This window comes from Rhinolophus sinicus, linkage group LG17, assembly GCF_036562045.2.
Source record: "Rhinolophus sinicus isolate RSC01 linkage group LG17, ASM3656204v1, whole genome shotgun sequence".
In the NCBI taxonomy this organism is placed as follows: domain Eukaryota; kingdom Metazoa; phylum Chordata; class Mammalia; order Chiroptera; family Rhinolophidae; genus Rhinolophus; species Rhinolophus sinicus.
In genome coordinates, this window is record NC_133766.1 from 20,728,691 (window position 1) to 20,933,486 (window position 204,796).

The following is a 204,796-nucleotide window of genomic DNA, read 5'->3' on the forward strand; positions in this document are numbered from 1 at the left end:
GCTCCTCCTGGCCCTGCTCTCCTACAGTTTTTACCTCCCCAGTCCAACCTGTGACTAGGCCACCTGCCTACTTCAGTTTTTGCAGTTCAGTTTACCAATATCTTGAACAACTAGTCAGGAATAGGGAGATCCAGGATTGGCCAGGTAGTAGAGGGGGAGGCAAGGGAAGCCCTTTTCCTGACTGCAGAGCAGGATGAAGCCCCTAGAGTCTGGGACCCAGGGCTGCCTAGAAAGCGGTGCTAAGGAGTCCTTTGTCTATGATGATGGTGACAGTTAGGCTCGCACCATCTGGAAAAACCCTCCAAATGAACACAAATAGATCTTGCAGGAAAAAATGAAAAGAAAAAGCAACAAGCAGGGTTTGGATGGGTGAAATGCACAATTACAGTCATTTATGTGCCCTCCTCACTCATGCTTCATTAACATGCAGCGCAGTCTCTGGCACGGCTATCATTAAATGCATCAGCCAGGACACGTGGTAAGTTTTACCTGATTAGTAAAATACTCACACTGGTAAACTCAGGTTCTCACAGTAGATTCCTTCTGCAAGATTGTTTTTGGCTTAAAAGTTAAAAATAAAAAAACAAACAAAAAGGAATGGAAAGCCTCCCCACGCCCCAAACAAATCAGAGGAAACCTGCCCGTGCCCTTGCCACCAGCAGGCTGACACAAAGGGGTTAAAAGTTAAGTGGCAGTCGAGCCTGAAGAAATAAGACGGGGCCTCTACATAAGCTGAACAAGGCATCTGGGGCCCGCACAAACCTCCACCTTTTTTGGCCTCGAAGGCGGCAACCCCAGCCTCCCTCCTTACGTCCTCAGCCTTTGGGACTAAGCAGGGAAGCTCACGTTGGTGGCAGCCAAGGAGAGGGGCCGGCCTTGCCAGGACTAAAGAGGGAGGGGAGGGGAAAAGCAAGAATCTCCCACCCCGCTTCCAGGCGGAGGGGCGGGAGCATCGGGTCCCGGCCCAGAAAGCAGTGTCTTGGGCTCTGTGCATCTCTCCGGAGCGGCGCGGGAAGGATGCTGGGCCGCAGGGGCGCGCGCGCGGAGCGCGGCATGCCGCGGGGCTGGACCGCGCTCTGCCTGCTGAGTCTGTTGCGTGAGTACCGGCTGCGCGCGCGGCCCGCTGGGCTGGGCGGCCAGGAGGGTCGCCGCTCCCCTAGAGGGCGAGCGCGCAGTCAGCTACACAGAGGGAAGGGACCCCTGCCTCAACCTACGCCCCCACGCCTATAGCTGCTCCAGGCTTTGGTGGGACGAGGGCTGTGTGCACTGATTCCAGCCGGGCCCAGCGCCTCACCTGCGAAATCGGTGGGGTGGGACAGGAAGGGAAGGCGACCACGCCGCGAGTGAACTAGCTCAGGTGTTAACCTGCGGTGAGCCCCTGGCTTCCTAGAGTCGGACGGTGCGACTCCCCAGAGTTGTCTCTAATATAAAGAGCTTGAGCTTTGAAGTTGCCAGTGTCTCCGAGTTACCCAAGGTGCGGAGCGCAAAGTTGGAGCCAGAACCCGGAGAGGGGGAGGAGAAAAGCAGGGAAGTTTTACCGCTGGTAGTTGATTCAGAAAGCCAGGGTCTGAGCTGGCTGCGGGGAAGGGGGGCAGGCGCCCATCGACCACCGGGACAGGCGGAGCCAGAATTGGACATTTGGAAAGGGCGCGAAGCCAACTTGGGACCAGGCCACACGGGTGCAGCACCCAGGAGGCCCAGAAAGCAGACCTGAGTTAGGCTGCCAGTGAAGTTGGGAATGAAGAACAGTCCCTGCAAAAAAATCTTTGCATTTAAGATCGCAAAGCTGTTACAACTCCCTCTTCCGACACCCACACTCGTTCCACTGGAGAGAAGCTGGTGATGGATGGAGTTTGTTCTGCTCCCTGCCTCCCTCTCCCCACCACAACTCTCCCTGGCACCGACGCAAGATTGTCACGTTTGGGGGTTTTCTTAACCCTGCCCCGCTCCAAGTTCCAAAACTAGTGGACGGGTCAGCAGACTAGTGGACGCTCTTCCTCCCCTCATCCACACACGCTCTTAACTTCTTAAGCTCTTGCTCTCACTTTGGTTAAAAAAAAAAAAACAATAAATGTTTATTCTTAATTGCTTTCATTTGGGAATAACATGCTCCGTCTCATCTCGTTGCACTTAGAAGATTTTAAACATTGTCAGTTTTTCTCCCTTTTGCTCAAGATTCTGTTTCCAGCCCTGTAGGGCTCCCAATTCCCGGCTCTTACTAAAGGCCACCCACCACGGCCCCACAGAGTGGCCTGGGCCAGCCAGCTAGGGCTCTTTGCTCTCACTCTCCTCTGCTGTCCCTCTTTGGGTCCACCCAGTTGGAGAGAGACTCCAGGGATGGAGGAAGCTCTAAGTTAAGCTCTGGGCTGACCTGTTGGCAGCCCCAGACATGCCCCATGAGGTAGAGAAAAAGCTGTCTCAGAGGTGTCCAAGCCCTAGAATGGGGACCTCCCCTGGGTGCTGGACTGCGTCCTCATAACAGGGATGAGTTGCTCATTGGCTCCAATTCCCATCAGATGCTCCACTTTGCTTTGACTACACAGCTTGTGATGGTGACGTGGTCCTGGGCTGAGTGAGGCCCACCCTTCCCTTATTTCCTCAGCTGGCCATTCTCAGTCTCGACTTGGCCTGCAGCAATAGGGATGTGGGGGAAGCAACTTAACCTCTTCAAAACCTCAGGTTGATATGCTGAGAATTTCAGTATCTCTGCTTGGGGGTGAGGGGTAGGGCCTGGGTCCCCGTTCTCAATCTTGCCAGACTGCTTGGGCCAGTTTGTAGCTCAATGCCTTCTCTGGGAACTTTCTAGGCTGTGTGTTTTTTGAATACTAGGAGTTTTTCCATCCTGGGATATATCGAGGAATGAGTGAAATGAGTAACTATACCTTGAAATGTTAACAAAGGGGCGTTGCAGAAATTCTGTGCTATTATTACTGTGAAATTTAGGGCGGAAGGGGATTGATTATTAGTTTTCTCATCACTTACCGTGACCCAGAGCTTTGTTCTGGGAAGGTCTTTCTCTTGTCTCTGTGAGAAGTTGGCGTGAGCACAGCAGCCAATGCAAAGGAGACTTTCTTTGTTGGAAATAAGTTGGCTCTGGGCGGTAACCAGTGTCAGGGTGGGGACTGACAGGCCACCAGGTAGCATTGCCCCACAACCAGCTGGGAAGAGAACCCCATTTGTCAGTCTCAGGGTATTTGTTTCCTCTAAGCCCTCCATGGCCTGTCCTTTCTCTCTCCCTAAGGACACCCCCTAAGTCCCACCCCTTCACATTCCTCTTCTTCTTTTGGGTCCGTCGTGCTTGCTGACCCCACACCCATATCCTGTCTGGGGCTATGTGTAAGAGGGGAAAAAAGAAAAAGGAAAATAATTTTATCAGATATTTTCCAGAAGAGAGGGGACTCCACCCTTTGAATCTCTGCCACATGGAGACCGAGGAGGAGCAACCTTGGGGATCCCTGACTAATTCAGGGGTCCCCAGGGCTCCCCTTTGTAGGGCCAACCCTGCTGGCACAACCTTTGTAAATGCAAGTCTTCAGCGGCATTCCTGTTTGACTGATAAAACATGCCACCCGGGCCGTCTTTTTCTCATCCCTTTGGCTCCACCTCCTGGGGGCTTCATTCACTTGTCTTCCTCGCCTTCATTCTCTGAGTCTTTGTCTTCAAAAGCTCAGGGCAAAGAGTGCCAAGCTGCAGCAGATAAACTCCTGCACAGTCTTACAAAAACAAATAAAAGGAAGGAACAAATTCCACTTCTTATGGCCTCACTGCCTGATTTCCTTTAGACCCTGGGCAGGCAGGCCTGGGCTGACTTTCAGGGCTGGATGGTTACCCAGCTCCACCCTCGGGGTGCCTCGGCCTCCCTCTCTCATTGCCTTTGCTTGACCTAACTAAATGGCCCTGAGTGTAGAGAAGTGAAAATGTGAAGGTATGGAGTCAGAACAAAAACACTACCCTCCAGAAGAAAATGCTCAGAGTTGCCAGGGCAGAATTTCCATATTTTTCTGGGCTTTGACTCTAATGAGGACATTTTCTTCCCTCCTTGGCAAAGAAGTAAAAACACATTATCAATGACCTTTAGTCCCAAGGGTCCCCGACTTTGCTAAGGAGAAAGATGCATACATCTTGGGAGGATGAGATACAAAAAATGGGGATGCATCCCAAGGTGCACTTCCTAGGACCTACGCTCCAGAGCCCACCTGGGAATGAATCACTTTCCTTCAGATGTAAAGGCAAAGGTCTTTTGACTTAATTGGAAAGGCTGTTCTTTGCCGATTTGGGGGAAAAGAAACGGCATCTCTAGGTAGCCAGTTCCATCGTTTAAGAGAATTCCTTAAATAGTCTTCAGGTGAGAAAACCTTGACCCCAGGACGCAATTCAACAGGAAGCTGAACTGATGAAAGAAAGTGGAATTTTGTGTTTGTTGGGCCCAAGAGAGAAAAAGCTAAAGGACTGCAGGGTCCAAAAAGATATGTAGAGAGGAGGAGAGGTGCCTGGAGTAGAAGAGGAACAGTGGTGAGAGGAGGGCAGAAAAGACCTGGCAAGGAGACATTCCTTACGGTCAGCGTGGATGCTTAGCACAGTAGTGTTTGGAATTTCAAAGTTATGTGATCGTCTCTTCCGGGCTGGGCTGTAATCTTGCTCTATGTTCTCACATCCTCTGTCAACACACACTAGCCCTGTGTTAGTGGTGCTCTCGGGGAATAAAGGAATGGGTGCTTGGCTAGTCTACAGTGAAGTAATGCCGACAGAGGACTCCTGCAGCCTGAGGAAGGGGAAGCACGGAGCTTCCATCCAGGAGTCAGTGGCAATCAGGAAAATGGAGGCACAGATGACGGGAAATGCAGGTCCCCAGAGAAAGGTCAGGATATTGGGGTTCAAGTAAGTGGATGGGGTCCAAGGCATATCATTTGAGAGTAAAGGGAAGTCTCAGTGCACTGGACACACTCAGGCTAGAGATACTGGGTTTATACTCACACCTCAGTGTACCACTGACATGTAGGAAGGCATGAGCCCAGTGCTTTGTTCTAGTCTGACATGGCCCATACTCACCCAGGCCCAGAACAAGGTTGCTTCCTGAATATTCCCAGGAAATATGGGTGGCTCACTATCTCCCAGAGTAGTTCATTCCGTTTAAAAAGTTAATAATAACCCCATTATTTTAAGTATGTCTTTCCATTGCAGTGAAATTAGCCTTCCTGTAATTTCTAGTCATTAATTCTAATTCCATTCTTTGAACTACCACAGAATTAACCGGATCTTTCTTCGTGACAATTGTTAAAGACATTTCTAGTCAGATCCACTAGAAGATAAGATTCTTGAGGACAAGGATTGTTTTTTTTCTAATGACATTCACACCTAACAGTGTGAAGGAATCGTCTCTTATTTTGTGCTTCCCAAGCACTGAGCACCACGTGGTCCTTTGCACATCAGTGGTGCTTATGAAAAATAAGAATGAATAAATCAGTGAAATGAACTTTGAAGAAGGTTGTTTATTTTCCCTTCCCAAATTCTTCTTTTCTAGATCAGAGATCAGCAAACTTTTACAGTAAAGGGCCAGATAGTAAATATTTTAGGCTCTCAAGGTCGCCTGGGGTCTCTGATGCATGTGCCACTTTGTTTGATTCTACAACACTTTAAATATATAAAAGCCATTCTTAGCTCACTGGCCATGCAATAAACAGCCCTTGGGTGGGATTTGGGCCTCCATCTGTGGTTGCCAACCGCTGATCTAGATGAAATAACACTAGGCCCTCAACTGTATGACTTGGTTTCTAAAACTCTTAATTTTCTTTATCCTCCCATGGACACTTCCCAGTTTAATAAATTTCCCCTTAAAATATAGCAGCAAATGAAACTACTCTACCTAGAGGTGTTGGGTGTGAACACGCCTGATGCAATCACCCTTCAATTCCAGTGCTTATTCTGAACGCTGAGGACTATGCTAAGTGCTCTGAGTAAAACAAAGGCATAGAATAGATGGTCCTGGCACTCAAGAATTTTATAATGGAACTGAGGTGACAAGACCTATACTCAGGAAACAGCATACATGATTTGTTAGATAAGTGATGGAGTTATAGGTCATAAGGTCTTGGAGAAGCAGAAGGCAAGGGGGCTATATCAAAGACAACTACTGTTTCTTGGGCATTTACCAGACAGGCTAATTGCTTTACACCCCCTATCTCCTTTATTCCTCAAAACAACTAGAAAGTAGAAACTATTTTTATCCCCATTTTACAGGTGAGATTTAAAGAGTGGAAGAAGCTTCCCAAGGCCACACAGCTATAGATCATGGTAGACAAGCCTTCCTTCCATCATGGCCTGATTGCAGACCCCAAGCTTTTTGTTTCCAGGCTCTGCTGTCTTCTCAAAACAGGCCGTGGGCTCCCAGCACAGGCCAGTGTTTCTTCTTTCTACTACTCTATCTCCATGGGCTAAGTCACCCAGGAACTCCTCCAAGAAACTCCTCTTGGGCGGGGTGCTACAACTTGAAAGGATGGGTAGAACTTGGCTAGGACATCAGAAAACAGCACCACCAAAATAATAAAACTAAGGGTCTGTGAAAAACAAGATCAAGTACAGGAAAACCCATTCTCTTGAAACACAGGCATTTAGTTATGTAGGTAGCAGAGCTTTCTGAATCTCTGAGGATTTGTGACCCCCTTTTAAAGGCAAACGGAATCTTCAATGTACTAATTGTCGGTAGAAATCTTATGAAAATTCATTTAATGTTCCTCTGCTTCCTTAAGTGCACCAATGAGAGAGGACTTGGGCCTTCTTGACTCCGATGTACCATAAGCATAGTTTGCTCCCGGTGCAACTCAGTGACATCGTTAAGTAAGGTGTATATATTTATTTACTCCTACCACGAACAGCTCCAGACTAATGTGGGTTTTGATACTCATGTCTGTTTGTCATTTATTTCTGTTCCTTCGCTTTCAGCTGCTGCTTCTCCTTATTGTTTGTTTCTAAGAGTCTCTTTCTAATTTTTAGTTTTAACGAGTATGTTAGATATCCAAGCTCGTTAGAATTGTGTGTAAAATAAGAATAATTGCCCCTGAATAAGTACCTGTCAGTTAAATGAATGACTTTTACTACATGAATTTTGTGGTATCTATTTGGCGTCTTAGAATCCTCATTTTGTTAACTTCCTGAGACCTTGTCTCCTCCCCTTGCTCCAAGTTCAAGCGTTGAGGTCAAATATGGTACCTAGGGTCAAATGGGGTCCCTAGAGAGACACAGTTAATAAAGATGGAATGAGAACTAAGCAGAGAAGATGGCATTTCACTAGACTTTACATCATTCTCACGCTCTGTGGGGTGATAATAAAGGCTGTGCCTCCAGTCTAGAATGGAATATAGTGGCGGTTTCGTCGACTACCTTTTAGAATCTGACTGGTAGGCTGCTATGACTCCCCTGCAGAGTAGGGGATCAGAAATTCAGGTAAAATAAAGGTCAAGATTTGATGGTTTAACGCCATGGATATGTGTGGGAAGATAGGATAAAAAGAGGTCTGTGGTCAGTCTCAATTCTTATAAATGTCATTCCTTCAAGACCCCAGTCTCTTCATGGGCACTCTATAAATGAGGCCCTGGAGATTGTGAAACCAAGAGACTCCCTCACTGAGAGTCCCTAGGCCAGTATTGACTCCCAAGGCCCTGCCAAGGTGCCCCCTTGTCCTACACCAGCTTACACATACCCCACACTCAGCCTTGCTTTTCTCCCTCACCGCTTTGTCCAGTTTCTCCAGAGTCTCAGAAGCTTCCCTGCTTACCCTAGGCTCAGGGACATGAAGCTGAGTCTGGGGTCCTGTTCTCATTTGCAGACGGATCCTGCTACATGAGCCTCAGTGCTTGGCCCAGTGGGAGGTGGGAGGAGGAGGCTCCTGTAGCTGGGAGCCCGACCCTAGTGCATTGGTAGCTGGCCTGGGCCCATGGTTGCTTCATTCATCTGGCACAGGCACTTCTGTCCTCAGAACTAGTGGCAGGTCTCTCTTCACATCTGGAAAAGTTCAAAACTGTTTGTCTGGGTGAAGGACGCCCTGGGGGAGGGGATTCAAAAGCATGACATCACCTCAGCCAGGCCCAGCTTCCTTTGGGGAGAGAAAAGGGCTGGACCAGGCTGGGCCAGATGGGATTCCCAGGAATTGATGTATTGTGGGGGAAGAGGAAAGGATGGGCAGGAAGGCTGATATCAAGGGGGGGTTCCAGCGGTGCCTTGGAATGGTTCCTTGAGAGGATGACCCTTCAATTCAGTGTCCAAATGTTCCCACCCTCTGCCCCCTACAGTGAATTCACACCTTACGATCAGATTGCTGAGAGGCTTCTATTTGAGGACAGAAGAAGACTGGATCTGCTTCCCCATCTATCTTATTTTGATAAACGCACCCCCTAACTAAGCCATACAGGAGCCCCTCCTTTGCTCTCCAGAACTACAGCCCCTCTGACCCTCTGCTCTAGAGTCAGCTAAGCCTCAGTGGCCCTATTCGTTTTCGCCCGCATGAACTATGGCCTTCCTTCTCTGCCAAAACCTTGGTGATTCAGATTCTCATCTTGAAAATGGAGATAGCAATAGTATTTTTTTCCTTTCGCTCACCTGCCACATAATATTGATATGATAGTTGTACTCACTGTTACTATCAATCTCCTTGCAGCAGGTCGGGGCTGGAGGTAGATGTGGGAGAGTACGACTTGTCACCACCTTAAGGAGAAACATTCTGGGCCCCAGGTTCATTGCCTTGAAACTGAAACCTAACTTCCCTCTTGTTGCTGAGGGAGAGAAGAGGAGGCCTTCTGCACTGCTATTTACCTGGAAACCTCTGAAAAACACAGACCTAGTTCTCAACCAGGAAAATTGGTTAGGGATGGACCCTCAGGAGCCTTTCCTCAAGGATGGCCCTGCTGAGTGTGAGCTCTGGATGCCAAGTCCACCCCTACGTTCATTAGGCCCAAGCCAAGTGTACAATGAGGCCCTCATATTACACTTCTAAATACTTCCAAGTTATAAAGGCCAACCAACTGATAAATAAAGTATCTTCTTTCCTCTTAACTTAGAAAACATATCTTCGTGGTCACCGGGGAGGCCAGATTTGAATTCGGGACTCTCAGAGCCCTAGAATTCAGTGCCACAGTGTGGTTAAGCAGGGGGAGATGGCCCTTGGCTCCAGTGCACCCTTCTTCTGTTCTTCTTACCCATGACTCTGGCCCACACTATAGGGGATCTTGATGCATGTAAGGGGTCCCCCGCCCACACATTTACACTCTAGCCCTGTCCCTGCAAAGAGCCCCCTTTGCTGTCCTGGGCCTTGGAGATGCACACTTGGTGCTGCAGTCCCTCCTAGAAGGATGCGCTGTGACAAAAGGCCTGTGCAGCTCCTCAAGTGGACGGGGCGTTGTAAGATTTCTGGTCCCCAGTGTATGATCTGGAAGAACGGGTACTTGTCTTTGGCCCCTGGACTCCTCATGGTTTGGGGGAGGGCAGGGCAGGAGGAGGAACCGAGTATGAACTCTAAAATGCAGGGCCCAGGCAGGAATCTTCTCCTCCCTGGTCCAAGGATGGGATTGCTGGGTACCCCAGGAAACGTGGAAAGGCAAGGACCCTTGTGAAGACCTTCAGAGAACAACTTGATGCGGGAACATGATCCTATAGCAATTTAACATGTTTTCTCATTGATTCTCCCAAGAATCTTTGTAAGGAAAAACCCTCACTGTAGAGATTGGTACACACTCACACACACACACACACACACACACACACACACACACACACACACACACACATTAAATTACATAGTTATTGGCAGAACTAAGTTCTCTAGCTCCCCACTACATCTAATGAGAGACCAGGCCTTATGTTTCCTAGTCTATCATTTGGACTTCTAGGGCAGAGCTTCCTGAAAGAAATCTTGGGGTTGCTTACTGAAGGTCTTCAACCCAAAGAAAGGAGACTACGTTTAAAGGCCATGTGGAAAAGAATGAGGGGGATTTGGGAATAGGGAATTCTAGGAAGGATAGAAGATTTTTAAGGGGATTATATAGAGAATGGTGGAATCTAGTGATTATTCCAAGAATCAGTTTGGTGGATGGAGAGTGACAAAAAGAGAGATGGATACATTAAAAAGGAAACGGGTACATCTGCCCCACATTTTAGATCTTTGTAATATTTATTCAGCTATAATTTGATCTTTTAATATTTTACTTAATATGTTATAAACATTGCCTCATATTCTCATGTTGCTATAGTTTTTTCATAAGTTTTTTTATTTGTAATGATTATAGTATGTTAGGTACATATTGCCATTTGTCCTGTTGTAATTCACTTAGTTGCAACTTTTCCCTCCTATAAATAATACTATACATACTATACTAGGCACTTGATACATACAAGCTTTTCCTTCCCTCTTTCCTTAGGGAAATCTACTAGTGGGAAATTAGTTGCCTGTCCAGAAGGATGCTTTTGTTGCTGCTGTCTTGGCAGGGATGGCAGGGGATGTTCTAGACGGATTCTACCTGAAACCCAGAAATTGAATCAGGTGACCTCATGAGGCTCCAGGACAGTTTAGGTTCTGACTATTCTTCCTCGTTTCCCTACAGCCTCTGCATTCACAAATGTGACTGAGTCGGATAATGTTACCTCAGAGTCATCTACCACAGGAACATTTTCAGCTGTTCCTACAACTGTATCCAACCAGGAAACGGTAACACCAAGGACTCCTGAAAGTACCACGTTCACACATGACTCTCAGGACAGCAATGCGACCATAGCAACCAACTCAGGTAAAGAGTGTTTGTCTCAGGCCCCAGAGGGATGCTGCTGGTGCTTGGGTAAAGCATTAGATGTCTGCAGACCACCCCCCGCCCCCACTTTTGCCCACAGATGAGAACGTACAAGTGCCTAGTAATGATGGCTTGGGATCATGTTAAGGATGCCTTGAAATAAGTTTCAGATCATTCTTTCTACAGTGTCAGCTTTCTCAGGCCAACACCTGGCAGCTGATACTGATCAGTAACGCTCCTTGTACTTCTGCCCTCACGCTGTGTTGAACTTAGTGATAAAATAAAGATTAAATGAGAAATCTTTAGACATCTCTGATCCCTTCTAAGTGAAGGAAAGCGTGTACAGGTTCAAACTGGGAGTTTTTGACTTCTTTAGGGTGGACCAGCATCCAGTTAAGTTTTGAATCTTGAGGGCACCTCTAGTACATTCTAGATTATAGCTGTGGCTGCAACCGCTGGCTTGAAATCAGCTTGGTAAAGGTTAGGACATCAGATAACTCTTAACTCTCCCAATTCCCTTTTCTGGGTTAAGTTATTGCCTATGTCATTATCTATAAGGTCTTCATTCAAGACAGTGAACTGAGATGTGTGTGTGTGTTTCTGCAAATGTGCACACATGGGCACTTGTGTTTTTGGTCTATTTCAGAGACTGCAACCAACATCACATCTACCTCTGAAATCTCCTCAGTTCCTGGAACCATGGGCTCTTCTACGCAGACACAGACCTCTTTAACCGTCACAGTGTCTTCCACCCCAATCAACTTTTCAGCTGCAGATACGACCTTGACGCCTAGCATGTCACCTGGGAATGTTTCAGGTCCCCCAGACAATGGCACCAGCCTTGTGACGTCTCCCCCATTATTATCTTCTACCCCAACTACTATCAAGGTGGGTGAATTAGGCCAAAAATGGCAGGTTGCCCCTCACTTCATATGTATACAAGCTCTCTTCCCCTCAACCTCTTCTCATCCCAATCAATGAGACTTGGGTTTGGGTGATTAGGAATTAGCATGGAAAATAGGAAGCTTCAATATTGCTGAAAATTCAGGATAAGGGGAGGGGAAAGGTGGAGTCAGGTGGCAAGGCTTATCTGTGCCATGAGTATTGCATTTCCAAGGGAAAGCAATAAAGGGAATTTGAGGTGCATCCATTCCTCTGTGTCTTTTTCCAGCACTTTTTGGTCTGAGCTTTGACCAGGGCACCTTTTCCCCTTTGGCCATACTTGCAAACCATCCTCCTTGATGGAGCTGCTTTTCCCAAAATATTTAGGACAAATACCATTTCCTCTATGTGAGGAGGTTTGCTGGCTGTGCCCGGCATAGAGAGGCAGTGTGGAACTTGGCAGACCAGAGCTGGTGAGCTCAACCTGCCCTTGTCAGCCGTGGGGCTGGTGGCTGTCAACAGCATTCAGCAGAAAGGGGAGAAGACATGAGGATGTGGAGCCTGAGAGCTGGCAAGCAGCGGGGCAGGGGGCTTCCTGGCTACGGTTTGTAAAGGAGATAGAATAGGAATCTGGAGAGTCCTAGGGGCCAGGAAGAAAAAGAGTGTCACGGGGATCTACCCAGCCCCCGTTATCTATTTATCTGTATGGCCTGACTGCAAGTGAAAATTCACTGGAGGGAAAACAGACTGAATGGGAAAAGATCCTCTCCTCTTCCATTTTTACACCATCCAAGTCAATGTTTACCAAGAATACATACTTGCCTGCAAGCCCAGGCCGGTCACAAAAGTTGTAATTATCTGCTGGGGTTAGGGGTTGAGGTGGAGGAAGAGTGTGACTATTATAAATCTCTAGTCCTCTAACACATTTTTAAATTTCTTTTTCTCTAAAATCTCTGGAGAGAGTACTTTACATAAATCAAACTGGAAAAGAGGTGGTGAAGAAATGAGGGACAAAGATACTGGCTTATTTACTTTGTTTTTGTTTTAATACAGGGAGAAATCATATGTTCCAGAGGCGAAGAAGTGAACATGACACAAGGTATCTGCCTGGAGCTAAATAAGAACTCCTCTTGTGTAAGTCAAACTTCCCCCCACCCATCTCTATTCCTTGTTCCTCCCTCTCCTCCCCACCAAGCCTTCTGAACCCCTGAAGTCATCTTGGACGGAGTGTACTTTGGTGGGTGGAGGACTGAAGCTGGTCAGGCGGCTCCAATACTGAGCTTTGGGTTTAGGGAGTGAGAAGCCCCATCTGGTGGACAAAGAGGAAAAAGTCTATTTTATTTACATTTACTAAATGGTGTTTTTTTTTTCCCCTCCTCTGTAGTGCATTTAAAATATACAGTCAAATTTAAGTTTCCTTTTATGTTAAGAAAGTCCTTTGTGAAATATAAACTAGTCACCTAAAATATTAATTTATTTGTTGTTCTTATTTACATGTAATTCTTTAATCCATATAGAATTTCTTTTGCTATAATGCTGTACTTTCCATATAACCATTTTTCCTAACATTATTTCTTGAGTGGTCCTTTGTTGATTGGAATGCTTCTTTTAGCTTACGTTAAGTTTTTGTATGTCCCTGGGAATATTCTTTAGAGCTTTTTTATTTGTTCAGTTTGTCTTATTTTTTTGGCCAGTTTTAAATTTTAAAGACTATATTATACTTTTACATTATAATACTTTTAATATCTAGCCAGGAAGGTCTTTGCTCATTATATTATACAAAATGTAAAGTATTTTCATCTATTCTTTTAGAAAAACTTCAGGAACATCTTGTCCAGACAGAAAAAAAAATTTTTTTTAATTGAACTACTCTAAAATTCCTCCATTTTTTCTGATATTCTCTTGTATTGTTGAGCATCCTGTTTTTTTTAGTTTTAACATTTTTCCTATAGGTTTTATAGATTGCTTAAAGTTATTTATGATATAGATTTCCCATTATATATTCCAATTGATTGTTGCTAGCATGTTAGAAAGTTAATTAGGTTTTAAATTTTTATCTGAGGTTTAGCCATTTTCTTTAACTTGCTTATTAATTCCAGAAGCTTTTTAGTTGATTCTTTTCTGTTTTTAAGGTAAGCTGTCATGTTATCTACTACAACATGTTGTTTTTCCCCTCCTTTTTAGTAGTTATGCCTCTTGTTTCAGTTTTATGTCTTATTGCATTGCTAATAATGTACAGCAAGTGTTAATTTTTAGTGATGATAGCAGACCTGCTTGCTTTGTTTCAATAAATCCCAGTTTCCCGACAGTAGTAAGGCTCTAGGTGAAGGATGGGACAAGAAGAAGAGCAGTATTTACTTGTAGAAAAAGAAAGAAAAAAAACATTTTCTTACAAGTTGAGAATACATTTAAGGGAATGATATGTGTGATGTGTGACATACATAGATTGGAAAGGGCCTGGGCAAGACTAATCTGTAGAGGGCATTAAATTACTTATTTTGTCCATTCTAACTATTAATATCTTACCTGCAATTATCAGTTGGGTGACTCTGACTCAAAGATCTTTTAAAACTATACCTAAGAGAAGAATTTAACCTAAGACTTTAAAAAACAACAGAAATTGTGAAGACATAGCTCACACAATGGAATAACTAAATACAATTTGCCAAACAGGTAACTTAAACATGAATATACAATGTGCAAGTAATACTGCGTGTTTCTCATGCTGATTTTCAACTCTGTTCATTAAAAAATATTGCCAAACCCTTTGCCAATTGTAGCCAAGGAAACTGACCATCTATTTTTTCTTCTTCTATTTCTGCCATCTTGGTTGAGCATGTATTTTCTCGTGTATCACACAGGTCTGAGCCAGAATGCTAATTCTCTGTGCCAACAATTTAGAGCTAATTGCAGTGTCTGCCTGCCTATTGCTCTTCAAAGCTCACGTTTAACTAGGGTCATCATATAAAACAAGTGCCAGAAATTTACTGTTACTCCAGAAATAGTTTCTCTTATGTTGCTGTGGGCTCTTTCATGCTGTCGTCTTTACTGTCTAATCTATGTGTATTTTGTGCCACAGATGAAAAGGTCTTCACTCTCCTCTGAAATTTGGGGAGGATCTGTGAGTAGTGATAGGGAAAGAGGGCAGTTTCCCCAGTGCCCTAAATAAGGCTCTGCATGGCCACAACGAAGCAACTCTGGCAGCACTAGGGTAGTGCTATTGCTTCATTGTCCTTCCACGACTATCAATCCCCTTTTCTTCCTGAGGGTTCCTCTTCCTCAGACCCAAGCAGCAGTGCCTTGTAGGACTCCTCAAGGTCCAAGGTCATTTTTCCTCAGTGAGCCATCCTTGTTCCAGAGTTTTTAGCCACAGCTCCCGATTGTGTCCCAGATGCCTTTTCCTTGAGTCCTACTGCGTGATTGTCTGATAACCAATCTGTTCCAAAGACTGTAAGTAGAGTAGTGTTAATTTTCCGTAGGTCGCATTTGTGCTTTTGGTGTCAGAAGGCTTTAAAGTACTGGTTCTTACCGTGGGAAACTCAGGCCCTACTCACAATGTCATGAGAAATCCAATCTCATGAGAGTTTGGATTTCCCCAACATCACGTCCTTGAGTACTTATGTAATGTTAGCATGCTCCTACGTCTATATTCCCATAATAGAAATACGCATGCATTGTTCTCAGCTACCCGGATACTCGTTCTGCGTTGGTACCTACTGAGCATCCAACATGTTAGCTCCCATTCTGTAGATTCTCTAGACCTTTTTTCTGTACCTGCGTTCTGCAGACATTTGTATTCCAACCACTCCTTTTGCTTTCCATCCTTCATCTCTAGGCAGAAGTCACCTATTTCATCCAGGGAGAGGAAAGGGAAGGCAATCCCAGACTCTTCTCAAGCCCCTGGTACCTCATCTCAAAACCCTCACTAGCCGAACGTGTCACTCTAAGTCTGACTTTCATTTTCTCTGCCGCAATGTCAAGTTAATTAAGTTTTTGTGCTTGTGGTTTCTCAACTAGTTTCTAAAATGTGCGAGTACCTTATTCTCTTATGCTATGCCCATTAGTCCAGGGGAATCCACACACACACAAAAAGTTCAATGGCAGTAAAATACACATAACGTAAAATTTACCACCTTAACTATTTTTTTAAGTGTACCGTTCAGTAGTGTTATGTACATTCACATTGTTGGGAAGCCAATCTTCAGAACTCTTTTCATCTTCCAGAACTGAAACTCTACCCCCATTAAACAATTCCCCACCCCCATCCTCCTAGCTCCTTGACAACCACTGTTCTATTTTCTGTCACTATGAATTTAATGACTCTGGTACCTCACATGAGTGGGATCATACAGTGTTTCCCTTGTTGTGACTGGCTTATATCACTTAGTATAATGCCTTCCAGTTTCATCCATGTTGTAGCATGTGTCAGAATTTCCTTCCTTTTTAAGGCTCAATAATCTTCCATTGCATGCATATACCCCATTTTGTTTATCCATTCATCCACTGATGCACACTTGGGCTGCTTCCACATTTTAGCTATTATGAATAATGCTGTTATGAACATAGGTGTATAAATATCTTTTCAACACCCTGATTTCGATTCTTTTGGTTATATACCCAGAAGTGGAACTGCTGGATCATATGGTAATTCTTATTTTTAAGTTTTTGAGGAACTGCAATACTGTTTTCCATAGCAGGTGCACCATTTTACATTCCCATCGACAGCGCAAAAGGGTTCGAATTTCTCCACATCCTTGCCAACACTTGCTACTATTATTATTTTTTAATATAGTATACTGGGCATGAAGTAGTATCTCGTTGTGGTTTTGGTTGACTTTTCTTAATGATAAATGCTGTTGAACATCTTTTCATGTGTTTATTGGCCATTTGTATGTCTTGGAGAAATCTCTATTCAAGTTCTTTACCCACCAATTTGGTTTTTAGAACTACCTTTCTTTAGAGCCACATCAGTTTATACGCAGAGGCTTTGTTTACTCTGCTAGTTTATATGCAGAGGCTTTATTTACTCAGCTAGTTTATTTACTCAGCTAGCTCACATCACATTTATCTGTCACACTGACTTCATCTGAGGTGGACTGCCTCCAGCCTCCAGATTATATCCGCCAGGCCCACGCCTTCCTTGCCCTATGCCCAACACTAAAGGTCAGTTTCCATGCAGAAAAAATAACTTACAGATGGAGGACTAATGAAGATAGTGTGTCTCCTGGAAAGAGCCTGAAATCTGGAGACAGTATAACCTCACCCTTGGTCAGCTGCCCACTTTTTGTGTAGCAGGTCCTTTAATTATTCCAGACCCTATATGAACATAGAGGTTGTGCCTGCACTTTCAAATTCACACTAAAGTAAACCAAATTATTGAAAGAGGGAGAGGGAGAGGGAAAGGGAGAAGGAGAGGGAGAGAGAGAGAGAGAGAGAGAGAGAGAGAGAGAGAATGGGGCAAGAAATAGTCAGCATTGGGAAATATCTTAAAGGTCATTTAGAAAAAAATACCTTTCTTTCTCTCCCCACTCCAATGCTTAACCTTCTTCTTTTACACGTTAAGAGTCTTTGCACAGTTTGAGGATGCTAGAAAGTTTGCATAGTTTTATTATTGTGGTTATTCTTTTTGCAAAGTAATATGTGCTAGCAGACGTCGTTAGGGGCTCGCAAATCTGATTCTCATGAGCAAAATGGCGAGGCTGCGAGTTCCTCCTGCCCACCCTCCATGATGTCTGCCCACAGCCTCTCTTGGGGGAGGATGTTTATTTCAAGCATCCGGAGAAGCATTGTGCTTTGTTCAGGATCCACCTGCTCGTCTCCAGGCCCAAACACAATTCACTGATGCCGTTGGATTCCAGAGTGGGAGGCTGGCTGCTGTTATTCCCTTGAATTTAGTCCAAGAAGCGAAGCAAAGGGTGGAGGGACTTTGTGTGAAGGCCAAACCAGTTGGGATGTTAGCTTGAACAACAATTCACTGAGTTCTTGTGTTTATTTGGTGCTATGCTTCATGCAGTCTGGGTTCCAAATTATATCATCTACATCCACTCCCCACACTAAGGAGTCTTACAGTCTAGTCAGAGAGAAATGACAACAACAGTAATATGATTAAGCATCAACATGTGGATTCTAGATGATACAGTATATAACGTATTGCTATTATTCATAGTAATAACTGCCATTTATCCAGTGCACATTAGGTTCCAAACACCTTGTTGGGTCTCTTCATACAACACCTCCTTACTCACCACAGCAACTCAGTCTTCAGCTGAAGAATCTGACACTCAGACAAGTTGCATGACATGCAAAGAATCTAGTAAACAGCAGAGCTAAGGTTGATGTCCAATCTGATGGGCAGTAGGACCAGCCTCATGAGGAGGTGAGATTTGAGTGGAGTCTTGAAGGACGGGAATCCAAGGGAGAAGGCAGTGTTCTTCATTCTCCTGTCGCAGGCTCCCCCACCCTGGGCTTCCTCACTGTGGTGCCCGCAGTCAAAGGCCTCTCCTGCCACCCCTGGCTTCTCCTGCACACATTCTGCCTGTTCTTCAAGGCCTATATTGAGATGTTTCTGATAACCCCAAACCAGATGTATGCTCACCCTCCTTTGAATGTCCATAGCACTTTAGTTGTACCTTTCTTTGGTACTTGCCATGTAACTAGCTCTGCGACCTCTTAGACTCTTTGTGCCTCAGTTTCTTCATCTATGAAATGGGCAGGATGATAGTACCTGTCTCATAGGGTTGTGTAAGGCCTAAAGGAGTCAATATGTGTAAACACTTAGAGCAGCGCATGAGACAGTAAACACCATTTATTTTCATTGCCGTGCACACAAACTGAGAGCTTGGACCATGTGGAATTTATAGCTAACACACACACACACACACACACACACACACACACACACACACACACACCACACCACACTCATGACACACACGCAGAGGTTTTCACACAGTGTCTTATATTCAGGGCTTGATACATGTCAGAACAGCTGAATCTGGTTGAGGTGCAGCTTTTTAAGACTCAGCAGACTGATGGAGGTGCCACTTCGTTTGGCTTGTTTACGTTGTGCAGGGTCCCTGTCCCTCTGTCCCTCTCAGGAAAGGGACATATTTCAACCAGAGACTGTCAGAAATCAAGAGTCATCCAGGCAGGCCTTCCGTCCTCATTCAGACAGCGTGGTGTTAAGGCAGGTGTAGTGCTCCAGGAGAAGCCATGTAAGGCTCTGAAGAGAAATGGGCCTAGAGAGGAAGGTGACTATTGATCTTAGCCAATGTGGTGTGCGCACTACCTACAGAAAATGCAGGTTTAAAGAGGCAGATTTCTCCAGAAGCAGAGCCTTTATCCAAGGGAGACCTGAAGAATGAATCCTTTTCCTGAGGGGTGAAGCAGCAGTGGCCTGAGAATTCATTTCTCTGAGACCTTGGCTCTTGGGGACCTTCTGAGGCTACCATTGGCCTCATCTTTCTGTGACTTGGAGGTTATGTAGGCCTGCTCCCCTAGCCTCATCCAAGCCCAGTGAGTTTCACTCAGCTCCCTGGCATTCCAGCTGATGGAAGAAAGCTGGCATCTGAGGCCGATGTTGACCTTGCCTTGTGCAGAAGCAAAGAAGCCTGGGTTTTCCTGCTTTGGGTCACAGCAGTAGGAAAGTACCCAGGCTGCTTTCCAAACTGGGAGGGCCCTCTGGCCTTGCCCATGAAGCAGTCCTGCCCACAAACAGGAAGCTTTCTCCTCCATGGAGCCTCAGTTCTTATGACCCTCACATACCTCAGGAGTTTTCCCCTAACAGGAAAGTTGTCAGAGCTGTTCAGGCATTTCCTCCTCCACCATCTGCCATCTGGACAGAGGAGAGAGTCTTAGTTTCCATTCCTTTCCTGTGCAGGGGTGGCCACTCTGGTTGGAGGCTGCTGGAATAAATCCTGAGAGGTGTGAGAACAACGTGTTGGAAGGGCACAGCTAGTGTTTGTAGTTCATCCATTTCCTAGGGCTCACTGTTGAGGAATGATCAGAGTTTATCCTCTGAGTTGAGTTCCTGAGTCCTATTGTCCAGTCAGCAACCTGGAGGAAGATCTATGAACCTTAAACACATGGGTTCCATGCTTTTAACGGAAAAGGGGAATGGAGGACTAAACAAAAACACCATTTCCATTTGAGACATAATCTTTGTGAGATCCCCTTGGAAAGTAAGAGGGAAGGGACCGAGGATCCCAGTGAGTCTGTAGTCATGGATTTGATCTCCACTCATCACTTTTCTTGGCTCTCCTCCAATATTTGGAAATACCGTAATGTTGAAACAAAGAATTTTCTCCTCATTCGTATTATACTATTAAGATTTCCTGTTGTTTGCAATTTGTTCTGAATCAATTTGAATAGTATATGTGTACATGGAAATCCCTAAATAAGAAATTTCCTAAATTTGTTCTCTGGCATCTTACAGATGCCATCTTACACATGAGACACTAATACACATGTTTTGGTACAGAGACATTTTTGAGGTGTTTTGTTTTTTTTTCTTATTATGTTCTTTCACATATATAATTCGTGATTTTTTTTTCCCCCAGTTTGAATTTTATAAAAAGGATCCTTCTTGTTGAGGGGATAACAGTGTGAACTTAACCAGAATCATTGTCAAGACTGAGTGCAGTTTAGGGCATCCTAGTAACTTCACCTCTTACTTGCCATTTTTCTCTGTCTTCCCAGGAGGACTTTAAGAAGGACCATGGAGAGGAACTGATCCGAGTCCTGTGTGGGAAGGATCAGGCTGAGGCTGAAACCAGGAGGTGCTCCTTGCCCTTTACCCTGTCTGAGGTGAGGCCTCGCTGCCTGCTACTGGTCTTGACCAACAGAGCAGGTAAGGTACATATTTGTCTTGGGGGCTAGGAAGGGAGTGGGGCTGAGGTTAGAGGACGCTGAGTAGAAATCAGGCGTCTTAGCTCAGAGAGTGCAGGTGCCAGGGAGAAAGGCGGGGCTGACTTTGGTAGAGGCTCCCCTGAGATGAACCACCCTGGCCATCAGAGCATCTTCTAGAACAACATAGGAGGATAGAGTAGGATGAGCTGGTCCAACTTCGAGATTCAGTACCTCCTGTTTCTAATTCTAGAACTTTCCAACAAGCTCCAACTTCTGAAACAGCACCAGTCTGACCTGAGAAAGGTACGTTGTTCTAAGATGATGTGTCGGGCATTCACTGAGGTAAGGGAGAAAAATCATTATCTTCTCCAGACCTGCCCTTCCTACCTCTGTATCTTTCTCCAGCCGTCTTCACCTTTCTATGATTGAAACAATATTTTACAGTGTCCCTTAGTTAAGATGTGTCAGCCTTGAATCCTATTTAGAAAATCCTGGAGGTCAATGTCTTCTTGTGTTCGTTCACTGTTGAGTCATACCCAGGGGTCTAGTGTAGGATGAATTCTTTTCTAAAACTCACATTGCACAGGTAACTAGGCTCTCTTTTCTGTCTTCTCTTCAAGCTGGGGATCCAAGACTTCACTGAACAAGATGTTAGGAGCCTCCAGACTGATTCCCCCCGCAAGATTTTGATTGCACTGGTCACCTCGGGGGTCATGCTGGCTATCTTGTGCACCATTTGCTATTTCCTGATGAACCGCCGCAGTTGGAGCCCCACAGGAGAAAGGCTGGTCAGTCTTGGGGTCCAGGCCAAGGGAGTACGGAAAATAGTGGTGTTCTGGGGAGGTCCATGGACAAGTCAAAAAAATATATAGCAGATTGGAAAGGGGGCACTAACTGGGGCCAACCCACATCACTGTGGTAACAGATGGTTCATATCAACTATTTGTTATTTTCCCTGGGATAGTTCAACTGGGTACAATCAGAACAGGCTGCTAAATCAGCCACTTATTTGCAAGCACATTAAATGGCCACAAGTACCACTTGGCTCACAAGAAGGGGACATGTGGAGGAAAAAATCTACTCTCGCAGTGTTCTGGATGAGGAAGGACAAGGCTGGGACTTGACTCTTGGTTCTGGGCTGGGGAGGTTATTATACCCTGGGGACTGCCTGGTTTCTGGCGGGAGCTGGCTATTGAGCTGCAGTGGCATGGTGTGGTGCCTCTCCTCTGTCCTTTCTCCTCTAGGAGCTGGAACCCTGACTGCTCTTCAGGAAGAAAGGAGTCTACACATGCAGCTTCAACGCCCCTTCTCCCTCCTACTTCCTTTCTTTCCCACCAGTGTCTCACTCCCCTGCTTACTAGATAATGCTCCTTTATTTATATACCGTTTAGGGTGAAGACCCTTATTACACGGAGAACGGTGGAGGCCAGGGCTATAGCTCAGGCCCTGGGGCCTCCCCTGAAGCTCAGGGAAAGGCCAGTGTGAACCGAGGGGCTCAGGAGAACGGGACCGGCCAGGCCACATCCAGAAACGGCCATTCAGCGAGACAACAAGTTGTGGCTGACACCGAATTGTGACTCAGCTGGGTGGGGCAAGGCTGGGCAATGTCTGGGGAAGGGACCCTCCCAGCATCTGACCACTGCTTCCCTGCTGGAGGTGCCATCCCTTACTTTCTCCCTTTTCCACTGCACACACCCTCTGAGGCTTTTACTAGGGCCCTGTACTGCATCACCTTGGGGTTCTCTCCACCTTGGGGAGAAGCAAGTAACCCTGCCCTTTACACATTCAGCAATCTGACCCCAGATTTGGGTCTTCTTTGAGTAAAGGCATGATGGGGAAAAGCCAAGGTTCAGAGAAGCTTCCAGTGGGGGTTGATGACCTTGCAGCATTTACACATGACCCCTTCCCTCTCCCTCCCCTCTGCCTCATTACAGGAACTCCCAGGGGAAAGCATAGGTTTTTTCTGGTCTACAATGTCCTCCCAGGAGTCTCTGTCATTTCTGTTACTTCCTTATATTTTTTTCTCTACTTTAGGGAAATCAAACCCACCCATTGCACTTGCTCCTTTGCAATGCTATAACCAGAAAAACTTGTCTTATGCCATGTCCCTTATGTCCCCTCCAAGTCACCGTGGATTCAGCCACCAGCTTCCCTCTGGCTCTCCAAGTTCCCCCCGAGCTCCACAGGTTCCCCTCACATCTGTGTATAGAGAGCTGCCCAGGTTTCTGGCTGAGCCTGGAACTGGGCTCCGAGGTTTAGAACAATGTCCTGGGTCTCTGTGTTTGGGAGACAAGGTGGAGCTGCAGGGACACACACGTTGCCACTCGTGGGGGCAAATGGGAGAGTATACGGCTCAGTCTTGGTCTGTCTGGAGCCTTGCAGGGCTTCTGTTTGGTCTCCTCTTTCTCCCTATGATTAGACTGGACAGGAACATGAGACCAGATCTTTGCACCAAGCCTCCTGAGCTGTGTGTATCTGAGGAAGCCTCTTGCTCTTAAGCTAGGTCCTGGCCTTGTCCTCTGATCTCGATGGCTTCCTCCTTCTTCCCCGATTCCTGGGGTGAGCTGTGTCCTCAGTTCCCCAGTAGATTCTTCTGTCTCTGCCTTCCCCACCCTGACCCCCTTCACTGCTCTGCACCCCTTGTGTTCAGGGCCTCGGGATATCTCCAGAGGACCCTCACCACAAGCCGCCTCCTCTGTGGGTGAGCAGGTTCTCTTTTGTTTTTGTTTTGTTTTTCCCAGAGGGGTGAGCAGGGATCCTGGTTTCAATGACGGTTGGAAATAGAACTTTCCAGAGATAGGAAGATTGGGTGGATTTTTTTTTTCTGAATAAAAAATGGTGTGTAAATACTGTAATTAAAGTGATAGTGAAACACATTTGTTCTGTGGCTCTGACCCAGCTGGATATGTCTAAATGCCACAGCAGTGTGTCTCTCCAACAGATCTGGCTGCACTGTGCAGTGATGGTAGGGAAGGGCTAGCCAGGGAAGGGATGGGACTATCTCAGGGGACACAGGTACCAACCAGGATGCTGCCCCTTGGGCTAAGTCTGCGAACTACTCCCCTCTCTGCGGGAGACAGAAGAGGCTGCCATAGTAGCTGGACGACCCTAATCATAGAAAAAAAGGCAGACCACAATGCAGCAGGGGCCTTCAGGATGGGGGGATGGTATGCTGAGAACTTAGGAGCCATACCCTTGCGAAGACCTTTCAGAGAAGAGTCACGTTCTGGTAACTGTATGCAAAAAAAATGCAAAACAAAGGGAAGGCACCATGCCCTATGGACCCTGCCCCTAGCTGGGAGCAAAACAGTAAAGGACAATGTGGGGTACTTCTGCTTTAGAGATCTGGCTGCCAGCTCCAGGAGGGGGTGGTCTCCTCCCTCAGCCTTTAGACAGCTGGCCTAACTGCAACACCTTCTGTACCCACACCACCTCCAGGGCCTAGACTCCCCCACCCCCACCCCAGACCATAGGAAGTGGGGGAGGGCATGCTGACGGACACAACTGAGTAGCTTCAGGAAACACTCCCAAGTGTGTCAACAGTGGCAGAGGCCGTTGGGGCCAAACAAAGGACCCTTCCATTCTTATCTCACCAAAGCCAGACCTTTCCCTTTAGCACTGCCCCACCCCCACATCCCCCTAGTTTTCTCCAAAGCTCTAACCAGAGGTTCCTCCCCAGGAGGTGAAGAGAGATCTAAAGGCTTCCCTGGAAGGTGATGGCTGATTGTGGGAGGGTGGAAAAAGAAAAGATGGTAATCCGGAAAAAGAAGTCAGGTTGGCCTCCATCCATCTAGTCACACATCCTGCCAGGAGAGTGACAAGATGAGGGTCTGGCCAGTTAGGGGTGGCAGGGAAAAGGGGTGAGTACAGGGTACAGACTCCCAGGAAACATGGGAAGAGGAGAAAGAGCAACTGAGTCTTTGAACCGCCTCCAGCCTGAGGCCCAATAACCTCGGGGTATTTTACCCCGAGTATGTCAGAGTGTACAGACTTTGGGAGAAGGGGTGCATGTGTGTATATTTAAGGGGTGGTAGGGTGGTGACTAGTTCTCTCTGATGGCTGGACTAGTTTTCTAGAAAATCAAATTTCCCCTTTGGCCTAAACATCCTGGTGTGGCAATAGCTCCACCTGCTGGCCTTCCTGGGATCCTACCTCTCAGCTTCAGTTCATTTGCCTCCACGTTGGGTTTCTCCTCCCTTGAACAGCCTAGTCCAATCTATCTGATACACGAAGCTCATGTAACAACAGAAATGCACCGCTGGAGAGGACTTCAAAGGTACATTCAGCTCAACTCCTTATGGTATAGTTAAAGACAAACTAAGCCCCAGAGAGGGCATGTGGCTTGCCCAGATCACCTGGAGTTCAGGTATCCTGAATCCAAAGTGCTCCCTTCCTCGCATCACCCCCTCTCTTCTGCTGGGGCCTCACGGTGCCTCCAGTTGGATGTCAGGAAGCTGTTGAGGACAGTGTCAAGATACTTTAGGGGCTTAACCTCTGGAGCATTTCATCAATGTGTGCTCTTCCAGGCCTGGCCAGCCAAGCAGGACCTGAAGCTTTGGGACAAAGGAGAGGCTGAAGATGCTGCAGGCTGGGGGCTCAGCCCCCTCTGCTGTGCCTGCAGCCCTCTCCAGAGAATTGATTCTGGAACGCATAACTGGAAGTGTCTTCTGCCAGGTTTTCATCTATGTGGATAAATCAGAAAATTCTGTAAGTCTGGGAAATAGGCATTCTCCATCCCATCCTCTCTAGGTAGATCAATCCCACACCTCCTCTTCACACAAGCTCAGTAGCAGATAAGCAGTTGTGTGCAACTTCAGGATGCTGCTTCTGTTCCTAAAGTCCCCATTTGAGGAGTTTACAGCCAGCATTTAGTCATTCAGCCAGTCTTAGGGAACACCTACTGTTCTAGAGGCTGGGGACAGAGCAGTGAACAAGTCCTCGTAGAGCTTACAATTCTAGTGGAGGAGAAAGACAATAAACAATCATTTATCTAAGTAAATATGCTTGTGTGTTTTCAGATTGTGTTAAGAGCTATGAAAAATAGAAAATAGATTAAGAGTAATGGTTGGTATTTCATACATACCAAGGAGGTAAGAACTGACAGCACAGCTCCCTTGAATGAAGTGAGGAAGGGACTATGCTACACATGGGAAATAGCAAGTTCAAAGCCCTGTGATGCAAAGCCTCACAAGTGCAAGAAGTATAGCTGATGAAGGTGGACAGAAGGTCATTGAGGCTGCATCAGAATGAGTGAGGGTGAGGACGACACAGGTCAGATCACATTAGGCCTTCCAGGCCTCGGTAAGGAGTTTGGGTTTTATTAGGAGATCAGGAAACCATTCAAGGGTTTTGAGCAGGGAAGTAATGTAATATGAGCTTCTTTATGTTTTAAAAATATCTTGCTGGTTTCTGAGTGGAGAATAGAGCTAGAGAGGCAAGAGATTGGAAGGAAGGTGAGCAGGTAGACGGCAAAAATAATATCAAGAGTAATATTCATGGCCGGGGCACGGTGATGATAGTGGAAGCAATGAGATGAAGCAGAATTTAAAGATATTTGGAAGGTAGAGCTAAAGGGATTTGCTCCATTCATTTATTCCTTCCAATAATAATAATAACCACAATAATAGCTAACATTTACTGAGTACTTAACGTATCAAAAAGAAATGCTATACCAAAATTTAAATAGTGGTTTTTTTATTTAATATTCACAGAAACCTTATGAAGTAGGTATCATTATCTCAGAACAAGAAACTGAAACTTGAAGTGGCCGCCTAGATAAGTTGGTTAGAGCGTGGTGCTGGTAGCACCAAGCTTGCTGGTTCGATCCCAGTAGGGGCCACTGTGAGCTGCGCCCTCCTTAAAAAAAGAAACTGAAACTCAGAGTAACAAAGGGCTGTGCTAGCAGCTCAGTGGCAGAGGCAAAGATCAGTAAGACATGAGTTTATTGGAACCCAGAACACTCCAAGGGCATGAATACAAACAAAACAACAAAAACAAGTGCAAGGCAGAAAGTGAGAAATAACACGACACAAACGTGTATCCAGAGGTTGGCAGGACTCCTTCTAGCTGGGGAGATCTAGGGCTGGGTCATGGAGAAGTGATATCTGAGTGGGGCTGTAAAAATGGATAAAATTTGGATGTCAAAAATGGGTGAGGACATTTGAGGCTGATAGAAGAGCATACATGACATGTAGAGAGGGGAAGTATAAGCTACTTTCAAACAACAAAGTGTTTTCCAATATGGCAGAGAAGCAGGATGCGTGGAGAGAAGCTGAGTCCACAAAGGTGCGTGTCAGTTTGTGTAGGGCATTTAATGCGCCACAGAGTTTAAGTTTATTAAATAGAAAAGAGAAAGTCACTGAAGAGTTTCCATTTATTCATTGATTTATTCATTTACTCAACAAATATTTTTGAGTGCTTTTTATAAGCCAGGCACCTGGGATAACACACAGTCCCTCTGTCAAGTCTTTACACTAGTGGTGGGAGGGACAGATGACAGAACAATTAGCATTGAGTGTAAGTACAATGGTGTAGGAAGCTTTGAGTGGGAGGGACATGGAAGCCACGTAAGGATTCCTAGAAGAGGGGACATCTCAGCTGACCCTAAGGAACATGCAGATTTAAAAAGGAGAAGAGGACAGAGATGGGTGTTCCAGGAAGAGGAAGGAACCTTGGCCCAGGTGCAAAGTGAGGGTGGTCGTTCCCGAAATGTGAGTGGTTGTTTTAAGGCTCAAGCAAAGAACATGATTCTTCTCTATATTTTCTATTTCTGTGCTGAGAGTTTCTATTTGTTCTTTTATTTCAAGCGTGTTATAATTGCTCATTGAAGCATTTTTATGACAGCTGTTTTAAAATCCTTGTCAGGTAATTTCAAAATCTCTGTCATCTCAATGTTGGCGTCTGTTAATTATCTGTGCTCATTCAAGTTGAGATTTTCCTGGTTCTTGTTATTATGAGTGATTTTAAATTGTATCTTGGACATTTAACATGTTATGAGATGCTGGAGCTTATTTAAATTTTCTGTTTTAGCAGTCCATTTTTGATACTGCATTGGTGGGATACCTCCTGGTTACCACTAGGTTGGTGTAGAAGTCCAGGCTCCCCATTCAGCTGTTGACACCTCTTGGGGGAGGGGTACCTCATAATTTTGGGGCCAGAGTGGAAGTTCAGGCTCCCCACTAGGTCTCTGCTAATACCACCCTAGTGAGGTGTTATTCCTTGAGTTATGAACTCCACAGCCGCCTTCTCTTTACTGTTCAGCATCTTCTTATATTTGTTTTATATATAATGTCCAGGGCTTTTAGAGGTACTTAGCCAGAGAAATAGGAAGAAGTATGTCTGCTTTATCTTGTCTGGAACTGGAAGTTCTTGCAAAAGAATATGAGGGGGAGAGGAATCACTAGCCATGAGGCTGGAGAGGTAGGCAGGCCCTAGACCAGCTGTTCTCAAAGCCCTCTTGCAGCATTAAAAGTTATTGAAGACTTCCGAGAGCTTTTGATTTTGAGAGTCATGTCTATCAATAATTATTGTATCAGAAATTAAAACTAAGGAAAATTTAAATTATTCATCAAAATGAATATTCATTTAAAAATAATATTATCTCATTTTATCTCATTATGTGAGTATATAAGTAGCACATATTTTAATGAAAAATAATGGTATTTTCCAAAACAAAATCAATGAGGGAGAAGAATGGCATTGTTTTACATCGTGGCGAATCTCTTCAATATCTGGCTTAATGGAAAACTGCTGATGCTCATATGTTTCTGTGTTTAATCTGTTGTCATATTCCATGTCATGTACCTCTGGAACACTACGCTATAAATTTGTGAGAGAACGAAAGTAAAGAAAGCAAATAACATTTTACTGTTGTATGAAGATAGTTTTGACCTTACAGACCCTTTGGAAATGTTTTGGGGAACCCCAGGGAGACCCTGGATCACATTGGAAGAACTGGTGCTCTAGCGGTGCGCTCTTTCCATAGCCACCAGCCACAAGTGACTACTGAGCACTTGAAATGTAGCTGGTGTGACTGAGGGACAGGACTTTCAATTTTAGTTAATTTTAGTTAATTCCAAATTTAAAACTGGATTAGTATAATTTTAAAAAAAAATATCACCTTGTTTGGTAAGAATAAGTTTCACTTTAACCCTTGAAAATGTAGCCTCTTTATTGGTATGTGCTATACATGTTAAATATAGAGCAGACTTTGAGGACTTAGAAAAAAGAACGTAAGACATCTCATTTAACATTTTTCATATTGGGTTTATATTGCTATGATAATATTTTAAATATATTGGATTAAATATAATGTACTTTTAAAATTATTTTCATATATATGTATATATTTTTACTTCTTAAACTGTGGCTACCCTAAATTTAAAGTTACATGTATAGCTCGTATTCTAGTTCTCCTGGGCCTTGCTGCTCTAGATGAACTAGATGCTGAAAGCTTTATAAACCCTGCGGAGTATGTTTTTTATTTCGAAGGTTATAAATGGTAATGTGGAGCCATTGAGAAGCCTGAAGTAGGGAAGTGACATAATCAGATAGAAAGTTCCCTTTGGCAGAAGTGTGGGCGAGGATTACAGGACGAGCCAGCTGGGAGCTGACTGAGCTATGGCAGAAAAGGGAAACGTGTGGCCTGAAGAAAGTGGCTAAATTGGAGACAAAGTGGGAAGATGCAATCAATTGCTTTTAGTTCTTAGGTGTAATAATGGCTTTGTGGTCATATAGGGGCATGTCCTTACTCAGGAGATTCATGCGGAAATCTTCATGGATGTCATATCATAATATCTACAACTTACTTTATCTATCTATCTATTTTTTTTTAAATTCCACTGAGAACATTTTACTGGCCTTCTGGATAGAAACGGGAATTTATTTACCTGGAAGGATGAACCCATCATCCTTCTGCTGGAACCAGCTCACAGCCACCTCTTTGCTAATTCTGTGTTTGGTCCCAATGTAGCCTGTTCTGTGTTTCTTGATGCGACGCCGAAACCTACCACAACTGAGTTTTAAATACAGCACATTCACATAGAAACTGCATATGTTGTACATCCATGAGAAAATGAGAGTGAAAAGGCAAATAATATCTTCATATTATTTTGAAAAAAATATTTGTATATGGAGAGAGGAGGAAGGAACAGAAAGCAAATGTGACATAATATTAGCAATTGTGAATCTAGATGAAGTAATAAATAAAAGATCATTTTAGTCTTCTTTTAACCTTTCTGTAGGTTTGAAATTTTTCAAAATAAAAAGATGGGGAAAATAATGAAAAAACGAAGAACCTGAGTACACTGATTGACTATGAGAGAAAGGGGAAAGGGTAGAGAAAAATGATTTTCTGGTTTCTCACTTGCCAACACACACAGTGTTTTCATTCTTGAGATGGAAACACAGGAGGTGAAACAGGATGGTGCGGATGATGGTAGGTTCAGTGGTATGGAACGTGTGTGCTTTGAGGAGCCTTTGGGATACAACAGGCATTGTACAAGCTGAAGTTTCCAAGAGAGGCAGACTGGGTGTCTTTAGAACTAGACCGAAATTGGAGGTACTGGAGAGCACTATGGTGTCAAGTGTGTGTGGAGAATACGAAGAACGGAGGTGTGAGGACGGAACCCAAGGGAACACTGACTCCGAAGGGTCAGCTAGACAGCCTCCAGGAGGACCCCCAGTACTGCCCTTCTGTATCCACACCCTTGGGTAGTCCCCCTGTCCCTCATTACACCCGCCTTGGTCTGTGTGACAAGGGCAGAAGTGATATTATGTCACTCCTGAGATTAGGTTATAAAAGACACTGTGGCTTTCATTTTGGCCACGTATGCTTTTGGGCGGGGGGTGGGGAGGGTAGGTGGGGAAATCACTCGCTCTGTGGGAAGCCATCTGTCATGCCCTGAGCAGCCCTGTGGAGAGGTCCCTGTGGTGAAGAACTGAAACTTCCTGCCAATAGGCATGTGAAGGAGCTTGGCAGAGCTTGGATCAGGTTCATCATAAGTGAATGAATGAGACAAACTACAATATCATGAGCGATCCAGAGCCAGAACAACCCAGTGGAGCTGCTCTGCCCAGCTGAAGCGTTCCCAAATACCTGACCCTAAGAAATTATATGCGATAATACTGTTTTAAGCTGCTAAATATGGGGGTAGTTTGTCATGCAGCAATAGATAACTAATATGGATGCCTCAATGGAGACTTAGAAGGGTGGTCAAGGAGACATGAAAACATTGAGACTGGTCCTGAGAAATCAGGGAAGAGGATATTTTATGCAGGAAGGCCTGGTATACAGTGCCAAATGCTACTAAGCAGTGGAGGAATGGAATTGTCAACAAAAGGATGGTTGGTAACCTTGGTGAAAGCAATCAGTAGAATGTGAGAGGGCAGAAACCAGGTTATAGTAGAATGAAGAATGAGTAATAATAAAAGCTATAATTTTTCCATTATCACACTCAATTGGGGGAAAAAACATGTGCTTGTGCTAAGTACCATAATCCCCATTTTAGGCATGAAAGAAAACAAAGTCACACTGCTACTCTGTGGTAAAAGCTACACACCCCACCCCCTCCATTTCGGTAACCTCATTCCATTTCCAGTGATGTTTTTCCATCCCTTATAATTTTGGTGCCTCAGCCAGCGACCCAGCTGGGATGGATGGTCCTTCATCTGCTTCTACCTAACTCACCCCTCTAGCCTTAGGTAAGGTCTCGGGAAGAGAACTAACAAATTAAAGTGAGTGATGGGCCATTCTTTCATTCAGTTCAGAGTTATTTACCGAGGTCTTTATAAGAGCCGCAGCTCCCTGGCCAGCCTTCTTAATTAAATATAGATGGGCTACCAATGTGATGTTTTACAAATAAAGTCAGCACTCCACAAGCAAAAGAAAATCAGCTTTGTCTTCTAGAGAAGGGGCCCCTACCCAAGGTTGAATGAAGCACAGCAAAAGTCAGCAACTGCAGCATCGAGTGAGGCAATCAGAGTCATCATTCCATGGTGATTAATAGCAACAACTCCTCTTGGGTCTCATACATGAAGCTATAGATATGTAGCTGTTTCTAGCTCTAACTCTGTTTTTTAATGTTTTTGGCTTTCAGTCAATCAACTCACCTTCCTATGACCCACACTGCCTCCCCCACAGAAAGGTTTCCTGAGAAAGGTTTGCCCTGTAAGTAGAAACTACCTCAGACCTGCTTGAGCTGCATTAAGTCACCACATGGTGTCACAGTCAATCTTTCTGGCTTTGCAATCAGGCAGGCCTGCATTGGGAGTCCAGCTCTGACATGAGCTATGTCACTTTGAGTGGGTTATTTTTTTTAAACCTTTTTCAATGCTCAGGATCCTTGTCTGGGAAAAAATAAAACAGGGATAACAATATCTATCTCATAGCATTACCACAAGTATAACAGGACAAAAAATTTTGTGTACAAATATGACTGACATATCTCTTCATTCTAGGATGAGGCAGGACTCATGTCAGAAGTCCCTGGCTCATTTGACGAGGAAAACACTTTGGTAAACTTTTGTGGCTAAGAAAAGCAGCTGACATGCATCTATCTCCTTAGATTCTTCTCTGACTCCAGACTGAGAATAGCCCAGAATGGAGACATTTGTTCAAAAGAGATACATTTCTTTGTGTAATAAAGTAATAGCAATTTGATGTTTTCAGGGAGAGGTGAGAAAGAGTGGAGAGTTGGAGGGAAAAGTGGCTGCAGTCAGGGCTCTGGGTAGCAGCAGAGCCAGGAGAAAGAAAGCACTGGGAGAGGGAGGTGGAGAGCTTCAGGGTGGTGATTTCCAGTTATCACTTGCTCTGAGTGGTGCTATAACTGTCCTACATCGCCTCAGACCATCAGCAAAAGTCTTCCATGCGAAATGGTCCTATGTTCTGGGGGCGTTAGGGATAGAAGGAAGAAAGGAAGGGGCTCAGCTTTTTATGAGTGAGAATGAGGGGACAAGAGGGTGGCACCGTCAGGTGAAAGAACTTGAATTTAGCTGGAGCAGGAATTCATAAGGAAAATCGATTGTGAAATGTCAGCACATCCCCCAGTAGTCCTTGGAAATCTTGGGGAGAAGACAGACATCCCACAAAATTTGGTATGGGGACTGGAACTTGTTAGGAAAACATGTTCCAAGAAGGCTGGTAAAAATCAGGTTCCATAGGATTAAATGAGAAAACAATTAGCTCACAGCCCAGCCTGGGGTTAAGCACGCAACTAAAGGTGGCTTCTTATGATTTAGGGAGCAATTTTCTCTTTTCTTCATCTATTTGAACTTCAAGGGCTCACCACCTACTTGAAAGTTATGATATAGCCATTCTTTTATTTTACTAACATTTATCAAGTTCCTTCTATGTATTACATAAGAGAAATAATTTCAGGCAGTAATGATTATCATAGCTAATGTTACTGAGGGTTTAGCATGTGCTAGGTACTGTGCTGAGTGCTTTACCTGGCTTGTTTCATTTCATCTTCACAACAGTCCTAGGAAGGAACAATTATACTCCCATATTACCAACGACGAAACTGAGGCACAGTGAAGTTAGGTGACTTGCCCAGACCACATAGCTAGCCAGTTGGAAAGCCAAGGTTTGAACGCAGGCAGTCAATTTCAGTGCATGCTTTTAAATTCCACACTACACCATCTGAGTGCAACTGACACATGTGTGAGTTATGGCGTACCAAGAGGGAGCAGTCATGGAGGAGGGTGGGGAGGACCATGGGGAGGTAAGCCTACATTATGGGTAGGATTCTCTTGCTTTCTTTTTCCTGCTACCTCCGATTCCCTTTCCAGCTGTGAGTTCTCAAGATGGGGTGCCACTGGGATCCCAACACTTAGTATCTGTGCAGAGCTGCTCATCAGCTGGTTTGAGTTCTCTCATTCTGCCTGCAAAGATCACTAGCAAGTGGAAGGAAGAGAAAGAAGAGAAGGAAATGGCCCATTTGAAACAACGAATAGATCATTAGAAGCTGACTATTGTACCATAATGCAGCACAACAGCAATAAATAAATCAATCATTTTGGGGGGTGGCAAATGACTTTCCTATAATCGACTGTTAAAGGCTTGCACCACTAATTAGTCTATTAACTAGAACTATTCTTGTCCTTCCACAAGTTATCAGCCTTCCAAGGCAGAGAAAACTCAGCCCCCAGGGCAAGAGACAAGAAAAGTAACGAGTAGCAGATTCAAACAGCTGGGCACCTGTATGTTTTAAAAGCACAGTTCTCGGTGCCCGGGGCAAATCCACCTGCTAGTAGGAAAGGAACGTTTATCAAAAACCAAAGGGCTGTTGTCTTTGTTGAGCAGAAAGGGAAAAATATGATTTAATCTTTAAAGAGAAAAACCACCATAACCACAGACAGGGATCTGTGAAGGGCAGTTCCACTGGGTGTTCCCTGGGGCACTGGACACAGAAACAAACATGCTTTGTGTGAATGCAGTGTTACCAGAAGACCCAGGCGCATGGGGACTCCACGCCCGATGTTGAAGACTGCACATCTTAAGGAACTAAGACATATTGAGTTCCTACTATGTGCCAGACCGCACCTTTGTTCTCTATGTTGATGACTTCATCGACACTCTTAGAGTGCCCTAAGTTATTTCTGGGAGTCCCCCAAAAGGAGCCTCATATGAGCCTTCACAGCTGTGGTCCTCAAAAGATGGCTGCTCTGCTCGTCTCCTCCTTCCTGGCTCCCGGTGGTCCAAGTCCCCTCCCTACCAAGAGCTTGGAAGAGCTTCTCATCACTGGGGCAGACCATTGCATACAAACTCAAAGGGTCCAGAAACTCGTAAGTCTCTCTTGAACAGTTCAAACAGGCTCTGAGCCCCACAGCTCTCTCACATCCTCGGGAGGGGCATGATGGGGGGGGCCTGTGGCCTTTGTACTCTGTTCCTCTCTTTTCCAGCCCGTCAGCTCCTCTCCACCCTCCCGTGGTTACCAAGCAGACATTCCCATGCACTCGAATGAAAACTAGCAGATACAAGTTGGGGTGTTGGAGGCAGGTGTCTCCACTAGCAATGGCCGACCGACAGCTGTTAGGTTACCTTGTTTAATCCTCACAACAGCCATGTGATGGCCGATTATCAATCCCATTTTGCAGAATGGGGAAACTGCAGCTCAGAGAGGTTAAATCATTTGGCCAGGCTTCCACAGGCAGGGACAAAGCACTTAACAAGAGCTCAGGAAATATTTGCTGACAGACAGAATTGGAAATATCAGGCAACAGAAGATCTCCAGTTTCTGAGAAACGCAGAGCCCCAAGGAGTCCAATTATGTGGTGAAAGGGGGCTGTCCATCAAGGTAACACCTCTAGGGTGGGAGAAGGAGCTGGGATAGGGAGTATAGTGTGAACCCCAAGGTCAATTTCTCCCAACCCCACTCCTTCCTGCCCTGATACCTGTTACATAGTTCACTCCTACCCTACCCTACACCCTTCCCAAAGAAAACCCTTCAAAAATGGTAAGCAGTGACATTTATGAGCTACATGATCCATAGGATGTCAACATGTATGTATCCCAACATTGCTTCCTACTTTAGAGATGGAAGGGAGGGGCAGTGGTGATGTGTGGAGAGAACCTGGGCTTGGAACCCAACGACAAACCTCTGTTCCCTGGCAACCAGCTAGGTGACCTAATGCAAATAGCTTTACATTGTCCACCTTCAGTTTCCTCATATGCAAAATGGAAAATAACAGCTGCCTACCTCAAAATGTTGTGAGGATCAAGTGAAGTAATATAACACTACTATTATGTACATAAAAAGAGAGAACTTCAAAATTACAAGTCCTTCCACATGTATCTCTGGCAACCTTCAGAGCAACCCTGAGGATTAGAATCCCTATTTTACAGTTGAGGAAATAGAAAACTCGGAAAGATTGAAATTCAGTTGGAAAGAGTGGGTGGTGCTATTATTCTGCAGGGCTGACTTTCGGATCCTACAGCACCACTGCTTTTGCCCCAGAGTCTCTCATCTGAGTCCACGTCATGTTCAAAGCTTTCACTCATTCAATTAATATTTGTTGCATTCCTACCTGGCACCAGGTGTTGTGCTAGGCATTGAGGATACTATTGCAGATCTCTTAGTGTGCCGGGGAAGCAGACATTACTTAAGTGAGGCACAATACTGTGCAATGAATGTTATAGCAAAGGAAGGACAGGGTGATGTAGGAGGAGACAGTGGGGAAGCCTGAATAATGAGTAGGACAGAGCCTCATAAAAAGTCGGGGAAGGGTTCTCACCTCCAGGTGGGAAAGAACATGGTGTTTAGGATGAGGGAAGCATGAAGGGTAAGAGGGAAGTGGCAAAAGAAGAGGCTGGAAGGTTCGCCGAGGACCAGAGTTGAGAGGTCTCGTGAGCTGGGTGAAGGAGTTTGGACCTCATCCTTAGTAAATATGGAGCTACCAAAGGGTTTTAAGCAGGGAAGTGATTGATGTTTTTGGAAGGTCCTTGTGGCTGGGATGTGGAGACTGGATCTGAGCTGTAAAGCCTGGAGGCAGGTAGGCCAGTTAAGAGACAAATGCAGAAATTCAGGCAAGAAATAATGATGGTCTGAACTTGAGATGGGGCCATGGGATAGAAAAGAGCAATCTTTGAAGTAGATTTAACAACTGAAATCAGGATGCAGTGATTGATGGGGATGTACCTGGAGGGAGGGAAGTGAGGGAGGAATGAAGGAGGACATCCAGCTTGTTTCCAGCATGGCGGTGGTGTCCCTTAATTGACAAGGAGACACTGGGAGTAGAATATCTGCTATCTGGCAGGTGTATCCTGCGTGAACTTGTATCTCAACTTCATCCAGGAGCCTCTAAATTATGACTGTCTTGCCCAGACGAGGCGGAATGGATGAAAAGATTTTGCCAACTTGAGAATTCTGTTTGCCAGGTGCCAAGATGTGCCTGTGGATATGTTGGATGGTGGAGCATTGAGGCAGAGTGGTGATGGGTTCCTCTGGAGCAAAGGCATTCATCTCCCTGGGCCTCCTGTGGGCCTCCTGTTCTCTCAACCCAACTTCCTTTGATTATTAAAGAGCTATCTGTCAAGGGCATACCATCTGAGGCAGCTTAATAGTTGCAGAGGGGGAAACGGACCTTAAAAGAGTTTATAATCTAGAAGAAGCAATAGGACAACCAACCACAAAAATAATTACAGGTCCACAAGTATAGCATTAATAGACATAAATGGCATAAAGAACATGCTCCCAGAAAAAACAGGTCTCAGAGGGCACTTCTGAATGGAAAAATCAGGGAGGAAGAGGCTTAGAGCTGATTTTAAAGAAGAGGTGGGGTTTCTGTAGGCAGAAATGCAAGATTGGGATATGGAGGAGATGTTCTCGAAGGAGGAAACAGTATGAGCAAAGAGAGCAGGGGTTCAGGTAATCACCAGCTCAATCTCCTGCTGTCTTAGGCTGTCTGCAGAGAGGGCGTTATTAAGCTGGGGGGCCATGGAGATTTGAGATGTCTGAGAATTCCGACTATGCAAAATTGTGTTTATGTATGCACGTGCACTTTCCTGCAGAGAGCCCACAGCCCTTTTCCAATTCTCAAAAGAGTCTAGATCTGAGAAAAGGTTACAAAACTGTACTTCAAATCTCTCTCCCCAATTAGAATTTATGGGTGGGCTGGGGCATCCCTTTTTTTTTTTTAAACAAGCTCGCTTGGGAAGTGACCTGTGCACACCTCGTATCTCTCTAGACAGGCCCAAGGAGGCCTTGGAATGCTATCCTCCTCGTGAGCTTCTTGCCCTTTGCCAGACCTCTGGTCCCCTACCCCCATTTTACAAGGGTAGTCACGACCTTCACCACAGTCTCCATTGCCTTGACATAAATGTGGAAGCAAGGTCGGAAGTGGGGGGTGGGAATCAGGGCATCATGCAAGACGGAATTTCCCTCAGAGATAGAGCTGTTCTGCCCTAAGGCTGGAGATGGCCAGAACGGCCTGCCAGCCCTCCACCCCGCAGTAAACCTACGATCAGATTCTGGGAATTTCCAAACTGTTCGGCATGGCTGCGTCAGATTTTCCCGGACGCTAGCGTGCCGTGCCCACCGCGGCCGCTGGGTGGCGCGGCGCGGGCGCCGAGCGTGGGAAGCGCGGGCGCGCCGGCGGGCTGAGCTCACACGCCCGGGAAGCGGCGGCGGTGGGGCGGGCGTCCGCAGCGGCTGCGCATCTCGCACCTTCCGCGGGGCGCTCGTGGGACTGCCGGGCGGGTGGCGCAGTCTCCCGGGAGGGAAGCCGCAGCGGGAGGTAAGACCAGAGCCTGGGCCAGGTGGGAGGGGGCACCGCGGGCCGGGCCTGCAGGCGGTCTCCGAAAGCCCCGGGGCAGGGGGGGGCCCCTGGGGGCGATGCCCCTGGCCGGCCGCGCTCCGGGCGAGCTCCACCCCCGCTGCGGCGCGGCCTCCGGGCGCAACTGCTCTCGCCGCGTGGGTAGGAGCGGATCGGAGCCCGGAGAAGCCCCGGGTGGTACCCGAGCTCGGGGGCCGGGGCCAGCTGGGCAGGGAAGGTGGAGGAGCAGCCCCCTGGGCCCGGCCCGGGAGCCCTACACACTCCCCACCTTGCATTTCTGCGCTCCGCAGTGGGCGTGGTGCCCCTTTGCTGCAGAGGGACGCCCGGAGTTGAGGCCGGCTGTGGGGGATGGAGAGCGCAGAGACAGGTGGTTGAGGGGGCGAGGGATGGTGCGCGAAGGCTGGTGATTTTAATGCGTATTTCTTTCTTCCCCCTTCTTCAGGGGGCGCGGAGGTGCGTGTGGAGGAGGAGACGGAAAGGCCAGAGGCGTAGCTCGTGAGAGGGCAGGAGCTGCTGGAGGTGATGCCCCTGGGCTCTGTCTCTGTTCAGTGTCCCTACCCCACCCCCAAAAAATTAATAAAGTGGGTGTGGTGGTGAGGGTGGAGGAGTTTGATGAAGACCCGTCCCAGAACAGCCCCAAACCGCCCATGCCGGCCGCCTGGCTCCCTCACGCGTATCCGGGAGCCCCGTACCCCGGAGTGCTCCGCAGAGGCTTGGGGTGGAGGGTGGGAATGCCCGAGCTTGACGCTCCTGCCACAGAGGCAGCTCCAGAGATAAGGGCTGGGGCTGAGGGCAATAGGTGGGTGAGGAGGAGCCTCCAGGCCTACAGCCCAAGTTCACAGGTTGGTGGGTTTGCCAGGACATAGTGGGAGGTGGGAGCGCTAGGGAAATTGGGTATGGTCTTTAGGACGCCCTCCTTTTAGCTTTATTTGCAGCCATAGACCATTGGGATCCATCATTTGCCAAATGTGCTTAATTTATTTTTTCTTTCCCTTTCGGTTTGTTTTGTTTTTTAGAGGAACAGCAAATGATAGAACAGAGGGACAGCTTGCCCAGCCAATCCTGGAGCTGCTGCAGCACTTGTTCCCCAAACAAACCCATTCTGGTGCAAGGACAGAGAGGAGGGGGCTGGTCCCCCCACACACACACCCCATCGCCCCCTTGCTGCTCCCCTGTGGGAAGGGCAGCCTGGCCACCTTAGGCTGAATGGACAGAGGCTGCCGTGGGCCAGAGTGGTGATGGTGCTGCGGCCCCTCCCTGTTGCCCAGCGTGGGAAGAAGAATGCAGAGCCAGGCAAGTCTCTCTCTGTGTCCTCTGGGGTGGAAGGAGCGGGTATAGACAGGGCTGGGGCAGTCAGGGCCTGCTGTTGCTTTGGCATTGGTGGTGAGAGGGCCGTTACCTACAGTCCCTTGGGTTTGGTTCCACCCCTGGCCTGTCCCTGGCACTATGTGCTTATTGGTGCCACCATGTTATATAACGCTTATGTAACCTCCCAGGGCAAGCACTGTGTCTCCACTCTCGGGTCACACAGACACTGTAACCGTGGAGGAGGCAGGATTTGTGGAAGCTTGTGGGTGGACCTGCTCCCCCCATCCTCAGCCTGGCTCCTTCTCCTGATCCTGGGCACAGGAGGGGGAATGGGAGAACAGGGGCCCACTCCACACCAGTTGTCTGGGGCTGAGAAAGAGGGATTGCCTGGGCAGCCTTCCTCACCTTGTTGCTCAAAGGATTGTCTGGTGGAATGGATGCCATTCTTGTGTTTTGAGGCCAGCTTTTTGTTCTTGGGGCCCCCTGGTGTGGCAGAGGGGTGTGGTGAGATGACCCCCGGAATGTTGTGGTGGGAGAATACATGGTACATAGGGTTGGATAAAGAGAGGGAGAAATTAGCTCTGCCTTTGAGCTTTTGAGCAAGAGTGACTAGAAGGATGGTGGTGGCATTATAAGAAGTTTGGTGTAGGCCTAGGGGCTAGAGGGTGGTCAGGGAAGGGTGTACAGGGAAGTGGATCAGACAGCAAAGATAAACATGGTGTTCTTTTACTGTACTCTCCACTGGGCTGTCCCTGGTTACCAGGGCAACAGAAGCAGTGATGAAAATCATGCCTTTCGTTCAGTGGAAAAATCTGGCTCCTCCTCCCGTCTCTTCCTTCTCTAATCGCCTGTGACCCATTGGGAGGGTGATGGCTCCAGGGATCAGAGACCTCAGCATATCCTTGTCATGCCCCCCTTCCTGAATTGTTTTAAATCGTCTCCCCACTTCCTGTGTCCCCTATCTCCCCCAGAGCTCAGCAGTTGCGTAGGAGTTGGAGTGGATCGAGGGGGAAGGGCATGGACGTCATTGCAGAGCAGAGCGTGGGCAGCGATGTGGATGCAGGAATGAATGGCACATGAGGAGGGTCACGTATCGATCAGCTAGATAGAGCTTTTTTCTGAGATGGTAGGAGCTGCGGGTGGGAAGGGTGGGTGAGATGGTGGAGGCCTGCAGAGCCTGGCAGTCTGGGTTCGCGGTAATAGGAATAGGAAGGTCCCGAGATTTCTTGTGTCCGTGGCTTGTGATGAAAGCTAGGATTCATTCATTCAGCGTTTATTGGGAACCTACCATGTTAGATCAGCTTCTGGGAACTGGGAAGACAGAGGGACATAGGAATGGGCCTTGACCTTGAAGACATTGTGGTGGATGGGAGAAGGATGGAGATATGGGGAAAGATCAGCCTGGCCTTGTTACAAACTTAGAATCTGGGCCCCAGGCAGAAGACTGGCAGTATTCCAGACTGGAGGTGATGGGCGAGGGTGGTGCCTGTGGGAATGCAGAGGAAGAAGTAGTTCAGAGAGCCACTTTGGCTTGGGGACAGGACATGGGGAAGAGAAATTTTCAACCTTAGTGACTGACAGAAATAGAAAAATCAGGGTTCACATTTATTTGGGGGAGTCATATTTGATTTGCTTTTAGACATATGCCTTCAAGATGATGGCGGGGTGTCAGGATAGAAACGTTTATGGTCAGGCAAATAAAGTTTACAAGGGAAGTCAATTCTGGAAAGAGATTTGGAGGGAAGTGTTGTGAACCCTTGAAGGTACTAGGTTGCTGAGAGGGTGCGTAGAGAGAGAGATCCCAGGGCCTGGGGTATCAGCCTAGACCTGGGTGAGGCTGTATGTCTTGTACTTGTTCGTATGCCAGTGCCCGCCCAGAGGGCCGGACCAGTTTCTGCTAACGAACACCCACGTCTTCTACCAAACCACACCCATTTTTGAACTTCAGATTTCTGTTTAAGTTTTCTTTTCCCTAGTAACTATGACCAGGAGGATATGTCCTGGAAAGGGAGTGTGTGTGTGTGTGTGTGTGTGTGTGTGTGTGTGTGTGTATTTTACGGCTCCAAGCTTTCTCCTTGACTTTTGTGCTACCATTCACTTAGAAGTTACTGAGAGTCCCCAGGATGTGGTATAGAGATGTGCCATAGATCTTTAGCCTTTGCCAGCAAAGCTGTTGGTTCTGGTTCCTTTCCAGTCAGTGCTCCAGGGAGGAGTAAGAGCACCTAGAGTCAGAAGGCCTTTGCCAACTGCCTGATCTTGGGCAAGTCACTCCCTTTGCAAACCTTAGTGCTTGGTCTCAGAGGTCTAGCTCCTTCCAGCTCTAAAGCCTTCCGATTTGATGTCCAAACACCTTTGCCCAGGTTTCTGATGCAGATCAGGCTTTTCGAACAGAGCAAGCAGCCCCGATTTCTTTGGTGCCTTGTGGGAGATAGTAGCAGGAATGGAGATCTTGGCCCCTGTCTCCAGAGGGGGTGGGAGCCCTCCAGGTGGAGGGTGGCCTCTATTCCTTTTGGGATTGTGGAGATGCTGGAAGGGAAGGAACATCAGGAGTTGGCAAACTACAGCCCATGGGCCAGATGCCTGCTTTTGTAAATAAAGTTTTATTGGAACACGGACATGCCCATTATTTATATGTTGTCTATGGCTGTTTTCATGCTACATCGGTGTAGTTGAGTACAGCAGGTTAATGTTGTTTTAAGATCGATGAGAAAAAGAAAATCGATTCCTGGCTGGGGCCACTGTCTGTTTGGAGGTTGCACATTCTCCCCATGTCTGCATGGGTTTTCTCCAGTACTCCCGTTTCGTCCCACGTCCCAAAGATATGACCATTAGATGAACTGGTGTATCTGAATTGTCCCAGTCTGAGTGAATGTGGGTGTGGGTGTGAGTCGCCTGTGATGGAAGGACGTCCTGTCCCAGGTGGGGTCCCACCTTGTGCCCTGAGTTGTCAAGAGAGGCTCCAATCACCCACGACCGTGAACTGGAATAAGTGGGTTAGAAAATAATGATCATACTTGTTTTTATTAATCTTTCCTGAATGTATGTATAGTTCACATTTATTTCAATGTTTAATATTAGAAGTGTTTTGGGCTTTTATTTGGAAGGTTAGTGATGCTTTTGTGACCAGAAATATGCTGTTGGAATTTTTAACTTGTTTATATCAAGTAGCCTATGGTCCATTCGGTTTTGTTGTATGCTTAAAGTCGCAGCTTCCAAGAATCTACCCATGACATTAAGTGAGGAATTATTGTAATTGCAACAGAGATGATATGACCCGCAAGCCTAAAGTATTTACTATCTTGCCTTTAACAAAAAGTTTTCCAACCTCGCCCTCCACCACCAGAAAAGTGCTTGGATCTCCACTGGGGATGCTTACTATGGCTGTTTCAGATTTCTAGGGTTCTTGAAGAGTCTGCCTTGGGCCTTCACTTCTGATCCCATGAGAGGATGATGTGGCAGTTGAGAGTAGATTGTTGGAGTCCACCCAAAGATGGTATCCTGTATCTAGGAAACCCCTTTCATTTTCAGCACTATCTCTGGAACCTGGAGAGTGCCCTCCCCCTCCCCCACACACTTCTTTGAGCCTGGAGGCCTGAATTCCTCAGCAAGAGTGGGGTGTGGCCTTGGTGTGACAAGCTACCCTCCCTGTTATTTCCCAAGCCCCTACAGACAATGGACCAACCCAACCCAGTCTTTGGTCAGGAGGAGGAGAGGCTCATTGGTTCTGCCAAGTCCTGCAGCACATTTCCTTTGATATCTTTGCTTTGACATTTCTGGCCCCACTGCCCCCTTTGGTGGCAAGGCCCTAGAGATGCAGCTGCAGAGAGAGCCTGCAACACAGCCTGGTCTGTCAGCCTGAATCTAGCGCTTGTCCGTTCTGTGGGAACAAGGCCCTGCGGCTTGGAGTTGGGGTGTTGCTGTGTGGTCTTGGGACCTGAATGACTACTCACTAAGCTTGCAGCTAACCTTCACGGAGTCCCCTTGTGTCCTGGTTTCCACCTTTTTTTACTTGGTCCTCAAATTGGAGTCTTGGTAAAACTTTTGGCAGAAACAGGACTAATTTAAAGTTCTTGCTTTTGCCACACAGCAGCACAACAATCTGGTCACTTCTGCTCAGGGCTGAGCTAGGGAGTGAGACACTTGGGTGGCAAGAGGAAACTGTGTGCTGGGAGCAGCAGGGGTGGGGTGGGGGGCTGACTGACTGACTGATGTTTCTTCCCATTGCAGCTGGAAGGGAGGAGGCTGGCAGTGGGAGGAGGGAGCAGATGACCCAGAATAGCAAAGAGGACAGCAGCACACCCAGAGCTGCTTTTAGCTGGTAATGGTCAGCCTGGCTCTGGGAGGCTTACTTCACACCTCCCCTACACATACTTTCCCCAGAGGCCGTCAAAAAAAAAAGGTCCTCATCAAAACTCTAAATACCTTTCCTTGGTAGAGTTTAGAGTAACCTCATACTACTGGGCTTATGCTAATGTGGGGACTAGGGCACTGACTTGGAGAATCCTTCATTTACCAGATGTTGGTTAAGGAGCAATAGAAATGAAGGCTTCGTAGTTTGGTCTGGAAAGTATAGGGACAGTTGAACCAATTTGAATACGATCTGCACTAGAGCATAAGCTTCAAGAGTGCATGTCCGTGTGTGTGTGTCTTGTTCGTTGCTGTCACCCGGTGGGTACTGTGCTTGGTACATGGCAGGCACGCAGATGTTCAAGGACGACCCATCCTTGTTTGATCTGTCCTGGAGATGTGCAGGAGGGATCTGAGGACGTGAGTGGAGGAAGGGAGCAGCTCATGGCAGCGTGCGTGACAGGAATTTGGGGGAGGATGGCTGTACCTGGCCGTACTAATGCCAGTGCCATTAAGGAGAAAAGGCTATCGAAAGATTGACGCCAGGTGGGAATGAGAGAATACTTTGGCATTAGGACCATGGGAAAGGAGGAGAATGACCCAGTACAAAGAGGTGCGTTGGCGGCTGCCCAAGTCATTGGACAAAGCAGAGGGCTGGGGAAGTAAGAAGAACCAGCTAGTGGCAGGGAAGGGAAGGTTGGGACGGGAGAGGAAAAACCAGTGTGAGAGGAAGCAGATGCTGTGCGTTAGTTTCTTCATAAACATCTTGCCGTAAGCATGTTTGCTGGTAACTAATTGGCCCTAAGGCAATTTCATTATAAAAGATAAAAGAATGAAAAACAAAAGAGGGACATGTAGAAGGACATACTGAAACATGAAAAAGTCAATCACAAAATTAAAAGACTGTGTGAAAAATGAAAACACGTTGTCTTTGAAGTCTTTCATTCATAGTATCATACGTTTTCTTTTTGCTTGATTCATCTCATTCAGAATGGCACTTTTTTCGCAAAAATTTCTTCTTCCGTCATTAAAAGAGGGACCATTTCCAGCTACAGAATTGATCATTAACGCTCTCGAAGACTGTTGTGAATTAGCAGCTGCCTCGTTGATATTTGCATAGCTTGGTAAACTTTTGGTTTTGACAGGTGGGAGGGCTGACTGCACACCGAAGGATTTGCAAACTGATTTTGTGATCGTTTTCTAGCAGAGAATGCAATCTGGGGTTACACGGAGCTTTGCCATCTGCTTTATACATAGTTGTTACCGTCCACTGTTAAGGCCACCACGTCTACTCCTACAGACCATTATGAGGGCTGAGATTTCTGTAATATAAAAATGGCAGTAACGGCAAGAATTTCATCCATGGAGAAATGAAACCAAACTGATAGCTCCCTTAAATGCATGAAGTCTGCCAAATGTAAACCAAACTGTCAGCTGGTTATTTTATCTTTTATGGTGAAATCGCCTTAGTTATGCAGTGAAAAGGTTTGCAGCAAAGATATTTATGGCAAAACAACCTAGAACCCATAGAGGCATCTTCAGGCCCAGAGTGAGCACAGCTGAAGCAGGTCAAGGTGATGGAAGTGACAAAGACAAGACCAGAGGACTCCCAGCTCTGTCCTGCCAGTCTCCTGGGAAATGACCATGTCCAGGTATGATTCAAGTACCCTGCGGTGGGGCAGGTGCAAGGAAACTATAGTTTGAGATCACAGTTACTCTCCTTTATAATATTCTTCCTATGTACATTTTCACATATATATGAAGGTAGAGTGAGTTAGTATAAGAAACTTCAGTGTTCCCATCACCCAGTTTCAACATATAATCAACACATGGCCCCTCTTGCTTCATTTACACTCCCACCCACTTTATTCCTTACTCCATTCTTAGATTATGTTACATCAAATCCCAGACGTATTTCACCATACATATTCCATGTGTATCTCTAAAAGAATACCTTTTGATAACATAACTCCATTAGTACCTTGTTTCCTTGAAAATGAGACCTAGCCAGATCATCAGCTCTAATGTGTCTTTTGGAGCAAAAATTAGTATAAGACCCGGTGTTCTAGTAAAATAATACCAGGTCTTACATTAATTTTGCTCCAAAAGACGCATTAGAGCTGATGGTCCGTCTAGGTCGTATTTTCGGGGAAACATGGTAGTTTCATCCCTTGAAAAAGCACTGTGTTTCCTCATATTACCAGTTATCCCATCAGTATTTAAATTTCCCTGCTTGTCCCAACTTTTTTTTTTAGTAGTTGGTTTTGTTTGACTCAAACTCAAAAAAGATTCACACATTTCCTTTCATTGATGATTAATCTCAAAGTTTCTGTTAACGAAGATTATAGACATTCTTAAAAGAATTTGTTTTGCAATTCTGCCTTTTAGATTTACTTAGCTGACCCCTCTGTCTCCAATCAGCTGTCATTATGAGTTTTCCTGAGTTTTGTTAAACCATTTTGTGATTTTTGAGCATTCTTCATTATTCCTCATCTTTTGTGGTTTAATGTAACGAGTCATTTCTTTCTTCCTTCAGTAAATATTTCTTGAGAGCCTGCTCTGTGCTGGGCTCTGTACTAGGCACTGGGCACATGGCTGTGAAAATACATGCAGTCTGACACGTGAGCGCTGTTGTGGGTCAGCTTGCTGTCTCTTTCCCTATGTGTTCACCCCAGCTAGGTTGGGTGACCCTGGATGTCACTTCTATGCTGAAAGGTCTGCTGTGTTCTAGGACTTAGTATTCATGTTCTCATTCTGTCATGTTCTTATGCGATTGCTAAGGTTCTAGGTGGCTTTTGTGGCAGGCCTCTTTTTCATAGCTCTTTGACTGGATTCTAGCAGTGTCACCCACCGACTGATTTTTGTGCATTTGCATTTACTCAAGCCACTCTTGGATTGAGTCTGTCCAGCTAAGCAAGTTAAAATGGATGTTTCTGTGTCTTTGTGGACTTCAGGTTGGTTTGGGGCTTTGCCTGTTCTGATTAGGCGCCCTGCCTAATGAGGCCCACTTTCTTGATTTGCTGTTCTTTGCTGAGCACTATGGTGTCGGGGGGCCTTGCTGCCTCAGTAGCAGAATCGGATGGTACAACTCAGGCCCACCTTGCTAATATGACTATTAACTGATGTGCATTGCTCTGTGTAAATAAATAATCAGACTTATGTTTGTTCCCAGTGACACTGATTTTGAGAATAGTCTGTGATTCTTGTATTTCTTTCTGTTTGCAGTTCTGTTGCATTTCTGGGTTACAGTGTCTGAGACTTTAAAAAAAAATCTTGGTTAATAAAAAAAAAAAATATATATATATATATATATATATTATCAGATACAAAGAGTAGTATTCTTTTACCTTGATCTTTTTATTGTATACTTAAGATAATAATACAGGATGTATTAAATACGAGGTCTGACAACTAAGTTCGCGAACTTGTTGCAACGCTCTTGCTGTCCTTTTCTGATATCAGAGGGATTATTCGTTATGAATTTGTACCAACTGGACAAACAGTTAACCAAGTTTACTATTTGGAAGTGCTGAAAAGGCTGCATGGAAAAGTTAGACGACCTGAACTTTTCACCAACAATTCATGGCTCTTGCATCACGACAATGCACCAGCTCACACAGCACTGTCTGTGAGGGACTTTTTAGCCAGTAAACAAATAACTGTATTGGAACACCCTCCCGACTCACCTGATCTGGCCCCCAGTGACTTCTTTCTTTACCCAAAGATAAAGGAAATATTGGCAGGAAGACATTTTGATGACATTCAGGACATCAAGGGTAATATGCCGACAGCTCTGATGGCCATTCCAGAAAAAGAGTTCCAAAATTGCTTTCAAGGGTAGAGTAGGCGCTGGCATCAGTGCATAGCTTCCCAAGGGGAGTACTTCAAAGATGGCCATAGTGATATTCAGCAATGAGCTATATAGCACTTTTTCTAGGATGAGTTCGTGAACTTAATTGTCAGACCTCATATACCATGATATACATGTTGGTCACTGAAGGCTGCTTCCTATATTTTCTTCCAATTAAGAGGTCTTTAATTATTTTGATTATGTACTCGTGTTGGTTAAAACTTGAGCAAACCCCCTTATGGTATGTGTGTGTTTATAAACAGCATTGCTGTACTAATATATTATCTTTCATAACGTATCTGTACTCATGCATTATGAAACACCAAGTAAAATAAAAAGTTGTGATATGGTGTGTCCTCCACTTTCTCCCAGCATAAACCATCGAGGGCCTGTCTGAGGGCAGCCACTGTTCTTTGCACTACATTTCAACCTCTCTTCCATATTCAGGAATTGTTCCAGGACTTCCCTCTCCTCCTTGCATCACCTGTTTTCTCTTCTGTACTGGATCATTTCCATATGCTTTTCTCACGTGAAACAAGTCTCCTTTGACCGCACCACCGCTCCCAGCTACTGCCCGTTTCTCTGTTCCTTAAAGAGTTTTCAGTTCTTGCTCTCTTTACTTCCTCTCTTGAATCCCTCCAGTCAAGCTTGCCCCCACCACTCTGGGTGAAAGTGGTCTTGGCAAGGCTAGTGGTGACCGCCACGTTACTAAATCTAGTGGTCACCTCTTAGTCTTCATTGTAGTAGCTTCAGCAGTATTTGGCACAGCTGGTCATACCCTTTTCTTTGAAGCTCTTTTTCACATGGCTTTCAAGACACATATTTCTGGTTTTCCACCTGTTTCATTGGCTGTCCCTTTTCAGGGTCTCATGTCCCTGACCTGTAAACATTAGAAAGCCCCAGGGCACCTCCTCTTCATCTGCTCTCTTTCTCTTTGTGATCCTGTCCTGACTCATGGCTTTACATACCATCTATGTTAGTGATGTCTAGAATTTGCTTCAAAGTATTCCTGGGAGATAAACAAGATTGACCATGAGTTGATAATAGTTGAAGGTAGGGGATGGGTACCTGGGGGTTTATTATACTGTTGTCTCTGTTTTTATTTATATTTAAAATTTTCTAGAATGAAACGTTAAAAAAGAAATCTACATGTTGAAGACCGCCAATTATTTGTCTCAAGCCCAGCCTCTCCCTGAACTACAGACCTGACCTATGTTTCCATCTGCTCATTTAACATTTCAACTTGGATGTTAATAGACATTTCACATTTAATATGCCCCAAACTGAACTTGTGATTTTCCCACGCAAATATACTTTTTTTCTGCAATCTCCCATCTTGGTTATGGGAATGCCATCCTTTAAAATACATATGAGCATGACTTCTCTCTCTTGTCTCTTACTGATAGATTGTCCATTCAATCTATCAGTAAATCTTGGTGACTACCTGCAAAATATATCTAGAATATGGCCAGTCAGAACTACTTCCACTGCCATCACCTTGGTCTAAGCCACCAACATCTCTCACCTGCTTCTCCTTTGCCTCTTAAAGGCTGTGGTTCTCACAGTAGCCAGAAGGATGCCATGTGACATGTCACATCATGCCCTGCCATGCTCAACACCTTGCAGTGGCATCTTTCCTCATTTAGCGAAAGCTGTGGTCCTTAGAGTGGTCCACAAGACCCTGTAGTTATAAACACTGTCCGATAGAAATGTAATGTGAGTTACACATGAGAGCCACATATGTAATTTAACATTTTCTGGTAGCTAAATTAAAAAAGGAAAAAGAAACAGATGAAATTAATTTTAATAATTTCTTTAACCTAGTATATAAAAAATGCTTTCATTTCTGATGTCTATAACATGGTTTCTGTCGTACTAAGTCTCACTCATCGCACATCTCAGTGTGGGCTAGGTGCATTTGAAGCGCTCAGTGGCCTCCTGTGGCGAGCGGCTACCATATTGGAAATGCAGGCCTATACCGTCTGGCCTTGCTTTGCTTCTGTGTCTTTACCTCCTGCTGCTCTTGCCTTCTTTCGCTTTGCTCCAGCCAGACTGGCCCCCTCGCTGTTCCTCAAATAAACGAGGTTTTTCCGGTTGTAGGTCTTTTACACCTCCTGTTCCGTCCATCCATTTGGAACACTTTTCCCCAGATAGCCCAGTAGCTGACTCTTACTTCTTTTGGGTCTGTGCTCCTCGCATGTTACCTTTTCGGTGCCCCACTTCACCCCCCACACCTTTGCTAGCATTTCCTGCATCCCTTCCCTACAGTGTTCTTTCTCCATAGTGCCATCACCATTTAACATACTGTATATATTTCTCCTACTTTGTGTATTTTCTCTCTCCCCCTACTGGAATGTGAGCTCCATGAAAGCAGGGATTTTTGTCACTTTTGTTTCCTGCTGTATTTCCAGAACATGAAACAGTGCCTGGCACATGTAAGAGGTAGGTAGATGTTGCTGAAGAATTAAATGGAGTGAATTATTGAGAATGATTCTTTTTTAATACGAACCATGCGATTTAATGCTCTTTATTGTTTTACGATACCTTGGTGTCTTATTTTTCAGTATAGCAGTTTGAAGGTCTGGTTCAAGTCAGGGTATTTTGAAAGAGATTTTTAGGGGTTTATCTTTATAAAGAGGTTATTATGGGTTCAATTTATAGTATAAATGAACTCAAGACCCTTGAAACACGGCATTTCAATATTTTCACTGAGAGATTTAAAACAAGTTTGGATACTCTGTTTTAATTGTATGCACAGGTAAAGGATTTTAGAGCTGACTTCCCTGCGTCATCACATAATGGTGGAAATGATTTCCAAGTGCCTGTTTCTAAAATGCTCTTTCTGGGACATGTCTCTTTCAAAAAGTAAAGGCGTTCTTACCCATTTTTTAAAATGTCACCTTTGCTTTAAAGGGACAGATTAAATATTTATTTATTTGTTGAAAACTATTCAGTAGCATTCAACTGACAGGCACTTACTATAGAGGAGGTCAGCAATTTTTGGAACCTTGTTTTCCGGTTAAAAGAATCTTTGAGCAACTGTTTTAGGTGACTTTCCCACGGGATAACCAGACTGGGTGGTCAAATGATTTGCTGATCTTACCCTCTCATTACAATGGATTGTCATTTATTTTATTGAAGTTGATATCTTTAAATTTGCTTAACTGGGCACATGTAAACTGTACTAAAGTACACAGACAACTGGGAGTACCACTGCTCGTCCTTTGTGTTTTGGACCCCCTACTCAGACACAAGATGCCTCCTATACCTTAAATGCTGGAGACCACCGGACACAGACTGAAGCAATGCACCAGTGTCAGTTCATATGTTAAATAATAGTAAATTTTAATTCTTTATTTTTAAGTAAAAAATAAATATAAATAGACGTTCTAATACTTTCTTCTTCATTCTTATGGATCTTATACGTGCCATGTCAAGCGTGGTTGCTCTGATTGGTTCTTCTTTGTTAATCTTGCCTCCGTAACCAACCTTGAACCCTCCACTTGAGGGTTAGGTCTTCTCTATTCTGTTGCGTTAGGCCCTAACAGTGCTGGGTTTCACCAGTGTTTGTGGACTGAATAGTGTTGGTCCATTCTCTGACCTCAGTACGGTAAGATTATATTTGTTGGACAACAAAGTCTGCTATCCAGATTTCCTTGCTGGCTTCTAGAGGCATTTCTTTAGCAGCGTGGGAAGCATTGGTGACATTGGGGAAAGCAGCGTTGAGGTCTTGATGCCTCATTCTGGATCTGACAGGTGGGAAAGATGGCAGCTACTTGAGGCACCGCCGTGTCATGATTTAGGAGGTAGAGGGTTTTGCTCAGACACTGCTCTGGACATGAGTGGGCAGAGGTTGCTGGAGGAGATGGCCGAGGTAATTAGAGTAGCCAGCTCTGTTCTTAAGAGAAGAGGTGCTATGTCTTTGAAGAGAGTGTGTCTACCACCAGCTCACCTATAGCTGAAAAGGCTTGTGCTTTTCATCTACTTTGACAGTCCAGGAAGTATATCAGCTGGATATGTACACTTGGAGTTATTTTCCAACGGCCATGACCAGAAGCACAATTTAAAAGATGAGTGGCTGAAACAAGAACTGCAGGCTATGGCCAGGCACAGAACCCCGTGTACTTCCTGCTGCTTAGATACCGTCTCCCATGTGCCCTGGACCCTGCTCGATGAGCAAGGCTTGTCCCCAGTGGGCCAGTCTTTGCTACTTAGACCACTAGCTAACCTATCAGCATTCACTCGTGGATGCACGTTTGTCCAGGGCCTCCTGTCTTTACAGCTGGAGTGGGGTGGGGATGGGAAAGGAAGGACTATGCCAACATGAATGAGACGTGGTCTCTGTCCTCAGGGAGCTGTGGTTAGTGAGGGAGACAGACACCCACACTAAAATATAAGACAAAGCATAAAAAAGATGCGAATGGAGTGTAAGAAAGTGTTACATTAACTGGCTGGGGCAGTTGGGAATTGGAGGGTGTCTCTTGGAACATGAGGAAGAGCTCATCCATCTTGTTCACGGCTGAATCCTTAGAGGCTAGCACAGTGCTCGGTCCCTGTCAGGTGCTGAATAAATAAGTACTTAATAGTTGGGTGTCGGTGGAGTGGGACTTCACCCAAAAGTGGTCGGTGTTCTCTGAGGGGGTATGTGTGGCAGAAGGGGGGCTGTGTATTGCAAAGTCGAGGGGAGTCTTGGGAAGGCCTTGACCAACTTTCTAAGAATTTGATTTTGGTGTTTTTTAACCTCTTTTTTTTTTTTTTTTTTTTTTTTGTGCCTGTTCTCATTAGGAATTGCAAGGAAACTATAATCTCTTTCTCTAGGGGGAAAAAAAAACCACTATAGCACATGATTTGGCATCTATCGTCAGAGGACTCGCAGATCCCAAGTTATAAAACCCTGCTTATCGAGCTCTTAAAATGGGATAAGACACTTTGTTTTTCCCTGGCGTCTTTGGAAATTGACTCAGATAAGTGTGTACTGTGCAGGCATTCTGGGTTGTAAGGGCACCGATAAGTGGCAGGCACAACAGTGGCCCCAATGAGCTTTGGGAACCAGTGGACAGTGAGGGGTCTCTGCACTGTCATGAATGGAGGGATCCAGTATTCACTTCATTTAGCAGGGGATAAAAAATCTTTACCTTAGAGAAAACTGAACCTTTGAAACTTAACTATTAGGTTGGTGCAAAAGAAATTGCAGTTTTTGCAATTTAGCCTTTTAAACTGCAGTTACTTTTGCACCAACCTAATAATTCAGAATATGGAATGCTTATGCGAACTTGTTTTCTGTGATATGGTGTCCAACTCAGATACCCAGCCAAGCAGTAATTACAGATATAGAGAAGCAGTGTGTTGCATTTCTGGGAACAGTGACTGTGGAAAAGAGTCGTTAGAGTTTCTTGCATTACCAGTGTATCGGGTTCGGAGAACTCCTTAGCTGTCCTGATCCATGAGGGAGGGCTGCCTGGAGGAGGAGGTGGCAAGATTTCACGGGCTGCTTGGAAAAGTAAAATGACTGGGCTGAGGATCATGTAAAATTGAATTGTTTTTGTTCCTGTTGTCATGAAAATTCCCATGAAGAGTATGTGTGTACCTTCAGTTAAAAAATGCATTGTTGCGGACGGGTGGCTCAGTTGGTTGGAGCGCAAGCTCTGGGCAGTGGGGCTGCCGGTTCGATTCCCACATGGGCCAGCGAACTGCACCCTCTGCAACTAGAATGAAGTCAATGAGCTGCCGCTTGGCTCCCAGGTGGCCAGATGGCTCGGTTGGTTGGAGCGTGGGCTCTCAACCACAAGGTTGCCGGTTCAACTCCTCGACACCCGCAAGGGATGGTGGGCTGCACCCCCTGCAACTGAGTTTGAACAGGGCACCTTGAATTGAGCTGCTGCTGAGCTCCCAGATGGCTCAGTTGGTTGGAGTACGTCCTCTCAACCAGGAGGTTGCCGGTTCGACTCCCGCAAGGGATGGTGGGCTGCGCCCCCTGCAACTAACAGCGGCAACTGGACCTGGAGCTGAGCTGTGCCCTCCACAACTAAGACTGAAAGGACAACAACTTGACTTGGAAAAGTCCCGGAAGTGCATGCTGTTCCCCAATAAAGTCCTATTCTCCTTCCCCAATAAAATCTTAAAAAAAAAAAGTTTCAAGAACCAAACCTCCTGTCCTCTAGGAGTTTGTAGTGTATCTGTTTGGAGATTTAAAAAACCCAGTGTTGGTAGAACAGCATTGCCATTTCTGCCTTTGTGTGTCATAGGTACATTCAGTCAGTGGAGGGGTGGGGTTGAGGGACGGTGAGGCAATGTTTTATCCCAGGGAACAGTGTTTGAAAAATCTGCCCAGTGGTGCTGGATGCTGGCCAACACCAGAAGACACCTATGGAGGTTCAAAGGGAGAGCTCTTGAGCTCCTGCATCCTGAGCACAGCAGAGGGCTGACCTGGGGACCCCTGGGAGCGGCCATTGCTTGATGCAGTGACACAGGCTCTTCCTCCTCTTGCTGTGGCTCCCCACTCGGGTGCTTAGTGGGGCCTTGCTTCGTGTGGAGGTTAGTCTCTGAGGGAGTTTTAAAAGTTCTTTCAAGAGCTCTCCTATTTAGCTCCAGAGTGGGGTTCAGACTGCAAGTCCAGACATCTTAATGGGTGGTAAAATCAATTTAATGGGTTGAGACCAGCATTTAAAAAAACAACAACAACATAATAGAAAACATTAGATTGCATAGTATGTAGTAAAGGTGAGCATGATTTCATGAAACTTTCAGTTATATGTACACATCTACAGATACACAAGTGCTCGTGTATGTGTGTACCGGGTCACCTTGTAAACTTTATTTCTAACTGTGGGTTAGGGTCCAAAAAATTTGAGAAACTCTCCTGGAAGGATTTCTTTGCTCTTGGCATAGACAGCAGGTTCCAGCCGCTTCCCCAGGGGCCATCTCTGTGGAGACAGATGTGGTGAGAGAGCTGTTTTTAACGAGCAGCAGAGTCAGGCTCTCACAGCGTGATCCAGGATGGTCTGCGGCTGCTCACCCCCTCCTGCGCCTTCCCTCTGCCAGGTGTTTGCTGCTGCAGAGCGCTGTGGGGAGAAGCCTGGAGAACCTCATCAGGGCATGGGAGCAGAGGTCGGCTTCCCTTCCGTGTCACCAGGTGTGACTCCTGGAGTGCAGCGGGTCCAGCCCCTTGCCTTGTCTCTCTCTCGTTTCCTATTAGCTGTTTCTATATGCAAGTCAGGGCAGGTAGAGGAAGGCCATCCCGACTTACTATTTTGCCCTGTTATGTTTCTCAGGTTCACTGGGCGGGAGGTTAGTATTCCCACGATTGGGGAGAGATTCGTGATACAGATTGGAATGAGCTAGCTCCCCCTCCAGGGAGCCCACTTAGAGACCCACTGAGTCTCTGGCTCATCTTGCCCCCGAAGGAGAGAGGAGTCTTGCTCGCTTTTAGCCGCCTCTCCTTCCACCAGCTGTGCTGACCGGCCTGCAGAGCGCTGACCCACTTGTCGTGCCTCAAATAGAGGTTTAAATTAGGACCTTTAATCTGTAAGAGGCTTACAGCCTGTTGGTGGCCAGCTGCTCTGGACATCCATGTGGGGAGAGCTGGGCTTTGCCTGGCTGCTACTAGTGGCTTTAGGGACTCGGGGGGGTTGGTGGCTTCATGGCAGAAGTGGCCAGACACGTGGCCTCACTCATCGAGGCCTGGGAATAGTAGGAACCCCAGGAGCAGGGTTGTTCACCCAACGTTCCTTTTGCTGTTGGCACTTAACACACAGGCGCTGAGAGTCGGTGGGAGGGGTCTCTCGGGATGGAAGGGTGGTGGTCTGTCCTTGTAATGATGGAGTGGAGAATCCAGAATTCCTTGGCCTTGGGTATTGGTCTTGCTTCCCCTGGGCACTGAGTCCGGCTCCTTGCAGGTGCGCATTTAACTCTGCTGGCTCAACATGTGTTTTCATTTCATAAATATTTATTAGACAAGAGTTGTGTGTCCAGTACAGTTCTCGGTACTATAGGGGACACAGAGAAGCGTGAGAATGGGGGCTGCCCCCAAATTGCTCATTGTCTCTTTGAGGGGACCAGACTAGTACATAACAAAGCATTCATTCATCCCACAGGCAGATGCTTATTTGCCTGGTACCTGTTCAGGATAGGAAACTATAAAGTTGCAAAGTTACAGTCATGGGGAAAGTACTGTTGAAGACCTGAGAAGGGAGAGGGCTCTGTGCTGGCCGGAGATGGGCCCTGAATGCTGGGATTTAGAAGGATGGCGAGGAGAGGACGTTGAAGGTGGAACAGTGTGAACAGAGGCAGGTAGAGTCGGTGGCCCCCCTAAGGGCAGGTGGCTGTGGCACCTCTGCCCCATCCCACTTCTTGGAATAGCCCCCGTTTCAGTCATAGAGTAATAGTCCCAGTTTCAACTCTTACTCCTCCGAGATCACAGAGACAGCTCTTGGGTGTCCTCTCATTTCTCCTCTTTATCTTATGACAACAGTGATAATGAATCCAAACTTCCTTGAGCACTAACTACTTACCACAGTTCTGTGTGCTTTACTGTCGGTGCTCTGAGGCCGGTGTCGCATATTATCATGTGCGTTTTACAGTTGCCGCAGCTGAGGCGTAGAAGGTTAAATAACTTGCCCAAGGTCGCATAGCAAGGAAGTCATTGGGTCAGGAGTGCCCCTGAAGGCAGAAGCCCATGCTCTTAACCCATTGCTTCCCGACCTTGTCTGAACATTGGAATCACCAGGGAAGCTTTTAATTGCCAAAGCCTGGGCCAATTGCATTACACCTCACACCTACCACATCACAGACTGGGGGGGGGGGACTCGGGCACGGGTCTTTGTTTTGAAGCTCCGAAGGTGGTCGCAGTGTGCAGGCGAGTTTAGAAACCACTATCTTAACCTCTGAGTTTTAGTGCCTATGACTCTTTGATTGAATACATTTTTATCTCCAAGGAAGAAGGGCCTTCCCCGTCTGTCCTGAGGCTGTGTCTCTGTATCATCCACCATTCCACAGGGTGTAACTCCAGCTTCTCATCTGAGGGACAGGACCACCTCACGATACCTGTGACCCCCAGACTGAAACCTGGGTGGGGTGGAGTTGAGTGGGCGGAGGGAGGGGTGTTCTGGAGTCTGTGCCTCCTTTTCCCTCTGAGTACCGCCTTGGGGCAGAGCCTGCTTTCAGAGCCCTGGAGACCTCAGACTGTGGTGTCTCACGTCTTCTGCTCCCCTGGGCCCCTGACTTCAGTGGGGAAAGGAGAGGTCACAGGAGGGCAGATCTCTTCCCAACAAGTCTCGCTCCTCTCTGCCTGTCCTCGGGTGAACCTGAAATGGACACGAAGAGAAGCGTTGTTTGGGTGACTGGGAACAGCACTAAATTTAGCAAAACTGTAGCTGGTGGGGGGCCGACCTGTAGTGAGCCAAACCCAGCCCCAAGTGGATGAGATTTATAGTCAGTAACGCAGCCAGCGCCCTCTCTGCTTGGGCAAGTCTGGTTACATGGGATCTTTTCGTTTCTTAAGCTCAGAAGCCTGTGTGCCTGTCCCTGGGGAGTCTGCCTGGCACCGCCCCTTCCTGACTTGACTCCGCCTCACTCACTTTGGGGGGTTTGGTCTTCAGTCTGCCCATGTGTCTGGAATTTTCACTTCAATACCTTGGCCTTGGCCTACAGATTCTTCCATGACTCTTGGCCAGTGTGCCAGCTTTGATTCCCAAGGCCCTGCAGAGCAAGACCTGAGCTTTGGTAGGTTTTTCTTAGGGCATTTGGTATCTTAGCAGACCTTTTGATCAAGGATGTTGAGTGAAGTAAATGGAAGAGCTGGAATGGTTAGTTGAACAGGTTTTGAGGGACTGAGATGTCTGTTCCTTCCTCCAAGAAATTTAGCCAACCAAATACATGGCATTTGCATACCCAACACTCATCCTGAATTGGGATTTGGAGTGACGGTAGGTGGGCCGTGAGACTGACTTTTGATAGCTGGGGGTTTCTCTGGTTGGCTTAGTCTTCTGCCTGATGTGGACTGTGTCTGGGAGGATGTGGGTTATGTGGGATTGGAGAATGAAAGTCTGCTGGTGACAACATCTTACCCTCCTGTACCTCCTGCCCTGCTCAGCTCTGATGGTGGCGTCTTGCTTGGGGGGCTCTGTTGCCTTAATGCCGAAAGAGATAATGACCAGGCTACATTTTCTCAGCCCTTTCCAAAGTGGGTGACTCCTCTTTGGCCAGGGCTGGGGTCTTGTCTTTGTGAGACATGATTTGTTAGTATATGGCAGTGGTTGTCAACCAGGGGCAGTTTTGCCCCCAGGAGACATTTGGCAATGTCCAGAGACATTTTTGGTTGTCACACGGAGAAACAGGAGACGCATTATTAGTATCTAGGGGCTAGAGGTCCGGGATACTACTAAATATTGTACAGTGCGCATGGCAGCTCTCCCCACAACAAAGCATTATCCCATTCAAAATGTCAGGAGTGCCAAGGTTGAGGAAGCTGGGTGCACAGGGACAGTCTTGTAGAAATGGCCCTGAGAGTTCATTTTATCCAAATCCTGCTTCTGTTGGAAATGACTTGAGAGCTGTCTGGCTGCTGCCTTGTTCCTCCGTCCCCCTGCTTCCCCTCGCCTCCGCGCTTACAGTGTATTATAAAGTTGAGGTCAGGAGGGTTTGTCCAGAGACTTGCTGAATCTCATATGGTACAGTTTCCCCTAGAGTACCACTGTCTAAGCACACGTGTATTCCACAGCGGTCATGTACACGGCTGGATGCAGCCCTGTCCCTGCTACACCGAAAGAAGCTGTGATGTTGGCCCATTTGGATGCGGATGCCTTTGAGATGAAGTTTAAGGGCAACGTGTGGGGATAATAGGAGTCTAGCCTAGAGCTGTTTCCCTTCATTCTCCCAGTTGCTGAGGTGTTTGCTCCGCCTTGCAGAAAACTGAGTTCTGCTGGCTGACTGCTCTGAAATGCAGGAACTCCTTGCCCTGGAGAACATGATGTTGCTTCCCAGATAAGACATCCAACCTGTTGCCAGATACCTCAGCAGCTTAGCACATCTCATCTGCCAACACCATTCTCCTGCAGTTGGCAAGGCTGCTTTAAGGCCAGAACAGGGAAACGAGACGTCTTCCAAAGTGAGGCCCTAAGCCTGCTCTCAGTGGTGGAGGGACAGGAGCTGTGTGTGGATTCTAGAATATACTGGCTTTTTACATTTCAGGACAAGGATCTTCCTGTGTGACCTCACCACCTGGACTCTTTAGTTGGGATGTCAGAGAGTGAAGGCGTAAGCGGAACTTTGGGGAAAGGAGAGCTGGCAGGCGTGGTGGCTGAGAAGGTTGGCAGGGCAGAAACCAAGGTAAGGCCAGGCAACCTGAGAGACGCGTCGATCCTGTCCTGGGGGCATTTGATAGCCTCTCCCCCAGGTCACTTCGCAGTGTTGTTCCCCTGCCCCTGAAACAATCAATTTCCATGTGTTCAAGTGAGACCAATATATTTTTGGATTAGAATAAATACAAGTGATGTTGGGTTTACTTTTTTTTTTTTTAATTTTGAGTTTTCAGTCTCCCTTTGTGGAAATCACTAGGGGATGGATTATATGGCAAATCCTGATGTTCTTCAAGTTGGGGTTCAGTGTTTCCCTTATTCTCGTGTCAAGGACTAAGATGATGATTATGGACTGAGGAAGCAGGTGCTAGATTACTGCTATCTTAGCTGGCAACTGCGGCAGTCGAAACCAAAGCCTCCAAAGTCCTGTTGAGTGATGGTAAACACTTGAATCGATTGCACAGATGAATGTGTGTATATTTAGAAAGTCATACCCAAGACAGAAAGAACCTCCAGGTAAGTCTGGCCGGCTTATCCCAGCTGCAGGTCTGCGCACACCCAGATCACGTCCTTTTAGTCCTTGATAGGCTGAAGTCACTTCCTTATGTACCCAAGGCTGCCCACACCCAGCCACTGTTTCCTGCAGCGCATCCGGAAGTGTAGGTCACGCCTCTTCTAACCTCTCGGTAACTTATAGTCATCTACCAGCATTCTGGGTTCTTTTGCCTCGATCTCTGAGCCTCCTTACAGCTTAGCTGCATCCTCCTTCCAGGTCCTGAGCGTGTCTTTGAATCCCTGGCTTCTGCGTGGACTTCCCAGAGTCATTTCAGTGCTCTGGCAGCTGCTGCACATGTCAGCCTTGGGTTGCTGGTTTGGAGCTGTGTTGTCCCCTCAGTCTTCTCGGGTTTCACTCCCTTCCCTACTGCTCCCCCCACCGTTTCTTTCTCATTGAAAAATCTTGTTTCTCAAAATTACTCCATATTTCAACATGCATCTATAAAACCCAAATGTGGTTTCAAACCGTCTCATAGAACATGAAGCTTGATGAGTTAATTTGGAGTGTTGGAAATGTGTTTATTTTATATGGTTTTGAAGTTTTATATAGTCATATCTCTGCCATTTACTAAAAGGCAATAGGAAAGTGATCAGAAATGTATATGTATCTTTTAGATTTCTTGGAGACACTAAAATCTATTGGTGTTGGGGCAATAGTCCATTTTCCCTAGTTTTGTTTTTTTTTTTTAATCTTTCTCATTAGCTATGTATTTTTTTAGTATATTTTTACTTGACATATAAGACATACAGAAACATGAAGAGATCCTAAGTGTTCTAGCAAAAAGTGTGCACAGCTTGTAACCAGCACCCAGAAGTTAGGGAAAGCAATAGAATATTACTAGAACCCCCCAAAATGCCTCGTGCTTCTTTCTAGTTACTGACTCTCCTTCCAAGGGTGACCGATATTTTGACTGCTAAAATTACAGGTTAGTTTTGCCTGCTTTTCTACTTCATATAATATGGATCACACAGTGTGTTCTCTTTTGTGTCTGACTTGTTTTATTCGTCATTTGTGACATTCATCCATGTGTGTTGTTGTAGTTTCCCATTCTTGTGGCTGTGTAGTATTCCATTTCATTAATAGACCACAATTTATTTTCTATTATATGCTTGATGGATGTTTGGGCTGTGTGCAGATTTGGGCTATTACTAACAGTGCTACTATGAATGTGTTTGAGTATGTCTTTTGGTGAATGAATATATGCACATACACACACGTATGTATGCATATTTTATATACGTTATCATATACATACATATGTATATTTATGTTGGGTATATAGGTAGGAGTGGAACTGCTGGATAACAGATTGTGCCCAAGTAGTTGTATCAAGTATATTCCTACTAGCAAAGTCGGAAAGTTCTGGTTGCTCCATGTCCTTGCCAGTATTTGATATTATCTTCCCTTTTCATAGCCTCATTCTAGTGGGTATGAAGTAGTATTGTACAGTGGTCTGAATTTGCATTTCCATGACATTGGCCATTTGGTATCTCTTTTGTGAAGTGCCTGTTCAGGTCTTTTGCTCATTTTTCTATTGGGTTGCCTGTCTTTTTCTTATTGGTTTATAGAAAGCTCTTTATATATTGTTACAATACAACAATATATGTATTGCAAATAATTTCTCCCCTCAAAGCTTTTGATGTCCATACCTTTAGTGATATCCCCAAAGTTAACCTGTGTGGAAGCGTTAGGATTCTATACTGTGCTTTGCACAAGGATCTTTTATTCTTTGTTAGCAGTGTTGACGTTGGGGCTTCATTCTGTCAATATTCATTTACAAAGGCAATGTTGGGATACTGGTCATGTAGGGTGACACAGGGACTCTTGAAGTTCTTGGCATATTTAGGTGCTGGCATCTTTTGGGGATCACATAAATATAAAAGTTATTAACATCCAAGTGCTTGCTATGTGCTATATGCTGTTGTAAGCATTTTACATGGACTGTCTCATTTATTCCTCAGACAAGCTTATAATTTAGTTACTATTATTGCCCCCATTTTCAAGTAGGGAAACTGCGGATCAGAGAGGTTTTGTAATTACTGAAGGTCACATAACAGATTCTGGCTGTGGAGCTCATGCTCTGTGACCATGGCCTGCACAGAAGGTTACACTTCCTAAAACTGATGTTGTATTAGAATGCCTGGAATGGTGCCTGGCACATAGAAAGTGCTTGATAAATGCTTGTTGAGAGAAAGAGTTTGCCTTGGATGAAGTCCTCATTGAGTAGGGAAGTTTGGACAGTGGGATATATTGGTACGAGAAACACTTTGGTTCCATCCTGATGCCTCTCTTACCTGGAGCAGTACTTGTCATGGAATAGACATCACAGTGAACATTTGTGGAGTGGATGATTCAGTCACAGACAGACTGTAAACCCAGCTTAGCAGCAGGGATGAACTCAGAGGACACTGCAGGGACCAGGAAGGGCCAAGACCGGCCATCAGTGGAGGCCATGGTGATGGTCCGGGGAGAATCCAGAGTTCGGCCAGCAGCATCCTCATTGTACAGCCACCAGGCAGCCCAGTTTGTGGTACCAGAGCAAGGTCCAGTGTCAGCAGGAGAGCTTGTCCCACTTAATGGGCAGGCAGGTCAGAAGAGGTCCCAGCAGCAGTGCATGGCTGGCAGAATCCAAGGTCAGGTAATCCAAAGTCACAAGGTTGCAAGCAGTAAAAGTTCAGGCTGGCAGGAGAGAGAGCCAAGGAGCGCTCGGAAGGAGCTGTCGCCTGAGCCGTCTTCCCCTCCTGAATGAGGCCTTTCTTCTCAGGCTGCTGAGTGCCTGCAAGGAGTACACCAGACCTCTAGCCGGGCTGGGTAGGCTGAAACAGAGACTTACCCTGTGCGGGAGCCAGAAAGAACCTTCATGAATGTCTTGTCAGACTCTTCATTTAACGGTGAGGAAATTAAAGCTTAAGTGCGAGGTTGCCAGTGGTAAAGCCGGCATTGGAACCAGGCACTGCAGAGTTTCTTCCTACTTCTTCATGTTTTCTATGAAAAATTCAGAGGTGGTAGAAATCGTGATACTGGGAAGGAGGAAGGGCCGAGGTGAAAGCCTTAGAGAGAAATGATGGAGGGGACTTGGATATGGGGGGACAAGAGGAGTCAAATGTCTACAGTACAAGCCCGGAGCCTGGCCGTGCAAGTGGTGGGCCTTCGGGAAGGAACTGCTGGGATGGCCTTCGCAGTCTTAATTCTAGAATATAAGTTCCGTGAGGACAGGATCATTTTCAGTTTTACCAAAGCATTAATATACAGAAAAGTTCAGAGGACAAGGACTTTTTTGTGTTTTTACTGTGGTTAAGTACATATGACATAGAATTTACCATCTTAACCGTTTTTAAGTGTACAGGTCAGTGGTATTAAGTGCATTCACATTGTTGTGCAGCCATCAGCACCGTCCATCTCCGGAAGTCTTTCCATCTTACAGAACTTAAGCTCAGTTCCCATTAAACAACAACTCCCGTTCTCCCTCCCTCTAGCTCCTGGTAACCGCCATTCTACTTTCTGTCTTTCTGAATTTGACTACTCTAGGTCCCTCATAAAAATGGAATCACACAATATTTGCCTTTTTCTGACTGGTTAATTTCACTTGACGTAATGTCTTCAGGTTTATTCACGTTGTAGCATGTGTCAGAATTTCCTTCCTTTTTAAGGCGGAATAGTGCTCCATTATGTGGATGTACCCCACTTTAGTTATCAGTGCATCCATTGATGGACGCTCGGGGCAAGAACTTTTATATGAATTGCTGACCAATGACTTGAAAAGAGCCTGGCTTTGTAGGCGCTCAGCAAATGACTATTGAATGCATTTCAGTTCTGTTAAACAGAACATGCCCTGGGGTACCCAAGGGGGCTGTCCAACAGGTGCTTCAAGATGACTGAGGAGTAAAGGTGAGATGAGGGATTAAGCTAGTGGTGTGAAGGTACTGCAGGCACAGGGGCCGAGTGCTAGGCACAGGGGCCTGGGGTCAGCACAAGTGGAGCAGAGTCATGAAAGATGCAGGAAAGTGGTCTCAGGGTAGTGCCATGGACTTAAAAACAGGCAAGGGGGTTTAAAAAGCGGGTGCTGAGCAGCATCCAAGTCATGAAGGATGAGGTCTGAGAAAGGAGCACTGGTGTTGGCAAATGGTGGTGGAGCCAAGACTTGAACTCAGCTCTGTCTGATGGTGTTGACTTTGGAAATAAGTTCCTGTACAGAGGTACAGGCCAGGATGTGAGATCGGGGAAACATGCCTGAAATAGCCAGAGTTATTAAATGCTAGGTAGGTACCAGGGGAGCAACAGGTGAAGCAGCAGGGAAAGACTCATGAAGCACAGATCATTCTAAGGCTTCATGGAAGTCTTGACCTTGAGTGTGGCCGTGAAGTGTGGCTGGGCTTTGTGCTATAAAGCAAGAGAAGGGCACCTCAAATAGAGGAAAAAGTGAGAAAAGCTTGGTGGAAAGAGTAGGGGGTGTGCATGGGGACAATAAGAGACCAGATCAGTGCGGCGGAGGACAGGTGGGGGAAAGTGGGAAATGCAGTTGGTAGGGTTTCCAGGAGGGAATTCCCGCCCATTCTCAGGAATTTTTTTTTTCGCTTTCCCATTCCCAAATCCCGAGATACAAACTGTTTTCTGTTCTCCACGATGAATCGTTTCCACAAAGTGACGGCCGATACTACCAACCACCTAGGTTCAAGGAGCTGATTTTCCTGATTTCCCGACCAATTTTTCTCAGGATTCGGGAATGGAAAAGTGAAAAAAATTCGTGAGAACAGGCGGGAATCCCTGCCCAGAAACCCTAGCAATAAATAGGAAAAATGTCTAAGAGGTACATTGTGAGTTGTACGTTTATTTTCCATTGTGGGTACTACTAGGTTCAAGGAGCCAATTTTCCCGATTTCCCGACTGACTTTTCTCAGAATTTGGGAATGGGAAAGTGAAAAATATTCCTGAGAATGGGCAGGAATTCCCACCTGGAAACCCTGTTGGTTGGTACGTCTGTTATTTTCTATCTAGAGTTGATTAAGAAGTGGTGATTGGGAAGCTTGAGTACATCTAAATGCAGCATCTAACATAACTCAGTCATAGTCATAATTACTGGGCACCAAAGAATCCCCAGGAAAGCCAGTTGCCCTGTACGTTTAGCAGAATATTCTGTCGTGGACACTGGTAGTTGTCCATGGACACACCTGGTTGCATGGGACAGGCACACTTGGCTCAAACATGAGTGTGGCTGTTTCTGAGTTGTGTGCTAGAGACTCAGAGCCGCCATTAGTGTAATCTGCATTCACTGAGCTCCAGCTGAGAGCCCTGCCTGGCGCTAGATGAAGACAAAAAGGTTGGGGTCTGAAAAGAACTTGGACGGTTCTTAGACTTACCTGAGTCGTAAAGACTTGACTTACACAGAACCTGGGGAGATACTGGGCTGAAGACTGAGAAAGTAGATGCCACAGCTGCCCCCCATCTCACTTTCGGCAACTTCTACACCAACGCTGAGCTGCCGACGCTCTTCCCTGGGGCCAGGCAAAAGTCTACACTGTGATACATAGTCCCCTTCTGAAAGAGCAGTTGGGTAGATTCTTATGTACACCCACCAGGTTGGCCCTGGATCTCAAGGAGATATTCTGCAGTGGCTTGTCAAGATAATATCCAGCTAACTCCCCCAAACCCAGGCTGCCTGGAATATTTCTCTCAAGGAAAATGCCTGGAGCATTTTCACAGGATGGAGATGAAGGATCCAAGCATGTAGAACATGAATCCTCTGTACAGGGAACCAGTCAGATGCCACCCCTGAGTGCAGGAACCACAGCAGTGTGAGGCAGAAGAGGCCAGAGTCCTTACTTGCTTCTGAGAACCAGGGTTTTCCTGGCAAAGCCGGGAAGCAGGAAGCATCATCCTACCTGCCTCCAGCTCTCTCTGAGATGCTGAAGGGGAAGCCAAGACACTGAAGGAGGCTTTGGATCTCCATGCTTGTGATTGTACTATCTCTGGTACCACTGTTTACTCCTGCTCCACAGCAGGTTACCTGAGCATGCAGCCGGGTCTAGCCCAGCACCTCAGAGACCAGGTTTCAGGCAGTCTTATGTACAAACAGAAAAATAGTAGCTAAACTCATCAGGTGTTCACTGGTGCTGTTTTAATTGTTTTCTACATATTAACTTACTTAAGCCCCACAATAACTCTGTGGGATAATTGTTATGTTTGACAGGTAAGGAAACTGAGTCACAGAAAGGTATAGTATCTTTCCTGAGACCACCCAGCTAGGAACAGGTGGAAGCAGAAATTGAACCCATCTGCCTCTAGAGCCCGTGCTGTTCAGGGAAGACAGCCCCAGTGGGATATGCTGGAGCCACCAGAGGCCAGCAGAGAGGTCAGCTGCTGACCAGTCAGAGTCCTAGATCCGGTTTCTCCCTGTTGGAGCCGGCTGCTTCCACTGCTTCAGGGAGGGGACTGCTGCCCTGCTGTATTACTCAAGCTTGCCAGAAGGATTAGCCTCTTCCTCGTGTCAAAACAAGCCAAGCAGGAAGAAAACCAACAAACAACACATGACTTCCAGCAGAAAAAGCTCTGCAGTTTCTCCAGCAGGAGAGGCGGCCAGTGCTGCGGAGGCCCAAATGTGCCAGGTTACGTCCTAGTCGTAGGACTAGGTCGCGGAGAGGGACCCTGAGAGCCCTTGTTTTACAGGTCAGGACAGAGGCCCGGCCCCCGTGGCACTCAGTCTCGGCAGCTGCCCACCTCCTCTGCGCCCCCCATTACATCGTGTGAGATTTGATAGCGTTCTGGACAGTCCATGGGCAGCCCAGAGACCTGGGGTCTCTCCCCTGTTCTGCCACAAGCCAGCGCTGGACTGGGGCAATTCCCGTTTCCCATCTGTAGGATGATGAGATTGAACTTGAACAATGGTTTTCAAAAGAACTTTTTTTTTTACTGCAATGAAACTTTTTTTTCAAATAAAACATTAATGATGGATGCAGAATATGAAACAGTTAAAAGCAGAGGTGTAAATTTTCAAAAAATAGACAAGAAAGAAAAACCTTAGGCCAGTTGGACTTCTCTGTGACAAATTCCCAGAGCCTCTGCTTCTGTGCTTCTCTGCACATCATGCCTGCCCCTTGGGTTGCCTTAGCACCTTCCATTTTAATAGAAGGTTTTGGATTCTTCAGAACCCCCACCTCAGCTTCTGTCTCCTTCATGGAGCCTGTTTGCTTCCAGTGAAAGCTGCCCCTTCTAGGTTTCTGTTGTATTTATTAACTGTTTCAATCACTGGGCTCCCCATACTGCCTAGTGGTGGCTTAAAAGAATTTATATGTATAAGATATTTGCCTATACACGTTATATTTACATATATACAAATAACAAATATTTCCATATGCACTTACCTATATGTATGCATGCAGGTACACATATACATATATACAGAGGGTGCCAAAAAAATGTATACACATTTTAAGAAAGGAAAAAAACTATTAAAATTGTATACCGATAACAAAAGATAAATACAAGTCATGTGTATACATTTCTTTGGCACCCCCAGTATGTATTTAAAGAAAAGCCATGTCTTTGTGTCCCCCAGCACCTGGCACATAATAGACCCCAGTAAAGTTTTGAATGTGGGGCTCATCGGTGTCCTCAGCATCTTGCCCATGTCAGGTGCTCAGTAAATACTAGTGTCAGACGATTGCATGATTCGGTGTGTTTTGTACCTGGGAAGTCCTGGATATGAATCTTGGTTCTGCCATGTACCAGCTGTACAGCTTTGGGAAATGTACATATTTTCTCATCTCTAAGATGGAGATGATAATGCATGCCTTCCCCAAGTATGTATTGAGGGCCTACTATGTTCCAGGCACTATTCTAGGCCCTGGGGATTCAGCAGTTTACAAAGTAGACCGAAGTCCCTGTCCTCACGGAGCTTAAATTCCAACCAACCCTAGGAAGAGCCCCTGGGGTTGCTGGAGAAAGAGGAGGAGGGAAGAGTCCCTTCTGCTTGGTGAGAAGCAGAACCGCCACCTGGGTCGGGCTGCAGGAGGATGGAGTACAGGAGCTCCCTGGCTGGGATTTTTACTGTGAGATGAAGAGAAGAGGAGGAAAGACCACCTGGCCTAGACCGAAAGGGCAGAGTCTCCACCCCCACCACAGCCTTGAGGCCGCACGCCCTGCTCCCCACACGCACAGCCCCTGTGGGCAGCAGGAACACCAGGTGGGGAGGCCCCTGTGTGCAGCCCAGCCCCAGCATCCATGCCCACCTGTGCGCGGAGTCGCGCCAGCGTCCTGTCCAGTCCTCCAGGGTTTGGTGGAGGCTTGTCTGGTACAGGCACAGCCTGGCTGGACGGGACACATGGAGTCTCCTGGTCTTGCAGAAGCTCACAAACACACAGAACAGAAAGAAGAGGCCATTCAACACACCCCAAAGATCCTGCTCCCCAGCTTGCGACCGAGGCAGGATGCTGGAGTCGCTGAGCTCCCAGCATATCTGGGCCTTAAGTTTCTCCACTGATTGGCCTGGGGTAAAGGTAGATGCTGAGTGGATTTGCTGTGGATTTGGGTTTTCTCTCGCCTCACGCTATGACAGTTGGCCATTGCATTCCCTTCCTGCTTTCTGCTTTCTTACTAGAATGAGGGAGGGCAGCCTCCAGGGAGAGACCACACCACCCTCTCTGGCAGGGATGCCCAATGTCCATGTATGTTTGTCCCTCACTTAAGGTGATTTTGAGTAAGTTTTAACTTGACCTTTGCTGTGCCTCAATTCTTTCATCCATAAAATGGGACTGGCTGGTAATAATTCACTTCTAGGGTTATTGAAAGGATTAAATGGGCCTGTAAAGGCTTAAAATACACTCTGTTCATACTGTGTTTCCCTGAAAATAAGCCCCAGTTAAGATCATCAGCTAGACAGACGCATTTAATACGTTATGACGATGTTCCAGAAGAAGATGACATGACGGTTTTGAATAAATGTAGACTGTTGTACATGAAAAAATAAGACATCCCTTGAAATATGCCCTAATACGTTTTTTGGAGCAAAAATTAGTGAGATTTCCATGGTCTTAATTTTTGGGAAATATGGTAGTAAGTGCTCTTTGTCTGTTAATCCTAGATTACCTGCCAATTTGTGTAGTATTGACGGGCTTGTTTGATTGGCCCTAAGGCCAGGAGCTCCCTGTGGGCAGGAGATGTCATACATATTCCTGTGTCTCAGTGCCTGGTACATGGTAGACTTTTGGCAAATGTATGTTACGAGAACAGTGACCTCAGGGTTTGGACCAAGGTGAGGGGAAGACTTGCCATATGTGGAGGCATATAGGAGGGATGTGTACAGAGGTGGCAGTTAGGCAGGATCAGAGGGGGCCGTATGGGAGACAGAGGAGAGGAAGTGAGGTTGGAGGGTGGGTTGCGACCAGATGGGCGGGGGTGGGGGGTGGGGGGTGGGGGGGGCTTGAATGCTAGGAGAATGCCTCGGGAAGGCATTGGGGAGCCATGGGAGGTTTCAGAGCAGGGGAGGGACCTGGTGGTCCAGGATTTCCAGAAGATACTGGTAGAGGAATTTAGACTGGACTAGAGAAGAGAGAGCCTGGATCTAGCAGGTTGGCCAGTTAGGTGGCGTGGGGACGCGTGGCTGGGAGTCACGAGCTGTGTGGGCAGGCAGCTGTGGCAGGCAGCGTGCCATCTGCTCTCCCCTCCCGCAGCACATGCGGAGCCAGGCCCGCCTGTGTGACCTTCCCCTGTCCAGCCCCGACTCTTCAGCCCTGGTGCTTGTCTATTTGCGTCGCACTCAGTCTGACACACCTTTCGCAGGTTGCCAGGTTACCGCAGCCGGGTGCTGCATGAGTCCTTGTGCGGCAGCTCCGATGCCACTTAATTTACCCGTGACTCTCCAGCCTCTGTGTGTGTGTGTGTGTGTGTGTTTATTATTTTATTCTTAACGTGAGAAACAGTAAGGTTGCTGGAAGTAGGCCATGTGTTTGCTCTTCTCGCCAAGGACAGGCACGTTCCCCAGCCCCGGGAGCAGAGGCCTCGGGCCTGGGAGAGGGAGGTGAGAGGCAGAGGGCGTGGCGAAGGCGGCAGCCCCGTCCCCTCCCGGAGGCACACGTGCTCGGGCGGCTCGGCCTGTGCGGCGGCCATTTGGTGTGTGGCCGCGCCTGCAGCCCGGGGCCTGCGTCAGTGTCCTTAGTGCGCGGACATGTGCATCCAGGGCAGAGGCTGCTGCTTTCGAGTCGCCGTGGTTGGGAGCCTGGGCCCAGCTTCCCTGGCAGGGAGACAGGGCCTGGCCTCTGTGCAGCAGTTTGGCCCTGCCTGTGGCCCTGGGCTTGTGTCACTGCGTCCCGTGAATCCCGGGCAGGGCTGTGCGGGAGGGATGGTCGCTGCTTATAAGGAAGCTGTTTTTTGCACCTGTGTTAGGCACCTGCTGCATACAGAGTTGTGTTTCTGGTCTCACTAGTATACAGACAAGCAAAGAGTTCAGGAGACACCGTAGTTCCTGCCTGGGCAAGGCATTTAATACAAATAACTGCCATGTAATGACTGTTGATGTGTTGGTCAGTGTGCTGAGTACTTTGCATACATTATCTCATGTACTCCTCATGGTAACCACGTCGCCGTTGTTATTAGTGCTGTGTCATGGATGAAGACATAGACAAGGTGAGGTTAGTTAACTTGCCCCGCATCACACAGCCAGTAAGTGTGTCTTCCTGAGTCCCCGGCCTCCACTGTCCTCCCGGTGCTCTGCCATCTCCTGCTCGGGGGGCACCTAGGACACAGAGGAGTTCGCAGTCAGAAGGCCTGGGCTCACTTTAGTGCTCTGCTGCTTACTCGTTGGATGATCTTGGCCAACTTCCCTTCTCTCACTTGCTCATCTATAAAATGGGAGTCATTGTGTATACTTCACAAGGCTTCGATGGGGGATGAACCAGGCTAATTTGTCACAGAACTACTTTGTACACCCAAGGAGTGATACATGCTTTACATCTCATTTAAACGAGTCGATAGTAAAAATTTATCTTAAAAATACTTATTTAGAGCAAAGGCACATGTGTGATCTTTTTTTTTTGTTCGAGGAGACATGATTAGTCCCACTTTCATACCAGTGATGGTCAAGTGTGAAATGGGGACAGGAGTTGGAAGAAGTGTCCTAAGAGGAGGATGTTGCTGGCTTGCCTCGCACAGTGGTTAAGAGTCTGGGCTTGCGAGTCTACTTACTGGCTGTGTGTTGTTTCGCAAGCTGCTCAGTTCCTGCCCAGTAGAGTGGAGGTGGTGGTAGCCCAGGCTTTGCAGGGCCGTCCTGAAGGTGGGGCGAATGAGCCGTGGTGCATGCAGAGGGCCTGATGAGTGGTCACGGCTCAGTGGATGTTGAGGTCCACCTTCATAAGGAGGGATGCTGTTTGGGCAGATAAAAGGCATTCTCGTTTGGGGGCGTGGCCTTATCTGGAGGCTATGTCAGAAGAGGGATGAGGGCAACATCCATGTCTGGTGGGACAGGGCCCAGGCCACAGAGCAACCTCCGGAGGAAGCCAGACCCCTCTGTGGGCTCTGAGCCAAACGAAGGCTCTCTTTCTACAGTTCCTCATCTCCCAAAGCTGGGGGTAGGCGCAGGTCAGGGCTGTGGCAGAGGGAGGTAACCACTGTCTGAAGTCCTACAGGCCCCAGGGAGATGGCCGTGTCCTAGCGGTCAGCTGGCCAGAGTCCAGCTTGAGCCTGAGGAGGTTGCAAACGAGCAGGAGGAGGGATGCATTCCGCGGTGTAGCGTGGCTTCCTCATCTTGGCCAAGGAGCAAAGTTTACTCACCAAGAGTTCCTGCCATTTTTTAACTTGTTCTTGGTTCTGCTTGTGAGAGGGTGAAAGGAGCCGTCAGGGCCAGGAGTGGGGTGGGGTGGGAAGGAGGTTCATGTCGGGAGCGGCTTGCAGGGTCACATTGATCTCTTTCTTGCACAAAGGTAACATAATGAGTCTGGGTATAACCACATGGTAGGTAGTGGTCAGTATCTGGACATTTTATGATTCCAAAAATGAGAGGTAAACGTTGATATTTCTGATATTTTGAAATAGGCCCCGAGAAGTTGCACTGGATTAATTTGTCCATTCAGCCAGCAGATGATTCCTGGAAATGGATGTGCCATCCCTGGTGGCATAACGGGCTGTGAGACGCAGTCCAGGTCCACACGAAGCTTCCTTGCAGTTAGGCTGTTTTATAACTGTTCCCAAATCATGTTAGCTCTGGAAGCTATTTTAGGAACTCCTTTGGTTATGAACCATGTCTTATATTTAATTTTGATTCTTTTTCTCCTCCTGTCCTGGATTCAGTATCAGCATCAACAAACACTGTGTGCCTGGCATTGTCTTAGGTGTGGGAAGTATTTAGAAGAATCAGATACCGTGTTTCCCCGAAAATAACACCGGGTCTTATACGTACTTGATAAGAGCTCGTTAATTAACTAGAGCCAGTACCTAGAACAGCCTCCCAAGGACTTCAGGCCTTCCCTGTGCAGTCACCACTTCTCATGTCTGAGGATGCTGGGCTTCTGTCTGGAGCCCATCAGTATCTGTGAAGTGCCTAAAGCTAGGCACATGGTAGAGGCTTTGCCCCACTTTTCTTTGGTTGGTGCGTGTTCATAATAACAGTAAGAATCCCCCCCATCACTCCCCCCCCCCCCCAGGCACTGCAGGCAAGCAAGGCCGTGTCTTACTACCCACCTCCTGAGGCTGTGGCTGGCACTCCTTTGCTTCTTTCTCTTCTTGGTCTGCTTCTGTATCTGGTGAGGAAGGCATTCTACTCTTTCCTTAGCCACAATCTGGTTAGTAGCCATGAGGAGCTAGGAGAGTATCTGGTCTTTGATTCTCCGGATGAGAGTGGATTTGACGGTGCCTTCCCACCTATGAGATGAGGACAGTTGATTTCTGTCTCCTCCCTTCTCAGCCTCACATGGGGCCACATGAAAAAGGAGCCCGCATAACCCATCCCCAAGGTTCAGAGTTGACATTGCACTGTTTGCAGCCAGAGCAAGCAGCCCTTAGCGTCCTCCAGCCAGAGGACGAGGGGATCGCTGGTGTTTGTCAAAGGACAGGTCAGGTATCTCTTTGTTATTTGCATGGAGACCCTTTGCAGAAGCTGGAGTAAGAGGACTAAATTCATGTTTGACGAATCTAGAGCAAAGGAAGGAGAGAGTAGCAGAAACCTCAGAGGAGCAGAGGGCCAAGTGAGCCCATTTCCAGTAAATCTGTTGGGGACTTGGGGTGGTCGTGTTGACAGGGAGACCTGATCTAGCCTGATCAGCCAATCAACAAATATTGATTGCATGCTGCTGGGACCTTGGATTGGGAAGAATGAAAGAATTCTACAGCTTGCCTGGTCCCTGTCTTTGAAAAGTCCAGACTTTAGTGGGACGTACCAGATGAGCACACATGACGAGACATGACAGGATATTATTAGTCTCTAAATCAATATGGGGTTACATGTGTTGTTGGCATTTGGAGAAGGGAGAACAGTCAGTGTGGCAGATGTGTGGCCTGTAGGATTGTCATCTGTCTGGCCTGGGAAAGAATGGAGAATACAGTGGAATATATCGCTTCATCTGGTAGAGACCATCCAGCATCAAGTGTCAAAAGCCCCTTGTCTTTGCCGCAGCTTGGCCACGTGGAAAGGATGCACCGAGTGAGCACTCACGAAAGGAGCAGATGAGCTCTGGGGCCGGAGAACAGGGTTCAAGTTCCAGCTCAGGGGAATTGAGCAGATTAGTGGAGATAATGTATGTGAAAGCACCTGGCTTAGTGTTTTTCATATAGAAATAATTTAGCAAAGGTTTATTGATTCATTCCCAAGATCATGACTGAGAGAGTCCCAATGAAGACACCAGAGCAGGGTTTTAAACGGGGTGTGGGGAGTTAGGGTGAGTGTGGAGGGGCGGGTAGCCCATGAGTAGACTAAGCTGGAGCGAGGCGTAGCGTCCGCTGTGCCTTGGCCTGCTCAGGCCACTTTTGGCTGGTGGTTGGAGCTCTTGATCCCATTTAGGAGAGAAAATGTCAAACTAGAACAAATACAGAGGAGGGCTGCTGGCATGTGCAGAGTGGTTAAAAACATGGAAACATTCCCCCCAGAGGCGAGAGTTCGGGCAGGGGCAGTGGTTTGCTGGGCTCCCTCTGTGGCACTGCAGGGGCAGCCCTGGGGCCAATGGGTAACAGTGACAGGGAGGCCAGTGTTGATGCATGGAACTGGGTTATTTCCCACCACGTGAGCCGTGAAGGACATGAGGGAGGCAAGATGGGTGACCCTGGGAGCTCCTGCAGTGGGGCCACAGTGCTTACAGGCAGGCTGAGCGGCTGCCACAGGATGTTAATAATACAAACAGTAGGAATAGCTCCATTTTGCTTGTGTATCAGGCAGTGTTACCAAGTGCTTTACTTACATGGATTCATTAATCATCACAACTACTGGGAAGGGGTATGAATTGCTGATTCACCCTACTTTATAGATGAGAAAATTTCGACTGAGAGATGAAGTAACCCACCCAAGGTCCCACACCTTGGCCTCGAACCCAAGGCCAATCTTGTATTGGTGAAAGGTGTGGCCAGCTGACCTACAGTGTCCTCACTCTGAAGGTTCCCTCTCGTAGGTCACCCCATTCCGTTTGGATGGGGCTGGGCAGCTCTGTTGGGTTCGGGTCAGGAGTGGTGGTTACTGCTGTCAGGGGACTTCACTGTGCATGCTTTTGCCTGGCCGAGAGGTCAGTGGGTTGGGCTCTGCCTGCAAGGATGTTCTGTGGGCTGTTAGGAAATGGCCTCTCAGGGGAAGTGGCTGGGGACTCCCAAGCTTATCTCAGCGTCTCAGCTCCGCCTATCCGGTGTCCTCCAACCCTCTATGCCTCAGGGCTCTCCGAAGCGCCAGTGATGCTTTCTTTCATGTCAGCCTTCCCAGAAGCTCCGTTGGCTGTGCCATCAGTGCACTCAGCAGGCAGGTGTCCCCACTCCCACTCTCCCTTTCCAGAAGGGTGCAGAGTGATATCTAGGTGCTGCAGCCTGGAGGGGTAGCAGGACTCGAGCTGCTTTGTTTGGGGGGCCAGGCTGGGGTTAAGGAGCCACCTGTCGTCCTAGTGGATTCCCGGTTCACCGGCCTCTGGTGATGGGGAAAGCCCCTGCTGGCCAAACTTAGCGTTCTGAGGAGAGCGCCTAGCACTGTGCCTGCACATGTAGTCCCAAACACATGTTTTTGAGGGGGGATAAATAAATGGCCCATTCGTGTAGCACTCTCCTGCCTTCTCAGTTCTCCCCCTGACCCCTGAAGAGTTTGAGGTTTTTGCAGGGAGGGTGTTACAGAGTGGTAGGGTGCTCCTACCCCACGTTACATGGCGTTGGTGGAAACTTCTGCGTATAATCTTCTGGGTTTTTTTTAAGGCAGAGCTGTTAGTGCTGCTCTGCTTTTGGGGAAAGAACTTTGACCCCAGAGGCCTGTGCTGGATTCTAAATTGAGAATAATGGCTGCCCGCCAGTCCCAGAGGGCTTCAGAGAGCTGACCCTCCTAGACTGTTGTCCTGACACCTTCCCTCTGTAAATCAAACAATCACAGGACTGCCTGTCACCCCCGAAATTCTGGTCAACAACCCCTCCCTACTCTCCAGCTCTAGGCAGAGGATGTATTCACAGCATCAATGATTTTGTGGACCCTTCCTTTTGTTAAGGTTTCATGTTATGAAAGCATATAAAATGCATCGCAAATATTGCCCCAAAATGTGACATTAAATATGATGTTTTAGATTGCCCCCAGCCCCCGGCCCACCGGCCAGATGAGAGCCTCAGTCCTGGAGGCCTTGTCCCTGCTCCAGTCTCAACAAGGCCGGCCGTTTGCTGGAAGCCCAGACTGGCGCCCTGCTGTGCACGGTGGCCCTGGCGTTCTCCCTCTTCGGCTACGGGTATGGGCATGGCATGCCCTGAGTGGGGGAGAAGGCAGTATGGAAATTAAAGCTCAAGGCAGACTTGTTTGGGGAACCCCCTGTCCTACTTGTGCTTGAGACTCCTGCTGTCTAGATCTGACTCAGCTAAGCGAAGCAATAGTCTGTTCTGGAGCAGAAAGACACTCCGTTTTTGAGTCACATGGTATAAGCTCGTGTGGTCAGGCAGAGGTCAGTACAGCCCAGCAGTCGCCCAGGTTCTCTGTACCCTGGAGACATGTCCTGCTGCCCGGGGCTTCCCTCCGTGATCAAGACCAAGAACTCCAAGAGCAGCAGTACCACCTGAGGGTCCCAGCCTGTGCCTGGAGGGTGAATGGCAGGGCCTCTGAGTGCCCCCTCCCCGGCCACGTCTGGCCTGTGGCACAAACTGCAGATTCTACTGCTCAGGGATGGTGTAGAGCTCTCCAGTCTGACTCACGTGGCCCAGCCACACTCCATCTCTCTGGAAATTATTTCTATCTGTTGACAAGGCCAGGATTTCAAGAGCAGCCAGCCAAGAGGCGCATTGGGTTACTCCCTCAGTCCCAAGAAGACGTTGTCCCCCTGCCTGTGGGCAGCACTAGAAGCCGTAGTCCAGGGGCTTTGGCTAGTGGAGTGACCATGTTCACTCAGCACAGCCCTGCATCTGAAAAGCAGGTGCCAGTCCCATTACCAGCCTGGGTTTCGCTTGAGGCTGAGCCGTGACCCCTCTGGCACGGAAGCTTAGATTTAACGACCAGTGGCCTAGGACAAGACAGACATTTGGCCTCTTTCACTTTCCTGGGGGGTGATGGGAGCCAGCTTGGGCAGGACACTGTTTTTGGATTTTTGGCCTGAGTGGCTGGCTGACTCGGTCTGCCCAGGAGAAAGCATCTCCTTACAAACAGGGCCTATTGGTCACAATATCTGCCATCCCAGGCCTGACCTTCCCCGCAAACAAACATGCCTCATCACTGTACTGCCCTTGGGCATTTTCCATGCGAGTCTCTGTGGGTGCTGGGGCTCACTTCCATTTGTGCTGTGAATTCAGGACTCGACTTGGCCTTCGCTCGTCGCCCTTCACCCTGCAGTCATGGGAGTCCTGTGTGCACAGGGTCAGCACCTGCCAGGCCACTTCCTGTCTGCTGCCTGGCTCCAGCTCCCTGTCTGTGGCGGCATTCAGTGTCTGCGTCTGATGTCACCTCTGCTAGGACCTACCCTCCGTCCCAGGGTGTCTGCATCCCCAGCTCTTGTCTCTAAGATGTTTCACTTGGCACGTGGCGCTGTGTTATGTCCTCGGAGTGTTTGTCATCACTGCTGGGCCTTGTTTCGCTTCAGCTCAGCAACCTGGGTGGAAGTGTCGTAGTCCCTCAGGTTGGGGACTAGATGGGAACAGCTCAGTGGCACTGAGGCACGTGTTCCAGGAGACTGACGAGATGCAGTGCTTAAGGCTGAGCATATCGTGGTCGTTATTGTTGATGGACGCTGCTCTTCAGGGACCGTCTCCCCAGGACGCCATCAATGCCATCCGACTTCTAAGCTCCGAGTACCGTTTCTGACACCACCCCCGCCCCCAACTCCCACCCAGCGCATTTTCAGACTATTTCTGATTACACGTATTTGTAGATTCTATTTTTGTTTCTTTTTCCTTATCAAGTATTTAACTGTCCCAACAATTTGGCTTTTACTTGGCGTCTCTAACCTGTTTTCTCCAAGCCCCTCCTTTGTGTTGGGCTTTCCACCTGATCACACCTGATCTTGTCTGCTTAGTTTTGTCAATACCTGGTTGTACCTGGTTAGCCCTTGGATGGAAGACGAAGAATGCCAGGGACTGTAGGTTTTTCGAGGTGTCATTAGGCCTTTTCTTCCAGTGCCTGGTATGGTCCCAAGCTTGAAATCGTCATTATCCATCATCATCATCATCTTAGTGACAGCTGGCATCAGTTGAGCATTTGCTTTGTGTTGAGCAATGTGCAAAATGCTTCTATATCTTATAACATTTTTATCAAGAAAACCCCTAGGAAGTGTGAATGAAGCTGAAACTAGAAACTTAGGTCAAAAAGTTATTCAAGTCTGTATAACTAGTAAAGAGGCTATACTAGAATTTAGATTCAAACCTGTCTCGTTTTAGAGTCTGTTTGTAACCATCGTATGTTCTCTTTGTGTTGTAGTATGTACTCACTAAATGTCTGTTGAACACCAAGATTGCTCCAGTAGTTTGCTTGGTCTCCACGGTATCACTAACTGATGGGGATAGCACCCAGCATTTTTTGAATACTTGTAATGCTAAGTGATGTACATTGATTAACCCATTTAATTTACACAGCTCAATAAGAAAGAGTTTCCCCATTTTACAGATTAGGAAACCGAGGCTGAGAAAGACTGAGTTAACTTCCCCAAGGTCACACAGCTAAACAGTATATACATCAGGACTTGGATGCAGGTTAACACAGTATGAGCCTGTCCTCTTTTTTTTTTTTTTTAATTTGTTTTAATTTTTATTTTATTGGGGAAGGGGAACAGGACTTTATTAGGGAACAGTGTGTACTTCCAGCCCTTTTTTCCAAGTCAAGTTGTTTTCCTTTCAATCTTAGTTGTGGAGGGTGCCGTTCAGCTTCAAGTTGTCCTTTCAGTCTTAGTTGTGGAGGGCGCGGCTCAGCTCCAGGTCCAGTTGCCGTTTTCTAGTTGCAGGGGGCACAGCCCACCATCCCTTGCGGGAGTCGAACTGGCAACATTGTTGTTGAGTGGACGCCTCCAACCAACTGAGCCATCCGGATGGGAGGCAGCTCAGCTCAAGGTGCCGTGTTCAATCTTAGTTGCGGGGGGCGCTGCCCACCATCTCTTGTGGGACTCGAGGAGTTGAACTGGCAACCTTGTGGTTGAGAGCCCACTGGCCCATGTGGGAATCGAGCTGGCAGCCTTCGGAGTTAGGAGCACGGAGCTCTAACCGCCTGAGCCACCGGGCCGGCCCCGAGCCTGTCCTCTTAATCACTGTGTTACTATTTACAAAAAACAAGACTCATTTTTACCTCTGCCCCTTCTTGCTACCCCTTTCCTTGGCTTGAGTTGCTTTTTGTTTGTTCCTGCTCATTCTGTTCTTTCCGAGAGACCTAGGCTGGCGTTCTCTTCTCCCACTATGGCTGTCCACATGGAACTCCCTTTGCAAAATTGGCTCTTTGATTTGTATTTTCCTAAATTTTACTTGCAGATAAATCCTCATGGTAAATCACCTGATTTAAGATTAGTGCTCCATAACTCAATAATAGACCTATTTGTCTATCTTATTTCTGACCAACAGAATGGAACAAGTTGCCCAGAAACAGACCCATACATACCTGGACACCTGATTTATGACAGAGGCCACCGCTTAGCAGTAGGGAATGGACAATCATTTTAATAAACAGTGTTGGGGCAGTTGGATATCCATAGGGAAAGAAATGAATCTTGACCACTACCTCATGTCACACACAAAAATAAATGTAGAGAGATCATCAATCTAAACGTGCAAGTTAAGACAAAAGAAAACTTCACCTGCAAGGTAACAGAATAACCTCATAACCTTGGGGTAGCCATGCATTTTTTTCCAGAAAACACCAAAAGCACTGACTATAAAGGGAAAGGTTGATGAGTTGGTTGACATTAAAATGAGGAACTTCTGATGGCAAAAGACATCAATAAAAGAGAGAAAAGACTAGCAGAGTGAGGAGCACACATGCCGTCCCTGTGACTGGCAAGTGGATTTGTGTCCAGGATGTAGAACGAACCCATAAAATCATAAGGAAAAGAACCCCTTCCCCTCAGATGGTCAAAAGAATGTCTTATACTTATGAATTGTGGGCTGTACACAGTTTTCTCCTCCCAATTCCAGGTTGTAAGCAGCTTGCTCTGGATCATTGGCACAGCCTGGTGGCTGGCCTTGGGAACTGTCTGACTCCCTGGCTCTCCTTTTCCTATGCGTGTGGACCCTGGGCACTTCCTCTGGCATGTCCCACTTTGTCGGCTGTTTATTCTGCCACAACTGCTTCTTTTTTTCATGAATACATAATACGTAGGTCTCTTCCTCTTTTCCTTTGGCTTGTTAACTTTTGATCAGCTATTTTAAGAATATTTCTCCCCGGCTTTCCCCTGCCCCCCACCTCCTTTTTCATTTCCCTTTTTGTACCTCCTTATGTAGCCTAAAAACTTGTGGTTGTAAAAGTGATCCTAAAATATCTGAAAGCCTTTGGGGGAGTAGACTTGTTCTGTGGGCTCCAAAGGCAGAATGAAGAGCTGAAGGCTAGTCAGTAGGTTCTGACCGAGAGAGGGATTTCATCTCTGGTGTGTTCCAGTTGCCTGAGACCGCAAAGGTGCGATGGGAGTTATTGAGTCAAGTAGAGGCTAGAGCACACTACCCCTTGGTCATAGTGTTGTTTATGGCGGGCTCCATGCCTTGGATGGGCAGCTGAATTACGGTAATCCCTTCCGATGTAGCAACAAAGCTCTGAACAGACCCTTTGAGGATGTCCAGAGCAACAGCTCTCAACTTGGAGGCTCTTGTCCCCCTAGTAGGTCAGAATGGGCACAAACACTAGTACTTTAATGGTCATGGGTATTTAAAAATAATTCTGAGGCGCCCCTCCACCCGCAGCCCTCAACGTAGAGCTGGTTGACATCCACTGACCGAAGGCTGAGAGGTCCCTCATGTTCCTGTAAGCCGTGCTTTCCTCCGGTAGCAGCTTCTGTGAGGTAAAGCTTTTCTCTTCAGTTATAATCTTTTGTTTCTTTATTTTATTTAAATCCTCACTCTGGCAGTGCCTGCTCCCATTTTTCTATTGCAAATGTATCATATTTTGGACTCATTACCACAGATAAAACTGGAAGCTCGGCAGGTTATGTTTTGACGTTTTACATTTTTGGACAATGTTTAAGAATCGAGAATTCAATGTAATAAATCTGGATTTCTGTATTCTCCTGAAAAACTGGATGATCTGGGCTCTTGAGGTCTCCATTCCGAGCTGGGCCCCACCAGGCAGGGCTGGGGAGGGGCTGCCCTTCTCGAAGTGGGTAAAATAGACTTTTGAAGGCTACCCTGGGAACCCAACCAATATTTTTAATATATTTCAATGGGAAAATGAATTCCTGCTTTTAAAGGATAGTCTTAAAAAGTCAAAAATGCACATTTGGGAATGCTTATAGGGTCCTCAACTAGAATGTGCGTGTTGTGAGGTGATGACCTGTATAGTTCTCCTATGCTGCATGTTGGCTTAGCACCTGGTAGGTCGGTACTTACTAAATGATTTCCTCATGGGGTCACTGAGTGCCCGTTGTCTGCCCCTCCCAGGCGGTGAGCAGAAACACCATCTCACTGTGGAGCTGGGCCTGTCAGTTCCTCCTGAGACTGGTTGCTACCTCATCTATCTAGAACACCCACTCCAGCCCAGATACTTGTGTGGCGTTTGGGATCAGTCTTCTGAACAGCTCCCCTGTCTTGAGAGAAACGGTTCCTTTCCTGATTAAAGATCCTGTCCCTGGAGAGTAGGCCCTGCTGAGGAAATGAGAGGACGCGGAGGCCTGCACTAAGCCTGCTTTCCTGGCTGATGCCCGCTAAACTGGAGTTTGTGGCAGTTACACACAGTGCTTGCATTCCTAATGTTGGACAAGGGCTGGGTAAAAGTTCAGCTCATTCCCTTTAAAGAGAAAATGAATTCTTCATCTTGGGCATTGCAAAATTTTGACCCAGATCCGTCAGAGGCCATGGAGAACTCACAATATTTGGAGAGTGGGTATAGTTTCCGAGGCCTGTAGCTGCAGAGAGCCAGTGACCTGCTGGGTCTGAGTGAAAGCCCTGCCTTTGCAAGTTTGCCCTGGCCCAGCCTCCACAGGCCTCAGAGTGTGGACGGAAGGAGCCAGCACCTTCCCCTCACTCAGAAGTTATCTTTACCCCCGAAATCAAACACCACATGCAGCACCCTGTAAAACTGCTTCCTTGTAGGCTCGAGCGTGCTTGCTAAGTAAACATCCTCTCGTGTTTTTGGAACTGAATTCATTTCTGCTTCCTGGTCATCCCGTTCGGGTTTTTCTGTTCTTGGTGCCACGCAGAATCAATAGAAGGGAGACCTAGAATTGGGCAGAGGCACCTAAAATGACTGTTTCAATCCTAGTAAATTTGTAAGAAGTGATGGGGTTGTGGGAAGAAAAAGAAAAGACTTAGATGAAAAGTGAAATGAAACAAAACCTTTCCAAATATAGTGCTGTCATAATGCTTTGCAAGTCAGAGTTGGTCCCTGCCGAGCCCCTGAGATGGGAACCTTTCTTTGCATGGACTCAAGCTCAGTGACCACAGTCGTCCTCTCTCTGTAAATTCTGTGGCTGTGTGTGGCCCTCTGACCTGAACTTGCTCTTGCGCAGTCTCTCATGACTTATTTGCCTCGCTCACTGCCACCCACCCGTGACATCTCCATCGCCATGGCAGTGAGCAGCCACGTCATTCACCAGGTTCACGGGTGATGGGCCAACTCCGTGCTGAGCCCTCTTTCCCTCTAGTTCTCCGTCCTGAAGCAGGAGGCTCCCTGGCAGAGCTCAAAGCCCTTTGTTTATTTGATCCTGGGCTCTTGGATAAATCAGGAATGTCCTGACATGAACTTAGGCATGTTTTTCTTCCATGGAAAAGGAAACTACAGCAAATGGTATTTAAGTAGGCAGAGGACCATTCCGGGGGACTCGCTTTAGTGCCATCAAGGCCACATTCCTTTGGTCATCAGACCAGTAGGTGACTTCGTTATTGGCATGCTCTACCCTGGAGCCCAGAAGGTGTGAATTTGAAGCGCTTTCCCCCCTGCTGGCAGCTGGCACAGAAGCTCGGGGCTTCTCTTAAAACCGTGGCGTACCATGGTTGTCTTCCAAGTGGTCTTCTTTCTTCTGGGCGAAACCTTGGCCCAGAGAAGGCTGCTGGGGAAGCAGCGTTTGGGATAAGGTGGCTGCCTGGCCCGTCATTCTCAAGCCATCTTCTTGGAAGTTGCGAGGTTCTTGATACGATATACTTTATGAGTCAGCTACCCCAGGACCTGAATATCTCACTTCCAGTCAGGTCTAAGATCATATAGTGCGACTGGTTGTCAGAAATCTTTTCGGGTCTGCATTCTTTGAATATAGTGGTGTGGGACCCAAGATTCCCTGGGTGTAAGTATACGGGGTCCAGTGAGTTAGCATGGGAACTGTTCTGGAAATATTTCTGGGTCCGGGAACAGGAAAATGTTGGGAGCTCATGCTTTGCTCTTGGAGAGGCCTGTCAGTATCCAAAAACAGCCTCAGGCAGTCTCCAGAGCATTGGTGGGACACCCCCACCCCCACCCCCGTGAGAGTTTCCAGGTATGTGGATACCCACGCGTTACCCTCGCAGGGGCAGTGCGGGTGGGCTGGTGGATGCTCCTCTCGTTTGGCTGCCCACCCGGAGGGAAGAACCCTGTTGTTAGCCACTCCAGGCCCAGGCTTGGTTGCTGCTCCCGTTTACTGCTTTTCGTGTTGTCAGAGGATCTTCTTGGGAACAAATGACTCAGCAGCCTGAATCTCTGGGACTGAGTGGCCAGAGTGCCTTCTGAGAAGTGATTGGACGTATCCACCTAGGCCCTAAAATTCTGAGCCCAGGAAGAATGGAGATCCAGACTGGCTTTACTAAGGATTCTTCAGGCTGCAGTTCAATTTGGTTTACCCAGTTCCTACCCCTATAGAAGGATTTCACTCATGGGATAAACAGGCAATGTTTTAATTACGCTTTTTGTCTTTAGGAAATTCCAGGGAGAAAAAGGTCCTGGTTTGTGGCCAAAAGAGCAGAAACGAACAAAAATCAGCTGTGGCTGTAAACCTGGACTTGTCTGTGGCAGAAAGAGTTAACAGGATGGTGGTCTCAGGGTGAGGACCGTTTTTTTCTTATGGCTGGGAGAAGCTCACAGGGTTCAAGAAAAGATGATGCAACATTTAGTGTGGGACAGCCCTGTCTGCCTTATGGGCGCTGTCACTCAAAGAGTTAAACCAGCCTTGTGGCTGGGAAGCCCTCAGGGAAGGCCTGAGCCTGCAGGGACCAGGCCCTTTATGCCCCAGAGCAATGAGGTGTAGGGTAAAAATTGGGCGGAAAGTGTGGCCAGGGAGTGGAGTGTAGGCCCAACTTTTTTTTTGCCGTGTTTGACCAGCCTTGGCACTGCCCTCAGGCTCTCCAGGGGAAAAGCTGCAGTTCTGCTCTTGCAACACAAGGAGCAGACTGGAGAATTTAGATCTGCGTCACAGAGCTCAGAGAGAGAGAGAGAGAGGGAGGGAGAGAGAGAGAGAGGGAGAGAGAGAGAAGAGAGAGAGCGAGAGCGCTCTGTCGATAGGTCTGCTAGCAAGAGCTGTGCTGCAGCAGAGAGAGAGAAATCAAGAAACAAGTCATAGCAACACCGGGCACCAGGTTCTGCCAGCTCACTTGCCAAGCATACAGAAATCTGTCGGGGGCTGGAGGCCTCTGGGTGGCCTAGGCTCAGGAGATGACATGCAAGGTGGCACGGGCGGTTCCCGTGGGGAGGAGCTGGGGTGGTGGTGGAGTCAGTGGTGGCAGCAGGAGGTTGTGGGGCAATGGTGGAAGGTTTAACGGGACCAATTTCTGGAACCTTCGGGACTGTGGCACCTTACAGCCGGACCGAGATTTGGGTCTGCGCAGGCGACGATGGGTGGTCCGATGGACTTCAGGAGTTGATGGTGTCACCCCCTTCTTCCCCCACGTACGTATTTGCTGGGATCGGGGGCGATGTCTCTGCGTATGTGGGCGCTCTGTCTTTCTCACCTTCTTTCTCGCTTTTTGCTATTTTTTTCTCGGAGGGAGGGCTTTTTTTTCCACTTTAATTTCTTTTCCCTTAGTGTCAGCTGCTCAAGCCTGACTGGGGGAGAGGAAAGAGGAGCAAGCTGTCCCTGGCGTCCCACCTGACCTCCCAGTCTTTATCCTTATTTTCTTTTATTGGACAGACAGACAGACTGGTTTTCCAGGTTAAGTGTCAGCATCTGTCTGTCCGTATAGTTCTCAGGTGGAAGGTAGGGAGTGAGAAGGAGACGTGCTGAGAGGAAGGCCAGGCAGTTTCCCAGGGGCTACCTTACTGAAATGTTCAGCACTGGGAATCTGGGGCTGGTGGGGAGCAGGTGGGCAGGATGGGGCATGGGCTCGAAGAAGTGGGGTAAAGCCGGAAGGTTTGTCACTGCGTAGTTGGGAAAAGTGGGGAATGGTGACGCAGTCACTGTTGCATCTTGTTAGAAGCTCTAGGGGGACAGGTAGTGAGGTTCCCAGGGTCTGTAGGGCAAGCGAAGGGGGCTTAAGGATGAGCTGAGAAGGGAAGCTAGCATTTGGAGATTAAATGTCATTCTTTTGGCGTTGGAAAGTTGTTTACCTTGCGCTCTCTGTGTCTCCATGTTGGCACCCTTCCAGTTCACATGTGATGGCCTTCCTTGTACTGCTGCATCATTAACTAAGTGACTGAGCTGGCCTTCCATTGGCCAGGGGAGGGCTCTACTCCAGAAACTTCCTCTGATTGGTGGGTGGGCCAGTGGCAGGTGAAAACCTTTTTTTGATTGGCTTAGGGCAAGGTATCAAATCTGAATTTGCATTTCACTTGCTTAAAGGGGAGGTGGGGAGAAGCCCAGCAGCTTTCTAAAATCTGTTTAGGGGTGTGCGTATGCCCCTGTGTCTGTGCCTGCTTTTGATTGACCAGTCGAAGCCTCTTCCTATACCTTTTTTATTTCATGCACTCCAAGGAAGAGGAGCTCAGAGTGCCCCAAACTTTTTTTTGGAGGGGGAAGGGTTGGGGAGATGGGTGCACAGAGGGTTGATCAAACTGGAAGAAAATATTTGTCCTTTAGTTTGGTTTCAGAAAAGGAAATTTTCTGATCAGCCACACCTCAGTGTTGCAGCAAAATAATTCTTGGCTCCCCTGGAAACACAGGGGCAAGGTAGGGCAGGGCTGCTGCTGCTGATATTGCCACCACCCTGGGCTTCCTGCTGACTCTGGGCTACTCCCAGGGGACCAGAGATTTGCATTGACGTCCGGGGCTGTCCAAAGCTGAGCCCAGTATGAGAAGGACCTGCCTTCTGGAAGCTGCTGCTCCCTGGTTGGAAAGGTGAGGACGGGGACCTACCCCAGGACACTGCTCAGAAACTGCGTATTTGGTGGGATTTCGGGGAGAGCCACTGGGCCATGAGAGGTTCGGAAGTCCCAGGTTAGAAAGGATTGTCATTCTGGGGAGTGAGGAGAGTGAGAGCAAAACTAGGACAGCAGGCTGGTTGCCTCTGGTTGGAGGTGGGGGACTTGGAAAAATCAGGGTCCCGGCCTTCCATCCGGTCCTTGTAGCAGGTCTCTCATTTGTGAAGAGGGGGTTTCCAAGTTCTGCACCATGCCCAGTGGCCCCTGCCCATGACTGCGCATCTGGGAGCGCAATGCGCCCTGGGTCTCCGGCCTAGGACAGCACCGCCCTTCTAATTACATAACGGAGGGCACGCTGTGCCTTCCCGGCCCTTCCTTGCAACCCTGCCTCCTGGTTCCCCAGGGCCCACAAAGCTGGGGAGGGTCTGATGGGGGAGCAGTGAAAGATGTCATTCCCTTGGAGGGCTAGCTCTTGTCCAGTCAGTGGTAGGAGCTAGGTTTGAAGACAGAAATGGACTGCTGTCTCCCATCTTGGGGTATAGAACGCAGAACGTCCTTCTCAATGCCCTCTGTCACCTATGGCCCCCAGGACCTCTCGGGGGATGGGGTGATGCCCTTCTTTCCCTCTTATGCTTTCTGGCTTTGAGAAGAAGTTTCTGAAGGGAAATATGTGACAATTGTGAGAGTAAGGAAGGGTGAGGGGGGCAGTTGGGAAGTGGTTGACTGTTCACGCCCCTTGTCACTGGGTCCCTTTCTCTGGGTGGGTTGATGATATTGTTGGACTCCTTTTATCACAAGGCTGCCATTTTGTTGGCATTTCTGCTGGTACCTGACATGGTGGCGTTGGTTTTTCTGGTCCTGCTGTGCCGGTTCCGCAGAGTGGGCGGGGGGCGGGGGCTATGACGGAGGAGGGGGGCGGGCAAAAGCCCAGCAGAGGCGGGCACAGTGGTGGCTGCTGCAGTGAAGGTGGCCCCAGGGGCAGGACCGCCCAGTCCCACCCTCAGACACAGCCCCGGGTGGGGGTTCCACTACCTGGGGCCCTGGCTCAGCCAGAGCATGGGCACTGCTAACCAAAGGTCTGGGCCTGTCGTGCCCTCATCGGCCTGAGGCTTAAAGCAGTTTGGTGAAAAGCTGAACTTTGGAGGGGAGAGTAGAGGCAGAGACATGGCAGCTCAGCTCAGATGCGTCGGAGCTATGGTTTGTGTTCCTCAAATAGGTCTGTCTCCGGCAGTCTCCCCGTAGGGACAGAGGGTGGGGTCCATGGCAGCTTTGAGGATCTGTTCTGATGGCCATGGCTTTTTACCGTTTTCATTCTGTTTCTCCTCACGCCCCCTGCCAGTGCATTGGTTCCAGCTGTAGTGCAACAGTGAGGCTCCCTGCTGCCCGTCCCTCTCCTCTCCGGGCCCTTCTGCGTGTAGCGGCCATCTTGTCTTTCTTGCCCAGAAATTTAAAATGGTTTCTCATCGTTTCCAGAATAAAATCCCTGGCCTTTAGCATGCTGCCCAAGGCTGTCTGTAACTAGCCTTAGCTTTCCTGTAGTCTTGCCTGTCTGAGTTTCCCTGGGTGGGCCATGTGTTCCGGCAAAACCAGGTGACTGACCTTTTCTTGCTTTTCCCATCTCTGTTTTCACTAGTGATATTTTCCATGCCTCCTTTCTGTGCACCCACCTGCGGCCGTCCCACTGTCCTTCATGGACCATCCTGGTTGCTTTCGCAAGGAGGGACCCTCATAACTTCCCATGCCCTCTTTGGACAAACTCCCATACGCTTCATCCCTCCTTTTCGCTACTGTAGTTGTGTGACTGTTTTCTGTATATCAGTCTTACGTCACCTACTAGATTGTGAGCTCCAAGAGGCCAAGGGAAAGAAGGAGGAAAACACATTCCTGTTTGGTGCCTTCTGCCTGACAGGGACCATGTGAAGCTCTTTCTCAGTGGTTATTTCATTTATTCCTTAGCACAACCCTGTAAGGAGAGTCCTGTGGCTGGTAAGCATTCTGATCATGGTTCGAAAGCTGGTCTCTCAAAGCCTTTGCAATTTTCCTCTTTCAACCCTCAGTGTCTATAAAATGCCTCCTAGGAGGTAGATCCTCAAAACGTGTCTATTTAAGGAATTCTGTAAGTCCGTAATGCTATGTGGGAGTTTGCGTGGCTGGTCTTCTTGCACCCAAGGTCTGGGTCACTTAGCAGTCCCACACCACCCTCATGGCTGCCTCATTAACTTTCTCCTCTTCCTTTGTGGCCAGTTTCCCTCAGAATGGCTTTTTTTTTTGTAGCTAAAACTGATAGATTAACAAACTTCATTTATCCTGGTTGCTTTCCTCCCAGAAGAGGATGTGGAGGTGGGGTGGGGTAGGTTGTAGTATCTTCAGAGCAGAAATAAGCTCCAGAACCCGAAGTCAGTGGAGACTATAGAAGGCAAGGAGCAGGGACATTGCACTCAGACAGAGCTAGGTTTGCATCTTGACCCTGCGTTGTCTTCACTGGGTGGTTTTAGACGAGTCATTTGATCTAAGTTTTAGTGTCCTCAGTCAGTGAGATGGAGCCACTGTCACCTACACAGAAATGCCTAACGTATTGCCAAGCAAGTAGGTTCCCAACAGAAAGTGATGCAGCTCCCGTCCCTCTACCCAATTGTTCATCAAGGACTTAAGGAAGGAACGTCATAGGCGGCTTGATCTGAGAAGAAATGGGGGAGAAGGGAGCTTGTGAGCCTTCAGTGGTATCAGAAGCAGGGGCAGGGGAGGAGGTCACCAGGCAGTACGCACCTGGAGCCTGCCAGGTAGTGCCTTTCCCCCACCTAGAGTAAATACCCCTTCAGCTTCTCCATCAGGAAAACACCATGGGAACGGAGCTGGAGCCATGAGGACTTGTGGTGGCAGAGTGAGGGTTAACCAGGGCACCCTCCTGGGAGCCTTTTGATGCCAGGTTAGTTTCCCTTCTCTCCTCCCAGCAGTGGCTGCCTGATTTCTGATGCTGTTGCACCCTGTGGGAGGAAAGTTGGGCACCCTGAAGCCCCTCATCACCAATTCCAGGACTACAGAGCGGAGAGTGACGACAGCTTATGAATCGTCAGCCGACGGCAGTGGGGACCCTGGTGACGGCTGCTTTGTTGTTTTTTTCCTCTTTGGATGATGACTCAGTCTGTCGGAGCGGGGAGATGGAGCGCTCAGCTGAGTGGCCAGGACGTTCTGTCAACATGAAAGCAGCAAAAACAGCTTGTCGGGCTCAGAGCTGACCCTTAGGCTCGGGTCATTTTCAGGAAGGAATTGGCAAAGAAGCAGCCCACTGCTGGACACCAGGGTGGGGGCGACACCAGGTAACAAAACGGTTCTGTGGACACTTGAATCTTAGAATCTCAAAAGAAAATGCATCTGTTTGTGTTATTAGATGAGCTTGGCAGACAGGGCTGCTTCTTGAGCTCCTGTCACTGGTCCCAAATGAGAACCATCTTACTGGGGCCAGAAAGCCCCTTTGGATTTCTCACTGTGGCTCACTGCCTCAGATAGAAGGCAGGTTTCTTCTGGGGGTAGGGTGGGGCCTAGCAGGCATGCTCCAGGACCCCGCAGGCAAGGACCCATCATGGGGATGTAAGACTTGTATTTCCCTTGCTGGTGTTATGTGAAGATGTTGGTGGATCCACATCTCCGGGCTTAAGCTGAAGCCCTGCTCTGGGGCGGCCTCCTTCGGCCTCCTCTTTCCTTATTGTCCCAAATCAAAGCTTATCTTCTTCTCTTCATCTTGCTTACTTCCTGCTTAGGCACAATTATAGGCTTTGAGTTCCTGTCGTGTGTGTGTGTGTGTGTGTGTGTGTGTGTGTGTGAGAGAGAGAGAGAGAGAGAGAGAGAGAGAGAGAGACAGAGAGAGACAGAGAGAGAGACAGAGAGAGAGACAGAGAGAGAGAGACAGAGAGATATTATGGCGGCTCTGGGTTCTAGACTTTTCTTGAATCTGCAGCATTGCGCTATGTGCGCGTGACATCCCCCAGGCCCCACCCGCGCAGCCCCGCCCCTTCCCGCCGTGCCATCTTGGGAGAAAGAGAAAAGATGGACCTCCATTGCCGCTGAATCATTGCCACACCATTATCCCCAGCATCTGGCTTCCCTTTGTCTCCTTTCCCTCCCTTGGCCAGTGTCTGGGGGCAGAGGAGCAAACAACTTGTGGGTGGGGATTGAGGAACAGCCTGGCCCTGGAGCTCCCTGCCTCCTTTCTCCACGTGCCGCTTTTCAGCCTCGCTTTCCATAGATGATGCTGGCACTGACATTTGACGTGGAGCACCTCCTCTTCTCCCCAGAGGTCTCCCAGCGTGACTCATTGGGGATCTCTGGAAGGAGTGGCTTTGGGGCCTTGGGAGTCTGAGGGAGCAGGGAGACCTAACCGAGGTCACAGCGGACAATTGGGCAGAGCAAGGGACAGGAGCCAGCCGTCCCCACCCAGAGTGCAAAGGCAGCCCCAGCCTCTTTGCGTCATGTCTTTTTGAGCCTGAGTACAGAGCATCTTGACCTAAAAAAATTGTATATATGTGGGTGTTAGATCCTTTGAGTCTCATATTTCTTTGTCTAGAAACTGTGTGTATGGTGAGAGCCCAGGCACTGTACTTCAGAGAGCATTGTTGTCCCTCAAATTTGTTTTCTGAAAGAGATGATAGACAGGCCCGGCTTGACAAGAGCTCCATGCCCACTGGTACTGGCACTTTTCCAGGACGATGGGCCCAACATTGTCCTGCTTCTGTCATTGGATGGTGAGCAGCAGCCCCGTGCCATGGTCCTAGGGCCACATCCTAACGCCAGATGGGACCCTGATTGGAGCCTGCATCTTCATTGCTTGAGGTTGGTCCTGTGAGCTGACCCCACTGGTCTTCCTTTCGCTTCTTCCCCAGAGAGAACTCAGAGGAGTTGAGAGCTCCATGAGTGACAACCCCATGGACACTCGGCTCAGCTGAGGATGGCGCTGGTATACAGAAGACAGCCATCATACTGTGGAATAAATGTGTGCCCGTTTGCATTTATTTGCAAAAAAAAGAAGATGCCTGGCAGCGTGGCTCTGTGCAGTAAGTATTTGTCTGCATTCTTTTATTCCTTCAAATATCAGCAGTGGATAGATGTTTATCAAACCCAGCCAGCGGCTGTGCATGCCTTCTCCATTCTTTTCCTGCATGCCCGCACGCTTAGTCCTCCAGAAGAAAGGGCTGGATCAGTTTTTCTAGTGCTGCTGGAGAGGTGCAGAGAGGCTACAACTCGTCATCCAGCCCCTCACATTCAGGCACGGTTGATTTTTCCTACAACGGAGCCCAAAGCCCACGTCCCTCAGTACAGAGTGTTAATGGGCCGAATGGAAGGGCCTTGCTCACCCTCACTGCCCCCAGTAGAGAGGTGAGGCTCTCCGTTGGCTGGGGGAGGCTGGTCTTTGCTGGCATCTAGCATGGTTCTCTGCCAAGTTCTAGCTCCAAATCTCTAGGCTGGTTGGAACCTCGACTATATATAGCATTGTGCTAAGCAGTTCTTATCGGACGTGTCTGCCCTCCCCCGTGGGAGAGGAGCATTTCTATCAGAGAACCAGAACCTAGAGAGTGAGACATCTCTGAGGGACCTTTCATTCCGGGAAGAGGGTGTGTGTGTGTGTGTGTGTGTGTGTGTTTTAGGGCTGCCAAGCTTTCTGTCTCCTATTTCGATGCTGATAAGAGTCAAAGGTCGTATGGATGAGGGTACTGATACGGGGTGAGGGCTAGGAGGGGCAGACGGTTCTCGATGGGCTTTGGGTCTGGAGGAGGAGAGGCTGTGTGCACGACGTGGCTGCAGGCACACTGTGGCCCCTGCACAGACCAGCCTCCGTATGTCGTCTTGGTTTCCTGTTTGCCTTGCTTTACCCAAGGATGTCTTCTGACCTCCCTCTTCCTCCTTTTGGACCTCTTGTCTTCCTCCACCCCTTCCTCCTCCACCCTTTGATTTTCTTCAGGATATATGAGGGCAGACTTAGCTGTCGGCATCTGGGAGCTGTGTCTGCTCTCAGCCCTCACTGCTGTTTGGGGGTTTCTGGAAATCGGGCTTTAACAGGCAGAGGTGTCAGCCATCCTCAGGAGGAGCGGGGTGGTAACTGAGCGTGTCGGGCTGAGTAGCAAAGGCAAAGTGGGCTGGATATTTGTCTCCCTCTCATAGGTGCTGTCGAGCCACCAATTTGTGTGGTTCTGTGACCGCAGTGCTGATGATGTGACAGGATCCTGGTCTTGTCAGTGACTCATCACCAGGGTGCTTAATGGAAACCAAATGCAGCACGGAAAATAGGATTTAACCCCCTCCCTCCCTTCCAGGTAAGTCAGGTGTGGGCTTCCCCCTTCTCATCTTCCCCAAATCCCTTCTTTCCCCAGGAGACCGTTTTCCTCATTCAATGAGGAATCCTCAAACTTCATTCAGAATCTCCCAAACAATTGCTCTCTTCTTTCTGTTTTCGTCCTCCTGGCTTTTCTCTGAATGGGGTTAGTAACCAGCAGATGCTTGGGGGCAGGGCAGCCAGCTGAAGTGACCAGCCTGCTAGGATGTGTGGGAGATAGCTGGGAGGGGTCACTGGATGTGGCAGTTGGCAGAGCAGTTGGGGCTCCCATGTCACGGACCAGGAACTCTCCTTGGTCCCCAACACCGAGCCTGAGATTCTGGGTTTAACCCCTCAAGGTCCCAGGAGCCTGTCTGGGACTTGAGCATTTCTCCCTGTGTCATGTCAGTGGATGCCCTCTTACTCTAAACACCTCTGGCCTTGCTGGCCCTAGTCTAGGGCTGTGGTCTGGAGTTTAGACTAGGGGCTGGCTAGTGGACTTTGGGGCTCTTTCCCTCCTTTGGGTTTTTGATTTTTATTTTTCCTTTTTTTTTTTGAGTGAATCACTTTCTTCCTCTAGGCTGTCATTGCCTTCGCCTTAAAAAAAAATGCTGGCCAAGTAAGCCATTGCAAAGCATCTGTAGGCAGTTAACATAGAAATGTTTTTCTCTGCCTCACTTGATAATAGCAATGGTAATTAAAAAGGATGACCGTCTGCAGAACTGGGGAGGTCTGTTGTGTTTCAGAGACAATTCAGAAAGCAGAATGTAGGTGCTTGCCGTGTCACTGGGAAATCTCTCCCCCATCAAGTAGATTCCTGCGATGTTCTGGGCCAGTAAGGCTGGTTGCAGTTAGCCAAGAGATTTGTCTGGGGTCTAAAGATAAACAGAAGGGTGCTTGGTAATTTTATGATGCTCTTGGCTGACAGCAGGAGGCACCTGTGGGATCTCACCTCTCATGTCTCTTCTCCATCCCGCTCCCACTGCAGTCCAAGGAAGACTGGCAAATTCTACCTCACAATGTTTCACCTTGTCTCCTTCCTATCTGAGATGAGTCTGTAAGTTGGCTGTGAGCAGCCTGAGATCCTCACTGACTGAGGAATCCAGGACTGTTTGGAAGAGTCCAGTGTCTCTTCCTTCAAGGAATTTGACAAGTTTCAGCCCCTCCAGCAGTAATGTAGCAAGGGATCGCTAGGGGTGTTGGATGTGGAACATGCATAAAGTGAAGAGATCAGCTTTGGTGCAGCTGGGGAGATGGAGAGGAGGGGGCCACGTCCCTGAAGATGTGTCGATGAGAGTCTGGTCAACGCTGGCTACAGGACTGGAGCCAGATGGAGCTGCTGGCCGTGCGCTCATATATGCGGCGCATCCCTGGGCCTGGCTCTGGTGGCCACGGCTCCCATTCACAGCCCTGCCTTTGATTGGAGTGACCAGGTGGGAAGCAAAGGGGCAGTTGGTTTTGCTCCTTGTGATGCAATTGTCCCTATTACCTCTGGTATGTCCAGAATTGGGGTTGGTGCTTCCCTATTGATTTTCCTATTTGTGTCCCTCACCTAGAGCTTTTCTCCCTGCTCACCAGCCTGGCTTCTACTTATATGACATGGAGCATTATGTGTCGCAGGTCAGGTTAGCAGAACAGTTGGCATCCCCTGAGAAGGGGGGCCAGGCATATCTAGCACTTCTTTCTTGACCTTTGGATTCTTGCGATCTGGGAGCCAGGAGCCAGCGTGGGGCCTTTCCATCTGGAGTCCAGCAGAAGTTAGCAGAGCTGATGGCGCTGGAGCTGTTGTGGTGTGGCTTGGCCATTGGGCATGGGGGCGGGGCCCTGCCAGGAGACCTGATTGGTCAGCAGCTTCTGGATTCCATTGAATCCTGATCTGGTCAGGGCTGTGAATTGTTTAATGCATGTGTTGGCTCTGTCCCCTGGCACGAGTGCCCCCAAGGCTGCAGCCACAGCTTTAGAGAGGATCTGTACCTTGTGCTGGTCACTTTTTTGGGCATGTTGCCTCATTCTTCGATACGTAAGAGATACTGCCCTTTTCCACTAGCCAGTTGTCTGTGGGAGACCCTCATTTTGCTTTGCTTTTCTGGGACTTGGAGTGTCTGTGAGGAAAGCAGTGAGTGGGTTTGGTTTCTTGTTGGCTTCTTCCACAGGAGCTGCGCGTGGGCTGATAAAGCCGGGGACCACCTGCAGGAGCCCCAAGGCCTGTGCGGGGCCTGGGCAGGGGGGCAGTGAGGGGATGAGGGTGGAGGAAGCCACGTGGGAGGTGGCTGTGCATCGTGGACCGTAGGATTAAGGGCAGGCAGCGGTGGGAGGATGTGCTCAGGGTTCAGCCAGGGCTGTCTGCTGTGGCCTGGAATAGATACGTGTGTGGAGCCCAGATCAGGGTCTGTAATGAGGCGTGAAGCCGTGAGATGGGCTCAGCATGCAGTCGAGAGAAAGGGAAACGGGCCTTTGTGAAGGGTCCCCCTTTGCTTATCGGATTTCACCTTTAAAAAAAAACAAAACACTTTTATTGATTTAAGTGTGTTTTTCCAGGACCCATCAGCTCCAAGTCAAGTAGTTGTTTCAATCTAGTTGTGGAGGGCGCAGCTCACAGTGGCCCATGTGGGGATCGAACCAGAAACCTTGTTGTTAAGGGCACCACGCTCTTACACACTGAGCTAACCGGCCGCCCCTGAGTTCACCTTTGAACAACCGTATGAAGTAGGTGTTACTTCCCTTTGATGGTTAAAGAAACTGATCATTATGTGACTTAACCAAGGTCATACACTTGGTAAGTAGGGTTGCTGAGATTTACACCCCAGCACTTCCAAAGCCTGTACTTTCTCTTCACCTTCTTGAACTGAAGTCGACATTTTGGAGAGCTAAGCCCCTCAGAGGAGAGGCAGCCGGGAGAACTGATGTGAACCAGTGTGAAAGGTCAGATACCCAGGGGAACTTTGTAGTCACTGGGGACAGCTATGCCACATCCCTTTCTGGGGAGGCAGGGCAGAGGAAGAGTCCCTTGGGTATCCATGGACAGGCAGGGCCGAGCAGGCAGACACGTTCCTTCCACAAACCTGGATTCTGCCTATGCCACGTGCCAGGGGCTGGAGCCGCGATGCCTGATGCAGCCAGACCAAGTTTCTGCTGTTGTTGGGTTTACGTTCTAGTGTGGGAGAGGTCACTGATAAGAAAAACCAGAATTAACAATGTATAAAGTAGACTGTGGAAAAGGAGGATACCCAGGCATAGTGAGCATCCAGACGTTGGTCAGGGAGGGAAGTTAAGAGCCTAAAGGACCTCGGCCACCTTGGGAAGCCAGTGTGCTCAGACCTCCAGAGTTAGAATCGATATGGATGCTGATGTGCTCTTTTCCTAATGCCTAGAAAAGTCACCGAGGTCCCCAGAGCTTAACGGAACTTGCAGTGACTCGGGGATCATGGTGGCGGTGGGCATCAGACCTCTGGTTCCCAGCAGGCTGGGGTTTTGTCCGTAGCCGTGGTTGCTCTTGGACTTCCGTCTCCCACCCTCACCAGGCGCCAGCTGGCGTCGCTACCTCAGCCTGGTCCCTGTGCCCCTGTCTTGTCCACGCAGCACAGGGAAACACTTGGGTAAAGGCTTTGCCGAGTCACATATAAAATATGTGCCTGGGGAGGCAAACTCTGTGCCCAGTCTCTCCTGCCAGAACACGTGGTTCCAAGATTGTCGCGATAGGGAAGGAGCAGGCAGAGGGTGAGGGACGAGAAGTCACCTTGTGTCAGGTGCTTGGACGAGCTTTGTGTTTTGCGAGGTTGAGGCAGGTTGGTAGCTGGAGATGGGATGGATGTTTTCAGTGTGTGTGCAGCTCGGCTCCCGGGCTCAGGACTTGTTTACTTGGTAAGTGCAGAGCAGTGGCCAGGCCCACGTGGGTCAGGCCCCGTGAGGGACTCTTCCCTCCTTGCCCCATGGTCACGCCTGCCCCTCCTCCCCCTGGACCGCGGAGACTGCCATCTGCTGCCAGGGCTCTGAGCTTGCCCAGGGTGCAGTGTGGATTCTGATGGTGTGTTTGTGGGGCTCGGGAGTGGGCTAGCACTGCTTGGGGTAGAAGACTCAGCAGGTCTTGGTTCCCTTGGTAAAAACTCACTCACCTTATCTCTTTGGGACTCAGTTTCATTGCCTAGAAAATGAGGGGGTTGAACGAGAGTTTTTGGAGGTTCCTGCCAACTCTGACATGGGGTACTCCCTGCGTGGTTGTGGAGGGATTTCTTAGCCAGAAACTCGGGACGAGGAGAAGGAAACCTGGGTCGCAGGAGGGGGAAGGGATCTTGAAGACCAAGCACCTGCAATCCTGTTTTCTGACGTGACGCTGTTGCCATCAGTTAGGGCAGCGGGTGGAGACAATTTTGGAAGGACCCCTCCCCACAGAAGTCAGTGGGAAGGGGCTGATGAGTATGCTCCACGTGACAGAGGGGGGGGGCTCCAGCTCCCACCGAGACGCTTGTCTGGAGAGGGGCCAGCGGTGTGGGAGCTGCTGGGTGCGGGGCTGGCTGTGCTGCCATGTTCTAGAAAAGATGCGCCATCCTTTCTGGCTCTAAATCCTGGAGAGAATATGGGACTGCAGGTCCTGTATGTCCTGTGCCTTTCCTGAGACAGCTGTTCAGGGTCTGTGTCCTTTGCTGTCAGGAAGTTTTCCTTTATATTTAGCCTTCTTTTCTCATGTGGTTGTTCAAGCCCTTCTATTTAAGAAAAAAAAAAGAAAGAGAGACAGAGACAGAGAGAGAAAAGAAAAAAACAAAAACAAAAATATCTTGGAGCCACCAGTTCCACTTTGGCTTTTTAGTCTTCAGTCACTGTTTAAAACGTAGCAAAAATAAAACACATGTGGGAAAGCCCAGGGTCTCAGGCCCCCCCCAGGCTGCTGTGCAAGGCCATCCTGGGGCCACAAGAGGCTGGGTCCCTGGCCTAGCTTCTCTCCGACAGCCTCCATCCACAACGTCCACTACTATTCCAGGGCTTCGTGGGTCAGGTCCCCTGGGGCTGAGGGCACACATTGTGCAACCCACTAGCCGAAACGCAGACACTCTGCTTACTAGACACTCACCTGTGCATCACCGCCATGAGCACCCCCACCCCACCTCACCCCCAAAATGACGTAATGAAGCGGGACTTGGGCCAGGACTCAGGCCGGAGAGGGATTGATGGGCAGCCATCGTCTCACACGCACCACGTGATGGTTCACAGTTCTCGTCACGTTTGTCCAGCTCATGTGGTCCCCGTACCGCCCTGTGAGGGTAGGTGGCGCTATCCCTGTCATTGGTGAAACTGAGCCAGAGAGAGTCCTGCTGTGATCTGATTGCTTGTACCTGCCTAATATGGGTCACACCTCCACCAGGTCCCCTGACTCCGGTTGTCATTTTCTTAGGTTCTAGTGTGTTCTCCCCCTGGTTAGTACCAGTGGGGCGGGGGGCATTTGACTTGATCTCTGAAGGTCATAGGGCCCTTCTCAGAATATCCAGGTTCTCCTGTTCTCTGCTTCTCTGAACTCCTTGGATCTCTGGTGAAAATGGGCTGGTATTTCTCAGCCCGGAAGCCAGCCATTTAGCACGTGTTTCTTTCTGGTGAGGTTTCTCCATGCTTCACGCCGTTCTGACACATCGGTGTGGCACTTAGTCCCGTTTCTTCTGCTGAGGAGCTCTTTTAGAAAGCGGCCTCGTCATGGAACCTGTGAGGTTTTCCCAACGGATTTATGAGCTATGCCCAGAACTTTGTCCAGCATTCACGTTGTGTATGCTCCCTATTTGCTGGCTAACGTACAGCGCCTGCTGGAAGAATTGGCTAATGTGCAATGTGAGGTAAGATACTGGAAATGCTGGCTTCAGCCCTGCTTGCTTCCTGATTGACTTGAAGAGGCAGACCTTGCCCCTGGAGAGAATCCTGGGGCATCAGTGTTCCCTGAATACTGAGCATGACCCTCCCTCTTTATAGGGGTGCTGAAGCAGAACAGGGAATGGCCTGTCTTCTTGGCTGTGTGGCCCTCTGAGTGATCACCATTCGAATAGACCGAAGACTTGTATGAAGGGGAACAGCAGGATTCACCTTTGTTTCCGGCCCCTTCAGCCAGGATGGCTTAGCTTTATCTGGGCATGTTCCTTGAGGAAGGATTGGGATGAGACAGGGCAGCAAGCGTGTGTCTGTACATGTCTCGCCCTCCGTAGCCCCTGAGAGCAGCCTCAGCTGGTAGAGAAGCCCTGCGATGGGGAACCCACAGGGGAGTTGCCTTCAGTAACATCACGTGGAAGGTTTGTGCTGTTGGACCCAGTCCTTCCCCAGAGGATGGGAAAGCCGGCTGGGCCTGCAGCAGGTAGGGTGATGTAGGCTCGACTCCAAGGAGAACTGGCGTCCCCTTTGCTGAGGGCTCCCAAGGAACATGAAACCTCCTTACCTGATGGGGGACTCCATGTTCTTGCAGTCTGCGGTCTGTGAGACACTGAGACGGCCCCAGAAAGCATGAGGTTTGGGTGCCGGGACCTACAGCGTGCTGCGCGGCTGCACTGCCACTGATGCCAGCTTAAGCTGACGGGCAGGGGGCACATGAGCATTGGGCTTGGAGCTCTAACCTTGTTTCCCCTGCAGAGGGAACTTCTGGAACTGCCCCTATAGGACTGATACTATTTGCAAATAAAAAGAGGACAAAGGCAAGTGGCCGCTCGTCTCTCTCAGGAAAGAGCCCTGAGCTGCTCTAAGCCTGTCTTTGTATCATCACCACTGCCTGCCCAGGCCTAGGGACCTTTGATAGGCATTGGACCCCGGGGGGGGGGGGCACAGGAGGTAGGGCCTGACGTGGTTTGTCGGGAGGAAGGTTGGAGGTGGAAGAGGAGCATCTCAGGTCAGAGCCACAGCTCGGGGGCCACCAGCATTGCCTGCTGTGCTAAAGGTACCATGTGTGTTCAAATGGGCGTGCTATTCAGAGGTAACCCGAAATCGGAAATAAACCAGGTAATGACTAAGTGAAGATTGCATTAAATCTGGAGAACCATGTGTCCTTTTGTGTTATTAACTCCTGCAGATTCAGCACTGAAAAGCCGAACAGGTCAGGGACGTGTTCTGTAAGATCATGCTTTTTTTATATTGACTTTTTGTTTCCTTTCGTCTCTGTTTTCACTCTCATTCCTTACATATTCATGAATATTTATCCATGCATTTGTGTTTTAATTCCCTTGGGGTATGGTTCTTTCCCTGTCTCTGACATCCTTGAATGTATTGCTTTTATTTCAGATGTGAACAAACTACAAGCTCACTGCAGAGATGACCCCTCTCTGAGACGGGACAGGTGCCTATAGATTCCCCCTCCTCACCTAGAGGAGCAGGTCACCCAGACCCCTGAAGAGATGAGATTCAAGGGTGTCTTTGTTAGGACCAGTTCAGCCCATGTCATGCTTCCTGTTTGGGGTGGGATTGCTCAGGCATGAATCCCCCAGATACTTAAGCTGTTTCTTCTTTTCGGCTTGAACCCTGAGTAAGAGCCTTGAAAGTCTGAGACCACATGTCACCCTGCTAGGTGAGGAGGGGGACAGGAGGACAGGAACACAAGTTCCTGGCCACTGGCCTCTCCAAGACAGGTGAACTCTGTGTTCAAAAAGGAGCTCATTTAATCTTTTGGCCCTAATGGAAGTTATTTGTATTTTCTCTCCCTCTCTCTTTCTCGCCTCTCTGTCCCTCAACCCGCCCCCCCGTCCCCCCCACCACCAAGCCTGCAAAAGAATTTAATCTGCTGGACAACAAACAATACTGTTATAAAACTTGGAAAACAAGAGGGCGAGGCCTCCCTGACAAGGAGAAGGGCATGCCGGGTAACAGCGAGGGAGCCTGCCAGGCCCGCGATGGAGCCGGCTGACAGCCCAGTTTGGCTGGGTACCTGGGTGCCTGCCCCTGCCCAGCCCACCAGCTGTGCTATCCCCAGTCCAGAGGGTAAGGAACCGAAATGAAAGTGGGGTCCGAGAAGCGCTTGAAAAAGGGAAGTTGTATGAGCTGCCCGTTCTCTGATCTGATGGGAATGCACTAGACTGTGACACTTCCTCCTCCATCCCCCTCCCCGGCCCTGCCCTCCCTCCCCGCCCCCCCGCCCCGCCCCTCTCCTCCTGCCTCCTCCCACCACTCACTGTTCCAGGTCCTGAGACTGGCAGGCAGAGGCTCTGATAACAAATGAGGCTGGCCCTCAGTGTAGGCACAGCTACCAGTCTGGCCAGCTGCAGGGGACGCAGGAGAGAAAGGTGCTTCAAGTTGGCTCTGGACTCTGGACCTACCCTCTGTCTGCCCAGCCTGCCTTCCCCCAACTAGGGAAGTGGAGCCATGTCACAGGGTGTGCCCCAGTCCATGTGCTCAGCCAGGTGTGTGCCCAGGTACTGGCTAGAACTGCCACGCCGAGGTTAGTGGGTACACCTTGGGCTTCCTGGTATGGGCCTGGTGCCGGCCCGGGCCTTGCCCCCGGGAGGATGTCTGCTCTCCCTCCAGGAGGAGTGGGGGCTGTGCTGCCAAGGCCAGGACAAGCCTTGGGAGGGGATCCTGGGGACAGGAACGCGCTTCTCGTGCTTCTCGCAGCAGTAGGCCCAAGGTCTTGTGAGTGGGGCGTCCACGGGACAGTGTGTCTGCTACTCTGCCTGGGGAGGTGGGGAAGCTGGGCTCTGGGGCCTCTCTCCCTCAACCTCCATAGTTAGATTTCACCTGAGGCTGAGGTTTTCACTTCTGAGTCCATCTTTACTGAGTCCAGTAGATGATTTGGGAGGGAGGAGGGAGCAGCGTTGGTGGTTTTCCTTTGGATCCACGTTGGTCTGGACCTGGGAACTGTGTGGGGGGCATTGTGTTTGTGTCATAGACCGTAGGCGTGAGCTTTGCCTCTTGTGGAGAGCACCAGCTTCCTTGAAAGCAGCTAGGTCTCTGCCCATCCTCCTCGGCCTGCACTAAGCCATGCTCAGGGGACGTGGAGACATCCACGCTCTGGCCGTCACTCCATCCCTCCTCCTGCCCTGTGCTCCTCACTGCGTCCTGCTGCCCCCCTCCATGCCCCACTGCACCCCAAGGGCAGGATAGCCCTGGGTCATCCTTCCCTCCAGCCAGCCAGCTGACTGACCTAGGGCTTTCATGCCCTGTACTGCGTGGGAGATTTCCAGACCCAGGTTCTCGCTGGTGGTGTCGAGGAAGGGACAGAGAGGTCAACTTTGTGGAAAGCCACTGCCTAGGAACGTAGACCTCCAAAGCCCTACCTCAGGCAAAGCAGAATTGCTGATGCTGGGCCCACGTAAGCTGAGGAGGCTGTGACTTCTGGCTCTGGTACCTCAGCGGGCATTTGAGGAGCTGCTCAGTGGGCCTGGAGCATGTTATCCCCACTTCGGGATCTGGAGCCTGGGAAGTGTGGTAGTCCCTGGGTGCTGAGCCCTCCTTTTAGGGGCCAAAATGCCCGAAAGAGAGGGGCAACCCCATGTTCCCTTTCACCCCAGGCCCCATACCCATGCCCTTCATTTTATCACCTTTTCCTCTGATTCATTAACCACAGCTAGTTGGCAAAGGCCTCACCCCGACAGTTTTAAGACAAAATGTCCAGGACACTGGGTCTGGGCTAGAGCAGGGAGCAACAGGAAACTGGGCAGGGCCTGTCAGCTCATACATACAATGGTCTGGGCAGAATGTTCCCCTTTTCAAAAGGGCCTTCCCCACGCCCCTTTCTCCCCAAGGTGATTCTTCTCACCGCCAGGAGCCCTGAAACCAGAATTCCCAGTGGCAGGAAGATGGATGATCTGGGCTCTGCTTCCGGTACCCCTCCCCCACTCTGGCTGGAACTTGTGTCAGTCACGTAAGTAGCTGTGACTCAGCACCCAGCCCCGTTGGGAGGGAGAAGCTGCTGCCTTGCAGGAACCTTCTCAGCGTTCTGTATTGGAACACATTGCGGTTGCGCAGAACAAGCCAGCAGCATTCGGTTCCTGGGGGCGAATATCTGTTTATTCCATGGGTTTGGTTATGGATTTCATAAACAAAGATGCCTCTCCTTCCCATTTTCCTCCCATATTATTTTTTGGGCACCATGCTTGGCATGGGAATTTTTGGACTATAAAAGACAACGTGATTTATAGAATGAAATGGAAGGTTTCTTCGCAGTCTCCAGATTGTTCTTTACCCGACAGCCCGTGAATTGTATTTAACCCTCAGCTGATTTTGTTTGGCCTGCACAATTTTGTTTTGTTTACCTGCTTTTGCCTGCCTGCAGACAGAACACGGCCTGTCCAGGTCACTGTACTTGTACTGCAGGCTTCTCTGTCTTAAGTTTCCTGCTGAGCCGTCAGAGTGTGTGAATGTGCAGTGAGCAGCCTGCGCCAGCCCCCGTCTTCTCCGATGACCTCTGAGGCCCATTCCAGGGACATTCTCACAGTCCAGGCTGAGCAGGAAGTCAAGCCACTGCGTTCTGATTCACTGTGTGGTGACCTTTCCTCCACCCTCGGGTCCCTGCCCAGGCCGAGGAGTGTCCTGCGCAGGGGTGGGGGTGTGTGGACAAACCTCCAAAGAGAATGTGGGCACAGAAATGGACTAGGGTTGCAATTTGGCTCCCGAAGCCCTCTTTGTGCTTGGTGGCACCTCCCAGGGTGACAGACCCACCCGTTTGGTGGGTGGTTTTCCTTCCCGGGCAGCCCACCCAGCCTTCTTCCCCTGGCCAGTGTGCAAGGTGCCATCAGGCCCATGCGGAAGGACGCTGCCACCTGCCGTGACAGCAGAGCCCTCAGCAGGCTGGTGCTTTCCTGGGCTGCCTTACAGACAGACCTAGGTGGCCCTGCGCTGGCTGCCAGGGAGAGCAAACCCCTTCCAGCCCCCATCAAACCACCCACCTACAACCAACTAGGGAATAAAAACATGAGCTTGTTTCAGGTAAGTGAGTCATTGATCAGCAGACTTGCAGAGAGAAGCCTGGTTCTGTTGGGAAAGTTGAGATCTGAACAGACCCTTTTATTCAGTAGGATTGGAAGGGCTAAAGGTTCTGGTACTAAGGTTACTTTCTTCCCCTTCTTCTTCTTTTAGAGTCTGTACAGCGATGCATTGTTAATGATTTCTTTTTTATCTCTTCTTCCAGAGAACTAAGTATTTTAGAGCTCAAGAGTTGGGAGCCCAAACTCTAGTTCGAGTCCCGTAGTTTCTCAGTGACAGTTGCTGCTGTGCTGTGTGCAGCCCCTCCTCTGAACTCGGGGCTGATGCTGCCTGGGTAGCGGGAGAGACGTTATTTAACCACCCTGATAACCACATGACATAAGTGTGTCCTGAAGGAAATGAACTAGATGCTGGGAGAGGGCGACCTAGCCGGAAGCTGGACTGGGGTGGGGGGGGCAGCTTTCCTGAGGAAGGGAGGGCTGAGCTGAGACCTGAAGGGGAGGACTTCAGACCACCTGGGTTACCAGGGGAGGGGGTTGCGGGGGGAGAGGGGAGGGGTGTTGACAGGTGGTAGTGATGGGAGAGCGGATGGAGACAGCATATGCAGAGGCCTTCTGGTGGGAGGAAGTTGGGCTCACTGGAGGACGTGTATCTGTGTGACAACATCTTAGGAAAGGGTTTTATGGATACTGGCAATTGGACGTTGCTAAGGAAGAAGAGTGTGGCTGAAGTAAAAAGCAGAAAAGCTGAGAATTACCAAATGTAGATCTCTTCATTTTATAGGATTCAGAACCCATGGTAATGACTGCCATTAACACTCACTCCTGACCTAAAGCCCTAGCAGTGACCCCGTTAACAGGGCACACTGTTGACTGCAAGTGTCCTCATCTGAGCCCCTGCGGGCAGAGCTGACCCCAGCTCTCCCGTCTGTGGCTGAGGCCTCGCAAAGCCTCACGGGCTACAGAGCCCTGGTGCTGGTGTCAGGGTCACCTGGGCGTCCTCTCAGCACTGCTGGGCGCTTCATCTCCAGCGGCCCCACTCCCGCAGCCCTGCTATGGGACATCGCAAAGGCGCCAGAGGAGCAGAACAAAGCAGCTGCCTCAACCACCAGGCCCCTTGCAGAACCAGTCGTGCTCCAGTCTCCACTCGCGTGTAACGTGTTGTACAGTCAGTAACATGCCACTTCCACGCAGAAATATTGCCTCGGATACACATGCCGCCCTCACCCCATCTTGCTCTTAATTAAGTTCAAGTACAGGGGAGATGGTAGTGCAGCTGTGGAGCAGGTGGCAGTGGGCAGAGGGGCAGGACACAGGCTTTAGCGTTCGATCTGGGATCTGCACCATTTATTAGTCACGTGACTGGACACATTATTGAACCACATTAAGGAGCCATTTCTTCTCCTGCCAAAATGACTATTGTGAGAATTAAAGAGCACAACTTGGTGTTCAAATGTTGCTTCCTTCTCTGCCCTTAGAGCAGACATACCATTATTTCCAGGGGCCATAAAAAGATACAAGCCTGTATCTAGAGGCCTAAAGAACTGGTAGGAACTTACAGATTCTGTGTCTCTTTCTCTTGGTTATGGTATCAGTGGAAATAGAGACGTGTTTTTTAGCTTCAAACAACCAAAGAAGGTGATGTAATTAAGATGTGGAATATTTAAACACAGTTTGCAAATCTTATGTTCAGGCAAATTTTGAAAACAAAACTCAATTCTTGTGTTCGAAGATTATCTACTTAATACACTTTTAGGACACCAGTTTTTTGTGTGTCACACCAGAGGTTAAATAAGATTGTCAGTGTTGTGACACTTATGGCTGAGAAGGCGGAGCCCATGCTCTTCCTGAATAGGGCACTTGGAAAGCCTGCCCTGGCCCTGGTGACAGTCACCTTTTCGTAGTGGCCAGAGCCGCATAGGCAGAAAGGGGGCTTGTTTCCTGATGAAGTGAGATAATATCAGAAAACATTTTGCACACTGTGAAATATTGCACAAATGCAGGGCAGTACTAATGTAGCAAAGCATTTTAATGATAGCTTTGCCTATTTTATCTCATTATATATGTAATAATTGACAGGGACTGGTCGTGGAGTTAAATTAACATAGCTTGTAAGTTTGGTGTTGCTTCGTCTGTGTGAAGCGTCTGTGTCCAGCTTCCTTGGACGTCTCTATGGAAGTCTCCTCTATGCCTTTCGAATGGATCTTGATACTGTGTCATGTCACGAGTGGACTGTAAGAAGACATTTTCCTCGGGACAGAGGCTGGGTCTTCGGATTGCATCTCCCTTCTTCAGTGAGATCCTCTTCTTCTGGAAGCTGGTTTCACATGGTGGCTTAGATTTTTCCATCTTTGTATCTAGCACCATTTGAAATCAGTGTTTTAGGAGTAAGAATTGCAGCACAGCACGGCTCTGAGGACTGGCTCCTCTCCTGCCACCAGAGCTGGTTCAAGAAGGAAGCAACTTGGAAAGCAAAGTACACTCTTGAGTATGTTGGGTCTGGAGGGGTGACAGTATGGGGAGGGGCTTGTGTTTGAAGACACTAGGGTTTGAGCAGGACAGAGGTTGTGATGCTCTTTGTGTTGACATGTAGCCTCAGCCACCAGCAGTGGTGACAGGCACTGATGGTTTGGGTGCTTGATTGTAATGGGCAGGGCAGAGGGCTGTGTGCCCGGAGGCCTGTGCGTGCACACCAGCACTGTCCACCCACTCCTGTATGCCCTGGAACACACTGGCCACCTGCACTGTCAAGGTGCAGGACCCCCGGGAGCACCGCTGGACCCATCTCTTACACAGGCTGACCGATTTCTCCTGGTGTTCAGAGTCTGTTTTTGTCTAGCACCATTTGAAATCGGTTATGATGTAGGGGGAAAAGCAGCAGCCTCGAAGCCTCACACCAAGTGTGCTCAGCAACAGCCTGTGGTTTCCTGGAAGATGGATGGGCAGAGAGTGGGAAGGAAGGTCACACTTCTTTTTCATAACTTCTTTCACTGCATTTGTGATACTTTATTGCAGAGGTAGGAGATAATTTAATGGATTTTAAAAAACAAATCACTCTAATATCTGAGGTCCTCAGTTGCATTTTGCTGAAACGTGGTAGTGCTGTAAATTCTATAAATTGCTTCCTTGTTGACTTGTTTTTCTGTTAAGAACAGACTATTCATGTATCTGAACTTAATAAATGTTTTACTATCTTCAATTTATCATGCCTTTGTTTTTCATCTATTATTTTCCATTCACAGTTCTGTGATGGTGAGAAAACTGAGGTCCTGAAAAGTTAATTTGCTATGCAGATCTCACCCACCTCATAAAGTATTTTGAGTGGGTTACAGCAGACAGTGAAAACAAAGCCCATTAAGACAAAAATGAAATTCTATGAGCCAAGAAATAAAATGGGAAAAAGATGACAGAAGAGAGAACTGTTGACGACCTGGGCTAGGGAGGTCATTACTGGTGGGCAAACTGCCCTGGGTCCAGTGGGCCGCAGCCTTGACCCCAAGGTTCCTTTGAGAAACTTTTGCTTAACTGAATGTATTGTTACATGGCCCCTAAAGGGGAGCAGCCTGGTGATTTCACTTGCATTGTAAGAGGTGCAGGAGTTCTACGCTTGGTTCTTAGTTTCCATCAACCCTTGAGGACGGAACAGTTCTGTAAAGGTATTCAGAGATGAGTCAGACGGTACAGGGGATGAAACCTGGGGGATCTTCAGGGAGCAGAGCCTTGGCTCTTGACTGAGCTCTTTGCACAGGACATACGTGGCCACTTGTGAAGGACCTGCAATTGTTTGATTTCATGGCAGTTCTCAGTAAGTGCTGGCAACTCAAACACCTGGGAAGCTGCCTTCCCCAGACGGCTGCCCTGCGCAGTGGGGCTATTGGTGGGGTGGGGCTGAAGCATTTGCTGGGAAGACTTGCCTGTGAGTGATTCACCCCTGCCTGCAGCTGCAGTGCTGTTTCAGGCTGTTAGAATCCATGTTCTAACCCCCAGGATGGGGTGGTGGGAATAGTTAAGACCCTAAATAGTTTTAGTCACGTCTTCACCAAGATAAACTACAATAGTACCAATGGGTGTAAAAGCTTTGGGTCATTTGTAACAAATTGAATATTTTTTTTTATTAATCTGCCTTGTCCCAAGCTCCAGTGTAGGGACTGCAAAACAAAACAAAAAACAAGAAAAACCATGGATTCTGCCGTCAGATTGCTCTGATTTCATCTTCAGATGGATAAGTACTGGAAGTTCAAGTGTAGCATCAAAGCACAAAAACAATGACTTGAGACGTCTTTTCCATAAAAGTAGTTTCTGGTGCACCCACTGAATGCTGCTTTTTAAGCAGTGCCGCGTGTCGGGCCAGGCCACGAGAAGCCGCTGGAAGCCCCTATAACTGAAGTGCCTCTCATACAGGATGATTTTGCTTTATTCATCTGGATGCTGAAAGGCTTGTACTTAAAATTGCCATTCCAAAGTGGTTTTTCTTAAATTGGTAAGCAGAATGTTTCTTCTGGATACACCTCGAATCTTCTCAAGGCCATGCTTTCCACTAGACAGAAAATACTTTGTCAGGTGTGGGTCCCGCTTAGCCCAGTTTTACCAACATACTGGGCTGAAGGCACACACAGGCCTCGTGTAAGTTGTACTGGCAGTAGTTTTCATTTGTGGAAATACATGTTGATGAGTTCTTAATAAGCACAGGACAGGTCAAATCTCTGACTAATTTAGGTGAAGCAATGTGTTATGAACCTGGTAATTCTTTTTGTGAGGTTTGACCCAGGCCTGCGTTGAGAAGCTGGTATATAGTTTCAGGGGGGTTCATTAGGCAGACCAGCGTGTCCATATTCGAGGGGAGCTTAAGAATTTTCCTTGAACGCACAAAAAAGTTATGTCTTGGGTTGATTCTAAGTTCATAGTACTCCACTCTACCTCCCAACTATATTCACCCATGGAGCCTTTAAATTTGTGATTCTTAGGTCCCACCCTTGCAGGTTCTGGCTTAACTGTTCCAGGAAAACGATCTGGACATGACTTTAAGAAAAAAAAAAATCCCAGGTTATTGTAATGTGCAGCCATGGTTGAAAGCCGCTCCTCTGTGGTCTAGCTTCTGGAAGGCTGTGCTCAGAGGCCCCATGGCATTGGTGCGTTCGTGTCTGGTGGCTGCTGTAACAAAGTACAACAACCTGGGTGTCTTAATCTCTTCGGGCTGCTCTAACAAAATGCTGCAGACGAGGCACAATACAGACAACAGACATTTATTTCCGTTTGGAGGCTGGAAGTCCAAGATCAAGGCGCTAGCAGTTTTGGTGTCTGGTGAGAGCCAGCTTCCTGGTTCATAGTGCTTTCTAACTGCACCTTCCTATGGCGGACAGGTTGAGGGAACTTTCGTGGGTCTCTTTTTAAGGGCACTAATCCCATTCATGAAGGTTCAGCCCTCATGTCCTAATAACTTCCCAGTGGCCCCCACCTAACACCATCACCTTGAGGGGTAGAATTTAACATGAATTTTGGTGAGACAGAAACATTCACACAGTGTTTTAAAACAATGTGCGTTTATTCTTATAGTTCGAGAGGTCCGATCTGACATCAGTCACTGGTCTGAAATCAAGGTACTGGCAGGGCCACGCTCCCTCCAAAAGTACTAGGAGAGAATGTTTCTTTGCTTTTTCCAGCTTCAAGGGCTGCATTCTTTGGCTTGCAGATCCCTCCTCCTTCCTCAAAGCTAGGAGCATTTTGCTTCAGTGGTCACATCGCCTTCTGTAGTCAAATCTCTCACCCTCTGCCTTCCTTTTCAAGGATATCTGTGATTACAGTTAGGGCCCCACCTGGATAATCCAGGATACTCTTCCCCACCCAAGATCTCACCTGTGAAGACCCTTTGCCATACAGGTAACATTTACAGGTCCTGGGTATTAGGACCCTGGTATTTCTGAGGCTGTTCATTGTACAGCCTACCACAAACAGCAGAATGTGGAACTCCCAGAAATGCTGACCCCTGGCCCCACTGAGACCTATTGAATTAGGATCTGCATTTAACAAGATGACTGATTCACCTACACACTGAAATTTGAGAAGCAGGGTTCTAGAGCATCGTGTCCAAGGAGTCTATTGAGTCCCAAGTCAAATGCAAATTGAAGGAGTATTTTCCTAGGAGCCTTTTCAAGTGGCAGTAGGTGATCAGTGACTGGCCATTCCCCAACCACCATACATTAAATTCATCTAAATGACAGAAGTCTTCAGAAGTCCCAACGAAGCCACAAGCCCTAAGTTCCAGGGTAGCAGAGCTGTTGCTTGTTTCTGATATTTGGCAGAAAGCTTGCCACTGCAACATACTTTTATTTTTAAAAAATTACATAAGGGATGTAGCATAACCAGAAGTGGGTTTTGTGCTTTTCTTTCTGTAAAATTAACATTTTAAGAAGGGTTAAACTCTGTCCCTTATTGCTTAAATATGGGGGGAGAATAATATTGGGGTCTGTGGTCAGTCAACTATTTTTCCTTTCCTCTTTTTTACGTACCAGCAGAAAGTGAACAAGTCGCCTGCTAGTTATTACTAGGTCCAAAAGGAAATTAAAGATAGCTTTTATGAATCAGCAATAACTGAAACCTCTGAATAAAAACAATTTGAACACGAAGGAAGGGATTGTCAAATGCCTTAACAGTCCACACGAGGGCAGCAGTGCTACGATTTACAGAGGCGAACCACTTCATTTTAGTGTATCCTTTTCTGGATGAGCCTGGAAATAATGAAAGCACTGCTGTAGAAAAAAAAATTCTATGCATACATTCGCTCAGTTTCGGATCATTACTGAAAGTCGGAAGACTCTATGTTAAATCCTGCTCTTAAGTACAAATACACAAATTTTAAAAATATGTAAAAAGTTCACTCTGGGTTACAATGTTAGCTGTCAGGCATTATTACTAAGTTTTGGAATGCCAGATTGGCCTATTTTCCTTAAACCTAGAATCTACTTTAACAATACAAAATCAAATTCCTGTTTATCCCAGATCTTTTCAGCATTCTTGCTGTAGACTTTTATTGTTAGTTACCTTAAAAGCTCTCCTTACATATTTTATACCAATTTTAAAAATTCACTCTAGTCTCAAGTAAAAGCCAAATAAAATTTAATGAAATGCTTTAGTCAACTTAATTTTCATCCAGTATCAATATTAGAAAGATTGCTTCTGTGTTTTTAAACCACAGACACTCTTGTTTGGTTAGCCAGGCAAGAAGACCTTAAGAAGTCTTAGGCATTTTCCGATTTCTTTAATAGGCTGATTTACTAAAACCTCGATTTTCTTTTGTAATTATAATGCTTTACCATCTATATATTACGTTGGTGCAAAAGTAATTGCGGTTTAACAGGTTAAAAATAATTGCAAAAGCCACTTTTGCACCAAACTAATAGTTTTCTATGCAGAAATTGACCCTGGGATTTGAGAGTCACTAACACAAAGCTTCTCAGCCTTACATGCACATTACAAGCACTTGGGAAGCTTTGAACCATTTTTTGCCCAGGCCACATCCCAGATTAATGATGTGAGAAACCTCTGAGGGATGGGACACAGGTATCTGTTAAGGTCTCCAGGTGATTGCAATGTGCAGCCATGGTTGAAACACACTGAGGCCTGATCTCAGAGGTGCACAAAGATGATTTAATTCAAATCTGCAAAGAGAACAAGAAACTTTTTGCATAAACAGAAGCAAAGCCTAATATCAGTTACACAGATCAAAATTTATAGTTTCATTGTTGGATTTGGGATTTTACTTAGCCATCCCCATGCATTAAACTGATATGGAAGATAAGTTTGTACCAGAAACGTGTATATAGATACTTAGATGTGGTTAACTCAAGGCTGGGTGATGGCAAAGGGGATGAGAGCTGGGCAGAAACCGGGAAAAGCTTCAGGGAACAAGCTCGCTACCCTGGCCTTGAAAGATGCCCAGGATCTAGCAGGGTTACAGGTGTATCGGGTACAGGTGAACTAGGAATGCAGCACAGGGCGGAGGGGGCGCTTGACTAAGAGGAAGTTATTTGAAGAAACGCAGCAGAAAGAGGTGGCTTGGGAACAGAAGTGGGGATTTAATTGTGGAAAGTCTTCAAGCATTATGCTGAGAAACCTGGACTTCATGCTGTAAGTGAGGTGGTATCACACAAACACCTGTGAGCAGGAGCAGCACATGATGGGCTGGGAGTGGAGAGACGTGAGGGGCAGGAGCGATGATCGTGGCAGTGAAATGGTTAGAGGAGACGGGCCCCAATTAGAAACACTCTGACTTGAGAGAAAACATACTACAAAAACACATCTGATTTGAGATAAAACACACTGAAAATAAACACATTATCGCAAATAAAACTTCTCCAATCCTACATTTTTTGTAGGTTTGAAGATAGTTTTCAAAAAAATGAACAAGACCTCTATATACGGGGCTTCTTATTTCACTGCAAATACATTCCTCTAGTTTTAAGAAACTTTTAATTCAAATATGCTGCTTTCCCTGTCCTTTAAACAAACTAGTTTCCCCATATATTGTTGACAAAAAAAAAAACACATCCAAACTAAACAGAAAGCTTGTTAAAGAGTTTATTTGAGCCAAATTGACAATTGCCGGGAAGCAAAATCTCAAGGGATTGAGAAAATGCTCCGCAGAAGGGCGGTTTACAGTTTATTTCATACATAGAATCAAAGGAGGAGGGTTACATGAAATCCTTTGGTGGTAGATTAAGGGGTGGGAGAAAGCAAAGCCGGGAAACCACTGGGATTGGGTAAAAGTAAATTGGAGAGACAGGTACTTCTTTTACATAGGTGGGTACAGGATGGTTAACAGTTCACATAGAGATGTTAATCAAGGGACAAGAATAATAATGAGGGATTCTGTACTTTCCTGCTCCGGTCTGGAAAAAGGGATTACTGACATTCCAAGGATGTCATTTTAGGAGCAAAAAGACAATAGAAAGGCTCACTTAAGGTGAAGATTGACTTTCTGAAGGAAGCTTCAGGCTAAAGACGTGACTTTCCACCGTGGCCCACCTTAACTGTGAATTTTTTTATATTCACCCCATCTTATGTGGTTATTTTCAGTCTCCTGACTTTGGCAGGTTTAACCTGTGGTCCCTTTTCCGTCCTCAATTTAAGTAATTGACGAATTATTTAACAAATAACAATCGATATTTACACATCAATCATATGCATATACACTAAATTGAAAAAATATGAAGCAGAAACTATTATAAAAGTTAATTTATTTTTGGTAATTGTTATAATCTTTGGTTGAAACATACTTCAGTTAAACTTAAAAAAATAAATACTACAGCCTGCTTCTATACAAGTGCTAATTCTTTAATTATTTCTTTAAATTTTTATTAATTGGGGTGACATTGGCCAAGTAAAATTACTTTTCAAGTGTACAATTATATAATACAACATTTATACAATGCACTGTGTGTTCACTGCCCAAAGTCAATTCTTCCATCACCATATATTTCTTAGAAATAAGTATGTGAAAATGGGTGCAGTAAAACATCTACTCTATATTTAATTCAGAATTACAGTTTATTTCTGCTCGAACTCATCTTCCTAAAGTCCCTCACCAGCAATTACAAAGGGAAGGAACACTTATGGTGCATTATAAACACGTCTTTATAGAGTAAAACAGTATTTACTCTGGTCCACTCTGCGTCCCCAGCCCTGTCCTTCTCAAGGCAATGCTTCTTTGGCCCATGAGCTACTAACATAAAAGTATAAAAGAAAACTTGTAAAAATGTAATTTGCATTAGAGTGGCAGTCCCTCCTCTTTGCCCGCTGGCTCATTTGAAAGTGACCCTGCCTGGCATGAGGACTCAGAAGAGGGAGGGATCTATTCCACCTGAGCACAAAGTGATACCTGAGCTAGGCCCTTTTTCATCCCTTCCTAGGACCAATGACCAGCACACACAGTTAAGTTTCCTTTGCTGGAATACATGGCTTAATGCTTACTCCCCCTTTTAGCAGTTGAGGTGCGATGCACACACACTGAGATTCTGATACAACTTGAGGTTTTCCGATGAATTTACTCCCTACAGAATTGCCTTCATTTAGATGATGTGTTTAAGTGAGACATCTTTTTACTCGAGTAATGGAGAGAGAAAACCACCCAGTCCAGAGTTCAGAGTGATTCTGTCTCTTGAAGAGTGGAATTCTCCTTAAGCAAACGACAAGGCCACAGCGCTCACCTTGTACCAAGCTGGCATCCTTCTTACGGGGGTCAGAGCCGTCTAAGTTTTACAGAAGTAAGCATGCAATGGACTCCCAGTTCTTACTGATTTCTCAGAGTGGCTTATTGGTATTGAAAAAGGTGAAGAACAAATTCCATTAATTAATTTTATGTCTTTTTCAAATCAATAAGTTACAAATAATTTTTTTAAATAGAATCCTAGCCTATATTTACTGTAAGAGTACTTCCAAGAATACTCTTAGTTAAGGAAGTCAAACTTGTCCAAATTCCCAATTTTCAGTGAGCTTATTTTTAAGGGCTGAAGTAGTATACACATATCTGTACAGGCTTTTTACAATATACGTAATGTATACACTTAAGGTATACAGCATGATTTGATAACGTGTATATTATGAAATGATTACCGTAAGTTTAGTTAACACCCATGACCTCACAATTACAAAATGTTTTTTCTTCCTTGTGATCAGAACTTTTAAGATCTCTTAGGAACTTACCAATATGCATAGAGTATTACTAATTACAGTCACCATGCTGTATATTACATCCCAATATGTGCTTAGAACTAGAAGCTTGTATCTTTTTACCACCTTCACCAAATTCCCTCACCCCGCCACCCCCACCCCCAGCAACCACAAATCTCATTTTTCATTAGGTTTGTTATAGATTCCACACATAAGTGAGACCACACACTATTTGTCTTTCTCTCTATGACTTAGTTCATATAGCAAAATGCCTTCAAGGTCCATTCACATTGTCACAGATGTCAGGACTTCTTATTTATGGCTGGAGTATTCCACTGTATATGTATTCCACATTTTCTTTATCTACTGATCCGTCGGTGGACACTTAGGTTGTTTCCATGTCTTCGTTACTGTAAATAATGCTGCAATAACCAGGGAGGTACAGATATCTCTTCCACAGAGTGATTTCATTTCCTTTGGATATATACCCAGAAGTGGGATTGCTGGATCATATGGATCTATTTTTAATTTTTTGAGGAAACTCCACACTGTTTTCATAGTAGCTATACAAATTTAATGTAAATCTTGACATTTTACCAGAACCAAAAGACAATGTTTTACACTCATTTGTGGAAACCATTTAGTGAGTCTGCTCTGGAGTGGTCGATTTATTCTGGTAAGTGCTGTATGAAGCGCTACTCTCTCCTTCCCTAAAGGCAAGATAAAAAGACAGCATCAGAGATGAACATACTTAAGTACATAATGAAAAATGGACAATTAAACTGTATTTATAGTATTAAGAGTCCCTGATCAAAGAAATAAATGATTCTTTTAAAACAATTTCAAATGTTCAACTAGCCTCACTGTAGAATCCCTTCTTCTATCCTGATATATTTTTCATTCTCTGTAGACAAGAAATGGAGCAGCCGCATGTAAAACACTTAGTAAATGTTTCTCATTTTAATTTACAGCCAATAGGAAAGACTAGAGACAAACGTGTTTTCCTAGTATCGCAATTTTAAATCTACCTCTGAGATGAAACTGTTAAAAACGTAATGATTCCGACAGTGTTCGCGTCAGTAACGCCTCATTTACTCCCACTGTCAAGGAAATCATGTGTTCTGGTAAGAGAGTCTCCTCAATAACTAAACTTTGTATCACACTATTATTCTGACAATAGACATCTTTCTAAAAAAATATGTAACGTGGGTAAATTTAAATTTTCTAGAAGCCACATTCAAAAAAGTAAAACAGGAAAATTAATTTTAATATATTGTACTTGTCCCAGTCCAGCCAAAATATTAACATTTTGCCACGTACTTTACATTGTTTTGGTACTAAGTCTGAACTCTGGTGTGTATTTTACACTTACAGCACATCTTACATCGGACCTGCCACTTCTGCAGTCCTCAGGAGCCACACATAACCACTGACTTGAATTAGAAAATGCAGTTGTAGTTCCTGCCTTAGCAAACTGACTCTAACACACTGACTAAAACTAAAACTGGACCGGTCAGTTATTTACAGGATGCTTGTCACAGCAGACACTTCAGGGATGCCTATCCAATGTAAGAGCTAATCTGTCACATTGGGACGCTTCAGTATTTCTCTTGTGGGGGAGGCTGTCACTGACGGCCACCACTGTCACAGTACCGCACTTGTGAAATGGCAATTTCCTAAGGACTGTTGTGGGGCCAGACTTAATCGTTAGGCCTGTCACCTAATTCTCCAAGATGCCTATAGTTTTCTATTTTTCAAAGTCAGTTCACCTTATTTTCTGGAGTAGTGGAATATTTTTCTTCAAATAGATTTTTAAATAGAAATGCAATATATGAGAAAGATAAATAAAAAAGCACTAATATAAATTTACAAAAACATTTAATATAAAATGAACTTATTTGAAGATAATGAAAATCTAAAACTGAGTTTATAATTATAGTTATTTTATATTAACTTCAGCATTCATTAAATTAACTTCAAGGATTTATAGATCCTTGAACCTCACAACAGAATGAAAACTCCCTTCCTGGTTGGCTGTAGCCTCAAAGGAATCCTAAGAGACCAGGAGGATAGGGAGGGCTGGGAGACTCCGACTGCCCTTCTGGTGGGATGTTTTCTCTTCCCCTGTGCCCTGAGGTCAAAGACACCACTTTGCTTTTACCAAGAAATTTCCCTTCCCATTGGCCTTTCTAGAACTCCCGCAGACTCTTGATTGGAACCTAGGACAGGCGCCTCATGTTATTAAGTGGTGGGACACATACCCCGTCTTCCCAGCTATGTAGACACAGGTTCTGGCACAAATATAGGAAACTTCCAATCATTTAATTCAAAGACAGAATATGGAGGGAATCAAAGGGTTTAGGGCAATGCAATTCATAATTTTTCAAAATCTAAGCATTTTTGGTTGGTTTGTCTTTTATATACTAAAAATATTTTCATCGAGGAAAACAGATAAATTCCTTTACAGAGTCAATATTTAGAAGTTAAAATTGAATACATTTTCAAAACTAAGTAAAGTGTATTTTGTGTTTTGGTAAAAGGGTATTTTTTTTTCCCTCCCTGCACTTAAAATGAATGGATTTTATGCTGATTTATAACTGGGCTGAAAACTTGCGTCAATTTTGGATTCACAGCTGCTAGAAGGTAGAGGAAACTAGACAGTCTGAGAGAAGGATGAGGGGGACGTTACCCTCCTGTAGCCCATCTCAGAGCAAACACCTGTCAGTAATGTTAATAATGGAATTAAGAAATTGACAATTTAGCAAAGGAAACAGGCATCTAAATGTCCTCTTTCACGTTTGCTGTCATCAGATCTTAACTCAGGTTATTAACATTACATATTCACTGAATGTTTTTCAAAAGAAATGACATCTCTGAAAAGAAACACACAAGAAGCAGATACCTTTTAATGATAAAAGCAAACCTTTCTCTCATCTCTTCTTCTCAGAGAGAAATAAATTTTACTTCTCTGTGGCTCTCATCAGTTATGTAGGTGCTGAACAGAGGAAGGGAAAAGGGCTGAATAAAATTCTGACATCGAACCAAAAGGAAGGAAAAGTGGCATCATAAGGGTATAAAATTAATGCTGAAGGAGAACGGAAGTAAAGCTGACCATGAGGTTCATCGCTTATGACTTTTCTGATTTTCATTTAGGAACTTCAAAGAGTAATTTTGTGCAAGAAGCTACTTTAACTTTGAAGACATAGATCTTTCAGCACATGAACAGATTCTAAATATTGTGCAATCTGTTCGCCTGTGAAACACTTAGCCTGAGGTGAATAACGTAAACTCTCGTTCATGGAAGAACAGATTGCAGGAGGAGAACTCGTCCTGTTCTCTAGCACCTTAGACTTTGAGGGAATACACAGAGCACATATTAAATGCATGCATTGTTGTCTTCGAAAGCCGTTTTATGACAACTCATACATTCTCAGGTGCATCTTGACTTCTGCACTGAGTACAGTTTCTTCCCGCGGCTCATTTGTTTTCAACCTGAGGGAAGATCTCCATGAAACTGATTATAAAACCTCCCAATTTCCTCGATGGATCTAAATCTCGTAGATGTGCTCTCTCAACAAGCTACAAATCTTTGGCTTTTTAAAATGGGTTTTCTGTTCACAATATTTTGAGGAGTTTGTTGAATGGTCAAGAATTTTAGAGCCAAATAGAAAAATGTTGATTTGTTCCTCCAGTTTTCTGCCCCATGTCATGTCATTATAGTCCCCACCACCTGACTGGCCTCTGTACACAATAAATCCAAAAAACCCTGTGTGACATTCATTTAAGCAGGCAGCTTAACAATTACCAAGTCACCACATCAGTCATTATTAATGTAACAAAAAAAGGTTTATAAATAATAAATACCCTTAATAGAATAAAAGAAAAACGATGTAGTCACATTTTTAAAATACACAAATTATGCAAATAACTAATGAACTTAGCAAACTCACTTATCCAGGAAGGATATAACTGAATAAAGAAAATCATGCATCTATGAAAAACTATTCACACAAATAACTGAAAGGTTAATGTAAACAAAAGGCATCTGGTTTTTGGAACCACACAGTCACGACGTGCAGAATGAGCGCAGCAGCAGCAAAGGACAACACAAGAACTGCGGACTCCAAGACTAGATAGTATGGCAGAAGAATTAGTTAAGGAAGGAAACTGGAAGGGAGAAGGAAGGAGTGACAGATGAGGCCCATTTCAGCCAATTGGGATCCTATTCTATTCCTACTGAGAGCTAAGAAACAGAAAACAGACACTTTAACCCTGTGGCCATTTTCATAATAATTTAAATGATGTTTAATGACCTTAAAAATGACTACTTAACACGATTTTGTACTTTGGTTTTTTGTTTTGTTTTACCTTATTTATTTAGCCAGTGGGTAAGGGACAGTTTTAGTTTGACAGTGGTTTCCTTATACGTAATAATTTTCAAGGACATTCTCTACGCAGACTCCCCAGTCATATTCCTTTTAGAACACACTGTAAGGGCATCTAATGTTTTCTCCGTCTTTCACATACCCCCACCACATGCTGCCTTGCATATCCTATCAGTAATTTCTCAGAGAAGTGTGAGGTGTAAGAAAATCTTACATGCATATGGACACGGGTTTTTTGCTTGTTTTGCTGTACTAGGTCTCCTTCCTTTTCCTTTTCATTAATTTTCTTCATTCCATTTCCAATTTCAACTTCAGTTTGCCTAGCACCCCAATCTTCTCCCCTTTGGCAATCATCAGCTTGTTCTCTGTATCTATGGATAAGTTTCTGGTTTGTTTTGTTTATTCATTTGTTTTGGTGTTTTTCGGGGTGGGATTCCACATATAAGTGATATCATGATATCATATGGTATTTGTCTTTCTGTTATGACTTATTTCACTTAGCTTAATACCCTCTAGGTCCACCCATGTTGTTGCAAATGGCAAGATATCATTCTTTACATTCTTTCTTACTGCTGAGTAATATTCCATTGTATGTATTTACCACATCTTCTTTAACCATTCGCCTACCAATGGACACCTCGTCGTGTCCCTATCTTGGCTATTTTAAGTAATACTGCAATGAACACAGGGGTGCATTTCACTTTTTGAATTAGTAATTTTGTTTTCTTTGGATACATAACTGTAAGTGGAATTGCTGGTCATATGGTGGCTCGATTTTTAATTTTTTGAGGAATTTCCATACTGTTTTCCATTATGGCTGCACCCATTTACAATCCCAACAGTACACAAGGGTTCCCTTTTCTCCATATCCTCAGCAGCACTTATTTTATTTTTTGATGATAGCCATTCTAACAATGAGCTGATACCTCATTGTGGTTCTAATTTACATTCCCCTGATGATTTAGTGATGTTGAGCATTTTTTATATGTCTGTTGGCTATTTCTATATCCTCTTTCAAGAAATGTCTGTTCAAGTCCCCTGCCCATTTTTTAATTGGATTGTTTTTGGGTTTTTTTTGGTGTTAAGTTGTATGAGATTCTTATTTATTTTGGATATTGTTCTTTATCGATATATCATTAGTGAATATCTTACCCCATTCAGTAACCTGTCTTTTGTTTTCTTGATGGTTTTCTTCATCGTGCAAAACTTTTTAGTTTGATGAAGTCCCATTTCTTTATTTTTGCTTTTGTTTCCCTTTCCCGAAGAAACATCCAAAAATATACGGCTGAAAGCAATGTCAAAGAGTTTACTGCCTGTTTTCTTCTAGGAGTTTTATGGTTTCAGGTCTTACAATTTAATTATTTAATCTATTTTGAGCTTATTTTTGTATGCGTTTTAAGAAACTGTTCTAATTTCACTTTTTTTGCATGTACCTTCCAGTTTTCCCAACACCACTTATTGAAGAGACCATCTTTACCCCATTATATATCCTTTGTCATAGATTAACTGACAGTAGAAGTGAAGATCTCTGGGCTCTCTATTCTATTCCATTGATTTATATGAGGTCGGACAATTAAGTTTGCGAACTTATCCTAGAAAAAATGCGACATACCTCATTGCTGAATATCACCATGGTCACCTTTGAAGTACTCCCCTTGGGAAGCTATGCACTGACACCAGCACCTAGTCTACCCTTCAAAGCAATTTTGGAACTCTTTTTCGGGAATGGCCATCAGAGCTGTCATTGTATTACCCTTGATGTCCTGAATGTCATCAAAATGTCTTCCTTTCACTATTTCCTTTATCTTAGGGTAAAGAAAGAAGTCATTGGGGGCCCGATCAGGTGAATAGGGAGGGTGTTCCAATACAGTTATTTGTTTACTGGCTAAAAATGCCCTCAAAGATAGTGCCGTGTGAGCTGGTGCACTGTCGTGATGCAAGAGCCATGAATTGTTGGTGAAAAGTTCAGGTCGTCTAACTTTTTCACTCACCTTTTCATCACTTCCAAATAGCAAACTCGGTTAACTGTTGGTCCAATTGGTACAAATTCATAATGAATAGTCCCTCTGATAGCAAAAAATGGTTAGCCACATCGTTGCAACAAGTTCACGAACTTAATTGTCAGTCCAGCATATCTGTTTTTGTACCAGCACTCTAATGTTTTGATTGTTGCTTTTGTAGTATAGCTTGAAATCAGGGCGTACGAGGTCTGACAATTAAGTTTGCAAACTTGTTGCAACGATGTTGTCGACCTTTTTTGATAACAGAAGGATTATTCATTATGAATTTGTACCAACTGGACAGTTAACCAAGTTTACTATTTGGAAGTCATGAAAAGTCTGTGTGAAAAAGTTAGATGAAAACGACCTGAACTTTTCGCCAATTCATGGCTCTTGCATCACGACAATGCACCAGCTCACACGGACTCTGTCTGTGAGGGAGTTTTTAGCCAGTAAATGAACAACTGTATTGGAACACCCTCCCTACTTACCTGATGACTTCTTTCTTTACCCGAAGATAAAGGAAATATTGAAAGGAAGACATTTTGATGACATTCAGGACATCAAGGGTAATAGGACTACAGCTCTGATGGCCATTCCAGAAAGAGTTCCAAAATTGCTTTGAAGGGTGGACTAGGCGCTGGTGTCGGTGCATAGCTTCCAAAGTGGAGTACTTCAAAGGTGACTGTAGTGATATTCAGCAACGAGGTATGTCACATTTTTTCTAGGATGAGTTCGCAAACTTAATTGTCCAGCCTTCATATGCTACTTCCCACTTTTTTCTTTCTCAAGGTTTCTTTTTCTATTCGGGGTCTTTTGTGGTTCCATATCAATTTTTTGATTAGTTGTACTAGTTCTGAGATGAATGCCATTAGTGTTTAAATAGGGATTGCACTGAATCAGTATATTTCTTTAGATAGTAAGGACATTCTAAGAAAATTAATCCTTGCAATCAATAAACTGGGTATATTCTTCTATTTAATTTGTATCTTCTTCAATTTGTTTCTTTAATGTCTTATAGTTTTCAGAGTATAGGTCTTTCACCTCCTTTGTTCAATTTATTTGTAGGTATTTTTTGCTCTTTGATGCAACTGTAAATGGGGCTGTTTTCTTAATTTCTCTTTCTGCTTGTTCATTATTAGTGTGTAGAAATGCGATGGATTTCTGAATATTGATTTTGTATCCTACTACTTTACTAAATTCTTTTAATAATTCTATTAATGTTTTGGTGGATTTTTTTGGAATTTTCTCTATATAGTATGTCATCTGCAAATAGTGGGAGTTTTACTTCTTCCTGTCCAATATGGATGTATTTCATTTCTTTTTATTGTTTGACTGCTGTGGCTAGGACTTCCAATACTATGCTGAACAGAAGTGATTGTAGGCATCCTTGTCTTGTTCCTGATATTAGAAGAAAAGCTTTCAGCTTATTATTGAATATGTTATTAGCTGTGAGTTTGTTATATATAGCCTTTATTACACTGCAGTATGTTCCTTACATACCTACTTTGTTGAAAGTTTATCATGAGGATATGAAATTTTTGTCAAATGCTTTTTCTGCATCCATTTAGATGATGGTTAAGATTTTTATCCTTCATTTTGTTAATGTGGTATATGATGTTAATTGATTTGCAAATGTTAAACCATTCTTGCATTCCTGGGATAAATCCCTGTGGTCATGGTGTATAATCCCTTTAACGTATTATCAAATCCAATTTGCTAATATTGTGTTTGGAATTTTGGCATCTATGTTAATCAAGAATATTGGTTTATAATTTTCTTTTTTGTAATGTCTTTGTCTGGCTTTGGTATCAGGGCAATGCTGGCTTTGTAGAATGAGTTTGGAAGCATTCCTTCTTCGAAATTGTTTGAAGTAATTTTAGAACAATAGGCATTAATTCTTCTGTAAATGTTTGGCAGAATTCACCTGTGACGCTGTCTGATCCTGCACTTTTGCTGGAAGTTTTTTGATTACTGCTTCAATTTTACTGCTGGTTTGTTTAGATTTTCTCTTTCTATCTGGCTCAGTCTTGGAAAGTTGTATGTAGCCTTCTAGAAATGTATCCATTTCTTCTAGATTGTGGAATTTGGGGGCATATTGTTAGCAGTATTCTGTAATGATTCTTTGTATTTCTTTGATGTCGGTTGATTTATGAATTAATTTCATTGGGTTCTCTCTTTTTCACCTGAATTTGGCTAAAGGTTTGTCAATTTTATTTATGTTCTCAAATAGCCAGCTCTTAGTTTCATTGATCTTTTCTATTATTTTTAATTTCTATTTCATTTATTTCTGATCTGATATTATTTCCTTCATTTATTTTAGGTTTTGTTTGTTCTTCTTTTTCTAGTTTCCCTTAAGTACAAAGTTAGATTGTTTATTTGGGATTTTTCTTGTTTCACAAAGTAGGCCTCTTGTTTCATGAAGTAATTCCCTCTCAGAACTACTATCCTGTACATTTTAAAGTTATGTTTTCAATTTCATTTGTCTCAAGGTAGTTTTTGATTTCCTGTTTGATTTCCATTTTAACCCACTGGCTGTTTTGTTTTGTCTTTACAGATCTGTGTTTCTTTCCAGTTTTTTCTCCATAGATGATTTCTAGTTTCATGCCATTGAGGTCAGAAGAGTTGCTACATATGATTTCAATCTCCTTGAATTCATTGAGGCTTGTTTTGTGGCCTCATATGTGATCTATCCTGGATAATATTCCATGTGCTCTTCACAAAAATATGTGTTCTGCAGATTGGGGATGAAATGTTCTACAAATGTCTATTAAGTTGATTGGTATCATGTGACATTTAAGGGCATTATTTCCTTATTACTTTTCTGTCTGGATGGTCCATCCATTGATGTGAGTGTGGTATCAAAATCCTCTTCTATTGTTGCATCACTGTGACTCTCTCCCTTTAAGTCCATTAATATTTGCTTTATATATTTAGGTGCTCCAATGCTAGCTGCATAGACATTTTGATCATTATATCCTCTTCTTGGATTGAACCTTTTATAATTACAGTAGTAGCTTGGTTTTCGAATGTCTCCATTGACAAACATTTCGATTTAGGAACGCAGTAAACCCGGAAGTGAATGCTTTGGTTTTCGAACACGCTTCGGAAGTTGAACATGTCATGCAGCTTCCGCTGAGTGCAAGATCCTGAGACCTAGCTGTCGGCTGTTTTCAAACGTTTCAGAAGTCGAGCGGTCTTCTGAAACGGATTACGTTCGAAAACCGAGGTACTACTGTATGTAATGCCCTTCTCTGTCTTTCTTTCTACATTCTTTGTTTTAAAGTATATTTTATCTGCTTTAAGTATTCCTACCCCAGCTTTCTTTTTGTTTTGTCTATTTACATGGAATATCTTTTTCCATTCCTCACATTCAGTCTGTACGTACCCTCCAATTTGAAGTGAGTCTCTTATAAGCAGCATATAGATGGGTCATATTTTTTGATCCATTCAACCACCTTTATTTTAAAGATTTTACTAGGGAAGGGGAACAGGACTTTATTGGGGAACAGTGTGTACTTCCAGGAGTTTTTTTCCAAGTCAAGTTGTTGTCCTTTCAGTCTTAATTGTGGAGGGTGCAGCTCAGTTCCAGGTCCAGTTGCCGTTGCTAGTTGCAGGGGGCGCAGCCCACCATCCCTTGAGGGAGTCGAACAGGCAACCTTGTGGTTGAGAGGACACGCTCCAACCAACTGAGCCATCCAGGAGGCAGCTCAGCTCAAGGTGCCGTGTTCAATCTTAGTTGCAGGGGGCAGAGCCCACCATCCCTTGCAGGACTCAAGGAGTTGAACTGGCAGCCTTGTGATTGAGAGCCCACTGGCCCATGTGGGAATCGAACCAGCAGCCTTCAGAGTCAGGAGCATGGAGCTCTAACCGCCTGAGCCACCGGGCCGGCACCACCCAATAACTTTTTATTGGAGATTTAATCCATTTACATTTAGAGAATTACTGATAAGTATGTCTATATTGCCATTTGGTTAACTGTTTTTTGATTGTTTTTGTAGTTCTTTTGTTCCTTTCTCCTTTTGATCTTTTGTTGTTTGCTGATTTTCTTTTGTGTTTTATTTGGACTCCCTTCTCTTTAGCCGTTGTAGGTTTTTGGTTTATATATGTGGTTTGTATAATCATTGTATATCTCTAGTAGTCTATTTTAAGCTGACAGGCATTTAAGAATGAATGTATATTCTAAAAGGACATTTTTAATACTCCTTTCAATGCTTTATGTTTTTGATGACATGTTATTAGATCTTTAAATATTTTGATGCAGTGATGTTTTAAACAAAGAAGGAAAGTGAGGAACACAAAGCTATTTTGTTTTGCTTTCTTTGGTTATTTCTACACAAAACTTTTGGAATTATAAAAATATTCCACTCATAGTATTTCCTACTCAGATTGCTGTGTATATGTAATTTAAAAAAATACTACTGAAAGAGAAATCGAATATGCATATCATGTGTCCTATAAATAAAAGATTTAAGATTCAAATGAAGTCACTGTGGGTATTTTAAAAAGATAACCAATAACAAAAAAGAGTTTAAGCTCTTCATAAGTGGAGAATTTACTTTTGTTACACAGCCCAAGCCCAATGATTAATATAAAAGGAAAATATAAAATCATGAATTCCAAAAGTCTTAAAATTATTGGTTTGATTTCAAAGCTATTTTCAAAGCAGTAGGGAAAAACAAATCACTAAAAATCAGAAATTTCAAAGCACCTTGGTCTATGCTCCAGGATTTATTCTAAATCTTTCATTACATTGTAAATTATTTCATTGGAATTTAAGTTAGATGTTTAAAAATCCTATGCTCCTTAGAAGAATTTGTGCATTTTTTCTATTTTTCTATTGTAGGTTTCCCCACCTTTTTTTCATTTTTATAAATAAAAAACAGATAATGAGGTGCCTTGTGAATCTTACCCCTCTCAGCAACTTTAAGTTTAACCCCATCAGTTTTCCTGCAACCTAGTAAATTAAGAGAACATAAGAGGGACATCAAATAGTGTTGCTTTTAATTCCCCAGTTGAACATGTATAAATAACAACTCTAAATGAAAAAAAATCAAATTGGGTTACTTGAATGAAGACATTTACATAACTTCTTACAACTACTTCTTACAAATACATAAGTTATACAGACAAATGGAAATTTTCATCAAAAAATTCCAGTGACTACAACTGTCAAAATCTCCACAGGGAACTATTTTAAATTTAATCCTGGACACCAGTCCAATTTAGGAAACCGTGTGCACCTAGGGGAGAAGGCCCCTCATGGTCCATGATTTGTTGCAGAACTTAAACCTCAAACCCCACAGAAATTGTCCTACATTCATAAGAGCTGAAGCAGCTCTGCACAGACTTCTCGTTACAATTAAAAGCAGCTCAAAATATTTTTAGTAAAGAAATGCAATTCGGATGGCACATTCACGCAGGTACATTTCTAAAAAAGACAGCATGCGATAAAGAGTACAAACAAAAGCTGCACAAAAGTATGACAAGAGTGAGAAGCACCAATATGTTCAAGAAACATGTTTAATTTACCCTTTCTTCTTTTTCATAAAAAATGCGAAGATGCAGCCCAGGAGTGCTACGCCAATCACTAAAATAAAGCAAAACACAAATGACATGTAACTGAAAACTAATTACCAGCATTCAAAATCTAACAGAAGAAATTAATGTTGGTTATATTTCTGTGTTCAGAAAATATTATTTAAGCATGTACACATTCCATCTGGACTCTTCACTGTCTAAATGCAATTCCCTAGAATCACTTAAATGGCCCACAGTAACCCAAAGAAGAGTCTTAGTTTAATTTAGAGTTATTACCCAAAGCACATTTTGGGTGCAAACTCATATGACTGATCATCTTGGAAATATATGTATTACTTAGGATTTGTTACTACATGGAAATACAGAATATAAAAGAATATACAATCACCAACACAAGGTGGTATATCATATAAAGGTTAGGTGTTTCTAGACTCATATACTTAATTTCAAGCTATAAAAACTGCAGAAACTGAAAAATCATTAAATAATGCACTTCTTCACAAATTGATATTTTGATTGAAGTGGTATCCAAGTTTGGGACACTTACATGAAGCAATAACAATCCCAGCAATGCTTCCTGCACCTGAGAAAAAAATAAAACCAGTTTGAAGATGATTGAGCACATGTAAGTCTCCAGTGAGCAGATGCATTTTCCCTTTGACCAGATCATCTATAAGCTACAGCAAAGAAAAAGTTTATCAATCCGGTTTAGTGAGCTCACTAGTGCATCCAGGTCACTTTGATCACTTTGAACCCTTCTGATTCCAAGCTTAGGGTTCAACATGGTTTTGTGCTGTAGCTTCCACACCAGGTTATTTAGTAAAGGTTATTATTAGAACAATTAGAATTCACTAGATTAGAGGAAAGTCGTTTTAAAAATGTATTTAAATGTACCATTATAGTTGGTTTAGTTCAGTATTCAGTCTATCATTTCTTACGATTTTATTACAAAATTTATTATATTTTTCACCCAAAGTGGGTCTGTGGAATAAGTCATAATGAAGTCCTATTAATCTATTATATAGATGCGATCTGCAGAATCTTCAGTAACAATACTTTATCTTATCATCGATCCTTCCTCATGCACCCCCACCCCCAAATTAAAACATAGTCTTAATTACCAAGGAGATTCTAGGGATGCAAGTGAAACACCAGGGCACATGGATAAAAATTATGCACAGAAACTTAAACATGCATTTTTTACACTTGATATTAGCCAAAAGGCCGAGAAGCGATTAAATGTGCATTTTTTTAATATCCAGAGAGCGATAAATAATAATGCAAAATCTTAATTCTTGGAAATGTTTATCTGTAGTACCTCTGCTTCTAAACTGCCATTATTGTTATTTAATTTATATAACTGAAGCATACAATGTCATGTTTACCTCTGCTCTTTTCCTTTCATAAAAAATTATCAAGTGTTTAACCTCTTAAGATGGAACTGGATTTACTGGCACAAAAACAGTTTGATGACAGCATTCAGAGGGAAAACATAACAAGCCTAAGATGATTTTTATAAAAAGATTAACCTTATTAAACTAGTTTAAGTAAATAAGAGTAATAGATATTTTCGTCATTTACTCATCAAGAAATATTTGTATTTCATTTAAATGTCACAACTATACTTCATCTTTTTCTTTAGCAAATAGTGTGAACCCTGTGAGCCTACAGAAAATATGCTACACAAATTGTCATCACAAAATACCACCATCATATGGAAAGCAAGTTCTATAAATTTTAATCTACACGTAACTGCAGCATTAGAGTTACCTAACCACACAAGGAATCCTAATTTGGGGGCATCTCTCAAAAGCTGTATTATCTAAATGTGATTACACATACTACGGCTTACATTTGTCATGGTATCTGCACTATTAAAATAAGTACAAATGTCAATTATCATCCCTTTGTGAAAGGTTGTTTTTTCTCTAACTACAGATAATTGAAATATAATATTTCCAAGTAGAACTTCAATGTTTCATAATGCAGATATTAATAACCAAAATAATACCTAAACCTCCAGATGGTGGTTCACCGGGAGAGGGAGGACCTGGAAAAATAAATAATGGAAATAACTTTTAGAAAAAAGAAAGAAAATAATAAAGCTTAAAGACTTCTAAATTCATAAGTTTAGATTTTTTGCCTTTGTACAAAAACCCTTATAACTTCACTTTCCTTTTATAAATTATATTAATGCTCCTACTTAAAAGCAGTATCATAAAATATTGTAAATTTATATTCAATGTCATCAGAATTCTTCTTCCTGTCAAGTAATTTTTCCTATGACACTTTTCTGTAGTACAGTAAGTTTACCAGTAGATTATTGTCAAAATTGGTCTAGGGATTGACCTTATTCTACTTAAAATTAAAAGATACAGGAGGCTTCATATATGATTTATAAGTTGATCTGTAATAGAAGGAAACTTCCACATAATCAACTCCATTTATGAAAAACCCATTGCTGACAGCACACTCAATGGTGAATGACTGAAAGTTTTCCCCTTAAGATCAGGAACGAGACAGGATGCCTGAGTTCCCTACTTCTATTGAACATAATATTGGAAGTTTTAGTTGGAGCAATCAGGCAAAGAAAAAGAAATTAAAAGCATGCAAATTGGGATAAAAGAACTAAAATGATCTGTTACAGATGACATGATCTTACATAGAAAACTGTAAAGATTACACACAAAAACACAAACTTGTCTGAACTAATAAATGAATTCATCAAAGTTGTAGGCTACAAAATTGACACCCCAAAATCCGTTCTATTTCTATAAACTACAAATGAACAATCCAAGAAGAAAATTAAGAAAACAATTCCATTTTCAACAGCATCAAAAATAATAAATATTTAGGAATAAAATTAATCGAGGAGGTGAAAGGCTCCTACACTGGAAACCATGAAACAATGCGGAAAGAAATTGAAGATGACATAAATAAATGGAAAGACATCCTGTGCTCATGGGCTGGAAGACTTAATTTTGTTAAAATGTTATACTACACAAAGCAATCTACAGATTAAACACAACCCCTATCACCATCTTGAATATGCATTTTTCAGAAATAGAAAAATCCAACCTATAATTCATGTGAAATCCAAGGGATTAGGAAAACCAAGACAATCTTAAAAAAAAAAAAAAAAAGCAAAGTTAAGAGGACTCACAGTTGCTGATTTCAGAGCTTACTCAAAACTACAATCATCAAAACAGTGTGGTCTTGGCATAAAGATGCACAGACCAATGGAATAGAGTACCCAGAAACAAAAACCTCACATATATGGTCAAATGAACACAAGGGTGCTAAGAACATTTCATGGGGAAAGGGGAGTCTTTGCAACAAACGGTTCTTGGAAGAGTGGATATCCATATACAAAAGAATGAAGTTAAGTTTCTTACCTTATGACATACAGAAAAATTAATTTAAAATGGATCAAAGAATTAAGCATAAGATCTAAAACTATAAAATTCTGAGAAGAAAACATAGAAGGCAAGCTTCACAATGTTGGATCTGACAATGATTTCTTGGATGTGACACCAGAAACACAGGTAACAAAAGAAAAAAATAGATAAATTGGACATCATCAAAATTAAAAACCTGTTTATCAGGAAAAGGCAATTCAAAGGGAAGAAACATCTGCACATCATATAAATGCTAAAGAAAGAACTAATATCCAAAATATATAATGAACTCCTAAAACTCAATAACAACAACAAAAAAACCCAAATCAAAAATTGGCCAAAGACTTGAATAGACATTTCTCCAAACAAGATATACAAAACACCAATAAGCACACGTTAACATGACCTCTAGTCATTAGGAAATGCAAGCAAAAACCATGATGAGATATCACCTCATATACATTAGGATGGCTAGTATCAAAAACAGAAAACAACAAGTGTAGGTAAACAGGTGGAGAAGTTGGAACCTTTGTGCATCGCCGGTGGGAATGTAAAATGGTACAGGCACTGTGGAAGACAGCATGGCTGTTCCTCAAGAAAATAAACACAGAATTACCACACAGCCCAGCAATTCTACTCCTAGGGAGATGCACTCCAAAATTTGAAAACAAGGACTCAAACAGCTACTCAAATGCCAATATTCAGAGAAGTATATTCAAACTAGCCAAAAGCTGGAAACAACCCAAGTGTCTATCAACAGAAGAATGGATAACCAAACATATACAAACAATGAAATATTATTCAGCCATAAAAATAATAAAATTCTGATTCTTGCTCCAAGGTGGATGAACGTTGAAAACATACTAAGTGAAATAAGTCAGAAGTGATTCCACTTCTATGAGATACCTAGAATAGTCAAATTTGTAGAGACAGAAAGTAGAATAGGTTCCCAGTGTATTTGTGTGGAGAGAGATTAGATAGTTATTGTTTAATGGATACAGTCATTTGAGATGAAAACTTCTGGAGATAGTAGTGATGGTTGCTTGAAAATGGGGACATACTAGATGCTACTAAAATGTACACTTAAAATGGTTAAATGTTAAAAAAAAAAAGGTGATCTAGAAATATAAACATTAATATTATATTATTATTAACATTTACAAAAAGTGTTCTGCAAGACATTAAGACATATCATAATACTACAGTGGGAAAAAAAAGCATGATTTGATGATGACACAGGAATGTAGAGTTGAAGAGAACAGAAAGATGACTAGAATTTAAGATAAAAATTGCATTTCAAAACAGTTGGAGAGAAGACATATTCAACAAATGGGGGTGGGTAGAGTGGAAAGGAACCCTACCTCACTCCATATATCTTAAGGATTTCTGACGTACCAATAATTTTAAAGCAAAGAATGCAACCGGAAGACATGGTTGAAATGTTTATGTAATTTCAGCATGGGGACAGCCTAAAGCTTTTACAAAACAGACACAATACTCATAGCCATTAGGGAAAAGATCGATACATCCAACTACCTATTAATGCAAAACTTCTGTACATATAAATATCCACTAATAGAATAGTTAAATAAAATATGGTATCTATTAAAGTCATAATAAAAAAGGATGGGAATAAATCGAAATACAACCCCAATCTAACACAGTAAGTGTAAAAAGTAAGTTTTAGAAAAATATGAATAGCATGGGAACAATTTTAAGAAAAAAGAAAACAAGCCAAAACATGTATACTTATCCATATAAGGATATTGATGTACAGAAACAGATAAAGACATCTAAACTATTAAGTGATTAACTCATGTAATGGACTAGAGAAAAAGGAGACTAATCTTTTACACTGTATACTTTTGTAATGTTTGAAATTTTACGAATTTATATTCACATATTATTTAATTACAGTTATAAAAAGCAATCTATATCCAACTGTATAAAAATCTTCAAAGAAAACTGACTACTAAAAATAAGGAGAGGAAAAAAAAAAACCCCTAGAAAAAATGTTCACTTAAGATTAAAAGGGCTTTAATTTATAATGAGTTTTGACAAATCAACAAGCATATTTTAGAAACTTAATAGAAAAATGAACAAAGGACATGAGTAAATAATGTAGACCAAAATAATTCAACTTCATCAATAACTAAAGAAATGCAAATGGATACATGATATCAGTTTTCACCCATCACCTTATGAAGTTCTTAACAATATAAGTAGGATAAAGAGTTACTGAACCTGGACGACTTGAATCTGGAGGTGCAGTAGGCTTGACACCTAGAAAAATAAATTTGATACCATTCACCAGCTTTTATCAATCTGGTATTACGGATTTCATTTTAATTTTTAGTTTTTTTTTTTTTTTTAAGATTAGTCCTTAATGAAAAACTCACATACTTCCTGAACTTTCCAATTCTACTTCTGGGAATTTAACCTAAATATTTATTTACAAAAGTACATAAGGATGTATGCATAACAATGTTCACTACAGCTTTGTTACTTTATAATGGAAACTCTAGGAGTTACCTCACAATAAATAGTAAAAAAAGTGTTCACAATAAACATGTATTTTTTAAAAATACCATTCGACTAGTATCATACATAGTACATAATCTCTATCCTTTCCTTTTCCCTTAGTATTTCTTGCACATTTTTTCATATCAGCACAATTAGGTCTACCTCATCACCACTATACGAGGTCTGCAATTAAGTCTGCGAACACATCCTAGAAAAAGTGCTACACACCTCATTGCTGACTATCACTACAGTCACCTTTGAAGTACTCCCCTTGGGAAGCTATGCACTGACGCCAGTGCCTAGGGACCCTTCAAAGCAATTTTAGAACTCTTTTTCTGGAATGGCCATGAGAGCTATCATTGTATTACCCTTGATGTCCTGAATGTCATCAAAATGTCTTCCCCTCACTATTTCTTTTATCTTTGGGTAAAGAAAGAAGTCATTGGGGGCCCGATCAGGTGAGTAGGGAGGTGGTTCCAATACAGTTATTTGTTTACTGGCTAAAAACTCCCTCACAGACAGTGCTGTGTGAGCTAGTGCATTGTCGTGATGCAAGAGCCATGAATTGTTGGAGAAAAGTTCAGGTCGTCTAACATTTTCACACAGCCTTTTCAGCACTTCCAAATAATAAAGTTGGTTAACTGTTTGTCCAGTTGGTACAAACTTATAATGAATAATCCCTCTGATAGCAAAAAGGCTAGCAAAATCGTTGCAACAAGTTCGCAAACTTAATTGTCACACATCAGATGTTGCTATTGATCCTTTAACTGATAATAAAACATGATTTACAGAACCATGAAGAATTTTTCTATTTTTTAAAAAATACTTGTAGTTTATAAATGTTTCTCACAATCAATTCACTCCTCTGTCTTTCACATGTTAAAGTTGTAAATCCATTATGAATTCGTACGGTCAACTCTTTCAAAAGAGCATATCAACAAACACGTATCCCACAGTGCACAAACCCACTAAGACCACGTAAGTAAACATGGACGTGTTGATGAGCATAAGTTCACCTGTAATCGTAACATAGCAGTCCACCAAAAAACCATCTCTTTCCCCCCAAGCCTCACAGCACTCAGCTGAGGTACTCAAGGTGGTTACAAGGTACCAGGTATACACGAATTGTAAAAATGTGTTCTATTACCACATTTACATGCATAATTCCCCTCAATCCTTTAAAATATTGGGACAACCAGAAATATACCAACAAATTAGAAGCCAGGAATTGAGATTTACTTTAGTGCAACACTCTCAGATGTAACAGGAAACTAAGCCCGCAGAGAGGATGTTACTGGAGCAAGCAGAGCCTAACCAGGACCCTGAGCGAGGTCGGCCCAGGCTAATGCTCTTCCCACGATGCCTGTCTCTGGTTTCTGCTTAAACCAAAGAGAAGCCAGGGATCGCAGCACTGAAATCAGGAAGACACTCCTCCCACCGTATCTAACAGTCTCTCAAGTCTTAACAGAGCAGTTGATCAGTTGTCCATGCAACACGTCCTCCATTTCATTTTAATAAATGAGGACTTTCCCTGCCTTTCAGTTGCTATGAAATAAATAAGGACTTGCCCTGCCTTTCAGCTGCTATGAAATTTAGTTTCTGTTCCCAAATAGAAATTCCCAGTAAAGACAAAAAGAATAACTGTATGAGGTGGGGAGAGGTGGAGTTGGCAGAAATACCAGTCTGTTCTGGAAGACAGCAGTAATTTCCCAGTTCATATTGGACTATATGAAAAGAAGTAAACTTGTTGCAGTCTGGGAAATGAAACAGGGTCCTGGACCAGGAAGATATGTGTCAACAGATCACTTTTAAACTGAATTAAAATAGGAAAATTGGTGACACCAAAAACATACATATTAGAAAACAAATGCCACAGACCTACCTTCTTCTTCTCTAATATTAATTGACCTGATGCTGTAAGTCATTTGAGCTTCCTTTAAGAGCCTCCTATATGCCAGGCACTGTGCTAAGTACTTTAAATGCAACCAACTTAAGCTTTAATATCATCCATTGAGGAAGGCATTAAATCATTGTACATATACATACATTTACAGTTATTATATAACTTAAGTTAACATAGCTGTTTATATCTGAGGACGATGGCAAATGATTTTAGAATCACTAAGTATAACAACTAAAATGGCTGCAAATATGTTCTTCCTCCTTCCATTACTAAAAGTGATGAATCAGTATAAGTCACCAGACATTTAAAGGATTTTGAAAAATATCCAAGGATTTGAATGATTTCAAAAAAAAGTCAATAAAATCCTGTTCCCCTTCCCCAATTAAAAAAAAAAAAAAACATCACCAACAATTTAAAGAATTCTGAAAAATATAACTAGGAAGTTACTAAACCTGAGACACTGGAGGTTGGAGGTTTTGTACTGGGAGGAGTCGACACTGGAAAACAAAATGATGTAGACTGGATCAAATACTTGGGAGTTATCACGGGCATTTTCACCAAGAATTTAAGAATTTTGAAAAATATAAGCAAAGTGTTATTAAACCTGAATGACTCGAAGTCGGAAGTATAGGACTGGGAGTAGTCGACACTGGAAAACAAAAATAACTTAGACTGGTTCAACCACTTAGGATTATCACTTTCTTTTTATTTATATGAATTATGCCTTTCATGCTTGACTTAGTTAGATAAAAATAAAATTCTTCAGTTTGCTGAAAAACGTTTGCTACCTACTTTAAACATAAAAGCCAAACAAGAAAAATGTATATACCTGTGTGATGTACATAATGTGCTAACCCTACGAAAATATACAAAATAACTAAAGCAGGATTCTTTGTGAATTTTACATCTGTCATAGAAATGACGTTACTCTGTATCATTTCTATTTAAATCAAAGAAATAAAATATAATAAAAAAAAAAAACAACCCTGAGGAAAAAGACACCCTTTGTACCTTTAATGCATTCTGGCATCTTAGGCTCCCACATATTGTCAGCTCCACAGACGATTGTGTCGTTGCCTTTAAGGTAATAACCCGGGTTGCATTCAAGTACAACCTTCGCTCTGTAGTAAAATTTTTTCCCAAATCCTGATACCAATTTTCCATTTCGGAGTGCTGGATATGGACATCTGACCACTGAAAAGTGGAGAAATTGTACAATTAATAGAAAGCTGTTTTAACATACGACAGAAAAACTAGTGCAAAGTAGTAATTTCCAGTGGAAACAAAGAGACAAGGAATGGAAGGCAGGATGTTAATTTTTTAAAGACTTTATTTTGCATTTTAATTCCAGGTGGACAGATCTAACAATCTTTTTCTACCTAGAACAGACTGTCATTACAGTGTATTGGTATCACTGCCCGATATTAATTCTGGGAAAGTTCAAAAGCAACTTTCGATATTCTTTTTAGCTCTACAGATTTCTTTTTCCCTTTCATGCTAATGCTGATTACAGTGCCCTGCTTTGTGAGAAAGGCAGGAAACACTCCTGTTAGAAGGTAATACTTGAGCTCAAATTTAAAAGTTGGAAAGAAGCTAGCCATGCAAAGACAGGCAAAACAAAGGCCTCAGGGAGCAACAACATCCTAGAACTGGGATGTTCGAGAAATAGAAAGGCCAGTGGAGGTAAGACAGGGTTTTCCAAACACTTTGGACTGCAACCCAGACATCAAACAGCACATCTTACATGGTATATAATCCCACAGGCCCGAGATAAAGTTAATACTTAGGCTTCATACCAGTGTACTCTGGTATTTCCCATTCTACTCTACTTCTTAGGAAGTAAAAGGCTGGTCAAGACGCTCTAGATTGACCTTAAGATCCACTAATGACTTTGGCAGAACTTGGGGGGGAAAAAAAACCCTGGGCTGGGCAGTGAGTGCAAGAGAACATCTTATGAGATTAAATCTCAGCAACATATAAGGGCCCATAATGTAAAGCCTTTTAAACCAGAAGACTGCTCTCCTCCTTGCCTGTGGAGGTGAATTTCCATCAGGTATGTTTTCCCTTCTGCCTGAAAAACTTCCTTTCACAATTCTAGGGCAAGTGTAGTAGTGACAATTCCCTTAGCTTTTATCTCAAATGTTTTTATTACACCTTCAGTTTTAAAAGATTTCTCCTTAAAAGTTGAAGGGATTCAGTGCAATCTGGCAGTTACAAAACAGTCATGGGGATAAATACAGCATAGAGAATATAGTCAATAATATTGTTAATAACTATGGATGGTGTCAGGTGGGCACTAGACTTACGGGGTAATCACTTCACAAGTCACATAAATGTCTAACCAATATGTGGTACACCTACAAGTAATACAATATTCAACGTCAACGTAATTGAAAAATAAAAAAATAAAAGATTTCTCCTTGACAGAGATTTCTAGGTTATGTGTTTTATTTTCCTCTCAGTACTTTAGTAGATATTACTGTCTTCTAGTCTCCATAGTTCCTTAAGAGAAGTAGTTTGTCATTCTTAGAGGAAAGGCGCAATGCGATCTTTGCCACTTCTCCTTAGTTGCTTTTCCTTTTACCTTTTGTTTTCAGAAGTTCAACCATGATATGTTTAGTGTAGTGGGGAATTCTTGGTAATTTTTTGAAATTTATTTATCCTGTTAGGGTCACTGAATATCTTGGACTTGTGGGGTTGTTTTGGATCAAAAGTGGATAATTGCAGACAAACATTTATTCAAATAATTGTCTATACTGTTGTTTTTCCTATCTTTCGGAAACTCCATTAACATGTATGTTTGATTGCTTGCTACTCTTTCCCAGGTTGGTAAGTCTCTTTCCCTCTCTTTTCAAAAAATATTTCAGTCAAATTATGTTAGATACTACTATCCTCACTTTGGGTTCACTGGTCTATTCTCTGTTGTGCTAAACTGCTGTTTATCACACTAATGATTTTAAGTTAGATTTGCTGGACATAATTTACATATGAGCCCTGACAATTAAGTTCACGAACTCATCCTAGAAAAAGTGCTACATACCTCATTGCTGAATATCACTATGGTCACCTTCGAAGTACTCCCCTTGGGAAACTATGCACCAAAGCCAGCGCCGTCCACCCTTCAAAGGAATTTTGGAACTCTTTTTCTGGAATGGCTATCAGAACTGACGTCGAATTATCTTTTATGTCCTGAGTTTCATCAAAATGCCCTCTTTCAACACACCCTTTATCTTCGGGTAAAGAAAGAAGTCTTTGGGGGCTAGATCAGGTGTGTAGGGAGGGTGTTCCAATACAGTTATTCATTTACTGGCTAAAAACTCCCTCACAGACAGTGCCTTGTGAGCTGGTGCACTGTTCTGATCCAAGAGCTCCTTCGGGACCATTTGGCACACACCTTTCTCTTGCCACGATTTTCAGTTAAAATTTTCCTGTTTCTCTATTGATGTTTACTTGGTCTGCTATGCTTCTCATGGTTAGCTGACGATTTTCACTTACAATTCAATGAATTTTTCCAATGTTTTCGTCAGTTCTGCTCGTTACTGGCCGCCCTGACTTCTCTTCATCAGTGTCGCGTTCTCTCCCCTCAAAATAAATGTTTGATCCATTTCTACACTGTCGTTTTCTTCAGGGCACTGTCCACATAAACTTGGACTAACATGTCCCTGATTTCACTTTCACTCTTGCCAAGTTTAACAAGAAATGTAATGTTTGTTCGTTGCTCTTATTCAAGGTCAGACATTCTGGAGACGACAGCACTCAAAAATGCGCAACAACAATAATGAACGCCACTCAGCAAGACACCTCCACACGTCAACATGAACACAGCTGTGAGACACTGATACACCAAGGTTATGAAACCTTACCAAGCTGTTCGGACAGTGCTGCCCAGGTAAGCGCAAGGTGGCAAGTTTGCACAGTGAGTTGTCAGACCTCTTTGGGTTATTGAGTCACTTTTCCTAAAACTTTTTTTGCTCATTTTTAAAAAATGGGGTGTTTTCTTATTATTTGTTTTGACAGTTCTTTAAATATCTTTACATATCATAGGTATTCGCTTTGCAAATGTTTTCTCTCAGTTTATGACTCATTTTTCATTCTTCTAACTGTTTTATGAGAACTTAGACTTTTAAGAGTACAGCATTGAGTTTTGAAAAATATAAATACTAATCATGTAATTACCACCACAATAAAGACATAGAAAAGTTCCATTACCTGTAACATTTCCTCCTGCCACTTTGTAATCAACCTTCCCCACCACCCCAAACCACCCAATCATTTGATCTGTTTTCATCTCTATAATGTTGTTTTTCCAGAATGTCATAATGGGATCACGGCCTCTGCATATGGCTTATTTCACTTAGCATAATGCATTTGAGATTCATTCCTATCGTTGCATGGATTAGAAGCTCACTTCTTTTTTACTGCAGAGTATTATTCCATTGTATGATGTACCATGGTTGGGCACCCATTCACCACTAAAGGACACGTGGACGTTTCCAATGTGGGGTGATTATGAATAAGTCTGCTATGAATATTCTCATACATGGTTCTATGTGAACACGGTTTCATTTTACTTGGGTTACAGTTCTATTGTATAACTTTTTAAGAAATTACTGAACAGTGTTCTTGAGTGGATATACCACTTTGCATTCTTAACAGTAATTAATGAGAGTTCCCATTGCTCTGTATCTTTGACAGTAATGGTATTAAGTGTTTCCTTTTCAGTTTTAGCCATTCTAACATGTGTTTAATTGTATAATTATATTGCATGATTTAATAATTGTGGTTTTAAATTACATTTTTGTGACTACTAATGCTATTGAGTAACTTTTCATGTATTTTTTTGACAACCATAGTAACTTTTCATAGAACTTTTTTGCTCAGTTTTTTAAAATGGTATGTTTTATTATTTGTTTTGAGAGTTCTCTATATATCTTTACATATCATAGATATGTGCTTTGCAAATATTTTCTCCCAGTCTATGACTCATTGTTTTCATTATTATAACTGTTTTATAAGAGCAGAAGTTTTGAGTTTTTAAGAAGTCCCATTTATTCATTTTTTTTCTTTAAAGGAGCATTCTTTTAGGATTGTATTTAAGAAACCTTTGTCTAGATCACAAATATCTTCTATATTTTCTAATAAGTTTTATATTTTTAGGTTTTTTTCTTTATGTATATAATGCTTTGAGTACCTTTTATTTATTTTTTTAACACAGATATCAAATTGTGCCTGTTCTTTACCATTTTTCTACTGAATTGTTTGTACATCTGCAATGAAATCAACTGGAAACATTTGAAAGGGTCTGTTCTGGACTCTATTCTATTCTATTGTTCTCTCAGGCCATCCTTTCACCAATACCATGCTGTCTTGATTACATGCTTATGTTTTATAATAATAAATCTTGACACTAACTAGAATGAGTGCTTCAATTTTTTCAAAATTTTTACTATCATGCTACTTTTGTCTTTTCATAGACATTTTAGAATCAGATCATCAATTTATACAAAAAGTTCTACTGGGATTTTATTGAGATTGTGCTACAATTATAGATCAATTATGGAAATTCACATCTTTATTATAATTCAGTCTTGCAATCCATGACCACTGAATTTCTCTCTACTAAGGTCTTCTTTAATGTCTTTTATAAGTGTTTAGTTGTTTTTACCACTCAAAAGGTACATGCTATGAAATTTATTTTCAAATATTATATGTAGTTAGGATATTTTGTAAATATTACTTAAAAATTTCAATTTCTAATAGTTTACTACTAATACTATATAGACAGGCAACTGATTGCTGTACATTGATGCTGTGTTTGCAATCTGGTTAAAACTTCAGTCTTTCAACTTTTCTATTGAGGCAATCATGTCATAGTGCCTATAGCGTACTTAATTTCTTTCTCTCCAATACATATGCCTATTTCTATTTCTTGCCTTATCGTGCTAGGGCAGTGAGAGTAGACATTCTTGTCTTGTTCCTACATTAGGGGGAAATGAAGCAGTCATCTACCAATAAGTGAAATGTTAGCTGTGGGATTTTTGTAGGAGTAATTTGTCAGGACAGACAGTTCCCTTCTATTCTTAGTCTCTGAGAAGTTTTATAATGAAACAATGAAGAATTCTGTCGAATGCTTTTTTCCCCCGCATGTATTAAGATGATCCTGCATTTTTTTCTTCTTTGCAGCCTCCTTATATGGTAAATTACACTGATCTATTTTAAAATTTGAATCAACCTTCCATTCAAGGAATACATTCCACTTGATTATGATGTATTCTTATTTTTACACATGACAGGGATTTGATTTGTCAATGTTTTGGCAAGAAGTTTTGGTTCTATGTTCATTATGGATATTGTTTGTAATTTTCCTGAAATGTTGCTGTCTGGTTTTGAGATCAGGGCAATGTTGTCTTCATGAGATGAGGTGAAAAGTATCCTTCGCTTTCGTATTTTCCTGGAGAGTTTGTGTAGAGCTGCTACTATTTACTCCTGAAATAGTTGGTAATTACCCCAGGAAGAACAGTTCTTTTTGTGAGAAGGTTTAAGTTGTCAAATTTATTGGCATAAAGTTGTTCCTGTTATTCTCTTATTAGCCTTTAAATGTCTGCAGGACATTTAGTGTTGTCCTCCTTTTCAATCTTGATATTGGTAATTAAAATTTTTTCTTGTCATACTATTTATACGTTAAAACATTTTATTGATGTTGTCCAAAAACTACAGGTAGGTTTCATTAATTCTCTCTACTTTTTCCTCTTTTCAATTTCGTTGATTTCTATCTTTATGATTTCCTTCTGTTTCCTTGTTTGGGGTATAATTTGCTCTTCTTTATTAGTTTCATAAAGTAGAAACTTAAATTATTTATTTCAGACACTTCCCCCTTTTCAATAGTATAAGTATTTCATGCTATTAGTATCCTCCTAAACAATGCTGTTCCTCCACCCCACAAATTTTGATACATTGTATTTTCATTTTATTCAATTAAAAACACTGCCTAATTTTTCTTGTGACTTTTTGATTCATGGGTCAGTTAGAAGTATCTTGCATAATTTTCATATATTTGGGGATTTTATAGATATCTTTGTTTTGATTTCTACATTCATTTCACTGTGATCAGATCACGTATAGTAAATGATTTCAATTTTTTGAAATTTGTTACAAATTATCTTATTTCGTAGAATATGCAATTATAGAGAATGTTCCATTTGCAGTTGACAAGAGTGTTTTGCTATTTAGTGGTTTCTTTTTTTTGGAGAGTCAAATGTAAAATATTATTATTATATGTCAACTCAAACTGAAAAAATAAATATTTAATAGGAAAAAGAGTCAACCTCCAGTGCCTCCACGTTTTATATCACACTCTAAGATCTTTAAAATTCTTTTTAAAGTACAGTAGTTCCTCGGGTTTCGAACATCTCCGTTGACGAACATTTTGGCTTACAAACACCATAAACCCAGAAGTAAATGCTTCGGTTTTCGAACACGCCTCGGAAGTCGAACATGCTATGTGGCTTCCTCTGAGTGCAAGATCCTGAGGACTAGATGTCGGCTGTTTTCGAACGTTTCACAACTCGAATGGTCTTCCAGAATGGATTACGTTAGAAAACCAAGGTACCACTGTACAGGCATATGTAGGAGATATTGAGGGTTTGGTATCAAACCACAGAAATAAAATGAGTATCAAAATAAAGTAAGGCATAATCTTTTTGCTGGTGAGGGGCTTCCCTTCAATTTTTAAAAAATGCAGTATCTGTGAAGTGCAATAAAGCAAAGAATAATTTAAAAAGGTATGCCTGTGTGGGGTCAGAGCCAGGAGTGCAGTTTCCAGGCTCTCGCCCTCACGTGGAAAGGTGCTCACTCGGGTAGTAAATGGCCATCAACTGTGATTGGATGGCCATCAGCTGTGGCTAGTTGGCTATCAGCTGTAACCAGTGAGCCATTGGCCACTAATATAACTGCCGTGGCTACGCTAGCACCAAATGGGGGCTAGCAAGAAGATGGTGGCTGAGCTAGCAAGAGCGGATTGCAGTTAGCATGGCAGATTGCAGCTAGCAAGTGAGGTTGGTTGGTTGGCAGAGAAAAGTGGACAGCAGGTTGCGGATAGTGTGGCTCCTGCTTCCTGTGTCTCCAAACCAGATGCCAGGGAGACTATAGTGGTATGACTCCGCTACCTATGGCTCCGTGGGTGTTCCTTTTTGGCCTCACCATGTCCTGTGTTCTTATGTGGGGAGCGGGACTAGAGACCCTGCATGACAGCCTGTATGTTAAATCTGGAGTTTATTAATATTACCAGCGAGAGGGTTAGTCTTTTACAATATACTCTTCCATTTCCTCTAGCCAGAACTCTCAGACTTCTTGTAATACAAGATAAAACTCTGCTATTTTTAAGCCAAGGTGTGTTGAGTTTCCATACTTTGAAGCAAAAAAATCCTAACTCATACATCTACACAGTAATTCACAATGTATAAATTAGAATGTCAAGAACATGTGGAGTGAAGGGTGGGGAACTCAACTAGAATTATTTTTTATTCTATTTTACCTAATTAAATTAGAAACTAATGAAAAAGAGGAAAAAGCACATATGGCTGTTTAGTTTACTTGTTCGTAAAAGTATATACAAAGTGTTCACATACTATTTATAAATGAAAAAATAAATAGAAATATATTACCTTTACACTCAGGAAGGTCACTACTCCATGTATCAAGCCCAGAGCAAATCAGCTTGCTCTCTCCAACAAGTGAATATTCATCTGGTCCACTGGAAGGATTACAACTATAAATTACTACTTCATTATATTCAAAAGTATCCTTGTGGCTATTGGTGTATTTTCCATTTGGTATTTGTCCAGGTGGTTTACACAAAATCTCTTAAAAAGAGAAAAAAGAGGACAGGAAAGGCCAAATAAAAGGTAAAACATTTAGACAGCATTAGTAATGTCTTACAAACTGCCTTCAATACATTCATTAACATGATTTCTCCAATCTAGCTGTGAATCCACTATCCATTTAGAAGAAAGTTCTATGAGAAAATGTATTATCTTTTTTCATTTTCATCCTAAGGAGTGTATGGTGAAATTTGCCAGAAGCTACAAATGCTGTTATTGCAAAATTTGAATCCTGACGTCTTCCTTTAAGCCAAATATTGAAGAGATGTGCAAAAATGTAAAACAATGCCATTGTCCTCACTATTTGTTTTAGAAAAATTTCACTTTTCATAAAAAATACATTGTACATTTTAATATGTATTTTGCTTACTGTTCTTAATAATCAATTAATAAATAACTATTTTTTAAAACTTCTCAGTTTTAATTCCAAAATAATACCAATATACATATCCCATCTGAAAAGAAGCTCTGGGGGATCTTTGTTAATTTAAAAGCGTAAATCCGAGGCCAAAATGTGTGACATCTGCTGCTCTAAACTCTAAAGAGAGAACATACTTACTTTCACACAGTGGGGGATCCTTATCCCAAACCACACTGTTTCCAACAAGTTCACAATGTAGGACTTCGTGTCCAACTAAGCGAAAACTAAATGAGAAAAGGAAAGATTACTGTTTTCTTTACCAGTTAACATGATGCACATAATAATGAAAACTTTTATACGGTTGGCTTTTTGCACTGCAGTAGTCTCAGGGAGGAGTTTCTTAAAGAATCTATGATGAAAGTACGAACTAAATCTGCAATTTAATGAAATAAACAGTTTCTGCTGCGAGCACACTACCTAGAGCAAAATGTCTGTATAAATCTGTCATGCCTGTCAGTCAGGTGTTCGCCATCTCTGGCAATCACACACGTTAACTTCTCTGCCTTTGCTCCTTCCATTCTGCTCAATCAGGATGACCACTGAGTAGAGATCAGGCCCTAGAGTTTGCCTGCGTATATTTGAGTCCCAGCTCCACAAGTGACTTGTTAGTTGAGCTTGGCCATTGTTTCTCCTGCTTGGTTTCCTCAACTAAAAAGGGAACAATAGTATATGTCTTGTGTGCTAGTTTCAATGATTACATGCGTTAGCATCTGGCACCCAGTAAGTGCTCGGCGAGTTTCAGCTCTTACAAATATTCTTCAGATCGCAACATCTTCCTAGAAGTAGCTCAGGAAAACTCCTACTCGAAATCTCTCCCTTCCTTCTGGACTCTCATGTAATGACCATGAATAAGTCTATTCCTTTGGTACTTCTCATTTACTATTTTGCTTTGACACCTCTCTGTATATATTGTCATTCTCAATAGGGCTATTACTTTTTGAGAAAAGTCTATGTCTTAACCTGTTGGTACTCCTCAAAGTGCCTAACAAGTTCTAACTTTAGGCCAGATATTTTTTCTTGATCAAGTAAAAAACCGTCAGTGAAATTGCCTGTACGTGCTTCCAGCTGACTTTCCCCTCCAGGCTCACTCGTTGATTCTACATTACAATGTATTAGTAGAGGATTCTGGGATGATGGCAGGGTAGGACGCACCAAGAACCTACAGTGCTAGAATCTGTCTGATATAACAATTTTGGAAGTCTAGAATCCCCTGAAGGCTTGCAAGTTCCAGGAAAAGACTTGGATAGGGAAATTCCATTAATATTGGTCACCTTCAGCTCTTAGCATAATGGCAGCTACCCACCCCCATTCCTAGGAGGTCATGTGTTTCTGGAGCAGCATATTAACAGCCAGGGAGGAAAAATGGGACCCAATCCTCACAAATATCAGGGATCTGTAGTGTTATCACTGTGCACTGCTCTTGATCATAAAAAAGCAGATAAAGACGTGGGTAACCATTACTGTCACATATCCTCCACTCTAGGAAGACCATTCTGTGCCTACTAAAGTGACTTCTGTAGGGAAATGTCCAGTGTCCTTTGCATCCCCACTTCATTTTTTGCTGTTTCCCCTTTATGAAGCCAGACACTGAAACAAAGACATTCAAAAACACTGCGTATGTGGGGAAAATCAGATAGTGAACTGTGCATGCCCAGAGGAGGGCTCAGAAAAGACCTGAGAAGACCTTCAGTTTACACATCAGGCTGATCCTCAGACTGTACAACAACAACAACAACAAAAAACACACCAAAACCTGGAAAATAAGAAGCCCTGGGAAGGAGAATCTGATTTCCAGTGTTACCCCATTAAATGTCCAGTTCAAAAAAGAAAAGAATCACAAGGCATACAAAGAAACAGGAAAGCATGGCCCATTCAAATGAAAACAAATTAACATAAATTCTCCCTGGAAAAGACCTAATTCCAGATACAATACACAAAGACTTTAAAATAACTGTTTTAAAGACGCTCAAAGAACTAAAGGAAGAAACTAGAAAGTCAAGAAAACAACGTGTCAACACAGTGTAGATATCAACTAGGAGATAGAAAACCTAAAAAGAAACCAAAATGAAATTTTGGAGTTGAATAGTACAATAACTTCAATGAAAAATTCACTAGATAAATTAGTAGTTTTTAGCATGCAGAAGAAAGAATCAGTGAATTTGAAGGAAGGACAATGGAAATTATTAAGCCTAAGGAACAGAAAGAAAAAATGTTGAAGAAAAGTGAACAGAGCATAAGGGCCTGTGGTACCTGTGTGCACCAATAAGTAGACCAATATATGTACTGTCTTACTCTCAGAAAGAGAAGACAGAGAGGAAAGGGGCAGAGAGACTCTAAAGTAATGGCCACAAACTTTCCAAATTTGATGAAAGACATGAATATAAATGTTCAAAAGCTCAACAAACTCCAAGTAAGTTTAACTCAAGAGATCCACAGTAAGAAACAGAATGATCGAACTTTAAAAACCAGTGACAGAGAGATCCTTGAAAGCCACAAGAGAGAAATGAATCATCATGTACAAGGAATCCTAAATAAGATCCGGAGCAGATTTCTCATCAAAAACCTGTAGGCCAGAAACTGAGCTGATAAACTCAAAGTGCTAAAAGAAAAAAATTGTCAACCAAAAATCCTCTATCCAGCAAAACCATGCTTCAAAAGTGAGGGAGATATTAAGACTTTCCCAGAAATAAAAGCTGAGGCAGTTTGTTACCACTAAACCTCACATGAAAACATGCTGAAGGGAGTCCTAAAGTATGAAATTGGAGGACACTAAAAAGTAACCCAAAGGCATATGGATAAATAAACATTTCATTGAAGGTACATACATGGGCAATAATCAAAGCTATATTATTGTAACAATGGTTTGTACCTATAATTTTTCTTTTCTATGTGAGAAACTAATCCTTTAAAAGAAAATCAACACATTACTGTAGAAGCTAGTATTACAATTATTACTGTGGAGACCAGTATGACATCAACAATCTAAAAAGGTGGGGACAGAGCTGTAAAGGAGCAGTGTTTGTAATTTACTGAAGTTAAGTTAGCATAAATTCAAAGTGCAGCATGGTAACTGTAGGATTTTAAATATATTCGCATGATAACCACAAGCAAAAGAAAATGAGACAGGAATTTAAGCATTTCACCACAAAAATAAACTGAACAGGAAAGGAGGGGCAAAAAGCTATGAGGCATGCAGAAAACTAATAGCATAATAACAGAAAGCAGTCCTTCTTGTCAGTAATTTATTTAAATATAAAATGATTATACTCTCCTATCTAAAGACAGAGATTGGCAGAATGGATAAAACCAAATGATACAACTCTACGCTGTCTATAAGAGACTCACATGAAAGACAAAAAAATAGAAAGTGAAAAAATGGAAAAATATATTCCATGCAAATAGTAACCATAAGAGAGCAGAGGTGGCTGCACTAATTAATACAAAATAGACTTTAAATCAAAAAAGGTTACAAGAACAAAAAAGGACATTATATATTAATAAGGGTTCAATACTGCAAAAAAGATACAATTATAAATATTTATGCACCTAACTACAGACCATGAAAATATATGAATTGAAGGGAGAAATACCCATTTCTACATAACAGGCTTTCCTACAATAGTAGCTGGAGACTTCAATACCCCATCACAATAATGGATAGAACAACTAGACACAAGATAAATAAGGAAACAGAGGACTTCAACCACACTATAAACAAACTAGATCTCACAGACATAGACAGAGCACTCTGACCAACATCAAAATACACATTTTCAGGTGCACATGAGACAATCTCCAGGGAAGACCATATTTTAGATCACAAATTAATGCTATTAATAAATTAATCACATAACAAAATAATTATATTAGGCCACAAATTAATATGAAATAATCAATAGACAAAAAAAATAGATTTCATGCAAAGTAAATTCTCTGACCACATGGGCTGAAGTAACAAATCAATATCAAAAGGAAGACTGTAAAATTCACCTTACTTTGAAAACGGAACAACACACTTTTAAACAGCCAATGGATCAAAGAAGAAATCATGAGAGAAATTATAAATTACTTTGAGACGAATTAAAATGAAAACATAATATTCTAAAACGTAGGCGATGCAACAAAAACGTGCCAATGGGGGAATTTATAGCTATGAAAGCTTACAACAGAAAACACCTGAAATGAACAACCTAATTCACAACTTAAGGAACTAGAAAAAGAACTAAACCCAATGCTAGCACAAGGAAATCTATAATAAAGAGTAAAGGTAAACAATACAGACAAGAGAAAAGCAATAGGAAAAAAAATCAATGAAACCAAAAGTTGGTTTTTCAGAAAGATCAACTAAATTGACAAACCTCTGCCTACCTAGATGGACTAATAACTGAAAAAGAAGACCCAAATTACTAAATTCAGAAATGAAACTGGGGACATTAATATTGAGTCTACAGAAATACATAATACTATAAGAGAGTACTATGAAAAATTTTATGCCAACAAATTAACTGACATAGATAAAATGGAAAAATTCCCAGAAACACAAAACCTACCAAGATTAAATCACACAGATATAAGAAGTCTAAGCAGACATATAACTAGTAAGGAGGTCGAATAGGGAATGAAAACTCTCCCAATAAAGAAAATCCTTGGACCTTATGGTGTCCCTGGTGATGTTTTAAAACTAAAACCTATATTCTCTTCTCTTTTTTTTTTTTTTTAATTGAAGATGTGGAAGTCTTCTGAACTCACTCTATGAGAACAACACTACTGTGATACCAAAGCCGGACAAAGACACTACATAAAAAAGAGAAAACTACAGACACATATCCTTTATGAGCCTTGATGTAAAACTCAACAAAATACTGGCAAAGAGAATTGAGCAGCATGATAAAAGTATTATTCACCATGACCAGGTGGGATTTATTCCTGAAATGCAAGGATGACTCAACATATGACAATTAGTTAATGTAATATGCAACATCAATAGAACAAAGGGAAAATACACATGATTATCTCCGTTGATGCAGAAAAAGCACTTGACAAAATTTAACACTCTCTCATGTTAAACATACTTCATAAACTAGGAATAGAAGGAAACTACCTCACGATAATAAACACTATATATACAAAACCCGCAAAAACATCATACGAAATGGTAAAAAGCTGAAAGATTTTCCTCTAAGATGAGGAACAATGCATGGATGTGTGCTTTCACCACTTCTATCAACAAAGTACTGGAAGTTCTAGCCAGAGCAATTAGGCAATCAACCAATCAATCAATCAATCAATCAATCAAATAAAGGTAATGAAATTAGTTAGGAAGAAGTAAAATTTATCATATAATAGGATCTTACATGTATAAAATCCTAAAGATCACACACACACCCTGTTAGAATTGATAAATTCAGCAATTAGCAAGACACAAAGTTAAAAAAAAAAATCGTTGCATTTCTGCAGTGTACTACATTCACCCTCTAAATGCACATTTGTCATAAATGCCCAATATTCTGAACACGTACTATTAAAAGAACCCTGTAGAACAAAAGTCACTATCAAGTGCTTTTGAGATGCTTCACTCCTTTGTAGCAGTCTCAAAAATAAGGTTTTCCAACTTAGAGATCTTGTTCAACATTAAGGTCCAGGCTAACCAGGTCAATTTTGATCTGGTCACACTTTGTAGAGTTATCTCGATATAAGAATATCTTTGGTGAGCTATTCTACCTCACATTTCTGTAAGCCCCGCTTCAGCTCTGAGAGTCGGCCATTTTACATAGGGTGCACTTTGTTGTTAAGGATAAATTCTTTGATTACTACGTTCTTAATGCTTATTATTACATACAGTAAGTATTAGATAATTCTGCTTTCCTTCAATTGAAATTTCTTTGCATTAATTACACATCTTTTCAGTCTCCATGAAAAGCCCAAGAACTGACTGGCTATAAGTACAAGTTGTCACATGGAAAGCAAAATGAAATCTACATTATGAGAATGCTAAAAGTAGACAAAACAACAAAAAAATCAAACTAGTAACATTTACCTTATTTTCTCTACTTACCCCTCATTACAAACAAAGTGAACCTTTGAACCGAACAAGAAAGTTCCATTTAGACGGCCATTTAGGGGGTCTCCTAGCTGTGGACATGATTTTCCTGAAAGAAAAATTTGAAATTAATTGATTTATACCAATTTCAAAATGTGTTTGAATGAAAATCAAAATTCTACATTGCTCTATTGAACTCATGGGAATATAATTTTCTTTCTTTAACTATTAAAAGCCCAAACTTAAGTTTCACATTTACTCTGAGTACCACTGTCAAGAAAAAGATTCCCTGGAGATTTTGAAAGCCCGAAAAAATACATTATTACCTAAAATCTACATTCACATGAGAAAGCCATCACTGTAATAGTAGAATATGCATCCCAAAATGTGAAAAAATCTCTAGAGCAATTTTTTAAAAAAGTTCTGTTTCCTTACTTGTACAAGCCTCCTGGAGAGGTGTCCACGTGTTATCTGCCTGACAAACCGCAGTGGTGGTAAGAAGAGGAACAATACGCATGTATCCAGGGCGGCACTCATACTCTACTTTGTCCCCAGGATTGTAAGTGGCTTGAGAAGCACCCTTGAGCTTCATAGATTGGAATCTCGGTGGATCATCACAGGCATCTGTGCATAAGAGAATAAGAACATGAAAATAAAGTATTTGATCATTTTCACCAGCCAGGGCCTGTGGCCTGGCAGCGGGCAAGTAGTACAGAAAAAAATGGAAAGGTCCTTGGCAAGATTTTAAATGATCATTCCATGCTTTCACCCAAGTGATCATAGTAGGGGAGGGTGTGCTGTGCTTGCTTTAAATAACAGTCTATTAGCTTTTGGTTTGTTGGAGAATAAGGTGAATATTCACTCAACAGTAAATTGAAGACACAGCAGTAATGTTTTTGGTTTAAAAATATGTATATTCATAGGTATGCGTTCTTCCCCTTTTTTTTTCTAAATTCCTTTCACACTCACCTCTCCCCTAACAAGACTTGTGCAGGATATATCACTCTGGCCAGATCACTCTTCCAGAGTTTGAAACACAAACTGATGATGACCTGTCACTTCAGGCTCAGTCTCCTCTGAGGAGTTAAGTTCCTCGAAGTCAGGGATCACATGCCTTCCTTTTCCAGTGCACACTGTACCCAGTGGGTGCTTAAGAAATGCTATGTATGGTGAGAGGTGGCTATTAAGTAAGCATTGTGGATTTCATAGACCAAAATAAATATGAGTTAAAGTATTTGAAAGTAGAAGACTTCATTTCATATGTTTCATATCAGTGAACTGAGCATTTTATAAGTGAACAGATATAATTTACGTGTCAAATTTTACAACCCCTAACATTATTTTAAAAATAATTTAATCTTCCTTCACTGGTCAGTGTATCATGCATGACCTCAGAAGTTCCCTGAGTTAGCTGTTTGGGCTTTGTATATCCAACATATACCTACAGTAAAGCTACTATACTGTTAAACTTTTACAAGTTTTTATTTCTGGGCTTTCTTTTTTTTTTGTAGTAGTTTTTCTTCCTAGAATAGTGTCATTTCTACTTTAGCAATTCCTCTTCCTTTAAATTATTGTGGGCTTGAAAAACCTCACATATCTGTTGGAAATACTATGTAAAATAATGCGATGGAGACAAATCAAATAAACTAAAGGGCAAAAGAATGCAGAGGCTTCTGTGAGGGTAAGGACCTAAGAAGAAAGGACATAGGTCTATTTTGATCCCTAATGAATCTTTCCCTTCTTACATCAGACTGAGAGACTGGTTAAGAGAACTCTAAACAAGGAAATTTTAAAAAATATTTTTATTAAAATATAGCTAATGTAAAATATTATATTAGTTTCAGGTGTAAATCATGGTTATTCAACAGTACCTACCTGGCATTATGCAGAGTTATTACCACATTATTGGTTATATTGCCTATGTTAAAGAAGTGATCACCATGATAAGTCCAGCAACCATCTGGCACTGTACCATGCTATCACAATATTATTGACTATATTTCTCTTATTCTTCTTTATCTTCCCCCGCACTTTTTAATTTTTCAATTAGAGTTCACATTCAATATTATTTTATGTTAGTTTCAGGTATACAACACAATGGTCAGACATCTACACAACCTAGGAAGTGATCCCCCGACTAGTACCCACCTGGCACTATACATAGTTATTATCATATTATTGATTATATTCCCTATAATTTACATCCCTATAACTATATTTTAATTACCAATTTGTATTTTTTAATCCCTTCACCTTTTTAACCCTGTCCCAACCCCCCTCTCATTTATCCCCCAATAGATCTACTATCCATCTGACATCTTACACAGTTATTCAATATTATTGACTATATTCCTTATGCCAGACCCTACATGGCCATGACTACTGTGTAACATCTAATTTGTACTTCTTAATCCCTTTCTTTTTTCACTTACCCCCAAATCCCCTCTCATCTGCCAACCACCAAAATGTTCTCTGTATCCATGAGTTTGTTTCTGTTTCACTTGTTTATTTTGTTCTTTAGATTCTACGTATAAGTGAAATCATATGACATTTATCTTTTGCTGTCTGACTTACTACACTCAGCACAATACCCTCTAGGTCCATTCATGTTGTTGCAGATGGTAAGATTTCATTCTTTATTTTACGGCTGAGTAATATTCCATTGTATATATGTACCACCTCTTCTTTATCCATTCATCCATTCAAAGCCACCCAGGTTGCCTTTATATCTTAGCTATTGTAAATAAGACTGCAATTAACATATGGATGAGCATGTCCCCTTGAAGTAGCATTTTGGGTTTGTTCAGATAAACATCAAGAAGTGGGATTACTAAGTCTTCTTTGTCTCTTGTTATGGTCTTTGTTTTAAAGTCTATTTTGCCTGATATAATTATTGCTACCCCATCTTTTTTGTTTGTTTGTTTCCATTTTCATGAAATATCTTTTTCATCTCTTTACTTTCAGTTTGGGTCTTTTGATCTGAAGTGAGTCTCTTGTAAGCAGTATATGTAAGAGTCTTGTTTTCTTCTCCATTCAGCATCCCCATCTTTTGATTGGAACACATAATCCATTTACATTAAAGTAATTGTTGATAGGTATGTAATTGCCATCTTATTATTCATATTTTTATTTTATTTTCATCTTAAAGAAGTCCCTCTAAGATTCCTTGTTATACTGGTTTGGTGGTTGTTTCATTAGCTTTTTTCTTGTCTGGGAAGCTCTTTATCTGTCGTAGGATTCTAAATGACAGCTTTGCTGGGTAGCATAATCTTGGTTGTAGGTCCTTGCTTTTCATCACTTTGAATATTTCCTGCCAATCCCTTTGGCTTACAAAGTTTCTGTTGAGAAATCAGCTGACAGTCTTATGGGCGCTCCTTTGTAGGTAACTAACTGCTTTTCTCTTGCTGCTTTTAAGATTCTCTCTTTGTCTTTATCCTTTGGCATTTTAATTATGATGTTTCTTGGTGGTGGGTCTCTTTGGGGTCATCTAGTTTGGGACTCTCCGTGTTTCCTGGGCTTGTATATCTATTTCCCTAATTCTTTTGCCAGGTTAGGGAAGTTCTCTGTCATTATTTCTTCAAATAAGTTTTCAATTCTTTGCTCTCTCTCTTCTCCTTCTGGCACTCCTATAATGTGAATGTTGGTACGCTTGATGTTGTCCCAGAGGCCCCTTAAATACTCCTCTGGTTTTTAATCTTTTTTTTTCTTTTTGCTGTTCTGATTGGGTGTTTTCTGCTACCTTATCTTCTACATCACTGATTTGATACTCTGCTTCATGTAATCTACTGTTGATTACCTGTAATGTGTTCTTTATTTCTGACTGGTTCTTAATTATGTTTTCTGTCTCTATTTTATATTTCCTATCTCTTTGTTGAAGTTCTCCCTGATATCATTGAGTATCCTTATAACCAGTGTTTGAAACTCTGTGTCTGGTAGATCACTTGTCTCTGTTTTGCTTAGTTCTTTTTCTGGAGCTCTGATCTGTTCTTTTGTTTGGGGCATTTCTTTGTCTCCCCATTTTGGCTGCCTCCCTGTGTTTGTTTCTATGTATTAGGTAGGGCTGCTTTGTCTCCCGGTCTTGGTAGAGTGGCCTTATACAGTTGGTGTGCTGTGGGGCTCAGTGGCACCATCTTCCTGGTCACTTGAGCCATGCATTCAGGTGTTTCCCTTGTGTGGGTTGTGTGTGCCCTCCTCTTATAGTTGAGCTCTGCTTGCTTTTACACATCAATGGGAGGGATTGATCCTTGGGCTCATTGGTTGTGAGGACTGGTCTTGACTACAGTGGAGAAGTTGTGGTGCAGGGGCTGACTGTACAGAGCAAGATCTGCCCCAGCAGGGCTCTGGTGCCTGCTCAATCTGCCCCTTCGGTGTGTCATCCTTGGGAGGCAGCTGGGTGATGCTCCAGTTCGTTTTGAAGCTGGCCGCTAGGAGCACCAGCCCCTGGGCCACTGGGAGGGGACCCGCTGCAGGTCAAGTTCAGGCTGCAGCTCATGCCCACTCAGAGCCACACAGCAAGAGACGAAAAACAATCCACAGATGGTGATCACCTGGTCTGTACTTGGAAGTGACTTAAGAGGCCAAGCCACAAAGCAAGGCTGGCTGCTGATACGAAGATTTCACAATTAAGCTACTGTCACCATCTAGGTAGTTTGGGTATTTGTGGGGAGGAAGGAGTGCAACAAAATTCTACCAGATCTCCCTTTCTGAATTGGCTATCCTTTTGCCCTCATTTTTATTAAACTGATAAAATAAATTGGTATGTGAAGATCACACATAGTTATCAGTCTTTCTTTCTCCAACACACCATCTGTAAAATCACGGTTGAAGACAGTTTCCGTTAAATCATTCAATGCACCCTATAAGTTCCTATCTTGAAAAACTAGTATTAAGCTCAGTTTGTAAGGACACAATGCAGTTTTCTAACAGGTTCCCATCCTATTTTTCCAAGCTCCTGCAGCCAATAATAAGGAATTCACTAGACCATTAAAATTTCCTCATGAAAATTTAACCATGAAACCTATCATATGCAATTCTCAGAAAACAATGGCTCTTTAAAAGTTCAATTACAAGTAATATTTTACAAACTGGATTTAAAACTTTTTTCAATTGACGACTATGGGGATGAAATTCTGCTGAGGAATATACCAAGAGATTAACTATGGTGAAAACAGAGGACTTTTTTATATTTCTGTGAATTTTTAAAAATTTTCATGAGTATGCATTACTTTTTGTTAATGTGTGTATATATGTGTGTGTGTGTACACACACACTGCATATATATAAGGGGTGCCAAAAGAATGTATACACATGACTTGTATTCATTTTTTGTTATTGGTATATATTGAATATTGCAATTTTATACATTTTTTCCCTTTCTTAAAATTTGTATACATTTTTTGGCACCCTCTGTATATATTTCTATCAAATAACAAAAATTATGTCTTTTTAAATGAAATTTATTGAGGTAACATTGGTTAATAACAATATATAAATTTTAGGTGTACGACTTGATAACAGAACATCTGTATCCCCTATTATGTGCTCACAACCTGAAGTTTAGTTTCCTTCTCTCACCATAATTTGATTCCCTTTGCCCTCTTCATTCTCAGCTCCCACTCCCTTCCCTTTTGATAATCACAATTCTGTTGTCTTGTCTGTATCTGTGAGGTTTTTTTTGAGTGTGTGTTTGCTTTGTTTGTTCATTTGTTGCTTTTGTTTTACAAGGTGTGATAAAAAAAGGTAAACGCTTAAATAAAAAAATGTATTACAGTAAAAGACACATTGCCATTAATCCCCCTCAAAAGACTCTTCCTCACTTCAAACACACTTGTCATATCATTCTTGTCACTTTCTGAAGCAGTTCTGGAAGTCCTCTTTAGTGAGTGTCTTTAGTTGCGTTGTCGTGGCTGCCTCGATGTCCTGAATCGATTCACAACGTTTACTTTTCATAGTCATTTTGACTTTGGGGAAGGGCCAGAAGACGCATAGTGCCAGATCCAGTGAATAAAGTCCATGAGAACACACCATAATGTTTTTATTTGACAGAAATTGCTGTACCTGAAGCGATGTGTGACAGAGATTTGAATGTGGATTTCATCATTGTCATGATGAAGGATGAAGTAAAGACACTCACAAAAGAGGATTTCCAGAAATGCTTCAGAAAATGGCAAGAATTATGGGATAAGTGTGTTGAAAGTCAGGGGGAGTATTTTGAGTAGAATTAATGGCAATGTGTCTTTTACTATAATAATATTTTAAAATTTAACCATTCACCATATTCTGTGATCACACCTTATATACTGGAATACTACTCAAGCCTTAAAAACAAAAAGAAATGTTGCCATTTGTAATAACATGGATAGATATAGAGAGGACAATGCTAAGGAAATTAGTCAGAAAAGGACAAGAACTGTATGATTTCATTCATATGTGAGATATACTCATATGTATGTGTTTATTTCTTTTCTCTCAAGTCTGTTCCATTGGTCTGTGTGTCTGTTTTCCTGCTACTACCATACTGTTTTGATTACTGTACATTTGTAGGATAGTTTGAAGTCAGGGAGTGTGATACCTCTGCCTTTTTTCTTTTTTCTCAGGATTGCTTTTTCTATTTGGGGTCTTTTGTGGTTCCACATATATTTGATGATTTTTTTGGGTTCTATTTCTTTGAAAATGCTATTGAGATTTTTATGTGGATTGCATTAAATATGTATGCTGTTTTAGGTCTATGGTCATTTTAACAATGTTAATTCTTCCAATGCATGAACATGGAATATCTTCCCATATCTTGTGTCTTCTTCAATTTCTTTCAACAATGTCTTGTGGCTTTCAGTGTACAGGTCCTTCAACTTTTTTGTTAAGTTTATTTCTGGTTATTTTATTCTGCTCTTGCAGTTGCAAATGGGATTGTTATCTTCGCTTGTCTTTCTGATGTTGTTAGTATATAGGAACACAGTGGATTTTTGCATATTGATTTGGTATCCTGCAACTTTACTGTATTTGTTTATTTTTTCTAATCATCTTTTGGTGGAGTCCTTAGTGTTTTCTATATATAGAATCTTGTCATATGTGACTATGACAGTGTCACTTCCTCAATTCCAATTTGGATGCCTTTTAGTTCTTTTACTTGCCTAATTGCTCTGGGTAGAACTACTAGTACTATATTGAATAACAGTAGTGAGAATGGGTGTCCTAATCTTGTTCCTGATCTTAGAGGGGAAGCTACCAGTTTTTCACTATTGAGTATGATGTTAGCTGAGTATTTGCTATATATGACCTTTATTAACTTGAGGTAGTTTTCTTCTACATATTTTATGAAGAAGGATGTTGTACATTTGACAAGATACAACATCCATTTATAATTAAAACACCCATTTTTTTAGTGGTTTAATTATAAATGGATGTTGTATCTTGTCAAATGCTTTTTTTGCATCTATTGACATGATCATAAGATTTTTATCTTTTGTTTTGTTAATGTGGTGCATCACATTAATTGATTTGTTGATGTTGAACCATTCTTGCATTCCTAGACTGAACCCTACTTGATCGTGATGTATGATCCTTTTAATGTACTGTTGTATTTGATTTGCGAGTATTTTGTCTAGGATTTTTGCATCTATGTTCATCAGAGATATTGGCCTGTAATTTTCTTTTTTTGTGTTGTCCTTACCTGGCTTTAATATCAGGGTAAAGTTGGCCTCATAAAATGAGTTAGCAAGTGTTCCCTCCTCTTCAATTTTTTGGAGGAGTTTGAGAAGGATTGCTATTAAATCTTCTTTGAAAGATTGGCATGATTCACCAGTGAAGCCATCTGGTCCTGGACTTTTGTTATAGGGGAGGTTTTTTTGATAACTATTTCAATTTGCATACTAGTGATTGGTCTATGTAGGTTTTCTAATTCTTTTTTTTTAATTTAAATATTTTGGTATACAATATTGTATTAATTTCAGGTTTATAATGTAGTGACTTGATATTTTTATACCTTACAATGTGATCACCCTACTAATTCTGGTAATCATCTGTCACTGTGAAAACTTATCAAAATATTATTGACTGCATTTCCCTTCACCTTTTTCACTCATCCTCCATCCACCTCCCCTCTGACAATCATCCCTTTATTCTCTGTTTCTATGAGGCTGTTTTTGTTTTGTTTTGTTTGTTTGTTTTAGATTCCACATACTACTGAAATCATATGGTATTTGTCTTTCTTGTTCTTACTTATTTCACATGAATAATACCTTCTAGGTCCATCCATGTTGTCGCAAATGGCAAGATTTCATTCTCTTTTCATTGAGGCATAATATTACACTGCAATGAAAAGATAATGAAATATACACCAGGTCTGAAAATTAAGTTTGCAAACCTGTTTCAAAAATGTTGCTAACCTTTTTTAATATCAGAGGGATTATTCATTATGAATTTGTACCAACTAGACAAACAGTTCACCAAGTTTACTATTTGGAAGTGCTGAAATGGCTATGTGAAAAAGTTAGACAACCTCAACTTTTCATCAACAATTCATGCCTCTTCCATCATGACAATGTACCATCTCACACGGCACTGTCTGTGAGGGAGTTTTTAGCAAGTCAACAAATAACTGTATTGGAACACCCTCCCTACTCACCTGACCTGGCCCCCAATGACTTCCTTTTTTACCCAAAGATAAAGGAAATATTGAAAGGAAGATATTTTAATGACATTCAGGACATCAAGGGAAATACGATGACACCTCTAATGCCCATTCCAGAAAAAGAGTTGAAAAATTGCTTTGAAGGGTGGACTAGGTGCTGGCATTGGTGCATAGCTTCCCAAGGGGAGTATTTCAAAGGTGACTGTAGTGATATTCAGCAGTGAGGTATGGAGCACTTTTCTTGGATGAGTTCACGAACTTAATTGTCAGACTTGTATCTATCCCGCAGGTGCCAAAAACACGTATACACATTTTAAGAGATGTTATCTATGCTAAAGCAGTGGTTCGCTGTAATCGTAAGTGTCGGAACGCTGATGGTAACCACTTTGAGCACCTCTTGTAATTGAAGAAGTCAAACGTGACTTGTATTCATCTTTTGTTATTGGTATATGAGGTCTGACAATTAGGTTCAGAAACTCAACCTAAAAAGAGTGCTCCATACCTCACTGCTGAATATCACTACAATCACCTTTGAAGTACTCCCCTTGGGAAGCTATGCATGGATGCCAGCGCCTAGTCCTCTGTTCAAAGCAATTTTTGAACTCTTTTTCTGGAATGGGCATCAGAGGTGTCATCTTATTTCCCTTGATGTCCTGAATGTCATTAAAATATCTTCCTTTCAATATTTCCTTTGTCTTTGGGTAAACAAAGAAGTCATTGGGAGCCAGATCAGGTGAGTAGGGAGGGTGTTCCAATACACTTATTTGTTTACTGGCTAAAAACTCCCTCACAGACAGTGCCATGTGAGCTGGTGCATTGTCGTGATGCAAGAGCCATGAATTGTTGGTGAAAAGTTCAGGTCATTTTTGTCTAGCTTTTTAACACAGCCTTTTCAGCACTTCCAAATAGTAAACTTGGTGAATTGTGTGTCCATTTGGTACAAATTCATAATAAATAATCCCGCTGATATCAAAAAAGGTTAGCAACATCGTTGCAGCAAGTTCGTGAACTTAATTGTCACACCGTGTGTGTGTGTGTGTGTGTGTGTGTGTGTGTGTGAGAGAGAGAGAGAGAGAGAGAGAGAGAGAGAGAGAGAGAGAGAGAGAAATTGTGGAAGATATATTCCTTTGTGGAATATATATTCTTTACCCTTCATCTATCGATGGATACCTAGTTTGCTTTCATCTCCTGTCTACTGCAAGTCATGCTACAATGGATATATGGGTTCATAGATCTTTTTCGAATTAGTGTTTTCATTTTCTTCAGATAAATACACAAGAAATGAAATTGCTGGATGGTATTGCAGATCTCTTTTTAGTTTCTGGAGGAATCTCCGTACCGTTTTCTATAGTGGTTGCACCAATTTGCAGTCCCACCAGCAGTGCTCAAGGGTTCCATTTTCTTCACATCTGCGCTAACACGTTATTTGTTGACTTTTTGAAAATAGCCATTTTAATTGGTATAATGTGGTATCTTATTGTGGTTTTCAGTTGCATTTTCCTGATGATTTGGAATATTGAACATCTTTTCATGGCCATCTACATGTCTTCTTGGAGAAATGACTTTTCATGTCCTCTTTCTGTTTTTTGATTGGATTATTTATTATTGTGTTATATTTTTTTGGATATCAACCCCTTATCAGATATATCATTTGCAAATATATTTTCCCATTTAGTAAGTTGTCTTCTTGTTTTGTTGAAGTTTTCCTTTGCTGTGCAGAGGTTTTTAATTTGATTAAGTCCCATTTGTTTACTTTTGCTTTTGTTTCCCTTGCTTAAGGAAACATATTCAAAAAGATATTACTCAGACTAATATTAAATAATTTCCTACCTGTGCTTTCTTCTAGGAGGTTTATGGTTTCAGGCCTTAAACATTTAAGTCTTCAGTCCATTTTGAATTTATTTTTGTATGTGGTTTAAAAGAGTGGTCCTGTTTCATTTTTTCACATCTATCTGTCCAGTTTTCCCAACATCATTTGTTGAAGAGACTGTCATTTCTCAATTGTATATTCTTGTGTCCTTTTTCATAGCTTATCTGACCATATAAGCGAGGGTTTATTTCTGGAGTTTTTATTCTGTTCCATTGATAAATGTGTCTACTTTTGTGCCTGTACCATACTGTTTTGATTATTAGTTTTGTAGTGCAGTTTGAAATCAGGGAGCGTGATAACTCCAACTTTGTTCTTCTTTCTCAAGACTGCTTTGGCTATGTGGGGTCTTTTTGTGGTTCCATATCAATTTTAGGATTATTTGTTCTCTGAGAAGAAAGTCATTGGTATTTTGATAGGGACTGCATTGAATTTAGACTGATCTATTTCAAATGGTCTCTAATTCATTCCTCATCTCATTTATCAATTCTCTTAGTTCTAGAATTTCTGTTTGTTTATGTGGTTGTTTTTTAAAATAGTTTCAATATCTTTGGTAAAGTACCTCTTTTGTTCATTAATTTTATTCCTGAATTCATTAAATTGCCCTTGTTAGTTTTCTTGTATATCATTGAGTTTCTTCATAACTGCAATCTTAAATTCTCTCCCATTTAAATCACAGTCTTCCATGACTTTGAGATTTGGTTAATGAAGACTTTTTATTCTCTTTCTGGGCTTCGAGTTACCTTGGTTTATCATAGTACTTGATGGATTGTTTCCCTGTGCATTTGAGGTAGTGATTTTTTTTCTTGTTTACATATTGTTTTGCTCCTAACAATTCAGAAAGTTAATGGGTAGGGTAGTTTCTTTTGTTTTCCAGTAGATGGTGCTATAGCGCAAATTTTTCTTTTCTCTGAACAGGCACCATTTGTGCCTATAGGTTAAGGGTGGAGAGGCATAGCTTCCATTAAGAAAAATCCTGCGTGCCCTTTCTTCAGCAGTCGGTAAGGTGCTCGATACTTCCACGGAAGCTGAGGCCGCGTTGGGGCGGGGCCCTCACTTCATCCGGCGACTAGCACTGCACCAGCCTGGCAGCGCTTGCCCAGCACTGGCCTGCACCATGGCCTTCTCTCAGAGCTCTCCATCATCGACTCGGCCCTCATCCTGCACTGCACAATGAGGTGACAGTCACGCAGGATAAGATCAATGTCCTCATTAAAGCAGCTGGTGTGAATGTTGAACCTTTCTGGCCAAGCTTGTTTGCAAAGGCGCTGGCCAATGTCAACATCGGGGGCCTCATCTGCAATGTAGGCTGGTGGACCTGCCCCAGCAGCTGGTGGACCTGCACCAGCAGGAGGTCCTGCCCCCTCCACTACTGCAGCGCAGCCGAGGAGAAGAAAGTGGAAGCAAAGAAAGAAGAATCTGAGGAGTCTGATGATCACACGGGCTTTGGTCTTTTTGACTAAACCTCTTTTGTAATATTTTGAATAAAAAGCTGAACTCTGGGGGAAGAAACAGAAAGAAAAGAAAAATGCTGCATTCCCACTGGGATGTTGGGTATCCCTTCTGTGACCAGCTCGTGTCATTTATGGGGCATCACAACTGTGGTGGGAAATGTGGTAGGTGGTGGAGAACCAGTTTTGTGAGTTCCCAGAGCTACGTCCTATTTCTGATGTGATTTTGGCTTCACCAGGCTCTGCAGGGGTGTGTGGGGCAGAGGAGTTGCAAGTTCATATGGCAGGTTTCTCCTCTTCCTATAATGGCAGTTGGCACCACTGTATTGTTTCCAGCTTTCTAGCCACCTCTACCCAGCTGTGCCACGTTAGGGAAGGAGGAAAGGAGATGCCTTTTACCGGAGGGAAACTGCTTCTGACCCTCCTATGCTCCACGCCATAGTGAGCGGTTCAGCCCGACTTACCCCTCACTACTGCATTCACTGGAGCTCCAGTGGGTGCCGAACTGCATCTGTGGCCACCAACCATCCTTCCCCCCATCCTGCCTCTCATACTTTTCCAATATTTCCACTTTAGATGTCCCAGTGCATGGATCTTTCAGACATGTTTGTGTTTTGAGCAGGAGATCTTTTGTTGAGTTACAATTGTCAGATTTACTATAAATTTAAGGGGAGAAACAATGGCGTCTTCTCACTCTGTCATTCATGATGTTTATGTCACTATCATTCACTTTGCAAATTGCTACTAGAGGAATATTGATATGACACAGTGACCAAGCTCTCCCTAGTCAATTACCTTTCAATGGCTTCCCATGCCCTCAAGATAATGTCTAAGTCTCCTTAACATGGTTAACCAACTTAAAATCTGTGACTATCGGAATGCTGCTCACTCTTGCACTCTATTCTCAAGCCATATTGAATTCCTGGTAGTGACCATTACATTACTTAAATTACTTTAGCAATCTAGGCCTCCATATATCATTTTATTTCAGCTTTGACCAGAGACCTTGCCATTTTTCCCACCCACTCATCCTTCAGCTTCGTCTAAATATCACTTCCTCCTTGAAACTCTTGACAACTCTCACTCAAAACACATGTATTGGGTTAAGTGTCCTCAGGCCATCCTAATTTTCTCCTTTATAGCACTTTTCATATTATAATTGCTTATTGTTTATACTCCCTAGGAGACTGTCCCCTTTTTGAGGACCAGGTCACATTCATCACTGCATTTCTAGTACCTAGTGTCAGAGCTGAATGAGCACTGCTATCAGTTCTATATACTTACATCAAAATTAAATTCTTTACTGTTTAGCCAACTTGTTCTGGAGATTTCTGTAAATCATAATTTTTTCTTTGCTGTTTTTATGCTTGTCTTCAATTTTTTTCATTAGTTTAGTCATAGACATTTTCCTTTATCAGGTTTTAAAATTTCTTTCATGTCAAAATATTTATACTTGGTTTACTGTGAACCCATTTTTCATTACTGCTATTATTAGAAACAGTCTTTTAATATTATCAAAGGTGAACTCCAAATACTGTCAGTTATGTTTTTTCCTACCGAATGGTAATGAAAGATCCCAGTACTTCTTTCTTCAACAACAGTGACGATACTAATAACTTTCGAAATAGCAAACATTAAGCACTACCTATGCCAACCATTATTTTAAGTACTTCTTAACTAACTTAACCTTAATAATCCTATGAGTTGAGTACTATTTCCCCCCTTTAAGATGAGCAAGCTGAAGCATAGCAAGGTGAAGTAACTTGCCCAACACTACATTCCCAGCAGGTAACAGATCCAGGACCCAGTAGGTAACAGATCCAAGCCAGACAGCCTTGTTCTATTACTAATACTGCAAGTGCATGCTTATACCAACACACTCTGTCTGCAATTTAGTCCTCATAATATGTTCTTCTACTAAACCTGGAGAAATTAAAGCAACCCTACTTTAGATTTGCATTTTGCTAAGTCAAACACAAGGGCTCAAGGTGCCCTAAAAGGACAGGTAATTGACTTTGTAGTCTCAATTTTATGATGGTATGTAGTCACACAACAGCCTAGCCAACTGTCCGCCCATGTCTTTCCTTAAGGAAAGAAGAGTCTGTGAGACTGTGCCTTTCTGGGACTCTGTTCCATCCTTGTGTTTACACCTTATGTCTCTCTGTCTGGTCCCCAAAAGATGGTTTGCAGCCAAAGACGGGTAAGATATCTCACGGGAGATACAACCTAAGTCAGGCGGAACCAAGTGGGGACCCCCAATGAGCTGCCTTAGAAAAATATGGGAAGGAGCCTTGCCTCCCCTTCCCCCTGCCTGGGAAAAGCTGTTGCTGGCTCTGGCTTTTCCCTTGCACCTGTTTGTGAGAGAAGTCATGAGGACAATAAAGGTCAGTTCTCTCCACTTATCTCAACGGAGCTGTTACAATATGAGAGACTTGACCCTGAGAAGGTACATACCATAATTAAGACATCATGGGACCTTGTCCTTCGGCTGTTGACAGACAAAGGGTGATTGGAATAAACATTTTTCTGTTATGATGTACCAGTCTCACAGACCATGTAAGAAACAATGTTACTTTCTTGTTTTTGTACACCTATCAATAAAAACCTTCAGTCGGCCTTATTCTGGGCTCCAGTCCTCTGAGACTGAGAGACCCCTGGCCTTCGGAGAGATTTAACTGCATTAAGTCTCTGTTTCTTTCTTTCTTAAAAACTTAACCCAAACCGTCCCTTCTCGCACCCTCACTGCCCGTATTGCGCTGGACGCGACATCTGGCACCCAATGTGGGGCCCGAGAAGGGAAGGATGACTTCGAGTCGTAAGGATCTGCAGACACGGTGAAGGGACTCTGAGAATCCGCCGGGCAGCTGCCTGGGGTAAGGAGGTAGTTTATGGACTTGGAGCATTTAACCAGGGTAACGAAGAAGTTCAAAAGAAACAACGAACACTTTCGTGTGAAGGAGTGTGATTGTGTGAGTGAATGCTTATAGCTCCACGGTCCTTTAGGACTAGGGAGTTTGCCTGGGCTCGTAACCGCGGTTCCATAAGGCGTCATACGGCATAATGGCCATTCGGCATCTCAACAACCAGGGTTGGGGGTTATACGACCACGCCTTAGCTAAGACGTGTTCTAAGGTTTCGAGAGAGGCATGGCCGGCCGAGCATCAGAGTGGAATTGGAGTGAAAGTCCTTCTCTTTCCTTTTCTGCTTAATTACTAACATGGGTAATGCGGAAAGTAAGTACGGACCTGATATCTGCCTGCTTCAGCAGCTTCTTAAGAAGGGAAAGCACAGAACCTCAGAAAAAAGATTAGAGGAACTCCTCAAAGTAATTGAGACTCGTTGTTCCTGGTTTCCACACTTGATATAGATAAGTGGGAAGACGTAGGACAAAGTGTCCGTGAAGTACATTCTAACGGAGTGTCTTTCCCCGGTTCAATCTGGGAAACGTTCCAGCTAATCCACTCGGTTTTGGAACCGCTCCAAACAGACTCAGAAGAGGAGAGAGAAAAAGATGACATAGACCAGTTTGAAAAAACAAAAGAGGGTCGAGATGATGATGAGGGGTCTGAGACGGCGTCCACTGTCATTCCTAAAATTCTATATCCAGATTCAGAGGAATGTTTTGAGGACGATTGTCCCCCTCCTCCGTCTCATTGGCCGCCTCCGCCACCTTCCTGTTTAAAACAGATGCGGAGGCTTTCCAAACCAGCTAGACAAAACAATAATCCCTTTCTCTGTAAAACTATCCCTCAGACAACTAAGAAGCGTGCGTGCTCTTCATTATCAGCTATAGAGCGTGGCCTACATCAAGCTAAACTCGAAGGAGACATAGATGCACTCAATTTTCCAGTGATCTTTGGACAGGCTGAAGCCCCTAATGCAGACCATCCTGAAGGGATCCATGAGGCGGTTTATGAGCCTTTCCCCTTTAAATTGCTAAAAGAACTAAAACAAGCAGTTTTGCAGTTTGGAGTCACTTCTCCGTATACTGTCGGCCTTGTTAAAAGTATTGCTGATGGCGATCGGATGATTCCCGCTGATTGGCGTGCTTTAGCTAAGACCTGTCTGACTCCTTCTCAGTTCCTCCAATTTAAAACCTGGTGGATTGATGGTGCAGAAACACAGGAGAGACAAAATCAGGCTCGTAATATAGATATTTCTGCTGACCAGCTATTAGGAAAAAGACTTTGGACTGAAACCCGTGATCAGCTAGATATGGAAGAATTGGCTGTTGGACAACTAAAACAAATTTGTCTAGCAGCATGGAAAAGACTGAGATAGAGGGCAAAACTCCCTCCTCTTTTCAAAAGATTTTACAAGGTCCACAAGAACCTTATTCAGATTTCCTTGCCCATTTGCAAGAAGCCATTAATAAACAAATCACTAATCCTGCTGCTGCAGATATCATTTTACAAATTATGGCTTTTGAAAATGCAAACAAAGATTGTAAACGTGCCACTGGCACAGAAAAAGGAAAAACTGATGCTATGGGATATCTTAGGCTGTGTCAAGAAGTGGGGACAGAAGACCATAAAGCTGCTATGTTAGCTTGTGCTATTACAGGGGCAATTCAGAGAAGAGACAAGTTTTCTGGCACCTGCCATAATTGTGGCAAGCCAGGACATACTAAAAAGAATTGCAGAGTTAAGAAAAAAAGCGGCCCTCAGCTACAAAGTCTTTCTCCTCCCCAGGGTCCTAAACAACCCAGGGTTTGTCCTCGGTGTAAAAAAGGAAACCATTGGGCCTCGGAATGCCAATCTAAACATCATAAAGATGGGACCCTGCTTCAGGGAAACGGGAAGCGGGGCCAGCCCCAGGCCCAGACAATAACTGGGGCGTTTGTGAGTCAGGCGGCACCTCAAAATTACCAGACAGTGCCTCCTCCTCAAAATTATCTGTTCAACAATTAACCCCTGCCACTGAGGGAAGTGCTGCAGTTGATGTTTGTACAGCTCAAGATATACTGCTGCTTCCAGGAGAAACCCCCCTTCGTGTGCCCACAGGAATAATTGGACCAATCCCTCAAAATACAGTTGGACTTCTCCTTGGTCGCTCAAGCTTAACATCAAAAGGAGTTATAGTCCACACTGGAATAATAGACCCAGATTTCAAGGGAGAAATTCAAATTGTTATGTCCTCCTCAGTCCCTTTGTCTGCTAAAAAGGGAGAGTGAGTTGCTCAGCTTCTTTTAATTCCTTATATACCCCTAAAGAGAGGGGAACCCGAAAAAGAACTGGAGGGTTTGGAAGTACCGGATCAGCAGGTGCTTTTCTGGCAGAAAAGATTTCTGGCATCCACCCAGTCTGTCAAGTTAAGATTCATAATAAAAAAATTTTAGGATTAATGCACACTGATGCAGACATCTCTATAATAAATCCTCAAGATTGGCCGGCTAATTGGCAAGTACAACCATCTAACACTAATGTTGTGGGGATAGGCGAGGCTGCAGGACTGCTTCAGAGCACCTGCATTCTTCCTTGCCTCCGGCCAAAAGGACAGAGAAGATTTTTACAGCCTTACATCACTGATATTCCAATCAGTTTGTGGGGTCAAGATCTGCTTTCTCAATGGGGAACAGAAATCTGGATACCCCCAGGACAATATAGCTCTCAGAGCCAAAAAATGATGAATCAGATGGGTTTCCTTCCAACCAGGACAAGGTTTAGGAAAGTTTAATCAGGAACTTACTCAGCCTATTCAGCCTGCGTTGCAGACTGGATGTGAAGGATTGGGATTTAATTCACTAAATCATAAGCCTTTTTGTTAGGGGCCACTGTCATGGAGTTAAAAACTCCATTGGCTCTTGAGTGGAATAGTGATAAGCCTCACTGGACTGAACAGTGGCCCCTTTCAAAAGAAAAATTAGAGGCTTTGACTGAATTGGTACAAATTCAATTAAAACAAGATCATATAGAACCTTCAACTAGCCCTTGGAATTCTCCTGTTTTTGTCATAAAAAAGAGATCAGGAAAATGGAGAATGCTCACTGATTTACGAACAATTAATGCTTTGATTGAGTCTATGGGTCCGTTACAGCCTAGACTCCCCCAACCATCCGTGATTCCCAAAAATTGGCCTTTAGTCGTAATAGATTTATAAGATTGTTTTTATACTATCCCTTTACATCCTCAAGACTGCCCTAGATTTGCATTCTCAGTGCCCTCTCTAAATAATAGAGAGCCTAGTAAAAGATATCAATGGAAAGTGCTTCCTCAGGGAATGCTTAATAGTCCCACAATTTGTCAGTTTTTTGTAGCCAGAGCTGTTTCATCAGTCAGAAAAGAATTTCCAGGTTGTTACATCATTCTTTGTATGGATGACATTCTCTGTGCTGCATCTACTGCAGAGATTTTAGCAGATTGTTTTAAGTTGCTTCAGAAACAACTTGAGTTGGCAGGTCTCTGTATTGCTCCTGATAAGATTCAAACCAGGACTCCTGTAAAATATCTTGGAGCTATTGTTGACAGACAAACGATTAGGCCTCAAAAGGTACAAATCAGAAGAGACCAAATCTCTACATTAAATGATTTACAAAAATTGTTAGGAGATATTAATTGGCTTTGTCCCACTCTGGGAATCCCCACCTATGGGCTCAGTAATTTATTTGGTCTCTTATGGGGTCCTTCTCAATTAGACAGTCCCCGTACCCTGACTCCTCAGGCCAACAAAGAGCTAAAATTAGTTGAACAAAAAATTCAAAAAGCTCAGATTCAGAGCATAGATCCATCTTAACCGTTACAAATTTTAATTTTCCCCACTCCCCATTCACCTACAGCAGTGATAATTCAACAAAATGACTTGGTAGAGTGGCAGTTTCTACCTAATAATTTTGTCAAATCACTCCCAACTTATTTGGAATTAATTTCAGAGCTTGTTTTACGAGCTCACACCAGAGTTCTTCATTTAAACGGAATCGAAGCTAACAATATAGTAGTTCCGTTTAAAAAACAACAAATTACACACTTAAATACCCATTCTGAAATCTGGCAAATAGCTATTTGTGGTATTTTGGAATTATTGATAATCACTATCCAAAAAGTAAATTGTTTCAATTCCTTCTAAAGACCAGTTGGATTCTCCCTAAAAGATTAAGTCCAGATTCAATTTCAAAAGCTGTGACAGTTTTTACTGATGGGTCTAGTAACGGCAGGGCCGCAATTGTAAGTGAAATAAATCAACAAGTCATTCAAACTAACTGTACCTCTGCACAGAGAGCAGAGTTAGTTGCTGTGCTGACTGCCTTACAAGATTATACTGAACCTTTAGATATTGTCTCTGATTCAGCTTATGTAGTTCACACAGTACAAAATATTGAGACGGCGTTACTGTCTTAATAACTCAAACCCGTCTCTTCAGTTTCTTTTTAATCAGCTTCAACAGGTTGTTAGAAACTGACAACATCCATTTTTCATTACTCATATACGCGCCCACACCTCCCTACTGGGACCACTGACCCGTGGCAATGCTGTTGCTGATTCTTCAATTGCTAATGTTCTAGTTACTGAGGCAACGCAATTTCATTCTTTAACCCACACAAATGCTGCTGGCTTTCCGGCTCCTTTTCCTATTACTTATAAACAGGCCAGACACATAGTTCAAACTTGCCCAAACTGCCAAGTTCTTAATGCTTCTCAAGAGTGCCCTGAAGGGGTTAATCCCCGAGGACTAGTTCCTAATGCTATTTGGCAAATGGATGTAACTCATGTCCCTTCCTTTGGACGTTTATCTTTTGTTCATGTCACTGTTGATACCGCCTCTGGTTTCATCTCAGCCACCGCTCAAAGTGGAGAAAATTCTAGCCACTCTTGCAGACATTTACTTATCTGCTTCTCCATTATGGGCCTCCCTCAAGCCATTAAAACAGACAATGGCCCAGCTTACACTAGTAACAAGTTCACAAAATTTTGTGAACAGTGGAAAATTAATCATACCACAGGGATTCCTTATAATCCCCAAGGACAAGCTATTGTAGAACGTGCTAATTGTACTCTCAAAGAACAACTTCAACAACAAAAGGGGGGAGACAGTCCTCCACAAGTACAACTGGCCAAAGCCATGTTTACTTTAAATGTTTTGAATTCTTCTGGCTCTAGCAGTAATACAGAGCCACACCTTGGGCGCACAGCTGCAGAAGACATTTTAACAATCTCCATAGTCCTAAGGCTTTGGAGGATGTGCCCATTTGGTGGAAGAATATTCAAACTAATCAATGGCAGTCAGGGACTTTGTTAACATGGGGACGAGGTTTTGCTTGTGTCTCTCCAGGACCAAAGGAACATCCTTTGTGGGTGCCTAGTCGGTGCATCAAGCCATACTGTGGACCTCGCACCCCAGTCCAGAGTGATAATCACTCGCGGGACAAAATCACTACCGATCACCAGTGTGAGTCCACAGAGGGACCAGTGCCGCTGGCTTCATCGCTTCATGGGACCCCATTATCAGCCACCAGCTCCCGAGATGCCACGCCAGCCCCATCGGCAGCCGCCTGTGGTGACTCCGCTTCCATCACCTGATACGAAACAGCGCGACGCCTGTAGCCGTCCTGCCCCGGTGCCTGCTGCTTCATCCTCAACTAAGGCTGCTGACCTGAGTACTACCACACTCCCTAGTTGGAGGCAACTTGAAAAGTTATCCTGAGAGGCTAATACAAATTTAATTAAAAAATATTCCCCAAAACAGATGTCCACATATTGGTTTCCAAGCTGGCTATTCTTTTCATTGTGAGTTGCCTTCCAATGAGTGTTTATGCTGATAATTTTACCTCTTGGGCTTATGTTCCTAATCCTCCATTGTTAACACCTGTGACTGGGAACGATGATCCTCCTTTAATTTACATTAATGATAGCGCCTGGGTTCCAGGACCTGAGGATCAAAGAGGCCCAGAGTTCCCTGATGAAGAAGGCCGAGAGTTTATACTCGCTGGTCACACTGCCTTAGGTTTTGAACATATACCTATCTGTACTGGCCCTATTCCTCCATGTCTTCCTCTCTCTGATCAAGCTTGGGTGATTCCCAAGGGAGAGGGAAATGCCACTTATAAAAAATTGTTTATGCTTTCAGGTCAAGGATTTCAGACTCAAGAGCTAAGCATTCATCTTTTTCCTCCTTCTCTTCCTCCGTGTCCCCAAGAAATATGGGTTGATACACACTCCACATTCATTGAGAAGAATGTAGAGGAAGTTTAGATCGAGTGTTATTTAGCAATTCCCTTGGTCCTGTAGTTGATTGGGGGACCTTATGGGATTGCTATTCATGTATGTTCCAGAGTAAAATGCTCTGAACCTCAATCCCTAAGAGATCAAATGTCAGAGCTCAATTTCCCAAAGATCATTAAATCACCATATAATATTTCTATTTTTTGGAAAGATAAAGTTTTAGCACCACCTCAGTTAAAAATGATTACTCCTATTTGGGGTCCTGTACAAAAGACCCTATGGAAAGTAGCTTTAGGTTTAGGTCAAAATCAGATTTGGAATGGAAATTATACTAAAGATGTTGGTAATCAATATACCTTTAAGTTTGAAAAAACACAGATGTTTAATTTACAAGTATGTCTTAAAACTCCTTTTGTTTTTCTGATGGGAAAGTTCACAATTGCTTCAACCTTAAAAATAGTTGAATGCCATCAGTGTCGTCTGTTTACTTGTATAGATTCTTCAATTTATAATTCCTCCCAAGATCAGATAATGATCTTGAGGAAAAGATGGGGTCTATGGATTCCTGTCCAAGCCCCTCGAGTGTGGGAGGCCTCTCCCACTGTTCATATTGTTCTTCAATTGCTTCATAAGATATTACATAGAACTAAAAGATTTGTAGGATTGCTGATTACTGCTATTACAGGTATAATTGCTATAACCACTGTCGCTGCTTTTTCTGGTGTTGCTCTACATCAAACTGTTCAAACTACAGAATTTGTACAAAAATGGCATGAAAATGCTAGTAAATCTTGGAATCAACAAATCAAAATAGATCAAGAAATTAATGTTAGATTAACCGATTTAGAAACCACTGTTGTATTTCTTGGTGATCAAGTAAAAAATCTTCGCACTATGATTACCCTAAAATGTGATTGGAATGTATCCACTTACTGTGTAACCCCATTTTCTTATAATCAAACTCATACCCCTTGGTCTAAGGTGCGAGCCCATCTCCTGGGACACATGCCTAATCTCACTGTGGACATTATACAATTACAACAAGAAGTAGATCAGATGTCCAGCGCCAAGCTTCGGCTCCTCCCTGGAAAAGAGACACTTTCTGCGGCTGCAGAAGGACTTTCCAATTTAAACCCTGTTAAATGGATAAAGATTCTGGGTGGAGGGTTTGCTGGGGCTATTGCTATTCTGCTTATTATTCTTTTTCATTTTGTGTAGTCCTCAGATGTGGACAAATAGCCCTCCGACGGGCTGTAAATGAAAAAACTGCACGGTCTGTGTCTCTCATATTTCAAAAACAAAAAAGGGGGAGATGTAGTCACACAACAGCCTAGCCAACTGCCCCCCCCCCCCCCATGTCTTTCCTTAAGGAAAGAAGAGTCTGTAAGACTGTGCCTTTCTGGGACTCTGTACCATTCTTGTGTTTACACCTTATGTCTCTCTGTCTGGTCCCCAAAAGATGGTTTGCAGCCAAAGACAGGTAAGATATCTCACGGGAGATACAACCTAAGCCAGGTGGAACCGAGTGGGGACCCCCAATGAGCTGCCTTAGAAAAATATGGGAAGGAGCCTTGCCTCCCCTTCCCCCTGCCTGGGAAAAGCCGTTGCTGGCTCTGGCTTTTCCCTTGCACCTGTTTGTGAGAGAAGTCATGAGGACAATAAAGGTCAGTTCTCTCCACTTATCTCAACGGAACTGTTACAATATGAGAGACTTGACCCTGAGAAGGTACATACCTTAAGTAAGACATCATGGGACCTTGTGCTTCGGCTGTTGACAGACAAAGGGTGATTGGAATAAACATTTTTCTGCTATGATGTATGAGTCTCACAGACCGTGCAAGAAACAATGTTACTTTCTTGTTTTTGTACACCTATCAATAAAAACCTTCAGTCGGCCTTATTCTGGGCTCCAGTCGTCTGAGACTGAGAGACCCCTGGCCTCCTGAGACATTTAACTGCATTTAGTCTCTGTTTGTTCCTTTCTTAAAAACTTAACCCAAACCGCCCCTTCTCGCACCCTCACTGCCCGTGTTGCGCTGGATGCGACAATCCTAATTGTTCATTCCTGACATTCCTGGTCCTTTTCACAGTTAGCCACTCTGTGACTAGCCCTTTGCTGTTCTCTTGCTTCCTTGCCTTACTGCTGCCATAATGGACAGTTTGAGAGTCCATGAATACTCTGAGCCCTGTCACATCTCTTAGCCTCTGCTCCCACTGCTCTCTGCTCTGAACACTCTTCTTCCCTTCTCAGCTGCAACTCCGTTTCAACTCTTGTAGACTTAATCCACTCAACATCTCTAGGGAGCATTGCCCCAAAGAGAGTGACCAGTGCCCTCCTCTTGAACTTTCCTCTGTGTGGATCTCTCAGGTCAATAGCACATGGTTTTGTGTTTAATAGTTAAAATGGCTGACTCCATTCATCCACGTGGCTATTACAACCTAGCATAGTATGTCCCTCAGACCCTGTTTCCCTGAAAATAAGACCTAGCCGGACAACCAGCTCTAATGCATCTTTTGGAGCAAAAATTAATATAAGACCTGGTATTATATTATATTATATTATTATTATATTATAGATCCGGTCTTACATTATAGTAAAGTAAGATGGGTCTTATATTAATTTTTGCTCCAAAAGATGCATTAGAGCTGGTTGTGCAGCTAGGTCTTATTTTCACGGAAATATGGTTCAAGAAAATTTGGTACTCAATGTACCACTGCTGTTAAACAGAAAACAATGGTGAAGAGTGTACTGTAATAAACATAATATTGAAAATAATCATTTAAAAAATTTATGCACTGGAGAAATTTTTGGCCATGTGATGTTTTTGTTGCCTGTCTTCCAGTATTTTGGTAATGTAGCAATTGACAAGGACTGCTCTCTTTGCACTGTAATATGCAGCAAAAGGAAACTACTGTATAAACACGTGTTAACGTTGGCTTCTTTAATTAGAAAGAAAGAAAAGACCTAAAATAGGCAGACAACAGCACACAAAGCAGGATATCTGGGGTTTCGTCCAAAAAGACCACCTCTTCTGGAGGCATGAGATCGTCCCCGAAATTTGACAAATGTTCCCTTCTGCTACTTTGTACTACTTGGCAACTAACTGCTCCTGAGATGGCAAGCTTCCCAGACACAATGCTGTCTGCTTACAAAATCTTCTGAGGTGCTTCAGAAGTGAATTTATTTTATCCACATATTTTCCCAGCATACTGAGTTCTCATTTTTACTTTCTCTAAGTTTCCTTTTATCCTGATTTTACCTTTCAATCTTGATTTTATTTTTCATCCTCTTCATTTCTAGTTTTGTTACCTTCCATGTTGCACCCTATTCACTTGATTTATTATCCTCTATTCCAAATAGCTTTTCAAATCTCCTTTAACTTCTAGCTTTAAGCCCACTCTAAACCTTATTCTCCTTTAAAAAATTCCTTTAGTTTTCTTTTTACCAGCATTGTTCCCTTCCCCCTTCCCTTCTCCCCCCCCCCCACAGAAATGAGCTTTTTAATGATCAGTTCTAACATGACAAGTATCTAGGGCCCTGCAGACTCTATATAAACAGGGAAAGATAGAGTCTGTCTCTCAGTTGTCCCTGCCTTAGCTTTTTAGGCACCACAGAAAGGCCATCCTAAGCATAGATTTTTAAAGAACCTTCCTCCTGTAGGCAGAATTTTTCCTGGGTTCTAAGACCCAGCTAAATACTATCCTTAATTTTCTGGCACTTAATAACTATAAAAGAGTGTTGATACCAAGTCAAATAATTGGGCATGTACAACCAGAAGTGTGGTAATACATACAGGATCTCTACATTCTAGTGAGGAGAGAACAGAAGAGCTAGTTTTGGAAGAGTGACTACAAGTTACAGGGAATTTGAGTTGAAGTGTGTGTGTTTCCCTGAGTTAGTTTGGTTAGAGAAGGTCCCTGAAGGGGCAACATCCCAACTGAGTTTGAAAAATAAGGAGCCAATTATGCAAGACACAGGAGGAGAATGTTCCCAGACCAGTGCAGAAGCCCCAAAGTGGCGGAGTTTGGCCTGTCTGATGAACAGAAAAGTCTTCCCTTCCATCAGTCGTTTGTTAAATGCTGTCAGAGAATCATGCTCCTTTCCTACAGATCACTTCTCTTGGGTTATATGTGTAACATATTAGTATTGTGGTTTCGTTACTGTCTGCCACTTCCAATACATTTTTAAAATATTTATTGTCTACCGTGTGCCTGGCACTGGGGATCTAACAGTGAGCAAAACACAGTCCCTGTGTGTGTGTGTGTGTTTGCACAAACAGACAAATACAGAAATAAGGATCATGAAAATTGGAATGGCTTGTTACCATGTTTCCCAGAAAATAAGATCAGGTCTTGTATTAATTTTTGCTCCAAGAGACGCATTAGGGCTTATGTTCAGGGGATATCTTCCTGAAAAATCATGTTGGGCTTATTTTCTGGTTAGCTTTTATTTTCCGGGAAACACGGTATTATTTGCTCACCAGGGTATCCTCAGGACCTGCACAGAACCTGGAACATACAAACCAAATATTTGTAGAGTGATGGCTGCTAAGGACAGAACACAGCATATAAACTGAATATAAAATGGGATCCTAAAAATAAGTTGGGCATTGAAACCCACATACATATAAAGACATAAGGAAATATACCAAACTATTAAAAATGGTTGTCTTTGATTGTGTATGCTTTATACAATAAGTATTTTTAGCAGATATCTATATTTAATACTCATTACATTCAATGAAACACGAATCAACTTAGTGCATGATCTTCAGCTTTAGTTTATGATCTGTAGGGGAAAACGCTATTAACATTTATTTATCTCTCAGTTTTTAAGATTCTCATTTCTCACTAGGTGTGGCTACCAATATTTTTAAGGTTGTTTCGGATCTCCCCTCAAACAGGACCCAACCTAATGAAAAAACAAAAGAAAAAAAGAAAAACAATGGCCAAAAGACATTCGGGAATAGAATAGGATATTGTCTACTTTGGATAGGAATAGGAAGGTGACTCCATGTTTAAAAAAAAAAAAAAGTAACAGCCTACAAACCAATACCAATATGATTTTGGGGCAACAAGGAGTCTGTTACCTTTATGTACAAAAAGCACTGTGCGCCCTTCCCAATCTCTCTAAACCCCATGAACCAAGAAGAGCTAGTTCCCACTCAAGGACTCCACGCACAACATGCGCTCCCCAGCCCCCATACAAAGCAGGCAGGGTTTCCTTGTACCGCAGGCCTGGCCACTTCTTTAAAGCACGCACCCAGTAAGACGCAAACACCCCACTTACCAAGGCATCACCCCGCCCAGAGAACACAGTGCAAACCCTCCCCACGGGCACAGCACGGGCCCTAGCAACATCCCCACGCATCTGGGCACTCAAGGGCAAGCCCTCGCCTTGAACACCCGGTCCGCGTTCCGCAGCCCGATTGGCTCAGTCCGGAAACACCCGCAAGGTGTAACGGACACACATTGGCCGCGGGCAAACAGCGGCCGCGCCCAGCGCCCCGCGGAGCTCAGTGCCCCCCACCAAGCAACCTTAACCGCGGGCACTACATGGTTCCCACTCCCCTGGATCCGCGCACAGCACGACCCGGGGGATCTCTGGCTGCCTTCACCCCAACTCCGCACCACCGGAGCCGACCCAGCTCCGCGTCTCCTACCGGACCCACCAAGCAAAGCACCCACCGCCCTCGGCTCTCGCCGGCCTGATCCACGACCCGCTCGTTTGCCCCCGGAGCGCAAACCCTCCAGGCCCCTACCGGAGAATGCGGGTAACAGCAACACTAGAGCCATCAAAAGGATCCCAACGGAGCTCCAAGAATACAAGGGTTTTTCAGGGCGGCGCGGTGGTGCCCTACGCGGTGCGCAAGACACCCTCATTTTGTGGGAGATCTGCGGAAAACTGCGGGACAGTGAGAATTTACCTTTTTGAGTGCGGTTACTACACGCAACAATACGCAGCCTCAGAAAGTGCCAAGTGTAGTCCCAGGTGGGCGTGGCGTGGGCGGTGACGTAACGGGGCCGGACGGGGACAATCGGCGAGCTGCGAGGTGGGCCCCCGGTGCCGGAGCGGTACCGGGCAGGAGGGAACGGAGCTAACCCTGGCCGGGGTTTAACCCATCCGGGTCCGCTGGCAGCTCCGGCTCCGCCTGCGCCCCCGAGGGTCTGTTTTCTGGCTACATACCTACCTGGAAGCACTGCGCTTGCGGGAAATGGCTAGTTCACCACCGCGTCCCTAAATAGACAGTTACCACCCCACTCAGAAATAGTGGAAAGGAAACAATTGCTGGCGGGGTTATGGGTGTGCCTTTTCCGGAATGCTGGATTGAAGAACAAAGGGTACCGACCTGAAAATAGAAACCCAGAATTTCACAGGGGGTCGCCCTGAGGCCAACACCTACCTCTAAGGACTCGACTTTTGTCCTGGAGCCTCCAGACTGCCAGGATTACCAGGACCCTTGCTTAATATTTGACATTAATAAGACATAATTAAGGAGAGTACTTGAGATTTCCTTGGTTCAATCTCTGCTACTAAATCCCATCAAAGCCTTCTAGAATTCAAAATCACAAAGATGGTTTCGCCACTGCCCTCCCAACCCCTAATGTAAATGACTCTGCCCCTATTCCCTTGAGAGGACCCCCAGGAAGGTAAATTATCAAACACTGCCGTTATGCATATTGGGCCTAAATTCTATAGGACCCTTACCCTTGAGCAACTAAATGTTTTATTGAAGAGGAAATATACATTTACGAAAAAGGTAAGGACAAGGGTGTATTAAGTGCCAAATTTCTGGATGCAAGGAATGCCATGATTGGTGGGATGGATAGGAATTGATAAGAGGGAGAACTTTTCTGGTGAAGCAGTTTCAATTCAGGAACATTAAAAATGAACAAGATTTATTTCCAGACTTTTGAGCGAACCTGTATAACTAGTAAAAGAAAAAAAAAGAAATAACATGATGAGTATTAAAAGAGCTGACATTTTCTTCCTATTAGTTGGAAAGAATTAAAACGTCAGGGATTGTGAGTAAACATATTGGAAGTAGCAGCACCTTCTAATTTTCAGTTTTTAATATAACTTCTTTGTAAGTTAAAACTTTTAAAATAGACATGACTTTTAAACCACCAATACCGTTTAGAGTTTATCCCAAAGAAATCATCAGACCTGTGAGCAAAGATGCATAATTTTGGAAAAAATATAAACACTAAATGTCTAGTAATAGTATAAAGGAGTTTATGGTAGGTAGCTTTATGAGATGGAATTCTATGCAGCAAGCAGTGTGACAGTATCAATCTAAGAAACTACAATATATTTATTAGAGGAAAAAGCAGACTCCAAATCAGCATGTGACTTTTGGCATTCCTTTTCTTAATAAAAAACAAAAAGTATACTGATACACATAAAAAGAGATCAGTTGTAAATATACCAAAATTAACTGATAGTTGTGAGGATTATACATAGTTCATTTTCTTTGGCTTTTCAGCACAGAGGGCAGCTAGTGCTACGATTTATAAAGACCCACAACTACATATTAGTGTAACCTTAGATGGATGAGCCTGGAAACGATGGAAGTTATGTACCTTAGAAAAAATAAAAAGTCTTTAAGTATACAGTCATTCAATTTTGCATCATTACTGGAAGTCAGTACACTTATGTTAAAGCCTTCTCTTGAGTATAAACATGCAATTTTTAAAAATATGTAAAAAAGTTCATTCTGGGTTACATTGTTAGCTGTCAGGCATTACTAAATTTTGGAATACCAGATTGCCTATTTTCCTTAAACCTAGAATCTACTTTAACAATGCAAATTCAAATTCCTGCTTATCCCAGATCTTTTCAGCATTCTTGCAGTATTTTATTGTTAGTCACCTTAAAAGCTCCCCTTGCATATTTTATACCAATTTTAAAAATTTGCTTTAGTCTCAAGTTAAAGCCAAAGAAAATTTGATAAAATACTTTATTTATAGTCAACCTAATTTTCATCCTGTGTTGATATTAGAAAGATTGCTTCTGTGTTTTGAAACCACAGATACCCTTGTTTGGTTAGCCAGGCAACAAGACCTTAAGAAGTCTTAGGCATTTTCCGATTTCTTTAATAGGCCAATTTAATAAAACCTCAATTTTCTTTATTAAATATAAGGCTTTACCATCTAGCTTTATTGTTTTCTATATAGAAATGACCCGTGGGATTTGAGAGTCACTAACACAAAGTTCTCAGCCTTAACTGCACATTACAAGCACTTGGGAAGCTTTGAAAAATTTTTATGCCCAGGCCACATCCCAGATCAATGATGTGAGAAACCTCTGAGGGGTGGGACATAGGTATCTGTTAAGGTGATTGCAATGTGCAGCCATGGTTGAAACACATTGAGGCCTGATCTCAGAAGTGTAGCAAGATGATTTAATTCAAATCTGCAAAGAGAACAAGAAACTTTTTGCATAAACAGAAACAAAGCCTAATATCAGTTACACAGATCAAAATTTATAGTTTCATTGTTGGACTTGGGATTTTAATTACTTAGCCATCCCCATGCATTAAACTGATATGGAAGATAAGTTTGTACCAGAAACGTGTACATAGATGCTTAGATGTGGTTAACTCAAGGCTGGGTGATGGCAAAGGGGATGAGAGCTGGGCAGAAACCAGGAAAAGCAGCAGAAACACAGTAGAAAGAGGCGGTTTGGGAACAGAAGTGGGGATTTAATTGTGGAAAGTCTTCAATCATCATGCTGAGAAACCTGGACTTTATGCTGTAAGTAATGTGTCACTTAGAAAGAAACAAGAAATTTACATATGCTGCCTTACAAGAGACTCACTTCAGATCAAAAGACACACACAGACTGAAAGTAAAGGGAGGGGGAAAAGGTATTTCATGAAAATGGAAACAAAAAATAAAAAGGCTGTAGTAGCAATACTTATACCAGACAAAACAGACTTGAACATAAAGGCTATAAAAAGTGATAAAGAAAGACCCAGTGATCCCAGTTCTCAGTAATTATCCAAAGAAACCCAAAACGTTACTTGAAGGGGACATGTGCAATGAACATCCATATGTTCATTGCAGCACTGTTTGCAATGGCCACAATGTGGAGGCAGCCTGGGTGTTCATCGATGGATGAATGGATAAGGACTAGATGGAATATATATATATCATGGGATATTGCTCAGACATGGAAGGGTATGGTTCTCACCATCTGCGGCAGCATGGATGGACCTAGAGAATATTATGCTCAGTGAAGTATGTCAGACAGCAAAAGACAGGTGCAACATGATTTTGCTTATATATGGAATCTGAAGAACAAAAACAAACAAAACAGAAACAAACTCACAGATACAGAGAACATTTTGATGGTGTTAGATGGGAGGAAGGTTAGGAATGCGTTAAAAGGCAGAAGGGATTAAGAAGTACAAATTGGTTGTTACAAAGTAGTCAAAGGGATTTAGGGTATAGCATAAAAATATAGTCAATAATATAGTAATACCTATGTATGGTGTCAGGTGGGTACTAGTTTTATTGGTGTGATAGATGGGAGGGGGGTTGATGGACAGGGTGAAAGAGATGAAGACATTAAGATGTACAAATTGGCAGTTACAAAATAGTCATGGGGATGTAAAGCATAGGGAATATAGTCAATAACATGGTAATAACAATGTATAGTGCCAGGTGGGTACTAGACTATTCCAGGGGATCACTTCTTAAATTATATAAATGTCTAACCACTATGGTGTACACCTGAAATTAATATAAAATAATATTGAATGTGAACTTTAATTGAAAAATTAAAAAAGGGTGGGAAAGTTAAAGGAGAATAAGAGGTTCAAATTTCCAGGTATAAAACAAGTAAATCATGGGGATGTAATGTACAGCATAGGGAATACAGTCGACAATATTATGATAGTATAGTATGGTGTCAGATGATTGTTGGACTTATTGTGATCACTTCTTTTGGTATATAAATGTTGAATAACTATTTTGTACACCCAAAACTCACATAATACTGTATGTTAACTATATTTTAATAGAAATATTTTAAAAAGAGATGTAATGTTATGTTGTTTATTTGGGAATTTTTGTTTCTTGAGATAGGCCTGTAATGATATAAATTTCCCTCTTAATACTGCTTTTGCTGCATCCCAATAAATTTGATATGATGTATTTTCATTCTCATTTGTTTCTATGTATCTTTTGATCTCTCCTTTTATTTTTTCTTTGACCCAGTCATTCTTTAATAGCATGTTGTTTAATCTCCACATATTTGTAGTTTTCCTCATTTTCTTTTTGCAGTTGATTCCAATTTCAAAGCACTATGGCTGAAGAACATGCTTTGCATGATTTCAATCTTCTTAAATTTGCTGAGGCTAGTTTTGTGTACCAACATATGGTTTATCCTTGAGAATGTTTCATGTGCACTAGAAAAAAATGTATAGTCTGGTGTTCTAGAATGAAATGCTCTGTAAATATTGATTATGTACATTTGGTCAAATGTTTTATTTAAGGCTGATATTTCCTTATTGATTCTCTGTTTGGATGATCTATCTATATCTGTCAATTGGGTATTTAGGTTCCCTACCATAAGTGCATTTTTGTCAGTTTCTTCCTTTAGTTCTTTTAGTAGCCACTTTATATATTTTAGTGCTCCGTGACTGAGAGTATATATACTGATAAGTGTAATGTGTGTCTTGTTGTATTGTCCCCTTTATCGTTATGAAATGTCAATCTTTGTCTCTTGTTACCTTTTTTATCCTGAAGTCCGTTTCATAAGGTATAAGTATAGCGCACCTGATATTCTGTGGTTGCCATTTGCTTGGAGTATCATTTTACACCCTTTCAATTTGAGTCTATATTTCTCCTTATAGCTGAGATGTGTCTCTTTGAGACAGCATATGGTTGGGTTTAGTTTTTTGATCCAATCTCCTACTCTGTGCCTTTTTATTGGTGAGTTCAGTCTATTTACATTTAGGGTGATTATTGATATACGTGGATATCCTATAGCCATTTTATCTTTTTTTTTCCTGGTAGCTTGATGTCTCCATTGTTTCTTTGCCTTTGTGTTTCTGTCTGTTATTTTAGTTTGGTGATATTCTATGATTTTCCCCTCTTTTCCTCCTTTTTATGTTATGTGTGTTAGTTCTGGATTCTTTTTGAGTGGTTACCATTAAATTTATGTAAAAGACAGTTTCAAATACACAGTAGTCTTCAGCATGCATCTTATCTCCATCCCCTTCTGCAAATTCAAATTTTTACTCCCTCGCCTTTTAAGTTTTTGCTGTCAAAAATTATCCCTATTTTTGCTGTGAGTTCGTTTCTGAGTCTCAGTACAAAATTGCCTTCTTCTTTTTTTTTTCTCACAGATGTTTTCATCTTCTTTATCTTTTATGTTATGTTTAAGAATATAGTGCCCTATTTTATTTAAGGGTTTCCATTTCCTGCTTCTGTCTGTTAGTAATCTTCCTCATAGCTTTATATCCTTTTGTCCTTTTGTTTCCAGTCAAATAGCCTCCTTTAGTATTTCCTGTAATGCAAAATTCCCTCAGCTTCTATATATCTGGACAAATCTTTCTTTATTCCTCCTTCATATTTAAAGGATAACTTTGTTGGATAACTATTCTTGACTGGTAATTGCTCTCTTTCAATACTTTGAATATTTGATTCCACTGTCTCCTGGCTTGTAGAATTTCTGCTTAAAAGTTTGATGGAAATCTAATGGTTTTCCCTTGTAGGTTATGGCCTTCTTTTCCCTGGCTGCCTTGAGAATTCTTTCTTTGTCATTAATTCCTAACACCTTCAATATAATGTGCCTTGGAGAAGGCATGTTAGGATTGAAGTAATTAGGTGTTCTATTTGCTTCTTGGATTCAAGGATCCAGTTCTTTACATAGGTTTGCGAAGTTCTTGTTGACTTGTGCCCTTCTCCCTCTCTTCTCTTTCTGGTATACCCATCATTCCTATATTGCTCTTTCTGACGGAGTCAGATAGTTCCAGTAGAGTTCTTTAATTTCTTCTAACTCTCAAGTCTCTCTCTTCTTCCACCTGCATCATTTCCAGATTTCTATCTTCAACATCACTAATTCTTTCCTCCATATAGTCAGCTTTATTTGTTAAGTTGGCTATTTAATTCTTCATCTCTTTTGTGGAGTTCTTTAGCTCGAGAATTTCTATTTGGCTCTTTAAAAATTTCAATCTCTTTGATAAAATATTCATTTTGTTCATTGATTTTATTTCTGAGTTCATTAAACTTCCTATCTGAGTTTTCCTGCATCTTGTTGAGTTTTTTCAGAACTGCCATCTTGAATTCTCTGTCATTTAAGTCACATATACCCATGTCTTTAAGTTTGTTTTCTGGATATGTTTCATTTTCTTTCTGAACTGCCTTGTTACCTTGGTTATTCATGACAATTAATGGAGTATTTCTCCTGGGCATCTATGAGAGTGAATTATGTAGCAAGTTGATATGAAGAGGTCTTTCTTTTGTTCTCCAGTATGTAGCACTGGAACATTTTATTTTCTATTGCACTGAGGTGTTTTATTTTCTATTGCAAATTTCTATTGTTCTACCTTCTCACACAATGGGCCATTTCCTGGGGAGGTGGGCTTCTCCTCTGTGACCAGGTCACCTTGGTCTCAGGATCACCCCCATGGGAGGATGTGGTGGGTGATGGGGTTCTGAGCCACTGAAATCCCAGTGCTGGCCCTGCAGCCAGATTCAGAGCTGTGCACCTCAGCAGACCTGGGTGCCCCCACTGAAATCAGCCTTGAAGGGTGGGGGAGAAGAAACTGGAATATTTGTGACTTTGTTCTCTTCCAAGTAATTGTGACTGGAAGATCACAGCTGCCTCACCCCTGTAGCTCCTTCTTTTTCACTGGAATTAGCTGCACTGTGCGTCTGCCACTCAGGAACTCTCTCTCCAGTTCTCAGTGCTGTAGATACTCTGCTGTTTAATCCAACACAGCTACGATTTTTTTCTGGACCCATTGCTAACACTGGGACATTGCAGGGAGGCAGGCAGGCAGGCTCCTTGGCATTGTTTTCTGCCTGGCAGTGATGGCTGGAAGACAGCAGTTGTTGCACTTCTGTATTTGGTCTTTGTCCCAAGGACTCTGCCCTGATCGTTGGGTCCAGCTGTATTATATGCTGATGTCTCAGGCAAAATTGCTGGGGCTACAGGGAGTGCACATGTAGCCTCAATCCTCCCCTCTCCCAGGACCACAGTAAAGCTCTGGGCTGTGTCCTGGGGCCCCATCTCTGCATTTCTCCCATCCCTCCTCCCCTGTTCACCCTGATTTTCCCACCTTCAGATGTTTCAATGTGCAGACCTCTCGGATGTGTTAGTATATTGCACAGGGAATTCTTTGTTGCATTATAGTGTTCAATTTACTGTAATTGCAAGGGGAGATATTGAGGAGCAATCCTCATGCTGCCATGTTTCTGATGTCCCTGTTTTTCAGGTTCTTAAGGTGGAAGCTTAGATTATTGATCTGAGTGTTTCTCTTTTTCTAGTGTATCTCATGGTATAAATATCCTTCTAAGCAATGCTTTGGCTGTATTCCAGAAATTCTGATATGCTGTGTTTTCATTCTTATTCAATTCAGAACACTTTCTAATTTTTCTTGTGACTTTTTCTTTGATTCATGGGTTAGCTAGAAGTGTCTTGCATAATTTTTAAATAATTGGGGATTTTACATATATCTTTCTTTGGGTTTCTACATTCATTCCATTATAATCAGATAATGTACAGTAAATAATTTCAATTTTTGGAATTAAAAAATTATTGTCTAGAATATGTTGTTAAAGATCGTTCTACATGCACTTGAAAAGAGGAAGTATTTTGCTGTTATTCAGTGTTTCCTTTCATTCAAGAGTCAAATACCCTACATTTGGTCATGATCTAATGCCTTAAAAATTGTTATTTAAGTACAGGCATTTCTTGGGGTTATTGAAGTTTTGTTCCAGACAACAGTAATAAAGTGAATATCGAAATAAAGTGAGTTGTAATGGTTTTGCTGGTGAATCTTGCCTTCAATTTGTAAAAAATGCAACATCTGTGAAGGCAGTAAAGTGCAATTAAACAAGGTATGCCTGTATGTTTTCTCCAGAGTGTATCAATATTATTTGTGAGAGGATTAGTCTTTTACAATTTAATCTATCATTTCCTCTGACCACAACACTCATATTTCTTGTATTACAAGACAAAACTTTCTTATTTTTAAAGCCTGTATGTATTTTCTGATACTTCTGAGTAAAAAAAAAACAACAAAAAAAAAACTTAATTCATGCATATACACAGTAATTCACAATGTATGAGGTCCGACAGGTAAGTTCATGAACTCATCATAGAAAAAGTGCTACATACCTCATTACTGAATATCACTAAGGTCACCTTTGAAATACTCCCCTTGGGAAGCTATGCACCAATGCCAGTGCCTAGTCCACCCTTCAAAGCAATTTTGGAACTCTTTATCTGGAATGGCCATCAGAGCTGTTGTCATAGTACTCTTGATGTCCTGAATGTCATTAAAATATCTTCGTTTCAATATTTCCTTTATCTTTGGGTAAAGAAAGAAGTCATTGGGGGCCAGATCAGGTGAGTAGGGAGAGTGTTCCAATACAGTTATTTGTTTACTGGCTGAAAACTCCCTCACAGACAGTGCCGTGTAAGCTGTTGCATTGTCATGATGCAAGAGCCACGAAATGTTGGCGAAAAGTTCAGGTCGTCTAACTTTTTCACACAACATTTTCAGCACTTCCAAATAGTAAACTTGGTTAACTGTCTAGTTCCTGAAAACTCATAATGAATAATCCCTCTGATACCGAAGAAAGTTAGCAACGTTGGTGCAACAAGTTCGTGAACTTAATTGTCACACCTCATATATCATAGAATGTCAGCAACATGTGAGGTGAGGGGGTGGGGATCTCTACAACTAGAACTATTTTTTTTTTTATTACACTTGACCTATATTAAATTAATTTAGAAACAAATTTAACAGGAGGAAAAAGCACATAAGGCTGTTTTATTTATTTGTTAGTAAAAGTATTTACCAAGTGTTTCCATACTATTTACAATGAGAAGGAAATACATGGAAATATTATTAACTTTACATTCAGGAGGGTCACTACTCCATGCGTTATGTCCAGAACAAATCAGCTTGCTCTCTCCAACAAGTGAATATTCATCTGGTCCATTTGAAGGATTACAACTATAAGTTACTACTTCATTATATTCAAATGTGTCCTTGTGATTATTGGTATATTTTCCATTGGATATTTTTCCAGGTGGTTGACATAAAACCGAGAGAGAGAGAGAGAGAGAGAGAGAGAGAGAGAGAGAGAGAGAGAAGCCATGACAGGCAAAGGAAAAAGTGAAAGGTTAAGACAGCATTAGTAATGTTGTTTCAATACAACTGCCTTCAATACATTCATTAACATAAATTTCTACAATCTAGTTGTGAATCCAATATCTATTTAGAAGAAAGTTTCTATGAGAAAATGTATTGTCCCAATTGAAACCACTAATAGAGAAATGAACTTTTAGAATAAAACTCATTTTCTGAAATAGTTTATATAAAATACCTATATGAATTACCTATATTTATCTGCAAGGCCACGCTAAGTTTTGTTTTCACCATAAGAGATTCTGACAATTTAATGAGAAAATTACTTATGATTAAAAATACAAGTCAGTGCTGGTTGACAAGTGCTTCATAATTTATAAATATATCCATTACTAAATCGATGGTTCACAGTTTTATCAAGACTGTCTTTATTCACTTTCATCCTTAAGAGTATACAGTGAAATTTCCAATGTCTGCAAATTGTTTGATAATGCAAAAAACTGAATCCAGAGGTCTTCCTTTGAGTCACATGTTGAAAACATTTGAAAGATATGCAACAGTGCCACTATTCCCATATGTTTTACATATTTTTGATTGTACATTAAAAATTTTCCAGTTTTTAACATGTATTGAGCTTACAGTTCTTAAAAATGAATTAATACTTATTTAAAAAACTTCTCTGTGTTAATTCCAGTATAATGAATGTCAATGAACTTAACACACATGTAGAAGAGTTCTGTGGAGTCTTTGTTAATTTAATAGCATAAAGGGGTTTCCAGGCATCAAAGGTTGAGAACTGCTGCTCTAAATTCTGAGGAGAGAATGTACTTACTTTCACACTGTGTGGGACTATCACTCCAATCCACAGTATTTCCAGAAAGTTCACAATATATATTTTTTGTCCCAATTAAGTAATAACTAAATGAGAAAAGAAAAGATTACTATTTTCTTTATCAGTTAACAAGAAACTCATAATAATGAAAATTTTTATATGCTTCTTTTTCTGCACTACAGTAGTTTAAGGGAGAAGTTTCTTTTCTTTTCTTTTGAACAGTTTTTTTAAAAAAACTTTTATTTATTTAAGTGTGTTTTTCCAGGACCCATCAGCTCCAAGTCAAGTAGTTGTTTCAATCTAGTTGTGGAGGGCGCAGCTCACAGTGGCCCATGTGGGAATCGAACCGGCAACCTTGTTGTTAAGAGCACACGCTCTAACCTACTGAGCTAACCAGCTGCCCCAAAGGAAAAGTTCTTTAAATAATGTGTATTGAATATGTTAACCAAACCTGCACTTTAATGAAATGAAGAGTATCTGCTGTTGAACACGCATTGGCCTAGAGCAAAATGTCTACATAAATCTGTCAAGCTTGTCAGGATGGCCTCTTTGCTATCTCCTGCAGTCACATCACACATTCCCATTTCTGCCCTCGTTCATGCCATTCTGCTCAGTCAGCACATGACTGAGTAGAGGGGTCTGGCCTTAGAGTTTGCCTGACTGGATTCAAGTCCCAGCTTCACAACTGACTCATTGACTGATTTGGGCAAATACCTTATGTTTCTTTCTCAGTTTCCTCATTTATGAAAAGGGGAGAATAGTATATACCTCTTGGGGTTGTTCTGAGTAGTAGATGAGTTGGCATGTGGAACATAGTGGATCCTAGGTAAGTCTTAGGTCTTATTAACATTCTTCAGGATACTTTCCTAGGAGTAGGAAGGAAAACTACTCAATGAAATCTCTGATGATTTACATTCACAGTCCTCTCTCCTCCTCTGGACTGTCTTTATCACGATCATGAATAAATCTATTTCTTTGCTACTTCTTATTCTCATTTACCATTTTCCTTTGACACCTCCCTGTATATATTGTCCTTCTCAATGAGGCTACAACTTTTTTCGAGAATAGTTGATGAATTAACCTTTCAGTCCTCTGTAATGTGCCTTGCAGTCTGTCTCTAATGTTTGACCTGATAGTTTCACTTGATCAAACTAAAAAGTAATCCAAACTAAAAAAGAATCCAAAATTAAAAAATAAAGCACCTTAGGTGCTTCCAGCTAAATTTCCTCCCAAGACTCACAACACTGATTCTATATTATAATGTATTAAGAGAAGATTATGGGACTATAGCAGGTAGGAAGCACCAAGAATGTCTCCCCACCAAGAAAACAATTTCACTACTAAAATCAACCTGATGTAACTGTTTTGGAACCTTGGAGCCTGCTGAATGCTTGCAACTTCCAGGAAAAGACTTGGCCAGGTAAACTGTGTTAATTTGGGTCCGTTTCAGCGCGTAACACAGTGACAACAACCTCTCTGACTCCTACAGCAGTCAGCCTGTGCCTGTGTTCCTAGAGCAGCTTAGAAGCAGAAGCAGGGTGGACATAAAGGACTGTCCTCAAAATATCGGACTTCCACGCTTTTATCATTGATTGCGCCTCCTGATCACACAGAAGCAGACACAGAGGTGGGCAACCATTGTTGTCACACCTCCCCTGACTCTTGCAAGCTCCTTCCTTGCCAAAAGAAGTGATTTGCAGGGGATTTAAGGATCCAGTGATCTTTGCCACTTTATCAATTTTCACTTTGCCCCTTTTGGGGGCAGATATGAAAAACTGAGACATTAAAAAACAACTGCATATGTCAGGATAATTAGAGAGTGACTACAAAAGGCTCTCAAAAGACCTGAGAAGACCTTCAGTTTATATGTTAGGCAGATACTCAGCACAGGGACACCATACCAACAACAAAAACAACAACAACAAAAATCTAGGGAAGGGTGAGAATCTGATTCCTAGAATTACCCAATTATTAGATTCAAATGTTCAGTTCAACAACAACAAAAATCATAAGGCATACAAAGACACAGGAAAGTATGGCTCATTCATAGAAAATAATAAATTTAAAAAAATTATCCCTGAAAAAAAGACCTGGGGGCAGATCTTGAGAACATCTCTACTAGACAAACTCTTTAATACAGGCATTGAATCTGTGTGTACACCTTTCACAAGTACTCTTGGTGGTGAAACTGTGGTTTCTAGTTCCACAGTCCTCCTTTTTTTTTTTTTTATAAGGCAGCTGAGTAGCAGACACAGAGACACAGGTCTCTGTGAGCACCCTGACAGAGAAGACCGTCACTACCAAGATTGAGCCCAGTGACACCATTAAAAATGTCAACAAAATGCCAAGACAAAATGGGCATCACTCTGGACCTACGGCATCTGATTTCTGTGAGCAGCACGGAGGAGGGCCACACTCTGCCAGACTCCAATTTGCAGAAGTAGTTCACCCTGCACTTGATGCCTTGCCTGTGTGGTAGAATCAGTGAGCTTTCTTCCACCTGCTCCCCAAAAATAAAACAGCACCAAAATGATACTGCCTGTACCCCGACACTATCAATTGTTTCTAGAAGAAATGAGGATACACCAAAACCTGCAACAGAAGAAGCTGGCCAAAATAGTCCTCTCCACTGTCCTCCTTTTTTCTAAGTGGGGCTTCCTACCCCACTTAGAAAAAGTGGGTACTGGGACTGCAAAAATTTGAAAAACAAAAGCTTTCTTAGGGATATTCAAGAACAAGCAGAGGAAATGTAAAAATGCATGGAAATATAAATTACGAGATGGAAACCTTAGAAGCCAAAAGAAAATTCTGGAGTTCAAAAGTACGATAACTGAAATGAAAAATTGACTACAGGAATCAAAGGCAGTGTTTCGCAGGCAGAAGGAAGAGTCAGCAAACCTGAAGACAGGATGAAGGAAATTATTGAGTCTGAGGAACAGTGAGGAAAAAGAATGAAGTGAATGAAGAGCCTAAAGGACACGTGGGGCACCAAGAAACAGATCTATCTATCTATCATCTATCTATCTATCTATCTATCTATCTATCTATCTATCTATCTATCTATCTATCTATCTATCTATCTATCTATCTATCTATCTATCTATCTATCCATCCATCCATCCATCCATCCATCCATCCATCTATCATCTATCTATCTATCTATCTATCTATCTATCTATCTATCTATCTATCTATCTATCTATCTATCTATCTATCTATCTATCTATCATCTATCTATCTAGGCATCTATCCATCCATCCATCCATCCATCCATCCATCCGTCCATCATCCATCCACCCATCAATCATCCATCCACCCATCCATCATCCATCTATCCATCCATCTATCCACCCATCCATCCATCCATCCATCCATCCATCCATCCATCCATCCATCCATCATCCATCCATCCATCCATCCATCCATCCATCCATCCATCCATCCATCCATCCATCCATCCATCCATCATCTATCCATCATCCATCCATCTATCATCTATCTATCTATCTATCTATCTATCATCTATCTATCTATCTATCTATCTATCTATCTATCATCTATCTATCTATCTATCATCTATCTATCTATCATCTATCTATCTATCTATCTATCTATCTATCTATCTATCTATCTATCATCTATCTATCTATCATCTATCTATCTATCTATCTATCTATCATCTATCTATCTATCTATCTATCTATCTATCTATCTATCTATCATCTATCTATCTATCTATCTATCTATCTATCTATCATCTATCTATCTATCTATCTATCTATCTATCTATCATCTATCTATCTATCATCTATCTATCTATCATCTATCTATCTATCTATCTATCTATCTATCTATCTATCTATCATCTATCTATCTATCTATCTATCATCATCTATCTATCTAAACATACACACACACACACACACACACACACACACACACGGTGGGACTCCCTGAAGAAGACAAAAAAGGGGAAAGAAAATCTTTGAAGAAATAATGGCTGTAAACTTTCCAAATCTGATAAAAGAAATGAATATAAATACTCAAAGAGCTCAACAAACTCCAAGTAATATGAACTCAAAAAGACCCACACTAAGACACATAATTATCAAACTCTCTAAAGCCAGTAACAAAAAGAGAATCTTGAAAGCTGCAAGAGAGAAGTGAATCAGCATGGACAATGGACCCTAAACAAGATTATCAACAGATTTCTCATCAGAAACGCAGAGGCCAGAAGACAGCAAACTGAAAGAATCAAAATGATAAAAGAAAAAAACTGTCAACCAAAAATCCTTTATACAGCAAAACTGTGTTTGAAAAGTGAGGGAGATATTAAGACTTTCCTAAAAGTAAAAGCTGAGGATGATTGTTACCACTAGACTTCTCCTGCAAAAAAACGTTCAAGGGAGTCCTGAAAGGTGAAATTAAAATATACTAGGAAATAACCCAAAGTTGTATGGATAAACATCTCACTAAACAAATGGGCAATTATAAAAGCTAGTATTATTGTAATAATGGCTTGTAAATGCATTTTTTTGTTTTGTTTTCTACGAGTTTTCAGAGACTAATCTTTTAAAAGAAAAGAAATAGTGTAGAAGCTAGCATTCCAATTATAAGTGCATTGTAACCAAAATAACAACCGAAAGGGGTGGGGAGGGACCTGATAAGGATCTGTTTTTGTAATTTATTGAAATTAAGTTGGTATAAATTCAAAATGGAGTGTTAAAACTGTAGGACGAATGTAATCCCCATAGGAACCCCAGACAAAATTGCTATAGAATATACACACAAAATGAACTGAGGAAGGAATTTCAACATTTCATTACAAAAATCCACTAAACACAAAAGAAAATAGTAGTGTCAGGAAAAGGGGATCAAGAAGAGCTTAAACGCATGTAGAAAACATAGCACAATGACAGAAGTCTCTCCTTATCTGTAATTATTTTAAATTTAAATGGATTAAACCCTAGTATCAAAAGACAGGGAAAACACATAATAGATAGATAAAAACACAAAAAAAAACTATATGCTGTCTACAGGAGACTCACTTGAGATCGAAAAACATACAGAAGTTGAAAGTGAAAGAATGGAATAAGATATTCTTTGCAAATAGTAACCAGAAAAGGACAGGGATGTTTATACTAATTTGGACAAAATAGACTTTAAATCAAACAATGTTACAAGAGACAAAGCAGAACATTATATTTTTATAAGGCTTCAATACTGTAAGAAGATATAATAATTGTAAACATTTATGTACCTAATGAAAGACCTTCAAAACATATGAAGCAAAATTGAAGGGAGAAATACACATTTCTGCATAATAGGCATTTCTCCAATAATAGTTGGAGACTTCAATATCCCACTCAGAATAATGGACAAAACAACCAGACAGAAAATAAGTAAGAATAAATGGGACTTGAACAATATAATTAACTAAGTACATCTCGTAGACATGGGACATCTTTCAGGACAGACCATATGTTAAGCCACAAATTAATAGCAACCAATCAATACATTTAAAAAGATAGCTATCATACAAAGTCTTCTCTGACCATAACAGAAAGAAATTGTTGAACAAAGACCTTCACAGCCAGAAGCTTTTCAGAAAGAGAAGGCTTATTGAGTCATATGCTAGCCAGAAAAAGGACCATGTCCTGGGCCATGCAGTCTAATACACCAGCTGGAGGGTAGATGGCGGAGGGAAACATGTCCACCATCCTGGGTTTGAGGGGACTCTTTCATAGTTTGGAGAAGAGAGATAATAAGTTGTTTGGAAGAACTGGCGTTGGCTATTGACAAAGAGCGTGAAAGAAGGTGAAGTGGGTTTAGTCTGGGAGAGGTGTACAGTCCATAAGGAAGAAGCGTTTGCTGCTTTTGAATTGGTTGTGGGCAACAGTCTGGAACATGCATAGCCTAGATTAGACTATTACCTGAAACAGCTCTTATCTAAACGCTATGCTGAAATAGGTCTGAAAGTTCAAAGTTTCAACACCAATTTCAAAGTTTCATATATTCAGGCAAGTGAGCAGACTTTTTTGTTGGTTTCTGCCATTGGCTCTGTTAACTGACAAACTCTCTGTCTCTTCCTACCACCCTCTGGCCTACTGAAATTTATTTTCCAACTTTTTAGAATCTTTCTTTTGTCAAAGTTAGAAATAGATATCAAATGGAAAACTGTAAAGTCACAAAATTGTGAAAATTAAACAACACACTTTTAAACAACCAATGGATCAATGAATAAAACACAAGGGAAATTAGAAAACACTTGGAGAAGAATGAAAATGAAAACATAATATCCCAAAACTGATGGGATACAGCAAAACAATGTCAAGAAGGTGGGGGGAGTGATTTATGGCTATAAACACTTACAGTAAAAAACAAGAGATCTAAAATCAACAACCTAACTTCACAAATTAGGGAATTAGAAAAAAGAGACTAAGTTCAATCCTAGCCAAAGAAAATAAATAATAACATTTAGAGCAGATATAAATGAAACAGAACAAAAAAACATTAAAGAAAATCAATCAAACTAAAAGTTGTTTATTGAAAAGATCAACTTATAAAAGATCACCTGATAAATTGATAAAAATTAACTGGATGGACTTAGAAAAAAAGAAGACTCAAGTTACTAAATCAAAAATAAAAGTGGGGACAGTAATACTGATTCTACAGCAATACAAAATATTATAAAGTACGATGAATGACTTTATCCAACAAATTGTATAACCTAGATAAAATGGAAAAATTCCTAGAAACACAAAACTGACCAAGACAAATCACAAAGCACTAGATAACCTGAGTAGACCTAGAATTAGTATGGAGATTGAAGTAGTAATCAAACATCTCTCAATAAAGAAAAGCCTGAGATCTGATGGTTTCACTGCTGAATCTTACCAAACATTTAAAGAAAAACTAATATCAATCTTTCTCAAACTTTTCCAAATAATTGCAGAGACAGGGAGACCTTAGAACTCATTCTATGAAACCAGCATTACGTGACATGAAAGCCAGACAAAGACACTACAAGAAAAGAAAGATGCAGACCAATATCCCTTACAATCCTTGACATAAAAATCCTCAAAAAAATATGGAAACAGAATTCAGCAGGATTATACATCATGGCCAAGTGAGATTTATTTCCAGAATGCAAGGGTAACTGAATATATGAAAACCAATTAATGTAATCTGTCATATAAACAGAATGAAGCGGGAAAAACCACACTGTCATCTCAATTCATGTAGAAAAAGCATTTGACAAAATTCAACACTCTTGCATAATAAAAATACGTGTGACAAACGGGGAACAGAAGGAAGCTACCTTAAGACAATGTTATACGTGAAAAATCCACAGCAAACATCATACTCAATGGTGAAAAGCTAAAGGCTTTTCCTCTAAGATCAGGAACAATGTAAGATGGCCACATTTAGCACTTATATTCAACATAGTATTGGAAGTTCTACCCAGAGCAATTACACAAGGAAAACAAAATAAAGACATCCAAATTGGTTAGGAAGAAGTAAAATTATCAGTTTAGAGATAATAACATCTTATATGAAGAAAACCCTAAAGACTACACACAAACACACACACATACGCACACACTCACACACCTACACACATACTAATGCTGTTAGAATAAATAAATACAGCAAAGTAGCAGGATTCAAAGTTAATATAAAAAACTGCTGCATTTTTAAAGTGTTTTATATTTGCCCTCTAAATGCACACCTTCCATAAATGTACAATATCCCGAATATATACTATTAAAAGAGCCCTGTAGGAAAAAGGCTATTATTAAGTGCTCAGTACCTCTTTTTGACCTCTTCACTCTTTTGTAGCAGTTATCAAAAATAAGCTTTTCCAACTATGAGATTTGGCCAACATTATGGCACCAGCTAACCTGGTCTATATTCATCTGGTAACACTTGACAATTATCTCGATGTAAGAATATTTTTGCTTGGCAATCCTACCTCACATTTCTATAAGCTCCGCTTCAGCTCTGAGAGTCGGCCATTTTGAATAGGGTGCACTTTGTTGCCAAGGATAAAGTCACCATGATTACTACATGTTTAATGCTAACAATAGGCTTATTATTACACATAGTATTATACAATTTTGCTTTCCTTCATTTGCAATTTCTATTTATTATTCATCTTTATTATCTCCATAAAAGCCCAAGAGTTGATTAGCTACAAGTTGTCACACAGAAAGCAAGATGAAATCAACATTATGGAAACACATAAGAGAAGCAAAACATAAATGGAATTAGTAACATTTACCTTATTCCTCTAAGGAGCAACTTACTTACCCCTCATTACAAACTTAGTGAGCCTGTGAACCAAACTGAAAAGTTCCATTTATATAGATTATTTGGCCATGTTGGGTTTCCCCTAGCTGTGGACATAATTTTCCTAAAAGAAAAATTTCAAATATGTTGTTTTATACCAATTTCCAAACAGATTTTAATCAAAATAAAAACCCAACATTGCTCTTTTGAATTCATAAAAATATTCTGTTTCTTTGACTCTTAAAAACCCAAAATTAAGATTCACATTCACCCTGACAACCAATTTCCAAGAAAAAGATTCTTGGCAGATTTTCAAAGACACTGCTATCTAAAATCTACAGTCTCATGGGAAATGATGAGAAAACCATCATTGCAGTAGTGAAATATGCAGTCTAAAATTTGTGAAAATCTCTAGAGCAATAAAAAGACAATTTTGTTTTCTTACTAGTACAAGCCTCCTGGAGAGGTGCCCATGTGTTATCAGGTTGACAAACAGTAGAAGTGGTAAGAGGAGGTACAACAGGCTTGTACCCTAGACGACACTTAAATTCTATTCTGTCCCCAGGAAGATACACGGTTTTAGGAAGACCCTTGAGCATCATAGATCCGAATCTTGGTGGATCACCACAGGCATCTGTGCATAAGAGAATAATAACATGAAAATTAAGTTTTTTAAATTTAATTGTTCGTAGTATTCTTTAAGGATCAATCCTATTTCTGTGTTGTCAGTTGTAATCTCTCGTCTTTCATTTATGATTTTATTTTACTTGTGTTCTCTCTCTTTTATGCATGATGAGTCTTGCTAGAAGCTTGTCAATTTTATTTATCCTTTCAAAGGTCCAGTTCTTATGTTCCATTAATCTTTTCTATTTTTTTTCTATTTTCTAATTCATTTTTCCCACTCTGATCTTTATGATTTCCTTCTTACTACTTACTTTGGGTTTTCTTTGTTCCTCATTTTCTATTTTCTTTAGGTGTAAATTTAGATTGTTTATATGGGATTTTTCTTCCTTCTTGATGAAGGCCTGTATAGTTATAAACTTCATCATCTTATAAACTGCTTTTGCTCCATCCCATAAATTTGTAAGGTTCTGTTTTCATTTTCATTTGTCTCAAGGTGGTTTTTGATTTCCTGTTTGATTTCTTCTCTGATCCATTGGTTAACTTGAAGCATGTTGTTTAATCTCCACATACTGGTGTTTTGTTTTGTTTTAAGTTTTCTTCCTGTAGTTGATATCTAGTTTCATTCCATTGTAGTCAGAAAATATGCTTGATATTATTTCAGTCCTCTTGAATTTATTGCAACTTGTTTTGTGGCCTAGTATGTGATCTATCCTGGAAATGTTTCATGGGCACTTGAGAAAAATGTGTAATCTGCAATTTTTGAATAAAATGCTCTGGAAATGTCTATTAAGTCAAACTGGTCTAATGAGTCATTTAAGGCCATTATTTCCTTATTACTTATCTGTCGATCTGTCCATTGAGTTAAGTGGAGTATTAAAGTTTTCAGCTATTATTGTATTACTGTTAATTACTGCTTTTATGTCTATTAATATTTGCTTTATATACTTGGGTGCTACTATGTTGGGTGCACAGATATTTACAATTGTTAAGTCCTCTTCTTGGATAGACAACTTAAAATTATGTAATGTACTTCTTTGTCTTTTTTTCCATTTTTTGTTTTAAATTCTATTTTGTCTGATAGGAGTATTGTTATCATAACTTTATTTTCGCTTCTATTTGCATGGAATATCTTTTTCCATCCCTTCCCTTTCAGTCTGTGTGTGTCTTTCAATGTAAAGTGAGTCTCTTGTAAAACAGCATATAGGTGGGTTATGATTTTTTATCCAATTGGCCACTGTATGTTCTTTTGATTGGAACAATTAGTCCATTTACATTTAAAGTAATTATTGATATGTATGTGACTATTGCCATTTTGTTATTTGTTTTTGTTCATCTTTTCTGTTCCTTTCTTCTTCTCTTGATCTCTGTTTGATTTATTGATTTTCTTTAATGCTTTGATTAGATTACTTTTTCTTCTTTTTTTGTGTGATTTTTGTATGGCTTTGGTTTATGGTTACCATGAGGTTATTATATATCCACCTATAACAGTCCATTTTAAGCTGATACGCATTTAAGTTCAATCCCATTCTAAAAGCGCTACTCCTCAATCCACTCTTTGTTTTTGTCATCATGTTTCATATCCTTTTGTTTTGTGTATCCTCTGATTATTTATTGTAGTTATAGTTAATTTTGCTACTGTTGTCTTTTAATCTTCATATTAGCTTAAGTGGTTGATTCGCTATGATTATTGTATGTTTTCCTTTACCAGTGATATTTTTTTCTTTCCCTTATTTTCTTCTCTCTGGTTATAGCCTTTTCTTTTCTACATAAAGAAAACCCTTTAACATTTCTTGTTGGCCAGTTTTAGTCGTTGAAAACTCCTTAAGTTTTTGCTTGTCTGAGAAACTCTTTATCTCTCCTTTAATTCTGAATGATAACCTTGCAGGATATAGTATTCTTGGTTGTAGATTCCTTTCTTTCAGTACTTTATCTCCTGCCACTCACTTCTGGCCTATAAAGTTGCTTCTGAGAAATCAATTGATAGCCTTATAGGGATTCCTTTGCATGTGACTTGTTCACTCTTACTGCCTTTAAGATCATCTCTTTCTCTTTAATTTTTGTCATTTAAATTAACATATGTCTTGGTGTGTGTCTCTTTAGGTTGATTTTGTTTGGAACTCTCTGTGCTTCCTGGACCTGGATGTCTATTTCCTTCCCCAGATTATGAAAGTGTTTAGTGATTATTTCCCCAAATTTTCTTCCTGTCCCTTTCTTTCTGTCTTCTCCGTCTGGAATCCCTATAATGTCAATGCTTGATGTTATCCCAGAGATCCTATTATACTATCCTCATTTTTATACTATCCTCATTTTTAGAATTCTTTTTACATCTTGCTCTTCCGAGTGGGTGATATCCACAATTCTGTCTCCCAGGTCAGTAATCTATTCTTTTGCATTAATTAATCTGCTGTTGACGCCCTACTAATGTATTCTTCATTTCAGTTATTGTATTCTTCATCTCTGATTGGTTCTTTATAACATTTTCTAGTTCTTTGATAAAGTATCTCTGAGTTCCTCTATTCTACACTCACATTTGTTTAACATCCTCGTGACCACTTCTTTGAATTCTTTATCAAGCAAATTACTCACCTTCATTTAATTAGGCGTTTCCTGCAGAGATTGTTTTTGTTCCTTCATCTGGGGCATATTCTTCTGTCTCTCCATTTTGTTCGACTTGGTGTGTTTGTTCCTATAAGTTGGGTGGAATCTCTCCCACTCTTGAAAATTTGTTCTCTATGTATTGTTTGTGTCAAATAGCTTAGGTAGGTTGGTTGTAGTCGAGGTGTGTGTGTGTGGTGCCTGGTGTGTCACCTGGCCTGACGGAGTGGGTTCTAGGTGGGGCAGCCTGGTGTGCATGTTTTCTTGCCCTCCTAATCTGGGTTTGGCTGCCTGGTATAGACATGGCTACTGAGTTGATGCTTGGCATGTCCTGTCTATTTGTTTGTTGTCAGAGCAGGATCTGAACGGAGCTGCTCTGTATGCTTACATTTCAACTCCTTACCAGCTCTATCCTATCTCCAGGTGGGGACAGCCTTCTATAAGTACATAGCCATACCTTGCTAGTTCTGAACCCTCTGCAGGACAGCCATGAGCAAATGCACTGCAGCATCCCACTCTGCATGGGGCAACCCAGCACATGGGCACCACAAAGTTTTACTAGTTTTGCACTTTCTTTGGGGAGGGAAGCCCCAAATGTTCATGCAGCAGTACCCCACTATCTCTACACTTTTTCTGCATGGGGCAGCCCAGCATGTTTACCACAGTGTTTTGCTAGCTCCACCATCTCTCCAGGAGGGCAGCCTCACGTGAGAACACAGTAGCACCCCACTATCTACATACTTCCTTTGGACAAAGTAGCCCTGCAAGTGGGTGCCATAGCATTTGGTAGTTCCATACTCTCTCCAGGTGGGGGACACCTGTGTGCATGTGCAGCCTAGTGGGTGTACAAAGCAGTACCCAGCTATATCTGCTAGATCAATCCATAGGAGCAGCAGCCCCTGGCATGCATGCTATAGTGCCCTCATGTTTCTGCTGGATATAGCTTCTACAGGAGGGGTGTCTAGGGATGCACTCCAGTGCCCTGCATGTTGGCCAGAGAACCTGAGTGGAACTCCCATCCACTATCCACATGTAGGGGAAATGTAAACAATGGTACTCACCAGTTCCTCCAGCCGTACATTGTTCCCTCAGCTCATGGAGAGCTCTTGCTGTTCCCCAACTTTTTCTCTGTACTCTCGCTCTCTCTCTCTTGCTTATCATACAGAAGTTCTTCAATTTGCGCACAGTTGTCTCTCAGGAGGACTAGCTCTCAATATAGGTGTACATTCAATGCGTTCTTGGAGGGGGTGAGTTCAGTGTCCATCCGTCTATATGGCCATCTTGCACTGGTTTTCTAATTCTTCATGATTCAGTATAGAAAGGTTGTATATTTTTATGAATTTGTACATTACTTCTAGATTATCAAATTTGGTGGTATATAGCCTTTCATAATAGTCTTGTATAATCCTTTGTACTTCTGTAGTGTCAGTTGTAATTTCTCTTCATTTCTGATTTTTTTTCTTTTCAAAGAATCAGCTCTTTGTTTCATTAAATTTTTCTATTTTTTATCTCTATCTCATTTATTTCCACTCTGATTTTTATTCTTTCTTTCCTTTTACTGACTTTGAGCTTCATTTATTCATCTTTTTCTAAGCCTGTAAGGTATAATGTTAGATTGTTTACTTGAGATTTTTCTTGTACGCCTGCAGTGCTGCAGACTTCTCTCGAATACCACTTCTGCTGCATCCCCCCAGTTTTGGTATGTTGTATTTTCATTTGCCTCTAGTATTGTTTGACCTCTTATTTCTTCTTTGACAAATATTTGTTCAGTAGTATGCTGTTTAATCTCCACATATTTGTGTTTTTTCCAGCTTAATTCTTGTATTTAATTTACTGTATCATATGGTTGTTATTAGAAAAGCTGCTTGGTATGATTTCAATTTTCTTGACTTTATTGAAATTAGTTTTATTCTCCAACATTATGGTCTATTCTTAACAATATTCTATGTTCATTTGAGAAGAATGTTTATCATTTAGGGATGGAAAGTTCTATAAATACCAAATAATATCATTTGGAGTAATACGTCATTTAAGGCCAATATTTCCTTATTTACTTTCTGTGTGGATGATCTGACCATTGCAATCAATGGGGTATTCAGGTCCCTTTACTATATATTATTTTTGTCAGTTTATCCCTTTAGGGCTGTTAGCAATTGCTTTATATATTTTGATGCCTCAAGGTTGGGAGCACATGTAATGATGAGTATTATGTTTTCTTGATGAATTATCCCCTTTGTTATTATAAAATATCTATCTTTGTCTTGTTACCTTTTTAATCTTGAAATCTATTTTGTCTGACATAAGTATAAGGTTGGACAATTAAATTCGTGAACACGTTGCAATGATGTTGCTAACCTTTTTTGATATCAGAGGGATTATTCATTATGAATTTGTACCAATTGGACAAACAGTTAACTAAGTTTACTATTTGGAGATGCTGAAAAGGCTGTGTGAAAAAGCTAGACGACCTGAACTTTTCACCAATGATTCATGGCTCTTGCATCACGACAATGCACCAGCTCACACGGCACTGTCTGTGAGGGAGTTTTTAGCCAGTAAACAAATAACTGTATTGGAACACCCTCCCTACTCACCTGATGTGGCCCCCAATGACTTCTTTCTTCACCCAAAGACAAAGGAAATATTGAAAGGAAGACATTTTGATGATACTCAGGACATCAAGGGTAATACGACGACAGCTCTGATGGCCATTCCAGAAAAAGAGTTCCAAAATTGCTTTGAAGGGTGGACTAGGCGTTGGCATCGGTGCATAGCTTCCCAAGGGGAGTACTTCCTAGGTGACCACATTGATATTCAGCAATGAGGTATGCAGCACTTTTTCTAGAGTGAGTTTGTGAACTTAATTGTTAGAACTCATACAAGAGTATTGATAGTGAGGCAAAAGAAATGGGCATTTGGAATCACAAGTGTGACAAGACAGACATCTTTGCATTCTCGTGGAGAGAGAACAGAAGAGATAGTTTTGTAAGAGTGACTATGAGTTACAGGGAATTTGAGCTGGAGTGTGTGTGTTTCCCTGAGATAGTTTGGTTAGAGAAGGTCCCTGAAGGGGTCACATCACAACTGAGTTTGAAGAATAAGAAGCAGCGAATTATGCAAGAGGCAGGAGGAGAACATTCTCAGACTGAGGGAACAGCGAGTGCAGACGTTCTAAAGTGCCAGAGTTTGGCCCGTCTGGTGAGCAGAAAAGCCTTCCCTTCCATCAGTCGTTTGTTAAATGCTGTTAGAGAATCATGCTCCTTCTTTCAGATCACTTCTCTTGGGTTATTATATATTAGTATTATGGTTTGGTTACTGTCTGCCACACCCAATACATTTTAACAAATATTTATTGATTGTCTACTGTGTACCTGGCATTGGGGCTCTACCAGTGAGCAAAATGCAATCCCTGCTTATATTCCTAGATGTGTGTGTGCGTGTGTGCGCGTGCGCACACACACACACACACAAACCAATAGTGAAACAAAGATCATGAAAATAGAAATCGTTTGATATTGCTCATCAGTGTATCACCAGAACCGGCACAGAACCTGGCACATAGAAGATAAACATTTGTAGAATGATGGCTGCTAAGGACAGAACGCAGCATATAAGCTGTATATGCAATGGGATCCTAAAAATAACTTGAGCACAGAAACACAAGTGCATATAAAGAAAGAAATATACCAAGTATTATAAATGGTTATCTTTGATTGTATACATTTAACACAATAAGCATTTTTAGTATACATATTCCTATATGTATACTCACATATGTATATATGTATACATATATATTATATATTTATACAAATATATGTGTGTGTATATATATATATATATATACACACACACACACACAGATGGTGACAAAATTATATACAGATTTTTAGGAAGGGAAAAAATTGTATTAAAATTGCAATACTCTATATATACCGATAACAAAAGATGAATACATGTCATGTATATATATATATATATACCAGGGGTGCCAAAAAAATGTATACAAGTGGACACTTTGGTCAATGTTGCTCAAGTAATAGTTTGCTGTAATCAGAACTGTCTGGACGCTGATGGTAACCACTTTGAGCACCTCTTGTAAATGCAGAAGTCAAACGTGACTTGTATTCATCTTTTGTTATCGGTACATATCGAGTATCACAATTTTAATAGTATTTTCCTGACTTAAAATGTGTATACATTTTTTTGGCACTATATGTAATATATATATGTATATGTATATATACATATATATATATATATATATATATATATATATATATATATATATATATTCATTGTATTGAATAAAACACGAAATAAACCTAAGTGAATAGGCCTTCAGCTTTAGAGTATGAGCTGTAAAGGGAAATCATATTAACATTATTTATCATTCATTTCTTAAGATTCTAATTTCTCACTAAATGTGGCTACCAATATTTTTTAGGTTGCTTCTGATCACCCCTCAAATAGGACCCAACCTAATGAAACAAACAAACAAACAATGCCCAAAAGACATAAAGACATTTGGGAATAGAATAGGACACTGCTTATATTAGATAGGAAAAGGAAAATAACTCCTTGGTTCAAACAAAAACAAAACAACAATAAAGCAACAGCCTGCAAACCAATATCAACACGATTTGGGGGCACGAAGCAGCCTGTTACCAATCTGTACCAAAGGCACTGCGTGCCCTTCCCAATCGCTCTGAACCTCAGGCACCCAAAGCTGCTCTCACTCCAAGGCTCCACGCAAAACATGCGCTCCCCAGGCCCCACACAAAGCAACCATTTTCCTCGTCCCACACTCCACACCGCTGGCCTAACCAACTCCGTGAAGCACACAGCCGGTAACACCCTGCCCGGCCTCCCCCAGCGCAGCCCAGCGGGGCACAAACACCGCACTCACCAAGACGTGACCCCGCGCACAGCACACAGCGCAAACCCTCCCCCCCGCCCCCCACGGGCACAGCACGGGCCCCGGCAACATCCTCGCCCACCTGGGCGCTCAAGAGCAAGGCCTCACGTAGAGCAGCAGGTCGGCGCACCCCAGCCGGATGAGCTCAGTCCTGAAACACCTGCAAGCTTGGCCCCGGGCAAACACCGGCCAAGGCCAGCGCCCCGCAGAGCCAAGTGCCGACCACCAAGCAACCTTCACTGCGGGCACTACGCGGTCCCCAGCGCCCTGGATCCGCGCACAGCACGAGCTGGGGGGTCTCTGGCTGCCTTCACCCCAACTCCTCAACACCTGGTTCACACAGCCCCGCGCGTCCTGCCTGACCCACCAAACAAAGCCCCCCCCGCCCCCTCCCGCCCTTGCTCCGCTGCCGGCTCCGGGCCCCACTCCAGTTCGCCGCCGGAGAACGCTCTCCAAGGCCGTACCTGAGGATGCAGGTAGCAGGAGCACTTGGACCGCCAAGAGGATCCCAGCGAAGCGCCACGAAGAAAAGGGACTCGCGCGGCGGGGAGGTGGTGCTTTGCGCGGCGCGCAAGACACTGTCATTTTAGGGGAGATAAGCGGGAAACCTAAGGTACAGTGAACATTTACCTTTTTGAGTGAGGATACGAGACGCAACAATCCCAAAGCTAGGAAAGTGTCATTTGCGGAATCCCAGGGGGGCGTTGCCTGGCCCATGACACACCTGGGCCGGGCGGGGACAATCCGCGGGCTGCATGGTGAGGACTATGCACTGGGGAAAGCGTTAGGCCTGGAGCAGACTCGTGTGGCCCTGGCCTGGACCTGGGCCTAACCTACCTTTGCCCTCAGGTGGCTCTGGCTCTGCACCTATGGGGCTGAATGTTCTTTGGCTACTTACCTACCAGAAGCACCCCAGCAGCTGGCCAGCTGGCGGGAAGGAAACGGCTGACTCACCGCGCATTCATCGACAATTACCATTTTCAAAAGCTGCCCAGGTGATGCTGACTTACATGGAACGCTGAGAACTGTTTTCCTCAGAGGTGTTATTAGCAACGTGTGCATCTCAGTGGAAATATATCCCGCCCCATTTCTTCTGCGATACTGTCCTCAGTGCTATTCAGTTAGCTCATCGCGTGTGTATTGAGAATGTGCTATAAGCCAGGCACCGCACTAGGCCCTGTGGGTACCAAAGCAGGTAAGACTCTGCTCCTGCTTCCAAGGAGCCCAGTCTCTGAGGGGAGGGGTGGGCACACCTGTACACCCCCACCCACCCATGGGTCATGCTGCCAGTGCCCTGTGACGCAGGAGCAGGGTTGCCTGAGGTGCTGTCTCACCAAAGAGGGCACATTCATATTTTTTAACCCACATTCACCTGGGTGGGCTCTCGACTTCTGTGGAGCTATCCTGCCACCCTGCCCCTTTGCCTGGCTGCCAGCTCGCCTATGGCAAGGCTCACAGGGAAGAAGGAAGCTTTGGGGAGACCCTCCAGCCCTCCCTCTGAGCTGGGAGAGGGAAGGTTGCATTCAGTCATAGATGCTGCTGAGGATGCATGAGGCTGGGAACAAGTCTCTGTGCAGTCTTCATGGATGGCTATGCTGGCCCCGCTGTGCTCAGCTTGGAGATAAATAAAAACGTTTTTCTTTTCTCTTCTTAGCAGTAAATCAAGCAGATCCGCTGCCAGGGTGACACAGAGGGACAAGATGTGCACTGTCAAGGTGCCTGAATATATGTTTTTCTGAACTATGATGAATTTTTTTCCAATAGTCTGTATTCTGATCACCACCCCACGTTGACACTTTTATTATTTGTAGCTCAATTTCATGGAGCAGATTTGGTTTTCTTTCCCAAATGTAAGATTCTTTTCAAACAAATCACCCTAAGCCTCTGGTGGTGCCTTTGGTTTGTCCCTCTTCCTGGGAGGACATTTCTTCAGGACTGAATTCACGTAGTGCTGTGTGGAATAAAATCACTCATTTTCTCCAAGAAGCCTTTTGTTTCACCCTACTGGTTTCCAAAGAAGCAGGCCTTCTTTTTTATTATGAGAATAATAAAAGAAAGTAAAAGATAATATTTATTGAATGCTAACTCTGTAATAGGCACCTTCCATCTGGCTGTACATGCATGATGGCTTATTCCTCACAATAGCTGTATGAGGAAAGTGCTAATATGAGCCTCATGTTACAGAGAAACAAGTGCAGGCTCAGAGAGGGGTAGGAATCTGCCCAACATCCTAACATTGTAAGTTCGTAAGTGGCAGAGCCAGGATTTGAACTCAGGTCCTTCTGACTAGTGAGCACGGGTTCTTAGCCACAATATATCACTAATGCTTCAGGCACAACCTCAGTTTCACATCTCATTTCACATAACGTTGCTCAACTCCCTGGATACGGAAGGTGGTTAACACAAAGGGAACCAGTTTCTATGGCCTACTTATATCTTTGCTTCCCTCAGAATTAGTGACAGAAGGAATTATGATTGAACATGGGGCACCACTCAGCTCAGGATGAGGTACTAACGCTCCCTCCCCCAAAACCCAGGGATCCCTCCTGCTTGGGTTCCAATGGGGTGGAGTCTGTCTCGGTAAGATGTGAATTTACTAAAATCTTCAAGGGGCTTTACTGACTGTACATTCTTCCTGGTGGCTTATCAAGAGAAAGATTTTCTCAACACAAACATATTCAACCTCATCGGGTCTGTGGCTGTGATCGTCATCGTGGGCTTTTACCTGGAATCAAGAACTGAATTATCAAGGTGAGTGTAGTACCTCTGAGATTCCCCTAAATAGCAAAGAATATTTCACCAACTTCTCCAGGGAGGACTTCCCCGTCCCCTCACCTCCCCCTCCTGGCCTCGCTTACTCACATTCTGTTAAGTTACAGCCTGGAAGTCGCTTACCCATCTCTGTTCCATAGGCTTATTATACGTGGTGCTGAGCTGCCTGGCACCAGTTACCCCGTCACCTGCTGTGGAGTTTGGTCAATGGGTACACGTAGATGCAAGGAAGAGAGGTGCAAAACCACCTATAAACTA

General features: G+C 43.1%; 2 protein-coding genes, 2 long non-coding RNA genes, 1 other non-coding gene and 1 pseudogene across 22 annotated transcripts; 4 read left to right on the plus strand and 2 right to left on the minus strand.

Annotated features, from left to right (window-relative positions):
- Positions 1-866: 866 nt before the first annotated feature.
- On the plus strand, positions 867-23,377 carry CD34 (CD34 molecule). 2 transcript variants are annotated; one of them, XM_019713817.2, is made up of 8 exons: positions 867-1,096; positions 10,590-10,772; positions 11,419-11,660; positions 12,708-12,788; positions 20,352-20,502; positions 20,752-20,804; positions 21,122-21,289; positions 21,893-23,377. In XM_019713817.2, the coding sequence occupies exons 1-8, from the start codon at positions 1,018-1,020 to the stop codon at positions 22,076-22,078; spliced, it is 1,143 nt and encodes a 380-aa protein (XP_019569376.2). In that variant the 5' UTR covers positions 867-1,017; the 3' UTR covers positions 22,079-23,377. The 2 variants fall into 2 exon arrangements, with proteins under 2 accessions (XP_019569376.2, XP_019569378.2); XM_019713819.2 differs by having other exon boundaries at positions 907-1,096; positions 21,746-23,377.
- A 14,244-nt stretch (positions 23,378-37,621) lies between these two features.
- On the plus strand, positions 37,622-45,431 carry LOC109435752 (uncharacterized). Its single transcript, XR_002136011.2, has 3 exons — positions 37,622-37,736; positions 38,218-38,294; positions 38,792-45,431. It is a non-coding gene; the product is annotated as an uncharacterized LOC109435752 (long non-coding RNA).
- A 25,571-nt stretch (positions 45,432-71,002) lies between these two features.
- LOC109435751 (uncharacterized) lies at positions 71,003-105,516 on the plus strand. 13 transcript variants are annotated; one of them, XR_012492965.1, is made up of 6 exons: positions 71,003-79,727; positions 82,766-82,889; positions 83,645-88,455; positions 90,016-90,186; positions 91,292-99,374; positions 99,574-105,516. It is a non-coding gene; the product is annotated as an uncharacterized LOC109435751 (long non-coding RNA). The 13 variants fall into 13 exon arrangements; XR_012492971.1 differs by having other exon boundaries at positions 71,758-82,889; positions 83,645-83,731; positions 84,941-88,455; XR_012492973.1 differs by having other exon boundaries at positions 71,759-82,889; positions 83,645-83,731; positions 85,018-88,455.
- Positions 105,517-110,873: 5,357 nt separating this feature from the next.
- Positions 110,874-202,384, minus strand: LOC109439516 (membrane cofactor protein). 5 transcript variants are annotated; one of them, XM_074322467.1, is made up of 12 exons: positions 202,231-202,384; positions 148,504-148,692; positions 148,084-148,177; positions 142,167-142,252; positions 141,392-141,589; positions 133,740-133,922; positions 130,547-130,585; positions 126,916-126,954; positions 125,452-125,487; positions 124,896-124,953; positions 115,881-115,973; positions 110,874-113,688 (listed from the first exon to the last, which is right to left on the minus strand). In XM_074322467.1, exons 1-11 carry the CDS (start codon positions 202,349-202,351, stop codon positions 115,922-115,924), a joined length of 1,095 nt encoding a protein of 364 aa, XP_074178568.1. In that variant the 5' UTR covers positions 202,352-202,384; the 3' UTR covers positions 110,874-113,688; positions 115,881-115,921. The 5 variants fall into 5 exon arrangements, with proteins under 5 accessions (XP_074178568.1, XP_074178569.1, XP_074178566.1 ...); XM_074322468.1 differs by lacking the exon at positions 115,881-115,973 and adding an exon at positions 124,276-124,320; XM_074322465.1 differs by lacking the exon at positions 115,881-115,973.
- LOC109439829 (large ribosomal subunit protein P1) lies at positions 154,134-162,824 on the plus strand (annotated as a pseudogene).
- LOC109439468 (uncharacterized) lies at positions 184,287-194,066 on the minus strand. The gene is made up of 3 exons (XR_012492982.1): positions 193,651-194,066; positions 185,338-185,423; positions 184,287-184,405 (listed from the first exon to the last, which is right to left on the minus strand). It is a non-coding gene; the product is annotated as an uncharacterized LOC109439468 (transcript).
- Positions 202,385-204,796: the final 2,412 nt, after the last annotated feature.

What these genes read in the sequence shown, in the direction of transcription:
- LOC109439516 (XM_074322465.1), bottom strand. Translation starts at nt 202,351, where the DNA reads ATGACAGTGTCTTGCGCGCCGCGCAAAGCACCACCTCCCCGCCGCGCG. An exon ending in CACTTTGTTTGTAATGAGGG is followed by an intron (nt 142,253 to 148,083) that starts GTAAGTAGAGAA and finishes TTTCTCATTTAG; the next exon opens with TTTTCGCTTAGTTGGACACG. An exon ending in ACCACCATCTGGAGGTTTAG is followed by an intron (nt 125,488 to 126,915) that starts GTATTATTTTGG and finishes TTTTTTTCTCAG; the next exon opens with GTGCAGGAAGCATTGCTGGG.
- CD34 (XM_019713817.2), top strand. Translation starts at nt 1,018, where the DNA reads ATGCTGGGCCGCAGGGGCGCGCGCGCGGAGCGCGGCATGCCGCGGGGC. An exon ending in GACCATAGCAACCAACTCAG is followed by an intron (nt 10,773 to 11,418) that starts GTAAAGAGTGTT and finishes GGTCTATTTCAG; the next exon opens with AGACTGCAACCAACATCACA. An exon ending in ACCAGTCTGACCTGAGAAAG is followed by an intron (nt 20,805 to 21,121) that starts GTACGTTGTTCT and finishes CTTCTCTTCAAG; the next exon opens with CTGGGGATCCAAGACTTCAC.